The 288358-nt window shown below is 46.5% G+C and overlaps 1 protein-coding gene across 1 annotated transcript; it reads right to left on the bottom strand.

The window, feature by feature from the left end:
- Positions 1-57549: 57549 nt before the first annotated feature.
- Positions 57550-230509, bottom strand: KEAP1 (kelch like ECH associated protein 1). Its single transcript, XM_078639990.1, has 6 exons — positions 230355-230509; positions 206491-207225; positions 162352-163037; positions 143924-144129; positions 99481-99657; positions 57550-58011 (listed from the first exon to the last, which is right to left on the bottom strand). Exons 2-6 carry the CDS (start codon positions 207028-207030, stop codon positions 57842-57844), a joined length of 1779 nt encoding a protein of 592 aa, XP_078496116.1. The 5' UTR covers positions 207031-207225; positions 230355-230509; the 3' UTR covers positions 57550-57841.
- Between the last annotated feature and the right edge of the window lie 57849 nt (positions 230510-288358).

The raw sequence follows: 288358 nt of genomic DNA, 5'->3' as shown, positions 1-288358 counted from the left end.
CTTCAGTTAACGTTACAGGAGGTAAGAGAAGCAACATTTAGCCTCCCCTCTGGCAAAGCAACAGGACAAGATCAAATTCCTGTTGAATTTTACAGGACCTTTTGGGACGTGCTGGGAACAGACATCTGGACAATATGCTGTATGGCGCAGGGGGGCAGGGTAGTTCCACAGTCCTGGGCCGGGGCGGATATAATCGTAATATTAAAAAAGGATAAGCCTCCAATAGAGCCAGGCTCATACAGGCCAATAACGTTATTGAACGCAGACGCAAGAATATTCTCTAAAACACTAGCAAATAGGCTTAGTAGGGTTATTGAGAGTCTGGTGTCCCGGAACAGCATGGCTTTATACCAGGCAAGGGGACTACCCAGCACACCAGACAGATGATCACCGTCCTGGATGCAACCGAGGTGGCAGGAGACCCTGTCGCGGCTATTTTTCTGGATGCTGAGAAGGCTTTCGACAGGGTCTCCTGGGACTATCTGTGGAAAGCCCTGGAATGGGCTGGGTTAGGTGAAGGCTATATAAAGGCAGTTCAGGCACTTTATAAGAACCCATCGGCTAGGATAAGAATCAACAAATCATACACAGAGGTAGTACGGATCCGACACGGGACTAGGCAGGGATGCCCAGCTTCACCTCTACTATTTGCTATATACCTAGATCCGCTGCTAAGAAGGCTGACAAGTAATCACAGGATCCCACCAGTCAGATTACACGAGAAGGAATATAAGTTGTTCGCCTATGCGGATGACGTCGCAATCATAACATCAGCGCCAGGGGGGCCCTAATAGAAATAGAGCAAGAGGCAAAGAAATTCGGGGCTTTTTCGGGATATCTTATAAATAGAGGAAAGACGCAGATAGTGCAGAACAGGTTTGCCAATTGCCAGGATACCAGAGTAGTTCCGGAAGCAATGTATTTGGGGATCAGGGTATCAGCGGAATTGGATAGAGTCGTAGAGATTAACATAGAGCCACTCTTAGGGAAAGTTAAAAGAAACTTAGAGAGAGTCAATAATTTACATCTGACGTTAATGGGGCGAATTAATATGATTAAAATGGTCACGTTTCCGAAACTTCTATACATCCTTAGAGCAATTCCCTTATATGTTGATGGCACATGGTTTAACAAAATAGAAGCAATTATGAATAGGTTTATATGGGCACAGGGGAAGACACGTAGGGCGTATCGTTTCTTGACACTACCAAGGGAGAAGGGAGGTTGGGGCGCACCTGATTTTAGGTTATATTACTGGGCAGCAGCTCTACAATACGCACAAGGGTTATTAGGACGTGGATGTGGGAATGCTTATGAAGCAGTTCTGGGTAAGGAGGCAGGGAACGCCTTGGTGAATACAGTGGATTATGAATACTTCAAACATACTAGGTTCAAGACACTGAGCGCAATTTATAAAATCTGGAAGGCCGTTGGGAAAAAGCTAGGAATTGGGAGATATAACAGATATCTTAGGCTATACTCCAATAACGATCTTCCCTCAGAAATTTTCAGGGACACAGTCATGAAGGAATGGGATGGTAAGGGGATTAAAAAACTAGGTGACCTGCTGGATGCAGAAGGGGTGTTCTTTTCATTCCAAGAAATTCAAATTAAGTCTAATATCCCAGGATGTAATTTTTTTAAATATTTACAAGTCAGGAGTTACTTTTATAAGAAACAGGGTGGGACAGTAGGGATGTCTTATTGCAGGATAATGGACTACTTGGAGCGTAGTACACGGGCAACGATTAGACAACTTTATGCTGAATTTTATGCACTAAAAACAGATGATAGAGAGAAATTCTCCAAGAAATGGGTGGAACAAGTAGGGGCGTACCCTGATGGTCTACAAAACTCATTAGATTTAGGACGTCAGTTTTGTGCTCGGCTACGCTACAGACCCAGCACTATAAGACGATTTATGCTCTCTATCATACACCTGCAAGAATTGCCCAGTGGGGGGGCACTACGGGCATAACATGTCCAAGATGTAATTCAAGTAGTGCCAATATTGTACATATGTTTGCACAATGTCCACAACTCTATACATTAAAACTGGCAATCGAAGAATTTATGGAAGTTTCTCTAGGGATAAAGACTAAATTGTCGGAAGAATTGATAATGTTAGGGGTGAATATAAGAGACAGCAATGAACACCCAGAATTTTTGTTTATGGCTACGGCAGTGTTAAGGATTATTATTGCAAGGGCTTGGCTTGATAAGATGGCACCCACATTTCAGACGTGGATAGCAAGGCTTCTCTCCACATATAATTTAGAGAAGGCCATTTATGATAGGAAAGGCAGAAGGGCAAGGTCATTGGGGGGTAGGATCTGGCTACCCATAGAGAAATGGAAGAATAGGAGCAAGTAGAGGCTTAAACTATATGAAGACTGATTTTGATTGTACTTGACTTTTGTATTTGTATTTGAATCTTGTGAAATGTCTCTATCGTTTTTTCCCTTTCTTTTTCTGTACTGCTAAAATGTATTGGTATTATTGGAAAAATGAGGGGGGGGAAAATTCAATAAAAATATTTAAAAAAAAAAAAGAAAACTAGTGCTGAACACATGGTTTCTTCCGGGTGTCAAAGGCTTTTTGGCATGCCTCTGTCCTGACCATCTTTTTAGGCTGGTTCTTTGGAAGTCTGCTCTGTTAAAGTGCCATTCCTCTGGACAACATGTTCTGTAATATCTAGTGTAGCCTAAGACTACTCTAACTTCAGTCTGTCTTGGGAGGCTACCAAGCCAGAATTATCTGAATCTTAGGATGTAAAGGTTGTACATGGCCCCGCCAGCTTGGTGGCCTGAGTTCATCACAGAGCTTTCCCTATCAGGCACTTACTGGCCTTGATAGTCCTGCCTGTTTTAGGGCCTGAAGCACAAGTTTTGCAGCGTGAATCTTTCTGGATTCACTATGCTGTGCATTATTCCGCGGTCTAGTGGTTGGATCCGGAATCGTAGTCTTTTCTTTCTTTCTTTCCTTTTTTTTTGTTGTCGTTGCCTAGGTGGGCGTCGACGTCCCACCTTTTGGTGTACTTCCTGTGACGTCGGCACGCTTCCTGCGGAAGCTCCCACCTTTTGGGCACCATCTTCAGATTCTTTTTTCCGCCGTTGGGTCTGGATCGTTCCCGAAAGGGCTTCATAGTTTTGGAGAAAAGAAGACGTCAAAAAGTCGATTTTCGCACAAAAAAGATTAGAGAAGAGAATGAGAAACTACACCATCGAGCGGTACGAAGAAGGAGAACTTCGACATCCAACGGAGAATGCGCACACAAGGGGCCCCCTGAGCGCAAGAAATGGACAAGACACACTTTAAATTCTGCCGTAACTGCCACCACAAATACGCGCAGAAGGACCAGCACCCGGTTTGTAACCTCTGCCTACCGGTCGACCACGAGAGCAAGGACTGCAACTCCTGCTCCGCCTTCACACCGAAAACTCTCCGGGTGAGAGAGCGACAGAGAAGGGCCAACTACAACATGCAGGGCAAGGGCCAACCGCCGTCCCTTGGAGACCTGGGGCTCTCAACCGACGAGGAAGACAACGTCGCCGGAGAAGACGACTACACGGTCGTAGAGACCGATTAGAAGTCTTCTTAAGAGGTAGGAGACTCGACGACCCCTAAAGCCCCGACAGACCCTCGAAAGTCTGAGCCAGACTCTTGAAAATCAGAGTCTAAGTCCTCGAAGGGAGCACCGGCGCTGAAAATTTCAACGGTCGCAGCTGCATCCAAGGACAAACAGCCCAGCGGATCCTTCGAAAAGGACTCCCAGGCGGCGAAGACTGGCGAAAAGCCAAGGTCTTCCAAGGGCGTCCCCGAAAAGGAACGTTCGGCTTCGAGAGAAAAGGACCCGAAGGTCGCTTCGACGTCGGCAAAGGACCTGAAGCCCGTTTTGCCGTCGACGTATACGTCGAAGAGAACAGCTGAACTATTTGATGCCGAGCAGGCCGCCGAAATGGAGAGAAAGAAAAGGCGGCTCGAGGCCGAGATGGATAACCTCCTGCAAATGAAAAAGGAGTTCGACGAGAAAATGAAGAAATTCTCAATTCCATCGAAACCAAAGACACTGGTCGTCGACATAGATGAGGAGGAGGACTTTGATGCCAAAGGGCCGTCGGAAAGCGCAGAGATTCTGGAAAATCCAGAGGAAGAAACCTTCTACTACGAGGAGGAGGGCGACGACTATCAGCGAACGATCCTCTGCTCAATATCCTCGGGGACACAGGACCTGGAGTGGCAGGACCTCGACACCGAAAGCCCAGAAGAGGCCGTGGACACGTTCCCTTCGAGGCCTTCGCCACCAGATGACCTTGGGGCCTACAATATGGTCATCAAGAACGCGGCAACAGCTTTTGGAGTCAAGCTGGATGAAGAAAAACTGAAAGCAGACTTCCTCTTGGAGACCCTGCTCCCCACACAAACTAGGAGCCAGTACCTCCCCATGCTGGAGTATGTCATGGCCCAGGGGAAAGAGATGTTCCAGGAACCGGCAACATGCAGGTCGGTGACGCCGAGGACGGAGAAGTATAAACACTCCTCTAAGGACCCTCCCTACATCCGAGGATCAGTTACGGCGGACTCCATTATTGCAGCGACCGCCAGGAAGAGGGCAAATGTGCCAACAACATCAGGGCCACCACCAGACAAGGAAAGCAGGAGGATGGACCTAACAGGGAGGCAGATAGAAAGGAATGCAGCCATGCACTGGCGCATGGCAAACTAACGCACTGCTGAACAGGCATCAGTAACAAATTCTGGACGAGATCGGACAGCTGCTCATCAAGCACCTCCCAGACGAGTACCAACAAAGAGCTTCACACCTAGTGGAAGAGGGGAAAAATGTGGCAAATTCTTGCCTTAAAACAGCCCTGGGCGGAGCGCGCACGTACAGCAGGCTGATGATGTCGGTAGTCACGGAGAGAAGGCAGGCCTGGCTCAGGATCTCAGGCTTCAAACCAGAGGTGCAGAACAACATTCTGAACACCCCGTTCAAAGGGGAGACACTGTTTGGGGCGCCGGTGGATTTCAAACTCACCCAGCTCAGAAAAGAAAACGAAACTGCAAGGTCCATGGGGGCCTTACAATTCAGGGGGGACAAAAAGGGGTACTCCGTCACGAAGACCAAACGGATGAGGGGGAAACCAGCTAGGAACGTCACATCAGACCTTCCAGCAGTCCCACCAGGGAGAGAGCCAAACACAACAAGGACATAAAAAAAAAAAAACTGGCACTACCAGCAAAGGGGCCAGTCCTTTCGCGGGAGGGCGAAGGGACGTGGACAAAATAAGAGGGGGGCCAACAACCCACCTCTAAGTGACTCCATCACACAATACGTGCCCACCCACAAAACTCCTGCCAGGGTGGAGCACAACAAGACCAACACAGGGTTACACGGCCAGAACATCAACGAACAGGTAACACCAGTAGAAGGCAGGCTAAGTAATTTCTTCCGGGAGTGGCAGAAGGTAACCACAGACAAATGGATACTCAACATCATACAGTTCGATACTGCATAGAACTGGAAAAGACACCGCCAAACAGGAAACCAAAAAGAAGGGCGCTGTCAGAAAAGGAGCTAGAGCTACTTCAAAAGGAAGCGAAGGAACTCCTCTAAAAGGAGGCCATCGAATGAGTACCATACAGAGAAAAGAACAATGGAGTGTACTCTACCTACTTCCTGGTACCAAAGGTGGACGAAACACTGAGACCCATCCTGGACCTAAGGTTCCTAAACAAGTACATAAAGACACAAAAGTTCAAGATGACGTCCCTACAAGAGGTCATTCCTCAGATAAGAGAAGTAGACTTCATGGCCACCATAGACCCAATGAACAGGCAGCACAAGCATCTATTGAGATTTACCAGCAACAAAGATCACTACCAGTTCACAGCCCTAGCATTCGGACTAAAATCCGCATCAAGGGTCTTCACAAAGTGCCTCGCAGCAGTGGGGGCGCACCTAAGGAGGTATACCCTTAACTGGACGACTGGCTAATAAAGGCAAGTTCACACAGGACATGCAAGGAATACGCACAGCGCGTGACAAGTACACTGGTGGACCTCGGATTCTCCATTCACAGGGGAAAAACTCAATGGAACCAGAGCAAGTAAAAATCTTCCTAGGAGCAAAGATAAACACCATAGAGAGCAGGGTGTTCCCCAGCGTCAAGAGAACAATGGTCCTGCTGAAGGAGACACGCCTCTACCAGAAGGGGCGAGCTCTTACAGTGAGGACAGCGAGCAGGATCATGGGCATGATGGCCTCCTGTATACATCTGGTCCCAAATGTACGGCTCACATGAGACCATTCCAGGAATGACTGCAAGAAAAATGGTCACAAGCTACAGGAAGTTGGGAAGATCTAGTGGTTGTAACGCACGCAGTGCAGGAGGAGATGTCGTGGTGGAACAAGGAGAACATAACGGAAGGGAAGCCTTTGACACCACCGACCCCAACGGTGTCCATCACCACAGACGCATCCCATAAGGGATGGGGAGCTCACATGAGCAAGCTCAGGGTGAGGGGTCTGTGGACTCCAGCTGATGCGGTCAAACACACCAACTACCTGGAACTAAAGACAGTGTTCCTCGCCCTGAAGGCCTTCCAGACAAAACTGTACAACCAGAGAGTGTTGATCCAGACAGACAACACGACAACGATGTTCTACATCAACAAACAGGGAGGAACACAATCAGCCCTGCTATCGAACCTAGCACAGGAGATATGGAGATGGGCCATCCCACTAAAAATAGACCTGCTAGCCATACACCTACCAGGGAAGGACAATGTGGAAGCAGACTGGCTCAGTAGACAGACATCGGCCCCCCAAGAGTGGGAGCTCAATACACAGGAAACGCAAAGGCTATTCAGAAGGTGGGGAACATAGAGTTTGCACACCTGAAGTTACCTGAAAGCACCCTGCGGGTACTACGAGAGGCAAGGAGACCTAGCACACGAAGGTGCTATGTGGCAAAATGGAAAAGGTTTACACAATGGTGCATCAAGAAAAAGCTACACAAGAAGATGACAAGGGAATCAATGGTGCTAAGATATCTCACGCACCTTCTGAAGGCAAAACTAAGTTCATCTTCGCTAAGAGTACACCTAGCTGCGATAGTAGCATACACAAGAGGAGAAACAGGAAAGAGCTTCTTTACTTCTCAGATAGTAAAAAGATTCCTGGAAAGGGCAAAGAGGATTGCACCACCAAAGAGGATACCACCACCGGCATGGGACCTCAATTTAGTCCTAACCGAGCTCATGAAAGCGCCCTCTGAACCCATTCATAAGGCCACCCTACAAGTGCTAACAATGAAAACGACCTTCTTGGTGGCAATCACCTCGCTGCGCAGGGTGAGCGAACTACAGGCGCTAACGCTACAAGAACCCTACATCCAAATCCACAATGATAGGGTGGTAATGAGAACCGACCCACACTTTATGCCAAAGGTGGTGTCAAGGTTCCACATCAACCAGACAGTACAAATACCAAGCTTCTTTCAGAAACCGACCACAAGCGCAGAGAGGGCACTGCAGACTCTGGACGCTAGAAGGGCAGTAATGCACTACATAGAAAGAACCAAGGAACACAGGAAGACAAAACAGTTCTTTGTGTCCTTTGCAAGCAGTTTCATAGGTAGACCAGTAACAAAGGGAACCATCGCACGATGGATCGCACAAACTATACAATTCTGCCACAAACCGGCAGACCAAGAACTAGCAGAAGGGCCACGGGCCCACTCTACCAGGAAAAAAGGAGCAACGATAGCCTTCCTGGCTAACACACCCATTCAAGACATATGCCTGGCGGAAACATGGGCTTCAGTGCACACGTTCACTAAGCACTACTGTGTGGATATACAAATGAACAAGGAAGCACAAGTAGGACAGAAAGTGCTTCAACATATATTCAACAACCAACGCTCATCTTCCACCCAGCCGCCACACACATAACAAACTGCTACAAAGTCTATGCACAGTATAGTGAATCCAAAAAGATAAACGCTGCAAAACGAATAGTTTCTTACCTGTCGGTGTAGTTTTGCAGCTTGAAGATCTTTCTGGATTCAATAGCGAGCCCACCCACCTCCGCCAGAAAGATGAGGCTGGAGAAGCATGTGGTAATACAAGGACAATACAGAAACAGACACCTTGAAAGACCCAGCGGATTAATCTCTTACTGGAGAAGAAATACTGAACATTGCCAAAGGATTCGCAAACAGAACACAAAAACAAGAAAAAAGAATCCGAAGATGGCGCCCAAAGGTGGGAGCTTCTGCAGGAAGCATGCCGACGTCATAGGAAGTACACCAAAAGGTGGGACGTCGACGCCCACCTGGGCGACGAAAAAAAAAAAAGAAAAGACTACGATTCCGGACCCAACCACTAGACCGTGGAATAATGCACAGCATAGTGAATCCAGAAAAATCTTCAAGCTGCAAAACTACACCGACAGGTAAGAAACTATTCGTTACTTACCTTCGGTAATGATATATCTGTAAGAAACATTGGTTAGTTAGATTCCTTACCTTAGAATAACCCCCAGGTGTCGGACTGGATCCGGAAAGTTTTCGTCAGAAGTACCCCTGCACGTCGGTAGGCGTCATCTGCGGCTCCGCGTTCGTCATCGTGATCGCCGGCATGATGTAGTCGGAGTACTTAGACGCCACCCTCGCGCGCTGTCGTCAGTTCTGTACATAGCTTTCCGTGCCAGGAACGCAGAGCCATGCAAGAAACAGACACTGGTGCCATGAAACTAGGGCCCTGAAAGGGATGACCTTAACCCTAGATATCGGTTCGCAGAACGGGGAGGATGGGTGGAGCAGTAAGGAATCTAACTAATGTTTCTTACAGATATATAGTTACCAAAGGTAAGTAATTTGTGCATCTGAGAATAGATACCCCAGCAATACCAACCCCGGTGGTGGGTCTGCTAACCAAAATCACACCAGGAAGTCCTGGAGAACCGAACAGCCAAAGAAGCCATCCCTTCGGACTTGGCTGTCGAGGCAGCAGTGATTGACAAACTGGTTCAGCGAGGCCCACGTAGCTGCCTGACAAATGTCCTGCAAAGGGACTCCCCGTCCCAGGGCAGTAGTAGCCGCCATGGCCCGAGTGGAATGGGCACGCAGCCCCTCAGGAGGAACCTTTTTAGCCAAGGAATAACAGAACTTGATGCACAAAACGACCCACCTAGAGATGGTCGGGTTGTGCACCGCCCGTCCCTTCTTGGCGCCCACGTAGCCAACAAAAAGTTGGTCGTCCACCCGGAACTGTTGTGTGCGGTTCAGATAAAAAGAAAGCGCACGTTTTGGGTCCAGACGGTGGAGCCTCTCTTCCTCTTTCGAAGGATGCGGAGGTGGAAAGAAGGTGGGCAAGGTAATGGTATGGCCGATGTGAAAGGCAGTAACCACCTTAGAAGGACGAGGCCTCAGAACAACTTTGTCCGGGTGGACAGAGAGGAAAGAGCCTGGAGCTCACTCACTCTTCTGGCAGAGGTGATGGCAACCAGGAAAGCAGTTTTGAGAGTCAGAAGACGAAGAGGACAGTTGTGGAGTGGCTCGAACGGAGCACACATCAGATAAGTTAATACCAGATTCAAGACACACTGAGGCATTACGAAAGGAACAGGAGGAAACATGTAAGTAATGCCTTTCAAGAACCTATTTACAACAGGGGACTTAAGAGAGAAGGCTGATCAGGATGCCTCAAGAAGACTGAAACAGCTGAAAGATATCCCTTGATGGTGCCCAGAGCAGAGCCCTGCTGGGCCAGGGAAAGAAGAAAGAGGAGAACCTCAGAAAGAGGGACGGATCCACAGACTTTGCTGTGCACCATGCCACAAATGTGTTCCACCTGCAGGCGTATACCGTTTTTGTAGAGGGACGGCTGGCTGCCAGAATGACATCACAGATTTCAGGAGGCACGTCAAAGGGCATCAACTGCCGCCGCTCAATCTCCACACATGGAGGTGGAGGCTGGACAGGTTCGGATGGAGGACCGTCCTCTCTGCTGTGACAGAAGGTCCTCCTGAAGAGGCAGTCGAATCGGGGGATCGACTGACAGACTGAGTAACTCAGGATACCAGTATCGTCGTGCCCAATCCGGAGCCACAAGGATGACTTTGGCCCGATCGCGCCTTATCTTCTTCAGCACTCTGGGCAGAAGTGGTATAGGCAGAAAGGCGTATCACAGACCGCAACTCCACTTGCGACGAAAAGCGTCTCCGAGCGAGGGCCGCCTTGGAAACTCCAACTGATGACATTGCCAGTTCTCTTCGGTGGCGAATAGATCTAACCAAGGCTCTCCTCACTGCTGAAAGAGACTTTGCGCCACGTCCGAGTTCAGACGCCACTCGTGATCCATCATGTACCAACGGCTGAGTTTGTCCGCCCTGGCGTTCAGAGAACCTGCCAGTTGTTGAACCACCAGGGTGATACCCTGATGTTCCAGCCATGTCCAGAGGCGCGGAGCCTCCTGACAAAGGGTCCACGACCCCACCCTACTCTGTTTGTTGCAGTACCACATGGCGGTGGTGTTGTCCGTGAACACCTGCACTACACTTCCCCGGACACACCTGCACTACACTTCCCCGGACAGAGGGAAGGAATGCCATCTGAAAGAGAAACGTTGGTGATAGATTCCTTACCTTAGAATATCCCCAGGCGTCAGACTGGATCCGGAATTTTTTTGCGTAGCAGTACCCTTGCGCGTCGTCTGCGGCTCCGCGTCCGTCGCCAGCGTCGTGGGCGCTGTGATGACGTCGACTGGGTACTTAGATGCCGCCTCTGCGTGCTGACGTCAGTTCTCCTTTTTTCCGCGCCAGCAGCGCAGATCCGGAAAAAGTGGTACCTAAGTCATTTTTTGACTAAACTTTTTTGATCATTTTTTGAAGTCTTCGACTCCGAACTGTGCCGATAGGGATGCCAGGTTTTAAGCCCTGTGAGGACTGTGACCGACCCTCACCGTCGGTGTCTCGACTGTCTTGGCGTCTACCACGACAACAAGACCTGCTCCGACTGCCGGGCCCTAACTTCGAAAGCTAGGCGGGAGCGGTCCCGCAAGCGACTCTAACTCCGGCAGTCGGCCCCGCGCCGCAAGAGGTCCCGGTCCGGACGGAGGTCGAGGGACCGGTCGCGGGAGCGGAGCCATCATAGCTCCGGGAGTCAACATCACTCCTCAGGGTCGAAGTAGTCAGGTAAGCACAAGAAGTCGAAGAGACGGCATCGCTCTTCCGACTCCCCCCGACGCTCGCGCAACGCGGCCGGTGTTCGGGTGACACCGCCCACGCGGCTCCGTCGGAGGAGATCGAGCGGATCTTCATGGCCATGAGGTCCCTCACTCCCCCGGCGGGCTCCGCGGCGCCTTAGGGCCCAGCGGACCCGTCTGGGGGCCCTAGCGGGTCAGGGGCTTCGGCCTGACGCCATCGGGTGCTTCGGCCCTGGCGCCTTCGGGTGCTTCGGCCCTGGCGCCTTCGGGCCCGGCGCCGCAGGCCCTCACTGGATCCGGGTCGTCGCCAGTTGACCTAACGACCTCCCCGGCGCCGGTCCCTCTGGTGTCACCCCCAGCGCCGTCTTCGGACGGCGCAGTCCCCAATGTCTCCCTCGCTCCGGTTCCGGCGCCGCTGGGCGCCGCTTTCGACGCCGTTTGGAGAGTTTTACTTCAATGAACCGGCCCCATCCTTTGACACCCCTGAATATCAGGAGATGGGTGATGAGGAAAATTGGGAGGGGTCTGAGGACCCTCTGACACGGGAGTGTCAGTCCCAGGAGGACTGGACAGGTGGACTTGGGGATGCCAGTGGTCTGGATACCTCGCCGGACACTGGTTTTGTCTCACCTCCTACCGTGGCTATGGAGGAGGGGGCAGCCTACAGTGTGGTGCTGACGCGGGCAGCCAAGGCCTTGGGCCTTGAGCTCCCCGTCGTGGCTGTGAGGACTAACCTCCTCACTGAGGTCCTTAAACCGCAGTCCAGCTCGGCTGAGCCTCTGCTGCCGTTTAATGAGGCCTTGACCGACGTTCTTTTGGGCACTTGTTCCAGGCCCGCTACAGGTTCACCAGTAGATAGGAACGTGGCCAGGCGCCACCGCCCGGCCCTGGGCGACCCTTGTTTCCTGTCCACCCACCCCACCCTCGAGAGCCTGGTTATTCAGGCTTCGAATTCCCAGACCGTATTCCCGTTGGCTCCGCCTGACAGGGAATCCAAGAGGTATGAGCAATACGGCAAGAAGGTATTCTCCTCCCTGAGTCTGGGACTGCGGTCTTCCAACACCGCATGCCTCTTGGGCCATTACACCCACTCCCTGTGGGATATGGTCGCGGACGTGCTGCCAGAATGGCCGTTGGAGGTATGGGCTAAACTCGGCCAAGCCCTTGTGGAAGGCCGAGATGCGGCACGTCACTCTATCTGGTGTGGACTGGATACCACCGACTCACTGGGCAGAGCGATGGCAATCACCACGCCTGGTTGAGGTCCGCCAACTTCTCGGCTGATGTCCAGAACACACTCATGGACATGCCGTTTGATGGCAGTCGCCTTTTTGGCAACAAGGCAGACCATGTGCTTGAGCGCTTTAAGGACTCAAGGGCTACGGCCAAGTCCTTGGGCCTCTCGGCCCCGCGCCAGCAATCGGGTGCCTTTCGCTCCTTTCGTGGCCAAGGAAGGGGTGTACCCACACGTGCTGCCAGCCACGCACCGCAGAGTAATACCCAACGCGGTGGCGGTCGTGTTAACCTCTTGGCGGCGGTCAGGGACAACGGCGAGGACAGTCCACACCTTCCCCCGCAGCATCCGCCTCAAAACCCTCCTAGTCCTTGCTTTCAGGCCCATGTGTCGCCAGTGGGGGGCAGGGTTCGCCATCACCTCCTCCACTGGTGCACTGTCACATCGGACAGGTGGGTGCTGCAGATCGTCCGAAGGGGCTACTCCCTCCCCTTCGAGGCGACTCCTCCAGCCATGCCACCGCAGAACCACCGTGTATCGGGGGATCATTTGCGACTTCTGCAGGAGGAAGTTACGGCCCTCTTGGTCAAGGGGGCCATCGAGCGCGTTCCTGGGCCAGAAGTAGGGTGTGGTTGCTACTCCCACTACTTTCTGGTACCCAAGAAGGGCAAAGGGGGCCTACGCCCTATCTTGGACCTACGGAACGTCAACGGCTTCCTCCGGAAGGAGAAGTTCAAAATGCTGACACTGGCTCAGGTTTTAGCTGTCCTGGACCCAGGAGACTGGATGGTAGCGTTGGACTTGCAGGACGCTTATTTCCACATCCCCGTCCTGCCGGCCCACCGGCGCTACCTGCGGTTCACGGTTGGCCACGAGCACTTTCAGTTTACCGTGCTCCCCTTCGGCCTTACCAGCGCCCCACGGGTGTTCACAAAGGTGATGGCGGTGGTCGCAGCTCATCTGCGCAGGTTAGGGGTTTCAGTCTTCCCCTACCTCGACGACTGGTTGTTGAAGGCGGGCTCGCCCCAGACAGTCGTCAGCCGCCTCCAGACGATGGCAGACCTCCTGCACCAGCTGGCGTTCTCCATCAATGTGCCTAAGTCACACCTGTGCCCCCCTCAGAAGCTCCTCTTCATCGGAGCGGTTCTCGACTCGGTGCGGTTTCGGGTTTATCCTCCCGATCAAAGGGTTCGGCCAATTCAGGCTCTCATTCCACTCTTCCAGACTTTGTCCCGGGTCTCGGTCAGGTTGATGCTGCGGCTTCTGGGGCTGATGGCTTCCTGCATCCTTCTGGTGCATCACGCCCGACGGTGGATGCGGGCTCTGCAGTGGGACCTGAAGCTTCAGTGGGCCCAGCATCAGGGCAACCTGTCCGACCATGTCCTGATCTCGGAGGGCACTGCGAGACAGCTGCAGTGGTGGCTCACGGACCGCGATTGGGTCAGCGGCAGATCCCTCTCCCTTCCCCAACCGGAGCACGTAGTTGTGACGGACGCGTCCCTCCAGGGCAGGGGAGGCCACATGGCGAGAGGTGGAGATCAGAGGCCTCTGGTCTCCAGCGGAGTCCCGGCTCCATATCAACCTTTTGGAGCTGCGGGCGATTCGTCTAGCACTGAAGGCATTCCTCCCCTCTATCGTTTTTTGAAGGGCATCACACACATGCTCCCCCCTGTTCCGTTTGTGATGCCTCAGTGAGAGTTGAACCTTGTTCTTACATTTCTGATGTGCGCTCCCTTTGAGCCACTTCACAACTGCCCTCTCAGCATTCTTACTCTGAAAACTGCTTTCCGGGTTGCCATCACCTCTGCCAGGAGAGTGAGTGAGCTCCAGGCTCTTTCCTCTAAATCCCCTTTCTGTCCATCCGGACAAGGTTGTGTTGCGGACTAGGCCATCTTTCCTGCCCAAGGTTGTCACGGCCTTCCACATCGGGCAGTCTATCATCTTGCCCACCTTCTTTCTGCCACCGCATCCCTCTAAAGAGGAAGAGCGGCTCCACCGTCTCGACCCAAAACGTGCGCTCTCTTACTATCTGGATCGCCCCCGCCAGTTCCGGGTACATGACCAACTCTTTGTTGGTTACGTGGGCGCTAAGAAGGGAAAGGCGGTGCACAAGCGGACCATCTCTCGGTGGATCATCTTGTGTATCCAGGCATGTTACTCCTTGGCTAAAAAGGAGCCCCCTGTTGGATTGCGGGCTCATTCCACTCGGGCCACGGCGACTACAACTGCCCTGGGCCGGGGAGTGCCCTTGCAGGACATTTGCCAGGCAGCTACGTGGGCCTCGCTGCACACGTTTGCACGACACTACTGCCTAGACAGCCAAGTCCGGAGGGATGGCTTCTTTGGCCGTTCCGTCCTCCAAGACTTTCTGTTGTGATTATTGGTTTGCAGACCCACCACCGGGGTTGGTATTGCTGGGGTATTTATTCTAAGGTAAGGAATCTATTACTAACGTGTCTCTTTCAGATGCACAAGTTACTACTTGTGTAACGATATATCTGTAAGAGACATTAGTTAGTGATAGATTCCTTACCGACCCACCCATCCTCCCCGTTCTGCGAACCGATATCTAGGGTTAAGGTCATCCCCTTCAGGGCCCTAGTTACAATGGCACCAGTGTTGATTTATAACATGGCTCTAGGTTTCTGGCGCGGAAAAGCTGTGTCTAAGATCTGACGTCAGCACGCGGAGGCGGCGTCTAAGTACTCCGGCGACGTCATCACGGCGCCGCCGACAACGGACGCGGAGCCGCAGACGCCGCCTACCGACGCGCAAGGGTACTGCTACGCAAAAAAATTCCGAATCCAGTCTGACGCCTGGGGATATTCTAAGGTAAGGAATCTATCACTAACTAATGTCTCTTACAGATATATTGTTACACAAGTAGTAACTTGTGCTTCAGTGCAAGTCGGATCGCCCGCAGCTCCAGAAGGTTGATAGGGAGCCGGGACTCCTCCGGAGACCAGAGGCCCCTGATCTCTGCCTCTCCCATGTGGCCCCCCCATCCCAGGAGGGAAGCATCCGTCACCACTGTGTGCTCCGGTTGGGGTAGGGAGAGGGATCTGCCACTGACCCAATTGCGGTCCGTGAGCCACCACTGCAACTGTCTTGCAGTGCCCTCCGAGATCAGGACGTGGTCTGACAGGTTGCCCTGATGTTGTGCCCACTGGAACTTCAGGTCCCACTGCAGAACCCGCATCCACCACCTGGTGTGATGTACTAGCAGGATGCAGGAGACCATCAGTTCCAACAGCCGTAGGGTCAACTGAACTGAAACTCGGGATAAAGGCTGAAAGATTGGAATCAGAGCCTGAATATCCTGAACCTGCTGCTCGGGAGGATGAACCTGAAACTGCGCAGAGTCCTGAACCGCTCCGATGAAGAGGAGCTTTTGGGAGGGACTCAGGTGTGACTTCGGCACGTTGATGGAGAACCCCAGCGAATGCAGGAGGACGGCCGTAGTCTGGAGGTGGGAGACGACTGCTTGGGGCGAGCCCGCCTTCAACAACCAGTCATCGAGATATGGGAAGACTGGAACCCCTGATCTGCGCAGATGAGCTGCGACCACCGCCATCACTTTCGTGAACACCCGAGGGGCAATGGTGAGGCCAAACTGAAAGTGCTTGTGGCCTACCGTGAACCGCAGGTAACGTCGGTGGGCGGGCAGGACGGGAATGTGGAAATAAGCGTCCTGCAAGTCCAACGCTACCATCCAGTCTCCAGGGTCTAGGGCAGACAAAACCTGAGCTAACGTCATCATCTTGAACTTCTCCTTCCGGAGGAAGCCGTTGAGGCTCCTGAGGCCCAAGATATGGCGTAGGCCCCCTTTGCCCTTCTTGGGAACCAGAAAGTAGTGAGAGTAACAACCCCGTCCCACTTCTGGGCCACGAACGCGCTCGATGGCCCCCCTTGGCCAAGAGGGTCGTAACTTCCTCCCGTAGAAGTTGCAAGTGATCCACCGACATGCGGTGGCATGGCTGGAGGGGTCGCCTCGAAGGGGAGGGAGTAGCCCCTTCGGGCGATTTGCAGAACCCACCTGTTCGAAGTGATGGTACGCCAGTGGAGCAGGTGATGGCGAACTCTGCCTCCCACTGGCGTGGAATGGGCCTGAAAGCTCGAACTAGGAAGGCTTTGAGGCAGATGCTGCGGGAGCGGATGTAGACTGAACAGCTCTCTGTCCCCCTGCTCCCCCACAGCAGAAGGCACGTTGAGGCTGGTTCTGCGGCCTGTGGCTTAACGAACGTGCGGGTGTGCCCCTTCCGTGGCCGCTAAAGGCAGAAGGTTGCTGGCGCTGGGTGAAAGGCCCAAGGACTTGGCCGTAGCCCTGGAGTCCTTGAAGCGCTCCAGTGCGCTATCTGGCTTGTCGCCAAAGCTGCGACGGCCATCAAAAGGCATGTCCATGAGAGTGCTCTGGACACCCCCTGAAAAGTTTGTGGACCTCAGCCAGGCGTGACGACAAACCGCCACCGTTGTTGCCATCGCTTTACTTAGCGAGTCCATGGTGTCAAGTCCACATCGGATGGAATACCGTGCTGCATCACGCCCCTCAGCAAGAGCTTGGGCAAGCAGTGTCCTGGCTTCCTCCGAACACTGGGGCAGCACATCCACCACCGTATCCCACAGAGAGTGTAATGGGTGTAACAGTCCAAAAGGTATGTGGTATTCATGCTTCGCAATACCAAACTGAGGGAGGAAAACAGTTTCTTCCCAAACTGTTCCATCCTTTTGGATTCCCGGTCCGGCGGTGCGGTGGGGAAGGCGGTCTGGGACGTGGAGGCCTGGATAACCAGACTGTCAGGGGTGGGATGTACGGACAGAAAGCAGGGGTCGGCCGGAGCTTGGCGGTGGCGCCGGGCCACGTCCCGATCCACAGGAGAGTCTGAGGTGGGGTTGGACCAAGAGCCCATCAGAACATCATTAAACTGCAGCAGAGGCTCCGAAGAGCTTACTGGCGGTTACAGCACCTCAGTGAGGAGGTTAGTCCTCACTGCCGCTGCAGGGAGCTCAAGGCCCAAGGCCTTGGCCGCTTTGCACAGCACCACGGTGTGAGAAGTTGGCCTGGTATATGATGATCACTATCCTAGTGATCACCTTGCACCAGTCCAAACAACCCTTATGGTGATGGTTGTAAGTCAACCTTATAGACCAGCTATCCTAGTGGTAGCGTGGACAGAACAGGCTTAGGCTAAAAGACTCTTGAGGGCGTGTAAAGCCAGCTGTTTTACCATATGTAGCCCCTTGAATATCAAATGAAAGGACACCACACAGGATATATATAAAATATATATGTATTTATTTACTAACACACTCCTCTGTACTCTTTATGAGATCAGAGGCCAAAGCACATAACAAGATACTTATTTAGAAAACGTTAAGTTGCACAATTTACGGTTAGGTCCTAGGGGCGAAGCAAACCATATACTAAGAAAGTGGTATAAGTACCACGTCATGAGAAAAGGAAAGGCCTAGGGCCTAGAGAATCGCTGGGGCTACACTATCTGAACAATAGTTTAGAGTTGGGAGGCCCACAGGCGGCGCGTGCAGTGTCTTTACACAAACGCGAGAGTCAATACAAAGTCAATGGGAACTTAGAAGTTAGATATAGAAGGATTTAGGACACTTCCGGTTTAGTTAGGAGGAAACAACTAAAAACCTAGCCACTGGGATAGTCAATACCCTTGGGAGCACCAAAGTACTCTCGTTACCTCACCCACAGACGGCGGGTGCATAGGTGTGAAGATGTGTTGGGTTTCGTCGTCGGATCCTATGGAGACCTGAAGAAAGATGCTGCAGGCAACCAGGAGGAAGATGTCCGAGTGGATGTAAGGGTGGATCGAGGATGAAGAGGACCTGAAAGCAGAGGGGACAGAGTCTGGGTCACTAGCCAGTGACCGGGTGGAACCAGGATGGAACCAGACCACGTCGAGGAGCAATCAGGTGCTGTCTTGAAGCTTGTCTTTGCAGCCACGTGGACCAGGAGGAGTCGACGATGACCAGGTGCTGTAGACGAGCTGTCCCACGAAGATTCTCGCAGATGGAGGGGTCGACTTCCGGATGGGAGTCAACAAGCCTTGGCAAAAGCAACCCACGCAGGATACAACAAAGGCTTTTGGTGCAGACCAGCAAGGTCTGGGGTGCTTCACCTTTGCAGGGAAGCAGGGGCCAGTCTGGAGCAACCAGACCAGCGATGTGATTCAAAAGGATTGTCGTCCCAGAGGCTATTCGCCAACGGGCCAGCAACCAGACAACGCGTCGAGCAGAACACAAGCAGAAGGGCCCCACGCCGAACTCGTGGAGGGTTGATCTTTGGTGCAGGTGGAGCTTGGGTTCGGGGTTTCTCAATCCCCAGTGCACAGCTTTGAGGATGACTCAGGAGCTGCACAGTTAGCAAGTTGCAGGCTTTCCAAGATGTCCGGTCCCACTTGTCTCGTCGCCTCCACGGATCTCAGCTATACTGCAGTCGTGAAGAGAGGGTCAGAGAGGTCTGGAAGTCTGGGTCTTGTCAGGCTCTGTGCTAGGGTTCCGGCGGGAACGTCGACAAAGCAAGCCGTTGATTTGCTGGATGGTGCCTGGTTGCCCAGGGTGGTCACTCCTTGGCCACAAGGGAGATTCTTCATTCTTCAGTCTTCAGCTTCAGCAGAACGTCGAAGGTCCAGAGTTTCGTGTTGAGTTTAAATTCAGGATTAATCGAAAGTCTCAGGACTCAGCTCCTACCTTTATACGACTAAAAGGGGCTGGATTACTTTCTAGGTCCCTCCTATGGGTGGGACCAGGAAGGGGGGTGGTTACACCCCCTTTCCTTTGTCCAGTTTCGCGCCAGAGCTGGGGCTGGAGTGCCCCAGCAACCGGTTTGACCTGGGGTATGCAAGGAGCACCTAGTGTGCCCCAGGCAGTGTCTCATTCTATTCAGCCCTCCCTGTCCCAATACACAAAGTCCTGTCTGGGGTGGTGCTCGCACCTCCCCAGGCAGGAAACCTATTGTCCAAACCTCCGTGACTGGAAGGTCTCCCAGCAGCAGGAGTTCAGACTTGTATCGGTGGCAGCAGCGTCCATTTTGTGACGCTGGGGCTCTGGTTAACTTTAACCGGGATAATCAGCAACAACATGTCTTCTCCCTCTAGAAGGGTGGAATGCTACCCCCGTCGCCAGAATTGGCGAGGGGGTAGTATTCCAAAGCGTATGACACCTTACACGACATGTTTGGACAAAGCCAAACCAAAGTTAGCATTAACCGCGAGCATTATAATGCACTTAAGAGTATATGGTATGGCGATATCATAGAACAGCTATAAGGACATGGTTCCGAAAGCTGCAGACAGGCTCAGCTCATGCTAGAGCACCATCTCGCACATAACCAAGCACTCTGCCTCCAGGATTGTTAAGGCCTGCCATAGGAGTGACTCACAGGTTACTATGTGTCTATATATAAGTAGGTATAGGAATACTACACCTAAGCAAGGGGTGATTACACCACCTTGCCCCAGCTGAGTGATCAGCCAGTTGTGTCTATTTGAGGGGCCAGTCAGGGGTGGCATAATACATGCTGCAGCCCCTGGTAGGCCTCGGGTACACCTATGCCCTGAGTACCTAGGGTACACTTCTACAGGGGCTGACAAGGTGAACCAATTCCCAATTGTGGATGTACCTAGAGTACATGATGTAAATTTAGAGAGAGTGCATCTGTGCTGTGGGTCTGATTAGCAGGCCCACAGCCATATCTAAGTCGAAAACCAGTAAAGCAAAGCAAAAAGTGGGGGTGACCATAGGAGGCAGACCCTACTCTCCTACACGCGACATAAGTCGCTCCCTCCTCTGTAGCCACAGAAGGAGGAGAGATAAAACCAGTGTCAGGCGAAGTGTCTAGACCACTGGCCTCCCCTAGCTCATCTGCCCAGTCCTGACTTAACTGGCACTGCTGTGCCAGAGGGTCCTCAGCCCCCTCCCATCTCCCCTTCATCTGTGTCCTGATCAACAGGTAGAAATGACGGAGCCTTGTCATAAGTGAAGGGCTCACCCATCGACGCCGGAGACTGAGCCGCTCCGACGCCCTACCGGGGCTGAAACCAGGGACGGAGTCGGAAGTGGCACCGTGGGGGTCGGCGCCAGCGGAGGAGTCGTAAGGTCAACTGGCGTCGACTGGGATCCAGGGCTGGATCCCACGTGGGCCTGCGGCATCGGGACCGAAGTAAACAACGGCGCCAAAGCTGCCGGCTCGTTAGGACCCCCAGTGGGGTCTGCGGGGCCCGTAGGCGCACCGGCAGGCCTCGACGGCAGGAAGACAGTCCTCATGGCCACGAGGAAGTCTCTAACCTCGCCCGGAGTTGCATGAAGTCCAGGGACCGGAGGGTGTGGGACCGAATGCGACTCCTGCGGAGCCGTGCGGGTGGTGCCACCGAACCCTCGGCCGAGTCACGCGACCGGCGAGGGGAGTTAGAAGAGCGATGTCGTCTCTTCGACTTTTTTACCATGCCTCGACTTACCTGAGTGCGAGGACTTTGATCCAGACGAACGGTGAGGGCTGTGGCTCTGCAACTGGTCCCTCGACTTCCTCCTCGACTCGGACCTCTAGCAGCGCGGAGTAAACTGCTGGATCTCGAGGAGCTTGCGGGACCTAGCCTTTGACGTCAAGGCCCGGCAGTCGGGGCACTTGTCATCGTGGTTGGCCCCGAGACAGTAGAGAGACCGGCGGTGGAGGTCAGTAACCGACATCAGTCGGTGACAGGTGTCACGTGGCTTGAAACCGGGCATCCCTACCGGCACCAGGAGTTGAAGTTGACTCGAAAAAGATAGACAAAAATGTCCAAAAAGTTAGTCAAAAAATGACCAAGGGTACGCTCTTCCCGGATCTGCGCTTGCTGGTGCGGAAAAAAGAACTGACGTCAGTGCGCGAGGGCGGCGTCTAAGTACTCCGACGACGTCATCCCGGCGATCACGACGCCGACGAGGGACGCAGAGCCGCAGACAACGCCTACCGATGTGCAGGGATACATCTGACGAAAACTTTCTGGATCCAGTCTGAGTCCTGAGGGTTATTCTAAGGTAAGGAATCTAACTAACGTGTTTCTTTCAGATATACTTATTTTCGGAGTTCCATGTGGCCATCCCAGCTGGAGCTGAAGACTATAATCTCATACAGGTAGGCTTTACTGACGTTTTCCAGTCCAGCTAAGACCCAGTTGACCAACGTCTGGAAGGTGGTAGGAGCATCACTGTAAATTGAATTTTACCCTCAGGAGTGTAGATTGGTGGCCTGTCCTTGGCTCCCTTAGTTAGGATAATCTGCCAGTGCCCTGAGGTCAAATTAAATGTGCTCAAGAACCTGGCAGGCCTCAACCGATCAATGAGCACATCAGCCCAGAGGATAGGGTGAGCACCGCACTTGGATTCTGAATAGTAGCCTCTACAGTTCACTCAGAAGCTTAGCGCTGGGGTGGTGTCAGTACCACTGAGCTGAACCAGGGACTGCAGGAGTGCTCAATCACACACACCTACAGCATCTTAGACACCACCTCTTTGATACTGGCTCACTGCTTGTCAGACAACCTGTAGAACAAGTTAACTTTTATGAATGCTGTTTCTTGTAGAGAATATCTAGCCACAGATTCCTCACATTTTTAATATTTGGACCACAAACAGTCTGGATGGCCCAGGCGCCTTCCTTCACGGGGACATACCTTATCTTGTCTGCTTCCTCAAGAGCAATAAGGTATCCCTCCTCATACTAAGCATGTGTTTCCACAAGCTAGCACCCTAGTCCTCCTCTGGGACGCTTCCCAATGCCACCTCATACCACTTGTCTATCATCTTCCACCCTAAATCTAGGCATCTGGATACTTTTACCTCCTCTAGGCACCTCCTTGTTGCTGACACCATCCTCCCTGGACTCTGAGATCCTCTTTGCCTTCAGGTCCAGTCATGGCTGATATCATGAGCCTGCAAGGCTTTTCTCTCTTCTCAAGCCGGAACTAGTTTATTCTTCTTCAGCGCAAAGGTAGCCAATTGTCGCTTTAGGTTTCTCTCTGCTTGCCTGTCCTCTAACACCGAATGGGTCGATTTGTGAGAAGTCACACTGTTCTAGATAATGCAGGTGATGTGGATCCCATGGCCACCTCCTCCACTAGTGCCGGGGCTGCTACAAGGCTCACAACGTAGGTTCACTAGCACTAATGGCCCTAAGGCGTTGTTACCTGCTCCATTTAGAGAACTTTGCTGCTAGATGTGCAAATATACAAGTTTAAGCTCTGCCCAAATATCTCCAAAATAGGCAAATTCAATTGATTCTCCTCTTTCTCTTTTATTTCTTCTTAATCCGCTGCTCCATGATCCTCTTCTGTGTGGTGGACCGTAGCATGCATACTTCTTCCTATGCCATTAGGACTATCTGGCAGTCCAGCATCTTGGATCCTTTTGTTAATCTCAGCCCTCTTCATTTCTGCCATGCAGAGTTTCTCAGTGCTGCTCAGATTCACTTCTATTCTTTCAAACGTCACAGGTGCAAAATTGAATTGGGGGGTGGAAAGGGTAGGAATGGAATTTAGGAACTAAATTTAAAAAAAGAATTAAAAAATTGATTTTGAGGTTGGATTATAAAAAGGGATTTTTGGTTTCAACTAAAATCAATAAATCCTTTATAAAGCGGTGTAAACGACCTATGAGGGTCTTAAGGTGCTGGAGTTGCTGACTGCTTATTGGTGCTCTGCTCATTCAAAGATCTAGGTCTTGAGTCCTTTCCTGAATTCCCAGAGTGATGAGGTTGTCCTGGGGTGCAGAGTAAGGTTGTTCCAAGCTTTGGCTGCCCGATGTGAGAAGGAGCATCCTCTGCTGTTGCCTCAGTGGCTCCGTGGGGTGTCTTTGAGAAAGAGGGGGAGGGGGGGCGCACCCGACACCATCCCAATGGGGGCGCGTACCCACTCCAATCTGACCTTTGTTCCCTGAGTCCGTGCAAGTCTTCTTGGAGGACTCTGATATGTCGAAGGGGGAGGGAGGGGAGATCGATGGGACACGACGTGCCCGTTCTTTTGTCTTGCTAACTCTCCCAGAAGGGGGTTAATTCACAGAGCTGACAGCTTCAGTTGCAGTGGGAGGCAAGGAGTCTCGTCTTCTGAAACCGAAAACAAACAACCAGACACGCTTTTGGTTTTAGCAGAGGAGACTCCTTGCCTCCCACTGCAGCTGAAGCTGTCAGCTCTGTGACTTAACCCCCTCCTGGGAGAGTTATCTCTTCCCAGAACGGAGACAAAGTCTCCAGAGAAGGCAGTTTAAGGCATAGACAAAGTGGGCTCTGGCCCAGGGCCCCAGTAGTTGGCTGAGTATGCATCTTGAGGTAAATTAAATTGCTGTGTACCATGTAACTTATGTGCACACTCATGCATGCACAATATATTCAAACACTTAGGGCAGGATTCACAAAGCTGCCACTGGGTCTAACTCTTGTTTTTGGTGTTCTTCAGCATGTTTTCTTATGTGTTGGAGGAGATGGACTCAAGAAGCTACAAAATGCCTTCTTTGAGTTGAAATAACCCCGCTTGTGTATTGCAGCCCGCTCTTTGCTGTCCTCTTCGCTGTTTAATTAAGAAAACATTGATTCAAGTTGCAGCTGGCAGCCGCTCTGTTTGGCCTTTTGGTGTTGTGCCCCCCTCTTCCAACCCCCTTGGTACCGCCACCATTGCAGGGGGTGAGGAATAGGCCCTTTCATTATCCGGGGAGCGAAGTGGCACGGGGAGTTGATTATTACATTGCTCCTTAGTCCTTTTCGGTGTCATAACTCGAGCTCACTTCCATATTATTCCCCTGCTTCTGGCTGCCACAATGAAAGGAAATGCTTTTGCTGGCGACAACATTGGTTTGCATGATTGGCTGGCTAGATTGAGACTCAACAGACAGTGGTAAGATTGAATATTTATTGGCAGCAGGTTTCTGTCATTACTTGTTACTTGTTTTTAATGTATCAAAAGTTGTTTTTTTCACTTAGTTTGCTTTTTTGTTTTGGGCGAAGTTTGTCCGGACCTTTCGTCAGGGCTGGAGTTTGAACAATGTATTTGTCACATGGATTATAAACAAAATACTGAAACTACTCTTAATAATGTCTCTGAAGGCCTTCATCAATTAAATGTGAACATTTAAGAGAGAGCATTTCTTTTTTTAAAGACAGTTTCTCAAACGTTTGAAGCGTAGCAGAAAACATAGGCATAGAAACCCTGCAAAGTAATACGTTTGTTAATGTCAGGAGTGCACAGACATTTATAATGCCAATAACCTTTTGACTGCAAATAAACAGCTTGCAAATTGCTCAATATGGTTATAAATAAGAAGTATGTATTCATTTGTAATGTTAACGAGCTCCCGGTCCCCCCTTCTTTTTGTTGATTAATTTGTAATGTGACTTTTCTATCTTTGTTCCCTTTTATTATCAGTCATGGATAATTCATGCAGCTCTAGAAAAAAATTAAAAGTTCTTTCTATTTATATTTGCTGTTCAAAGTATGCACAAACAAGTGCTGAAAATACAGCTTTAGGTGACTGCTTATTTTTATACCATCTGTGACATCAAAATAATGAGCTGGCAACCCTAATCATAAGACTGGACGTTTTTTTGAGGGATCAGCACATCATTTATTTCCTCCACCCTGATCCCTGGTTACTGCCATAATAGCAATAGTTTAACACATTTGAAACCCCACGCTGCCGTCAATAACATGCTGAGTTACTTCAAGTGTCTGGGAATGCACCACTCACTCCTCATTCTCGCCCTTCACGTTCACACTCACCCAGCACTCACACTGATCCAGATGCACTTACACCATTCACCCACTTACCCTCCACTCACAGTGATCACTCTGGACTCACAGCGATCACAATGCGCTCACACTGATCACCATGTACTCACACCATTCTCCCGCTCACCCTGCACTCACACTGATCACCATGTTCTCACACCATTCACCCACTTACCCTCCACTCAGTGATCAATCTGCACTCACAATGCACTTGCACTGTTCACCATGTACCTCACCCTGCAGTCACACTACTCAACCTGCACTTGTGACACTTCACTCACTTGCCCCCCCCCCCCACTGTTCAATCTGCAATCTCACTCCAATAAGCCCACCACTAACCATACATTTATTCGTCCCACTCTGCACTAACATGCGCACCCAAATTCATATGGTCGCCTCACTCACCCCTGTACACAAGTATGGGCAAGTCGCGACCCATTAAGGTGTTCGTCCTAAATTACAAAAGGAGACATTTAAATGCACTACAATCCAGTCTTCCAGGGGCCCCATGATAGAGACAGTTCTGTTTTTGCCCTGATGGACTGGAATAATTCCTAAACAGATTCTTGCAAATACCGTTTTGTTTAATTTCTTTTTAATGTAATTGATGTGAGGGGGTCTATTACTATTTGCAGAGAAATGTGTTTGTTTCATGCAACAACCATAAAAAAGTTAACCATAAAAAGTTAGATCCAAGCGGGTCCTCACATATGAGAAATTAGAGGATATCACAGATATTATTCACTGTAAAATTAGAGAGCGGCTGCTTTGTTACAACAGTGAAAACACATCACTATCTCTGGATATTAGCTGTAAACACTTTTAGAATTTTGACTACAGTGCCTGTGCACCGTTAGTAGCCTGGCTAAATAGGGTATGGCAGAGCTGAAAATAAATCATTTAAACTCAAACCTATACTGAACAGGGGCCCCCAAAATAGTTTTGGCCCAGGGCACCCAAAATCCTTAACATGTCCCTGCCATCACAAAGTCTATCAGACAATATTACTCTGAAGTAAACTAGACAATATCATTAATTTATTATTAGTTCTATTTTTTTTTAAAAACATAAGCCTGACGTGTCCTAAACCCCCACTACTTCAGGCAAGCAACTTATCATACCACTAAGGAATTCTCAATGAGGTGTTTGTTCAGCGCCTTCTCTGTGGACTTTCAACTGTCTTCGGATCCATAACTGGTTGGTGGGCAATTATCCCATTATAATGCTGCCTAAAATGTTCGTTAATGATTTCTAGAGAGGATTTGTTTCTCGTGTACCAGCTCTGAGCTAGGAAGTGCTCGAAAAATCTGACAACACTGTCTCCCTTACTGTCCCTGTCTTGGCTGAAAATGTCTGCAGAATATTCAGCTTTAGGAGAAACTGCTATCAAAACTCTCAGCTCGTCCTATTTATGTGAGATTGGGTTCTCAGCACTTGCGGTATTAAAGACTAAGTACAGTTCAAGACTGGATGTGGAGCACAACCTGAGGATGGCAGTAGCAAAAATCCATCCACAGATTGACCGTCTCTGAAAAACAGGCACACCTGGTGGTGTTATTATGAATCCATGTCATGTGTAAAACAAAGCATCCTAGTTAAAACAATTTGCACACATTTTATCTTGGAAAGTGGTGTTTTGAGCTGTTTAATAAGCCTCTGTCATTTCACCACACCCACTCACAAACTTGCAGTTTACTAAACACTCTTATTGTATTGAATGTTATTCGCTGAATATGCCCGGAATGTGCGCGTGGCGGTCGAGTCCAGAAAGTTTTGTCAGGTGGTGGGGGGCCCCAACATCTAAAAAAATGCAGCTGGGGGGGCTCAACCTGCAAAAGTTTGAAGACCTCTGATTTAAGGAGATCAAGGATGAGTATTGCTGCTGAGTTTTGTATTGTCTTAGTCTCTTCAGGAAGCACGTGGTGAATATTTATTAGAACAATTGGGATACCAGTTGCTAATTTGCACGACACAAGGGACTAGAACACGCAGGGTGGCGATATTGGTATGAGCAAAAACGGTTAAATTGAAAAAACAGAGGGCAGATAAGTATGGCCGATGGGTATTAGCTGAATGTCAAATGCAGGGATTTAATTTCACACTGTGCTCCGTATACGCTCCAACAGTGGACGAACCAGAGGTTCTAAATCATATTAACACACAATTGTCCAACTGGCTGCTGAAAATAATAATGTGTGGAAACTTGAATATAAACGGCCTAAATGGCCTATGGAAAAATGAACCCGCCAGGTTTACTGGTAGGACGAAGAGAAGCCACAGAGCTCTGATACAGCTAATGCAGGATAATGGGTTGATTGATATATGGGAGCAGGAAAACGCTTGCGGAGGGGGGGGGGTTATAGCACATACTATTCTGCACCTCATAAGATCGTAGCACGCCTAGATTACTTTCTGATATCACCTCTGTTAATACCTATGGCCAAGATTAAAAGGCTGCCGAGGGTGATGTCAGACCATAACCCGCTAGTTCTTGAAATCTTAATCCCAAACTCTCCAAAAGTAACAACTAGCTGGACATTTGAGAGAGCTCTACTGCAAGACGTTAAGTACGTCGTTCATATGGAAGGTTGGCTCAGGGAATTTCTGGAGTTTAATAGGGGGTTGGTCTCACCAGCAGTAGTATGGGATGATTTGAAGGCTGGTATCAGGGGGGAAACCACCAGCTTCTCTTTCAAGCTGAATAAGCTGGAGAAGGAGGCTATTGTGGAGAAGATAAGGTCAGTCTGCATATTAGAAGAAGAGCTGGTCAAAGTAATAAGTGCCAAAGGGGATTTGACAAGAGTCGTACAGAACCTGGCTATAGCTAAGGCAGCAGTAGGGGAAGTATTTGCTTCGAAGGCAGCTGGAAAATACTTACAAGACCAGTATGAGTACAGCAAGCAAACTGGGTGTATCTTAGCTATCAGAACTCGGCAGGCCGCTACTAAGGGAGGAATATCAGAGCTCGTATCGGGGCAGGCACAACCACTACCACACCAAAGGAAATCTGCTCGGTATTTCAGGATTTCTATCACAAATTATATAACCAGGATAAGGGGGCGGGCAGAAATGAAATAGAAAAAGAAATAGAACATTAGAAGATAAAAATGCTTTGGAAGCCAGCTTCACTCTAGAAGAAATACAGGGAGCAATTAAAGACCTCCCCTCGGGGAAAGCGGTGGGGCCTGACTTTATTCCACTCGAGTTTTATAAGAAATTTCTCCCAATTTTAGAAGTAGATATTAACAAACTTATGGTTTCAACACAAAGGGGAGCGGCAGCGCCTAGGTCTTGGGGCGAAGCTTTAATGGTGGTTTTCCTAAAAAAAAATAAAGCCCCTACTGATCCAGGGTCATACAGACCTATAAGTCTTATGAATAGTGATACCAACATATATTCTAAGATTTTGGCTAACCGCCTGAGTTTGATAATTGGCAAGGTCATCTCCCCTAGGCAACATGAGTTCATCCCTGGGAGGGGTACCGCAGACCATGTAAGAAGGGTTTGTACATTATTTGATGGGATGGCAGCCTCCCGAGATCCTATGGCTTTAATACTGCTGGATGCCGAGAAATCTTTTGATAGGGTCTCGTGGGGTTTCCTATGGGATGCATTGAGTAAAGTAAATATCGGGAAAGTCTGCATAGGGGCCCTGAAAGCTCTATATATATATATACGAACCCTAGGATCAGGCTCAGAGTAATGGGGGAGCAGAGCGAGACAATTAACATCGAGCGTGGAACTAGAGAAGGGTGCCCCTGCTCCCCGCTACTCTTTGCCTTTTATATCGATCCTTTCATAAGAAGAATTGAGCTAAATAGGAACATCTTGCCAATTACTCTGAACGGGTATGAGACTAAAATATTAGGGTATGCAGATGACCTAGCCGTCACATCTCCTGATCCTGCCTCTGCATTAGTTGAAATAGAAAAGGAAGCTGAAGTCTATGGGACCTTATCTGGATATAAATTGAATCAAGGAACAACACAAATTGTTGTAAACCAACAGATTATAATTTCAGATCAGAGAGTTACAGAAGCCGTGGTTTATCTTGGAATAACTATAACATCTGAATTAACGAAGGTCGTGGAAAAAAACCTGGGCCTAGTGATCAAAAAGGCTAAAGAAGATCTAGACAGGATGAATAACCTGCACCTAACAACTATAGGCCGATGTATTGCAATAAAAATGCTATTTCTGCCTAACGTCTTATACCTATTCTGAACTATCCCGCTAAAATTTAATAATAGCTGGTTTTAAGGAAATTGAGGGACTTACCAATCGTTTTATATGGGCAAAAGGAAAAACATGAAGGGCTATAAAATTCCTGTCACTATCTAGGGATCGGGGCTGCCTGGCGGTACCAGATTTCAAGGCTTATTATTTGGCGGCAGCCCTGCAATATAGTAGAGGATTACTAGGTGGGAATATGAATGATAGGTGGAGGGGAAATGATGGCATTCCAGATATATTTGAACTATTAATAGTGGATTCTAACAAGGGACTGCTTACATTTAATGAACCGAATTACTATAAAAAAACTAAATTCAAGATACTTGGGGCCGCATCTTCAGTATGGTCCCTGGTTCGGAAAAAAATTAAACTTGGTAGGTTGAACTTTTATACCCCTCTGTATAAGAACCGCTTATTACCAGAGGTGTTCCACGACCAGGTGATGAAACGGTGGGATATCCTCGGGGTTAATATCCTAGGAGACCTCATCAATCATACAGGCTTAATCGTTTTTGACAAAGCACAGCAATTATATAATCTTGAGCGCAGAGACTTCTATAAATATCTGCAGATTAGGTCAGTTTTATTAAAAAAACAGGCGGGTAATATGAACTTCAAAAGGGAGGATGTTATGGAGCGATTGAGAGACGAGGAGGGTTGTTCGATTTCACAATTATATGATGAAATATGCCAGTATAAAGAGGATGATCGGTTGAAAGTATTTGAAAAATGGAGAACAAAGTTAAATTTAACAGGGAATGAGGGTGAAAAATCGCTTATTTTAGAAAATACAATATTAAAAGCAGCGAATTTGCAAGCACAGTATTATAAGACCTTGTTTGAACTCTATTACACATCGCATAGAATAGCTCGGTGGGGCGGAACAAGTGGGATAACATGCCAGAGGTGTCAAAGCTCGCAGGCAGATACAATACACATGTTCGCATCATGTCCCAATTTAGATCCATTTAAACGGTCATTAGAACAATTCTTGAATAGTGTATTAGGGATATCCATTAGCTTAACCAATGAAGTTATGGTCTTAGGTGTAGCGAGAGATGGGCGTGAAATACCTCATCAAGAATTTATATTTCTGGCAATGACTTTGAGTCGGTTGTGTATAGCAACTCTATGGAAAGACCCAAATCCACCAATTTTTCAACAGTGGTTGTCACGGTTGCTAGCTATATATACCTTGGAGAAAGCTCTGTATGACAAAAAAGGGTGGAAGGCAAAGCAATGGGGGAAACAGGTCTGGGCACCGGTTGTAGAATGGAAATTAAGGATGGATGAATATTAGAAGGGGTAAACCTGAGGTAGTTCCTATATAAGCTGGGCACCATGCCCTCTCTAAAGGTATGCCTAGTATTATTCTTTTTTTTCTTGTATACTTCACTCTGCTTTTTTTCTTTTTTTTCTCTTCTCTCTTTTCGTTCTAGTATTTCCGCATGTGTGTTCATATTATGTTATTTTCTTGTATTCGTGACTCCAAAAGGAGCACATCTGTTTCATTGTATATATTCTGTGTAATATTGTATTGGTAAAGTTTAATACCTGATGATGAATAATATATATATATATATTTTTAAAGGAAGCATGTGGTGATTCCTACTTAGAGTGTGTTGCCATAGTCCAGTCTGCTGGTGACGAGGGCCTGCTTAATACTCCTTCTGGTCTTGACTGGGAGCCATTGAAGGTCTTGCGCAGCATGTGTAGTGCGTGGAAGCAGACATAGGAGACTGCGGTTTCTTTATGCATAGCATGCTGTCCAAGTTGATGCAGAGGTTGCGGGCGTGGTATGGGCTGAGTTCAGCAGGCCACCATGCGTCGTTCCATGGTGAGGTGGTGTTCCTAAAGATGAGCACTTCCGTGTTGTCAGAGTTGAGTTTGAGACAGTTGTCCTTCATCCAGTCTGCGACATTCATTATACATCTGTGGAAGTTGGCTCTGGTGGTGGAGGGGTCTTCTGGCAGTGAGAGAATGAGCTGGGTGTTGGTGGAGATGTTGAATCCATGCGATCTGACTGTGTTGGCTAGGGGGGGGGGGGCTATCCTTTTGAGGGGCACTGCAGATGATCTAGGGTCCCGAGGTGAATGGTGGGAGACAGATTCTCTGGGCTCTTCGGGTGAGGTGTCAGGCGGTTGATTTTAGGGCGTCACCCTGCATTCCGATGTGGTGGAGCCTGTTGATCAAGATGTGATGTGAGATCGTGTTGGAAGGCGGCTGACAGACCTAGGAGGGTGAGGGCTGCTGTTTCGCTGCTGTCCGGGAGCGCCATGATGTTCAGCGCTGCCTTTGTGCTGTGATTAGCTCGGAATCCGGATTTAGAGGGCTCCAGGAGGTTAAGTTTCCAGGTGTTTGGTGAGTTGCTAGTTGATTGCCTTCTCGAGGACCTTAGCTGGAAAGAGGAGCAGGGCGATGGGTCTATAGTTCTTTTGTTTTGTTGGATCTATGGTTGGTTTCTTCAGGATGGGTCTTCAGAGTGTTTACAGTCCTCAGGGAAGGAGGCTGAGGTGATGAGGTAGTCAGGACTTTCTTGAACTTGTTGCCAATAGTCTTGCTCCAGAAGTTGACAACATGGGGTCCATGGGTGCTCCCGAGTGCACATAATTTATGATGAAGATAGTAGCTTAAGTTGTGAGAGGTGTTTAGGGCTTGTGTTCATGGCTGCTGCTGTTGACGCAAGGGGTTGGGGTGTGAAGTTTTCGTTGATGACAGATCTTTGTAACAAACATGGGTTATAAGTTAAAGGGAGTAAGTACCCACCTCATGTAATAATCACACACCTTGCAGGGGGAAGCCTTAACATCACTAAATAAACCCAGGCTCAACCCCTCTGGTATCTATAGCACGTAGCAGGCAGGCTTAACTTGGAGGCAATGTGTAAAGTATTTATACAGTAATAATGTTAAAATGCAAAACAATAAAAAAAACTAATTATGTGGAGTAAAAATTAATAAACACAATGAGACAAATCCATTAAGTTAGACATAAAGATATGCATTTTTAAAGTTTTAAGTAGAAATATCCCCAAGATGCACAAATTGTCCATGATAGCCAAAAGTTGTTGTGGCACAGGATATAGTTTTGCTGAGTACAATAGAGCGTGGCTCAGAAAACACTAACCAGGTTTGTCCTGGTCAAAGGTTTTGCCTTCTGACTTTAAGTCCCAATCCACCGCAGGAGTAAATTTCTAAAAAAACCTACAAAACTCACAAGGTGGCAGGCAGAAACCAACAGGACTGTCTAGTCCAGATGCTACTTTTCAGTTGGAGGAAAATGCCTCTTTGAGCTCGTCTCTGTAGCTTTCACAGTAGGTCTCAGTCTTATGACCCTTGAAGTCCACTTCTTTATCCTGCAAACCCGAGGGAGAGCAGGTCCATTCTTCTAGGCTTTTCTCTGGTCTCAGACAGCAGATTCAGACCGCTTCAGATATCTCACAGGTCCAGTAGTGTTCTGAGCTATAGGACCCGTTCACTCTATTGGAAGTCACTAAAGTGCAACATGGGTGTTTTGTAGGATGCATGACTAGGTGTGCATGAATTTGGGAGGTTCTGTATGCACCATCATTTGGGGACTGAAGTCCAAGCAGCCCCATTACCTAGCATTTGAGGTCAATGGAACACATACTTCGAAGTCCTGCCTTTCAGAGTGAACACAGACCCACAAGTGTTTACAAAATACATACTTCTTGTAGCAGTGCACTTGGGTCGCAGCCAAATTCACATCTCTTTCAGATGGCTATGTCTGCCTGCAAATTCCTCATCTCTTGAAACACTTCCAGGGTCCAGACAGGATCCACTAAGTTGAAACTGCTCTCTTGCACCAACAAGTGGCATCTCGACTCTATCTCCACCTTGATATGATATTAGGGTGCCAGGGTGGTGCCTTGTATGGCTCAATATCTTCTTCCCCCCCCCCCCCCCCCCCCCCCATGCTCTTCGATGCAGATCGAAGTTGCTCTCCTGAACATTCCAAACAAAATATATTGGGGCTTATTTAATACAATTTGAAGCAGGGCAGCTCTGCATGTCCATTTGCTGTGCTGCCCTGCGGCAAAAGAAAAGGGCAGGAATGTGCCGTATCTAAGAGATAGGGTCCATTCCTGTCCTCTTACACCGTGCTGATGTACAAATGGCTACCTAGCGTCAACACAGGCATCCTTGCATGGTGCAAAGGTGCCTGCATTGAAATCAGGTTTCTTTTGTGCAGGAAGGGTCTCCTTCCTTCACAAAACCAACTTTTAAGCCACCCTTGGGGAGGTGTAGGATTTTGACGCATTCCCAAGTTTACAGCATGTTGGAAATTTGGGAATGTATCAAATGCCATGGGTGTTACGTGGGAACACCCACCGAACGTCCATAGCACCTGTCTCTATCGCAATGTGAGGCAACTTGCGCTGTGTTGCCTCACTCCATATCTACACAGTCATGAAAACGCAGTGCAGCTTTACGTGGAATCGTAGATGTGGCTCTGCAGTGTGCTGCCGGAGGATCATTAAAAGTGGCGTTCTGGCGGCGCATAGGGCTTGTAAATGAGCCCCATCATTTGCAGTGCATTTGATATTCTCCCTTACCCTACACCCTGTTGAAAATGTCAGGTTAAGCCATGTCAATCCTGTCATGTAGATACTCCTCTCAGATCAGCACCACGTCTGCTTGTGGTACCAGGGGCCTAAGCACAACTCTAGGTACTGTCAGCAGTGTGGCCTCATGCATGCTAAGGCTATCAAGTAGCAGGGGGAGAAGCACTTAGTTGTACAGACTTTAGGAGTACACCAGGACTGTTGCAGGTCCTGTTCTTGCTCCTGGTCACCTTTGATTAGCAAAGACTCCAAGCAGTCTGCTGACAAGCTCCAGAAAGAAACACAAAAGGGACGCTTTCGACTTTTGGAGTCACTCCTGTTTGAGAGGTAGGTCTATCAGGCTGCGAGCTTGTCTGCCCCGCCCCTGAGTATTTTCCTTAGACGTTGTTCTGGTGGAGATACATTCGGTTCTGGATTAGACTACGGCACTCACTTCCGGTTCAAAGACCCCCTCTCTTTCTGGCATTTCTGCCTCCCAGCGTTAACCCCACACAGATTGTGTCTTTCATCCAGACCATGCTGGCCATTTAGGAACACCACCATTTCCCAAGAAAAGGCCATTGGTCCTTCAACCAGCCTTCCACTGGCAGCTCCATCCCTAGCGGGTGTCAACCCTGCTCAACTTCTCTGGGAGCAGTTTTTGTGAAGGTTGGGCTTCTTCCTTTTACAAAAGCCCTGTTGGTTGCTCCGACGCAAACTATGCATCTGCTAAAGAAAGTGACAAGTTTTCTAAGAGTACACACTGCCAGAGACAGACATAGGCCTCAGCTATTGTTAGAGGAAGTCCCCATACATGCATTTGCCTCGTGATGAGTTTTAAAAATGGCTTGGGGGGGCTTTTTGGCCCTGATTCAGAGGCCTAATATTGGGTAAAATTCAAAAAGCACCACATTTTCAAGACACTGATACTAATCACACATAAACCCTATCAAGCTTGGTACTCTCTTCTTAACTATGTCAATTCACACAAGACAAATTGCCTTTGTATCCAGCATTGCACCATCGGCACAAAGGCCAGCTGTTACAGCCCACCTCGGATCTCTCATTCTGGCACCTGAGGTGTTAGAATTTGGGCGCCTACCCTAAGTGTATATATACACCTATTCTTAAGACAGCTACAACCCCTATAAGGGTATGCTGTGCAGCTAAGTGGAAACATTTCTGCAGGTTCACAAACATAGGCCAACTAGCACTAATTGTCCAACACATGGTTATCTGCTCCATTTATGGACTTAGCTGCTAGATTAGCGCCAGGGTACCCGTGTTATGTTAAAAAGATTCTTACCGCGCACGGTCACCAGACGGTTTCATGGCGCTCATAGACTACGCAGGGAGGATAGGCGGAGAAGTTTTATTCATAGGCTAGCTGAAAAAGATGGGTTTTGAGAAGTTTGCGAAAGCAAATGTAGTCAGAACAGAGTCGAATGGACGAGGGAAGGGAATTCCAGATTGAGGGGGCAAGGAAGGAAAAACAGGAGCCACCATGTTTTTTCCGTTTAAACCTAGGGACGGTTAGAAGGTTGTGAGCAGAAGACCGGAGATTCCTCGAGGGGACGTGGCGCTTGAGGCTGAGGGAAGTGAAGGCTGGGGCAAGGGCAAGGAGTGACTTGAAAACAGTACAACCCAGTTTGAAAATACATCGGGAGGCTACCGGGAGCCAATGTAGTCTCCTCAACAGGGGCGAGACATGTTGGTACTTAGGCTGTTGGAAGACCAGTCTGGCCGCCTGATTTTGCACCAGCTGAAGCCGATGGAGATGATAGGCAGGGATTCCCACATACAGGGAGTTGGCGTAGTCGATACGGGAGGTGACAAGGGCCATGATGACAAGTGTGAGAGCCTCTGTAGTGAGGAACCTTCGAATTTTACAGATTCTGCGCAGATGGTAAAAGCAAGCAGAAGTCACGGCGTTGATTTGAGGTCTCATGGACAAATCACAAGAGATGATAACACCAAGGCTCCTCACAGTATCGACGGGGCAGGGTGGGGGGCCTAGAGATTGGGGCCAGAAACTGGAACTCCATGGATTAGAGGACCCTCCTGTCAATACTAACTCCGTCTTGCTGGGATTGAGCTTCAGCTGGCTAAAATGCATCCACTCAGAGATGGCAAGCTTAGTGGACTGGAAGTTGGTACAGGAAGAAGGAGAAGAGTCCATGGGGAAGATTAACTGTAAGTCGTCCGCATAGTTAAAGATGGTGACTGGGAACGACGGAGGGAGACTAAGAGGGGTTGCATGTAGAGATAACACAAAAGGGGTGAAAGGGCAGAACCCTGGGGGACACCACAGGTAAGTGAGGAATAAGGGGCAGAGAAAGTTGATAGATGAACCGGTTGAGAGCGCTGGTACAGGAAGGAACTGATCCAAGTCAGGGCCAAGCCCTGAATGCCCGCATTTCTGACACGGTCGATCAAGATGATGTGATCGACCGTGTCGAAAGCTGTCGACAGATCTAATAGGACGAGGGCCTGAGCTAAATTCTTATCGGCACCTTGTCTCAGCGCGTCCATCACGGCCACGATGACAGCTTCCGTAGAGTGGGCCGGTCTAAACCCGGCCTGCTGGTCATCAAGGAAAGAGGATTTTTCAATGAAGGCGCAGAGGCAACGGGTGACATAGGTCTCCAAAACTTTCCCCAGGTAGGAAAGGAGGGAGAATGGCCGATAGTTGCTCAGAACCGATGGATCGTCACCAGGTTTTTTGAGTATAGGCACAACAACTGCTTGTTTGAAAGCATCGGGGACAGAGCCTGTGGCCAGTGAGTTATTAAGAAGAGCCAGTGGGGGTCCTGGACAGGCCAGAAAGGCAGCTTTCAGGATTTGAGGGGGACAGCAGTCATTGGGGGAGCCTGAGCTGACCGCGTGTAATAATGAAGTGAATTCCGTCCGGGAAATGGGGGGGAATTCGTGCAGGCAGCAAGGGTTCATAGGAGGTAGGGAGCAGATAGTGAATGAGGAAGGGGAAGGAATGTTCTTTTTGATGGTGGTAATTTACTCAGTAAAAAACGAATTAAGGGAATCACAGAGAACCTGTGAGGGTTGGGGTTGCACAGTGACACGGTCAGGCAGGGAGAGTTCTTCTACGATTGAGAAGATATCCTTAGTTTTGGATGCTGAAGTAAGAATTTTCTGAGAAAAATATACGGTTTGGGCCGATACGATGGATTTTTTATACAGTTTTAATAAGTCGGTATAGACAATTTTTAGTAAGGGATCATAATTACGCCTCCACTGGCGCTCAGCTTGTCTGAGAGCTAGTTTGTCCAATTTAAGTTGATCTGTATACCAACGCTGAGCATCATGCGGGCATTTAGTTTTGATGGTTCTCATCGGAGCGACCACATCGCTCGCCTGTGTCAGTCAATTCTCAAGAGCGGCTGTTTGAGTGTGTATTGAGGTGAAGTCGTTAGGGATTGTAGTAAGCAAAATAGATTGAAAATGAGAAATATCGGCACGCTTCCAGTTGCGTGCCATGTAGTTTGTGGTGGGAGGGGGACGGGTGGGCAGTGTAAGTTTGAGTGAGAAAGAAATAAAAAAAAGTGATCTTACCAGGTACAAGGATAGACTAGGGGAGGGGAAATGTCAAAATTGTCTGTCCAAACTTGGTCGAGAGTGTGACCTTTAGTGTGGGTGGCAGCTGAAATGTGCTGTTTACAGTTCAAACCATATAGCAGATCTGTGAAATCGGCAGACAGACTGCTTTCCGGGGGGTCTTTTGGCCAGTAGTTGAAGTCGCCTATTAGTCACCCCACCCGTGGGGTGTTTGTTGTGCTTTATAAATGTTATATACATTACAATACAAGCTTGAACAATGTCCACGTATTGCCAAAACATACAATTTCAATTGGTTGTCAAAAAGGTCTTAAAAGGTAATCCCTCCCAGGGCACCTCCAACTCCTTAGGACATTAATATAGACCTCACTTTGGTTGATGGGGTGAATTTTTTAGCTTCTCCTTTCCTGCTCATTCTAGTTTGTATCTTGGAAGATAGTCTTCCTGGTAGCTATTCGTTTACTTTGAAGAGTGAACGAACTACAAACTGTTTTAATGAAAGAAACAATTCTATAAGCCCAAAAAACAGAAAATTATTACGCAGGTTTCTTTTTTGAACCCAAGGTGTCACCTTTCCATGTTAATCAATCCATGGATTTTCGCTAAGCACCATTCTACTGCTTTTAGGGCTTTGCATACTCTATCGAACAAAAACAACACAAGGCATTCTGAATATCTACAAAGGCACGCAAGGGGTAATTGTGCTGCCGTGCATGACTTTGCAAAAGAAATGTAATACAATGCAGCATTACATTTCAAACTTGGAGGTGATCCATGGGTGAAGCTTGGGTGTTCCCATGCACCCACTCATGGATTTTGGTGCATTCCCAGATTTACTAAAGCTAGTATACCCGTAAATGCATCAACACGCTACACCTTTCCCATGGAGGTGTAATGAGAAGGAAAATGCTACTTACCAGTATGCATCTGTTCTTGGCATGTTGAGCTGCAGATTTCTACACTTTACATTAGATCGCTACCTGGAGTTGGGCTCAGATGATTGCATGTTGTTGTCGTCTTGGAAGAAGTCTTTGTAGTCACGGGATAGGTGACTCCTCCCTTGGACGATAGTGCGCATGGGCATCGGCTCCATCCTTAGATTGTTTTTCGCCATGATGGGAAATGATGGAGTTAGTAGAAATAAAGAAGGGATGTCCATGCGTGTATATCTAATTAAGATAAAACTGGAACAGATGCAGGTCCCGGGAAGACGGGAGGGCGTGTAGAAATCTGCAGCTCTACATGACAAGAACCGATGCATACTGGTAAGTAGCATTTTCCGTTCGAGGCATATGAGCTGCAGATTCTGCACTTTGCATCGATTGTGCAGCAGTATCTCCCCTAGCGGTGGTCACCTGTATCCGTTGCAGAAAGAGAGTTTTGAGGACAGCTTGGCCTACTGCAGCTTGATGCTTAGCTTGCACATCAACACAAAAGTGTTTAGTGAAGGTGTGTGTTGTAGACCATGTTGCTGCCTTGCAGATGTCTTCTAGGGTAATGTTCCCTAAGAAAGCCATGGAGGCTCCTAGTTTGTGTGTGGAGTGCGCTCTAGGAGGAACTGTTAAATTGCGTTTTGGCTTGTGATAGCATATTTGTATAAATATAAAAATCCACCTTGCAATTCCTGATTTAGAAATGGGGTTGCCATTATGTGGTGGATAGAAAGCTACAAACAGTTACTTTGTTTTGCGAAAGGATTTGGTCCTATTGATGTAATAGAGAAGAGCTCTTTTGACATCTAATGTGTGTAGAGCTCTCTCAGCTACAGAGTCTGGGTTTTGAAAAAACACTGGTAACTCTACAGTTTGGTTTAGATGAAAAGGAGTAATTACTTTAGGAAGGATTTTAGGATTAGTCCTTAGAACCACTTTGTTACGGTGTAATTGTAAAAATGGTTCTGGTATAGTGAAAGCTTGAATCTCACTAACTCTCCTAAGAGAGGTAATAGCAGTGAGGAAAGCTGTTTTCCATGTGAGAAATTGCAGTTCACATTTATGTAAAGGTTCAAAAGGGGGCCCCATGAGCCTGGTAAGAACAATGTTTAGGTTCCACACTGGAGAGGGTGGTAACCTAGGAGGAATAATTCTTTTTAATCCTTCCATAAAAGCTTGTATTGCATATATTGTCTGTTTTGTAGCTATGCCGCAATGGCTGCAAGATGTAAACGTATAGATGAATATGCTAGATTACATCTTTGTAAATGGAGAAGGTAACAGATAATATTTTGGATGGAAGCATCTAAAGGATCAATTTGATTATTAGTGCAGTAAATGGCAAATCCTTTCCATTTAGCAGCATAGCAAGCTCTAGTAGTAAGTCTTCTGGCTTCTTTAATGATATTCATGCAGTCTGGTGGCAGGTTCAGGTAACCAAACTCTAAGACTTCAGGAGTCAGATCGCCAGATTCAGTTGACCTGGATCTGGATGCCTGATGTCTCCATGGTTCTGCGTTAGCATGGATGGTGTCAGAGACAGTTTTTGGTGTGGGACTAGAGAGAGTTCCAGCAGTGTAGTGAACCACGGTTGGCGTGCCCTTGTGGGAGCTACCAGGATCAGTTTGAGTGTCTGAGCTTGCATACTACTAGTAGTATTAGTGGTATTGGCGGAAAAGCGTACGCAAATCTGCCTGACCAGTTCATCCATATCGCATTGCCCTTGGATAGCGAGTGTGGAAACCTGGCGGCGAAGGTTGGGTATTTTGTGTTTTCGTGTGTGGCAAACAGGTCTATGTCTGGATGACCCCACTTGTGAAAGAATGGTCGAAGAACTTGCAGATGTAGTTCTTATTCGTGAATCTGTTGTGTCTGTCGACTTAACAGATCGGCTATCTGATTGTGAACTCTTGGAAGGTGTTCTGCAAGCAGATATATCTTTTGTGGAATGGCCTATCTCCAAATGTTTTGTGCGAGCTGGGACAGCTGCAGAGAATGTGTGCCTCCTTGTTTTTGTATGTAGTACATGGCTGTCATGTTGTCCGTCCGGATTAAGACAGCTTTGTTCCGTATGTGCACTTGGAAGGACTTTAGTGCTAGGAAAATTGCGAGCAACTCTAGGTGATTGATGTAAAGCACCTTTTGTTGAGCGATCCATCTTCCCCGAGTTGTGTGGTGGAGCAGATGTGCTCCCCATCCTGTCAGGGATGCGTCCGTTGTCAGTACTATCTGTGGAACAGGCTCGAGGAACGGCCACCCTTTGGACATGTTTTTGGTGTTCCACCACTGCAGAGAGCGATGTGTGCGGCTGTCCACCAACACCAGTTGTCCTTGTGCCTGATTCTACTGATGTGCTAGACATTCCTGCAATGGGCGCATTTGCAGTCTTGCATATGGTACAATAAAAATGCAAGATGCCATCATGCTTGTTAATTGCATGAACACTCTGGCTGGGAAAGAGTGTTGGTTTTGAAACTTTGGAACTAAGGCTTGAATACTCTGTGTGGTTTATTGTAAACTCAAAGTTGTGCAGTGTGTGAATTGTTTGAGATGTGTGTTGAACACACTGGTTGAATGACTTGGCTTTTATGAGCCAATCATCTAAGTATGGGAAGACATGGATATGTTGTCTTCTGAGATGTGCTGCTACTACTGCTAGGCACTTTGTCAACACTTGTGGTGCTGTTGTGACCCTGAATGGAAGGACTTTGAATTGATAGCCTTCTAGCACAAACCTGAGATACTTCCTGTGAGAAGGATGTATGGGAGTATGAAAGTAGGCGTCCTTGAGGTCTAGTGTAGTGAGGAAATCGCCTTGTTGCAACAATGGGAGCACTTGTAAAGTGATCATGTGAAAATGATCTGAGTGTGTATATACAGATTGAGAGGCCTTAAGTCTAAAATTGGCCTTAGTGTCCCATCCTTTTTGGGTATTCAGAAGTAGAGTGAGTATACCCCTGTTCCTTGATGTTGCAATGGAACTAACTCTATTGCATCTTTTTGCAGCAATGAGAGAACCTCTTGTTGGAGCAGCATTAAATGTTCTGTGGACATTGGACGCTGTCTGGGTGGTATATTTGGAGGGGTAACTGTAAGCTCTAGCAAGTAACCATACTGGATAATCTGTCTTACCCACTTGTCTGTTGTGATGGAATTCCAGACAGGTAGGAACTGTGTTAATCTCCCCCCCTACAGGAGTGGTATGCTGTTGGGGGAGCTGAAGGAAGTCACTGTTTAGTGGTGAAAGATGATCGATTGTTGTTATTACCTCAACCTCTTCCCTTATTGTTATTACCTCTGTAGCCTCCTCTAAAATATCCTCTATTGGGGGGTGTTTGCGTATTGCTTTTAAAGGAAGTTGAGTTGTCTGCTCCAGTTTGTTTGGAGCCTCTTCTGTAAAAGGAGCGACGGAAGGAGCCTCTTGGTTGACTGGACTGCAGGGCTCCCATAGATTTTGCAGTATCAGTATCAGTGTCTTTTTTTATTTTCTCAAGTGCTATGTCTACCTCTGGACCAAACAACTGTTCTTGGTTAAATGGTTGATTTAAGATGGTTGTTTGCACCTCTTGCTTAAACCCTGAAATGCATAGCCACGCATGTCTTCTAAGGAGGACACTAGTGTTTATTGCTCTAGATGCAGTGCCTGCTACATCAAGAGCTCACCCTATTGAGGCATTTGAAATAAGCTTACCCTCTTGTATAAGGTCATTTGCCTGTGCCTTATATTGGTCAGGTAGATGTTGTAAAAGGGTTTCTAAATGAGCCCTGTCATATCTTGCGAGGAGGGCTTGTGTGTTAGCTATACACCATATATTGCTAGCTTGTGCAGCTATCCTTTTGCCTGAAGCATCTATTATTTTTGATTCCTTATCAGGGGATGGCGCCTCACCTGATATCTGTGAACTTGCTCTTTTTCTAGCGTTTGAAATGACTAGGGAATCTAAGGATTGCTGTCCTTTAATGTAGGCAGGATCCCCAGGAGCGGACCTGTACTTTTGTTCTATTCTTGGGTTTATGATCCTAGCTCGGACAGGATCTTTAAACACTTCTGGGGCATGCTTAATGAACCCTTTAATCATGGGTAATGTTTGAACAGATTTTTGTGAGTGTTCAATCAAAAATCTTCCTCTGCCTCATCTGAGTGCATTGTTACATTATGATAGATGGCAGCCCTATTAAGTAGATGTCCAAACCCAATATTATCTTCTGGAGGAGATGATTTGGATGGATATGTGTGTGGGTCAGGGATATCTGGTACATCTTGTGGGTTTGGATATTCCCAGTCTAGTACATCACTAGGGTATGGAAAGGGCTCATCTGGGTCTCCCCCATCCTCTATGTCATACTCGTCCTCATTCTGAGGAGGTGTCTGTGAAGGTGAAGATTGAGGTGGAAAATTTTGTGGTGAATGAGAAGGTGAAATGTTAAAAGGAATGGAAGATGAAAGAGGAGGTACAGGAGAAGAAGGGTGCATACGTGATGTAGCAGAGTCCTTCTTTTTGATAGGCACTGGAGTGAAGGTGCTGTATCTAGCTTCCTCTTTCTATGTGGCATAGTGGAAACATGTCCTGTTTTTGGATCTATGTATTTCCTTTTTTGCAAAGGATCAGGTCGAAAAAGCTCTTCTTCTTGAAAAATCGCTTTCTATGCCGGTTTCTTCGGCTCCGGGCCAAGTTTCTGCTTGTCTTTAGCCTTAGGAGTTGTTGTATAGTCCTTTGGCGTAGTTTTCAGCACTGAAGGTATTGTTTTCGGAGTCGAGGCCTGGTTCGAGGGCTTTGAGGCATCGGAAGCAGGCTTTGTAGGTTTCGGCACCGAAGATTTTGGGCTGGAAGCTGTTTTGGTCTGCTTGGAAGCATTGGAAACAGGCCTCATTGGTTTTGGTGCCGTCTTGTGTTAAGGAGTCGACGGTTTCTGAGTGTTCTTCGGAACCGGGACTTCTTTCGGTTTAGTGCTGAGGGAGCTGGTAGTGTCGGCACGTGCGGTTTGCTCAGTATGGAGCTACCGGAAGGCTTTAGTATTTACTTCGGAGCCGGCCTCGAAGGCGTGGCTTTAGAAGCAATGTTTCGGTCTCGACTGGGCCCCGAAGGCGGAGTTTTGACCTTAGCCTTTGGTTTAGGTGTTGGGGCTGGGGTAGGGGCAGTCATACTCGCGCGTTGACCTGATGGTATGGAGTCATCTGAGTTGTCTGCCTCAGATACGATTTGGAGATCATCGGAATCTTCCTCGGGGGCACATGTACCTTCGTCGAAGATATCCACCGGTTATATGTCACGTCGACGGGCCTGTTTTCTCGAATGGTCTTCTTGGATCGAAAAGATGCACAAGCTGTGCAGCTCAACTCGTCGTGTTCTGGTGATAAGCACAGGTTACACACCTTGTGATGGTCGCTGCGTCGAAATTTTGCTCCACACATGGGGCATTTTCTGAATGGCGTCCTTTCCATGAGTTGTAGGCCACACCACGTGTGTAGGCCCGACGACCAGAAATGAGCTGATGAAGTAGAGTCTATGGATATTGGTGTTGAAGTTGTTTTTAGAAAGTTTTGCGCGTCGAAGTTCTTAGAAAGTAGATTTCGAACGGGAGCGGAAAAGTTGCATCCGAACCCAGTGGCGGAAAAAAACAATCTAAGGATGGAGCTGATGCCCATGCGCACTATCATCCAAGGGAGAAGTCACCTATCTTGTGACTACAAAGACTTCATCAAAGACGACAACAACATGCAATCATCCGAGTCCAACACCAGGTGGCGATCTAATGCAAAGTGTAGAATCTGCAGCTCATATGCCTCGAACATGTCTTTCTCATTATTTCCTCGTGTGCTGCACATTGCAGCACACGTGGAAAGATGGAAATTCCTCTAAAGATTGTTTTGGAAATATTCCTGTAACAGGCACCCTTACACCATGCCAGTGCAAGGCAAGAGCAGACATGCTCCATATCTTTGTAAATACGGAGTAGTTCTGCGCTCTCCCACTAATGCACTGCAGCAACTTTGCTTACTTCCTGAAAAGGTTAGTAAATATTCTCCTAGATGTCAGAAAGGGCATTGCATACTTTATGGACTTTAGTTTATACATTAGGGAAATACGAAAAAAGTCTATCCCCTTTTTCCAGACGCATCTCGGTAATCCTACCGCAACACAGTTTACTGAATTTGACCTGCTTTTTTTTTTTTTTTTTTTTTGGGCATTTGTTGAGCGCGCTGTCACCATGAGTTTCCTGGCGCTGATAGGAACACTGAGGCTAAACAGAAGGGATTTTAGTGGGGATGTGAGAACAACAGAGTTTTTTGGAGCTTCCTAAATGATACAATAGAGTGTGAGGATTTAAGGGAGAGCGGGAGAGAATTCCATAATTTGGGGGCCAGGTGGGAAAAACTACGGCCACCTAATTTAGTGAGTTTGAACCGGGGAGTGACTAAAAGCTGAAGGTGAGTGGACCTCAGAGTTCGGGAGGGGCAGTAGGGAGTAACCAGGGACTTCAAGAAAGCAGGAGAGGGAGCAGTCAAGGCTTTGAAGACCAGGCAGCCGACCTTAAAGGCTATTCTTTCGTTGACAGGTAGCCAGTGTAACTGATGTAGTAAAGGTTTGGCCGACTGCCATCTGGGGATTTTAAACGCCAGTCTGGCAGCCTGGTTTTGAATAATCTGTAGCCTAGACAACAAGGATTTGGAGAGACCAAGATACAAAGAATTTGAAAAATCCAGACGAGACAGCACCAGTGCTATTAAGACTTGTAGCAAAGCTTCAGGGGTCAGTAGGTGGGTGACTTTCCGAATCATGTGTAGTTGGAACATACAGGAAGATGTTACGGCGCTCACCTGGGCCTTAAGAGTGAGCTCGGAGTCGATTATGACGCCGAGACTCTTTACGCAGCCAGCAGGGGGAGGAGATGGGCCGAGCTCAGATGGCCAGAATTGCGGGCCCCAATGGGAAGCGCTTCTCCCAGGAAGGAGGAGCTCAGTTTTCCCAGGGTTGAGCTTTAGATGATTTTGGTTCATCCACTGCTGGATGTGTATCATAACCGCCTTGAAGTTGGTGACGGCATCAGGAGAGGAGAGGGGGAAGATAATTTGTAAGTCGTCCGCATAATTAAATACGGTGACATCCCAACTGCCTAGAGAGTGGATAAGAGGCTGAAGGTACAAATTAAAAAGGAGGGGAGAGAGGGAAGAATCCTGAGGAACCCCGCAAGATGAAGGTGCACTGGTGGCGCTAAAGGGGCCCAGACTAACTGCTTGAGATCTACCCTCCAGGAAGGATTTAACCCAGGACAAGGCAGGCCCACGGACTCTGGCGGACTCGCCACGGTGGAGTAAGATGTTGTGGTCCACCGTGTCGAATGCCGCCGACAGATCCAAAAGGACCAGTGCCTGGGGGCGGCCTCTGTCAGCATTGCATCTGAGGTTGTCCAACACGGCAAGGAGCACAGCCTCGGTGGAATGGGCTGGTCTGAAGCCGGCCTGGTTTGTTTCTAGGAAGTTGGACTCCTCGATGAATTGCGAGAGGCAGGTGGCTTTTATGTTAAAGCCAAACATACTGCATACCAGTCGTGTTGGTAAGTCACTGATTTAATGTTATTGAATGTCGGTTTCCCGCGAGAACTTAATAAAATGGAGTTCGTGGACACAATTCCCTTGATGAACTCTGTGTTTGTGTCCTCTGAGAGATTGATCTCTCAGAGTACCGCAGCCGCAGTATTGATGGTGAACCTAATGCTCATCTTTTTCTTTCTCTCTAATGAATGTACCAAACATATTGCCATATTGAATTGCAGATGCTGTAACTGTCATGCCTTTGTGTTGAACGCATGTAATAAAGGTTTAAAAAAAAAAAAAAGATTTCATGAAATCAGAGGGTAACCAATACCTATGTTCATTAACGTACAGCCTTGAGAAAGCTGCAAGCTTGCATGTCATTTAAGGAGGCAAAACATGTTGGCTGCATAAAGTTATTAGAAGGACAGTAGCGTGTCAAAGCACTTCTGGTAAATAAAAATATAAAAACAAATCTCTTGTACTGAATGCAAAGAGACACCCTTACAATACTAACATTGAAGTCATAAAATAAAGTATAATTGTTTCCTTTTTGGCCAACAATAACATGAGGTTTTGATACACTAATTATAGCACATGTTGATTAAAGAGAGGGGGTGTTGGCCCAACCCCCTCAGGAGTGTCAAGGAAAGCCCAACCTATTGGATTATTTCAGATACATAACAAAGGTATTATTCAGCGTGTCCTGAGTGTGTAAGGCCTCTAGAAAGTAACATTCATAACTATCACAACGTTTTGTACTAGACAAAGTAACATCTTGACCTACATGATGTTGTACATCATAGTCTAATTTGAGAAGCTCAGGTTATAGCAACATCTCCACTCAGGTTTTGTCCATGGTACTGTTAAGACTGAGCTAAGGCGTCACATTCCTCATGGGTCTCTAAAACAACCAGCTGGCTAAAGTGAAAGCAGTGCAACCCATAGCATCTCAATATCATCTGACTGGTACTGAGTAGCTAAAGCCTTCTATGGTTTTCAAAACAGTTTAGGTCTACCTACACTTGTCTATATAGTGGTTTGCTTCAAACTGTTCAAGAGGTACCAGGCCCTAAGACAATCATGTGTTGTCCCATGCCAGTCCTTTATAAAGGAGGTGCTTCTTCTAGGTAGACAGCTGCACTGCAACTCTTTCCAAAGGGGGAAAAATAAGCAGAGGGGTCAGGCATCTTCACCCCATCTAACATAATTCCATTTTGGCAGATGTTGGATTTTGCCCTTTCTGTAGGGTCACCTCGAATGTTTTGCCTTTTTGCTGGCTGTTCCCTGCTAACCAGCGTGTGCTCCCACTTTCAAAATGCTACACCGATTGGCATATTTAACTTATATTAGTGCCTATCATATGGTACCCACAGTGTGCATTTCATGTAAGTGAAGTGTCACAAGTGAACTTCTCTGAACACAAGGAGATAACTTGTGGTGGACCCCAGGGCTCATTCCTCAGCCCCATGCTCTTCTACGCATATAGTACTCCGCTGGCCAACATCGTCGGATCCCACAGTCTTAACAAACAAGTTACTTACCTTCTGTAATGCTTTTTCTGGTGCATACAGTAGATTGCTCACCTTTTGAATTGTCCCAATGTGCAGCATTCCACAGAAACTTTTCTCCATAGCTCTCCCACATCAACGAAGAAGTCACAATGTATCAGCTCCACGCGATGGCATCGGAGCCATAAAAGAGCCTCGTTGGTGTGCTTACATCAGTTCCACCCATTTTTTCCGTGCCTTCGAGGCGAACCAACAACATTTTCACAAGTATATTATACAAAACAGAATAAGGAAATAACATACAATAGAATTTCTAAATTAAGGCATCCTAATGATTTACATAGAAAATCTCATAGGAAACAACCATATGAAACGTATATAAACATTTATTTTCAGGATAAGCAGACCGGTAAAGGGTAGGCGGGTCAGTGAGGAATCCACAGGCAGATACTGTATCCACCAGAAAAAGCACTACCGAAGGTAAGTAACTTTTTCTTATGGATACATCTGCCTGTAGATTCCTCACCTTTTGAGTAGAATCCCAAAGCAGTCCCAGACTTGGAGGAGGGAGGGTGCCTACCTGCACCAAACCAAAAGAAATCCTGTTACATAGAATGTGCAAAATGGCCATCCCTCCTCATTTCAGAATCCAAGCAATAATGGTGTGCAAAAGTGTGGATGGAGGCCCAAGTTGCTGCTTTGCAGATGGCAATTACAGGGATACCTCTAGCCACATCAGAGGATGATTTAGCTCTGGTAGAATAAGCTGGAATACCTTCAGGTGGCTCCTTCTTAGCCATGGCAAACTCTTGATTCACAGGATTATCCACCTGGATAAAGTTCTTTTATGGACAGCCTTGCCATTTCTCTTGCCCACAGATCAGATGCATAGCTGGTCATCCAGTCTGAACTCTCTGCTTCTGTCCAAGTAGAAGCTCACTGCCCTCTTGGGGTCCAAACGATGTGGGGCCTAATTTATGGGACCCCTTGCAGCACTTTTGCGGAATGTCACTTTTTCGATGTTCCGGTTGGGCAATGTGTCGCAGCATATTCACAAGGCCACGTAAAGCCACTTTATGGGGCTTTTCATTGCCTTGTAAATGTGTGCTCCTTTCATGCAGAACACTGTGTGAAAGGGGCATTCCATGGGTGGTGGTGTGAGTGTTCCCATGCAACACCCATGGAATCTGAAGCATTCCTAGATTTGAAAAATTGTAAACCTAGGAATGTGTCAAAATCTAACACAACCCAAGGGGTGGCATTAGGGAGGCCACCGTAGAGACACGTTTTTATTTCTACTCGTTTTTTCTTTTTCCATGTGTGCTGCATTCTGAGGAATACATACAAAGAGGAAATCACCTGAATTGGTTGAATTTGTGCAGGGAGGTGTTCCTTTCTGCACAAAATCAATCCGCCAGCACCCTTGCACCAATGTTCAAGGGTGTCTGCGTTGGTGCATTACAGCCAATTCTGCGCTGGCACAGGGGAAAAGACAGTAATGTGCCTTATCTCATAGATACGGCACATTCCTGCCCTTTTGCCTTTTGTTATGATGCAGGGCATCGCAGCAAGAATCCTTGGGGCACTGCCCTGTGGCAAAACCTCATAAATGAGGCCCGAAGTCTCTCCTGCTCCTTAGATGGATGTGGGGAATTGTAGGAAGTAGGCACAGTAATGGATTGCCCCAAATGGTAGGGAGTCACAACCTTGGGGAGGAAAGCAGCTCTGGTCCTAATAACCATCTTTAACGCATGGAATGATGTGAAAGGAGGCTTGGAGCAAGAAACTTTAACAGGCAACAATGCAAGGGTTCAAAAGGCGAACCCATTAAAATCATAAGAGTAAGATCCCACTGAGGCATAATCTAGTGGGAGGAAAGCTATTAGTGAGGCCCTTATAAATCTCAAAACTATATGGAATTTAAAAAGTTAAGGCTGATCTGGCAAACAAAGAAATGCAGACAAGGCAGAGGTCCACCTCATCAGGAGGAAGAGGAAAAAGAACTCTGGTTGCCCCGTTCAATTTCCAATCATGAAGGTGCAGGCTCTGAAGGTTGGGGGTGTATAATCTGCCCCTGTGATTGTGAGAGGAGGTCTACTCTGAGAGGAAGACTGAGCGGAGGGCACAAATAGAGGTAAAGAAGATATGTGAACAACACCCTTCTTGGCCAATCCTGGGCTACAAATATGACTTGGGCCTGGTGTCCCCCCAACCCCCACAAACACTTCCTGCATTGGATACTAGAGACTGCAGAACAACCGGCAGTGCGCGGTATAGTGAGTGCCAAACTGGTCCAGCTGAAGAAACCCCCACATCTCGAGAAGTGCCACATCCGTATGGAGACGCCACTCATGATCGTCCGAATACTACCAACTGAGACAGTCTGCATGTACATTCAGAACTCTAGCCAAGTGATTTGCAATGACGCAAATATGATGGTACTGAGCCCAGGACCAAAGTCACAGAGCTTCTCTGCAGAGAAGATAAAACCCTACTCCTCCCTGTTTGTTGAAACACCACATTGCGGAAGTGTTGTCTGTTAAGACCTGAACTGACTGACCCATAAGGGAGGAGGGTCTTGAGAGCCAGACACATCACCGGCAACTTCAAAACATTGACGTGCAACAACCTTTCCTTTAGCTACCAAAGACCTTTTACCTTCCGATCCCTCAGCTGAGCTCCTCATTCTAAAGTGGAGGCATTTGTTATAACTGTGGCCACCAGAGTAGGAGGGTTAAATGGTTTCCTTTGAGACAGGTTGAAAGAAACACTCCACCATTGTAGATCCACCACAGTGCTACGGAGCTTTTGACTAACTCCTCAAAAGTGTCAACTGCAAATGGCGCAACATCTCCGGCGATTTAGCTTTGAGCAGCCATTCATCTAGATACAGGAACACTGGAATCCCCGACCTTCTGAGATGTGCTGCCACCACCTTTGTGAAGACCCAAGGTGCGGAAGTAAGACTGAACGGAAGGACTGTAAACTGATGAAGTTGAGACCCCACCGTAAAAGAGAGGTACTTCCAATCCGACTTCAGAATGGACATACTGTAAATCGTAAATCGATCGACACCATCCAGCTTTCTATATCCAGCGCAAGGAGAACCTGTGGCAGGGTCAACATTTTGAATTTTTCCTGTTTGAGGTAGGAATTCAAAATCTTGACGTTGAGGATTGTCAGTAACTGTCCATCCTTTCTGGGAATCAGAAAGTACCTGGAATAGCACTGCGGACCCCTTTCCTGCTCTGGAACCAACTATATTTCACCCTTTTGAAGCAGTGATTGGACCTCCTGCTGGAGAAGCAGAAGATGCTCTTTCAAGCAAAGGCCCTGTCGGGGAGGAAAATGAAGCAGATACCTATTCCCCACGATATCTAAAAACCCAGAGGTCTGTAGCGACAGACATTCAGTAAGGCAGAAAATAGGTCACCTATCCCACGGGGCAAGCATGCCCTAAAATGGTGGAGGTAGAGAAGCTTTCCTGCATCTGGAGAGGAACACAATGAGACATGCTGAAAGGCAGAGCCCTAGAGACTACCTCTGGCCCTTCCCTGTAGGTCGATTTGCGCACTGCCGCTGCTACCGCCAACTTCTTCCCCAAAAGGACAGGTTCCTCGAAAATTGCCTATAGTCCCTAGGTTGTGTCTGAGTCCCAAGGATCTCGCAGTCACCATGCTGTCCTTAAATCGTTGAAACACAGTCAGCCTTGGCTACAAACAAGACCCATCGAATGGTAAGTCCAAAAGAGTAGCCTGGATAGCCGTAGAAAAGCCAGATGCCCCTCAACCAGGCATGATATCTAGTAGCCAAGGAAGAACCCACATGGCTCTTGCCACTGAGTCCACAGTTTCCAGCCCTGATTTCATACTCTAGCGGGCAGCCACCTGAGCATCCAATAACAGTTCAGAAAAATGACCCTGAAAATCAGTTGGCAACTTTGGGATGACCTCCTTCGCTGAGTCCATTAAGGCATGAACATAACACCCCAACAGACAAGTCGCATTAGTAGACTTAAGGTCCATACTCCCTGAAGAAAAGATCTTATTGGCCGACGGCTCCATCTGCAGGCGTGATAGGGAAAGAGCCCGTAGACAACTTGGAGGCGCAGGAAGCCTGAATCCCTAGACTCTTGGGTGAAGGGTGAGATGACAAAAACACTGGGTCTCCATGAGCTGCTTTATATCTTATGGGCACTGACCTAGAAACCGCAGCACAGGTCATAAGTTTTTGCTAGATCTCCAAGTTAGGCTCTGGTAAAGCCTCACTGAAAGGCAATCATGGCGCTGAAGAGGCTGACGAATGAAGTACCTTAGTAAGGATATTAGACTTCAATTCGGTAGATGGAAGAGGCAAGTCCAATAATTCTGCAGCCTTTCTTATCACTGCATTATAAGAAGTCACTTCTGGAGGTGACAAACCCTTAGGCAACACTACATTCTACTCAGGTGAGTTATCCAATCCACTCGCTTCCTCCAGGTCTTCGAAATCAGGATCCAAATCTACAATTTCACCTTCTTCAGCACCTTCATGATCTTCACAATACTTTTCCTCTTCCAACAACCTCTGAGCCTCCCTAGAGGATCTGATTCTCGGAATCACCTAGGTAGCCCCAGCATCACAGGACAAGCCAAAGGTCGAGCTGGTGGAGCCGGTTGTGAATGAACCAGCACCGCTTTAGATCCAGTGGCGCCGGAGATGGTTCATTCAATAAAGGATCACACCATTCCTGCAATGGCTAAGGAGTCGGCAGTCTAGGCCCCAGATAAGGCCAGGCCAGGCCAAAGGAGACATAGGCAAAAACAGCAAGAAAGGAGCCTGCTGGAAGTGAGGTGGGAAACCTCCAAGTGAATTAACAAGCAGACCCATGGATCCTGCAGGCACACCAGATGGAGTGGCAGCCTTTGCGAAAATGCTAAACATAGCATTAAGAAAGGTGGGTGGACCATAGCCTGGTTTGAGTGCTCTGGCGCTGTACGAGGGACCACCAAATCTGACTTCAGTTGAGGAGATAGTCCTCGGTCCCAGTACTGGAGGTGGAGTCACAGGCTTCGGAGCTGGAGTGTTAGATCCTGGAGCCGGAGACATTCTCACAGATGGAGATATTTCATCCCTATGCTGAGGTCTTAGAGTCGGATACGCCAACTTCAGAGCCTCGTCTTTAGATGAACGATACCAGGACCTATGGTGCCGCTTCTTGTTATGCTTCCTCTTGTAAGATCCTGAAGTATGTTTAGACAGCAACTTTGAACGAGGTCAAGATCTGACAACCCCTCTTATGCTTCTTGGCCCTGGCCATAAATATCTTAGCCTCCCTTTCCTTTATGGCCCTTGGGTTCATCTGTCTACATGATGCACAAGCCTCGACATCGTGGTCCGATGGCAAGCACCATAGGCAATCCTCATGTGGGTCAGTAATAGACATTTGACCACTACATTCCATACAGGGCTTAAAACCGGACTTCCTTGGAGGAGACATCTTCAATAGCTACAAAGTTGCAGCAACAGATACCAAAGAAATCTACCAGAAATGGAGAGCCTGTGAAAAAAATGTTGCAGCGACGGCGTGGGGGGAAGAAAGGAAACTGACATCAGCACGCAAACGAGGTCCTCTTAAGGCTCCGATGGCGTCACACAGAGTAGTGTGTAGAGCTACTACATTGTGAGGTCCTCATCGACATGGGAGAGCTACGGAAGAAAGCTTCTGTGGAATGCTGCGCATTGGGGTAATTCAAAAGGTGAGGAATCCACAGACAGATGTATCCATCAGAAATAATTTCCAATGCAGACACCCAACCCATACTCTCACTCACTGACCACCCCACCATTACCAGAACTAACTTCCACAGATGCATGACAAACTTCACTGACTGGATGAAGAATAACTGCCTGCAGCTGAACACAGAAGTACTGATCTTTGCCAACAGCAGCAACACATGGAACACTCCTGGTGGACATCAGACCTAGGACCCGCACCCACTGCCTTCAACCACACCAGAAACATCAGAATCATAACGGACAAGCTCACCATGAAATCACAGATCATCCTAGTCTCCTCCACCAGCTTCCTCACTCTGTGCATGCTACGCAAGAACTTCAAGTGGCTATCCCTACACTCGAGACACACCGGGACACAAGCCCTCATCACCAGCTGACTGGTATACAGCAATGCTCTCTAAGTAGGAATCGCAGCACACCTTCTACAGAGACTTTAGACCATACAGAACGCCAGACTCACCCTCGGTTTTCCCCGACAAACCCACATCACACCCCACCTCAATAAACTCCCCTGGCTCCCCGTACAGAAGAGATTGCAATTCGAGCTGCTGACCCATGCACACAAGGCTCTTCAAAACAAAGGACCCGCCTGCATTAACCACTGCCTGAACTTCCACCAACCATCCAAAAGACTACATTTAGCCTCACTTTCTAACAAAGCAGAAGTGGAGGATGCTCCTTCTCCCACATCCCAGCAAAGAGCTGAAATAGCCTCCCCTCGCACCGGAATTCAGAATGGCCCTCAAGATCTGGCTTTTCGGATATGCCTCCAGGGCCTGCAAGCACCTGGATACCTTATTGGGTGATTAGCTGCGCTTCATGAATCCAGATTGTGAGCAGAGACAGATACATGTAAGCACCACCCATGTGTGCAGACGTCAGTTTCTTTCTTTCCAGGTCTTCATGATGCAGATTCAGACTTGCTATTTTATCTCTGACTAGACACTATTTCCTCCATATTTGTTCCTTTTTACCCAATGTGCAAGAGAAATGTCACCCCAAAACCACAGGAATCAGATCTTTGTATACACTGTGGCAACCAGATGTCTGTGACAGATCCCAGCGTGGTTTACCTTTGGTGCTTGGTGTTGGAACACAACTCCAGGGCCTGCAACAACTGCACCAAGAGGAACCCAAAGGCCATAAAGGAGCACAATGCATAACTCTACATACCCAACCACCGTAAGACTTCACGCCATGACTGGTTGGAGTCAAAAGAAAAGTTCAGTTCAGAAAATTGTCTCCAGGGGAGATATTCATTGTGGTTGAAGTCATTGGCTCAGTCGAAAAAGAAACACCAGAAATCCAAGTGGAATTCTGCCCCTTCCCACCACTCTTGAACTTCAGAAAAGGCGAGAGGGTATCAACATGCCTCAAAGTCTCACTCCCAATCTCGACTGGAGCCAATTCTGAACCTGGCCCGGATAAAGCATCAATTCCAAGGACCATTTGTGACTCGGCTGTAAAAGAGGCTTTCTGCAAAATCATACGTTTTTGGAACCATATGGATGACTTTGGGACCCTATGATTCACAAAGACTTTCAATTTGGACTTCTGCCAGCAGATTCACACTGAGCACCATCTGGACCCTCCGAACACACTTCAAGTTCCGCACCTGCTTTGGTGTGGACTTCAGTTTTTCTTCCATGACCTACTCCGGTTGCTTTCGCATCACCATTAGTACTGATGCTGCCTTAAATGAAGGAAGAGGCAAAACCAATCCTACTCTCTGATTCTGAACAAAACTCATCAGGACCAAAGCCGCACCCTGATCCCACTGGGCTGCAACCTTCTGGAAACCCATATGAGTCAGATATTTTGCCTTGCGACAGAAGCCAAGAACGCCATAACATTTTTGGAAAAGACTCAATGATTATTTTGACCTGGAGGATCCGTTTACTCCTCAGAACACATAGAACAATTGGTATGAAGAACTGCAAGATGACAGTGGTCTAGACACCTACTTCTACACCAGTTAGGGCACCCCGCACCCCCTTGGCCCTGCTACAGAATAAAGTGCTACTTTGCGGCTGTTATGCAAAGAGTAAAATAACAATCTTGACCTTTAGTTGCCACATGAGGTAAAAACGAATTTGCTTACAGAAGGCTGTCACCCTGATCAGACACACACGGAATCTCTATTGACTTTCAATGAGGCTCTACCAGATTCTTTTTTAGGTCCATGAACAATGACATGCTCTGGGCCTTCAGTTAATAGGCAAATAGCTTGTTGCCATCATCTTGCACCAGCCAACCCGAATTATTAACTTAACACCCTTCGCCTCTGAAAGTGACTGGGCCGTCAAGGGATTTTCTTGGTGGCACACCACCTAGCAGGATGTTTAAATGGCAGGTAATACAAACTGATTCTCTGATGCCTAGCAGACGAAGAAAGCAGTTACACCCTGAAGGTTGCAGAGAACATCTTCCAAGTTTGGAAATAGCTGTGACTCTGTCTGCTACCGCTTGGAATGTGCATAGTCAGCACTTTTGTGCGCTAGAGTTCCTGCAATGGATCTCTTTCTGAAACACATTCGGCATAAAGTAGAACTCAGGACCCTTGTATGTGTTCCCACTGCTACCTCTTCTGCCCAGAGTACTGAAGATTAGCACGATCAGGCCCAAATCATCCTAGTAGCACCAGATTGGCCAGGAGTGTGGTACCCGGAACTCTGGGGCAAGAGCATCTGCCCTTGAATCAAGCCGTTACTTCGGAAGGACCTTCTGTTTCAGCAGCAGGACAAGGTTCTGCACAATTTACATCTCCATGATTGGAGATGAAGCAGAAGCAGTTGACTGCTTTCGACCTCCCTCCAGAAGACATTGATGTAATCTTGGTGGCGAGAAGACGAAATAGTTTTGTGCCAGCCAATAAAACAAATGTTTGGTTCAGCACCCGCCCGACTGACCTACTTCAAGCCAAGTTGTCTGAAGTGTTGTTGTTTGTATTATCCCTGGCCCAGCACGGATTTGCTTTAAGCATGGCTAAGCCCTATTTGTCTGCTCTTTCTGCAAACAATTGACAGATCAACCTAATTTTATATAAATCACCTGTCTTTCTTAAAAGATTTACAACATTTGTTTTCACCAGTTTTTCATGATTGTGGGTGGGTGGGGCACACATATGTGCAGCACACATATGAAGAGGAAAATGCCTCAGAAGATTGTTTTGGTGCAGGAATGATTCCCTTCCTGCACAAAAACAATCCTGTTTGCAACACAGGGTGCACACTGTACTGGTGCTAGGCAGCAGTTTGTGCTCCAGCACAAGGAAAGGCCAGGAATGTGCTGTATAATGTTAAATACAGTGCATTCATGCCCTTTCACGCAGAGCAGCAAGGTGGCTTGCTGCATGACATTTTGATAAATATGGCCTTAGTTTTAAGATTTCAGGAAATTTGCAGTAACCTCTCCTCTCTATATATCTCTCTAAGATCTTCAGCCCAAACCCCTATACTCTTCCTCTAAGTGGGTTAAGAGCTTGAGAGGGGGGGGGGCGTCAGGCTGTTCACCTTTTTAGAGATGTTGGAGGGTGTTCAATGGAAGAACACAGTTTACATAAGGAGGAATTCATTTGATGCTCTTTGTGTAATTATTGTATTGGTTTCAAATTTGCTTGCATGAATTCTGCAGGCACATTTCAATATTGCTGTATACGTTAAGGTTTCATAAAATATATATGCATTGCTTACCAAAGAAGTTAATTCCACATGGTTGTGTTCCAACAGTTTCAGGGTTAAATAATTGCTAATTTTGAAAAACAAAAGGGCTCTGGGGGCTTTGATATTGCATCATTCACACTAGAGCCTTGTCTGTAGACCACAAACGATTTGGGCAACATTCTACCCTCCTAGTCACAAAAACTGTTTTCCCTTCAAAAAGCCAGACTAATGATGTACTGCTGAGTGCTCGGGGTGATTTTGAAGGCAAAATGGGGATTTGCTTAACAATTGCTTTGACTCTGATGAAGTACGAAAGAAGCCTGTGTGAGGGATGGGAATCTAGTTTGTGCATTCAGACAAATCCAAGATTACCTTAGAATTCACACACCACATTTACCAATGCCTCTGGGCTTGTGGTATACCTTAAGAGTACCATCTGCCTTCATGAAAACCAAGATATATCACCTTACAGGTAAAAATAACCTCAGTGTTATCCCCAAACAAGATAGCTGCCATACTATGTACTGACCATCACAACTACTGCCTCCGAGAAGGTAAAGGCCCTCCTTTTATTCAGTAAATCGTGGCACTTTTTCTTTTATTAGACACAAACCACAGTCATCAGTAAGAAATATTTAGAAATGACAAAAAAAAGGAGAAAAAAGGCGACTGGACTGCCGGCATACAGTGTGTCCAACGCTGGCTGCTGTTGTTAAATGTCTTTTTAACACTGAACTTTATCCGATTCGTTGAGTCATATTTTTCATATTTGTATGTTTTTTTTATTTCCTCCCGAACACAAGCAAAATTGAGCTGGGAATTGTCTGCTTCTTCTAAAGACAGCAAGAGCGAGGGGCATCAGTTTGTTTACGGCATGGTTCCATGGTGATGGCCACACCCACCCCGCTACGGCCAGAAGTCATGTGTGTCACTTCGGTCCATGTGTCACTGGCCGGGTCATAGCATTCCACGCTGTCCAGGAAGTTGTGCCCATCATATCCACCTGAAAATAACAGAATCCCTTGGTTAATACTAAGCAACTGTTTAAGTTTAATGTACATGATTTAGAAATGATTCGGGGTATGGGATTAGGGGTCCAACTACAGTTTTAACAAATAATTTTTAATGATGTGGTGTGAAAAGTAGCCCACTAGTAACCTGTAGAAAGGGAAACAAGGAAAAAGATAACAATGGAAAATAATTAAATAGCACACAATAGAAAAGAAAATAGCACACAATAGAAAAGAAAACATGTATAGCAATGGGCTTGTAGTGCAGCAGTCAGATGCTGTGCACACTCTGCTCATCTTGTGTTCGTCGCAGACATTGCAAATTGTTAGGTTTCATTTTCAAGGTGCCTTGTGATACCACCCCTGAACCCCACAATGCACCACGACAAAGGCTCCACATTGTACTGTATTTTTTCAGCTGTGGGTAAGAGCGTGTATATGGAATGATTTGAAGCTACAAAATGTCTGCGCTGGTAGAGCAGTATGTGTTTAATACGATGGTGATTGTTAAACGTCAAAACATGAGCTCACAGTTGGAGAGGTGGGAGGGCACGTGAATCTACAGAACTACAACTTGCAAACCGATTGTTATAGTTAGGTAATATTTTCTGTTAGCAGCATGTGGTGCTGTAGATAACATGCTGTGCATAGATTGAAAAGTAGTACCCCTACTCTTAAGGCGGTGTCTTGCAAGCAGCGATGGAAGTCATTTGAAACAAAGTTTCAAGTACAATTTGTCCGACTTGGCCTTCTTGTTTGGTTGTACTGTTTGGGGAATGTGTGGATGTTACACCACATCACGGCTTTACAGACATACTTGAATGAGATGTTGCCTAGGAAAACAACAGTGGGTGCCTTTTAGCGGAGCTGAATGTACCATAGACACAGATTGTAGTGTTTGCTTTTAAACCATTTGGCAAGCCTTAAAATAAAATAGGGTTTACCCAGGCGAGGCTGGCCAAATGCGACAGAGTGCTACTTGGCCTTTCTGAACAATTTTTTTTTAACATCCATACAGGCTCTTTTGACATCCAAAGTTTGTAAGACCCCAATACACAACCAACTGTGTTTGAAGGAAAAAGGAAGGACAATCTATAATCTGAATGAAATGGAAAAGTGAAATGACCTTTGGCAGTAATCAAGGGTGTAGTCTGATGACCACTCCAACCTTTGTGCACCTGGAGAAGTATCTCCTCCTTTGTTAATACTTGCAGCTCAATTACCCCGTGGAGGAAAGTGGTTGCAATGAGAAAGAAATTAGTTGCTTACCTGTAACTTCAGTTCCTCAGCAATGGTATCATTGCATGAATCACTCCGATTCGCCAGGCTGGGAATTCTCTGTAACCTTAAAACGCCGGAACTAGTCTAAAAATGCCTATTGACCTCAACAAAAGAGTTTGTTTAGTAGCACATCCACTTAATTTGAAGCAACCTGGACTTCAGACAGTGAGGTGGAAGTACCGAGAGGAAGGGAGGGTCGCATGTGAGAATATATGAAAGAGATCAACTCTGGAGAACTGGAGTTACAGGCAAGTAACTAATTTCTTCTCTAGCATTGAATCTTTCATATATTCACATGCTTGAATCACAACAGTACTGACAGCTACAAAACAAAGTGATGTGTGAGATGCTTGAATTAATTTCAGCTACTGGCAATTACTTTGGGCCACATCCCAGTCCATAGTTTTTTGCTGATATGCCACTCAGATAAGACCCAGCCATATGCAAATCAGCCTTGATACTGCAGCAATAGGACCACTCCAGCCGGAACCGCCAAGCCAGGTCCTTTCTAAACTGGAACAGAAGCAACCTAAGACCGGTTTCGCCCTAACTGGGGCTTGTCAGTCTGCTGTAGGTGGGTTACAGTAGCACAGTGAGCATTGGACAAAATCTAGTATAGGTAGAACCTCTCTCTCTCTCTCTCTCTCTCTCTCTCTCTCCTCTCTCTCTCCTCTCTCTCTCCTCTCTCTCTCCTCTCTCTCTCCTCTCTCTCTCCTCTCTCTCTCCTCTCTCTCTCCTCTCTCTCTCCTCTCTCTCTTTACGTGGTTGTTCTTTAAAGTCATATAGGAAGCAACTGCTGCTCCACAGGGATCATTGGAAGGTTGAATTTTTTTTGCCCACCTTTTCCCACCAGTGCATGGAAACAGACTATGTCCTCCAAAGAATTTGGGTGTAGGGCGGAACTGCCATCTTCATTAGGTATGACTCAATTATCCCACTCCTCGGCATCTTCATCGCCCTCCTACTTTACTTCTGAATAGGTTGGACTGGAAGCCTCCTCAGCTCCCAAATCCTTAGTAGTGGATGGTGCATGCCCTTATTTGGAGGTTGGTCTGGTGGAGATGGCTTAGGACGTGCTGGAGGGGGTAGCAGAGATGGTGGCAGAAGTGGGGGGACATGGACTGCCCGACAGGCTGCTAAGTAGTCTTTGAAAGATATTTATAATCTCTTCCACTGTTAAAATGAGGGAGGCAAATAAAACATCTCGGATTCTACAAAATCATGACAAGGGTTACAGGGTCGATAAGGATAATCGACTATGAAAGTCTGTGTTTGGGAAACAAACCCTGATAAGCGTCCTCTGTAGGAAGCTGGCTCTATATATACTATACCAAAATGAGGTATAGTGTGCACAGAGTCCAGTGGAACCCCAAGGGTAGGCCGAGGTAAAAGTAGATACACTACCACACATATAGAGTAAGGTGCTAAGTGAGCACTAAGGCTTTGCCAGAGGGTAGTGTTAAGCATTTGTTGTACACACTCAATCAGCAAATGATTTCACACACTCAAAGACTGAACTCAGACCAATTTTGTTTGTATAAAAATATTCTTAAGTTATTTTATTTCTAAAAACAAGCCAAGCCTGGCATAGGTAAGTGAAATAAATGCTTTGAAAAATCTTATGCAGTGTTTACAATTGAATGCAGGTTCAAATGCAGTTTGGATTAATACAGGTAAGTCAAAATATCGAAATTACTGTTCAGATTACTTTTTAGATTACCTTTCTACTCAGTATGATATGCCTAGATATCACACTGGGACATTTTCCAGAGAAAAGGTAAGTAAAATCAGTTTTGCGCAGTTGTAGTTTTTCAGGTTTCCCTACAAATCAACTTGGCGCAGATAGAAACAGTCAATGTATTCATATAGAGAGAAATTAAGTTATCGGTTACGAGGAAAGTACTCGGTCTTTGGGGTTGAGTTTATGGGGTTAGAAGAAGGGTCAAGGATGCACTCTCAAAACACCCTCAGTGGCACTAAGGGGGGGGGGGGCGGTTGCAGAGTGCTAAGGCCAAATGTTATCCCATGGGGGATAGGAGGCCCTCGGTTGGTGGCTGGTTACGAGCAGGCCATTGGGTTGTGGGAGCAAAGCTCCTGGTATTAGGCTCAGGGCAAATGGGGATCCTGTTTAGCACACAAAGTGCACTTGCTGCGGCGCAGGGGCAGCTGGGTGTAGGAAGCTGGTTTGGGGTCAGATGCCCTGTTGATTTCAAAGGGGATTCTCCAGTTTCAACAAAGACTGCAGTCGCAGGACGAAAACCTTCTGGAGGTTACCACAGGTTGGAGAGGTAAGTTGAGATGCCTGGGGATGCTGGGACAGCGTTGGTTGGACCACCCAAGGCCATGGGACTTCACTTGCAGGGGGGCTTTTAAATGTTGGGTTTTCCTTTAAAGCTCCAGTCGCGGTCATGGGGATCCTCTAGAAAGAGGCTGCAGGCATCACTGGGAGATTCGAGGCAAGTCAGAGATCACCATATCTCGGGTCAGAATTGCCGGGGAGACCTCCTCATGGTGTTGGGCCACTCTAACTAGGGCCGTGGGCGTTGGGTGCAGACTCGCGGATGTGTGAATTGTGTGTAAAGGTACAGGGCCTCTAACGGTGGTACAATAAGTGCTGCAGCCGTTAGGGGCCTTCCCTAGCCCCAGTGCCCTTGGTACCTGTGGTACCATTTACAAGGGGCTACCCTGTGGCCAAAGAGTGTCAATTGGGTAGGCCCTGTGTACCTGTATGGCAGGAGCCCAGGGCACACTCAGTCAAAGTACATTTGCAAAAGGTGGGGGCAACCATGCAAAAACAGGGCATTTTCTTACATCCTCAAATTCCATGATGCTGTGGACATCCAACTGCATAGGATTATAAGCAGTCTTTGAAACATATTGGTTGGCAAGGTTATCCTCAAAGTCAGAGACCAGAATTTCTGCATGAAGGCTTGCTGTCACTTGAATAGAAAAAAAGTGACTAGCGTGGAAAAAACTAATTACTGATGCAGTTGATGTCAGTGAGCTAAGACATTCTTGGCGTCATAGATGATGATCTTGACTCCAAAGGGACTGTTGTCTTCGATGGAGGTCTTGAAGGCGGTGCTGTTGAGGCCAGGGTCGCTGGTAGTAGAGTGTGTCAACAAGGAACTGGTAGTCGATGGTGTTGAAGTCTACAATGGTATCTTCATGGATGCAGACACCACAGGAGACCATGGAAGTGTCATCGACAACAGTGGATTTTTCTATGACATTGAAGTCACCAACAGACACTGAATGTCAGCGAGGATGTGCAGAGAACTTGGATTTTTTCACAGGCTGATGCTCATCGTGTTTGGGGCATTTTCTGAGGGTACTCAAGTTTTTTGTCTGTGGAGATGGCTGCAGGTAATTTAGGATGCTAAAGTTCAGCTAGGGGCAATTAATATATTTCCTTTTTGTGCCGCCTTTCTTAGAAGTGCTTGGAAGATAACATTTCAAAGAATCATCTCCCTTAGTAGAAGGATATTTTTCTTTTCCAGTAAATAGATGGCTAACCTCCTCTCTTCTCTATCCTTTAAGATTTCTGAAGAAAAGGTTCTACAAATGTTACAGCGCAAAAGCTTATGCATTGGATAAACACAATAAATACACTGCTCATGTGTGTCATAAGTGAAGATTTTCTTCAGACCACAAATCAAATTTTGCAGAGAGTTTTTCTCTCTTTCGGCCATGGTGACAAATGAAGGGTCTCCCTGGCTCAGAAAAAAAGGAATTTCCCTTAAAAACAAAATTACAGTACTCGGAAGGTTGGGCTGGTTCAATTCCAGGGTAGACCAGAAATAACCTCAGGATAAGGTCACTGAGCGGTTAGAGCACAGCTCTTCTTGGGGCTCCCTTACACATGATGTGTAGTAGAAATCGAGTTCTAGTGCTCTTTAAAGATTGTAGAGAGCTGGCATCTTCCTCTCATTAGCTGACGTTTGAGTTGCTTCAAATGACGTGGACGTGCTACTAAACAAACACTGCTGAGGTCTATCTATTTTAAACACTGTTTACATCCATTTAAGATCACCTGGTATTCCCTGTCTGACGATGGGGAACAATTCAATCATGTGAATATATGAACGATTTAGAAGGCCACTCTTCAAGAAATGAACTACAGTGGACAAGAGCATAGCAATTCAATGGGAGGCCCCATATGCAGTATAACAACATTGTTTAAGCCCTATGAAGGCACTAGTGGGTTTGGAGGAGGGAGAATCTCTTTAAAGGCCTTATTTTAAAGATTGACTGGTGTTCTTCAGTTTGTAGGCAAGTCTCAACAGCACCTAGGTGTATTCTTATGGAAAGGTATGCTACTCATGCCTTTTATATGTGCTTTAAATAACCATTTGGAATACTACCCCCTCGCCAGTTCTGGCGACGGGGGTAGCATTCCACCCTTCTAGAGGGACACGACATGTACATAACCTGAAACCCGGGTAAAGTTAAACATGAGCCTCAGCATCACAAAATGGATGCTGCCACCACAGACACAAGTCTGACCTCCTGCTGCTGGGAGTCCTTCCAGCGAGGGCGGCTTGGACAAAGGGTTTCCTGCCTTGGGAGGTGCTAGCACCACCCCAGACAGGGTTTTGTGTATTGGATAGGACAGGGCTGAATAGAATCAGACATGCCTGGGGCACACAAGGTGTCCCTGTGCATATGCCAGTTCAAACCGGTGCTGGGGCTCTCCAGCCCCAGTCCTGGCGCGAAACTGGACAAAGGAAAGGGGGTGTAACCACCCCCCTTCCTGGTCCCACCCAGAGGAGGGACCTAGCAGGTAATCCGGCCCCTAGATTTGGAATAAGAGTAGGAGCTGTGTCCCAAGACTTCAGATCATCCTGAACTCGACTTGAAACTAAGAAGAAGACTGGACTTCGACATTCTGCTGCACAGAAGACTGAAGAGACTCCCTTGTGGCCAAGGAGTGACCAACCTGTGAATACACGCACCAACCAGCAACTCGACGTCTGCTTTGCCGCCGCCTCCTGCCGGAGCCGGAGCCGGAGCCCAGAGCCCGACAAGACCCAGACTCCCAGACATCTCAGAGCCCGATCTACAGTCCCTGCAAAGAAGGGACCCGTGGAGGCACCGAGAGACGTGGGACCGGACGTCTCGGAAGACCCTCGAAAAGCTGACTGCACAGCACCTGAGGCACCCTCGACGCTGTGCTTTGGGGTTTGAGAAGCCCCAACCCCGAGCAGCATTTGCACCGAAGATCAGCCCACCAGCATCTCCACGATCTGCGTGGGCCCCTTTTGCACTTTGCCACTCGACGCGCCATCCCGGTCACTTGCCACGCGGCTAGTGGCCATCTTGGCGACGAAAACTACGACTTGCACCGCTGGTCTGGCTGCTCCAGACTGGCCCTTGCTCCCCTGAAAAGGAGCACCCGCTCTGACCTTGCTGGTCCGAGTGTTAAGCTTTTTCCACTTCCTGCGTGGCTTGCATTAGCCAAGGCCTGTTTGCTCCAATCAAGTTGCAGACACCGCCATCAGCTAGAGCCTTCGTGGGACAGCTCGTGATCGACTCCTGGACGTCCTTGACCTCTTCGTGTCCACGTGGCTGCGGAGACAAGCTGCACCTCTTCACCTGTTTGCACCCGACATTGCCTGGTTCCATCCTGGTTCCACGGTAGTCACTGGCTAGTGACTTTGAACATTGTCCCCTCTGATTTCAGGTCTTCACCTCTTCAGATCCACCCTTGGATCCACCGGAACTCTCCTCAACGACCCGCCTGCAGCATCTTCAGCTCCAAGCACCATCGACCTGCGTGACGAAACCCGACACAACTTCGCACCTGTGCACCCGCTTCCTGTGGGTGAGGTAACTCAGCAACGCCGGTGTTCCCACACTGGTATACACCTCTAGTGCCTGTGTCTAAAGTTTTATCCTTGTAGGTCCATCGGAAGGTTCCTAAAACACTAACTTTGTAACTTTTACGCACCATTGACTTAACATTGGTGCATGCGTGCACTTTGAGCACTGCACCCGAGTCCCGCGGGCCTTTCCCGACTTCATCACTGTTATTGCCGAACAGCTCCAGCGATTCCCCGGGCCCTAGGCCTCTTTCCTTTCCCCATAGTGATTCTTATACCACTATTTTAGTATATGGTTTAGGTGGCCCCTAGGGCTCATCCATATTGTGCAACTTTTGTATATTTAAACTGTGTTTTGTTTTAACGCATTTGCTTCTGTGCTCATAAAGAGTATAGGGGATATTTGTAGAAATAAATCTATATATATTTTCAATATATATCTGTGTGGTGTCCTTTCATTTGGTATTCAAGGGGATTGTGTATGGTAAAACAGCTTGCTTCACATGCCTTTACAGAGTTTAGCCTAAGACTGCTTTGTCCACGCTACTAGGATAGCTGGTCTATAAAGGTTGACTTACAACCAATCATCATAAGGGTTGCTTGGCATGGTACACGGTGATCACTAGAAGTAGTGAGCATCATATACCAGGCCAACTTCTCACAGACTTGTTGCAAATGAGTCTGTGAAACACTCACAGTAGCCCCAGCAGCTGAACTCCCATTAGTTCCCATATACTGATATGCAAGTGTCTTCGCTGCATGAACCATTGGCCCTCAATTGTGAGCTGCCTTGTGTGTAGTTCCCACCACATGAGAACGGAGTTTGTGTTGATGGCACCAGTGACTCCGGTCGTGTACCGACCCACCCAACAGGCTCTTGTTGCTCATCCGTAGTAGTCTGTGCTTGAACATTGGGCTCCACCAACACTAGATATTTCAACATTCCAGTCACTTAGAACTATTGCCTCACAAAGCACTTCTTAAGGATGTCATGTACACCTGGACGTTCAGGTCTAGGGCAACACAAGATGCCATCATTTGCAACAGTTTAATTGTCATTGTCAGAGGATGCAATGCCAGGTAAAGTAGAAATAGCCTTTCAAATGCCATCTCCCTCTCATTGCTGGAGTAGGCTTTACAGGTCTGTGTATATATTATGGCTCCCAAGAACAGCGGTCTGTTCGATGCAGTGAGATTTTTTTGCCACTGACAGTGAATCCCAAAGCGTAGAGGAGTGAAATGACTCGTTGAGTATGAGCGAGGCAATGCACTCCGCTCCTGACCTTAACCCGCCAAGACTTGAATGCCGGTGCACCGAAGATGCACTGGCACCACTACAAGACACATGGTAAATACTTGAGAGACGGATGTGATGCCAAAGGGTAGGACATTAAATTGATAGTGAAATCCGTTTATCACAAAGCTGCGGTTCTAGCGTGAAGTGTGGATAGGGATGTGGATGTAGTGCCCTTAAGATCAATGGTCACTATGTAGTCCACGCTACAGAGCAAAGGAATAATGTATTGGAGGGCCATTGCCTTGAAGTACCATGACATGCTGCACTGATTGGGCAATCTTAGGTCGAGTATCTGCTGTAACCTCCAGTCTTTCTTGAGAATGAGAAAGAAAAGGGAGTAGATAAACCGCTATCACTGGTGTGTAGAGTCCGGTTTGATAGATCATTTTTAGAGCAATGCCTGCACTTCCTCCAGGTGTTTGGTGATCTTGGTTGATGCTACACTGAAGTAGTGGGATCTTTGGTGGTGTGAACTTTTAGGCAGCAGCCGTTTGTATGATGGAAACCAACCACTGATCCGAGGTTACATCCTTCCACTGGGGAAGGTATAACTTGTTGCAGCTCCCATACAGGTGTTGAGTGGTGGTGGGGAATGTGTGGAAGGTCATCGATCTGGGGGATTGGGTGGGGGTGGTAGAGGTGCCTTGTTTTGGACCCTTCTAGTCTTTCAGCGGCTGTTGCACCAGAGGCCATCTTTGAAGTATGGCTTGGATGTTGCACGTGGTACGTAGGACACAGAGTTTCCTAATGATGTTGCAGCTGCAAGCATTTCTGGCCTTTGAAACTATGACATCGGAGGTTGGTTTAGAAATATTATCATGGCCTTTGCCATGTATGTGACTCGTTTCTAAAATGGAATCAAATTGTGGCCCAAAAAGGTGTTCTCATAAAAAAAAAGCAAACCAATAAAAAGCTGTTATAGCTCTGGGCAGAAACTTTATGCCATGCATGACAGTAGAGCTAAATGCTAGTTAGTATTGGTCTCCTTGGAGGCAATATCAGCAGTGTATAAGGCACACCTAATGCTGGCATTGGAAATCCCACTTTGAACACCACCAGTTAGCACAAATATTCAAAGGGGCATTCTCTACACACTACCCCCCATTATTAATTCTCATATGACCTGGCCCCAGTTTTCTGGATCCTATTTCGCTCCAATACAGTCTATGGTCACATAAGGTTATCATGGGATGTGTTTCTTCATTTTGGTGTCTTGGCACCAACGTTTTTTGTTTCTTTAGTGTGACGGTTCCTGAGCACTCAAAGACACCTCCAAACCAGAACACAGACAAAAACAATCTAAGTTAGAGCTTATGACCTGGCGCACTGTGAATATCAGGGGGGTGTATCATGAGTTACTTCAAAGCTGAAGCCTCTTCTTCAAAGAAAAAGTACTTGAAACAGCCACGTCCAACACTAGACGACAGGAGTGGGAACTACATATGATCTACAGCAGCACATGCTGCAAATATTCTGTGAAATACTCTACATATTACAGGTTGTCCGATAACTGCGTGGGATTTAAATAATCAGTCATGAAGCCTATTTACAAGGAAGGTAGGTGCGATGTCGAATGGAAAGAGAAGGATGCCCGACTAACCAAATGCTAACCTGTCTATGCAAAAGTCATATTTTGCAAGTCCCCTAGCTCAGCTACTGCAGTAGTACGTACTGCGTGTGACCAGTGAATTCATGAGAAACTTAACAGTGTTAATATGGAGGTGTGGACAGATGGGCAAATGTTTGTTTTTGTTGCGGACACCTTTGTAATGTGGCTGTAACAAGTTTAGAGGCATGGATGAGTCAAGCAGCACTCTATGTTTCTAGCAATTAGGGAGGAAGAGAGTGTTAGGAGAAATGGGATTTGCAAAACTGATTAAGACAAATCAAAAGGCTTATGACACTGTATGGAGCAAGAATTATAAATAAGCATGTAAGAGAAGGAGCCATTAATTGCTTTTCTGTTTTGCAAGTTCTTAAGTTGGGATTCAAGTGCTCATCACAGAATCCTTCATATATGTATATGCTAAGGTCCACTTCCTAGGGGCCAGCAGTATACCTCAGCTTTTCTAGTGCAAATTAGTTGTGTGAAGTCAATATGTATATTGAGAAATCTGTTTTCAGAATTTAACAGTGTTTACAAGCATCAAAAAGAAGAAACTGTTTAAGTTTCTTATTAGCTGGTAGTACTACAGATAAGAAGCTTCAGCTTTCAACCTTTTTTTCCTGAAGGTTTATCACATCCATCTGCAGTTTCTGAAGGGTTCGTTGCCTGTGTGCCAGATACGAATCCTACCTCAGATTCTCTACTCAGCTAGATTTATTCCACCTTTTGAGACATGGTTGAGTTTTCTAAGGCCAAAACTTTCAGTTTTAAATCAGTAAAATGTATGGCCTTAATATATTTCTAAGTATGCAACAAATACTGCATGCAAATCCTTTAATATTTGTCAGCCGTTTCCTCCAAAAAAGGGAAGACAAAATAAAGAGAGAAAGTTGTGAAGAAAGAGCAATAAAGGTTCTAGTTTCTGTGTGGGATCCGAGGCTGCATTACCAACAATACCCTTTTTATAGGAGTTTGAAAGTCATGTGCGTGTCGCATATGACTCCTTTCTTAAGGGAACAGTAGAGCTACCATGAAAAGATGTACAGGAGAATGGGGTTTCCACTGTAAGTTTCTAATCCTGGTCAGTTGGACGTTCACTTCCTTCTGTCGACTGACCAATCCTATAAAGGAAATTGTGCCTACTTTCCACCCACCTTGACCCTTCAGTCAATCAGGTTCAGATATGAGACCTTCAATGATTAAGTAACAGATTTATTGATGACACTAGAAGCAATGATTGATCAATGTTATAAGAGATTCTCATAGACTAGGGTCTCAGTACAACGCATCTCTTTATATGAACCACCATTCTCAAACAAGCATTTACAATGCAACGGTCTCGCCTTCGGAAAAGTTAGAGCAATTGGCATTGTAAATGACAAACTTTTTATTTATGTGCTGGTTTTGAAAACAGTTAAATAAATGGCATTGTCATTTACAATACCAATAGCTTAATCTCTCTCAAATACGAGACCTATTGCATTTGCACCACACCCACACACAGAGCCACACACAGAGCCACACACACACACAGAGTCACAGACACACACAGAGCCACACACACACACACACACACAGAGCCACACACACACACACAGAGCCACACACACACAGAGCCACACACACACACACACAGAGCCCCACACACACAGAGCCACACACACACACACACACAGAGCCACACACACACACAGAGCCACACACACACACAGAGCCACACACACACACACACACACACACAGAGTTCTCAGATAGGAGCACGCAGTCAGTAGTTATCTTGAAAATCTGCTATGGATCAGCCTTATGTAAAAACACGAGTTCTAAGTGTGATGCAGAAGCTTGTAGGTGCGCTCTCTTAGCAGCATTCGAAATCTGGAGGGAAAGAAAGCGACATGGTTTACACCCATGGGAGGGGTTTTGGTTGCACATTAACGTAATTGAATAAGCAACTGTAATAATGCAAGGCCCTCTAGCAAGCGAGTCGCCTTGTTGGTGCAAGGTTGCCTTGCCTTTGAAGTTTGTGCGGGAACAGCGACCTAGTACTCAATGACCGAAGAATGGAAAATCTAAGGTCCAAAATCACAGGAGCAGACCCTCGCTGATAACAACGTTAAAGTAAAACCTTAAAATGTACACAAACGTGCATGAATTATAGGTGTGAAAATTGTCCTGCCTGTCACACGCAGGGAAAACAGTATTAATCAACTGTCCAAGGACATGACACAAAACTTGCCACTGTGCAAACCAAAATTTGTAAATGTCGGATTTTTCTCTACTTCAAAACACAGAACTGTTTGAATAAATAATGCAGAAAGTCAAATAATAAAAATGCTTTACATAATAAAAATCTGGGACTAGACCTAAAGACAGGGAGGCGAAAGTTATCCGGCGTGTTCTCACTTTTATAATTGTTCACTTCCTGGAATGGTTACAAAACCAGGCAAGCCACTTCCAGGAGATTAATATAGGAGGGATAAGCAAGCAACAAGCGTGCGGAACGTGGGTAGAAAACGCAGAGGGAATTAGAACTTGCAATCGATAACGACAGGTGCGAGAATTTAGGGAAGAGCGGGAGGGAATTCTCTGGCAGGGCGCGCGAGCACTCTGCTGCATGCTCCGCGCTGCTGTAAGTAATTCACTATTACTTGGAGCTCCAGACTATATCATCAACCAGTCACAACAGCTGCAAAGCCCAACAACTCGTTGGTTTTTCTTTGGCCAGCTTCCAGCTCGCTCTTCCGCCACCAAGGCAAACATTACATTGGCTCCCTACGGCCAAACAAACTGCCTTCAAGTCCCTCTGTACGGTCTTCAAGGCCATAAATGGACTCCATCCACTTTGCTTGCAAAACAAGCTCCAGTTCCATTAACATCCGAGGCAGCTTCGATCAGCTAGACTGGACAGATCGCGGGGCCAGATTTTATCAGACACATCAGCTAAACTCTGGAACTCTCTCCCGCTGAATTGAAGAACCAAAGCTAATCAGTATTCCTTTTGCCACATATTTGAAACTGGATTGCTCTAAAGACCTTAACCCTGCTATTGCACAAGCTTGTGCACCAGTTCCAGCGTCAGGACACCTTTTCTCAGTATCCGCACACTTAATAAAAACAAATATGCTCAATTTAGCCATTTGCAGTAAAAATTGGCATAACCTGGAATTCATCGTTTTTGTACTTTATCACTTTTTTCAAGTTCAGTGCTTTGTTTAACCGCAGCTTAGAGCTGGCAGTAAAAGGAAAGCAAATCCAAGCTATAGCAAGTATTGCTTACCTCATCTTAAAAAACAACAATCTCAGAACGAAAGAAAAAAGTTGTCTGTGCTGGTTTTGAAAAAGCCACAGTCGAAATTAGGTCATTATTTCTGCTCAGGCCCCCATTCATGCCTCGTACATAATTGCGTTTCACACAGCATTACTTGGCAAGCGGCAAATAGCAAAAAAAGGAGATGCGAGAAGACAGCCGTGGGCACATACTCTGGTAGACGAGCTAGTATTAATCCACACAAACTGAAGTGTCTCTACTGAAAGTGGCAACAATAGACCTGCGTAATTTAACTGCTTGAATTGTAAGAATGTGGAAAAGGCAAATTTACCGATCACAACATTCTCGCAAAGTAATAACTGCTGTTTGTTTTTACTCATTCTCATAAAATGAATAAAGGGAACAAGGACACGGACAGCGGTAGGGGGGCGGGAACAAAGACACGGACATCGGGAGGGTGCAGGAACGAGAGCGGGCGACCTCATCTTAAAAAACAACAATCTCAGAACGAAAAAACAAGCACTCACCTGAGGACCACTTCTTCCGGCGGCGGTGGGCCTGAAATGGCTGCCACAAAGCTCCGACATTTTCGAGATTCGGGGGCGTGTTTTTAGCAGTTTAGTGACAGATGACGTCACGGCTTAAAAACTGCAAAAAACACGCCCCCGAATCGCAAAAAGACGGGGCTTGAACAGAGTGGCGCCCCTCTCCTCCAATGGCTGGCCTCCGTTTAGGAAGCCAGCCAATGGAGAAGAGGGGTGGGTTCAAGCCCCACTGTAGCCAAAACATAAAATCTCGGACTCCGCCCACTGCTTATGCAGTGCGACGCAGGCCGAGACCTAAAAAGCATTCAGAACATGTCACGTCACCACTTTTGCACTCTATAGAGTTTCTAAGAAGTTTCTCTTTGAGGGGCATTCACAATAGACGGGTGTTCGGAGCTCCTGTATGCCTTCCTACCACTGTCTCTTCTGCCCAGAGTTCTGAAGAAGAACAGGTAAAACTGGGCACAAGTCATTCTAGTGGCACCGGATTGGGCACGAAGTGTGGTATCCAGACCTCCTGGGCATTGAGTATTTGTCCCCAGATCGAGCTGCTTCTTCTGCAGGATCTCTAGTCTCAGCAACGGAGTAGGGATCTGCATTCTGCCTCTCGATGCTTGGAGACTGAGCGGTAATAAATGACTGCCTTTGATCTTAAACCGGAGACTGTTGATGTATTCTTGGTGGCTCGGGGTCCCTCTACAAAACCTGTGTACACCAGTTGTTAAGACCAGTTTGTGGTTTGGTGTGCACTCGTCAGACTGACCCATTACAAGACAAACTGTCTGGTGTATTTGGTTTGTCCTTGGCCCAGCAGAGACTTGCTTTGGGCACTGTTAAAGGTTATTGGTCGCTCTTCTGTCTTTTTTTCCGGTTGCTGATCAGCCCTTTTCATTTAAATCACATGTTATGATGATATTTTTAAAAGGTTTTCAACACTTGTTTCCTCCAAATCCCTTTGTGATGCCACAGTGAGACTCCGATTTAGTGCCCACCTTTTTTTGATGTGCACCCCCTTTTTTGCACAGCTACTTTCAATGTGAGACTTCTCATATTGAAAGCGGACTTCCACATTGCCATAAAAATCGGCTAGGTGGGTGAGCGAGCTGCAGATGCGCTCAAGTCAATCCGCCATACGCAGCATTCTTCCTATATAAGCAGGTGCTGAGGACACAAGCTTCCATTCTACGGAATGCATTTCCTGCATTTCATGTTTTGGCGGGCTGTCACCCTTCCAGCATTCTTTGTTTTGCCTCATCACTCCAAAGAGAAAGAGATTCCATTGTTTGGGCCCCACAAGAGCACTCAGTTTTTCAAATAGATTGTACCAAAGAATATTTGGTTGATGGACAGCTCTTTGTGGAGTTATCTGGAGCACCGAAGGGCAGGGCAGTGCAGAAGACCATCTCTCGATAGATTGTTCATTACTTCAATACCTGCTGTGCACTGGCTACAAAACCGCCTCCAGAAAGATTATGGGCTCATTCCACCCAAGTCAAAGCTGCTACCAGTGCACTGGCAAGTTGAGTGTCTGTCCCGGATATGCATCGGGTGACTACATGGGCTTCTGTACACATGTTCATGAAGGACTACTGCCGCAACAGTCAGGTCCACTAAGAAGGGCATTTTTCTTGCTGGGTCTGGAGGGTATTTATGATCTGAGCTAATTCACAGACCTACCACCTGATAAGGTCCAGCTATGGTACCTATGTATAAGTTGAGGAATCTGCAGTCGAAGTATCAACCAGAAAATAGTTACTTTCAGTAATGCTCTGTCTGGTGAATACTCTAACCAAAGATTCTCCCATTTTCCCGTTTATCTGAACTGAAATATTTTCTATCTAAGAAGGTCCCAATCAAGAGATCTGCACACTGGTAATGCCAATCTGCCGATGGGTTCAGCGTCTGATGACGCAGACAGCCTATGAAAGCAACTGACATGAGTGTACATGAGTGATGCTTACAAGTGCCACCGCTCATCACTTCCAGAGCGGAACCATGTTGGAACAGAGCCGCAGAACGCCACCTACCAGAATTCAGAAGTACTGCTTGAACATTTCTGGATCCAGTCTGACCCCTGGGGAATATTCACAAGGTGAGGAACTTGTCGTTAGATAGAGAATCCACCAGAAAGAGTGCTAACAAAGGAAAGTAACTTGTTCATTCATAGTAGTCATATGAATACCTTTAACAGCTTTCAGGGTACAGTTACCAGCAGCTGGACCTGCCTATCAATACACTCCAGGGTTCCAGCAAGAGCAAAAACCCAGGTACCTAAGACATAAATTTCATTGTTTGCAAATCACCACTCCACAATTTCCCACAAGTAGGGTAAGGAGTAACTAAAAAGCAGGACATGCTATCCCATCAGACCAAAGGATACTAAGTATGGTCCAATTTGGCAATTTGTTGAACTGTGTCAAGAGGCCTCCAAAAGCTCCATCAAAAACCAAACTCATATAGGGCGTGGTGAAAAATGCCATCTACAGTCCTAAAAAATTGTTTTTTTAATGGGGCAACAGAAAAAAAAGTCATCAAAAATGAATGCAACAAGATATTTTACTGCAGGTACTTCCTGGTCAGGAAAGATGAAGGACCCTTATGTAAACAAGACAGGAACGATCAAGGACATCAGCTTCAAAATCAGGTTCTAATATCCATCATCTTACAAGACGTCTATTAGGCAATTCCAGCTGGAAGAGCTGGACTAAAGGAGCAGCTTATCTTTCAAACAGAACCATAGGTTTCCGATTCGCATGATCAAATGGCAGCACAATCAGTTCTTTAAGACTCAATAAGTGTAAAGCTACGGGGCAGCACCTCTTAGGTGTTTAATACGCACTATGTTCCCTTTAAATGTCTTGGAGCAGGGAGCTTAACTCTTTAAGCCTTCTTGACCTGTAAGCTGTACTCCTCAGTGAGAATCTTCCCCCACGCCCAACCTGACAACCATGGAACAGGAGGGGTTTTTGATGATTACTCAGGCCTTCACCCCATATCCCCAATCAAGAGTTTACAGTCTAAAATGAAGAGAGTTGAAAGGTAACCAATATATCTGCAGCTTGGGCTATACTATTTTGTAACACAGACTACTTCACTTGGCTCTTTCAGTGGATAGATGGTTCAAAGTCCATTCATTGCTATCAAAGAGAGAGCAAGGCCTAGTATTGCAGCGTCTTTACACCAGATAACAGATACTTTTAAAAGTTCAGTTACATTTCTAACTTCTATTAGGAAAGGACATTTCTAACTTCTATTAGGAAAGGACATAGATGAACTACCAGCTGGCTGTCAGCTCCTCTGGAATAATTTCCCCATTAAAAAAACAACTCTTAAGTTCCATCTTAAAATAATTCTTTTTTTCTGCTTTAGGTCTATCTCTTGCTGGAATATCCAAAGAAGGAATGGAGGGCAGCCTATATAACCTGTTATACAGAGGATAGGCTGTCCTCTCAAAGTCTGCTCACTCCACCAGTTGCAGGGCAACTATAGCAACATTCTATGAAGGATTGTTTCTTTCAAATATACAGAGAAAGGCAGGGTCAACAGGCGCAAACAGCAGGAACTGTTCCATTAACCACAGCCCACACATTCAAAATACATGAAGGGCGGGAGCCTGCCCTTACAGAAATGGTAAATATATACCAAGCTTATACTACAAAAGAGGAAACTGGATACTCTAGAGAGTTAAGGCTCAAACTTGCATATTAGTACAGAAATGGTCTGCTCCTCTAGAGCAACAAAGGATCTGTGCATGAAAGAGACTTGGGGGGGGGGTGAATCCCCTTCCTCGTTCCTGCCCATATCCAATCCTGAAGTGTTACAGAGCAGGGAAAATCCTAAATTGTGCTGGATGAAGTAGGCAGAACTAGGCCTCTAGCACAAGAATTATAGGGGAGACAGCCTCTTCATTCCAAAAGAACTGCTAAGTCGGTACCAAAACCAAATTCGAAGACAGGGGGGCAAAAGTATCACAAGGGAATCTAAATGTGGAGCAAGGCCACTGACGACATAAATTAGAAGTAAGTGATGACGAAGGATAAGTGAGTCCTGCTTCAAAAATCGAGGAAATCTGGACAAATATGTAATATCCATCACATTTGCAATCCCTCGAATAGCCAAAATTGTAGGGGACCTGGAGGGAGCAGAACATACAGGGTACTTGACCTCCTTACCCGACATGATCTTAAAAGCAATGAGATACCCAAACTACCTTGGAAATCAAGATAGGAGAGGTGAGGACCAAAGTTGCTCTGTTTAGACACGATCTCTACTATGAGGTGGAATGTGTTACGATGATGCAGGTCTCTGGTCGAGGCGGGGGAGGGATGGCAATACTGTTAGGGATATGCCCAAAAATAAAACTGATGCAACTAATGGCAAAATCCAGGATACTGGAAGAAAGGATGAAGGACATGGAAGGAAGAGCCAGCTGGAACAACCCCCGTATATTTGGAATTTTGCAGTGAAGAGAAGCAAACCACCCAGAACAATTCCTGAAAAATGGCTCTCAACTCTTTTACCAAAGGAGACAGAACACAAAGCTTTGTGATAAAGCAAGCACAAAGGACTCCGATGCCAAGTCCTCCAGTGGGAGGATCTCGGAGGCCCATGATTTCAAGCCACTTAATTATAGGGTTGTGATACAGAAAACAAAGTACAAGCTGGGGAGAGTGGCACTGGAGTAAGTACACATCATGTTCTGTCCGGACTACACTAGACAGATGCAAAAGCTAAGTAATAAGGTCAACAAGAAGCTGATGGCCATGCAGGTGATCTATATGATTTTAATCAAAGCAAAGTTAAAGTTTATTCATAATTTAAAAGCCTTCTTCTTCGGCACATCAGGTGCAGACTGGGACCGGGCAGAAAAGAGGCAGGATCTCAGACAAGAGAATCATGAGACAGAAGAACAGTTTAAGAAGAGCCAGGATGCAGACCAACCGACAGGAAACAATTGGGAGATCAGAGATGATGGCCTTGGAGATTAGAATTGGAGAGTCAACAGCAGACTCAGTGCTGAAGAAGCAAAGAAACAGCTCAGATTCTGAAATACAAGACAATCTGTCCATGTGAGACCAACAACCGAATTTACTGAGGTGGAGAGGGGGAGATGGAAGCCTCTGCGCCCCGCAAGCGGAGCAAGTAGAGCCGAGAGGAGTGTGAACGGAGAGGAGGGGCTGGGGAGAGAAAGGGTACAGTGAGGTGAGAGGAAGGAGGGAGCAACAGATTTGGAGGAAGGATACCGAGGGAGGTGGGGCTGGCAGAGTGAACCCAAAAAGAGTGAGGAGCAGACTGTGGGCCAAGACATGCACGAAAGTTAATTGAGGTGCGTGCGCACGACGGAAAATGGCAAAAGCAGGCTGGAGAGTGGTGTGCGATCACCTCTGCTCGTCATTGTGCACATAACCGCACGCTCTATGCCAGCCAAAAGCGTGTGGCAGGACTTTTAAAAGCCCACACAATAAATGTCTCGCCAAGCAGCGCATGCAAGCAAATACATTGACTGGAGTTGAACCCCTGTCTACGTCCCTCGAAGCAGAACATGTACGGAGTCCTTTAGCACTTATGTTGCCAAAGTACAGAGAGAGATCCCAAGAGTGAGTTATCTTGGCATTCATAGCTAGTAATGAAGGTTGCTGCTCCTACCTCACCGTCACCTACAGGCTGAGACCAAACTAGAACATTTCTGCCTAGGCTCTGGCTTCACCATACCATCTGCAGACCGAAAACACACAGTTGAAGAGGTGATCAGCCTCAAGAGTATCTCCCTACCCAACGAGACCGTAAAACTAGAGTGACTGAGGACCAGAAAACAATGCAGTGGGGATAGATTAATGAGAAAAGGACATGAACCGACGAATGGCAACATGTAGGTGAGCATCAGGGTTACCAGTTCCAAAGCAGGCATAGGAAGCCATAGAGATGAAGAGTTCTTGCTCGTCAACCACCCGCCCACCATGCTGTGTGTCTGAAGGTGCTGGGAAGAGGTGAAAAGCCTAGAGTGCTGTGAAGGTTCCAACACTAGAGGTCCTATACAGGATGCATACTTCTTTGGAACCCTGCAAGCACTAAAACATGTCCAAAAGTTGCCACATGCTAGTAGGCATGCACCAGCTTAGAAATGGTGCTACCATGACCGGAAAATCCCGTAATATAGCCAACTGAAGCTTCTATTGGCATATTTAATGGAAACTAGGATCATGCAGTTCTAAACTTTGGCATATGGAATGACCACCCTTGGCACAAATCGACCACCTGCTAAATAATGTGCAAAAGTTATTTTTAAAAGTTACTAAAAAGCACCCACATATAGAACTGTGCTTCAAGGATGTATTACTAGTTCTCTTTCAGTTGTTGACTGGTATCCATGTGTGCAACCAAAGAGCAGGTGCTATTAATAGATCGTAAAATGACAATACAAGCACAGCATGTACCTCACTATGCACCATAATAGACTTCTTTTGCTGTATAATTTAGCTAGCCCTGCATACTGTGGTCCAGAACTACTGCATAAACTAGTAGTCCAGTGTCGTAACCAAAGCCTCTGCAGCCCTCGCAGTGGGAGGAGGCCCCGAGCTCCAAGGGGCCCCCTCAGCACAGTAACTAGGTCTGAAATCTCCTGAGTGAGTCCGGCAGGGGAAGGGGGGCTCTATGTACTTGGCAGGAGGTCCCATCAAGTTTTGTTACACCACTGTAGTAGCCCTACATATATCCAACCGAATAGTACTAGTAATCATTGAAAATGTGTAACGAAACGTCCCAGTCAATTGGAATAAAACCGAAATAGACGTTAAAAAACAAAAACAAAAAAAAAGTATGATAGGATCTGCTTCGGAATACCTGCCAGATGTCAAAATAGGGTTACGCTAGACCTGCAGTGTACTCAAAGCTACATTGTATATTATTTGTCTGCCACACTATCTGTGCACAGAGCAGCGATGCGGAGGGGTCTCCCAAAGTTGAGAGGTCTTCTCAAAGATGAACAGATTGGTTGATACAAACACAGGTGGCAGCGGCCATTATATTTTATGTTTAGCACCAATTCAGAACCAGGTCTCTTTATCCATACGTGCTAGAAACTCCACTTTTCATCATTTCAACTGTTGTGTATTTCTACTAGTATAGGGCAGTCCACCTTCGTTCCAAAGGTATGCAACTGATCGGGTACAATTACAATAACTCATTAGTAATACGGTATAGAACACAAATAAGAACCATCAAGGGAAAAAAGGAGTATTAATCACCCCCGGAGTATGGACCCATGCTCGGGACACACAATTACACATTATGTAGGAAACGCGTGTAAACCATCCAGGATCGGGTGAACAAACGTGGAGCATTAAAAACTAAGAAATACAAATGCCGCTTAAAGTCAAAGCGGGAGAGGGAAGTGCACTGAACAGACGCCCTTGTACCGTTTTGATTAAAGTAAACAAACAAATGCTAGTGGAAAGCCATAGCAGGAGGGGGAATTGCACGGAAGACGAGAGGCCGTCATTGCTAATAAAAATGATGCAATGGAGGGCGAGGCGCGTGTTTTGTAAATAAAGGCACACGTTATTCCCAGAGCTTATAAATTTATAGTGTGAAAAAAAAAAAGGAATATTAATCACCCCCGGTGTATAGATCCATTCTCGTGATACACAATTACACATGATGTAGGGAACGCCTGTAAACGATTCAGGATCAGGTGATAAAACGTTGTGGAGCATTAAAAACAATGTGCAAATGTCGCTCAAAGCTGGAGGGGAAAGTGCACGGAATAGGCATCATTATACCGCTCTGATGAAAGTAAGCAAAGAAATGCAAATGCTGGTGGAAAGCCAAAACGGGTGCTAATGACCCGTGAAAGACAGATGGCGGCTGCACGTGTGCACGCACGCGCTAGGCCACCCAGTAGCACTTTGAAAAATCCCCTACTAAATGTCTCTCCGAGCAGCGCAATCGCTGGCTCAGCGAAACCTAAAAAGGGACTATGATCATAATTTAGCAGACACCCTAGTCCAGAACTCCTGCAGGAAACCCATATGATGGAAAGTAGGTGCAGATTCATGGTAAGGGGAGCGCATAATATGCTCTCCCATGCAGGCTACAAGTGGGGTTCTAGAAGAGTAGGCACACTGGCACGGAAACTCACTATTGCAGGTTGGCAAAGAAAGGATCAAACCCTAGTGGCTGTTAAGCCTCAGTGATTGGTGGAACCCAGGGGATGGCAGAAAGACGTACAAGTTACTTACCTTCGGTAACGATGTATCTGGTAGAGAAGATTCTAGCCGCAGATTTCTTAACGTAGAATTATCCCCAGACGTGAGACTGGGTCCGGAAAACGTTTCTTTTCCCAGCATCTCTGCGCACCGGGGGCGGTACCGCTTGACTCCGCGTGGAAGAGCAAGCTAAGGGCCCTCGCAGAACGGGGAGGAAGGGCGGGTTGTTAATGGAATCTGCGGCTAAAATCGTCTCTACCAGATACATTGTTACCGAAGGTAAGTAACTTGTACATCTGATAGAGACTACTAGCCGCTGATTCCTTAAGGTAGAATAGATACCCTAGCCATACTCACAGGGAAGGAAGTTCTGCGAGAGGATCCCACCAGCCTGGACATAACAGAAGGCCCTATAGGGGACGAGTCCGACAGACAGGGCGAGGAGCCCTATCCCTATCCCTATCCCCCCCCCCCCCCCGGTAAGGGGAACCCCTACAATCAGAACACCACCGATCCCAAGGGGTGAGGAAAGGAAGAGGAAGCCCGTTCACATTCCGCAAAGGAAACAGGGGCAAGGCAAGAGGAGGCCGAAGCATCCCACGCCTATATCAGGCAACAAAAACCTCTATCCAGGGCCAAGGCACGGGAACACATCCGTGAAGAGGGCAGCTGATCCTATCACAGCTAGAAGTCAATAGACCAGACAGAACAGCACCTACAGCAGTAGAGCAGGCGGACCTCAGTAAGGGGTCCGCACACACAACACAAAAAGACGTGGTACCAGAGCCATGACGCCAGGCTGCAGGGCAGACCCGGCTAACAGCGCAGCGACCCCGGAGAAGGACATCCCAGGAGCCGCCAAAAGCATTCCAACCACCTAGAAGGGAATTACACCTGCAACGTACTTAAACGTCAGGGAGAGCAGAGGCCTGAGGGAGACCACAGCTTTCAAGCATAGAGCAAGCTATAGAACAGCTACCACTACCCCACCTAGGCTATGTTAAGTCCCAAGACATGGGTACCCTCTTAGGAAGAAACTTCCGCAGCAGAGGACATCAGAAATATCCGCGGGAAAAAAACTCTTGCAGAAGGCTTGTCAAGCAGCCAAGAGAAAACAACCAGAAGGCCTAATCTGAGGGCCAACCTGGGGTAGATAACCCAAAGGAAAAAACACAGTCAAGAAGGGCCGCCCAGCAGCCAACAGAGCCACAGTCCCAACAAAAGAGGACTTGCATGCACATGAATCACATAGATCACACAAGTGGGGCGACCAAGAACCAGATCAACGCACAAGTGACTGAGGGGGAGGAGGAGGAGGAGGAGGTGGAGATGGAGGCGGAGGCGGCTGAAGTCCCGCCAAGAGCCTCCGGATGGCCGAGTCTGCCGGGGCGTGGAACAAAAGAGTGCCATCAAAGGGAAGATCCACCAGCCGTTCCCGCACATTTTCTGGGAACACACTGTCCCGAAGCAACGCATGGCAGAAAAGGGCCACGGAAGAAGCCATGGCACGCCCCAGCACCTCCGAGATGTCTAGAATGGAGCGAAGAATAAACGCAGCCAGCTCCCGGCAATCTAATGCAAGGTGCCACAAATCAACACCAGCACCCTCGTGAGAAGCCGCAGATCCAAGGGACTCTGCCGAGTCCGACAAACAAGAGGTGGCCCTAGCCAACACACAAAGTGTTAAGGGCACGCAGAGCCGCACTGGTCGAAGCAAACATATTGCGGCCCCAAGAGTCTAGCCAGCGGGCCTCCCGGGAAGGTGGAGCCAACAGCGATGGTAGGGAAGGAAAGGCGGTCCCCAACAGGGGCCCAGTCGCAGAAGGGTGGAGGAAAAGACACGCCGGGTAACGCGGCGCCGGAAGGTGTCGATGGAGAAGGTGTTGGGGCACCGGATCCCTCGTGGCGGGGCATCCCCAAGTCCCCGTCAGAGAAGAATGGAGCGAACCCTCAAAAGGGAGCAGCAGCTCCCTTCCACCAGAGCCCTGGTGGAAAACCTCCAACAGATGACTTGTGGTGAAATGGGCAGCCGGATCCCCTATGCGCAAATTCCCACAGCCGTGGAAACAAGGTGAGCGAAGGCCGCACCCGCCTCCGTAGGGCCCCGCAGTGTAAAAAGAAGCTCCTCCGTGGGCGACGGCTGCAAACTAAGGCAGCCGTCCCGGAGCCAGCCGGAGTGGGCAAGGGCCAGGCCCCGAAAGGGAGAAAGAGGTGCCAAAGAGTGGGGGACTTGCGGTTCCTCTGTTGAAAACCGCGGCGACAGCAGGGAGCAGTCTTTTGATGACGTCGGAGAGAAAGTCACGACGCAGCGGCCAGTCTCCGGTGAGGACGACACCAGTAGGCGTGCAACCTCTGGAGAAGAGGGGACGTCCGAAGACGAATCCGCGACCCGACGCCTGTCCGGCGCTGTAGAATCCGCAACCTGGAGCAGTGCATCGTCGTCGTCATCCAACACCACAGGAGACTCTGGACAGGCCTCCACCTCTTCACACGACACCGGGGCTGGGTCTGGGATGGAGCCGCGGTGGTCAAGGGACAGCACCGGAACGGTGCCGGCTCGACCTCCAACGGGGCAGCCGCCTGCGTGGAGGAACGAGAAGCAACTGGAAACCAACAAGGAGTCCCCCGCCAGCCTCGCCCTATGGGGGGACGAGAGAGGTCCACGACCCCCACGGTGACACCAAGGCCAACTCGACCTCCAGCAAGGCATCCGTCTGCGTGGAGGGACGAGAGGGGCCTGGGGTCCGACCAAGAGACCCCCGCCAGCCTCGACCAACGAGGGGACGAGAGGGGCTCTCCTACCACTGTGGCGCCACCAGCCTCGACCTCAGACGAGACAGCTGCCTGCACGGAGGAACGAGTGGGGCCCGGGGAGGGACGAGGGGTCCCCTGCCAGCCTCGACTCATGACGGGATGAGGGGCTCCTCCGACCCCTGTGGCGCCGCCAGGACCAGCAGCTGCCGGCGCCGTAGCGCCGTCACCTCAGACTTAGACAGGATCACCTTGTCAAAGGCCGAGAGGGGCTTGGGATGCGACCCGAGCCCCGGCGACCTCCCGCGACACCACAGGGACTTCTGTAGGAGTTTGTGGCGAAGCCGGGGCGCCGTGGTCTGAAGGAGGGACCCCCGAAGGGCTTCACCCCAACTGCACCACATCCTCCAAGCCTGGATCCGAACCAGTCGGGCCGGAGCCGCCGGTGACAGCCTCCCACCGCGCAAGGGATCTGCCGTCGTCCCAGGAGGGGAAGGAGGAAGAGGAGGCACCAACAAGGCCTGCAAACCCGCCGCATATGCCTCCATCTAGGCTCTCGACGCCCCCTCACCGGAATACGGTGGATAGGGGGACGACACGCGGGGGCCCGCACGACACATGGGCCGCATCACCCGCGGAGAGCCCACGCCCCCAACAGGCCGGGAACCAGCCCTCGGGGACAAACTGCGACACTTACCCACAGGGGAGCGACCCTCTTGCGGCACAGGAGAGGGATGAGGACGACAACGATGACGGCCGCTCTGAAACCTTCCGTAGAGGCCGAGCGAGGCGACGAAGCCGACCTGGACATGCAAACCAAAAAAAAGTTCCATCCACGACTTCGGCTTCAACCGCTGGCACGCCTCGCAATCAGTGGAGCCGTGATCCTTCCCAAGCACCACATGAAAATGAGGGGAGGGTCCGTCGCCGACATCAAGCGTCCACAAGACGAACAAGTCTTAAAACCCGAAGGCATCCGCACACTGTTCCCACACAGACGAAGGATAGAAGGGAAAGGCCTAAACAGTCCCGGAGCATGAACCGGATCCGCGTTGCTCGCGGAAAAGGAAAAAACTGATGTTGGCGCGCCGGGTGGGGCTTATGTGACCTCGCTGACGTCATGCCTGCGGATGACATCCGGGCGGAGTCACGCGTCACCGCCCCCCCCCGGTGCGCAGAGATGCTGGGAAAAGAAAAGTTTTCCGGATCCAGTCTCATGCCTGGGGCTAATTCTACGTTAAGGAATCTGCGGCTATTAGTCGCTATCAGATACAATAGTTACCATATGTGGCCAGAGGCTACAAGATAGTGTACTGAAAAAGTGGGACCAATACTGCTGAGCAACCTAGACTCGATACACATAAAGGGAGAATTCAATTATGTCATGAACAAGACAGGTGGAGTCAAGGAGATACAGAAAACACAACGCCACGAGCCAGGACAGCCAGAGGCAACAGACAGTGGAGACTACATAATCAGGAGACACAGTACTCTTATTTCTCTTATAGTGCCCAAACTGGACAACATTCTCATTTCAGGGGATAACCTTCGCAGGGTTCTGAAGGTGAACTATATGGTGAGAGGGATCTCAGATCCTTCTCTCCTCCTGCTGGTGACAATAGGAAAAAAGATAGAAGGATGTAAAATGGTGGAAATTAAATGCCTCGGAGCTAAAGGATAGACAAAAGAAAACCTTAAGCAGAGCACTAAACATTTCTTAGAAAATATGGGAATGGTGGAACGGGGTGGAACCTATGGGAAGCATACAAAATGGTGATTAGAGGAGAGGCCATGGTATTACTCTACCACAAGAACAGTATGAGGGGGAGCAACTGCAATGAGTATAGAGGGATACATTAACAAAGCAGTTAAGAAGTATGACGCAGCCAGTGAATAAAAACTGTATCAAGTAAGGAACATGGTAGGCGCTTACTCGCATGGGAGAACAGGAAAGAAAGCTTGAGATGAGGACAGCAAATGAACAGAGTACTTTAGAGATGCAGGAGGTCGGCACAAAAAGGACATTTACCATGAATATAGAAAAAGTGGAAGGACCAAGTGGAGGCCAGGGTTCACACTGGTGCAAATTGAGTTTTTAGAGTGTCAAAGGAGGCAAGAGAGAAGTTAGAAAACCCTATATCCAGCAAGAAGGTGGGAGAGGCAGTGGGGCAGATGGAAGATGCAAAGAGTTCCTGACTCAAGTGGACTCCCAATGTAGCTATTCTAGAGACCACAGATTGGAGATCGTTTGTCTTACTATCTCAGACACGCTACAAAAGTGGTCAATATACAGGGGGCAAACCAGAGGATTAGGAGTTCTCCACAGCCATATTAAATGTGCAAACAAAACAGCCAACTAAAGAGTAAGCAAACATTATGGTGTTTGTACTACCCACTCTTATCTCAGAACAGTCCGAATTTATGCTGAGACACTCTACAAGATTCAATCTCCCAGCATGCCTAACTGGATGAACAAGCTGAGCAACATGAAATACCGGTATTTGTAAAGTGCGAACAATTACCCCCTAAGGGTGTCAAGGCGCTGTGGGCCGCCAGGAAGAATAAGCGAGCTATTGCCCAGAGTCACATAGTGCTGGGCTAACCTGCCACCGGAGCCGGGGATCGAACCATGAGCCCCGATGTTCCGGAGTCTGCTGCCCTGGCCGCTGGGCCACATGCTATTCTGTCCTTCGACGTTGAGAAGATATTAGACTGGATATTTGAACTTTTAGAAAAAGAAAAAAAAACAGCTTCAGGTTGGAGTATATAGCACAATTAGGACTTTTGTATATGCACCCCACTCAAAAGTGAGAGTCAATGTGGTTACATCAGAGACCATTCTGCTTGGGTGAGTCAGAAGAATCCCTCCTGGTACATCCAATTGCCTGCTAGGACAGATTGGTCTCAAGGGTGTATTCCAATGGGCTGAGGGAGTGGACCACACCACATCACTGTAGAGATGACAGCCTGCTGTATATTTCCAACCAAAGTAGATCTGCTCCCAAGATTGCTGGCCATTTATTGAGAGTTCGATAAGGTCTTAGGATACAGGATAAACTTGCAGAAGTCTATAGTATTTGAGATGCATCCCTTGGAAAAGGAACAGATAACTTACAGTGAGAAATAATTGGTTCAGGCACCAGGGAATTACGAGGCATAAAGAATCATTCTTTAAACAAAATCTGCCCTGGCGATCCTTAAATTCAGTCAAGAACCAAAACATTACAAAAGGGGATGATGGACGGAGCGCTTGAGCAAATCAAACCTTTACCCCCAGTCAACTGATCTGGGTTTAATCCATCACCATTCTTTAGCTCACTCTGCCACCCCAGTTCAGACATGGCCATATGTAAATCAGTCTGATCCTGTGCCTCATGGGAACAGTCCAGCCCGAACTGCCAAGCCATGTCTTCCCTGGACCGGAATCAAGCATCCTGGGACCGGTTTCAGATTCATAATCCTCATCAGCCAGGCCATCTTGAATCCAGTGGCAAAGTGAGCAAGGGACTCACGTCTGAGCATACCCTGCCAACTTAGGGCGAACAAAGCGATACAAATGGGGATGATGGACGGAGCGCTTGAGCATCCCTTTTTATAAGAACCAAAACATTGGCATACAATGCCATTTCTCATGCTGGAGCATTTAGCCCTTTTTGAAAAGATTCACCTACCGAGGCTTTTACAAGCCGTCCACAATTCCATACTACATCATGGAGACTTTTTTGGTAACCTGGAGGGTGAAATTTGCACTCTGCTGGGGATGAAAAGTCATTGCGCATCTCCATATATATATTGGTGTAAGGTAACAAAACCTCTCTACCAAATATTAGACATGACTGCGCATTTGTGCCAGTGAGGAACCAGTGTTTAAAACTAGACAAAATGGCTATAGGTAATAAAATAATTGCATTATCTATACAATGATGGGCAACAGGGGCCCTCTTTTGCAAGCCATAAGACCAGTGATCAAGACATGGAGGATAGCCTCGCTAGCATTAGGATGGAGTGGCAAGCAGAAAATGAGAAACCCAGTGTCCTTACAAAAGTTGTTATTCGGGGAGGGGAATGGAGGGAGTCATGGGGGGGGGGGGGGCTGGAAGGGTAGCTTTGGTGCTTGAGACTTCGGTTTGTGGTCTTGATTCATCTAACAGATTTTCTTCTTAGTTAATGCATTCTGTTACAATAGTTGGGGTGTGTGTGTGTGGGTTATTTGCCCTCATGAAGGTATTACATAAGAAACGAGGATATTAGGATTTTCCAACAACCAACTTGTGCCAATTAACATTTACACATTCATTCCAATTCTAACACATGGGCCTTCTGTATACCTAGCAGTTTTGTATTCTTTTATTGACTGTCACCGGACCGATTACCTGTACTGTAACAGCTTATCTAGTCAAAGGGGCAAGATCCTGGTGATGCAATGTAATCTAGTTGACTGGAGTCCTAAGTTCCCTATAGTAGATCCGGTTATTATTTGATGCCATTAGAATCTAATGTTACCCCAGAGATTGGGTCCTATCCCTTGTCTGGGCATTACCCTTTTGCCAGTCTATCATTTACCAGAGTGCCCAATCCCCCCTGTAGAATAAAACTAAAAGGTTTGGTCCTTCATGTCCAGTTAGCAATGGGAATTCTTACCTTAGATTTGACAGCTCATTAAGTGGTTGTACTGTCTAATGTATTGGTGCTCGGCTGTCCAAGAGTCAAACGATTGTATAAAGATGAACGATTAAAGCATTCCAATCTACACTAGAGTGCCAACTATCCTAACAGGCGTGGAGAGTTCTGAAGTTGGTCAATTGTTTGTCGGACACTTGGAGGCTGCAGCCATTTTTCTTGATGCCACTAAGGCTTTAGTTTCCCTTGAATGGGAGTTCCGAAGGACAACCCTTCAATGTATGGAACTGCCCCACTCCGTCCTACAATTGAATAAATTACTTTATACTACACCAATAGTGAGATTGTACTTGAATGGACACGTCTCCACGTCTATTAAGATTAACAAGGGAACCCGACAGGGCTGTCCATTGTCCCCTATACTTTCTGCTCTAGTGCTGGAACCCCTTGCAACTACTCTGCACCAAAAATCTAGTCAAGGCTCGTTTTTTTGTCAGCAGACCCCTCTCGATCTCGCTACATGCAGATGATATCATTTTATATGTTAGAAACCAACACAACAAGCATTTGCAATGCATAAGGTCTCGCATTAGGAAAGTTTGAGCTATTGGTATTGTAAATGACACATTTTTTATATATGTGTTGGTTTCGAAAATAGCAAAAATAATAGCTTTGTCATTTACAATGCCAATAGTTATAACTTGTGACACCTATAGCATTTGTAATGCAATATGTGTTGTATTCACGTGACTTAGATGTATTGATATTACAAATAACAATAGCTTTGAATTTTTTTAATAATTAATACTTAAATAAAAGTTATTGTAATTTATAATGGCAATAGCTTAAACTTTTGTAAATAACTTTTGTGAAGAATATGTTCAGTGTATTTTATTGTGACGAAAATTCAAGAACAGAAGTGAAATACTAACCTCTTTTTGTGACATTTGTAATAAAGCTTGAAACATTGAGAGATCATATTTGACCCAGTTGTTGTTGAATGGTTGCACAGATTGATGCTGTGGTGGCGCTGAGTGATGTTGTGGTGGCAACTAGTGATGCTGTGGCATTCAATGATCCTGTGGTAGCGCATAGTGATGTTGTTGTGCCCCTTAGTGATGCTGTGGTGGTGCTGAGTGATGCTGTGGTGATGCGATAGATAGAGTGAGTGGGATAGATAGAGTGAGGGCGATAGATAGATAGAGGGAGGGCGATAGATAGAGTGAGGGCGATAGATAGATAGAGGGAGGGCGATAGATAGGAGTGAGGGCGATAGATAGCTAGACAGATAGATAGAGTGATGGCGATCAGTATCTAAATAAATAGATAGAGTGAGGGCGAGCGATAGAGTGAGGGCGAGCGATAGAGTGAGGGCGAGCGATAGAGTGAGGGCGAGCGATAGAGTGAGGGCGAGCGATAGAGTGAGGGCGAGCGATAGAGTGAGGGCGAGCGATAGAGTGAGGGCGGGCGATAGAGTGAGGGCGATAGAGTGAGGGCGATAGAGTGAGGGCGATAGAGTGAGGGCGATAGAGTGAGGGCGATAGAGTGAGGGCGATAGAGTGAGGGCGATAGAGTGAGGGCGATAGAGTGAGGGCGATAGAGTGAGGGCGATAGAGTGAGGGCGATAGAGTGAGGGCGATAGAGTGAGGGCGATAGAGTGAGGGCGATAGAGTGAGGGCGATAGAGTGAGGGCGATAGAGTGAGGGCGATAGAGTGAGGGCGATAGAGTGAGGGCGATAGAGTGAGGGCGATAGATAGATAGAGTGAGGGCGATAGAGAGAGTGAGGGCGATAGAGAGAGTGAGGGCGATAGATAGAGTGAGGGCGATAGATAGAGTGAGGGCGATAGAGTGAGGGCGATAGATAGAGTGAGGGCGATAGATAGAGTGAGGGCGATAGATAGAGTGAGGGCGATAGATAGAGTGAGGGCGATAGATAGAGTGAGGGCGATAGATAGAGTGAGGGCGATAGATAGAGTGAGGGCGATAGATAGAGTGAGGGCGATAGATAGAGTGAGGGCGATAGATAGAGTGAGGGCGATAGATAGAGTGAGGGCGATAGATAGAGTGAGGGCGATAGATAGAGTGAGGGCGATAGATAGAGTGAGGGCGATAGATAGAGTGAGGGCGATAGATAGAGTGAGGGCGATAGATAGAGTGAGGGCGATAGATAGAGTGAGGGCGATAGATAGAGTGAGGGCGATAGATAGAGTGAGGGCGATAGATAGAGTGAAGGCGATAGATAGAGTGAAGGCGATAGATAGAGTGAAGGCGATTAGATAGATAGAGTGAAGGCAATTAGATAGAGTGAGTGAGGCCGATAGAGTGAGGGCGATAGATAGATAGATAGTTAGGTGTGGTTGTGTGTGCGTGGTTGTGTGTGTGTGGTGTGTGTTATGCTTTGTTTTGCTATGTTTTGTTATGCTATGCTATGTTTTGTTGTGTTTGGTATGCTATGCTATGTTTTGCTAGGCTATGATATGTTTTGTTATGCTATGTTTTGTTGTGTTTTGTTATGCTATGTTTTGTTGTGTTTTGTTAAGCTATGCTATGCTTGGTTAGGCTATGCTATGCTTGGTTAGGCTATGCTATGCTTGGTTAGGCTATGCTATGCTTGGTTAGGCTATGCTATGCTTGGTTAGGCTATGCTCTATGCTTGGTTAGGCTATGCTCTATGCTTGGTTAGGCTATGCTCTATGCTTGGTTAGGCTATGCTCTATGCTTGGTTAGGCTATGCTCTATGCTTGGTTAGGCTATGCTCTATGCTTGGTTAGGCTATGCTCTATGCTTGGTTAGGCTATGCTCTATGCTTGGTTAGGCTATGCTCTATGCTTGGTTAGGCTATGCTCTATGCTTGGTTAGGCTATGCTCTATGCTTGGTTAGGTTAGGCTATGCTCGGTTAGGTTATGCGCTATGCTTGGTTAGGTTGTGCGCTATGCTTGGTTAGGTTGTGCGCTATGCTTGGTTAGGTTGTGCGCTATGCTTGGTTAGGTTGTGCGCTATGCTTGGTTAGGTTGTGCGCTATGCTTGGTTAGGTTAGGTTGTGCGCTATGCTTGGTTAGGTTAGGTTGTGCGCTATGCTTGGTTAGGTTAGGTTGTGCGCTATGCTTGGTTAGGTTGTGCGCTATGCTTGGTTAGGTTGTGCGCTATGCTTGGTTAGGTTAGGTTATGCTCTATGTTATGCGCTATGTTATGCGCTATGTTATGCGCTATGTTATGCGCTATGTCATGCGCTATGTCATGCGCTATGCGCTATGTTGCGCTATGTTACGCGCTATGTTATGCGCTATGCTATGCGCTATGCTATGCGCTATGCTATGCGCTATGTTATGCGCTATGTTATGCGCTATGTTATGCGCTATGTTATGTGCTATGCTATGCGCTATGTTATGCGCTATGCGTTATGTTATGCGCTATGTTATGCGCTATGCGATATGTTATGCGTTGTTATGCGCTATGTTATGCGCTATGCTCTATGCACTATGTCATGCGCTATGTTATGCGCTATGCTCTATGCACTATGTCATGCGCTATGTTATGCGCTATGCTATGCGCTATGCGCTATGTTATGCGCTATGCTATGCGCTATGCGCTTTGCGCTATGTTATGCGCTATGCGCTATGTTATGCGCTATGTTATGCGCTATACGCTATGTTATGCGCTATACGCTATGTTATGCGCTATGTTATGCGCTATGCTATGCGCTATGCGCTATGCTATGCGCTATGTTATGCGCTATGTTATGCGCTATGTTATGCGCTGTTATATGTTATGCGCTATGCTATACGCTAAGTTATGCGCTATGCTATGCGCTATGTTATGCGATATGCGCTATGTTATGCGCTATGTTATGCGCTATGCTATGCGCTATGTTATGCGCTATGCTATGCGCTATGTTATGCGCTATGTTATGCGCTATGCTATGCGCTATGTTATGCGCTATGCGCTATGTTATGCGCTATGTTATGCGCTATGTTATGCGCTATGCTATGCGCTATGCGCTGTTATGCGCTATACGCTATGTTATGCGCTATGCTCTATGTTATGCGCTATGCTATGCGCTATGCGCTATGTTATGCGCTATGCTATGCGCTATGCTATGCGCTATGTTATGCGCTGTGCTATGCGCTATGCTTTGTGCTATGCGCTATGTTATGCGCTATGCTTTGTGCTATGCGCTATGCTTTGTGCTATGCGCTATGCTTTGTGCTATGCGCTATGTTATGCGCTATGTTATGCGCTATGCGCTATGTTATGCGCTATGCGCTATGTTATGCGCTATGTGTTGCGCTATGTTATGCGCTATGCTATGCGCTATGTTATGCGCTATGTTATGCGCTATGTTATGCGCTATGCTATGCGCTATGCTATGCGCTATGCGCTATGTTATGCGATATGCGCTATGTTATGCGCTATGTTATGCACTATGTTATGCGCTATGCGCTATGTTATGCGCTATGTTATGCGCTATGTTATGCGCTATGCGCTATGTTATGCGCTGTTATGCGCTATGCTTTGCTGTGTTTTGCTATCCTACGCTTTGCTGTGTTTTGCTATCCTACGCTTTGCTGTGTTTTGCTATCCTATGCTTTGCTGTGTTTTGCTATCCTATGCTTTGCTGTGTTTTGCTATCCTATGCTTTGCTGTGTTTTGCTATCCTATGCTTTGCTGTGTTTTGCTATCCTACGCTTTGCTGTGTTTTGCTATCCTATGCTTTGTTGTGTTTTGCTATCCTATGCTTTGCTGTGTTTTGCTATCCTATGCTTTGCTGTGTTTTGCTATCCTATGCTTTGCTGTGTTTTGCTATCCTATGCTTTGATGTGTTTTGCTATCCTATGCTTTGCTGTGTTATGCTTTGCTGTGTTTTGTTATGCTATGTTTTGCTATGCTATGTTTTGTTTTGCTATCCTATGCTTTGCTATGTTTTGTTATGTTCTGCTGTTTTGTTCTGCTGTTTTGTTGTGTTATGTTATGCTAGTCTATGTTTTGCTATGCTATGCTATTCTATGTTTTGCTGTGCTATGTTTTGTTTTAAGTTATGTTATGCTATGTTTTGCTATGCTATCCTATGCTTTGTTTTGCTATGTTTTGTTATGTTCTGCTGTTTTGTTCTGCTGTTTTGTTGTGTTATGTTATGCTATGGTTTGTTTTGTTTTACTATGCTATGTTTTGTTTTGCTATTCTTTGTTATGTTATGTTTTGTTTTGCTATTCTATGTTATGCTATGGTTTGTTTTGTTATGCTATTCTATGTTTTGCTGTGTTATGCTATGTTTTGTTATGTTCTGCTGTTTTGTTATGCTATGTTTTGTTATGCTATGATTTGTTATGCTATGTTATGTTATGTTTTGTTATGCTATGTTTTGTTATGCTATGTTTTGTTATGCTATGTTTTGTTATGCTATGTTTTGTTATGCTATGATTTGTTATGCTATGTTTTGTTATGCTATGTTTTGTTATGCTATGTTTTGTTATGCTATGTTTTGTTCTGCTATGTTTTGTTCTGCTATGTTTTGTTCTGCTATGTTTTGTTCTGCTATGTTTTGTTCTGCTATGTTTTGTTGTGTTATGCTATGTTTTGTTGTTTTACTATGATATGCTATGTTTTTCTATGCTATGTTTTGTTTTGCTATCCTATGCTTTGTTTTGCTATGTTTTGTTATGTTCTGCTGTTTTGTTCTGCTGTTTTGTTGTGTTATGTTATGCTATGCTATGTTTTGTTTTGTTTCACTATGCTATGTTTTGTTTTGCTATTCTTTGTTATGTTATGCTATGGTTTGTTTTGTTATGCTATTCTATGTTTTGCTGTGTTATGCTATGTTTTGTTATGTTTTGTTATGCTATGTTTTGTTATGCTATGATTTGTTATGCTATGTTTTGTTATGCTATGTTTTGTTATGCTATGTTTTGTTATGCTATGTTTTGTTATGCTATGATTTGTTCTGCTATGTTTTGTTCTGCTATGTTTTGTTGTGTTATGCTATGTTTTGTTGTTTTACTATGATATGCTTTGTTTTGCTATGCTATGGTGTTTTGTTGTGTTTTGTTATGCTATGCTTTGTTGTGTTTTGCTATGCTATGTTTTGTTGTGTTTTGCTATCCTATGCTTTGTTTTGTTATGCTGTGCTTTTGCTATCCTATGCTTTTGTTTGTTATGCTATGCTATGTTTCGTTATGCTATGCTATGCTGGTAAGGGTATGTGAGGGTGTGTGTGTGAGGGTGAGTGAGGGGGGTGAGGGTGTGTGAGGGTGAGGGTGTGTGAGGGTGAGGGGGTGTGAGGGTGAGGGGGTGTGAGGGTGAGGGGGTGTGAGGGTGAGGGGGTGTGAGGGTGAGGGGGTGTGAGGGGGTGTGAGGGTGTGAGGGTGAGTGAGGGTGTGTGAGGGTGAGTGAGGGTGAGTGAGGGTGTGTGAGGGTGTGTGAGGGTGTGTGAGGGGTGTGAGGGTGAGAGTGTGTGAGGGTGAGGGGGTGTGAGGGTGAGGGGGTGTGAGGGTGAGGGGGTGTGAGGGTGAGGGGTGTGAGGGTGAGGGGTGTGAGGGTGAGGGGTGTGAGGGTGAGGGGTGTGAGGGTGAGGGGTGTGAGGGTGAGGGTGAGGGGTGTGAGGGGGTGTGAGGGTGAGGGGGTGAGTGAGGGTGAGGGGGTGTGAAGGTGAGGGGGTGTGAAGGTGAGGGGGTGAGAGGGTGAGAGGGTGTGTGAGGGTGAGTGAGGGTGTGTGAGGGTATGTGAGGGTGAGGAGGTGTGTGAGGGGTCAGGGGGTATGAGGGCGAGTGAGGGGGTGAGGGCGTGAGGGTTAGTGAGGGTGAGTGTCTCCAATGCCTTCTTTGAAAATGTTCAGTGCTGCAAATAGAGCATGCCGCCCTAATTATCACAGCATGAGGCCCCAAAGTGATAATTATCACAGCATGCAGAGAGCCGCCCCACGCTGCTGGAGCACTCAACTGCACATTAATTATAGTTGAGTGCTCCAGCAGGCTGGGGCGCCTGTTGACATGCTGTGATAAGTGGGTCTCATGCTGTGATAATTGTTGCGGCGCCTGAGGAAGTGGAGACTCCTGCTGGGATAATTGGTCTTGTGGCTCAGGAAGTAGAGTTTCATGCTGGGATAATTGGTCTGGCAGCGCTTGCGGCGCCTGACGTCCAACAAAGGTGCACAAGCTGCTCAACCTTGAAGCGCGTTCACAGACCTGGGTCGGCTCGTGCCCAGGTCTGTATCGGGCTCGTTCACAGCTGTTACTCCCTTGACAGGGAGGAAGGTGACTATAGTATCGCTGGCGGGAGCGCTTCGCGCTCCAACGCCAGCTCGACCTAAAAAGGACTCCAGCTGTTTTTAAGAGAATTCATCTGCTTTGGAGAAAGGTCGGGTCTTTCCATAAATTGAGAAAAGTCAAGTATATTTCCCCTTACACGGGTAAATGTGAGCTGGAGTATCCGCCTACTTGGGCACAATCTCCCATTAAATATCTAGGCATATGGATTAGTTTAGACACCAAGGAAATCCTTGCACTAAATTACGGCATAGCTATCTCTAGACTGAAGGAGCAAATAACTAGTTGTCTAAAATTGCTGCTGTCTATGGTGGGACAAATTGGCTTAATAAAAATGGTGGAACTGCAGCGGTTCCTCTGCTATTTGTAAATAAACCTATTGCACAGACCAATTTTGTTTAAAACTCTCACCTCATTACTAGTACACCGCATTTGGGCAGGCAAACAACCACAAATAGCCTACACCACTTCAACACTGCCGTATCATATGGAAGGATTTGCTGCTACAGATATGGAACTTTACTGTCTTAGTGCTCAAACCACTTAAATATTTGCCCAATCTTGCCACAAGCAAAATAAACATAGTACAGTGCACAATGTGTGCGTGGGACAAGGTAAAGGATAAGACCACCTTATCTCTCCATCTACCCCACTGCCGGCTCAACCGCTGTTTAGAGTAACAGTGGAACCCAAAACGGCCCCCATTTTCGCAAGCTTAATATGTTCAAATGGGGAGGCTTCTACAAAGATTTAATGGATACAATTGTCACACAACACCCTTCCACGCCTCTGGATTCTTACCTACTCCATAGACTTAAAATGACTGGTAAGACACTCATCCCGGAATTTCCAAACAAATCCGATCAAATCTGGTTCACTTGAACTCTTAGCTGCTGCCAACAGACCCAAAATACTAATCTCCTCAATATACTGCATTATACAGAAATTGATTCCTGGGAGATTATGCCTAGCCAGATCTGCATGGAGAAAATGACCTGAACCAACATATATGGGCAGAGGTATGGGGATACTGTTGTGTGCCAACAGGATAACTTCTCTCTAGCAGCAGATTGCTCCTAATACATTTACGGTTTCTCCACTGTCTCTACTACACTTATTTGACATTGCACAAATGGGGCCTAAGGAACACAGATCTGTCTGCGACAGGTTTGGCAATAGGAGGGAGGAGCAGGGGGGCATTCACCTATTGTTGCAATATGAATAGATCCATAATCTCAGACTATGCTTTGCAGGATATGATTGGAACCAGGATTCAACTGTCCCCAATCATAGCATTATTGGGAAGGGTTCAGAAAATTTCTCAAACAGACCACCAATTTGTAGCTCTAGCTTTGCTTCTAGCTAAAAGATTCTTAGCTAAACATTGGGTCTGTGGAAGAGCTCTATCTAAAGAACTATGGATGCAAGAACGCACATATTGCAGTGAGCAGATGGAACTATAAAACGAGCTGCTGCCTGAGCCTTCTATGAGACATGAGATCTGGAAACCATTTCAGAACTTTTTGATCACATCCAGGATTGAACAAGTGCTCTGAATGTCTCCGTGACAACAGAAAATGTCAATATTACTTCGACTCCTGCTGGGCAGTGGAGACACCCTAGTTCTTGTGCTAGTCATTGGCAGATAGAACTGAAGTGGTTGGGTCGATAGACAGTCATACTACCACTTGTCATGGTTGTGCTACATCTTATTGCTGATGTTGTATTTTGCAGTATTATTATTTAAACAAAAACGAATAAAACAATTTGTTTGTCGGACATGTTACTTTGAGGGTTGTTGGTGTTGGGGATTTTTTTTCGGTTAAGGCTTAGCTTTAAGGTAAGGATGTACAAAATCGTTAAGCATAAGGGGTGGATATCTCTACTCCTTATCCTAACTTTTATGATTAGGTTTGGTCATGCCCTCGACGTTCTGTTTACCCATACACCTTATATTAAAGTGGAGCCCCCTATCCCAGTACTCTGGTCAGATCATCACATATTAAAATTCTCTTTACAGCATGTCTCTACTCACAACTCCTGCAGAGAACAGAAATGGAGCAGACCCTGTCAGCCTAGCCGCTTTCTCACCCCACTTTAGCCCCCGCCCTTTACTAACACTGATAACATAAACCTTGCAGTTGACACCTTTAAGAAGGCAATCACCCAGGCCCTTGACATTATCGCCCCCTTGATCAAGGCCAAACGCAAGCACAAAAAGCCTTAAAATCTGACAAACTGGCGAGTAGGAAAGCCAATCGAAAATGGAAGAAATCTAAAATCACAGAGGACAGGCAGGAATATAAATTTATATATAGACGCTATATTGACAACATCAAAACAGTAAAAAAAAATAAGGGAGAATAAACAAGGGCGCCAATTCACACAAATAACTTTACAAATCAGATCTTTGAACATCATTACAACTTATGTGACAGCGATCATACACCCACCTCAATTTCTCTAAACAAATTCACCCAAGAAGATGTCAGCATTGGCCTTTCTAAGGTCAAATCAGTCTCTCGCTGACCCAGTCTCACCTCACACTCTGTCCAACATCGGAACAGTTCTTCTCAAAAGCCTCACTGACCTTTTCGATTTATCCTTATGTCGTGCAACTGTTCCCACAAACTGGAAAGCAGCTATGGTCAAGCGTATTCTAAAAAAGAAAATACCACCAACACTAAGGAACCCAACAACTTTCGGCTCATCTCTCATCCCTTTTTTTGGGAAAGTCCTTGAGTCCTTAATCAATAAGCAACTCTCAACCTTCCTAGAGCGCCATAAATTGTTGGACCCTTGCCAATCTGGGTTCCAGGCGGCCCACAGCACTGAAACATTGATGATAGAGGTAGTAGACAATATAATATAAGACTCGCCCTGGACACCGGGCAGTCAGCCATGCTGGTCCTACTCGATCTATCAGCTGCTCTTGACACCATCTCCCACAGGACTCTAGTGAATCGACTGTGGGAGTTGGGAATTAGGGGAACTGCCTCAGGAGTTACTTAACTGATCGTACTTCAACAGTACAAATTGAGACCCTCATCTCTCGTAGCCTGTCGATTGACAAGGGAGTTCTCCAGGGATCCATTCTAAGTCCCACGCTTTTCAATCTTTACTTGGCACCTCTGGCAAGAGGCATGGTTTCGACACTGTGACGTACGCAGACGACACACAACTATTGATCACTCTAGGCTCAGATCTAACTGACACCAAACTCAGATTCATAAATTGCGTGACCGACATCAACGTCTGGATGCAAACCAACCATCTGCAACTTCATGCCAACAAGACGGAGATAATTTTCTTTGGGAAAGCCCAAGAACTATGGTCCAGTGACAGGTGTCCTCCCAATCTGGACTCCTGTCCTTTACCCAAACTGGTGGTCCGTAACCTGGGAGTGAAGATAGACAACAACTTGTCCATGAAAGACCATGTTAACCATGTGACGGGCATCTGCTATGGAGTATTGCGAAACTTACGCAAAATCTTCTGAGGGATCCCAGTTGTATCTAGGATGCCGCTGGTTCAAGGTCTAATCAATTGGCTGGATTAGGGAAACGCCCTGATGGCGTCCATCAATTAAGAGCTTCTTGCCAAACTCCAAGTGCTACAGAACACGGCTGCCAGACTTGTATTAAATCTACCTTCAGGGTCCCCGTTGGCACAAAGTCTGAGAGCTCTCCACTGGCTCCCCATCAGGAAACGCATCAGTTTTAAGATAAACTGTCTTGTACACGATCATTCATGGGAACGGGCCAAGTTATCTTGCCAAAAAACTAATCTGGTACCAACCTGCTAGAACCCTTAGTTCCTCAACCAAACATTTTCTCACTCCTTACAAGATTCGCACCACCAGGAATGGCGGCAGATCTTTTGCCATACCTTGCCCCAAATGTGTGGAACTCGCTTTCACTGCAGCTGCGTATGGAAACAGACCATAGACCGTTTCAGGGAAATCTAAAAACCTGGCTGTTTTGATTATTCTCTTTTCCCGTCGTTGTCGTCTTTCCTTCCTCTTTAGGGTTTTGGCTAACGCTTTGAGACCCACGGCTGATATGCGCGCTTAATAAAATCCTAGGACTATGACTATGACTTGGTGTAATTAGTATTAAGGGGTGAAGTTATGAGTTATTGAAGAGGGCTGATAATGTGCTATGTTATGGGGTTTGAGCTGGACGGTATGGACTGTTAAGGTAAATGATTAGGTTAGTGTTAAGGGATGGGGGTGGCGTACCTTACAGTATGATCGAGTACCAATAAACGGTATATTTTAGCAACTGACTGAAAATTTCATGACTGCATTACATTTAGATCTTTGAGTTCTAACTTTTGTCTTTAAATTTGCAATACATTAATTCTTGAAAGTCAATTGGTAGAGAAGAAAATCTTACGGTAAATTCACTTCTCCAGTGTTGGTATCATTTATAAAGTTAAATTTGAACCTCCCCTATGCACCTTTGCTTTATATGTTTATTATCTACTCTTCCTCTATAAACAATTTGATGCATGGCCACCTCAACGAACAGTAGAGTTATAAGCTTCTCCATCTCACAGGCTGTTGGCCAAACCCAAAAAAGGAGGTGTATATGCTTTAAGAGTTTTATTAAGTGTCATAGTATTGCACTTTATCACATTTTACAGGGGATTCCCAGACGCACTATGGGAAATAATTTAAAGCATGATTACATGAAAAAATTTCTTCTTTCACATCCTAAGTTAGGCGAGAATGCAAGATGAATCACAACAGGATAGAGTCAGAGGAAAAGCACGGTGCAAAAGGGGTCTTGCGAGAAGTTTGTCTTACCAAGGACATAGATCTTGCCCAGGTGGACTGTGACGCCAAGTGCACTGCGCCGGTGTTTCATGGGTGCTGCCAAAGTCCAGGTGTCGGTCGCCACGTCATAACATTCCATGCTGTTTAGCTGGTCCGTGCCATCATAGCCACCCATAGCATAGATGCAGTTGTCAAGAGCACACACGCCTGAGATAAGGGAAAGAAGCGCAGAGCAGATTATGATCCAATTCGCTATGCACATACTGTATGAACCATTTACCATTTATTTCAGGAACAAGAGAGAGCAGCATTTAACAACAAGCAGAAAAGAATAAGTTACTTACCTTTGGTAATGATGTATCTGGTAGAGACATATTCTAATTGTAGATAACTTACCTTTAGAATTTTGCCCAGGCATCAGTCTGGGTCCAGAGTTTTGTCATTAGCAGTACCCCTGCGTGTCGGTAGGTGGTGTGGGTCGGCTCTGCATCAGTCGTCGGCATCGTGCGAGCCAAAAACGACATTGTGGGACCTACATAAATGTTGCCTGGGTAGGCTGACTTCAGTTCTTAACACAACTTTTCGAACATGTGTGCTGGAGATACACATGCTTTGCATACTCCTGCCATCTAGTGTTGGGTCTGGATGTTTGTAAGATGTTTTTCTTTGAAGAAGTGTTTTCCAGTCACGGGGTAAGGTGACTCCTCCTTTTGGTGATAATGTGCATGGGCATTGACTCCATTGTTCGGTTGTTTTCTTTCCGCCATCGGGCTCGGACGTGTATTGCAGCGCTCCGATTCAAAACAGTTAATCGGGATCCCTTAAGTACACATTTCACTCTACCCTAGTCGGTATTGTTTAGATCGTGTCATCCACCTTCTGCCTGTCTAAAAATTAGGAAAACTTTCATAATCCAGTCGGGAAACTCTAACCGCAGCCTTCTGGCCTAGCTCATTTACCTCCAACTACTTCCAATTGAAGATCCATCATCCAGTCTTCTGCCGATGGAATGGACACCATTTCAATTCTGTCCTCGGTGCCATTCAAAATACCCGGGTACAGACCTTCATAAGGTCTGTAACCTGTTTCTCCCCGGAGCATGAAGAGGAAGACTGCAAAGCTTATCGGTCGTTCCGATCCAAAAAGACTCTGCTGGACCATCGTGCTCGACGTAGAGGCACGCAGCGACAGAGTATCGAGGACACCCCGGATATCTTTGGGGAAGATATTGAGCAAGAAGAAATGAGAGCGTTGGCAGTAGAAGAGGCGTTGCAGTGGTAGCAGCACATCTACAGTAAATCCACTTCTATCCATACCTACTATATACCTTCAGCATCAGTTGGGATTTACAGTCAATGCACAAAAATCCCATCTTCAACCCACTCAAATACCACCATATCTAGGAGCCGTTCTAAACACTCAAATGGCTCTAACATATCCCAATATCTACCAGTCAGACTCATGCAGTTACTGGGGAGGATGGTGACATGCATTGCCAAAATGCCTCATGCAAACTAAACATGCATCCTCTAGAAGAAAGCTTAGCACATCAGTGCAATAAATCACAGGTTCAGCTAACAGATCTAGTGTTGGTAGACAGCCGCACTCATCACTCTCAGCAGGGGTGGAGCACCCAAAATTTATCAAAAGGGCGGACCTTTGTGGGGCGTGGCTTAGCCGGTAACGATGGCGGTCGTGTAAAGCGAGAGCTCCGACCAGCCACCGCATATCCTGGGGCGATATCCTGGCCCTAAGCATCATCAAGGGCGTCGCTCTCACCTGTGGGGTCGCCGGCTCCGGGGGAACTGCCCGGTGGTAGCAGCGGCTACTTCCTGGGCTCCCGGGGACGTGTGGAGCTCGGGCGGCACAGAGCGGCCTACGAATCCTGCGGAGATTGAAGCCGGGGCCTCGATTTTCACGAGGCCCGGCGGGTGACACCGGACAGGCGCTGACTGCAGGGGCAGAGAAGCGGCGGCGGGCGGAGCGCTGCTCGCTCTGGCGCGGACGGAGCTGAGCGCGTTCGCGATCCTAGCTCTGCAACGGGACGGCGGCACTGCGGGGGAGGCGCATTAGACGCGGCAGCTCCCGTGGATCTTGTGGGAGCTCCGTTCCAAGGCAGCCGCCATTTTGAGGCGGAATACGAATCCCAGAGAGGACCTGCATAAAGGAGGAGACCTGGGGTGCCATTATCGATCGGACTGTGCTCATAGCTTGGGGCTGTGCTTGGACCGCGTTCCTATGAACTGGCTATGCTGTAGTGACTACCAAGCGTGATTGGCACCCACCTACGGACAGTGGTGAACGGGGCTGGCTGATGGTGTGCAGTGGGGTGCTTTGGCCCTCCCTCCCCCAGCGTCGATCCTCCGAGTAATCGGCTCCTTCCTCAGGCGGTGGAACTCGGGGGCCAGACCGGGCCCCGGCGTGGGACTGCTGAACCTTGAGACGTGAGGTGGTGCTTGTGCAGGGGCCTGCTGGGATTGCCGCCTGATCTCCTGGCGGGGGGCCCGGGCGCGGTTGTTCATAACCCTCTCTGCTGGTCCAACGCTGCAGTGACCGGGGGGCTGCGCCAGTGTTTCTGTGGGCTGAGCCCAAACGAACAGTGGACCATAGAGGCGGGATCGCTGCCTTACCGGTTGCTCTGGTAGACCTCTGACACGCCGGAGGAGACGGGCATAGGAGGGGAGAGACGTACTGCGGGGACCACCTGCCGCAGTCACGATGACAGGGGACCGTGCAGGAGGTGGCCGCACCAAACAGGGACCCTCGACAAGTTTACGGAGGCGAGCAAGGCGACTGGTGCTGCGGGCTCACAGACTCTGGAGCCTGATAATGCGGCGTTGTTTGCAGCCATCACACAGTCAAGGGACATGTTAGACGCCAAGATCGGGGCCGTGGGAGCGAATGTTACATTGCTCCGCCAGGATCTGAGGAATGCGGTGGAAAGGATCACCGGCGCGGAGACCCGTATATCAGAAGTGGAAGATGATGTGTCCGTGCTTAAAAAAAAGGTCGCAGCCATGGAGAAGATACAGAAGGGCTTGGCCATGCGGGCCGAGTATGCAGAAGGACGGGCGAGGCGGAACAACTTACGCTTTGTGGGATTTCCGGAGGGCTGTGAAGGTGATAATGTGGAGCGCTTCTTGGTCCAGTGGCTGGAGAGCTGGCTTCCTCCGGACGCTCCTTCCCGCTGCTTCGTAGTGGAACGGGCCCACCGGGCCCTGATCCAGAAGCCCCCAGTTGGAGCGCGTCCGAGGCCGAACATTGCAAACTTTTTGAACTACTCTGATCGTGACACTATTCTGCGACAGGCGAGGATGAAGGCCTCTCTCACACATAGCAATGCCACTATCCTAATCTTCCCGTATTACACGCGGTTGGTGCGGCAACAGCGACAATCCTTCCTTGCAGCCAAGGCCCGTCTTCGTGGTCTTAAACTACAGTATGCCTTGCTCTACCCAGCGCGACTGCGAGTTATTTATAAGTCTCGCACACTGTTCTTCGATTCTCCAGAGGAGGTGTTCAGATGGACGGATGAGACGGTGAAACTTCGAGTCAACATGGCACAGAGCGGAGAGTCGGATTCATCCTCGAGCGGTATGGTCCGTGAAGGTCTCCGAAGTCAGCAGCGACGCCGTAGGAGGTCGAGGTCTGGACGTAGATCGCGCTCGGGCTCCACATCCCTTCTGAGTGAGCCGGCGCTGGAGCAGCAACAAGTAGTCCAATGAAACCTTGGACTTCTATAACAAACTTAATGTATGGTAATTACTGATGCTTGGGTGCGTGACTTCCTAGGGCTGGGAGTTAGACCCAACAGGTGGGGGTGGGAGGGAGTAAAAGTCCCTTAGTTATGGGTTATCATTGGGGGATCCATTGGAGGGGGTGGTTCTTGTTCCCCTGTTGGGGACTGAGCTGCGATCCGACCGCGACAGGTGCTTCCATGTTCGGGCGGTACGGGGTGGGGGGTGGTGGGGGAGTTGGTGTTCAGGATTGGGGGGGCTTGTTTGTGCATGTTTCGCTGCTTTCTAATTGCCATGTTGTTAGCATGCTGAGCCGCAGGGACACCTGCAGCTTACACAGTACTATTTCCTCATGTCCACTGCTGACAAGGGAGGGCGGGTAGCCCCGGGCTCCCTGCGCATATGGAGTTGGAATGTGCGGGGAGTGTTAGACAAAGTGAAACGGGGGCGGTTCTCAGATATGCCAAGAGGGCCGGGGCAGATGTCTTATTACTTCAAGAGACTCACCTACTGGGCACGAAGGCGCTATGCTTACAACGTTTTGGGTTTACCCAGGTTTATCACTCGGGGTTCACGAGGGGCTCTAGGGGGGTCGCTATCCTTATACACCGTAGGATCCCATATGTACACGATAAACTTTGGACTGACATACAGGGCAGGTATGTGTTCGCACAGGGCAGGGTAGGGGGAGACAGAGTGACCTTTGGCAGTGTATATGCCCCGCCGCCGCAGCAGTGGCCGTTGGTGGAGAAGATCATGTCCCTTTGGTGCGCAATGCCGGATACCCTCTCGATTGTTGGGGGGGACTGGAATGATGTCATGGATATGGATAGTGATAGATGGCGGAGAGGGGCGGCTGATGAGGAAGGGGGTGTAGGGGGACCCACTACCAAACTACATGCCCTGGCCACGGGACTTGACTGGACAGACACTTGGAGGTACAAACATGGTGTGCGTAGGGAATTAACCTATCTCTCCACGGTGCACGGCTCATTTTCCAGTTGGATTACATATTTGTCCCTAGGTGGTTGGCCCATTGAATATTATCGGCAGAGCTTCTGCCAAGAGCCCTGTCTGACCACTCACCAGTAGCCCTCACGTTCAGCGTGGGCCCGACCAGGCAGCTGTTTCGGTGGCGCCTGTCGAGGTGGCACCTGCTGCAGGATGACTACAGGGAGCATATGACCAGAGAGATTGATCATTATCTGACTTCCAATGTGGACTCTGTTGACTCCCCGACCACCCTCTGGGAAGCCTTAAAGCCCACGTTGCGGGGGGTGGATATTTCCTGGTGCGCAGCGGCTCGTAGGGAGCGGCATAGAGATTTGGTACAGCGTGAGGCAGATCTGGAAACGCTGGAGTGTAGGAGTCGGGAGGCGGAAGGGAGGTCTGCCAGGCGACAGTTTGTTCTGGCCCAGCAGCAATATACTGCGGTTTTGATGGAGGAGGCGCGGCAGGCATGGCTGGCTACTCGTAGCCGGGTGTACCAGTGGGGGGGACAAATCCTGCAAGATTTTGCACCATCTGAGTCAGGGCACGCTACATGCCCAACCATTGCCCCAAATCTTGAACCCGGCGGGAGTGCCCATACTTGAGCCCCCAGCGATTGCGGAGAGCTTTGCAGCGTATTTTGAAGGGTTGTATGCGCCTCAGGAATGCTTGACGGCTGACGTGGTCCAGCAATTCATAGATGATCTCCCACCGCGATCGGTCTCGGATGAGGTGCGGGACGTCCTGGATTGGCCCCTGACAGACGAAGAATTAGGCACAGCCCTGGGTGAGCTGAATCCCGGTAAGGCACCAGGCCCCAACGGCTTCCCAAGTGAATTTTTTTGGCGGTTTTACGTGGAGCTGGGTCCGCGCCTTCGTCCGGTGATTGAGGAGGCGCGTAAGTGGTGTGCTCCCTCCGGACTGGCGAAATGCAGAGGTAGTGGTCTTTCTGAAGCCGGGTAGGCTCCCGGGGTGCCATGCGTCCTACCGCTGGATCTCGCTGCTCAATACGGAGGCCAAGGCCCTGGCTAATAGGCTTAAGCCCCACATTACAGATCTAGTGCATCCGGACCAGGCGGGCTTTATGCCTCAGAGGGCGACACAACACAATATTAGACGTGCCCATGTCGCAATCTCCGCCTGGAGGAGTTTGGAGGAGCAGGCAGCTTTGTTTTTGGCGGATATGGATCGGGCTTTCGATTCCCTGAGCTGGACGTATTTGTTTGCTTTGTTGAGTTGCCTTAACCCCTTCCATGCTGGGCCGATTCTGCTCCTGTGCTGAAGATTTCAGCGCGGGTGCGGTCATGACAGCCCCCAGCCGTCATCAGCACACGAGCACTGTAGTGCATGACGGCTGGGGGCCGTCATCAGCATGGAAGGGGTTAATCTGGGCCCGCGCTTCTTGGCCTATATACGGCTGCTATACACGGACCTTACGGCATCGGTGCAAGTTGGGGGTGCGGTCTCCAGGTCCTTTTCGGTCCGGCAGGGGACGCGTCAGGGCTGCCCCCTCTCCCCTTACTTGTTCACGCTCGCCACGGAGCCTCTAGCGGCGTGGGTGCGCATTGATGCCCAACTCAAGGGTTTTCGGTGGTCCTCGGGTCTGGCTGACAAAATAGCGCTATACGCGGACGACGTTTTGTTTTTCCTCACTAATCTGGATCGGTCGGGCTGCGGCTGTTGCAGATCTTGCAGATTTTTGGTGAGTCCTCTGGTCTGTACATGAATCTGGGTAAGCCACGCGGTGGCTTCTTGGTGGACAGCGGCGGGTGGGAGAATGGGCATCGGGCCTTCAGTTGGCGACGGGAGGGGTGAAATACGTGGGAGTGTTTTATGTCGGAGGAGGCGACGGCGGCGGCTGCCTCCCGGGATCACAACCTCACCCCGGTTTGGGACCGCACGCGCGAAGACCTGAATGTGTGGTCCCGTATGCCATTAACTATCTATGGTAGGTCAGCTATTTTAAAAATGGTGGCGCTCCCTCGCCTAGTGTATCAATTACAGAATCACCCATATCTGATTCTGCCCCGCTGGTTCCAACAAGTGAACTCGGCACTGGGTGGGGTTTTGTGGGGGGGGGGGGGCGGGGGGGGGGGGGGGGGGATTGCTCGCGTGGCGCTGCGGACGTGCTTTTTATCCACTTATACGGGGGCTAGCCACATCGGATGTGCTCTCGTATTATCAAGCGGCACACTTATTGGTCTTAAATGAATGGTGGTATGGTGATAGGGGTGACCTGGCCTACACGGTTGAGCGATAATTTATGGGCTCGGCGACCATTCATACACTGTTGTACTCAGCATCGCTTCGGCGGAGCCTTTCCTTCGCCACGCAGGTAGTATTTCATATCTGGAGGCAAACATTGCGCAGAATGGGATGGTGGAATGTGCTTACTCAAGAAACCCCTCTGTGGCACAATGGTCGCCTGCCCCACCTGGCGGCGCTGCTGGGCTTCCGGGGATGGGATGCGATAGGTATCTCCACCGTGGGTGATGTGATGTCGGGCTGCTCCCTGAAGTCCTTTCAGAACCTGCAGGATGAGTTCGGAATGCCCCGCTCCCAGTTCTTTAAATACCTCCAGTTTCGCCATGCACTGACTCCACACCTGGCGGACCTTGAGCAACTCCCCGAGTTTAGTCCGCTGGAAGCCAAGCTCTTTATGGGGGAATTGCCGGATAAGAAGATCTCCCGTATATATCAGACGTTGGTCCACCACTGTTCATCTGATTTGCAAAGACTCAAGTCCGCGTGGGAGGGGGATGTGGGGGACCTGGAGGAAGAAGATTGGGCGGAGGCCCTGGCGAGTCCTAGGGAGGCAGCAATATCCACGCGCCTGCGGCTGATACAATTTAAGTATTTACATCGCACTTATTTCACTCAAGAGCGCTTATGGAGGGCGGTCATGGTCGGTTCCCCAGACTGTCTCCGGTGCAGATCAGAAGTCGGCACACTCATACACACTGTCTGGGAGTGCACAGTACTGCATTGATTTTGGAATGGGGTGTTTAGGTGCCTATCAGTTACCTGTGTTCTTCCCTCAACCTGATTCAGTAACTGAAAGAGCTCTACATACACTTGATATCAAAAGAGCACTATTATATTACATTGATAGGAGGACTTTGCGTTCGTCGGACGCTACCCTCTTGTCCCAATCTCGCTTTAAACTGGCCACGGTGGGAGGACGTGCTTTTTCTAACACGCTTCCTGCTTTATGGAACAAATTGGCCCCAGAACTAAGGAAGGAATGTAACTTGCTATCCTTCAGGAAAAAGTTAAAAACCATACTGTTCAGGCAAGCATGGAGTAGACTCTAGGCGCTGTGTTAAGATCAAGTAAATACCGAACCCCACTACGTAATCTGGACAAACAGCGCTTAGAGACCCCGGTGGTTATAACGCGCTATACAAATTAAATAAATAAATAAAAATAAATAAAAGATTTTCGCAAAACAACTTTTTGTTTCCTTTGCTCCACTTCATAAAGGAAATCCCATCTCTAAATCCTATCTCTAAATCCAGTATTTTTAGATGGATTGTTAAATGTATGCAACTTGCTATGTTATGGTTTAAATCTTTTATTGAGATTTCACAAAGAACAAAACAATAAGACCTCATTCTGTCAAACAATCGTAGCGAGTCATGCTCCAGTGTGAGATAGATAAGCATATTCAGTGTCAGCCGGAGCTGGTCAGCGGCGTAAGTCGTTTGTAATGCCTTTAAACAATACAACATGTCCCTCCCCCTCCCTCTGTCCACCAAATAAAACGTTAACACCATTACAGCCAGGAAGAAAAGGTAATGAGAGAATCATCAGTGCCTGGCTTTCTGTTTGCTCTTGGATGTCTTTTGTTCCGGGATCGGGGTATCTGCCAATCAAAGAAGGCGTAAGTATGTGGGACAGCTCAGTTCACTGAGTTACCCTGTGAGCAGCGTCAAAAAGGGCCGCCACAACTCTGGGAATTCCTCCCCCCGCCTAGCCTGTACCAGGGACATCTTCACCATGCCAAGCAACATCCACAACCTGTGCAGCCAACCTGTGTTTGGGGGGGCCTGTGATGTTCTCCAGTGTGCTAAAATGTTTTGTGTGGCTGCCCCCAATGTAATGGCGATGAGGCGGCCCCTCCGTGACAAGGTAGCTGACTGACTGCAGCGCGAGCGCTTAGCGCGCTGTGTTAAAAAGTGCTAATTTTAATTGTATTGGCTTTATTTTGGTCACTTGGACCCTGTTTTTAATGTGCCCCTCACTTGCACTGTAATTTGTGGCCCCCACCGCCGTTTGGGCGGGTCTGGTTCTGGGGTGGGTGCCTTATTCCATCTTGGTCGCCATTTTGGAGTGGGGTTATTGGTTTGAGGCAGTTCGATCTGCCTGCGCTTTACTGCGCATGCGCGGACCTGGAACACCTTTTTAAAGCTCATCCCCAAGCGCAGCGGGATCGCGCAGCGGGCGCGTCCTCGCGTGGCCAGAGTCCTGCCCGTCTGCGCCCGTCCGCGCTAAGGACGCGCTGGACGTCGCGGTACTCTGGCTAGGGAGCATCATTCTATCCCGGCTCTACCATGTTGACGTACTCGCGGGACTGCCTGCTTTCCATCGGTCAGGTAAGCCGCTGCTGCACCCTTCCACCGGTACACCCACTGCGTGGCCCCTATCACTGCCTCTGTAATGGGTGGGCTCTTGACTCCCCGCGCCCCCTCTCAAGAATTGTTTCCTCGGAGACTTACCGCATTATAGGCATCCCTACTACTTTGAAGATCCTGAACCTAAATGTCAGGTCCGCGCTGAAACATTATCAGCATATTTATGACCTCATTGAGGAGGAAGCTCCCGACGTACTCGCCATGACTGAAACATGGCTGCAGGACGCTGATACCGCTATTACCAATCTAGCCTGCCCATTCGGCTATTCTATATACACCTTGATTAGGCTGTCTAGGGGCGGGGGTATCGCGTTAGTGGTAAAAACTATCTACCCTTGCGTCTGGAGCGCCCTAAACATCTCTGGGTGTGAAAGTGCCATGTTCAAGGTCTCTGTCAGCCCGGAGTTTACCCTGTCCGGGATGGTCGTTTACCGTCCACCCGGCAGTGAGGTGGCGTTCAGAAATGCTTTCCCCGATATTGTTGGCCCTCTAGCTGCAGATTGTGCCAACTTTTCTATCATGGGTGATTTAAATCTGCATTTCGACACCCTCTCTGGCTTGACAGTGCGTTCCATCTCCTCTGACCTAGAGGCCTTTCAACTCCCTCAGATGGTGTCCCAGCCTACCCATTCAGGGGGGCATATTTTGGATCCCTTGTTCACCAATCTGCCGGGGATTCAAATCACTTCTGTCTCTCCGGTGGAGTGGACAGATCATTTCTTGGTGTCCATTCTATGCCCTGTCTCTGCCACTCCTTCCATCTCTTCGGCTAGATGGGTTCAGAAGAGGGCTTGGAAAAAGCTTAGGTTAGAAGACTTCCATCGTCTTCTATTAGAGGAGCCGCTGGACCTTTTGACGGATTTGGAAAAGGGGTATGACCTCTTCTGTTCTTGGATCACCAGGGCCTTGGACTCTCTGATACCTATTGTATCAACTAAAATCAACTCTAGAGAGTCCAGTCCCTGGTACGATGGCGCACTTCGGGCCCTAAAGGGTGCCTGTAGACGAGCAGAGAGGGCCTGGAGGAAAACCTATGCGGCTGATCTAAAAGCCGCATATACCAGGTCCGTTAAGCTCTACCATCGAGCTATCTGCCGGGCTCGTGCGGCCTTCTATGCTACCGAATTCCGGAACAGCCCAAATCCGTCGAAGGCTATTTTTAAGGCCGTAAAACAACTTATGGCGAAGCGGACTACCACTATGACCGTAAGCTCGCTTTCCCATTGTGAATCCCTTGCTTCCTACTTTTTGGGGAAGGTCCAAGCCATTTACAGGACATTCCCTAGCATAGGGTCCACTGTGGAAAGTATTAATCGGGTTCACCATCAGACTACACTGCTTGCTTTCCCCCCCCTTGCCTTGGATGATTTTGACAAACTTGCGTTGCAAGTTAAATCTGGGTCTCCATCTGACCCAGTAAGGCCTGCTCTCTTTCGAGACCAAGCTTTTATGGGGCGTACAGTTGTATGCTCCCTTGTCAATCTCTCCTTGGAATCGGGAATTGTACCATCTAAGTGGAAACAAGCCGTGGTGTCTCCGATTCTTAAAAAGCCTACCCTGGACCCCTCGAAGCCTGAAAGCTATCGCCCCATCTCGCTGCTACCCTGGCCAGCCAAGATCACTGAAGCCCACGTCAATTTGGCCCTGTCTGAACATCTGACTCGGACCAAGGCCCTCGACCCCACACAAAACGGATTCCGTGCTGGGCACAGTACGGAAACTGCGTTACTTGTGATGGTGGAACATCTCCGGGCAAGGTTGGATGCTGGTCAAACGGCGGCGCTTATTCTGTTAGATCTTAGCGCCGCCTTTGATACGGTAGACCACAGCATCCTCCTGCGTCGGCTCGAGGAGACTGGCATTGGCGGTGTGGTATTGCAATGGTTCCGCTCCTCCTTAGACGACCGCTCCTTCTGTGTTGCCATCCCTCCCTTCAAGTCCAGTTACCATCCACTGGCCATGGGGGTTCCGCAAGGGTCCTCGCTGAGTCCCACGTTGTTCAATCTCTACGTGAGACCGCTGGCTGATGTCGCCAGGCAGTGGGGCCTCACCCTGGTCTCGTATGCCGACGACACTCAGCTGGCGGTTACGCTCAGCGGGGATGCGGAAACTGAGGCCCCCAGGTTTTTCAGTCCGGACTGAAGGCGGTGGCTAGCTGGCTGACAGGCAACTGCCTTCAGCTAAACGCCACTAAAACAGAGGTATTGGTCGTCGGGGAAGGGAGTGGAGCTGTGGGGTGACCGCTGGTGGCCTCCAGAGTTGGGTCCCACTCCGATCCCGGTATCGGAAGTGAAAAATCTGGGGATATGGCTGGACGCGGGCCTCTCCTTCATAGGCCATACGAAAAGAACTGCGGCCTGCTGTTTCGGTCTTCTGAGGGGCTTGAGACCTGTTCTCAAGTTCTTTGACGCCCCGACCAGGCAGCTGGTGATCCAGGCCACTATCATCTCTCGCCTGGATTATGCCAGCTCTCTCCTGGCTGGGGCCAACCAGGCTGAACTAACCCGATTGCAACGGGTTCAGAATGCTGCGGCGAGGGCGATTGTCGGCCTACCAAGATTTTGCTCAGTGACAGGTGTCCTTCGCTCCCTACACTGGCTTCCGGTTAGGAAGCGTATTCTTTTCAAAGTCCTGTGCCTCGCTTTTAAAATCCTGAGAGGTACAGGCCCGGAAATCCTGTCGAATTGTCTGTCTTTCTATGTTCCTGCCCGTTGCCTTCGCTCCCAAGGTCTGGCCCTTGCGGTGGTTCCCAGATTCAGGCTTAGCCGCATGGGAGGCCGCTCGTTTAGGGTATTGGCTGCGTCAGCATGGAACTCCTTGCCTGTTGAAATCCGCCTGCTGGAGGACCTTCTGACTTTCCGGAAGGCGATAAAAACCTTCCTGTTTTAGTTGTTTTTTGTCCTTTCCTGTTTTAGCTGATATTTGCCTCTTTTTACATCCCGTTGTGTTACGAGCTACCTTGTCTTTGCGCCGGGACGCTCCTTGGCTGGAGTCGCTGTGCGCACAATAAATAGACGTAACATAACATAACTTCAGGGGATACATCAGGGTGTTGGGCAGCCCCAGCAGAATATATACGGGAAACCGTGGGAGTTGGGTATCTAAGTGTGAGTCTATGTCATCTAGTATTGTGTCCCAGTACCCCTGTATGCGCTCGCAGCTCCAGAGTAGATGTTCCAGTGTGCCTTGTTCCCCGCACCCCCTCCAACAGCGATCGCTAATGCGGGGATCTGCTTGATGCAGGCGTTCAGGTGTGTGGTACCAGTAGGTGGCCACCTTGGTCAGGGTTTCGGTCAGTCCGGCATGATATGCGGAATGCCGTGCTCTATGGTAGATACCACTCCATTCTTTATGTGTGAGGGCCCTTCCAAGTTCCCGCTCTCACAGACATCTGCCCGCGTTATATGTGTGGATGTTCGTGAGGAGGAGATGTTGGTATAGGTCAGAGATCATTTTTTTCTCTGAAGTGCGAGTGACCAGCCATTTCCCGTAGGGGGTAAGATGTCGTTGGGCTCCCGGTTTAATGCCAGGCTGACGAGCGCAGTGTCGCACCTGTAGATAGGCTAGTCTGTCCTCCTCTAGAATGCCGTAGTCCTCCTTTATCTGTTGAAAGGAAAGAATACCCTCCAAATTAAAAAGATGCCCTAGCGCTTTGCAGGGAGAGCGTCGCCAGTTCGCAAATGCTTTCGGATCGAGGCCCGGGGTGAAGTCGGGGTTGGCGACCAGCGGTGTCAGGGGGGAGGAGAAGGATGTCAGTTCGTATTTGGTGGCGACACTGTCCCACACCTCCATGACCGTACCTGTGATTTGGGATGCGTAAAGGTTAGGCGGCCGGTGGCGCCTGGGGAGGAAGGGAATCCCTTATAGGGGCATGCCTGCTACCGCCTGGTCCTGGAAGAGCCAGTTCTTGCCCGATTCCACCTGATGCCACTCCACCAGGCTCCGGAGTTGTGCAGCGTAAAAATAGAGTTGGAGGTCCGGTATTCCCACTCCACCGTGACCCGGCGAGAGAGCTGCAATGGCCTGTTTAAAGCGCGGTCGACAACTCTGCCAAATGTAGCGTGCTAATTCGGACTGCGTCTGTTGGATCCATCCTTGCGGTGGACGGAGGGGGAGGGTCTGAAACAGGTAAAGGATCTGTGGTAGGAGGGTCATTTTAGTGGCTGCTATCCTCCCCAGCCAGGAGACGGAATGGCGTTTCCATCTACGGAGTTCCTCGCAGAGTTGTGTGCGAAGTCTGGCATAGTTTCCTTCCACCGTAGCTGGAATGGTGGGGCCAAGGAGGACTCCCAGATAGGGGACCGTGATGCCAGACCATTGCATATCATGCTCCCCTCGCACTTCGGCTAGAGTCTCAGGCGACAGTCGTTAAGGGCAACCGATTTATCCGTATTGATTTTGAACCCAGAGGCGAGTGCAAAACTATGGAGTTCAATGAAAAGAGCAAGTAGCGATTGGAGAGGATCGGTAAGGGAGAGCAAAATGTCATCCGCGTAGAGGCTGATTTTGTGGGTATCTCCTCCGACCTGAATACCTTTGATAAGAACGTGCTGCCTGATTCTCTGCGCCAGCGGTTCCATGTAGAGGGCAAACAGGATTAGTGACAGGGGGCATCCCTGCCTGGTCCCTCTGCCAATCGGGAAGCGAGAGGAGGTATGCCCGTTGACGCGCACTGTGGTGTTGGGATGTCTGTAGCAGTTTAAAATATGGGTACAGAGAAAATCTCCTAGGCCGAATAGTCGTAGGACCCGTTCTAGGTAGGGCCAATGCACCCTATCGAATGCCTTTTCGGCGTCGATGGTGAGGAGCATGCAGTCTGGTCGCGTACGCGACCCTGCCTCAATGAGGTGGAGGACCCTCCTGGTGTTGTCGCTGGTCTGTCGCTGGGGTATAAAGCTACCAGCTGTTGCATGTAAGGTGCGTGCCGGCTTGCCAGAATGCCCGTATAGAGCTTGAAGTTAATATTCAATAGCGAGATCGATCGGTACGAACCACAGCGGGTTGTGTCCCTGCCGGGCTTCGGTATGACCGATATAGATGCCTCCAGAAGCTCTGCGGGGATCGCGCTAGGCTGATCGAAGGAGTTAAAAAGATCCCCCAGGAGGGGGGCCACCTGATGGCAGAATGTCTTGTAAAAGATCGCTGGTTACCCATCGGGCCGGGGGATTTCCCAAGCTTCAAGCGGGAGATCGCTGACACCACCTCCTCCAAGCCTATGGGCCTGTCCAGGAAGTCTGCTTGGGCCGGGTTTAAGGACGGGAGACGCGCTCCCTGTAGGTAAGTCTGACCCGCCTGCAGGTCAAGGGTGTCGCCGGCGTAAGGGGACTGATAAAACGTCCCGAAGGTCTCCGCTATTTCGGGGTGTTCCGAAACCAGGTCACCCCCATCTGTCTGTATGGCCTGCACCCCCTGCCTCTGGCGCTGTCCACGCAGCTTGTTCACCAGTAGCCGTCTGCAGCGATCCTCCCCTGTGTAATACGCCCGCCGGAGACGGAGGGCCGCATACTCCGCTGTGTCTTGGTCCAGCGCGGCTAGCATTTTCCTCTCGGCGCACAGTTGGCGCCAGGCCCGTGCCGCCCCCGTGCGCTGGTGCATTTGCTCCAGTTCCGACACCCGTTGCATGATTTCGGTCCTTTTCTGCGCTCAGTCTTTATTGTTGGCCGTGGCTATAGATATAAACTCGCCTCGTAAGACCGCTTTAAGAGCAGCCCATTGAGTAGCCCGTGTGGTGTCGGTGTTGTTGTTGTGGGTCAGGAATTGTGTGATAGCGGTTTTAATCCGCTCTACTGTTGAGGGGGTATGGAGGAGGGATACCTTGAGGCGCCAGTGTCGTTGTGGGGTCGGTGCTGCCGGTAAGAGGAATGTGGCCACCACCGGAGAATGGTCAGATAGCGAGGCTGGCAGTATATCCACTTCTTGTGCTCGCCGTACCAGTGGGGACGCGCAGAGGAAGTAGTCTAGCCTGGCATAAGACTTATGGGCCCCAGAGTGGTAAGTGTAGGCGGTGCTGCGTGGGTGGAGGTGTCTCCATAGGTCGGTGAGGCCTAGATCCCGGAGATATGCGTGTCCAGACTTGGAGAGGGCCCCCACTTGACCTGTCCTTTGGCAGGAGCGGTCTGCTGTGTTATGGAAAACTAAGTTGAGGTCGCCCCCAATCAGTAAATGTCGTTCGGTGTTGGCTGTGGCTGCTGCTAGTGCTGTCTGGAGAAATGTTTCCTGCCCCTCGTTGGGCGCGTAGACCGAGCCCACTAGGATTGTTAGTCCTGCTATTAGGAAGCGGTATACCAACAGTCGCCCCTTTAATTCTGCCTCTCGTTGAAGAACCTTGCCCGTGAATGATTTGGATACCAGTATTGTCACTCCTGCTACCTTTTTGGGGGAAGATGAGAAGAGTCGTGTGGGAAAGGCCCGGGATTTCAGTCGGTGTTTGTCTTTGGGCAACAGGTGCGTCTCTTTGAGGAGGCCAATGTCGGCTGAAGAGTGCTCTAGTTAAGGAATGGAATGCATGCCACCTCTGTCAAGCCACCCCCCTCCCATTCCAGTCACTCCCTCCCCCCTCCCCTTCCCCACCCCAACCTGAAGTCCCAAATTGCGAACCATAGTCTCAGTCCAGTCACACGTAGTTCAGGCCCGTAGTAATAGGAAGAAATGGAGTGTGTGGCAGTGGCGACCCCAGTGGCCCCACGCCCCATCCCCTCCAGCCCTGTGAAGGGAAAGTGCGTTGAAACCCCCGTGATCTCTGCCTCAGGCCTCAATCGTTGTATCCTTGGACACCTCCATTATAGCTTCTGCATGCGCCATCGTCGTGGGGTCTGGTTGAAGGTTGTTTCTGGGCGAGCGCTGGCGTCCCACTCGTTGCCACCTCTCCTGTGGGGGCTGAGTGGATTTCGTTGGTGATAGCTGTGTTGACGGTCCCTCGGTTTGCGAGGCCTCTTCGTTGTCGATGCCCAGTAGCGTACACGTCTCCCCCATCGATCGAAGCTGGTGCAACTTCCCCTTTCACTTGAAGATAAGTCTAAAGGGGTGCCCCCGTGAGTAGGGGATCCCATTGTCCCGTAGAAAGGTTGTGGCCGCTCTAAAGCTCTTCCTTTTTTGTAGGGTGATGGCTGAACGGTCTTGATACAGCGCTATTGGGTGGCCTAAGAATTTGAGGGGTTGTTTACGGCGTGCCTCTTTAAGGATGCGTTCTTTCAATGGAAAGTCAGGCAGGAAGGCCAATATATCAGGTGGTGGGGCAGGTGCCCGGCGTGCCTGACCCACCCTATGTGTCCTATCAATGCGCACCTCAAAGTCCTCGGGTTCCCCTAGGATCTCCCGGAACAGCTTCTGCAGGTAGCTGGTTACGTTGTCTCCCTCCGATTTGAGTGGCACGCCTCGAACCCTTATGTTGTTTCTTCTGGAATGGTTCTCGAGGTCTTCTGCGTGCGCCTGGAGGTCAACTTGCTGTTCGCGAAGACGGATGACCTCCTGTTGTAAGGTTTCCACTTCCTCACTCCTAGATTGGTCTGCTTCTTCCATTGCTGCCACCCATTCCCCTAGCCCGTCCACATCGCGGCGTAACTCCCGGTGTTCCCCAGCCATGTCTTGAGGGTCTGGAAGTCGTCCCTCAGGGAGTTGAATAAGGACTCCAGGAAGGCTTTGGTAATGGGGGCTTCTTTATCCTCCTGCCCCGGGGTCTCTTTAGTTGACGTGGGTGGCGACGGGCTCTTCTCTCCTTTAGAGGTGCCTTTGATTAACATTTCGGAGATGGTGCGGCCTCCTCTGCGATTTGTAGTCACCATGGCGTGTTTTCTGCTGGCACTGCAAGCGCCGGGTTATAGGGCTCGCTCAGACAGTCCGCCCACTGTTAGTTGCTGACCCATGGGGGTATCATCTATTCGTGGTGTGACGCCGGTAACTCTCTGCAAGGGCCTCGGTTGCTGACCAGAAACCCACCGTGCGCTGTGTCCGAAGGCGCACCTGGTGTGTGGTTGCGTGCAACAAAGGCGTCGTCGCCAGCCTCAGAGACTGCTCGCCAGAGCTTACCACGTTGTGGCCCCAATGTCCAGGTCTGGGGTCTGACCTCTGCGCCCTATGGCCGGTCTCACTGTAGGGGGGCCATGCTGGCACGCAGACGTCCGCAGTCTCGAGCCCCTTTTGTGCTGTGGCTTTCCCTTACGTGCTGCGCTCCGGTAGATCCCCCAGTGCGGGCGCAGACTGCTGACTGTGAGCGAGGCCACCGCAGGTGATGTGCGTTCTGTCCGGGTCTGCCCCCGCTGCCGCTGGCCAGTAGCGCCGCTTCTCACCTCCTGGTCTGTGTTTTAGCTCGGCCCGTTGCTTCGCAGGGTGTCCTCACCCGACCGGTGGATCGCCAGGCGGTACCCTCAATACTGTGGCCCGATGCAGCATAGGGCTGAACCCTGTGTCCCTGGTGGCGCCCTCCGTTCATGCGCCTCACCGCTTCCGTCCTGCAAGTGCTGGGCCGATCTCCCTGGTCTCGGGGCCCAGACACTTTTATTGTTGTAGGACTCAATGTGTTAGGGCCATGCGGGTGTGTAGGTGTCCGCCGCTGAGAGCCCTGCTTGCGCCGCGGTGACCGGGCGGGCCAGCGATGCCTCCTCAAGGCGCCGGTTCGTCAGCTTCTTCTGTGCAAAGCATGGAGCTCGATTTTCGCGCTCCCCATGTGCCTCGCTCTCCTGGGCATTTCACTGCACTGCCTCTCTTGCGTTGGGGGTCGCCTGCGCCGAGACCCTCGCCGCCTCCCGCCTGTGGCGCCTGGTTACTCCGCTGTGCTGGGGTGCCTTGCCTGCTCCGCCTCCCTTCTCTGGCACTTCGGCGGGGTCCAGCACTCCAGTCAGGCACAGGCCCCGAGCCGGGGACTAAATTTTGGCACCTCCCTCCGCGGGCGCTCACCTGGTGCGCTGCTGCCGTCCTCGCGGTCCCGGCCTCACGCTGCCATGCACCTCCCCGCTCCGACTCTCGCGGCGGCGCATGGTCTCCTGTCTCGCCGCTCACTTGACCGCCCGCCACCAACGGATCCACCGATGGCCGCGCAGCGAGTCCCGTCTCCCCGGTTCCAGCTGCCATGTTGTATCAGCCCCAGCCGGATCTGCTTGTCTCGGGGGGAGAGCCTCTCCAGGGATCGGCGCCGCCGCCACTTCACAGCCGCAGGACCAGGACCAGCCAATTGACTTAGCAGGCCAGAGGTACCGTTTTGGGGGGTTTTAAGTGTATTTTAGGGGCTTAGATGGGGATCAGGGTCGGGGAGCCACGCGATCCTGCGTCCGTTCAGGTCGCCATCTTGGCCACGCCCCCACAACTTGCTATGTTAAAGCTAAAAGTGCTTTACCTATACCTCCTAGAGTACATTCTACTCACACAATGTGATATGTCATCTCAAGTCCAAGCGCCAGGATACCCGTTGGGTGACAGCCATTGCGCTATATAAGAGCACCAATACATACATACATACATACATACATACATACATACAATAGGAACATCTATGGCCTTTTTAGGCAACATTCCCATAGCAGGCACCTACATTGTCTACACCACCAACATTTAACAAACAATATTGTGTGGATGTAGTAGCACGTCAAAAAGCTAATGTAGGACAAGCAGTGCTAAAAACATTTTTTCAAACAACTGCAACACCCACTGGTTAGCCACTGCTTTGGGAGAATACTGCTATACAGTCTATGCGAAGCATGTGTAACTGCAGCACACATGCCTCAAACGGATTATGTTATTTACTCTGTAAGCATCTGTTCTTGGCATGTAGAGCTGTAGATTCACATTCGCCCTTTCTCATCCATGGACACGTGTGGTTGTTGCAGTTCTTATTATTCAGGTTACCTACGCATGGACATCTCTATACTACTCTTACTTACTCCATTCTCACCCTCTTGCGGGAAAACAATCTAACAATGGAGTCCATACGCATTATCACTGAAAGGAGGAGTCACCTTACCTCGCTACTGGAAAAGACTTCTTTGAAGAAAAACAACTTGCAAACATCCGGACCCAACATGGGTGGCAGGAGTATGCAAAGCATGTGAATCTACAGCTACATGCCAAGAACAGATGCTTACAGGGTCAGTAACCTAATCCTTCCACACCAGAAGCGCAGAGCCATGAAAGAAACTGACAACTAGTGCGTCAAAACCAGGGCCCTTTAGGGCAGTCCATATCCCTAGAAATCAATTCACAGAACGGGGAGGATGGGTGTGTCGGTAAGGAAACTACAACTAAAATATGTCTCTACCAGATGCATCAGTACCGAAGGTAAGAAACTTACTCATCTGATAGAGACTTCTAGTTGTAGATTCTTTACCTTTAGAATAGATACCCCAACAATGCCAACCCCCGGAGGAGGCTCTGCGAACCAAGATCCCACAAGGAAATCCTAGAGGACTGAATGGGCAAAGTACCCATCCTTCCGGACTTGGCTGTCCAGGCAGTAGTGTCTGGGAAACGCGTGTTCAGAGAAGCCCACATTGCCTCCTGACAGATATCCAGGACAGACTCCGCGTGCTAATGCAGTAGTTGCCGCAGTTGCTCTAGTAGAGAGCTTGTAACCCCACTGGAGATTCCTTCTATGCCAATGCGTAGCACTATTTAATTCTGAGGCTAACCCATTGAGAGATGGTCCTTTTCTGCTCTGCCTGACCTTTCTTGGCACCCACATAGCCAATGAAGAGTTGATCGTCTACCCGGAAGTCTTTGGTATTTATTTTCATTTTATTCATTTGTAGAGCACTTGGTTACACCGGATGGTGTGTCCCCGCGCTGAGACATCGGCTAAGATATAATCTTCTGCTTATCTGCTTCTGCTTATCATTCAGGAAGCATAGACTCCTTGATGTGGCCGTTATTCCGTTTAAGCAAACAACCAGGTCTTTAGTTGTTTTCGGAATCTGCTTTCACATGGCTCCGTTCTTAGGGCCATCGGTAGGGTGTTCCACGTTTTTGCCGCTAGGTACTAGGTATCTGAAGGAGCGTGCTCCCATTCTTTCTCTATATATTCTTGGAACGGTCTTGTGCGGTCGCCTACACAATGGCGTTTAATAGGGAGCGGGCGGGTAGCTCCTCCTCCGCCTCCCCCGCTGGAAGTGTATCTCAAATGCCCTGCTGCTCGTTCGGCCACGCCCTACACGCCCCACCCGCCCCGGGATGGACCGGGGCGGGTGAAGCAACAGGCTAAATACCCGGTATAGTTTGTGCAAAATGTGGAATAGTGCAATACAAGTTTATAACTAAATACCGTTTTTTTAAAAAGGCTTAAAAAGGTTCAAAGGTTCACGAGTACCGATGTGCACACCAGCAATCTATACCGCGTGTCTCTGTGCGGCCGCCTACACAATGGCGTTTATGTCATCTCAAGTCCAAGCGCCAGGATACCCGTTGGGTGACAGGTCTTGCGCGGTCGCCTACTCAATGGCGTTTAATAGGGAACGGGCGGGAAGCTCCTCCTCCACCTCCCCCGCTGGAAGTGTATCGCAAATGCCCTGCGGCTTGTTCGGCAACACCCTCCACACAATGGCACACAACCGGGATGGACCGGGGAAGGCGAAGCAACAGGCTAAATACCCGGTATAGTTTGTGCAAAATCGCGGTGAATAGTGCAATACAAGTTTAAAACTAAATACAGTTTTTTAAAAAGGCTTAAAAAGGTTCAAAGGTTCACGAGTACTGATGCGCACACCAGCAATCTATTCCGCGTGGTATGATCAAGATAGAAAGCCAAAGCACGTTTTGGGTTCAGGCAGTGGAGTCTCTTCTGTTCCTTGGAGGTTTGCTGGGGCATGTAAAAGGTGGGCAGTGCAATGGATTGTCCCACTTGAAAGGGTGTGACCACTTTAGTGAGGAACAACGTTTTGTTCAAAGGACCATTGTATCTGGATGGACAGACAGTTAGGGCGACTTGGATGATAGAGCCTGGACGTTTACTACGGGCTAAAGGAGCAGCCCTAGCGCCCGGATACCGCGCCAGGGGCGCATAAAGCACAGCGTTTGGCCCGGCAGAGCGGGGACATTTACTACGGGCTAAAGGAGAGCCCAGGACTCACTAGCAACGCTGTTTCTGCACTCAGCACCCAGCCAAGACCGAGGACACAGGGGCTCGCCTCCCGCAGCTGCTCAGTACACTACAGGTGCGGCCGCCGAGTGGAGCGCGGGCCTGCTGGACTCCACTACCCAGCAGCCCTAGCGCCCGGATACCGCGCCAGGGGCGCATAAAGCACAGAGTTTGCCCGCGGGACGCGCGCGGGAGAAGCCCGGGACAAGGGCGGGCCCTCTACGGCCCTCAGAGGCCCAAGGAGGACGGGACGGGTGCCGCCCTCTAACATTTTCATTCCAAGGTATCTGGCAATGCTGACTTTGTGTTTTGGGTAGTCGTACTGAGGATTAAGGACCCTATTGTTTATGTTCTGGATTGGGAGAATGAACATATTGACTATTCGCTATCTGTTGTGATTTGTTTTACAGATCGTGTGGCTACTTATATTCTGCCCTAGGTATCCGGGTATTTGTATATTTATATACTGAAGCCCCTAATAGGTTACTAATTTTGATCCCACTTCATGATAGGTTTCAGCGTATTACCATCTACTGTCAACATGTCTCCAAGGGGGAGTCGCAGTAAAACAGCAGCTGCTGGGGGTGGTTTAAAAACTGGCCCTATTGACAATTTTATAATCAAGGCCAATGATGCTATAAACCAGGGCATTTCACAAGACCTTGCCCATGCCAAACGTTCATCCCTGGGACTTATTGCTTCCGCCACCACACCTATCCAGGTTTTGCCTACCAATATTAGACCCTTATTAAATGCATGTGCCGATATTCATACCATCCCAAACGAAGTAAATCTATCTGCCTCTATTCCCCTGATAGACTCCGATACAGATATTAGTATGGATTTAGAGAAGACCCCAGATTTGCATATGACTCCTACCCCTGAAATTATATTAGCAGAAAACACGAGGGAATTTAGGGGCAGACGCGAGGGTGCTATTCAAAAACGAAAACAAAAACAATATGCACCTAAGCCTCAACCTTCCAAGGTTAGAAAACATACTTTGCCCCAAGGTCAAACTGGGAAAGATGTAAATCCTAATTCCAACCTAAACACAAGCAGGACTAAGGAGACTACGGAGGACGATGAGGATGATGAAAGAGAGGAGGAGCAGCAGGGTGGGATAGTAGCAAAGGATGGTAAAACAACCACACTGAAACAGCAAATGATTCCATGCTGGTAAAATTGGGTGAACTTCTTAGCATTTATCTATCTCCTATCGAAAGTAGGCTTACCCGGATAGAAAAGCAAATAGCCGAACTAAGTATTCCTATCAAGAGTTTATCCAAAACAATGGTCTCAAAAGATGGAACTAAACCTACTTCCATCAAAACAGTAGGCTCTGAACCCAATACCTCTCAAGTATTAACTACAAAAATAGTCACTGCACCTAAACCTCCCTTAGTTCCACCCAAGGGGTTAAGTGTTAGCCAACCAATAGCTAATTGTAATAATGTAGCCTCAATTATAAGGAAGGATCAGAATACCAAACAGACAAATGTGACTATGGTGGGCCAACCCCCGAATCCCACAAGTGGTTTCACCTTGGTCCAACCGCCATAAAAAACAACTAGACAGGCTCCTTCCCATATTAATCTTCCACCAGAATGCGGGGCTTATGTACTTGTTCTAGTCAATGTTTCAAAATTAAGGCAGGACCAAGAGGAAACTCCTACATTCCTTAAAAATAAAACCTTACATTGGTTGATTGCAAACTGCAATTTTCCTATAGAAGGTGCAAGGGAGATCATTAATACTCAGAGAGTGGGTTGGATAGGCCCACTTAGAAAAAAGTTTGAGGGTGATTGTGTTACAATCAATTTTAAGAACCCACAATGGGCAGAGAAAACACTAGCAAGTGCCCCATTACCCTCAACATGGGAATTCAACACTACACTCCTCCCACTAGGCTATTTCTATAGACACTTGATACCCTCAAAGCAAGTTGTGGTGAATCATCCCACCACTTCTTATCAAGATTCGAATTTTGGTGCAAGGATCAAATCACCACTTTTTTCACAAAACCAGGATTTTGGTCATTTGAATGGCCGCGATTGGCGGAACCAGATCCCAATGTCAGTACCCCCTTCTTATTCCCCGCATTATCATCAATTCTCAAACACGCACCAATATAACTACAGAGATAGATCTTATCCTGCCCCCGACCTCCATCAATTTCAACCGAGAATTGAAGCAAGGTCAACATTTAATATTCCTACGCATAATCGATTTGAATATTTCTCTAACTTAGATGATCAGGATTGACTGGATACAATGTCTAATACAGACACTTATAGCCAAGCCACAGTTAGTATACAAGAGGGACACCCAGCATTAGCTGTAGACTGTCAGGTTCTGAATGGCTCATTGGAAATTATGGAATCGATGCCCGCTAACAATAATCTCCCTGATGTTGTTAATACGATTTTTAAGGAAGCAGGGAGTACTGGGGCAAGACCTGGTAAATGTTGTAATACTCATGGTCTATCAATTTTAAGCTGGAATGTTGCAGGACTGGAATCTAAGTTATTGGACCCTGCATGGATTGAGGTAATTAATGATGCGGATATTCTTATGTTCCAAGAAACATGGGCTGTTGGAAATTTGTATATAGAGGGCTATCACTGTTTCAGCCTAACTTAACCTAAACCGAGTTTTGGCCGCGCAGTGGGTGGCCTCTTTGTTGGGATTAAGATTCTTGCAGGCGGTACAATTAGAAACCTGCAGAACGAGAGTCCTGTCAATTCCAATATCCAGATTCTTGAATACAAGTTGAAGTCAAAGACCACTGTTTATTTAATTAACTTTTACAATAATGATTTTTATCATGTACCGAATAAGAACTTCTTGGCACTATCCAAGGTTTTAAGTAAATTGGAATGTTCCCTTTCAGTAGACAATAAGTCAGGTATTTTAATAGGGGGCGATTTTAATGCAAAATTATTAGAGAGTGTTGGATCTGACAATCAGACCTATTCTGATCCAGCGGAGCGCAGGGGTTCGGAATTGTCCGATTTACTAACCGAATTTGACCTAGCTGACGCTTTGAGAATAGGGCATAACCCTGATTCTCCTTATGCTCCAACGTTCATTGGCAGGGACAGTAGCTCTACTATTGATTATGTATTTACGTCACCACTGCTAACAGATTGTATAGTAAAAACTGCCGTGGTACAAACACACCTTAGTGATCATAACCCATTGGTTGTAATTTTGGATCTTGCCCCAAGTCCGATTTTTACGAATCTAAATGGCGCAAGGGACATTACTCCGTCAATCGATGGTCTTCGGCTAAAATGGAGGGGTGTGGATTGTGGGGCTATTTTAGACAGTGTACAAACGTCACATTCACATTTGATTGATTCTTGTTTGTCTCTAAGTGACAATTATGACAAACTAATTGCTGATTTTGAAGTTTTGTGCTCAACTATTAAAACTCTTTTGTCAGTCCCATTACCCAAGGAAGGTAAAGAACCAAGGTGGTATGATTCACCATGCTCCTTGGCAAATAGAGAATTAAGAATGGCTCTCCTCGCAAAACAAAGGTGTAAAGCTACCGTTCAATTAGCCAGGAAAAATTATAAAGCTAAAATATCTGAACGGAAGGCCAATTTACTTTCCGAACAGTAGGACTCTCTGGTAACTAGTGCAAATTTGGGCGGCAGTGGCCCATTTTGGTCCGCTGTCAGAAAAACAAGGGAAATGGGAAAGAAGCTTACCCAAATCAGTTGTAATATAACAAGCGCAGTATGGGAGACCCATTTTTCTAGAATTTATGCAGCCCCTGTAGAGGAGTATCCTCTCACTTTTGGACAATCAGGTGGCTTATTAATTCTAGATCATGAAGTTAAAACAGCTATAAAAGAGAGTCTGGGAAATAAGGCGCCCGGACCCGATGGTCTTCCCATTGATATTATTAAATATGACGCTGACTTGTGGACACCCATACTTCTTAACATTTTTAATAGTCTCCCTAAAACAGCCATGCCGACCACATGGGCAACCAGCATTATTGTTCCGATCTATAAAAAGGGAGACAGGTCTGACCCTGCGAATTATCGCCCTATCTCCCTTTTGGACAATACTTTAAAAGTGTTGGGTCGTATAATTTATCATAGAGTACTGGAATGGGCTACTGACACTGACTTTTTAGACCCTTGTCAGATGGGGTTCCGGAGTGGGGTAGGAACAGTGGAGCAATGCTTAAACTTAAAATTGATAATTGACAAATATAGTGTTGCCCGCTCCTCCCCCACCTATCTTGCGTTTATGGATCTTTCATCCGCTTTCGATCTTGTGAACAGATCGAAGCTTTGGTCCATTCTCTTAACCAACGGTCTTGATGATACTCTTGTAAGTTTTTTGGCCTATCTCCATACTGACCTGAAAGCACGGGTACGTATTGGGATGGGTGGAGAGGTATCAGGAGCCATTGACATAGGGAGGGGGGTGAGACAGGGTGCGTTTTAGCACCCCTGTTGTTCATTATTTATATTAATGGCAAATCCACCTGTCTGAAAAAAAGTCACTACAGATGTCCCAGTAATTTTAGGGAAACCACTCCCAGTGCTCCTATATGCAGACGATGCGGTGCTTATGGCCCGCACTCCTAATGCTCTTCGCCTGCTTGTACATAGTTTTGTTAAGTTTATGGAGGACCTGGATTTGAGGGTAAATTTAAAAAAATCTTGTATTATGTCCTGTGGCCCAGGCAAAAGGAAACTCAATACCATACAGTTAGGTACAGATAAATTGGAATCTGTTCCTAAATTTCCTTATCTAGGGTTGGTTTTCGCTGCGAACGGCTCGTGGAGTGGGCATTTGGCCCACGCCACGTGCAAGTTCTCGAAAGCCAACAATTCCGTTCTGAGTCTCCCCCGTCCAAAGAAAATAGGTGCCACTAGGGCTATTTTAAAGATTTTTAAATTACAGTGCTCACCTGTTGCCACGTATGGAGCAGAGGTATGGGGATCGGGAAACAGCCTTTGTATCCAAAGGGAGGAAAATCGCTTTTGCAGAAAAGTGTTGGGTGTACCGATCTCCTCACCTAATTTTATTTGTCATAGCGAATTAAATCTCCCACACAAGTGATTTTATTAGAGCAAGACCTGCACTTTTCTGGATCAGAATCTGGAGGAATGAGGCTGCTGCTCTTACACAAAATATTATAAAGGATTGTTTGAGTTGTGATCACGGAATGAAGATCCCATGGCTCTCTGAAGTTTTTAAATCACTTAATGAAGTTGACAGAGGCACTTTGTTCACCGATCCCACGATAATAGAATCAAAGGATAAAGTTGAGGTGAAAAACGCACTATATGCACTTTACAATAGTGAAAGGCTAAGAAGTGAATCACAAAAATCGAGCATTATGAAATATATAGGAAATGGATTGTGTAGTCAAACTCTGCCGCCCTACCTCTCCCTGCCCATGACTAGCTGGGAGCGATCATTATTGTTTCGCTTAAGGGCAGGCACTGTAAAATATCTGTTGTCTTTTCCATTGGGGTATTGTCACAGTGCTGATTTCACTTTTTGTCCTTGTGATGGTGTGAGTATACAGGATGATTTGCACTTTTTATTCTTTTGTAAATTTTATCTTAAATTTATTAAATGGTTTTTAACTCCGTACTTTAAAAAAACCAGACCATTGACTCTTAAAGAATCATATAGTATGTTGGTTGCTCTGGACAGTGATGAATTAACATTTCGCACCAGCACTTTTTTAAGATCGGCCATACGAGCACGCAAAACGATGGAAAATCCCTGAATATAGCATTCAGTTTTAACTGAGTCATAATGTAAATGTAGTATAATGATATGAAATGTATTGTATTGTCACTGTATGGAATTTAATGTCATATTTATTTATTATTATGTATATATATCAAAATGGTTTGTTGTTGTTATGATCGGTACTTTTATGAATTTTAAGAAATTCGAATAAAGGTCTTTTGAACTTTGAACTTTGATAGAGCCTGGAGCTCGCCAACTCTGAGCAGAGGTGATGGCAATTAGGAAAGCAGTCTAAAGGGTTAGAAGTCCGAGAGGGGAATTATGAAGAGGCTCGAAGGAAGCACACAACATCACAACCAAATTTAAATCCCATTGGGGCATTATGAAAGGAGATGGAGGAAACAAGCGAGTAAGGCCCTTAAGAAACCTATTGAAAATGGGAGATTTGAACAAAGAAGGCTGATCTGGAAGTCTCAGAAAGGCAAAGATAGCCGAAATATAACCCTTAAGGGTGCCCAAAGCAGAACCCTGTCGGGGGGAAAAATCGATGTACAAGAGAACCTCCGAAATAGGGGGAGAAAGAGGATCAGCAGCCTTTGCTGTGCACCATGCCACAAATTTGTTCCATCCACACGTATATCGTTTTTGTGGGGGGAAGCCTGGCTGCCAAGATATCACAGACTACGGGTGGAAGGTCGAAAGCTGTCAACTGCTGTCACTCAATCTCCACGCAAGGAGGTGGAGACTGTACAGGTTCGGGTGAAGAACCGTCCACTAATGCTGCGACAGAAGATCCTCCCAAAGGGTCATTCTGATTGGAGGATTGATGGCCATGCTCATAAGGTCGAAGTACAAGACTCTTCATGTCCAATCTGGAGCAACAAGAATGCCTTGAGCCCGGTTGTGCTTGATTTTCTTGAGCACTCTGTGCAGAAGTGGTATAGGCGGAAAGTTGTAGAGGAGGCCAAAGCCCCACTAGCGACGAAAAGCATCACTGAGCTAGCGTCGCCTTGGAAATTCCAGCACGCAATACTGCCGACATTGTGCGTACTCTTCGAGGCAAACAGATCTAATCAAGGCTTTCCCCACTGCTGAAAAAGACATTGCGCCACCTCCGGATGGAGACGCCATTCGTGATAGACCCAGTCTTGGATAGTTAGCCACCACTGCAGTTGATGCGAAGTTCCCTCCGAGATCTGGATGTAGTCGGAAAGATGACCCCAGATGCTCACTGGAACTTCAGAAAGAACAACTGATGGAAAGAATGCAGAACAATGTCATACATTCACCCCAGTATAGAGATATGGGCCTAAATCCATCGGTTTTTTTGCTCACCATGCCATTTCAGTTTGAACCCAGCAGTATGCAAATCAGTCTGGACCCTGACCCAATCGGAACAGTCCAGCCCGAACTGCAAGGCCAGGTCCTCCCTGGACTGGAAACAAGCATCCTAGGACTGGTTTCGGGTTTCACCCCTCATCAGCCAGGATAGCTGGACTCCAGTGGCATGGAGAGCAAGGGACCCACATCTGGGCATACCAGTCCCACTCGGGGTGACAAATGAAAAAAGAACAATTGATGGAAAGAATGTAAAACTGGTATACATTCACCCCAGTACAGAGATCTAGGCCTAAATCCATCTTTCGTTTGCTCCACATGCCATTCTGGGGTGTCTGGGGTGGTGTGGTGAGCAAAAGAATGATGGATTTAACCCAGATCCTTGTGACTGGGGGTGAATGCTTGAATTGTCCAGCATTCCATTGTTTCTTTTGCATATGTCGCCCTAAGTGGGAAGGGTATGCCTAGACGTGGGTCTTGTGCTCACTACACCACTGGATTCAAGCTAGCCTGGTTGATGAAGGGTGATGCCTTGAAACTGGCCCCAGGATTCTTGTTTCCAGTACAGGGAGGATTTGGCTTGGCAGTTCGGGCTGGACTGTTTCCACAAAGAACAGGGTTAAGATTGATTTGCATATGGCTGGGTCCAAACTAGGGTGGTGTGGTGAGCAAAAGAATGATGGATTTAACCCAGATCCTTGTGACTGAGGGTGAATGGTTGCATTGTCCAGCATTCCGTCCATCAATTGTTTCTTTTGCACTGGTACTTCAGGTCCCACTGCAGAGCCCAGATATGCCATCTGGCAGGGTCCACCAGCAGGATACATGAGGCTATGAGGCCCAGCAGCCTCAGAGTAATTCTAAGCGAAATCCAGGATAGAGGCTGAGACATCGGTATCATAGCCTGAATATCCCAGAGTTGCTGCTGGGGAGAATAGGCCAGAAACTTCACTGTGTCCATAATTGTTCTGATGAAAGTGAGCCTCAGAGGGAGTCAGGTGTGACATCAGCATGTTGATCGTGAACTCAGGCAAGTGAAGGAGGTCTGCTGTAGTCTGGAGGTGGGAGAAGACAGCCCAGGGTGAGCTCGCCTTCAACAGCCAGTCGTCGAGATAGGGGTAGGCTGGTACCCCTGATCTGCGCAGATGAGCTGCGACCACTGCCATCACTTTCGTGAACACCCGAGGGGCACTGGTAAGGCCAAAGAAGAGCACAGCGAACTCAAAGTGCTTGTGGCCCACGTTGAACAGTAAGTAATGTTTGTGAGCAGGCAGGTCGGTGATATGGAAATAAGCATCCTGCAAGTCCAACGCTACCAACCAGTTTTCTAGGTCTAGGACAGAAAGGACCTGGGCTATAGAGAGCATTTTGAACTTCTCCTTCCGAAGGAAGAAGTTGAGGGTCCGGAGGTCTAGGATAGGACGCAGGCCTTGTTCCTTTTTGGGCACCAAAAAATGGCGGGAATAATAACCACGTCCTACTTCTGTCACAGGTAGGCCCTTTCTATTACCCCCTTGGCCAAGAGAGATGCAACTTCCTCGCGGAGAAGTGCCAAACGATTCTCCAACATACGGTTGTAGGAGGGCAGCATGGAGAGAGGTTTGGTCTCAAAGGGGAGGGAGTAGCTCCTACGGACTATCTGTAGAACCCACCTGTCCAATGTGAAGGACTGCAAGCAGAGATGATGGCGAATCCTGCCTCTGACTTGCCGATGATAGGCCTGAAACGTCAGACTAGGAAGGTTTGGAGGCAGTAGCAGGAAGGGAATGGGTGGACTGGCCCGACCGCTGGCTTCCTGGCCCACGAGGACAGTAGGTCCCACATCCGCGGACACACAGAGGCTGGACAGCTTGCATGACTCGGTGGCTGGGCGCTCCTTTCGTAACCACGATAGGGACGGAAGGCAGAATGAGGGGGATGGGTTGGAGCTGTGAGGCCCAAGGATCTGGCCGTAGCCAGAGATTCCTTGAAGCACTCAAGCGCTGAATCTGCCATCTCGCCAAAAAGGCAAGTGCCATCAAACAGACCCTCCAGGATTTCGCGATTTGCTGCGAAATCGGCACTTTTGTAAAAATGCTGTGATTTTTACAAAAGTGCCCACAAAATCTGCACTTTTGGTAAAATACCGCCATTTTTACAAAAGTGCCTGCGAAATGGACCCAAGTTCAATAATAATGAAAAGTAGACAAGCTGGTCAGAAAGAGCTATGTTACCAACCATGAGATGGAGCACCCCACCATCAGCAGAACTGACTGGCAGAATAACGAAAAAGTTGCATTTTGAAATAATTCAGAAATAGCATACGATATGCCTGCTCATGCAAAGCAGCCAAGAAATGCATGCATAAGAAGGGTCACAAGAACAATACGAGGGATACAGGTGACCGCTTTTAAATTGAATCTCGGCATAGCCCTGCCACCACTACCACCAGTTCCTCATAATGCAAATGTTATTCCACCTCTAAAGGATAATATGTTTGGGAAATAGAAAAGTGGAGGATTAAGAGGCATGTTATATTACAAGACCTTCAAATGTTTCGACAAATACAAAAAAATTACAAGTAGATGAGCATAAAAGATTAAGGATCTGATTTAATTCTTCGCAGCATTAAATTACAATTGCTAGGCAGTCCCTCCTACCAGTAAAAGTCTGACTTCCTGCAGAGCTGCTTCGGGTTTTGATGAACTCAGTTACAAACTGCAGGTGTAGTATTGGCCACACAGTTCGATCTTGTATTGGGCTAAGCAAACAGAGCACACTTGTGCATTTCTCTCACGTATGCGGAAGTATTTCCATTGAATCTTTCTTTACAAGTTCTTAGACCCCTTCTGAATCTCTCTTGTACTGATGGTATTGAAGTTTTTTTTTCTTTTTTTTTTAAACTCAATACAATACCCATGTCGTAATAAATGTAGCATCCATTTGTCTCTTATGAACTCCCAGATGCTGAGGAAGCCCCGTATTACCACCCTATAAGGATCGTGGGTGCAGGGCAACAAAGAGTAATTTGGATAACTGTTAGGCTCCTCTTCAATAAGCGCTACCGCTGGACTAGCTCCTGCCTTGAGAAAATACCTTTTACTGTTGGGGTTGCTGGTACTGTGCAGTGCGGGTGTACTGACTTCCTGTAAGTTTGAGGGATGTAAAGTAGCTTACCCTGCCTTAATCTCTCTAGGAAACCGCCTCTTTGAAGGGAAGGTTTGAAAATTTGCAGAGACCCCATGGCGTTCGCTGTATCAGTGGTTCTCCTAATGGACACTACTGTCTGATCAAACACTGGGTCAAACAGGTAACTGCCCATGACAAGCATGTCTGCAACTTTAGATTGGACCTATGACTTGAAGCCACAAATGCATACACTTGAAGACCTGCAGTCAGAGCACGTCTCAGTAGGGCAGGGGCATCAACAGCTGAGCGAGTAACTGCATTCTCCTTTTCGGCCAAGAGCAGGGCTTTGATATGATGCAGCAGGCTCCTCGATACCTTCGCTTCGCAGCACTTAGCCTGTTGGAGTTTCTGCCAAGCATCAAGTTCTGCCCGCTTCCAGGCCAGCAGGAAGCAACATTTCATGACAAGACATATTCCAGGTTTGTGTTGTTACATATTTATTCCACATATTGTATGTGCATCCTGGTGACTTATCTAGCACTTAAACCTGAAAGTGCTATCTCGACAAAGTGAACTACAAGCAAATGGAGCAGTGGTGTAACGCAACATAACCCCCCCCTTTAGACTGTGACGAGGGACCCGCGTTTAACTTATCTCACAAATACTCACTGTCCTTAGACTAGATGCCCCCCTGAAGGGCTGGGACCCCTGGAAGAGACACCCCCACCCCCGCGGAGTCCTGGGGATGGCCCCTGATATGGGAATATTTCATACAGGCCGCTGCCTCCGAATGTTGGGGACGGGCTAGGGAAGAGCCATATTTTATTGGCTCTTCACCAGCCCTTCTGGACTTTTGAGCTTGTAACATCTAGGACATTTCCCTAATTCCCAATACACAGGGCCACTGGAATTATGCAGCAGGACAGGGCCAAATTACTCGACAGGGTTGAGTAAACTATGCAGCAAGAAAAGGCATAATTATGCGTCATAATGTGACACATTTTGTGATATTACTTAATTATTTTGTTATTTTCAAACTTGTGAACATTGTCTAGGCATTGCTTGCACCTTAATAGTACAAGTTTAACACCCAAATATAGCAATAAGCAACACAAATGTAACTAGTCAACCTATGCAAAGGACTTTCCGCTGCGAGACGTGTTTCGTTGTCTTTTTTAGTAACTTTTGAACAGTTTGAGCTAGAAACAATTTTTTGTGTTCATTAAAATTGGCAGATGATGGATTATGTGGCAAATATATTTATGTGAAAATCGCCTCGACTCCTCAGCATCATGTGCAGTGGCGTAGTCTTCCTGGGGCATTTCAATAACGTCAGACTTGGTCCATGAGGGGCATAGTAAATGTACCAAGGTTCTGCCCGGTCTGTATCCTCTCCATATCGTCTGGCTCTAGCCCCCATGCCCAAATAACAGAGCTCTCCTTCTGTTATTTCTCTCTTTTCCCTAAGATTCTCCCGCCCTGGTATTCTCACCGCATACCAGGGCCCCTGGTCCCACCCCAAAGGAGGCACTGACGGTCACTGCCCGGGGTCCTCTCACGGTCACTGCCCGGGGTCCTCTCACCGCACAACAGAGTGAAACCAGAAAATCTGGATAAAATCGTGGCTTCCATGCTGAAATTGTGTGATTTTAGGCAAAAATGTAATTTCACTAAGACAGGATCTGGAATACCATTTCCCATGGGATGCTACCAGCCCATCTTTTATGGGATTCTCAGAACCTATACTAAAGCAAATGGAGGATTGCATTTCCAATGGATAACAGCCTTCACCTATGGGCTGCTTTCTCTGTTCCATATCCCAGGTTGCCTATTTCAAAGCGGAATATTCTTCTAAAACATTTTCCATTGATTTAAGGCCGAGAATGAACGATTATGAGTAAAATAAAGTGCAGCAAAAATGTCGCTAAATTTCCATATTTGTGCCGCTAAATTTCCATATTTGTGCCGCTAAATATGCTAATCCATGCCGCTATATCCTGGGGGGTCTGATCAAAGGGCTTGCCCTTCAGAGTAGACTGGACATCCCCTGAAAAGCCAGAAGTCCTTAACCAGGAGTAGCATCATAATGCTCCAGATGAGGCAACTGTTCTGCTCAGTGAGTCAGTGGTGTCCAGTCCACAACGGATGGAGAATTTTGCTGCATCTCTCCAGTCCGCAACTACCAGGGAGAGGCTGGCCCGGGTCTCCTCCGGGCACTGAAGGGCATTCCTTAGCATGCATGCGTGGAATGTTTCTGGCCCCGAATTAAGCCATACTGATCCACAGAGGCACTCAGGTAGATGGCTGAAACATGTTGACTGCATTGAGGATAGTTGTGATCAATTAAAGTCTCAGAAAGACCCATCACCTCCATCATTAAAATCACTACATGCGGCAGGAGTTCCTGAGCCAATTTTAAATCACACATCACCACATACACTATCACAATCGAATAAAACCAGCTCCGCTGTATTCAGGTGTCGCAGCACACCCTAGAAGAATGCGGCAACCAGGGTGGGAACCCGATGATAAAGATGTCACCAACTAGGTTAGTAAATGAGGGTTCTTAAAAAACACCCCACGGGTTCCAGGGCACACTTGGCACTAAGATTATGAGAATCTAACCTTTAGTTTAGTAGGCAGCGAACTAATTCTTGTTTGTAGTATTTGCTGGCCGAAAGCTTTGAACTGGTGGTCTGTCCACGCCCCCGGAAGTCTGACACTCCGAAGACGATGGCCCTGCACTATATCAAACGGACGCGACGAACAGGCCGACAATATGCAGGCAGGCGTGTAAGGGGTAGGTGCTGGCAGACCGTGTACCCGATGGCAACCCCCATTACGGTGCAGGCGATTACACGTGCTAGCCTATGAAGCAAGTTATTGTTCTAGACTAGGTAAGAACTTATGCCGCATTTCATGTCACTTGATTATTTGATAAGCTTGCGCCGCCATGTCACATATTACTAGCAATGCACTTAAGATAGTAGTCCATTAGGAACCCATTTGTATTTAATGCCATGCCATCATTGTGAGTGCCCATGCGGGGCAGACCACATTATCTATTTTTCAGTCGGGCTGCGCTTTATTACTGGCGCCAGCATAAACCCTATATGTTTTGATATGCCATAATCATGACCAGAACTTGTTACTCTACCCACTGAATCATGTACCTTTGGTGGGGAAGTACTATGAATTTACTCCACGCTGGAGTTGGTCTCAAATATATGTTGTCTGTCTCATATGTTTGTTAACGTACTTTATTGAATGAAGACAATTTAGGTATGAAATGCACTCTACCATCTGCCCACAGAGAGGATTATATTGACTCCCACTCTGTGCTTTTGTTTTCCAAATTTTCTCTTCATGTATTCCTAGGTTGCAAAGGAGCGGCCAATCAATAGAGGACGGACAGTTCCTTGTGATCAGCGTTCTTGACCCACTTTCGGTCTTTTTTTACCCACGTTTTACTCACTTCATTGGTCCCGAAGAAGCGCCAGGGATCATTCTGACCAGTCAGACAGCGCAAAATATGTTGATCGAAAGTTACTGAGGCACATTATGCCTCATCAGTAACACACGATCTGGCAGGTTTTTTAACCTGGAAAGGGAACCTATTTATTACACTCAATTCACCCTGGCTTCCCTTAGCTAGTTTAATCATTCACTCACTCACTCTTCTCTCAGAACCCTTTATCTCACACCCTCACTCATCATGCGGCAGTACCAATAAAAGATCTATGCCAAAGCGACCCTTCGGGGATCCTGTAGGGCGTTGCAGCACCGGCACGACAGGGAGCAACGCCCGATGATTAAACATGACATCCCTCTGGATGTTTGAGGGCATCAAGAGACAAGACATGCGCTTGCCTCTAGCCTTTGGTGTTTAGACCTAGGCTCTTACTTTATACTTCTTTTCCCTTTCTCTTTTGTGGGCGACTATTGCCCCAGATTTGGAACAGTTACCCTCTGTTTGAATGGAGATTAACACAGGGAGCACAGGTACGGGACTACAATTATCTCCTAGTCTGCTCCCCCCCCCCTCTTTCTTGGGACACACTGTCCACCACTGGACCATCACGTCTCAGTGGTTGTCGCCCTGTCCTATTTAAAGTAGCACCATGATCATTGTTTTAGCATTTCAAGGACAACCTTTCAAACCATGGCGCTCCTAGGAAGGACTGGGATTTTTGCCTACAGCCTTATATTTAAAAAAGTCTCTGATTTGGATGTTTGTTGCTGCAAAGCAAACGATAATGCAGAGTAGCATTTAGCAAGACCGCATACTCTGCCTGCAACAGAAACGAAAGTACAACTGGAGGATGCACTTTTATTGCAGCGATTCCCACCATTCACCTCACCTCAGAGGTTCAGATACTTCTTTTAGGTGGTCCAGCAAGGGCCCAGATGTTTTGGGGAAAAGTTTAGGGCGTCACAAACCAGCAGGGAGCATTCATGATTTTGTCCTAGTTCTTCTAGAGGCCAAAAAACATAACAAAGTCCCTATTCTTGTTGATGTTTGAAAGGCTGGTCCCACCTACAGCTGCCTGGTCATCAGCAAAAGGCTTCTAGGGCCTAAGTCTCTCTCTCCAGCCAGGACTCACAATACAGTACAGTCCAATCTAAACTGGGCCGCTAGCTCTTCAACAAAAATTGGGACCCTTTTTCAGCCTTTTGTGTTCTTGAGACAGGTACAGGAGCCCAGCCAGCAGGCCCTTAGATAGCACCTCCAGGCACTGGGTTCAAGTGAGAGCTTAGGTCCCTCTCTGGCTCCTTTACAGGAGTGTCAGGAACGAGTCTTTTTCTTATGTTTCTTCCAGGTCCAAGAACGTTGTGAGGAACTGGTGGTGGAATGCCTAGTGACTGGAGAATTCCTTAGGCCCTTTGTGATTCCAGATGTTTCTGTAGTCTCACAAATGGCCAGTCTCTGGTTAAGCCTTCGATGTCTGTCCCACAACAGTCTTTCTGAAAATAGAAGGCTGTCTATTGCTTCCTAGCAGACATCTTTTAAAACCTTATAAGAAAGATAATTACTGCCATTCGAAGGGAAAGGAGCCAGGAGGACATATTTTATAACTATCAGGTTTTCAAGGTAGTACAAAATATTGTTTAACAGTTACCTTTACACTATAGAGAAAAAACAGATCTACTTCCACCACTGTACTAGATCTTTGATGAAGAGAAAAACAAACTTTTAATCAAGTTTCTAGCATTATCCTGGCCTGTAAACCCTGATTTATCCATAATCAGTTCTCTCCATGGAATAATGCCACTTAAACTTCACAGTGATAAGTAGTGGAGAGAACATTTGTTTGATAATTAACAGGTCTCAAATATATACATTAAGCACACCCAACTCTTCTTCTTACAGGTGCACTCCTGTATGACTTAGCTAATGAGTAAAAATAGAGTTTCACTTGTTTGTGCCATATGATAGAGCAGTGGGCTGGGCTATAACAGTGTACCTGAAGCCATACCGTTCAGTCATACAGAATGTTAGTGGTATAAATACATATCGCAGCATGAATCATTCAAATTAACTTCCACACCACTGGCGCATTTCCTTCACCAACTTACCAAGATGTTCTCTAAAGCTGGATAAGTGAGTATAGCCAAGTTTGCTCGCATTTTAGGTGCAGAGCACGAGCAGTAGGATGTTGAATAGCAGTGTCATAGTGTGTAGAGTCAAAATGTCAGTAAACACTAGTACACAACAAAAGCAATACATGTACAGATGCCACAAACGCAAAATTGCTACAAAAGTACATAAACCTGTAGCCAAATTCCACTATATTTTTGTCCTAGGTACTATATTTGAAGCATGTAGATTTCCTACAGGATCTTGTGCAAAAGAAACGTTAATTAAATGTAACACTGATGTTGCAACTTAGTATCGGTTATGAATTTAGATGCATTCCAGCATACTGCCCAGGAGGAAAAAATGCGGTCTGAGAAAGTTACATGGTCTCAACATGATGGCTCGACAAAAGAATCTGAACATTGTGTCTAGTCCAGGTGAGTTTAGTGGACTCTTAACATCAGGATTGCCTTACAGACAGACGCTACTCTTTCAAAACCATACCATGTGTTCTAAACTTTAAAAATCACCCAAGAGTGAAACACTAGATGGCAGACTTTTGCAAACTTCATAAATTCAAAACATGCTAAGCCACATAACCAGTCTTTCTGGTACTACCTATTGTTAAGTATTTAGAGTTTCAATTAAACATTTCCTATTTGCCTTTCAAAATGTGGATAAAGGCAAGGCTTTTAAAGTGTGCCCCGAAATCGAAATCCCGTGAACAGAAAATATGCTTTGCAAACTCTGTCCCACCAGAGGATCACCTAATTTTTGATTAGCTACAGTCAGCAAGTTAGGACTAGTGAATAACCAGCGCCGATAAAAGATAAATGCAAGAACCGATGTACTAGATGCAAAATGGTCCAGATGTCAACTCGTAATAAGGGGAGAGCGTGGTGGTAAGAGGAGACTATCATGATGTGGGTGGTTTAGCACTGATCAACGAAAGATCTAAGAATCTTGATGGTGCTTGAACCCTGTGGTCTCATCTTGTGACTGCTGTATTGGCTCGATTGGCGGTTTTCATTCCGGTTCTGAGAGAACGGATGCCTGCTCTTGCTTAAAACTACCTTTACAATGAAGTTGCTCAAACAGAACAATCGGGAGAGGAGGGTTCCTAGGCTCTTCCAGTGTGCCCATCTACTTCTAACTCAAGCTTTGCTCTGAACTCCTCATTACATCTGCTCCTGTTTGTTTTAAGCCTTGATTTCTAGTTTAGCAAATCTGTTTCCAATGCCTTAAGCAACCACCAAGGATTAAATGACAACATTACACTACTGCCGCGTTCTAATGTCATTACTTTCTTATGGAAGGGTACTTGTTGTCTAAATAACGCTGACTTCTAGTTCAGAGTTTAATCGAAATACTAAAGAATCATCTCCATGAGGGTGAGCTTGTCTAATAACAGTTTTTTTTTTGCTGAATCGTACCAGATTTCTTGTTGTACTTTCACCAAGGTTATCAATGCTTAAGAATCAGAATGTTGCCAAAATGCCTACAAAGCAAATGGAGACTAGGTGCATCAGGAGCAGCACATGAACAGGCTTTGAAATACACCCACTTTGAGATGTTTGATAAAATACTTGGTCAATGTCCAACCTCCTCTGCTCCCAAAAAGTTCAACCACTCCTCCAGATCAGGCACAAAGTGGAGCTGCCAAAAGCCCGAGTCACAGCATGTCTACTTTGATATATTCCACAGCAGCCTCCCACAGAAAGGCACAGGTAGACTGCAAGAAGGTCAAAGTGAATCAGCGCCATAAATGAAAAATTAGAAGCCTACAGAACCCACTCATATGTTCGGCTTTGGCACCAGGAGAAGTGAAAGCTCAAACGCACAGTTCTTTTTGCCATGGAGACAGACTTCGAGTGTAAGGGGCCACAGGGGCAACAGAAATAGGCCTTGAGCGATGTAGAAATCAGTAAACTTCAATTAACCAGTAAAGGATAAAGTGATATTAACAGGGTTGTAGCTCATAGTCCCAAGCTCTATAGTTCTCAGCCTGTCATTGAGAACACAACCAAACCAACTGCCCTAGAAAATCCCACTGAACTCTGGGGTGTTAACACTATCCTTCAAGTAATAACTGGTATCACAGGGCACAAGGAAGAAGAACTGCTTGCTTGGGCTCACTTCATATTTCAGATGGTCTATTTGGCATCAATCCGTGGATCCAGTTACGTTTCCATGCTCCACCAAGTGTCCTCCCAGGCCTTTAAGCCTGTATCATTCCAATGCCAGACTTGTACCCACTATATTGCCCCTGAACATGAGGTCCATGGGTGTAGATCTTGGGATAGGATCTTATCTGAGTCACAGTGGGCATGACAAACACTGCAGCCCGGTGTCCACTACGGCCAGTCCAGCCCTGACCTGGACACTCATTAGTTGCTCATAAAGACTCACTAAATCCTTGAACTCAAGACTGCTCAATGTTTGGGACTAATATTGAAATACAATTATATTAAGTCCTCAGCCAACAGTAACTTCACTTCAGTGGAGATATTATTTCTTACATTTAATATAAAGCCCTTGAGAATAAATTCTGCTAAACCCCTAAGAAAGTGCTCAGATTGTTTAAGTGGACTGTAAGTCACGCCAATGCTTATGGCTGAGTTATAAAGAAATACATAACTCCAGGGCACTAATGCTAGTCGTTACAGAAAGGATTGCTGCCATACATGCTTTTTCACTAAACCATATTGCATTTGCCCATATTGGCAGGTTTTGAACATGGGTCTCACTATACCCACCTGGGAAATACAATAATAATCAGGGCATCATGCTATGAAGACACATAGTATTCGCGATAAACTGTTACAATATCATTAGCATTCACTACCTCCCTTTATCTGTTTTTTTGGTCTCGCCTGTGCCAGCACATTCGTTGCTCTAGCGAGACATTTTGTGTGTGGGCTTTAAAAAGCGGACCACAGCTTTTTGTCTGGTATAGAGCGTGTGGTTACGTGCACAATGACGAGCAGAGGAGCCATCTGACTTTACTCTCGTCATGGTGCGCGCACATCGCACACCACTCGCCAGCCTGCTTTCACTTTTGCCGTCGCACGCGCACCACTCGCATACTTTTTATTAGTCCGCCCGAGAGGGTTTCTCGCCTCTGCCCACAGCGTATTGGCGGGTCTAGTGCTGTCTGTTGTGCTGCCTCGGAGCATTCTTTTACCGCGTGCACATAATTTGTGCCATATTGTACTGTTCTAAAATTAACATACACGCACCATGTCAACTGGTATGGGACGAACACAGGGATGATAATATTTGTGTGGGCCCGCCACATTGCATTTGTGGCCAAGGAGTTGCTTTCATTCTGTTGGTTCAGACGTTTACTTCGCGCGCACACAGTCGGAGCGAGGCAGGGGGGACACGGCACTGCTACTCTTGCATGTTTGAGAACACCACACAAAAAGCTGGAAGCTCTTCTGGTTTTATTTCTTCTGCCTATAGTAGTTTATCCGTTTTATTAGGAGGATGTGTTCACATACTGATCCCAGTTAATGACTTACAATACATAAATCAGTGCGCGCACTCCTACTGATTCACAACACTTGTTTGTCAAGTAAGCAATTAGTTTCGTTGAGGCACAACACGCTAAACGTATTATACATTCAGCATTCTTTTGTGTCATCGGATTATGCAGATCTACAAGATTAGTTTCCTGTGTGTTTAACCAAACAAGATAGATACATATTGTATATTGAATTTTGTGCATGTACATTTTCAGTTCTTTGAAGGAAATGGCAAATGTGTAGTAGAGATAGATTGTATTATGTCGTGGTAGGCTGCTCCAGCTCTTGCGCACTCACTCATGCATGCACCTAGAGAGCCAGGCACGGTGCTTCTGGCATTGCGCAGCAATATAATACCACAGTTTGTGCCATCTTTGTCACATGTGTGCCTGCTCCGTAGTCTTCATCGCCTACCCAGCAGAGCTGTGGCAGTATTAGGCTATCGAGATCTCCAGTACTGTGGCCACACATGGCCACTTCATTTTGTATTTTACAAGTCTCCTGCTCAGGGCATGTTTATTTGGAAGCGCGTGCCTGTTGGACTTTGCTGCCACAGCGAATTGCTCGGACACGTCATTGCTGGTGCCCGCTGTCCCCGTTGCGCAGTTCTGCACCCATCTGTCCGCCGCTCACATCTAGCCCACTATGCGGTTGCGGGAGTGCTCTACGCAGCTTGAGGGCAAGCTGTATCACAGTGTGGACTGCAGGGTACCTCACTTCGTGGAAGCGGTTTTTACGAGTAAGACCCTTATTTTACAACTATGCCAATGTTTAGCTGCTTTACCAGTATGACACACGCCCCGACAAGTTGCATGTCTCCCCACTAGCGTGCTACTTCCTTTTAACAAGCGCCCGTTATGCGCTTTGCCATGATTTTGTGCTCCACGCACTTACACTCCCCAACACTCGAAGAGATCGCTGCTCCCCACACCCTTGGAGGTACGCATACCCTTTCCAAACTCACACAAGACATGCGGTTTCGCAGGCTACCGCTGCGTGCGTGCATTAATCCGGTCAGGGATTTTTCACTTAAATGAGGCTGCTGAATCTGTAATCTGACCCCACGCTCTCAGCAGGGGAATGCCTCAGGCTTTCCATGCTCCCTGTGGTGTGCACAGTTTTCAGGAGCGGGGGCTGCCCGTCCTGGGAGAGTCATGCTGAAGAGGCGGCCATTGTATGTTGGAGGAGAGGGAGGGGTGGAAAGGGATACATGTGCTGAGGGGCGATAGGGACTGAAATACGTGCTTTCCTCTAAAGACGGGGGGGGGGGCTTTACACTAAAAAGGGCTTACCTTAAACATGAGTGCCACATAACTGCCCGCATGCCTTCCTCCCCACCCCCACAGCTGTAGGGTGTGTGCTTCCCTCACACAGCTGTTCGCATATAGAGGGTTCACAAAGTTCAAATTTCCAGATTTGAGGAGAGATGAAGGGAAAGCGGACACCCGGAATTTACCCTCCTGGGAGCCGATCTGCAGAATAAACAACTGCCCTTCAAAATCCTAGCACATCATTAAATCACGGTGCCTACTTCCTCCATCCCCCCCACGCTGATGTCGCTGCGATGCCCCCCACTACACTTGGAGGCTGAGCCGTGGAGGGTCTCAATCAGAATGGGTCGAAATGCCACCCGCTTAGACCCCGTGCCTCGCCTCCCTAGCGCGGGGGCAAATCACACATGGCGAATGGGAGCACCCAGCTTCCCTGCAAGTTTTATATTGTCCTGATGCGCATCTCTCCTGCAGCACCTTGACACATTCCTGATCTTAGGTTTCTGCACCTACACCCTGATTTCAAACAGTAATTATCCCGCATTTAATGCTACTCTCCTCTGCAAATCATGCTTAATGTATCCATCCCAAAATACAAATAAAACGGCTGCCTAAACCACAACGCGAGTCAGCTAGTCACTGGAGTAAAACTGGCATTTAAAGGGGTTTATACACATGCAGTTACTGGGTTAATACTAATATTTAAAGGGGTTTTAAATACAGTTTCACTGTAACAAGCATTTTTTTCTGTGAGTAGTGCACGCCCCCCCCCCACTCGAATGTGAGATTCTATGAAATGAATTCTCTAAGACGAGAGTTTAAACCAATGCCTGCAGCTCTACCCATTTTGTCCTCTGACCCAAACCTGGTTACTAGTGCAACGAGTTATCACGTGCTACAGGCGGCATGCTGAATCTTAATAAGCTCAACCGGCTTCTTTGGAGTTTGGCGTTTTACTATTTTGGAAGCCTGTCATCTTTCGTCAGGGCGTGTCTGAAATATGCCGTATGACAGTTAGTGCAGAGTTCGTGGAGTAGTAGGTGCAATAGGTGGGTTTTCACGTCAAAACGGATGTAGTACCAGCCTGATATACTTGGTGGATTGCGATTCCACAAATGGGAATTTGGGGGAGGGGGGTGCGAGGTCACATGGCCCCCTCCACTTTAAAACAAGCATTGGCATTGTCAATAGGTCTCACCTTTGGGACCTTATACGTGTTTAACCATGCAACAGTTAATGTTGTTGCATCAAGGATATTGAGAGGCGTAACTCAAAGGCGAGACCATTGGCTATGCCAATGCTTGTTTAGTTTGGTCTGATTTCTGAAGCCAGAGTATTAGAATACCTTTTTGAGTGTGTATACAGAGTTTGCATCCATCAACATTTCCCACCTCTGGTCTTCAACTCTGTGCCTGTTGCATCTCCCACAGAAGCAGATGAGCTGTAAGGGCACACAAGCTTTACTTTTCCAGAACAGATTCTATTCCATTCATGATGCTGCCCAATAGGCAGCATTGTCACACGACTGCCTGAATTAGGCACATTCCCGCTTTGCCATCAGTTTATGGTTTCAGTGCAGTAGATCAGGGGGGCTTTCATGGCTCATTCATCCATCCTCCACATCCCACAATGTAGGTCTTATCTGTTGCATTCAGAATACAATGGTTTTGAGAGCATGCAACATCTGCTATGCTTGCCTTTTTCAGCCAGAGCCCACATTAAAGCTTTCCTTTGATTAAAATCTGGGCTTGCAGAGTATGAAAATAGACACATGCACAAGAAGAAATTAATTTGGGCTATCCCTTTTAAAGGAGACTTCTCTAAGGGCATTCGGAAAAAGCTGTGGCCTCGGGGGATGTCATGGTTTACAATATCCTATTGACACTAATTTCTATATAATATCCTGTCATGTTGCACAATTGCTGATGACCTGCGTCAGCTAACACGTTTGAATCTTGTGAAGAGGAATGCTTAAGCATACATATGTCTTACTTAAAAATGACTGCTAGCACACAGCATGCAAAACGAAACTATCAAAGGCAAATTCATGTTTTCCATGGTGGATGGGGAGGAAAGCAGTGACAAAATTGAGGACTGTGGTAAAAAGAATTTCAGAATAGGTTGGGTGAAAACTCCACATCCTGTCAACTTTGTCGAACTTTTGAATTGGATTTTGGGACTGCTCGGAAGCAGAATTGTAGAGCAGAATGCACTCCTGGAAGCTCAGAGTAGAAAACGTATACAAGCCAGAATAAGCAATTTACCACAACTTCCATTATATGCAGCAAGGCTAAGAATAAACAGACTTGTAGCTGGTAGCCAAAAATCGATGAAGTAGGACTTGAAATGAAACCTGCAGATCATGGTGGTTCAGGTCTCATGAGCTTTTGAACTGTAATTGTAGACATGCGTCCTAAAAAAGCTCACCCAACTTCTGTGCAAGTCCTGTTGCTAGTGCGCATGCAATGGAAATAAAGCTGCCCATATGGCACTCACCTGCCCCACTCCTCACTGTGTTCATGGGAGCAATCATTTTCCACTCGTCCCGCTCCAGGTAGTAACACTCTGCTGAGTTCAGGCGGTTTGTCCCATCAAAGCCACCCACAGAGTACAAAAGGCGGTTCAGGACAGCCACGCCCACACCTATCCTCCGCGTCAGCATTGGGGCAACCAGCTGCCACTCATCCTTCTCAGGGTCATACCTGCACATGGAAAGGAAGAGGCTTTATAAATACAAATGCAATTGTTTGCCACTAACCTGTGTCATTCATCCAGATTTCAATGCAAAGTTTAATTGAAAACAAATAGATACATAGCCTTCCAATTCGATGTACAGTAACATCTTACACTTACATGTAAACAATGATGATTGGGCTTTATAGTGCATATTGCCAAAACAGACGTTTCTAGAAACTTAGCAGATGATATAAAAACTCAACTCAATGGCTCAGCAGATATATGTGCCCATGCATGGATTGCTATTGTACAGTATGAGCCTAGATGGATAGCAATGGAGTGCTAAATGTGGCTAGTGCCCGAGGTACGATACAAGAGTATACACGAGGCAGTTTCTAGAGAAGTTCCTTTTGTGAATGGAGGAGGTCTTCTGTTAAGGTGTGTAGTTCCTTTTTGACTTGCAGAAGCTGTACTGATGTTGACGGAAATGCTATGCTAGATCCTGGGTGCATAGATGGCAACACTTCCCACCCACTATACAAAGAGCTCAACTTAAACCCAAAAGCTTGACTGACCAGGCGTATTCCAAGACTCGTGTCCGAGGACACCAGTTCTGTATGGATTAAATATTTTGTACAACACCAACATCTTATCTTTCAGAAGATCAGAATTCTGTAGGGAGGTGGCAGTGGGAGAGAAAGCAAAATGATTTCTGATTGGCTTAAAGTTGTGCGATCTAGGTAAGCGGAGTTGCAGTGTATTGGTTTGCCTTCAGGTCTAGTTATAGAGGATTGAAAAAGCCAGGGTCGACCAGGTTCACCTGGCTCACTGGAACACTTTATAAAGGTCTCACTTCATTATAAACCGGACATTCTCCAGTTGTCTCTGAACTGCTCTTATATCCACACACAATTGTGCAGGAGGAAGATTATAACTTGAATCATCGAAGAGGAATTCAACTGCCCCCCTAACTGAGAAGTGCCCCTTTTAGGTTACCTTTTCAAAACATCATCTGAAAGAGGTTCTAAAAGACATTTTTGCAAATAGGAAGTGGCTAGTGCTGCTATTCCCCTTCTTTCTAAACCACCACTCAGTTCTGGCCTGCGCCCTCGGCAGAAAATGGCGTAGTGTAAAATGACTTACACTTCCTGTCCTAATCGAGGTGTTAAGGAGAAAAGGAGGCTAGATGCCAAATTGAAAGAACATTGATGAGTGGATTTACAGGCTATTTAGTTCCCCTTTCACCACCTTACTAAGCATTACTAACAAGACCATACACAGCGATAGACTAGATTTTATAAAATCTAAGTTTAAGAGATACTCACAAAATAAGAACAGTAGGATGGTCTTTGATAGCACCCTGGCTTATCACACTACATTAAAGAAGAAAACCAATGGAAGCACATCTCTCTCTGTACAAGGCACAAAAACAGGAACATGCTTAAGGATATGGGCCACTAACCAGCACCTGGAATTCAGGAGAATGGTGAAGACCTGGCTTTTCCTCCAGGTGAAGCACATAGAATGGGAGAAATGAATCTTACTCTACTACAACCCCATATGAAGAGCCCCGCTATCTTATATTCCTGTAGAACCGCACGTGAATCCTCGAAAGGAACAAAAGAACTAGCACAAATTGCAAATCTCAATGTGCTGCCCACTTACATTGGAGAGAACTGGGATCTCCATGACTGCAAAACTCTGAAAGAACATCTCAATATAAAGCTTCCATCAACGTAGCACATTAGGACTCTTTAAATTCATGTCAGTAATTGCGAATCATGACTAAACAAATCACACATTCCATCGCCGACGCACTGGAGATGCCAGCTCATAGATTAAGCAGGACATAAATTGACTGGGATCATGGACTGCATCCCATCTTACCTTGGTTAGAGGTTCGACAAAAGAAACCAGTAAAAGGGATTTCTGTTCTTATGGTTTCAGTTTCCATCCAGGAATGTCCTCAGAAATAATTCTGTGCTTATACCCCAAACCCAAAAATATATTCAGCACTGAAGAGCCCACGCTTCCAGGTAAGTAATTATTTTTCTCTCCCAATGGTGCCATGAGCAGCAGGGGAGGTGAAGTACAGACTGGTGCCCGGTCATGTGGGTGGGAGATGGGCAGGGAGGGGGAAGGTGGGGTTGATTAGGCAGTGTCAATGTAATCCAAGCCCAGTTGCCACTTGGCTATTTGGTTGCAACAATAAGTGGATATGATGCCAGTGTGCGGATATCCTTTACAACCCTTTGGGTGTTACTGGGGATATGGTGTAAATCTCAAAATCTACCTGCTGCAGTACAGATTTTCAGGTGGCAGGACAACTATGGTTCCGGTAGTCATCCGGTAGTACTGAACTGGGTCATGGTCTCTGGACTGCAGGTGAAAGTTGAGGTTTCTCAAGACTCCAATTGACAGGTGCAGAAGAAAGTATATATACACCAGGTGCACAGGGAGGGTAATGGATGGAGCTAATTCCCCTGTCTTGATTTTACTGTGATCAACTATGCGTCCGCTCATCTCATGGATAGGCTTAGTCCATAAATGCAGTCCCAATGCTGGTCCTTCCAGAAGCTGGGCTTCAGAGAGCTGTGAAGAGTGACAAGAGAGGTTGCCTTTTTTCCCACAGGTCCTATTAGTGGACTCAACAGATGCTTGTGAGAAGTTGGCCTGGCATATGAGGTCCACTAGTCTAGTGGGTACCTTGCACCAGTCCAAACGACCCTTATTGATGGTAGGTTTAAAGTCAACCTTTATAGAAAGCTATCCTAGTTGTAGCTGTGGAGAGCAGCCTTCAGGCTAAGACTTCGAGGCGAGTTAAGCAAGTTGTTTTACCAGTTATAATCTCTTGAATGATCAAATGAAAGCACACCACACAAGGTATATATCAAATATATATGCATTTAATCTAAACACAACCCCTCTGGACTCTTCATGAGGTTAGAGGTAAAAGTACAATACAAGGAACTTAATTAGCATACGATAAGTTGCACAGTATATGGTATGCCCTAGGGGTTTCACAAACCATATACTAAAATAGTGGTATAAGAACCATGTGAGGGTTAGAAAGCAGGCCTAGGGCCTGTAGAACCGCTGGGGCTACCAGGAACCACCCAAGGTGGGGACGCGTGTAGTGTCTAAACACAGCCGCGGATCACTATGGACTTTCCATGGAGAACGAACAAGTTACAATTTTAAAGATTAAGGGCACTTAGAGGTGAACTATGATGGAACCCTTTTAGACTAGGACACTTCAAGAGTCAAGACCCACCGGAGCACCGGAGTACTCGTGTTACCTCACCCAGGGAAGCCGGGTGCATAGGTGTCGGGTTTCGGCGTCGATTCCAATGGAGAGCTGTGAAGAAATGCTGCAGGCGACCAGAGGAAAAGTGTCTGGGTGGATCCAAGGGTGGATCGAAGCTGTGAAGAACCTGAAAACAGAGGGGACAGAGTCTGGGTCACTAGCCAGTGACCAGGATGGCAACAGGAAGATGCCAACCAATGTCGGGTGTTTTCAGGTGAAAGAGGTGAAGCTTGACTCTTCAGCCACGAGGACCAGGAGGATTCTGCTGCTCGTGTCTGTGGCAGCAGCATCCATTTTGTGATGCTGGGGCTCTGTTTAACTTTAACCGGGTTTACCAGTGTGTACATGTCTTATCCCTCTAGAAGGGTGGAATGCTACCCCCACCACCAGAACTGGTTGGAGCGGGGGGGGGGAGAGGGAGTAGTATTCCAAAGTGTTTGACACCAAGCACGACATGTTTTGATAAAGCCAAACCAAGATAGCATTACCCGCAAGGATTATGATGCACTGAGTATACAGTATGGCTATATCATGGAACAGCTATAAGGAGATATTTACGAAAGCTGCAGAGGGGCTCAGCTCATCCTAGGGCACCCTCTCACACGAAACCAAGCACTCTGCCTTCAGGATTGTCACGGCCTGCCATAGGAGTGACTTATAGGTTACTATGTGTCTATATGTAAAGGTAGATATAGGTATACCATATCTAAGTAAGGGGTGCTTACACCACCTTACCCACGCTGCAAGTGCAGACCTGTGGTGTCAGTTTGGAAGGCTCACCAGGGGTGGCAGAATACATGCTTCAGCCCCTGGTAGGCCTCTGGGGTACCTATGCCATGGGTACCTAAGGTACCATATACAGGGACTCACAACGGTGACCCAGTAGCCAATCTGGTATGTACCTAAAGTACATGGAATACATTTTAGATAGACGGGGGCCCTGAATAGCAGGATCCCAGTCAAACTAAGTCGGAAACCAGCAAAACACCAGGCAAACGGTGGGGGTAACCATGCAGTAAGATTCCACCTTCCTACAATGCTTACAAGACTTCAGCAGAGTCTGATAGGAGAACAGCAACACAGCAGCAGTCTCTACTCCTGGTTCTCCTCTTGGGTGAAGGTGCACGTCCTTCTAGTTTGCAAATGTGAATTACTAAGCAGAGTACCGATTAGAGAGCCCAATACTGCTCTTAACCAAAAGGCCTAGCCTGGCCAATAAACGGATATGCATCTGGGGGGGTGAGGGCATGATCCAGTCCTACAGCTATAATCAGGGTTTTGCAGAACATCATGAGATTGGTTCTGGATGGCTCAGGAAGTTGTGCAGTGGTTCCAGGCAAGAGGCCATTTCCAAAGAAATGTAGATCTGAAGGGGAAGGCAAAAGCCTTCATTCACTCTGGTAGGAAAACAGAAGCTGCATCAAAGATACTTCAATGGGCTACTTCTCCCACCCATACATTCAGATAACCGGGTTCATCATGGAGGAAAGGTGCATGTACAGGCTGCAAGGGTCTCAGACATTGGCAGCCTAGCCATCTTGTGTAATTTACTCACAAAAGACTCAACCCTTTACCCATTCAAGTGCACACCTGAAACCAATACATAAAAAACACACACACACACACCCTCTCTCATACATAACACCAACAACAAAGGAAAAGGACCAGAATTAACAGACTTTTTGGGCCTCGTAATAAAAAGCGAGAAAGCCTGTCCTCCAACTATAGATTATGCTGCCACTCAGTCTGGTTACATTGAACAGTAGCCACCCTCACAGAGTAGTGAATGTTTGGTGGCCCCTCGACATCAGAGTCTAAATCTGCTGCCTCATCTAGGTTATATAGTAAAGTCTGTTTTGGAACTTAAAGGAAAGTCGACCTTACTGGAGGAACAAACACGTGGGTATTCAGAAATATGTACAAAGCAGAGCCGCATAGCTTCTCAAAGCCATGCTGAGGACCTTTGCCCCAACAAAACTATTGTACAAACCTGACAGTGAAGCAGGCCCTCCTCATTTTACAGTGCCCAGTCTGAGCTTGAGACAGCCCCAACTTCTTGCAACATTACTCAATGAGACAAGTAGTTCATCATACTATTTATGGTCATGTAACCTGGAAGCAATTATTGAACAATGTTTCTAATTTATGAGGACATGAACAATCATGTGGCCCCATTGCTAACCCATGGTGCACTAAGGACTGCTTGGCAATCCTAAACGGCATGGTCCCACCAGACTATAATTTAATAGGGTAGATTAGGAAAACGTGAATGTGGTATATATAACAACTCTGTATTGCTAAAATAACAAATTAAATTCACGTAGTCATCAATATTCAGGCAGCAACGACGGGCAAGATTTTCTCTACTGGCTTACCCAAGTAGTTGAGTGTACTTTCTCCTTATCCATCTCCTTCCAGGCACTAGCTTACATAGCCTATCTAACATTCATTTGGCCAACAGGCTTCTTAATCCTGTAACTCGGTTGTCTGGAAAGGTATAAGGGGGAGAAGCTGACCCAGCCTATGCTTCCCCTTAATATCACTTTTATCTAAGTCTGATCTCAAAAATACGTTAAATCAGCAACCTTATCTGCTATCTACTATGCCCCGTGTTCGGTTCAAGCTTTAGTAGTATCTATTGATACCTTTTACATGTTCAGATCACTCAGGCACTCCAGTTAATATCTAGAGTCCCCTATCAACATCAAGGTTCTGTTTTGTCAACAACACGTAGCCCTTGGGAAAATGGGTATCTGCAGCATGATGTTGTGGTCCTTAGTCAATACAAAAATACCAAAGATGGGCCAACTAATCTGTCTGACCCATTTAGACTTTCTGCACAGTATACATAGCAACCAATTGACCTGGAAGGAGTTGCTTCAGCCAAAACACTCAAAATTAGAGCAAATGTATCAAAAATATATTTTCTTCACTGCAGTCAAATTGGTATTCATGAAAACCAACACAAAATATTGATATTCCAAAGATCTCTCTGCAAAAGTCACCCATGAAGAAACTTAAGATATACTCCATTTGGGTGAAAAAAGCAAAAATATATATTTTTGTGCTCCCGGTAAAGCATATGGTTAACATTTTTGTAGGATTTGCAATGCATCTACAGTAGAGGCCTCAATCATGCCAACCTTGACAACATTGAGGCAGAAGCTGTCAGCCTCCCTAATGAGCATCATAAGGCTTCCACAAACTCTCAAAGTTGAGCTCTTGATCCACGAGGATATCAAATAGCATTGAGTGGATACACAGCACTGCCATATGATCTTTGCCAAACAAGGTTTAAATAACAAAAGCAGCTCTAAACTATACTTTGACACACCTTCTGAAAAAGTCCTCCCTGGATCCCACAGAATAGCAATTTCCTGTGAACTTCTGGCTTTATCTCTACATTCAGAAACAAAGGGAGGGAGAACTTGAGTAGTTTATCCACACGCTCTCTGGTCCCGCCCCCTTATGGGTTTTAGCACACATTATAAACTAGATTGGGTGAGACCCTGGGGCCGGTGGGATTAGCTCTCACATTACAGACATGGCACAGTGAGACTTTGGAGCTTGCCTTCACATTCAGGACTAGACCGAGGCGAACATGGGTCCTAAATCCCACATTAAGGAACATAAAGGGTGATAACTTGGGATGAAACAGGTTGATAAGACAATGGATTTTATCTCCTCAATATGGTCGTAAGCGTGATAAGTGTGTTTTGTGAACCCAGGTTTTGAGAACTAAAAAGGGGAGCAAGAGAATATCACTAAGTGTTACTAGCTTCCCTGTCTAGCTTTCCACCCACACACAAAACTGGAACAACTTCCCCAGTCTGCATGTGAACTGCTGATATTTAAGATGCTTTCACATTGACACGAAAAGCAGACAGTGAGTAGACAAAAATGGTTAAGGCATACATACCAACATTTTGATATTGGAAAGAGGGAGACTTTGAAAAAGAGAAGGAAAGAAAATACATCAAATTGAGGGACTATTTTCACGAGTGACTTATGTTGAGGTATGGGAAATTTTAGGAGGGAGCCAGCCTAAATAAAGTCATTTTAGGCTTACAAAAGTGAGTCTCTTGTCTGAATCAGATCTATTGGCATGTATGCTAAGAGGAAATAAAAACATGGGCAAGAAACATAAGCAAGAATAAAGAAACCATTCTTATAGGGGTGGGTCATGTTCCCTGGAGTGCAGGGACATATGGTCCATAGAATTTGTATGGAGCAAAAACCTGTGGGTGTCGATAGACCCTTTGAAGCCAAAAGCAAAGTCAGAGGAGCAGCCTTTTGGCTCCTAAATGGGGTAGAGAGGAGCCAGGACTACTGTACAGAAACACACATGCATTCAGACGTCAAGCTACCAGACTGACTGAAACTAAGGGCTTATATTCCATTGAGGTGCTCCATTGCACAATCATTTGTGGTGTCTCCCTCCCCTGCCCAAGAGGTTGAGCAACCAAACTGGCTGAATGTAAAGTGCTGATTTCATAAAATTACTCCAAAAAAAAAACACCCACACACACAAACACATACAATTAAAGTGGGATGGACTGGGTGAGGGTTGGAATAGTTGTCACTGTCTACTAAACGCGTGGGGTTTAGGGATGACTGAGGAGGGTTTAGGAAGGGAGGGACGCGCACCCACCCACAAAAGCGCAAGCCCATTGTTATTCACAATCTGCACTTCTAAAGTTACTACAGACCAAAAGGACAATAAAACAGTAGTAAATTACTGCAGCTCAGAGCTGGACTAAGTCCAGCACCACACAGACAAAAAATATACTGCAGAACTCTAGAACAGAAAACAATGGTGATAGGGTCACAAAATAAAACCCCACAGGAATAATGGTAAATGTAATTATTTCAAATAGTTCAAAATATAAATAACTTTTGAGTAACTCATCCTGATTGTGTGAACAGCCAATAGTAATAAAGTTTCTCAAAAGAGTACAAGTAAATTAAATGAGTAAATTACTCACAAGTGCAAGTTACTTTTGTGAATAGACCAGATTGAAAATGGGAGGTTGAACTAATCCTACCACAGTCACAAGAGGGAACTGCACCACCAAATGATGAAGCCTATAAAGCCATCACGCCAGCAGCACCACTGCCTATTTCACTGACAAGCTCACCACATCCAGTGGCTCTTGGAAAGGTTTCATAGCTCCGGCCATCATCTCCTTGTGATAACTATGCAGATTACACAAATACTCCCTGAAAGGTTTCATAGCTCCGGCCATCATCTCCTTGTGATAACTATGCAGAGGACACAAATACTTCCTAAACTAGAAAGCCCCAAAGACATTGGAAACTCACCAATTGAATGCTTCCAAAACGCAAATGCTCACAAGTATTTCCAATTTGGAAGCATTCAATTCCATGTCATCCACTGATCCACAGCTCTGAGACAACTGAAAACTGGGGAGTTTCCAAAGTCTTTGGGGCTTCCTGTTTAAGGAGTATTTGTGTCATCTGCATAGTAATAGCATGTGAGGTGAAATTGATTCATGAGTGCCGGTAATGACTTTAAATAAATGTTGAAATGCATGGGTGAGATGATCGAGCCTTGAGGGAACCCCTGCTTTTGTGAAGTATGGTTTGGAAGCGAAAGGTGGGTATATGGATGACATTAGCTCTGTTGTGAAGGTAGGATGAGATCCAGGTCGAGAGCAGTCACCTCGATGCCGATCTTCGTAGAGTCTTTGAATTAAAGTGACATGGTCAACTGTGTCAAAGGCAGCTGAGAGGTCCAAGATAAATAGTGCAGCAACCCCATTCCTGTCAACTGTGTTCCCAGCAGGCACCCAACACTTCAACCAGAACTGCTGGCCGCCAACTTGAGACTCCGATTCAGTCGAGTCCCAAAAAATAAAATAGTTTAAAAAAAAATAAGTGGGCAGGGCAGGTATACCCCGACCTCTAGGCTCGGTGGACTAGCGTGGGTTGCTTCTGTGCTGTGTTTATTTTTGACGGTCAGTCCCGGCTTGTGTTTATGATCAGCGGGGGGCATATCAAGGTTCAAGTTCTTGCAGCTATTGAGTTGGTCTCAGAATTTGAAGAGTTCGCTAGGCCGGGGGAACCCCCTGGAAGAACATCTGGTTAACAAGCTTGTAGGGAAGAAATATTTCTTTTTTCTATTGGGCTATTGAAGAGGCTATTGACGGTGAGTTCAAGCTAGCCGAGGAGTTATGGGGGGAAGCCATTAGGGAGACAGACTGGGAGGATCTGTGAAGACCTCTTAAAACATTCTTTTCTCAGTCGTGAAGCCGGCTTGGCTGAGGAGGAATCATGATTTTACGACACACATAGCTTAGTTTTCCCCGGCAAGGCTATCCAAGATTTCTAAAGGCCTACCTGCAAGGTGTAAAAAAATGTAATATGGAAAGTGTCCCGTATGTGCATATGTTTTGGGCTTGCCCGTCTCTTCTGAAATTCTGGAGAGAAGTTGGAGATTGTTTAACTTCTATTTTGGGACGTACAATACAAATTTCCCTTAAACTTATTCTTTTTGGTGTATTTAGTGACATCACTGGCCCTGATAGAGGTTTTCTATTGTTTGCTATCCTGGTGGCCAGGCGGGAAAAAAGTAAAAGATGGGTCGAGACAACTCCCCCAACACAATCAGAGTGGTTATCTTCTCTATATAAAACTTCTAAAATAGATTTGGCCCGACTGAAGAACTCTAAGAAGTGTGCCATTTGGAACAGCTTGCTAAATTGGACTTTGGTCTGAGGTGTTTTTTTCTTTGTTGTCCTATGATTATGCCTCAGTGGAACTCTCAGACTGTGCTGGAGAGCGCTGTAACCTTTTAGGTTCCAGCATGCCTAGTCACCGGTTTCAGTCTTTAATCCTGCAGAGAGTACAACCACCTTCTCTTTAATAATGGGAGGGCAGCAACTGGAGGGAAGTCGGTTTTTGCTACTGGTAGGCGTGGGTTGAAGGGCGGAAACGATCATCTCATAGCCTACTTCTCTTATTTGAGCAAAAGTGGCAACCTTCTGATCTTTTGTTAGCTGAGGCTTGAGGCGAATGAGGAAAAAAATAATAATAATAAAATAAAATAACGTAGGGGGCCTTAACACCGCAAACAGCGTTTCTGGTTTAATTTGGACTGTAATGCATTGATATCATGCAGGCCAGAAAAGTAAGTGGGTAGATATTTGAGAGCAGAAGTAGCAAATGTGCATATCATGCTGAGAATTCTGAAGCAATGCGGTTAATTTTTTACAAAAAGCATAGCAAGAGTCATGATGAGGCTTGTAAAGCAGTGTGTGTAATCGTTTACCATTTGCTAAGCACGAGTGCCCAACCATCATGATGATGCAGGAGCACCTCACCTCCTACATTGCCACAGAATCTGATAGTTTGGACTCTCAAAAAGTCGCTGATCAAGACTGTTGATGTACAGCAAAACTTCTCTCTCTACAGCTTTCCTTGGCACTACCAGATCGGCTAGTGGAGAGCTCAACAAGTTACCACTCGTCATATGCTACTTTTCAAGATAAAATAGTAGTTTTGAGAAGAGAGCTACATAGTGCAAAGACATTTCAGATTTTCATCTCAATCGTTTCATTTCTCTTTCCTAGGTGTCACGCTTCAACTGTGGATACAATCAAGACACTAGGGAGCCCTAACACTGAAGGATTCAAAGAATAGGCTCCTGAAGACATCTAAAAATACGTCATTTAACCACTGCTCTTCTTGAGAAAGCTCAACCCGCGGAGAGCCAAAGAAAACAGCTAAAGGAGTCCACCTCTACAATCAATGCCTGATTTTTGCTGCGAACATTACCACAACCCACATGTTTTGTGGTTGTGCATTACTGTTTTGAGACTACCCAAGAGCAATGAAGTCACCTCAGCGAGGTACCCAGGAGTCCTGAACAACAAATGTATCGAAGAGCTGCTCTACCCCATTCAAACATTGAAAAGAGTGAGTCTATTCCATCTCAACCCTCCTTGTAGCCATAGGGGGCCAGTTCTTTCCTTTCTTGCTATCCTAGGGGTCTATGGACATTTTGACTTCAACTCCTCACCTCATCAGCTGGAGGACGCGGACCTGGAATCCCCTAGCAGATTTGGCCTTGAAGCTGCTGCAGTTCTGATGTACAGTAGATTAAAACCCAAGTCAATAGCCAACTATCTATTGCCCATTATGGATGTCTCTCCAAAATCAAGACCATCACCAGTGGTCTTCAAAAATTAATTTCTTCACCGGTGGTCTTCAAGATACAGGCTCACTTACCCCGACCATCTATTAAGGGACTTCCAGGGTAATCTGACAAGAAAAATCACTCACTGTATTCAACCTGTGGTCCTTGGACTACTGAACTTTGGAAAAGAGCAGCTTCTCTTTGCCCCACCCAGGCTCTAGGTCACGACCCACACAATACCACCACGAAAACTACCAGTAGCTTCAATAAACAGTTCTGAAGGACTGACACTTCGTTCTTTGGGAGGAGAGTTCTTTGGAAATTTAGAGGATTGGAGCAGAGGCAAGAAAAGTAGTAATCAGACCCTTGTAATAAGGGGTGGGAGTCTGGAGTACTTCCACAGCTGGCTCTGGTTAAGCGGACCCACAACACCACTGCATTGTACCTTGTAGAAACAAACCAAACATATAAGTTACACAGAGCCTTCGATAGCAAGACCGACCCCTCTATAGACACCATCAGCAAGGAAAACCTCACAATCATTACCGGAAACGCTTCCAAATGGGTATAACCTAATGGGTTCCCGGCTTCATGGCCAACCCAAAGCCAGACAGTTTTGCGTTAAAGGGGGAAAAAGATCCACTAATTGGTGAAGTTCTCCTTACAAAAACATGTTAATTGCACCCTTCTATTGGATGCCTTTTCTTCACGGACTAAAAAGAGAACCCAAAAACAAGTACCAAGTTGACAGGAATCGTCCTCCTCCGGATAACATTGGCTTGGGGGCCTACTGTAAAGGGACAACAATCAACTTCGGTAGTAAGCCTAGATTTCCCAGCCACATTACCCTTACAGGGTCAAGTGCTAACAAGCATTGGCATAGCCAATAGTTCTCGCCTTTGGGACCTTATAAGTATTTAGTTATGCAGCACAATATCCTTGGTGCAACATTACCTGTTGCATGGCTAAACACTTAAAAAGTCCTAAAGGAGAGACCTATTGGCTATGCCAATGCTTGTTTTCTGTAGTTTTAGATAGTGCGAACTCGACCCTAATGTATTGAAGCGCTTTACATTAGCACCAATTATATTACACAAAGGCATATTCATTGTTGGTAGGCGTGGGGACATGAAGCGATTTGCCCAGAATCACAGTATGTTGAGCGGGCGCCGAGACTCGAACCTGCTTCTCCAGCTAAAAAGTCAGAAGCTTTGGCCGTTACGCCACATCCTCCCCCCCTCAAGGGAGGAATAGCGTTTATACCGACAAAATGACACTTCGAAGAACCAAGAGGCAGCAGGTGTTGAAGGAGGGAACATGAAACAGAAGGAGGGAGATAAACAAGGGAGCAAGTGAGCGAGGGAGGGCAAAATTATCCAAATCTGGTGTCCAGGTGAATGATTACTTTTCTAGGCATTGCCCATCCTTTAGATGTGGTAACGTGTTTTCATGCTGTCGTGTTTTTATTGCCACCTAACACAGCGAGGAAGGTATGCCTTACATGCAGAGCCATAGCATAAAATCTGCAGTGAAGGAGACCCTTTCCAAAGCTGCATCTTGCACGCTGCTTAGTAAAGCAGTCACGGGCTCTTCTACTTAAATAGGTCTGCAGTTCGGAATCCAGAAACGGCTCCGGGAGTTAGACCTTCCGACGCAGTACCGAATAAAACAAGCAACACGAAGGGCACATCTGCTCTGGCCGTTACGCCACATCCTCTCCCCTCATGGGAGAAATAGCACTTATACAGACAAAATGACACTTCGAAGCACCGAGAGGCAGCAGGTGTTGAAGAAGGGAACATGACCGGGAACGAGGAGACAGAGGAGCAAGGAATGGACTGTAGAGGTTAGAAGCGGAGGGAAGAAAAAATGGGAAAGGGGAGAAGGAACAGGAGAAAGAAGAGGGATAAGAAAGAAGGAAGGAACTGTTGATGGGGAAAGGGGTATGTGAGAGTGAAAACGGGAGAATGTGAGACGAAAAGAGAGACCAGGACATGCAAAAAGGGAATGGGAGGCACAGGAGAGAGGGAAGGAGGGAATATTAGAGCCAAGGAGGGAGGACAGAAGGCACGAGGGATCAAGAGAGACTAGGGAGAAACAGAAGATAGAGCAATGGACGAAAGATGCAAGATGGAATAGGACAGGCAAGGAGGGAACAGAACGGAAAGAGAGAACAGTGGAGGAACAGAGGAACTGCAAACGCACGAGTGAAAAGCAAAAAAAAAACTACAAAAAAAACCACACACAACCTTTCCCTTGCGGGAGTGAGCAGAGGCACCATCTATTTGCAAGATAATTACAAATAGATATCGCCAAAGCTCGCTCCCGCAAGCAAAACGCCAAACAGACATGCGTTGCAATAGAAAGCAATGCAAAGTGTGCAAGTTTTTGGCCAAAAAAGCTGATCGATGCTAAGAGGTCCCCTCCTATGGAGCGCATGGGCGCTGCTTAGGTGAGAGCCGTGAGACCTAAAAATTAAGTAATTATGTAATTCAGTTAGAGTGCAACAGTTCTGTGTACCTGAACACCAAAGGCAAACAACAACACCCCTAATTATTTCCTTAAGTTCTTCGGATCTCAAGAAAAGCTCACAATGGCATCAAAAAATATAGAGTTAGTTTTGCCGATGTCCATGGAAAAGCCCTTCACAGAGTCATAGTTACAACGTTTCAAACTAAGCATGCATTCAACAGCCTTCTTATCAAAGTATCCAAATGTTTGCCACCATCACACAAATACTGAACATGCTCAGGCCAAAGCCAATTTGAAAGCAAAACGACCCTATATAGTTGGTTTCAGTTTTCAATAGTCAATAATTTTCAGCATTAAATCTCAATGGAATCTGAATGCAAGAGATGGCGAAAAGTAAATGTTCTCCCCAGTTGCCTTTCACAAGCATTACACTTACAATTGCTTCCACACCGGAGAAGAACATAGATGCTGTTCAGTTTGATGAGAATTGGATTTCAAGCAAATCTACTGTTAATATCTCCGATCCCCAGTCAAGTACTCAGTCCTGTGAAAGAAAGATGACTTACGACAACTCATTTCTGTGTGGTTACCCATGGAAGGGATCAGGGTTCAAAATCAGATACCAAAATGTGGGGAATGAGGGCGTACAGTGTCTGGCACAACATCAATATGTAGGGGTCAGAGTAAGACACAGGTTGAAGTGCCAGGCAACAAGCTACTTGTACACAGTGCTGTTTAGTCTGGGTGGAATGATAATGCAACTTAATAATTTACTCCCGAACGGGTGGTGTCTTCAGAGCTTGCAAAGGGGGAAACTCCTAGGAACATACACCAAAAGTGAACTTGGAGCACCACTCTAAAGATCATCGATGACCCCAGGTACGTAACAGAGCAAGGTTTGCTGACCGGTCGGAATGTAGTAAAGTATGATGCAACAACATTCACCACTGGAACAAACTGTACCAACTCAAAGAAACCCAAGAGGGTGTGCATGCAATGCTAAACAATATCAGTGTCATTCAATATAAAAGTATTACAAATTGCTTTACAACACTTAGAGTAGTAATTACACGTAGACTTTGTGATTTAAATAGCTACAAATTAATTCTTGCATTACAGACGTGTGTCCTTCATGTGGGAGGTAGGGTGTATAGGTTGCAGAAATGAAAGCGCTTCTGCTGTTATATTTTACCAGAAACTGGGCGGTGGGGGCAAGCGTTTAGCTGGACACCAGCAGTGGGATGTAGTGGAGAGGACAGGGCAGATGCAGGAGTACAGAAATGCAGAAAGATGAGGTAGGAGAGGGAGGACTACTGTTAACCAAAGAAGAGGCTAAAAAGGGTGGTGTGTACAGGTGTCCCCGCACCGGTGCTAAATCCAGTTGGCCACGTTTAAATTTTCTTCTGCATATGGGTTCCTAGACATTATGTTATGTGTCTTTGCATAGAGCTAGATTACTAATTACTTGGTTTCTTGGCACTGTAGTGGTCACAAGTGCAGCAACCATACCTTAATAGACAAAACAAGAAGACATTCTACTGGCTGATTAAGAAAGACAAAAATATACAGTTGGGCAACAATCATCACTACCAGTTGTGTGCTCTACTCAAGTTCAGATATCTAAAAAGCAAGATGCAGATACTGAATCGAGTTGAAACTAACCGGTTAACTGGAATTTTCATTGGTGCATGCATCGACAGAGTTAGTCAACAGGTGCCTTACATTTTTTGTAGAAAGCTAAAGCAAAATTCCTAGGTGCAATGGGCTCTATAGAAGGCATTGAAGCACCCGTCATAAAGGGTTGGCTCCTTAAAGGTTTCTCTTCGCTTTCAGGAAGAGACTGTCAGTAGTAGGGGCTGTACAGAGAGTACACAATGGATTTTAGGCACTAGAGTATTGCATGACATGCAGAGTCATACCTCCACACAACTGGGAGCGGTTTGGAGGAGTTAATTGTGCTTGCAGAGTTTGACGTGTGACAGGACAGGGTGAAGATTGCATCTACCAGCGCAAATATCCTTTTCGGTCCTAATCAGGGAGGCTGGTTTTAGATCACAAATGACTGAAACCCCAAGGTTATCTAGAAAGGTGATTCGAAAGAAGTCTAATCTTTTCAGGGAAAAGGTTCTGTTGCCACGTGTGAGCACGCTCGGAACTAGACACTTCTAGCTCTGCGCTGAGCTCATGCAGTCAAAGTCATCCCTGAGAAGGCTTGGTAACTGCCCAAAAGACATTTTTGCACAAGGTGCCACCAGCGCTAAAGCCGGCCATATGCTTGTGTCATGGTGCAAGGGTGCCTGTGTTGCAGGTAGGTTGTTTTTTGTGCAAAAAACAATCCTTGTAGGAGGAATGCTCATTTTAAAAGTGCTGCAGGAAGAGAAATAAAAATAAAATGGCGAGTAAAGATATGGCTCTATCAGGAAGGTGTAGCATTTCGATGCATTCCCTGGTTTATATTATGGGAATGTGTCAAAATGCATAGGTGAATGCGTGGTAACACCCACTCTCCACCCATATAACGCCTTTCCGGTGCAGAGTACCGCTAGGCAGAGACCTGCGCTGCCTTGCATTACTCCAGATTTACCAAGTCATGCAAGTCCACATAAGGTGGCCTGGCAAGTAAAACTCACTAAAGGACATGTTGCCCTTGAGTCACTCTGTGATGCAAGAGCAAAGCAATCCTATGATAAATCTGGGCCTGGATGCATAATCATGAGAATCTTGATGTCAGAGAGTGAAAAGAGCTCAGTTTGTGTGTACTTGCCAATACAGGAATAATCCATATACTATGGAGTCCACCTGCCACACAGACATGCTCGGATGATGGTTGGCTGAAAGAAAAGGCAGTTGGTTTTGTTTTTAAAGAATAATAATAAATTAAGTTAGACCGGCAAGGCAAGCTCTCCAGGTCAGGCAAACAGAGAAATGTGAGAATCCATCAGTCGAGAGTCTCAAATGCGTGCAGAGTAGAAATGACAGGGCTGGTTTTGTTTTCATTTGTCTGAGGATCAGTATGCCACTGCACGAGTAGTCCTCCACAGCCCCTTAGTCGGTCATTAGAAAAGTGCCAGTGCGGACGGCCGTCCCCATGAAATCCTACAGATATTTTGAACTGCAAGATTCAGGGCCACTACGGCAGCATTTGCCTGTATATGCATACTGTCATTTGCCTGTATATGCATACTGTCATACATAGATTGTTATTATGTTTCATACTCCAATATCAATGAGCAAGATTGAACCAATAATAACCTTCCAACTGCGAAAAATGAAACATAACATTTGTCTAGGTGCATAACATGGTAAAGGTTGTTAAAGCAACCAATGCTGTAACAAAGCATGCGCAAACTCGAAGACACAAAACAAGTTAATCATCCAATCAAAAACGTACATTAATACATTTAGTTCGCAAGCTGTAGACTGGATTAGCCAAGATGAGAACGGTATTAGAGCTCAATTTATTCCCACAGGTTTGTAAATGGCCAATGAGATATATATATATATATATATATATATATATATATATATATATATATATATATATATATATTATTTATTTTTTTTAATTATTTTTTTGTTAGGCTGCCACTAAAATAGACTACAAAGATGTTACACCGAAGATCTGCTTTGACAGGCAGGTGTAGAAGTGGTAATTTTTCTGCCGTCCATCATCTGCACTTTTTGTCGCCCTAATTGGGAAGCGGATGCCTACACGTGGCCCAAATATTCACTGGCCACTGGGTTCAAGCTAGACTGGCTGATGTGGAGTGATACCCAGAAACTGGTCCCAGGGTGCTTGTTTCCGGTGCAGAGAGGACCAGGCCTGGCATTTCGGGCTGGACTGCGCTCATGAAGAGCAGGATCTAGACTGATTTGCATATGGCTGGGTCTAAACAGTGGAGGCGTGGAGAGCAAAAACACCAATGGATTAAACCCAGATCTGTGACGGGGGGGTGAATGGTTGACTTGTTCAGCATTCTGTTCAGCATCTTTTCTTTTTGCTTTTGTTTGCAGGTAGGAGGTGCTGCACAAAAGATCTCACACAAGAGAGCAGAAGACACCACTGTTGGGGTAGAAACTTGCCACCAGAGTTTGGTTAGGTAAATTTGGGTCTCATTAGTGTTGCCTCGGACAACTGCTCCTTCATCCCCTTGGATACTTGACTATGCACTGGAAGCAGTGGAAATAATTGGGTAACAGTAGCAGAACAACTAACATTTCCTTAAAGAAAACTGTAAAGACCTACCAACTAGCATTTGGAAAAATTGCACACAAAAAAACCCCCAAAAAAACCTCTTGGGCGTCACCTACCTTTCAACGCTGTTGTGATGTATGCAGCCGTGAGACCCTCCCACTGCATAAATCATGCCATCGATCACACCCACCCCGATGCGGTTCCTGGGAACACTCAGGGGCGAGCAGGGAGACCACTGATTGTTCATGGGGTTGTAGCAGTCCAGTGCATTAGAGTCCATGTTTCCGTCGGGGGCATTGTTCCTCCCACCCACCGCGTAAAAGAGTCCACCCACCACGCAGCCCGCCAGCCCGCTGCGGGGTACCTGCAAGTCCTGCAGTCTGATCCAAGTCCCATCACTGGGGTTGTATGCCTCAAGGTAGCTCAGTGACTGTCGGTAGTAGCCTCCAGCCGTGTAGATGACCTGCGGAACCTTGGGAGTCCGGCTGGGCTGAGGAGAGGTAGGCCGGTGCAGCGTGAGGTCCTGAAAGATCTTGGCTAGGTAGTCCTTGCAGCGGGCATCCAGTTTAAGGATCTCACACTTCTGCATCTGCATTTGGAGAAAGTTTGGTGTGAGCGAGTGGCAGCGGACGGCCTTCAGTAATGCCTGCACATAGAGGTGCCGGTTCTCACAGTCATACTTAATCCAGTTGATGCATGCATGAAAGACCTCTGACTCGCACCGGACATTCAGCTCGTCCCGACTAATTAAGGTCACCAGCTGGCAGTGTGACAGGTTGAAGAATTCCTCCTGCTTAGCAACCTGAAACAAAGAAATAAAAAGATTTAAGCAGACTGACAATGACTAAAAAGAGCTCAACTGACAATCACCAAGAAGAGCTCAACTAAGAACATGAAGATTCCAACATGACCGCCGACGAACTTTGAATGCTACCTTTAAACAATGTATTCTGAGTGACGTTAGCACATTTGCTTGATGACCACCAACACATCCAATGTGTCAAACTATGCCAATTGGGCAATGTAGTTGGACCTGATGGCAGAGCGCGATAACGCTAACTACACATGTGCACAGGATTTCACTCTGGACGTTACTCTACAACAACCTACAATTGGCCTACAAGCGCAGGTAGAGTTCAGAGATGCATCATTGACCTTTGAAATTCATACTGCAACCTTTACATTTTGGCAGATTTGAAGCGTGCACTATGATGCCTGGCACACTCAACCCTGTAAAGTGAGAGCTTCTCTGAGGTAGTTCCCTATTGTGGTTGCCCGATGTAGACTTGTGGGCCAAAAAACCTTGGGAGGGTCACCCTTTAGATTATTTAAAAACAAATCCCCTTAACGGTTTTCAAATGTCCAACTCCCTACTAGGATCATTTACGTCCAGGGTAACGTCATTTATTTCCTTCTTTTTCCTCATCCAATGGTACAGGCCCCCTCTAAAGTAACTCATAACCATTCAGAACGTCCCTAAATGCTGCAAATGGCCTGGTCCCTTTTTTCCGTCTATAATGGCTCTTTATTAGTTTTGTGGTTCACAAAAAAGGCGAGGAAGGGGGGTCCGAGGAGGTTTAAAGAGCTGCGAGGGTTGTCTCCCCAGCTATACTTGCAAAACACCAGAAAAAGAACCCTCTGGTCTGGGGGTGACATATATTTATTACTTTCTCCATCACCTTCTCAGGATACTCTAATGCAGGCTTCTCCAATGGGTAGCTCCTGGGTTACTGGTAGCTCTTCAGCTACCAGTCAGTTGCTCTCCTGTGTGCATCCCAGCCTTCTATATTGGAACTATTTGCTTAGTTTAATTAACATATGTATACCAAAATTGTGTATTCCAAGACAAAAATGTGTGTATTCTCAAAATTGATAAGCTGATCTTGGAGTGATAAATTGGTAAACAATTTGTGTGTGGAATATATAGTTCTGTACAAAATACCTATACTTAAATCAGACTAATAAAATGCAGAATTTGTATTGTTAAAAATCAACACCCTAAACTGCACAAACAAAAAAAACTTGCAAGAAGAAACAGTAAAAATTTAAAATGTACGTTTTTTTCTCCAGCTACTAAATGTATACATAAAAGTTCAACTTCCTTTACAGGCCCATTATTTCATATCTTTTCATTTGAGTCATACATATATTATCTCTATACATTTTTGTTAGCTTCCCTACAAAAGCATTTGATTGTGCCATAAAACAAACTAGAGTTGCCTCCTTTACAGTGTACAAAGATAACTTCCTGAATGAAGGGAGTAAACACTTGCTGCGAATAACACTCAATTCGGGACAAAGACATATAATGTGGTTCAAAGATTCCTTGCAGTAATTACAATGTCTACAGTTTTGGATACTGGATATAGAATTCCAAAGGCCTTGAACTCCTTCAGATGAATATATAGTAGACATAATCTTTAACATTGTTTTGGGATTCCACTAAATTAGAATTCATTCACTGCTGATTCGCCTGGAAATAAGATTCAATAAGAAGCTCCGATTGTTTGTATTGTGAGCTTTTAATAAATCCCTTATACAAAAGCTCTAATTTAGTCTCTCTAACAACCCTCTTAGTTTCATAATGACATCTGCTGAAGATCCTGTACAGTTGGTAAGGTATGATCCTGAAGAAAAATATTGATTTCCTTGCAAGAGAGACACAAGCTGGTCACAGAACTCCATGTTAGATCTTGATATATCAGCCCTCGCAGGGAATCGGCTTTTGCAAAGGCACAATCACAAAATAGGTTAATTTTCTGGATCCAGTGAACCGCTTCGAATGATGGGAGACTTAATTTGAGTCTAACAATAGACTGTGGAGTAGAACTTCATGAACTGAATAGAGACAGCATTTTGAATAAATATTGTCCTATTTTATTAATCTTTTTCATTAACTATTGAAACATTGCAAGAAAGAGGAATTTTTTTTGGCCTCATACAGTAAGATGGTTGGTCGGATAGCACGACCTCCGTAAACTTGTGCAAACCTTTTCAAGGCTTTTGGTACAGTGATGGCCTTGATTTTAAAATGATGTACAGCTGTCGGATGTTTGCCCAACTGGAAGCCCACATAGCTATACAAGTTAACGGACTCCATTGTATTATTGCCTAACTTCCATTTGAATTTATGTGGACCCCTCCCAAACGAGATTATCTTTGTTTTCTTGATGTTATCTGAGACCGTCAATATGGTTATATTCATTAAGTGCAGTTAACGGACACTGTAATCCAATAGGGGTCTATGAGCAGCTTAAAAAGTCATCTGCGCATGCCAGATAACTGACTGAACAATTTCCCAGTTTTGGAGGCAGAAATACTGATTTTTTAATAGAACTGCCTTAGTCAGAAATGTATAATGAAACGAGAGCTAGAGCGAGTACATATCCTTGTTTTAGCCCAATGTTGATAAGAATTTTGCGGGAGACATGCTGTTTGGTCGACAACTTGATTAGCATGCAAGTGTTGGTGTGTAGAGCTATTAGCAGATTAACAGGTTAGAATTCATGACCCAATGTTAGAACTTTGACCAAATGAGACTGAGATTTACTTTGTTGAATGCCGAGGAGCCGTCCACCAAGCAAACAAAGTGATTTTCTTTGATTTAATGCCTTCCCAATGAGGATAGTCAATGCAACTTGGTTGTCTAGGCCTGCACATCCTGTTCTAAAGCCAGTGAGATAGGGCCGCAGCAAATTATTTGATACTTACACACCTAACAAACTGCATGGTAAGTGTTTGGCAAAACGCTTACCTTCTGTATCTATAAGAGCTATCAGGCTGAAATTTGCAGGGTTTTTTCAGCTTCCCTTTTTATGAAGTGGTTGAATTATTGATCCTAGCCATGACGTTGGAACCTCGCCTGACTGCAAGATATTGTCAAACGTGGGCTTAAGTATCCTGCTTCACATCATTGGATATTGCTTTATTACAGCAATAGGAATCCCATTGAGTCCGGGGGCACGAGAGGTCTTGCTTTTTAGGTCTTGCCTAAAAACCACGCATGCGCTGTTCTAGGAGATGACCTTTAGAAATTGGTCAGCTCTTTTCAAGCACTCGTGCTCGTGCTGGCTTCTACCTTGTGGGAGCGAGCAGCAGCGCGCGTGCTAATTAAAAATAGATGGCCTGCACGCAGCTGCTCGCTCTCGTGGATGCCGGCACAAGCACGAGTGCTTGACTAGGCTTCTTTTCTCTTGGTGATGGTTGCCTTTGAACATTTGCAGTGAGCCTTTGTTGGAAATTAAATGTGAACAAATGCGTTTTTTTAAGTGCTTGACTAGGCTTGTTTTTTTCTTCTGTTTGACCCCTGGTTTACTTTTACTTCGATGTTATCCATCTTAGGTTTAATCCTTCAGTTGTCCACTTGATGGCGCTTTCGTCTTTCCTATTTCTAAAGGGGTTTCCATCTCTGCACCAATATAACTTATTCGTTTCCCGTAGTTTCTTATGTAGGCCATCTCGCTTTATTTATCTTCTTTTCATTTAGCACTTGTTTCTTATATATCCCCAGTGCTACTTTCCATATATTCTTTGTATTTATTACATTTCCATATTTGTCTATTCTCCCATTCAGTAGACCGGACTTTGTAGTTGGCCCCCCGAGATCTATCAGGTCTACGTCGAACGCCCTTCTCCCAACATGGCGACCGTTTTCATTACTCGTTCCGACATAGCTTCTCTGCTAGTAGTTCTGGACCTTTGTACGTTCTCCCTGTTAGTTGTACTCAGGTAGTTCCCCTTTTGTCAGACTAAGCGATTGGTATATAATCTGTTTTCCTGATGTCCCACGGTCCTGTATCGTTTCCAGGTGAGAGTCACGTTAGGTTCGTAGTCAGCGTCTGCTTGTTTGACACGTAGTGATTCAAGCAGTTAGACTTTTTAGTGAATATGCTGGCAAAAGAGAACATGCTCTTTTCTCCTCTTGTTTTTTCTCCTTCTGTTTCTTATTTATTGTTCTTGTCAAATTTGGTGTGTTATTGTTGTTCACACCACTGCATCGCTTAAAAATGCGGTGGAAGACGTTACATCTATTAACATTAGTTAAATCGTGTACCAGATTATCCCCCACAGGGTGCTCTGTGATCACACCATCAAAAAGATACTATTATGCTCGTATGTAAACTGGCAGTATTAGACGAAGCAAATAAGTCTCATCCATGTTTAATGATGAAATGTCTTTTAAGCCAAGGCTGACTACCCTATAAGATATATGCAACCATCCTGAGCAATGATTTTTTTGCCATCGCTACTCATTTGTAATATTGTAGTCCTTTGATTATCATTCAAACCCATGGGATAGTCGAATCAATTCACCTGTATGGTGGTGTTATGATATTGCACCACAAGGGGGATGAGGTCAATAACAATATTTATAAAGTATAAACTGTTCGTTTTACTTTAAAAAGCGGCACATGTCATCCTTTATAGTGTTAATTCACTTAAAGTTGTCAATAACCATATTTATAAAGTATAAACTGTTCGTTTTACTTTAAAAAGCGGCACATGTCATCCTTGACAGTGTTAATTCACTTAAAGTTGTTTTCATCACTGAAAAAAAATCACGCTTGTAACCAAAGTTTTGTTCACAGCTTTAGGGTCAGTCGGATATTGCTCGGCAACAATATGCTGATTGCCAGCATTTCCGAAAAATTCCTTCGCACATGTCCCAGCCGTCCTCACATAACGTGATTCGGGAACCAATACGAAAGTATTGTTGGGAAATAGAAATTCGCTCATATCACTTTACATATGTTGGCAACTTTTTTATAAATGTGGTGCATGAATTAAGACGGCAGTCTTTATCATCAAACATTTTTCCAAATCATAACACACGAGTGCATGACATTTATAGTCTTTATTTGCCATGCATACATGCTATATGTAATTCGTCTGCCGGTCCTCCAAAAAACATTTTTATTCTTTCAAGACTGTGTGTAACATTGACTGTTCACGTTGGTTTGTCCATTACAAGATGGCGGCCACAGTCGCGGCTGTTCAGAGCACAGACCCACGCTTATTGGACACAGCTGATGCAGTTTTGCGGGCTATTTAAACTCGTGAATTTTGCCCACATCTCTGAACCTTTGGATCGAGTGAGACGGCAGACGCAGCGCTTAACCGAAGTAAGTAGCACAAGGTGCTCTTAGATATGTTTTTCATTTGGGGAAGTTTTTGCTCGTGATATTGACTAGACACTTCCATTTAAGGAGGGTTTGTTTAGCTCGGGTTTTCCGTCTCGTGGCCATGCCTCTGTATATAAATCTGATGAATATTCGGCTGTACAGCTTGGGGGCTTCGGTCCTTGCCCCTGACCGTAACGGCACTGTTACATGCCGTCCTACATACCTTTTTTGACACCTAACGAACAAAAAATTAAAAGAAAATGGATTTGTCTCATGTGCTAATCGTAATTTGAGTGGAAAATGCATATATGAATTGCATTTTTTTAGGGTACCAGTTGGTGCTCTAATGTTTATCATGGTAAATTACATGGGGGAGCATGGTGAAATTCTCCGTGAGCTCTAATGTTATGTAACAATTGGAACCTTGGCAATTTTGCAGTTTTTAGAATTGCAAATACGAGATGCTACTGCATTTCTACTATGCACTGCCTTAGCCCCTAAACAGCACTCTTGAAAACAACTATTGAGGGCTGTTCTATTACATTATCCAAATGCTTTAGAATAAAAGCAAGATGTTTTTTCTAAAAAGCATGATAATATTGATAAGATATGAGTGATTCTTATGCTATAAATATTTTCACTTCAGAAATGATGGGGTGTGGACAGTGAATAGATACGTTCCACATGACCAGAGCTCAGCATACACAGAAGGATTTGACTGTCATCCTTCTTTGCGAGGTATGTGTTACAATTAAACAACCTGCAATCACAATCAACTTTCGCCTACTGCGTGATCTCTAATAACACATGATCGCATCCTTTTCTTTGTTTCCTTTTCCATCAGGCCACTTATGCCTTGTATACTCTCTGACGCTCAACAAACTAGAAAATAATAAGAAAAGATAATTTTTTTCAAAACAGCCACAAATGAAAAGGTTTGTGTTATTGATACAATTGGTATTCACACAATTAGGACATGATTATAGGTGTACCACTACAAATCTCTGTATTTCCTTTGTTAATAGGTCGTTATTGACAAATTTAAAGCCGTGATAGCAATTGCCTCATAAAAAGATTTGTGTGACAAGTTTGAAATCCGTAGAAAAACTTTCCGGTAAGAATCAGTCCCGTGTTGTTATTATCTTCATTTATCTTCATCTTTCTAAAATCACAGTATAGGGTCCACATGCAAATCAGTTCCTCTCTGTTTTTAGTCAAATGCACAGCATGACCAGCTTCATCACTAAAATGTGGGAAATTTTGCTCATGTAATCCTAATGACTGTTTCTGATATGAAAAATATATGTCATAAAAAAGATAGTAAAATAAAATAGTGAACGAGTTGATCTAAAATCTGTTGTCCTCTACTCTTCAAGAAACCTTAAAATGTCACTAAATTAGTCAGCTCAGTAGGACACTTATGAAACAATATGTGAAGTGATCTAATTGTTCTTCACAACCAGAAAATGTATTATGAATTTATGTTTTAAAGTGTAAATAGTTTTTTGTATAATATATGTATTTGTATGTTTGTTTATTGTAGCCCTGAAGAAGTCCTACGGACGAAACGCGTTGGCTACGTTTCTTCTTTTTAAACTGGAAGATTGTTAATAAAAGCAAAGAAAAAAAGAACCTCCAGTCCTACTGAAATGTTTTTTTGAAGAATGTATTTAATGTTATTGTAAAAGATATACTGTGTGGGGTGCTGTACCATTGTGCTGCTTTGAATCATTGGGAGTCTAGGGGTATATGACTTCAGGTTAATAGCACCCACAACAAATTCACTGAACCACAATATATAGGATAATTGTGCAGATCGTTTGGCCTGATACCCCTGCCTTGGTGTTTTGTATTTTTAGACTTTTTAGATTTTAATGTTCTCTCATCCTTGTCCTAAATCACCCACAGCCGTTATGTTTTCAGCTGTGACTGTCATTTCACTCTTTTCATGGCTGTATAGTTAGATTTTTCGTAGGACAGACCTTTTTGGCTACTTCAGCCTAGGACTATGCTCCAAGCAATCTGCAGCTAGACATTTAATAGACTCATCTGCTATTGGTGGGCCCTTTACTTTGATGGAGCCCTGTTCGTCTCAGTGGATGTTTCCCTGAAGCAAGTATCCATTTACTCATCTATTTTGTACCTTTACTGGATTAATCATTAGCTGGTTTATTTTCACACTACCTTTTTCCATTTTTATCTCTATACCGAAACATTGATTTACATTTGGCCCTTTAGTTGGAACCCTTCTAGTTCAGACATTCAGTGAATTCTGATACCCTATTAGAAGTTTCCCCTATGATAGGGAGATTGTGTTCTCCATTTTCAGCGACATTTTATTCAAAAGTAGGTATATCTCCCTGGCTCCAGATCTGTCCTTATCGCCTTCATACTCTTATCATTTCTGTTCATTCAAAATCTTGTTTTTTTACACAGTCTTCTGGTTTCACGCTGTGATCAAGACGCAGTTTGTGAGGCAACAGGAGCGGACCTACAGCATATTTGATCACCACCCGGGGTTTGTGTTTCAACCTCATCGTTCCATGCACTGTTTCCATTTCAAAGTGCTCCGGTGTCCCTTAAAGGGGCAGAACTCTCTTTTCTCCGCATACACACCCTCCACCCCCCCCCCCCCCCCCCCCCGAAGCTTTCACTTGAGCGCCTCAGCAACAACGAGCTTGGAGGGGGTCCCGCACTTCTTATAGGCACTGCTGTGATCAAGCAGTTTGTGAGGCCTCACCTGAACCACTAATGTAGACACCTGGTTAAAATCACGGCCTCTGCTTAACAACGTGTTTTTCTGGCAAAATCAGGTTTCTCTCCACAGACCGTAAAAAAGGGTAAATCTGCCACATTGTGTCTAAAGTTATTTAAGCTTCACTCTAACATGTGGTGGTCTAGGGCTATTTACACTGTTTAAGACACATTTACCGTCTGGAGTTCACAGCCTGTAGGAGTACAGGAGAAGAGCTCTTGCCATCGACCACGCATAAACCTTTTAACACTATGCAGGGATGCTGCATTTTTTATTAATTTATATTAATAAACATGTTCTGCGGCATGTGAAGGAGCAGGTAAATTAGGCTTCATATTAAGTTTTAAAAATGGTGGCAATAGCCTTTAATATAATTTGCTTCTCTCTTTTGTGCCCCAAACCAAAAACTATCCCCTCACACTACCTATAACCCATCTAAACTACCTACTAACACATACTATCTCCCTTTACATCCTCATATTGATTAAAACTACATTTCACACCTCCCCATGTAACTATCTCACAAGTCCAGCTCTCTCTCACTCATTCTTTATCACAGCACTATTTTAGCCTCTCACCAGCTAATACAACAATTCTACTATTACTACATGCTATATCTTACTACACACTTTCAATACCGTAACATTCACATAATAACACACACAATATTATCCTCTTATTTCATCATCTTCCACATACACAACCACAGCCTCTTTATACATCTATTTCATTCTCTCTCCTATCTCTTTCTCACACACTGTTGTACAGTTGTAAAGCTCTTCAATTCCTGGCTGTACAACACCCTGGAAAATGTGCTGCATGGCTAAACACTTATAAAGGTCCCAAAGGCGAGACCTATTGGCTATGCCAATGCTTGTTATTAGTGATGAAAGCTGCATTTCTGCTTCATTCCATTCCCTCATTGACATGCTTAGTGTGCACGGTGGAGACTCATGACTCACACAATGGGACTCGAGAAACGTTTTGCAGGTTTCATATTAAAAATCATAATCCATTACTGGTCTGTAAGATGAAGATCCTGTTCCCTGCTAAGTACCAATATTTTTTGTAATCTTTTGTAACAATGGTTTCATGTTATTTAGCCCATTTTTATTGTCTTCCTCAATCTTTCCCTTCTTTCAGTCTTCCTGTAAATTGCTTTTAACTGCTTAATTGCATTTGATCACCCCATGCTTGGTGGGAAGGTAAGTAGATGTTGCAAGGATCTTCTATGTTTCTGTTTTAGGATCGATATTCTACTGAAAAATTGCCTCTCTCTCGAGGCTCTTAATTTGTAATAATATTATGTGAAGTCGGTTGGTCAATAATGATTTTTGTGACTGTAATCCACATTTATTTCCACAAGCCATCCTTTCCATTAAAGTTGCAGAGTTCATACAGCTCTTCTCCAAGTTGGATAGGTCAATAAGGGAATGAGCCTTCTCGGACAATTTTACTTTTCGTGCTATCTTTTTGTTATTTAGGGCCATCAAAGGAACTGGTATAGATGATAGTGGCTGAAATAGAGAAAAAAAATCAACATATTTTAGCGTTATTGCCGATGGATTGTGGTCACTTTCCACCCTTGGGATAACTCTGTAGTTTTTTCCACAAGTGAAAGTATGAAAACTGAATCTGTGTGAAATCTATTGTAGAGCTTGCATTAGATGAAACAAACGTTTTTCTTGCGGGTTGGTCATTCTGAAAATGACAATTGAGGCAACAGAGCCCCGATTCCACAATGAAGGTTTTAAGGAGTCTTAATTTCCTGGAATAACTAAATGTTTCTCTCTGAAATCAGCAGGGGAATTAAGAAAGCTTCATCTGGCCATTTATTGGAAATGTCGAGATCAAAGAAATGCTTAGAGAATGTCCTCATTAAAATCTCCAGTGAAGACACACTGGGAATCTCTGCAGTCCTAAATGCGATGTTCTAATTCATCCAATATTTTTGTGATGTTTATCAGATTGGTCCTTAAAAAAAGAACATTGGCCAGTTAGTATGGCTACTGAGAGGCCTTTGAGTAGGCGATAGATACATTCATGAAGATTGGAAACATTTTTTTGCTTCTAGGATGGATTGCTTGCGACAACATTACATGCTTCCTTATTCTTCCCTTTGTCTACATTTTTATTTAATTTCTTCAACTTTTTCAGTAGCTGTTTACTTACTAAAGTCTCAAAACATTATTTTGAACAATCTACATTGGTAATGTGAGCCTCCCCGGTTCTTGGGTCACTCCTTATCACAGGCATTGTTACAGAGTGAGCTGGATTTGATTCAGCTGTTTCAATGTGATCTACGTTGGATCTGGGAATTTAGTCTTGATTCTTTCTCTTCCCATTCCAGGAACTGTTTTTGAATTAAAGACCCTTTGTGGAGATGCTGATATTTTTGTAGAATTATTGGAAATTTGGCACTGGGAACTGTGTAGTAATAAAAGATTATGCGCCATTCCGACACTTTTTTCCATATTCGGGACGGAATTTAAAACAAATTCGGATTATAAAATTTGAGGATATTTTTGTACTAAGAAGTTGTAATAAACTTATCAGGTCATCCATTCTTGCCAAATTGGAGGTACTCTCGATTAGTGTGGTCACTTTTGTCTCCACCCAATTAGGGTTTTATTTAGAGAGTTCAAAACAGTTGAATGCTCTTGTATGATCTGAGTAGAGAGACATGCTCACTGAGAAGCTGATTGAAATTCCAGGGCCTACATCATTTTTGTAAGAGTGGAGCTAATTGCGCCCACAGCAGAAAGCACAGGATATATTGGAGGAGTGTCTTGATCCTCTTTCAGTAGTTGTTCTTCGTTAAGCAAGACTGAAGCTCTACCTCTATCGGAGGGGCGGAGGATTTGTTTGTTGCATTTGAGACAATTCCATTTATTTTAAATAGTAAATCTGTATTATCCAAGGAGTTTGCCAGCTCGCTTTGTACAGTTAAATCTCAATTATTTCTGTGGTGACTGGTTGAACTTGGCAGTAGTCTTGTTTTAGATCTTTTGAGGGGCTACAATAGGGTGTTAGATGGGGTCTTCTTGAACTCTTCTCTCCAATAGAGTGGATCACTTTCAAAAGCTGAGAGGTTTAAATCTAGTATATGCAGCACTCCATGAACTACAGCCCATGTTACAAATGGTTGATGCTCTGTGAGGCTCGTTAGGAGATTTGAGGTTTGAATGTGGTCTCTGGAGATGATCAGTTCTTTCAGTTGGCTCGTTCGAGGGGACAATATCATTAGTCTGTACTTCCTTCATGTTTGGTGACTTTAGCAGGGTAATAATCCAAGTGCTGATCATTTTCTGTTTCAAGCAGACAGGATTTCCTCGAAAGTCAGACTGTGACTGGCGTGGAGGGATGGAATCCCTTTGTTGGTATGCTCCTGCTCCTCCTGGGTACCATCTGAAGGGTGTGAGTGGGGTAGGCTGTTTATTTGAGTTGGTCCCTGGACCAAGAGCTCACCTTGTTTCGATGAGACCTGCAAGATGCCAGCTTACACTCTAATAAAGTTACCACAGCTGGTGTTTCTGGACCCTCGAGACTGGACTGAGCTGATCTTTTAAGAGGGATCTGGGCTCATCTGACTTTTGTAGACAATGATAACAGTTTTATACTGTTGGCAAAGCCAGATTTATCATTTTTTCCTGCGTTTTTAATGGCACGTTTTCATAGCTGTAGGTGCCTTTGGAAAACCAATCCACTGAGCATTAAACCAGAGCTACTGAATTTCCTTCAACAAAGACAGTTGATGATGAGTGAGTTTGTACACAATAGCGGGATGCAGGGAGCGGTACTAATGCGACTGCTCATGGCAAGAATGCAGTTTACCTCTGGAGCCCCTGCAAACCACAACGGAGGCTGCCTTAAGGAGGAGAAATGGCTGACAACTGGCAATACCAACACCAAGGATGCGCCAAACTCTTGCCCTTCCGATGCGGTCTGCCAGGGCGCTAGAGTATCTATGTGCTGTCTGGGACCCAAACCACACCCCACCCCACTACTGCCTGCAGCCACCGGCTAGTGCTGCGACAAGCCACTGACCTCCCATACTCACCGCTCAGCAGGATCCAAGGTTGGGGAAGGTCGCAAAACCGGATCTGAACTTCCCTGGGACAGAGTAGCAGAGGAGGCCGGGTTGTGGAAGGGTACTCGGAGCTTGGCCGCAGTGTTTGGCTGAGTATCACCGAGATAAAATGGTGAAAAGACAGCAGTCGGCAGCCAACAGCCCTCTGCCTCCAAACACAGGCAATTACAATTTTTACTCTAAATGTACACCTTTCAACTAAACAACTGAACAAAGAGAAAAATGTTAATTGAAGAAGATCACAGACACAAAAAGATCTGAAAATAGACTGTAGGCTGCTCAGCCAACCCTTGGTAGATAAGATGTTATGGTTACTTGTTGGACACACTTGTGCCATATGTGATCTGATGTGGCCACTGAAGCCTTTAAGTCTTCCCACAAAAGATCCTCGCGTAAACTGAGTCAATCTAGACACCAAAGGGCAGGGTGCCAGGAGTATCCTTTGGGAGATCATGTACCTTGGAGGTCTTTGGAACAGTGGCATAGCGCAAAACTATGCCCCATCCCCCTGCAGAACGTGATGAGGAGTCTCGGAGCCGCACATGTGTCACAAATATTCCTTGGCCTTTGGCTTCGGGGAACAATCCACCAGACAAACCTTCAGTGAACGGGGTGCCAAAGAAACCTCAAGGAATAGTTCAAAGAGGAGGCAGCGGCCATAAGATGCCATAAAATCCACAGGCCTCCAGGCGTAGCAGGGTGCCACCAAGGGAGACATGAAGGGGTGCTGGGCAACCAAGATCTTTTGGCAGAATAGACCAAGGAAAAAGTCACTGAAGCAAAGCAAAGAACAACCAAAGGGGGACAGAGCAACAACGAGGTTGCCAAAGGGGAGTGGGAAAAAAAACAGAGCAACATAGTTAAGACATAGTAAAATAGAAAATGTTACGCTGATGCCGGTGCACAGGTGCCTCACCTGAAAATTAAACTTTTGTTCAGCACTACTTTTTCCTGTTTAAAACACACACACACACAAGCTTCTAAGCAAGCGCTGGCAAAGTCACAAGATCTGGCTACTAATGAAAAGTGCCTCGCCGCTTTCACTCATCCATCCATCCCTGCATACATACATACATACATACATACAATCAGCATCCACGCAATAAATCACTCATGTATCTATGCAGACATTGACTAATTCATGCATTCAACTCACTTCTCCATCCACAATACCACACACACTCAAACTCGCCAATCAATGAAGAGGCACTTGCTGTTTTCAGCCAGACTTACTGGCTCTGCTGCTAGTTTGGGAGGTGTGCATATGAATGCATCCAGTAGTATGAGACTGGTATGTCATCGTGGACAAAATACTGTCTGACAAAAATACTGTTCCTAAAAAGCATTTACAAAAATAACTCCCCATTGGACTGAACGTAAAGTGTATAACGCAAGGGACAATATTCTGGCATACAACTCTGACTCATGGTCTGAAGGTGTTGGAGTGCTGTTGGCAGTGTGTGCTTCCAGAGTAAAAGGGGTGCGAGCGCTGTCAGTCGTATCAGATTGCCAGTCTGTAAGTGAGGCGTGTACTTTTGCTAAGAGTGGGAATGCTACTCTGTTGAGTGTGGCAGTGCTGTCAGCAGAGAAAGACCTTAGTATGCAAGGGGGGTAAAAAATACTTCCAGTAGTGTGCTATTTTTACTCTGTAAGGGGTGCGAGGGTGCTTTTGGTAGTGTGCGACTGCCAGTCTGCAAGGGGTTCAAGACTGCGGTAGGTATTTAGGATGTTTGGCTTTTGCAACAGAAAGGCTGCAATATTTACTCCTATGTTTTCAAGGAGGCAATAGCTAAAGACCCTCTGTACCTATGAAATGATGGCCGAGTTATACTCATGAAAAAGCTGCAGCAATGGTTCCTAAGTGCAATTCGCTTCTTCTGCTCGTCAGTCTCAAGTGTATTTTTAGGTCGAAGCCTACCAGACAGAACAGCTGTCTGGTTTTCTAAAGGCAAACTGAAGACATTCAGAAAGATAACCAAGGAGTGTGCAGTCCATCCATTGCTGACTATTGGCTTTGTGGTTTGTAACTCACATTTTATAGCTTTCAATTTGATGGCTTTATTTGTTTTAGGCTGTTCAGCTTGAGGTCATACCTCCCGTTATCCTAACCTTATTTACTGCATTCTTCCACGAAGTTACTTTCTAAAAACAGGCCTATAAATCTTATTATAATGTTATTACACTTGCTGTGAATTCAAAGAAAGAGGTCAAATGTCAAGCTGTATCTTCCAGGGGAGCTTGGTGTGTACCTTGCTTTCTCAGACTTCAAAGTGAAAGAATTGATGAGACAATCCTGCTGTGTACCCATGTAAGAGGAGAAGGTGTAGGATGTGTGTTTCCCTAGCACACAACAAAAAAATGAACTGTGCTAAAGTTTCAGAATATATTGGAACGAGTACAAATAAAGGACATTTGTTTTGTAATTCTGAAGTACGGTGGGAATAAATATTCGAATAAGATCAAAACATATCAATACAGTAGTTGATGACAATTACAAACAGTCGTTTGTGTGCAGTAACACCATATTTTGGTGCAAATGTGTTATCGGTAATGGCAGTGTGCTACCACACCATACATATTCCACACTACGCCACTGCACACTATGCCACGCCACTCACCCCACTCCACTCCAGTCGACCCCGCTAATCTACCTCAACCTACCCAACTCCCGCACTACCACTGCAACCTACCCAACTCCCACAACCTACCCCACCCCAATCTACCCTACCACGCTCACCTACCCCACTCCGCCATGCTAATGTACTCCAATCTAACAAGCTCACCAACCCTATTCCAATCTACCCCACTCCAATCTACCCCACCCCAATCTACCCAACTCTACCCAGTCTTCCCTAGCCTACCCACTCTACTCTACTCCCACCCCAATCTATCCCACTCCACCCTACCATGCTAATCTACTCCAGTCTACCCCAATCCGCTCCCACAATCCAATATACCTCACTCAACTCTACCATGCTAATCTATCCAACTCCCACCCTCCTCTCTACCATGCTAATCTATCTAACTTCCACACTACGCTATCACACTCCACTCTACAACACCCCACACTACTAACTTTTTGCCATGCTGAACAGCAGCCACAATGTGTACAATATGGTTAAAAACACCTTGCCAAAGCCAATAGCTCTCGTATACGCTAGACCAATTGGCTTTTCCAATGCTTATTTCCCCAATCTGACTGAAGCATCATTAAACTTGGAATTGGCACTCATATACTGCTATAATTATGTCAAAATCAAAAGGAAGTGTTTTTTCAGCAGTGGTTGGCATTACAGATGTTGGCAGTTCGGGCGTCACAGAAGTTGGAACTTGGAGACAGAGACTCTACCAGGGCTCTTCTTTGGGGAAATAGTAAGAAATAATAAATCTCTGTTGCAGTTCATTTGGGAAATTATTTGGGGTAGTCCTGTGGCAGAGGTTAAAAGGCACCAACTGTGACAACAGGAGTCTATTACTACTGGAAAAGAGGGGCCATTTAACGATGGGCCCCAAACTGATCACTCTATTAGCGCCTGCCATTCGGGGAGCGAGACTGCAGTCCAAGGCTTTCTCTGGAAGGTGGAATGGGCTGGAAACGTAGAAGGCCTTAAGAGTACACAATAACACTTAATAAATCAATGTCCAACCAATCCTTTTAAAAAGGAAAAATAGTACTTTAAAATCCCAAACATAAATTCTAAACATAAACTACAAAAGGTACGACAATTTCCGCTCTTGAACAATCTGTGTTATTGCTAAACACCGTAAGGCCATTTCCTGTGGTGGTTGTCACGGAGTTCACACCGTAAAACCCAGTCCTCTCTTGTCGGACTGAGTTCCCTTTATAAAACCCAATCCTACTGTATTATTCAGAGATTTCAAAACGTGAAACTCCTTCCTATTGTACTTCCAATGGGTTTACGCCATCCAAAGCCCTTTTCTAAGTGATCTGACTTAGAACCTACTTTTAAAATGTGGTCCTTGCAGACTGGAATTACTTCATAAGCAGGTTAACAAGTGCTACCCTTCAAATGCCTCCCAAAAAAGATTAACAAAGGGAAGACACTAAAAGCCAGATCTCTACATTGCTTTTTGTGATCACATGAGCTCTGGAACAACGAAATCTGTTTCTAACCAGACCAAAAATTATTTTGTTCCGTGCGCCGCAATGAAATATTAAGGCTACCCTTACTACAGAGAGAAATGGCCTTCATTCCCTCTTTGAAATGTTGACGACTGCACAGCAAAGCAGGGGAATGGAGCAGGGCATGGCGGGTTAGAACAAGGGCAGGAGCCAACGGGTTAATTCAGAGGACGAGGGCTGCGTGATAAACAAGGAAACTATGTCTAGTGTACAGATTGAGCAATTCTTACCAGGAAACCAGTGAGTTGCCACACCCCGTGCAGCGCAAAACGTCCTGAGTGTACAGAAGGCATACTGTGGGAGCATCACGAGCTCGGGGGCACGGACTGCACCTCCCGGCTCTCTGCAAACACAGCACGACAACAGCAAAGCCTTGCCAACGGGGCCTTGGGAGAAAAAAACTTGGCAATGTCGCCCAACTCCCGGGAGACTTCACTCGTGCAAACACACGACCAGCGAAAAGCCTTACATTGCAGCAGGGCCCGCGAAGTGAGCAGCAATAGAGCCGATAGCACACACCACGATAACAGCAGACCCTCGGCGTAAAGGACCAAGGCATAAGAACTGCAACGTGACCCATCTCCCACATTCTGCAAACACCACACCAGCACAGCCCGCGAAAGATTCACTGATGAGGACGCTATACCCAGGCAGAAGAATGTTTCTTTATGACATGAGGGCCATTGCCAACTGGAAGTATTACCACACTATGAACGAAGCAGAAGAGGCCACGCACGTAACCAATGGCAGTGGACTTTTCAGAAATCTCGCAGAGATACAATCTTTCAATTCGTGGATTAATGCCACCACGTGGCTGATCCAGACTAAAATTTAGAGCGAAAACTAATGGACGTTAGGTGGGGAGCGAAAAGAACGACAAAACGTTTTCAGGGCAGCTTTTAAGCAGAGGTGCAACTGCCTCCAGACTGCACGGAGTTTTGCTTTGCACTAGAATAAGGTTAAAATGTGCCCATTCAAATGGACAAACTGCTGACCTGGAAAGAATGAAAGACTGAGTGGACCTCGGAGATATGAACTCCCTCGGCAATAGAAAGGTGCCTTTTTATGGTCTGTTTGACAGAGCAGCTGACCGTACATACTTATGTATGTGAGCATCACTAGAGAGGGGCTTTGGATAGTGGGTTAAGAAACTGGTGGGGGCCCCTAGGAGCCCCAAAGCACTAGGACAGACAGACACCCCCACCCCCTGGGGCAGGCCTACAACTACCGACTCACCTGTACCTCTGCTGCATGAGCCAGACTGAGCTTCCACCCAATTAGAACCTGGACTAGGATAGAAGGTCTTGAGGTAAACTTTTTTCTCTATTTGAGCTTCCTATAGGGCACAAGAGCGTGTGACTGACAAAGCCCTGAAGCTCTACTGTCTGACACGTTGCACTGCGTGAAGCTAGTGCAGAATGTCAGATATGTATTGTGTACCTATGAGGCTGGACACATGCTCAATAGAGCCCTATTTGGCTGGCAAGGTAATATAGCTTTTACATGCAAAAAATCTGCAAGATCGTTGGTTTTCATGTAAAAACGTTAACATGCCAAGCAGCAGTGGCACAAGGAGGCAGTGGGTCGACGCCCTGGCACCCTCTAGGGGGCAGCTGCTACTGCCCACATGTTGGGAGCCAGGAGGACGTGCTATGCAGAAGTTGTGTGTTTCAACAAAAAAAGTGCTTATCCTCCACACAGCTGTAATCGTTTTGTTTACTTATCCAGCTGCATGAGCTTGAACTTTCTAGGGTACGGAAAACATTGTAATGCTATTAAAGCGCCTTAGATAACTAGATCATTTATGTTGTTATCCTCTGGCAGCAGCACAAGATGGGAGGAGGGCAGTCATTAACCTACTTGGGTGTTTAGATCTGACTTGACACTGCGTGCGTCACCTGACCTTTTAACCTACACAAAGATTATTTTAGTTTTTTTCCATTCACACAAATATATATGCATTACTTGAAATGCTTCACATTAGCATACAAAATTCCTTTGAGGCCAGACCTAATGTCACTCACAATGCTTGTTCAGAGTTGCGTGCCAGGAAGGGAATTGGACGTAAAATAACCATTATGGGACATGTTTGTAGAAGTTGGCAAAGTCTGAAGAAAAGCTCCAAACATGGCGCAGAGGCACTTGCTGTTGCTGTGTCTGCTATGTATAACCCCTATTTCCCCCACAAGCTTGGGTAAATGTTGGTTGGGGGAAAGAACTGCAATCCTGTGACCCACCAACAACTTCATTAACACCCAGGTGGCAGGCCAGAGACATCCGGATTACTTTTGAACTGTTTGAACAATTTGACCAAATAGGATATACTCAAGACCTGAATTTTAAACATGTTTTCCTCACGTTTGGGGCAAATGGGTGAGAAATGGTGGCAAAGTTAATGAAGAAGAAAAAACTGAATTCTGTATGACGTGAGGTGTCAACCGTAACTAGAGGCGCAACTGCACCTCTGTAATAAACAGACATAATTGCAATTGTTACTTTGCAGTGTTAACCCCTTTTAGCTGCAGCAGAAAGTGCTTTTGCTCAATGATGCAAAGTTAAGCCTATGAGCAGGGCCACTGGAATTATGCAGCACAAGAGGGTCAAATTATGTGGCATAGTTGTGTAAAGGATGCAGCAAGCAAAGGCTAATTATACAGCATAATGGCCACATTTTGGAAAAGTATCAATTATTTCGGCATTTTCAAACTTAGAAACACTGTCTGGGCATAGGTTACACCTTATTAGTACCCATTTAACACTCAAATATAGCAATAAGAAACAGAGAGGTGACCAGTCCAGCTGTGCAAAAGGCCTTCCACAGCGCAGCAAGACGTGTTGCTGCATTTTGAACACCTTCGACGCTCATGACGAGCTGAGCTCGTCATGAGCCACGGCGCACCGATGCTCATGACGAGCTCAGCTCGTTATGGCCTGTGGAACGCTCAGGTACGGGGAGAATTCCCCTGCTGTGCTGAGCGTTCCACGGGAGCCAATGCACCTGTGACGAGCTCAGCTCGTCATGAGCACCGGAGCGCCATAGCTCATGATGAGCGGAGCTCGTCATGAGCATGGGGACGCTGTGCGTGCCCCCCTCACCCCCAGCACAGCAGGGAATAACCCCTGCAGCGAAGGGGTTAATAACGTTTGAGCTAGACACAAAAAAAGTTGTTAAAATCTGCAGATTGTGCGGAAGGTGATTAATTATGTGGCAAATGCGGCAAATCTATAATTATGCAAAAAATCGCTGCACAATCTCATAATTCCAGTGGCCCTGCCCTGCCTATGAGCTATAAAAGTAGACACTGCTCAGAAGAGATATTTTCCTGGAGTCCGGAGATTGACAGGTGGGAGGGTAAGGGTCATATGAAAAGTCAACCTAATCACAAAACAAAAGAACACGCTGCAGTTACGACACACAGATTTAGGGGGTTTGCGACTAAGGCGCTCCTGAGAAGGAATAGATGGGACGGGGCAGGATATTTTAAGAAACTGAATCCAAGAAAGAGCCAGTGCCGGGGAAATGAGCCTGGATCGCCTCAGAAACTGAAAGAACTAGACCAAATTGGGTGGCGATCGACACCTACATAGGTCAAGATATCAAGACCGCAGGGCGACTGCTGACTCCATGACCACCAGACACATGTACTAGGAGAGAAAAACGGCACAACCAAAAAAAAGGGGGGATTCGAAGTTTCTGACTTCCGGGCAACACCCACGCCCCTGGCAGTCAACGTGCCGTTTCTGTGTGGAGATCAGAAATCAGAAAATCGAAAATTCTTCTGTGCGTATTAGGAGGAAGTGCACTCTTCTGCGTGTGCGGTGGAGACGGGAAACCACCCAGTCAGGAAGCTTGGACAAGCTGTGGTCAGGCGAAATAGTAAAGCACAGCACACATTTTCAAGCCCTTTTCTAACTGCGTAAATAAATGTTTAACGTTTAGCTTCTAAGCTTTGAATCATCTATGTGTCTGTCCATCTGATCCGGGAACACCACTAGAATCTGGAACTCTCTGGCCTTCCTACCTCCGTCTAACCCAGGGCTTTAAGTAGGCCGGGTCCTGATGGTGCTGAGCACCAGTAGTTCTCAAAAGCAGGTGCTGAGACGGGTCCCTATCGGGTTCTCCATTTTTGCCCTCACCCTCTGTGAAAAAACATAAATCTTAACTTTGCAGCAGTGCCACGCATCACTGCCTTATATTTAACTTCAAAGAGACTCGTTATTGTTCTTTCAGCGTCTCATCGTTTTAGAACTGAAACGTTTTCAATATGTTATACAACAAAGCCATAGTTGTTGCTTATTTATCTTATGGAACTAAGAACCATTGACAAAGCTAATAGTCCTGGCTTGATGAGGCGCAATTTTACTTGTTGTGTTGCATATCTGGATGCAGTGACAGAAGCAGCAATATACCAGACAGGCGGCACACTATGCTAAGTACAGATTTTCAATTGACATGTTTTTAAGCCACACCGTTAATTGCACCGGCCACGCCCTTTTGAGAGACCACCAGTTTTTTCATCCCACTTAAAGGCCTGGTCTAACCACCTGCCTAGCAACCTTCAAAAAGAACCTCAAACATACAAGTTTAACTATTACTATAATCTGCTGTGACCCGAATCCTTTGTGTTGTCAGCACTCTGATGCCTTCGGGCCATGCCCTTGCTATATACATTTGCAAAAATACATTTTAACGACTTTGAATCAAGAGAAAACTGCTCTCTCACCCAAAATAGAACCCGCCGAGCATCCTCTTGCACTTCTTTTTTGCATCGTCAGCACACACTTTTTACAGAGCTCAAAAAGGGTTGCATTTCACAGTGAAAGATGTGCTACTTCAATTCAGAACATCCAAGTGTACCTTTCTTTGTTCTGTATAAGTAATGCAGTACCCCACATTTGGAAAGAGATTGCTTACCTGTAGTGGTCACCTAACTGGTGTTTGAACTAGCTATACTCTCGGATGAGGCACAAGAGAAACTCGTGTCAGGAGTTGCTTGATTCACGGTAAGCATGGAGTACATATATTAAAAATGTTTCAGAAAAGGTCGATTGCTTGAGAAACTGGTATAGATAGTAATTGGATAATCCACATGTGGAAGTCTCAAACATAAGTAGGGCTTTTCTCTGGGCAATTTACAATGCTGTGTTTACCCATGAAATCTGTACCTCTAAAATTGGAAGCATCAAATGTGCTTGCTTTGTTTAGTATATACCGCATGCAGTCTGAGGCTGTAAAGTGTTTCTTTCCAGTATGAAAAACCACAAATAATGGTTAACACGGCGCACTGTACCACCTGAACCCTATATAGCCACTTTGCAGGTACTGTCCATGAAGGTGACTGATGGAGGGCAATGGTGGCGCAGCAGCCCAGATTTCACCATTAGAAAAAAAAAAGAACATCCAACACCCCCAAAAAAGACCAAGATCAAGGCAAGCTTACCACTTAGCTGGGCAATTTTAGAAGGCTGGCTTACTATATGGTGCTCACTTATGCAAGTTTAGCACCCTGCACTAATCCAGACAACCCTTATGGTGATTGTAGTGGTCTTAGACAACCTTAGAAAGCTCTCTAAGTGGTAGCTGTGGACAGCAGGCTTAGTCCAGAAGGAGTGTAAACCAGATTGTTTTACTACTACTTAATCTTATGGTATGAGTTAAGTGAAAATGTAGTTAATCATAAATACCTATTTTTTATAACACTCACTAACACATTGCACTATCTCCTACCTGGAGATCTAAACACAATACTTTGTCAATGGAATACGTAAGTAGCACAAATACAGTGGGAGACCAAACCATATACTAAATAGTGGAATGCGAACCACGACTTAAGTCAAGAACAGACCCAAAAGACGTAGAAGAGTCAGGACCCAAGGAACCACCCATGGTGAGTATTTAGGAACCCCACGAAGGCCGCGTGCAGAGTGGGAACATGACTGTGTGCTCAATAGAAGTCAATGGGTATGTCGTGGTTGCAATTTTAAAGAAGGACCCTTCCCAGCGGCCCCTGAAGAAACCCTGTGGAAGATGGAAGGTTGGGGAATCACCCCACCCTTGAATACTCCAGGAACCAGGATACCTACGTCAGGGAAGCAGGGTGCATAGGTGCTAAGTGACGTCATAAACCGCCATAGACCACAAAGAAGGACTTCAGAAAAGATGCCAGAAGGTGAAAGTGTACGGTGGAACCCAAAAGTGGATTCAAGATAAGAGGTAGTACTGCAAGCAGAGGGGACAGAGTCTATGCCACGCAGGAGTAACCAGGAGGCACAGAAGAGGAATGCCCACGGATCTCGGGGATATAGGAGAGATGACGGTGCCCTTGAAGTTGCAGCTATACGGACTAGGCGACGCAGAGGAAGACCAGGAGCCGTGCATGAGCTGTACCACATCGGATGTTGAGAGCCAAGAGGGCAGGGGCATCAACAAGCCTTGGCAGCGGCAAACAACATAGTCGTCGAGAAAGGTGCAGTCAGGACCAGCAAGGTACAAGTGATTTACCACAAGCAGGTAAGTCAGAGCAGGCCCCCAGCAAGCAGGGGAGCCCACTGAAGACCTTCAAGAGGACCCACAGGCCGAAGGCACAGGAGTCGCAAGAGGACCTCGAGCAGCTCACCTAAGGATAAAGGCCCGCAGTGCAAAGGATGCGGTGCAGGCAAAGATCTTGGCTGCATGAGATGCTTCAGGCTGGAGCTTCTTGGAGCCCGAAGATCTCTGGGGGAGAGAATCAACAAGCCTTGGCAACAACAAGTCAACGAGGTGCACACGGGTACTGCACCAGTGGTTTCGACAAGGGTTATTGGCTTCAAACCTGCTATGAAGACCGCGCAGGCAGAGGGAGTTGCAGAACCACCATCTATGTTGCTGAACCTTTCGGAGTCCATACGAGGTCAGGAACAGCAGACTGGTCAGATTTGTTGCAGTGCCTGCAGATGCAGGGGAGTGACTCCTTCCCTCCAAGGGAGATTCCTTCAGGTGTCTTGAATGTCCAGATGCCTTGTGAAGAACCTGTATGGAGCACAGATGATGCAGCAGACTTGCAGGATGACATGACCAGGAGCAGCAGGAATCTTTCCAGTTGCAGTCTTCTTTTCCAAAGCGAAATCCAGAGTGCCCAGATGGTTGAAGCAGAACTGGTACTAATCCGAATCTAGTCCATGACTAATCTAGAGACCCACCCACCTGTAAGCCCTTAAGTACCCTAAGGAAAGGGTTTGGGTGATTCCGGGGTCCCTTCCAGAGGAGGGGCTGGACAGTGGGGAGAATACTCCCATGTCCTTTGTCCAGTTTCGCATCAGAGCGGGAGCCAACAGCTCCCTGAACTGGTTTCGCTGGAGCATGCAAAGAGGGCACCAAATGTGCCCTTCAAAGCAGTCTAGTAGTGCTGGAAAGCGCCTAAGTCCTGTCTGGTACGTGGTCACACCTCCCTGTGACAGGAAACCTATTGTCCTGCCTTCCCCTGCTCGAGGTCGGCTCAGTAGCAGGAGGGCAGAATCGGGTCTCTGGTCGGCAGCAGCCATAGTTTGATGTCCGGGTCTAGAAGACTGGTATTGAGGGCCTCCCGGAGGAGCTTTATAGTGCATGGAACCATACCTCCCACACAGTTTACTGTGTGGTGGTATGATTCCAACATGTTCAATACCAAACGCAAAAGGGTTCGTTATAGCCAGTTTAGAGATAGCCATCGCGTAATGACGCATGGCCACTCTATGCATCTTAATGGCTGATGCATTTACAACCCAGGAGAATGGACTCCAAAGGTTGTAGGGGTGTCCTGCTCATGCAGGGACACCCTAACACTTAAAAAAGAGCACCCTGCCTTCAGGATTGAAAGGCCAGCATTAGGGTGACTTATAGGTTTTGAGTGCAGTGACCTCAGATATAAGGAAACATATGTTTAAGTGGTGCTAGCACCAGCTTACACAGGCTGCAATGGCAGGACTGTAGTCACAATTTGAGTGATCTCTCATGGGTGGCCTAATGCATGGCGTGCCTATGCCCAGAATACCTTAGTAATATATATTGGGGACTTACAAGGGTACACCAGTAGCCAATCTGGAGTGTACTCAAGTACTAACCATGTCCAATTTAGGAAAGAAGCACAGAGACTGGGGTCCTGATTAGCAGCATCCCATTCAGCAAATCATAATAAAACCAGCAAAAAGGGTGGGTGGGGGGGGGGGGTGAAAGCAGATCCTACTTTCCTACAGCAATGATGTGTAAGAGGTAGATTCTATTCAAAGGGTTGTCATTGGGCCTCACCTTAAGAATTGCCTTCATTTGGACCTCTGGAAGGAGGACTGCTTCAAACTAAGGAGGCTACTAACAAGTCTTATCAATCTGCAGAAGAGGCACTCATGGTCTAGGCCACCTGCAGCAGCCTGGACCTCCAAGTTGGGCATATTTTTGCACCTGTGTAGTTGATGCGGTCGCAGTGTTTTCAGGTAATGCCCCATAAACTTCATATCCGCTGCTTTTGGAACACACATTTCTGAGTTCCATGCGCAGGTTCGGAAGTACGGCCAATCCTAGCGAGCAGTATTCACTGATAGGCCAGTACTGGGAACACCACACAGGTCCGTCACTGCATCCCATTCCCAACTGCAGCACTCCGCAGTGCTAGTTCACTCCAAGAACACCCACTGCTGTTCCAGTAGTAACCCTATCCTAGACAGCTCTGGCATGCGCCTGAATCCCGACCTTCAGCACCCTTTGTTATTCCAGTGCTAGGTGCCACACCCTACTCTGCCAGTGCACCCCAATCCTGAGCTGTATCACTAGTTGCTGGCCCAATAATATGAATTACCCAGCTCTGCTAATAGAGTGCAGTCTTGAGCATCCACTGCTGTTTTAACATCGTGGCATATACCGAGCTCTAATGAGGCACTTCAAGCCTGACCGTAAGCATTTACTGACGTGTAAGTGCTGGTGCGCACACACAGCTCTGCCGCCGGTGTACACAAAGCTCTGCCGCCGGTGTACCTCAGCCCTCAGCTGTGCTAACACCCAGTAACGCACATATGGCCCGGTGCTTGCCAGGGAGCGGTTGTCAAGGCACATTCCGTGTTATTGAGTAACAGAAGTTCTGGGGCAGCATGACACTGCACGCGCGCTCACCTCTGCGACTCGGGACGTCGGGGATTTACGCAAGAGCGTACTACGCCTGACCCGGACACCAGGGGCAGAGGTTCCGGAACTTTCCGAAGCGGGTTCTTCCACAGTCAATAAAATAGTGGCCTCGGAGTTGTGTCATAAAAACACCTAAAAAGACCCCAGCAATAAGACATTTAGAAAGTGGTATGCGCCATATGAATTCTAACATATCATTGGGGGCACACATTCAGTGAACGTGGGGGGTGCGGGGTAAGGGGCAGGAGGATGAAAAGGGAAGAGACTATCAAGGATGGAGGGACGGGGTGAGAAGGAGAAACCGAGTCTGTTTTAATCCCTTCCACGCTTTTTTCCCATTTTTTTCCCTCCATTGGAGTTTACTGCTGTGAATTATTTTCAAGCATTAAAAGATGGAAGCCAGGGGCCTCTCCTTCCATAGACCGGCAGCATCGAGGCGCTCTGAAGCAGACGAGTGCAGTCCATGTTTGGTTACAACCAGCAAGGAAAGGTGCCGGAGACTGATGAGTCACGGCTGCAAACATTGTTTGGTCTCCAAGGCCTGGAGTTGTCACCCAGGGCGTTCAGTGGTGAGTCAGGTAAAGGCAATGCGCCGATTCCGAGATTTGACTCACTTCTCAGCTCCTTCCCCTGTGGCACCTTACCATGCCAACCTTCTATACAAACAGGTCTCTTTCAACATAGATGCCGAGTAGCCTCGTGTAAAGTAGGACTCCTTTCGTGCTGCCTTTTTGGACACACACAATTTGAATTACAGAACTTGTAGCCAAACTGAGCACCACTAATAAACGGTCAGACTACCTCCTGGACACTGTTGCAGAAAGGACCTCCTCCATTTTCGACACCTCAGCCATCTGGTCTCGGAGCCTCTAATGAGCAGAAAAGCCAAAACTGTTCAAACAAGCTGCTAGCTTTTATCCTGATGGAACCTCGGTATGCAAAAGAGGCAGGCTGCCCACTACTGACTTTCTGCATGTGATATGGGGACGGTTGCCCGCTCAGAGGAGATTTCCGAGGGGAGGCGATGTGAACTGGGCCACACGTAGTAGGTTGGAACTAGAATGCACTATCAAAATGTGCTCATTGGGTATATCGCCCCAAATGAAACACTCAAAAATGTAAACCTGAACGGTGGCGCTCTGTATGGTGTTTTCAAGATTTCAGACCGCAATTCACTGGCTGATATCCACGGCCTGGAAAATATATTTAAAGGAGTGGGCAATTGCGGACAAGCAATATGTGAAGGTTACCTGGGAAGACAAAAGAATTATGGAGGATTTAATAACTTGGGGAGAAATGCTTGCTAAAATAATGGATCCACCCAATAATAGACCCTGTTTAATGGCTCCTTCTAACTATTAGGATATTAAATAGATTAGAATTATGGATTGGACATATAAGACATATCTACAGAGAAAGTTACTCGCTTAATAACTGCTTAATGAAAACTGAACTTTATGAAATAATGGTTTTGGTTTCTCATGTGCCATTGATCAATGTTTTTGTGTGTTTGAAACTTCAAGAAACACAAGTTGGAAAAATATACCTAGTAACTATGCTCTAAAGAGTTCGGATTCTTGAATTAAGAGGCAGATCCCTAAAAAGGTGCTGAAGTTGTCCCACCTGGCCTCTTTGAAGAGCTTCAACTCATAACCTGAAGGAAATGCACCTTATCGGTGTGTTCATGCCAAAAAATTTGCCTTGGACTGGACCCTATATTTTGCTGGCTCTGAAACTCAATGCACTTCACCCCTGCTAACCAGTAGTAAAGTGCCTGTGCTCCCCCTTTAAAACATGGTCGAACTGACCTATTCCTAACTGGAATATTTAACTTACCTAAAAGTCCTTATTAATGGTACAAAATGTACCCAAGGGTCTGGAGGTTAAATGCCACTAGTGGACTGCAGCACTTTGTGTTATCCACTATAGTGGCAATGCAAACATGGCTTTTGGCCTACAACTGTCGCTTGACAGGAACAATGCAAAATATGCACTGCAACCTGTCAAAATAAAAACGCTTTTTTTCAAGGAAAACTATCCCTTTTAAATATAAGGCCTTCTAGGGTGCACAGTATTTAAAAGTGGGTCATGTAGAACATTAATAATATGCCCCTAAAATGAAAAGGCTCAAACAGCTATTTTTACTATGACAGGTCTAACTGTCTCTGTCCTACACAGAAAGCTAGAGTACAACTTAAAATACTAAAGCTATTTCTCGAAAAGGGGACAAGGAAGAAAATAATTATCAAACCACTATTTAATGGTGATTCAAAATCCAATTCAATGGTGAATTCGGATTTTAATACATATTAAGGAAAATAAACTTTTACAAAGTTACCACTTTACCTACCTGAACTGTCCGAAGCATAATTAGCATAAATCTCTTCCAACTGAATAGGTTTTTAAAAGGTGTGAGATACCACCCAGGAGCAAACAATACTCTGACCAAAATAAGCTCAGAGGACTCCTCTGAATTTAACAGAATAAGTTAGTGGGGGTTGTGGTCATCCTCTTTTTTAAACTATAGTGCAACATCCTGCTTGACAGGTCCGTTAAGCCACATTGAACACTTGGGCCACACTTGAAAGGAAGAAAATAGAATGCCCTGGCAATTCTTGTGTATCCACGGTCTGCTTTTTGGAGGACCCTGCCTTTGCCCTACCAGACGTCGGGTGCTGGGTTTGTTGTGGGTGTCAGTCTCAAACTGGATTTTATATGTGGGAAGATACTAGGATTACCATAGTACATTCCCCCCCACGCACACAACCCAGCCCTAGGAGAACTAGTTTAATGTGGCTGAAGAGGTTTGCCACCTTGAAAATGCCCTGACATTTCCCATTTTATGCCTGTTTGCAGTAATGCAAACAGGAACTGCTGCAACAAATGGATTGGATTACCCCACTGAACTTTTACCATTGGTTATGGTGTGCCCAGGAGTCACTCCCACCTACTAGCTAGTGCCAGGCATAAATGGGACAGCTGCAGGTACCCACTTTAGAACACTGTCTTGACCTATGGAAGATCTGAAAAGGACTAGGCCTTTAGTCTAGTGACCTGGGAGGTGCACTGAAGGAGTGGACCTGCTCCCTTGTGTATCTTGGACAAACAAGTGAACTCCAATATCTGTTGGCTGACCTCCTGTATGGCTACAGAGAGACAAGCTGCAAGAGACATTTTCCTGGAAGATCCCAGCTAACCAGTGGCAACTGGACCTGGACTGGAACCTGCTGTTGGTCTCTGTCTGACACCCTGCGAGTCTCCAAGTGCCTTCCCTGCTGTTCTAGGAGCCTTTGAAGTGTATTTCTGTGGTTGGTTGGTACTTTAAAGACTATGGACCAGATTAGGAGTTTGGCGGTGTAGTACCAGAGCGAAACATCACTGTCCCGCTCCCACACCACCAAACCTCACCATCGGCCGCCCGCCAGATTACGAGTTTTCTCATGGTCTGGCAGGCAGTCCTTTGTCATTCCCAAGGCGCCTTTTAAAAAGGCACCACAATGGGAACGTAAAGCCTATTCCTGCACGGCATGGACTGTGCAGTCCATGCCGTGCAGGAAAGGGGTGCATGCAGACAGAGGGGCACTCCATGTGCCCCCCTTGTATGCATCTTCAGGCCATGAGGGAACAGGGGCCCTATAGGACCCCTTAGTTTCCTCACTGCCACAGGTTTCTTGGCGGGCGCACCACTATGAAATCTGCAGCAGTGAGGAAACTCACATGCTTGGTGGTGCCACAGCGGCATCACCAGCATACTGCATCTCCAGACCGCCGGGCCGCTACCAGGGCTCACGGAACCCTGGCGGTTACGGCGGTCCGACCACCGTAGTTGTAATACGACAATCAGTCTACTTGTGCGGCGGTCCCTTACAGCCACCACACCTCCACTGCGAGTTTGGCAGCCCTATCGACCCCAAACTGTGAATTAGGCCCTAAGGCAACCAGTAAAATCTTTGTCCAGAATGAACGTGGTAGGTGCATCAGACCCTTGCTCCATCACAGTCAGCCTCAAATCTTGACTAGATCCCCGTCTACCACCACCATTGGCTATCACATGCACTTTGTTCTTCTTGGTGTTAATTCTACTTAAAACGTTAAAAACTCATGTCTTTGGATTCCCTTACTAGAGTTTTGTCATTTTGTTTATTAAATTTTACTCGATATTTCTAATTTGGTTTCAGGTTTTTATTGTTTCGCATTTTGACTTCATTACGGTTTTGGTACTGCTTAAATATAGCTGGTCTACTCTGTGCCATAGCTACCAAGGATTTGAGGTCAGGGTAATTTAGTGACTTTGAGGATTCACTGCAAAAAGGGTTGTGTTTATTCCCTGTTGGGTACCGACCTACCCCAAACAAAATCCAACTTCTTACATGAATCAAGAGGTAGCTCCCTAGAAAGGCAATGAAGAATTTGCTCCTCCCTCTCTGAAGAGCTTTGACTCATGAATCAAGAGAGAGCCATAGAAAGGAGTTCAAGTCACTCCAGAATCTGATGACACTCATGAAGACAGAAATACCATGGTCATCCTCAGCACTAGAAATAGCTAATTTCCAGACATACATTAACAAAGCCAATAATTCAAAAGTCCCCGCTTCACCATTTGAGGCACAAAATTCTGCCATATGACAGACAAAATATCATCCTTCCGATAACAATTCCACCCTGCTGAGCCCAGACTGCTACACCTCCACAGGACTTCTATCTCCAGTGCTTAATCGACCTATAGTTGCCAAGTCTGTCCCTTTCTTAAAGGATACCGTAAAAACATAGCCAAAAAACTAAAATCTGCTGGCTCACCTTCTAATCCTTACAACAACCAATAAACTATCAGATGACAGAGTTCAGGGAAAAGTTCCAATGTGAGTGTTAAACTCCTACTTTTGTAGATGGGAGAAAAATTGTTGCAAGGGAAGTATATTTGATTCATGATCAGTATTTTTCAGTAGGAAAAAAAAATATGTTCAATTAAATTTTTAGATACAAGTTTTTTTTGCAGAAGTTTGTGATGTCCTTATAATGGAAAGTCGCAAAAATGAAAAATGTAGTTTCACCTGTAATACCTTTGGTCATATCGTCTAACAGAGGTAGAGAATTGGACCTTCTTACGGCGTACCGTTAACAATGATCTAAACAGATCTAAAAGACAGTGTAGAAGAAAGCTAATCCAGCTGCTGTGTAACCAGATACCTGCGCTTTCCTGTTATGGGGTGAAACAGACAAGTAAGCCACTTTTCATTCGAGTTAATCACAAGATTTTCTATGCAGCACCACCACCAAGAGGGTCTGCCATCAATTGCAAAGATTCTACAAAGAGTAGTCACTTCACAACTTATGCCTACCTTGAATCAAACCACCTCTTCAAACTTCTGCAGGATGGTCTCAAACCACAAAGCTAGCTTATTGACCACCAGAGAAGAGTGGATAATACAATTGCTCAGGATAAGGACTGTGCCACGACCCTCCTAAACTTATATGCTCCCTTTGACAAAGTACACCATAACAACCTTCTCATGAGCTTGAAGTCCTCTAGTATCAGGGCGACGGAGGGGCAGTGTTTCAAATCATGCTCAAAACTATGGGAACAATCCAAATAGAAAACTTAAACCCGTCCTCACCTTCGACTTAAAAATTCTTGACAGCTCGTCCTAATCCGTTGGTGATTAGAAAGGGGACTACATTAAAAACCCTCCACCTTATCCAGCAGACTCTACAAAGCAAAGCACCAGACTATCTGTGGAAGCTGTTGCTTCTGTACCCATCGACTCAAGGAGCAAGGGTGGCCCTTCCAGAACCATCTCTCGCTACTGCCTATAGATGGAAAAATTCTGGCACTCTCAAAAGTTTAACACATTGGAACTCCCTTCCCTCCCTTGCCACATCGCCTCAAGGTTACATTCAGTGGAACAGAAGACTCAAATCTTCGGCCAAATCGGCTGTAAATCTTGCTATTGTTCCTCAGTCCCATCCCCTGAGCCCCACAAACACTATTCACAAATGCAGCTGCACAGAAGGAACAAATAAAGCAGAACTTTTCCCAAGTTACAGACCCTGGCGTCAGCCAATCATCCCCAATTAGGGTTGGGTGAAAGCAACAGCCGTTATTTACTGCTCTACATACACCCTGGTGGAAAGAAAAGCATATTAAAACACAGGCCTTTATGTATTCCAGGCCATGCGCAGGAGTGGGTGGGTGCAGTGGGGTGGTGGCCCATGCTCCTCAAATGCATAGGCAGGACGAAGAGGGCTCCTTCTGGGAACCTGCCGGACAGTGCATGTCCGCTTGATGTGCCAAGACATACATGCTCCTGTTTGCAGAGGCCCTCTGTGGAGGCTTGGAAACAGAAAACAAAGACGCTACAGGCCAGGACTGTGGTGCACGGAGGGACCAGTGCATAGGGGGTCACTCAGTATTGGATCAGCAAGGAGTGCTGGTGATCGGTGTTGGGGTGCACTGACGGTAGGGTGACCAACCGTCCGTAAATTTCACAGACCGTCCGAAATTTTGGTGTCATGTCCGTTGTCATGTCCGTAATCATTCCTTTTACTAACGACTTTTGTCTGTAATCTTGGAGATTAATTACAGCGAGCTGTGCGGTTCCCCTGCGAGAAGTCCCAGAGATTAAATGTTGTGGGGGGCCACCTCCACGTCTCTGTTGAACTCCAGAGGCTGCAGCAGCCCCTCACTGAGCTCGCACAGACTCTATACAGGCCCAATGTCATTCTGACTGAGGCGGATTATCCCCTTTCAAATGTGCCCTCTGCCTTTAGCATATCATGTGCAAGTGAGATCGTAGTTAGTGATTACAGAGGAGCTTTCCCCAAACAGAGTTCTGTGGAGAACTTGCAGCCTTGTGTAATTTACCAATGTTGTTCACTGAGAGTGACGGGGCAAGAGCGGCAACCGGGCAGGAGCGGCGACCGGGCAGGAGCGGCGACCGGGCAGGAGAGGTAAATAGGCATGAGCAGGAGCGGTGATCGGGGCAGGAGCGGTGACTGGGGCAGGAGCGGTGCCCAGGGCAGGAGAAATGATCAGGCATGAGCAGGAGTGCTGAATGGACTGGAGCAGCGACGGGCAGGAGGAGTGATGTGGCAGGAGGAGTGACGGGGCAGGAGGAGTGACGGGGTAGGTGCTGTGATTAGGCATGAGCAGGAGCAGTGAACGGGCAGGAGCAGTGACAGGGCAAGAGAAATGACGGGGCAAGAGAAATGACGGGGCAAGAGCGGTGATCGGGCATGAGCAGGAGTGCTGACCAGACAGGAGCAGTGAACGAGCAGGAGCAGTGAACGGGGCAGGGAAAATGACAGGGAAGGAGCGGTGACGGGGCAGGAGAAGTGTCCGGGCAGGAGAAAGTGACCAGGCAGGTGAAGTAACTTGTACTTTTGTTCATTGCCTATTTATTTATATACTATTGCATGATATCCACTGATGTGTCTGTAAAGCATACCCTTTCTCCCGAATTTTTGTCCTGAATTTTTGTCTTGAATTTTGACCCTTAGTCCTGAATTTTTACACTCCCTGTCCTGAATTTGCGCTCATGCCAGTTGGCTACCCTAAGTGACAGTAGGGTGCGGGCTCTGCACTAGCCGGTGGTGCTACCGGCACTGAGTCCTGCTGCCGCACCTAGGTGGATTGAGCATCGTGAGCCGATCAGAGTCTGGGTCCAGTACTGGAACAGCAGGCTGCTGCAATCTAACCCCGCCTACCTTCAGTGTCAGTCCCTTATCTCGGACTTAGCCCTCACACACTACAGTTCACCTGATGTCTGTAGAGCGGTGCCTCAAGGAAGACCCCCAGCAACCCTTTCTCTGCATTGAGATTCTTCACTTTAAGCCACGTACATATTTTCCTTTCAAAGAAATAAATCAATCTTGCTAGGGGAAAGTTACTGTTTGGCAGCCGTTGTACCGAGACCACAGAAAAAGTAAATATCACTGGAGGGCATGTCGGGGACAAACAGAACTGTAAAGGGCTTAGGTGTTGCCACCTCTGGCCGAGGCACACCTGTGTGCACTCCAGGTGCAATCTGCACGACGACACCGTTTTTGCACAAAGCCCTCACTCAAACAAGCAAGCGTGAGAACGCACTTTAATGATGCGCCTCATTCGCGTCACAAGATATCCTTGTATTTAACTACTGCGGGTACGGTTCCATCTCTTCAAAGACTTCTGCCAAATTTTAAGAGTCATACAAACTATATTTTGCCAAGAAACCAGTCTCACATTGTTTTGCTACAGAAAACGATCTTTTTTTAAATAAAATATGTTTAGGGCAAAGTCGGGTTAATGCAACGAATACTGAAGTGTGTAACGTTAGAACTACGAACTAGATATTTAACGGTGCAGAAATTATTTTCCACTATGGTCATCTTTGGGCGTTTGTCGTTACCTCCGCGGGGAAATACCGGGGCTGGGTGTAACCACACCAGCGCAGTATCTCTCCGTGAGATAACTGGGAGTACAAGCCCTCCACCACCAAAACACCCCCAGAAGGATTAGTTACTTACCTGTAATCCTAGTTCTCTTCCAGGGGTATCCTCATCAAAGTCATAAGCATTAGAATATTCCCGCCCATGCGCGGGACCCCGGAAACAATATATTATATGTGCCCCACATATATATAGACATATATATATATAAATATATATATATATATAAAAATAAGCAATTGCAGCCAAATAAAACAACAGAGCTGTAATATGCTGTGAAGAATTTCCACCATACAGTGTATTTTGCATTAGAAACATGAGAAACAACACCAATGCTTGTTTAGAAACTGTTTTAATGCTTAGAAAACAGTAGAAATTCTCATAACACACTGTAAGCATATACAGCTCCCAGGCTGCATTGCAAATCCCCAGTCTAAAAAGACTGAAAAGCTAACCTGTAGCTGAATGTACTAAAACTGACGCTGTGCCTTTAAGGCACCTCTGCCCCTAGCTTCCCATCATGCCTCAGGGGTTACAGTTAGGTCAGTTGTTCTTTTCGGAGACTGAAAACCAAACCATGGTAATAACAGGTTAAAAAACATCTCCTATGTAATAAACAAAGTCCTTTGCCCGGGGAGGCGGGAGGGTTGCTTATGATTTTGATGAGGATACCCCTGGAAGAGAACTAGGATTACAGGTAAGTAACTAATCCTTCTCTTCCAGGGGATCCTCATCAATAGTCATAAGCATTAGAATAGAGTAGCGAGCCTCACCTCATCCCTGCGGGCAAAGGAATCAACAGATAACATTCATATCCGTAGGCCCAAGAATAGGCCTTACTCTACCCAAAAAGGTTTCTCAAGGAGGCTTGCCCTACTTGAGAATCCGCTCTGGAATCAAACTCTAGGCAATAATGCCTTGTAAAAGTATGGACTGATTTCCATGTCGCAGCCTTGCATATTTCTGACATAGGAATGTCATGCAAAAAAGCTATTGTGGCTGCTTTCCCTCTAGTGGAATGAGCTTTGGGTGAATGTAACAAAGGTTTGCCAGCCAGCTGGTAAGCTAGTTTGATACAAGAGACAATCCATCTGGAGATGGATCTTTTGGCTGCTGCAAACCCGATCCTCATAGCACCATAATTGACAAAGAGTTGGTCTGACTTTCTGGTGTCCTTCGTTCTTTCTAGGTAAAACTTTAGCACCCGTTTAAGATCTAACGAGTGCAACGACCTCTCAGCTGGGGTCGATGGGTCAGGAAAGAACGAAGGTAGGGTAATCGTTTGATTTATGTGAAAATCCGATACCACCTTTGGAAGGAAAGATGGGTGAGCCCTCATTACCACTCTGTTGTGGTGAAACACAGTGTAAGGTTCCTTGGTGCAGAGTGCTTGTATCTCGCTAACCCTGCGCGCAGAGGTTATTGCCACCAAGAAGGCCGCCTTCCAAGTGAGATGCTGCAAGGAGGCCTTGTGTATAGGCTCAAACGGTGTAGACATCAGTCTGGAGAGAACCAGGTTCAACTCCCAGGGAGGAGAAGGATTTCTCACAGGGGGATAGACCTTCTTTAATCCCTGAAGGAAATCCTTCACTACTGGGACCTGAAAAAACGATGTTTGTGTAGGTGATTTTCTGTACGCTACTATAGCGGATAAATGAACCCTAATAGAAGCGTATTTCAACCCTGATGTCGCTAAGTATAGTAGGTATGGCAGGACTACCTCTTCTTGCCCTTTGGTGGGATCAAAGCCATGGTCCATACACCAAATGAAAAATCTTTTCCACTTGAACGCATAAGACGTCCTTGTGGAAGGTCTCTTTGCCTCTCTTAAAATATTCATACATTCCGGAGGCAGATTTAAGTGTCCATATTGCAAGACCTCAGGAGCCATGCAGTCAGGTTCAGCGACGGGAGGTTGGGATGCAGGATCCTCCCGTCCATCTTGCTCAGCAGGTCTGGCCTGCACGGCAGACGTCTGTGTGGACACCGCGACAGATGTAACAGATCTGGATACCACCATTGTCGCGGCCAATCCGGACCAATTAGAATCATGTCCATGCTCGATCTGATGAGCTTGGCCACCACCATCGGAATCAGTGCCAGAGGGGGAAAAGCATAAGCGAACATTCCTGTCCACTCCAGCAGGAGAGCGTTCCCTTGCGTCCCTGGCCGGTGGAACCTGGACGCGAAGGCGTGGCATTTGGCGTTTTCGTCGTCCGCAAATAAGTCTATGTCTGGACGACCCCAGCAACGGAAGAGTTCTTCGACCACTTCGTCGTTTAGCACCCAGTCTGGCTGATCTTCGAAGTGCCTGCTGAGTGCGTCTGCTTTTGTGTTTAGCTCGCCTGGAAGGTGTACTGCCACCACCGACAGTCCTCGAGCCAGAAGCCAGTGCCAGATTGTCTGGGCCTCCAGAGACAGAGGGCGAGATCGAGTTCCTCCCTGCTTGTTCAGATAGAACATAGTTGTAGTGTTGTCCGTCTGAACCAGGACTTTGTCCGTTGTTATTGCTGGAAAGAACGCTTTGAGCGCAAGATGAACTGCTCGAAGCTCCAGCATGTTGATGTGGTATGTCTGAAGGTTGGTCGACCAGCGACCCTGAATCTGAAGATGACCCATGTGAGCACCCCAGCCTTCTAGAGATGCGTCCGTTACCACAGACAGCGAGGGAAGAGGTTGCTGAAAAGGGACTCCCTGCAGGACATTCCGAGGGCGAGTCCACCACTGTATTGAGGTCAGTGCTGCTTGAGACAGGATGATTCGATCCTCCCAATCTCCAGTCGCTTGGTCCCACTGATCCTCCACAGACTCTTGTAGAGGCCGCATCCTCAACCTGGCGTTCGGTATTAGGAAGATGCAGGACGCCATGGAGCCCAACAGAGACGCTACGTCTCGCACCTTTGGACGAGGAACCTGAAGTAACTTTTCGCATTTTTGTCCCATGGAAGATAGTCTCTCTTGCGAAGGAAACGCTCTTCCTAACTTTGTGTCTAGAACTGCTCCCAGATAGTGGATAGTTTGCGTGGGCTGCAGGATCGATTTTTCTGAGTTCACATGGAGGCCGAGCCTGTGTAGCTGTTGGAGACACAGGTGACAGTCTTTGGTGGCTTGACGAGGCGACGGACTCTTCAGGAGCCAGTCGTCTAGATATGGGTACACAAAGAGACCTTTTTTGTGTAGACACGCCGCTACCACTGCCATGCACTTTGTGAAGACCCTTGGTGCGGATTTGAGTCCGAAAGGAAGCACTTTGAACTGGTAATGGTTGGACCCTACCAGGAACCTCAAGTACTTTCGATGACCTGGTGTAATAGGAATGTGGAAGTACGCGTCTTGTAAATCCACCGAACACATCCAATCTCCGATTTGTAGATGAGGACATATTTGGTGGAGTGCCAACATGCGAAACTTCTCTTTGACCACCACTTTGTTGAGGAGTCGAAGATCCAAAATCGGTCTGAATTTGCCTTCTTGGTCTTTTTTGGGGACAAGGAAATATCTTGAGTACACTCCTTTCCCCCTTTGGGATAGGGGTACCTCTTCAATTGCGTTTTTCTTTAAGAGGACGCTCACTTCCCTTTTGAGGAGCTCTAGTTGGTACGAGCGAGACTTTTTTGGAGGAGCCGGTTGTGGTTTCTTCCTGAAACGTAGCGCATATCCATTGCGCAGTATATTCAGCACCCACCGATCTTTCGTGATGCTGACCCACTCTGCCAGATGTTGTGCAGCACTTCCTCCCACTGGAGTGGGTAACGGTGTCAGAGGAAGCCACTGCTCAGGCCTTGCCTCCTCTAGGTGTGGTAGAGGACTGATGATGTCCGCCTCTACCTCTGCTCGACCTTCCTCCTCTGTATTGAGGCTTTCCTTGTGGCTTGTTTTGAGACCATTGAGGGGTTTGAACCCTCTGTTGGCCTCCCCGGTTTTTGTTGGTCTTGAAGCGTCGTTTAACCGGTGCTTTCTGTTTCTCCAGACCTACTGCCTTTACTGTGTCTAACTCAGTCTTCATACGGGCCATTTCCTGATCGGCATGCTCCCCGAAGAGTGAAGATCCGGAAAAAGGCAGATTAAGGATGCGCTGCTGTGCATCTGGTTTGAGCCCAGTTAAACGCAGCCAAGAGGATCTCCTCGCACATATCCCATGTGAGTAGTTATGTCCAGCTAGAAGGGCGTTATCTGCTGATGAACTAATCATTTGGTTTGCCACCAAACAGCCCTCCGTCACTGTCTCCTCAAAGTCCTTCTGGTCCTCCTTGGGCAATTTCCCTTTGAATCGTTCCATGGAGTCCCATAGGGCTCTATCGTACCTTCCCAGAAGGGCTGATGCACTAGAAACTTTCAGGGATGAAGCTGCTGTGCTGCATACCTTGCGTCGCCAAGAATCTTGCGTCTTGCTGTCTTTGTCAGGAGGAACTGACGAAGAAGGAGCGACTGTGTGATTCTTCCTAGCTGAGGCTACAATAACTGAGTCCGCCGCAGGCTCACCTTTAACAAAGATAGGATCTGAGTCGGCCGGCCTATATTTTTTCTGGATACGTGCCGGTACTGCCCTGATCGTTGCTGGCGTGAGGAAAACCTCTTTGATTGGGTCCATTATTCCTGGGACTAATGGGAGCAACGGCCGTGTATATGATTTGTGATGAAGGGTCTCAAAAATCACAGTAGTGGACACCTCTGGAGTGGTCATCTCTATATTCAGTTTATGAGCACCCCTTTGCAAGACGTCCAGATATGTGTTGACGTCGTCAAGAGGAGAAGCTCTTGAGCGAGGGCTGTCTGCCAGCGTTGGAGAGTAATCCCCTTTAGAAGATCTAGGTGAAGATGGAGGGGAGGATGATGGAGTTCTTCTTCTCCTGTGGTGAAAATGCTCCCTCACCGGTGATCTCCTAGGTCGTTCCTCCCTTCGAGGAGAACGTGATACCCTCTGATGTACTGGAGATCTCGATCTCTCAGTCCGTACCTCCTTTCTCGGTGTTCGAGATTTGGGTTGCTCCCTCCTTGGCGATCGGGAGACCCTAGGGGCATGCGATCTGTCTGCTCCTCTCTCTCGTGAGCGTGATCGGTGAATGGCAGGACTCTGTCCATCTGCCTCTTCTGCTTGCTGAAGAGGGGACCTGTGGACTGGACTCAAGTACCTTTGAAGTCTCTCTGGTGCCTTAGAATCCTTCCAATTACTCAAAGGAGCATACCATCTTGGCGAGAGTCTTATATGTGAAGTGTACCCCCGCTGGGGACTCTTTTGAACCGGACTCCTACTCCTAGAAGATGACCCCGTTGAACCCGAGGCACTTGAGGAGGAATGGAGTGAAGCAGATTGTGTCACTAGGACTGTCGAAGGCACCGAAGGAGATCTCCGTCTCACCGGTGTTGGAGGACGTCTCAAAAGCCTTTCCCTCGACGTCGAACGCCTCTGCGGCGTCGACGGGGTGATAACCTTCGGCGTTGAATGCTTCGACTTTGACCTGTGGTCCCTCGACGTCGATCGGCGATGACGCGCCGACGGTGGAGTCTTCTCCCTCGACGTCGAACGGCGTTGTCCTGCCATCGACGAAGGTCTCGACGTCGAACGGCGTTGCCCTGCCGTCGACGAAGGTCTCGACGTCGAACGGCGTTGCCCTGCCGTCGACGGAGCTCTCGACGTCGACCGACGTTGATCTGTCGGCGACGGAGATGGCAATCGACAATGCCCTGTCGTCGACGATGCCCTTGATGTCGACCTGGCATGTGGCGACGGCGAAGGATCGGACATCCTCGACGTCGAGCGCCGACGTGCCTTCGATGATCCCTTCCTCGACGACGATCGTCCGAGGGGGCTCCTGCTCCTCGACGCCGAGCGCCTCCGTGGAGACGTCGGCGGAGGTGTCACACTCTTCGAAGCCTGTCGACGTCGAGACGACGGCGAGTGTGATCTGTCTCTCGACGCCGACCGTCGCCTGGTTGACGGCGGCGGAGTTGACTTATGTCTTGACGTCGATCTTCTCGTCGACGGCGATCTCGTGGCTTCTCTCGACGCCGATCGTCGCCTAGTTGACGACGGCGGAGCTTTCTTCGACGACGGCGAACTTCTTTTCGACGACGATTTCCTCATCGACGCCGATCTCGACGTCGACGGAGCTTTTTCTCTCGAACTGTCCATCAGATGTCGTTTTTTCAGCGCCGAGCCCGGTGCTGAGGTTGATGGACGCTCTGACTTGCCTTTGGAGGGAGTTCTGGGTCTCTTTGAACTCTTCCTCTCTGTAGATCTTCCTCTCATGGATCTCTGGGCCAGACCATAGAGCCTGTTCCTCTCTCTGTCTTTAAGAGTTCTGTCAGACAGATTTTTACAATGGGAACAGTCTTTAGGATCATGATCCTCTGGCAAGCATAAAATACAGACCTCATGAGAGTCCGTTTTTGCCTTCTTGTGGCCACAAGAAGGGCAATCATCAAATAATGAGGGCATCCTGACAGGAAAACCTCACAAAAAATTGACTGCTAAGCAGTTATTTACTTGACTCTGATTTGAAAAGTCAAAGTAAATCAAAAAATTGTTCTTTTGAAGATTTTCTGACTGAAAAAGGCAGAAAAAATGTGGAGCTGAGTATCCAGGGTCCTTCCTGAAGGAGCCGGAAAGAACTGACCTAACTGTAACCCCAGAGGCATGATGGGAAGCTAGGGGCAGAGGTGCCTTAAAGGCACAGCGTCAGTTTTAGTACATTCAGCTACAGGTTAGCTTTTCAGTCTTTTTAGACTGGGGATTTGCAATGCAGCCTGGGAGCTGTATATGCTTACAGTGTGTTATGAGAATTTCTACTGTTTTCTAAGCATTAAAACAGTTTCTAAACAAGCATTGGTGTTGTTTCTCATGTTTCTAATGCAAAATACACTGTATGGTGGAAATTCTTCACAGCATATTACAGCTCTGTTGTTTTATTTGGCTGCAATTGCTTATTTTTATATATATATATATATATATATATATATATATATATATATATATATATATATATATATATATATATATTTATATATATATGTCTATATATATGTGGGGCACATATAATATATTGTTTCCGGGGTCCCGCGCATGGGCGGGAATATTCTAATGCTTATGACTATTGATGAGGATCCCCTGGAAGAGAATGGGGAATAACATACTCACCTAGTAATACCTGTTCCAATTGTTTATGTTTTTCCTCAGTCTGAGTTAAATCCGCAAATATTTACCACTCGCTTGGAGCAGGAGGCGAATATGCCCCCCCCAGCAATGGGGGTGTGGGTAGGGGACAGATATCTTTTTACTTTAGCTTTGGGGGTGGGCTTTTCCGGTTTCCCGGGTTGAAGGAGGAGGGAAGGCACAGGTGCTGCCCACAGCTCCTCATTTGTCATTGGGGCTAGAATAATTTGCTCTGGATTTTGAGAATCCAATAATTTCAGCCCCGGAGACCCTCGTAGGTACCCAGAGATACTGCTCCGGTCAACTCATAATGAGGGCCTATATGGCGAAAACGAGACTTGTCCGATCGTGAGCTCTCGGCACCCTTTCAGTGGTTCCCAAAGTGTGCGCCGCGGCGCCCCAGTGCGCCATGATGAAAAGCCAGGGGCGCCACGGCGCCGAGCAGGATGTGGGGGATTTGAAAGAAATGCACCGAAATATATTCTGTGATAGTGGGGAAAGGGGCTTCCGGTCCGGAGAAGCAGTTATGACTAAACCCCGTCTGTAAATTACCCTGGAAATTGAACGTCGATCCTGTCAGGGTGGCCGGCAGGAGGGAGGGGCAAGATGCATTTACGTTAAGGAGTACTCAATGCAGGAACTCTAGGTGTCAGGCAACAGCCGTAATCCTGGCCTGAGATTTCCTTTGTAGCGCTCCACGTGTGTGGGGGGTGGAGGTGGGGGTGATCATCATTAGCCCTGGGAAATGGAAGAACACAATCCCAGTGAAGGGCGCACAGCGTTCCTGGGGCCTGGATGGCATGTGAGCAAGCCAGCCAGGCGGGTGCCTAGCGAGCACTTCCGATTCAGACAATCCAACAATTTACCAAAATAAAATAAAAAACAATTAAGAAGATTTCTTGGAACTCGCAATTTTGCCGTTCACTGTACTCCTTCCTCCCTCTCAGCTTTTGAGTTTGCTCCCCATGTGCAATGGGCATTTATTTTTTATGACTGGTGAATCTTGGAGGCCTGGAGGAAAAAAAAAGTCATGGAATGTCTTATCTGAAAAAATCACGTTTGTTTGCTGGAGGCATGGCAACTAATAAAGACTGCCATTATTTCATAAGCCCACTATTCCACCACTTCACATTTACTTGCATGTTTCACTATACTTATTCATCACTAATCCTCTATGGGTCTCAGAATAGCGCCTTGTGAGAGGTAGTAAGCGCTATACAAATGCAATTACAATACAATTCCTTTTCATGCTCTGGCCAATTTAGGATAACAGTAAGTATTTCCACCATTTATTTTTGTTTCTGAAAGGGAATATTTGTAATGACATTTCAGATTATCAGTGGATTGATTAGTTTGTTATGACTATCTCAGCAGCCAGCAGAGAAAGAGTTTCTGGCCTCAAATAGGAGACATTGACACCATGACACTGAAAGACTTTTTGTGTGCGGGTGTGTTCCTTGTGAAAGAACAGAATGCTGTCACTCACAGTGGAATGAGCCAATAGCTGACGTGGACTATCTACAGTGGTTCCCAAAGTGTGCGCCGCGGCAACCCGGTGCGTCGTGATGAGAAGCCAAGGGTGCCGCGGCGCAGTGCGCTGCCTGACCCACCGGCAAAAAAATGGTGGGGAGCCACGACCAACCGCCAACCCAGTCAAGGGAGCCACGGGTCAAAAATGTTTGGGAACCACTGCTTTAACTCATTGCACCCAACCTTCCTGCGAGCATCCAGCCTCAAGAACGAGGTCTACAGCCGCTGGCGCATGTACTCAACCAGTATAGCTCTGAACTAAGCCCCTGGACCTGCTGTGCATCCGGTTTCCTTCAAAACCACCAGCATGGCCCGGGCGTGGGGAGAGAACTGGGAAACTAGGTTAACAGGCTCGGCTTCTTTCCGTTCACAATTTCAACATTCTGCATCTGGCTTAGTAGTTACATCGCCACATAACTTATGAGGAACACTTTTGGGATACATCACAAAACCTCTAAGAGTAGTTATGCATTACTCCTGACTTAGGTGTAACTTACGCATGGCTTACTTGTGATGGACACCTGCATTTTCAGGAGTGCATTCAGCAGGCTTACTGACCAGAAAACAAAACAAAACAGAGCAAGAGGAGCATGGACGAGTGAAAGGAGGAGGTTGTCTGAGGGTGGCAGAAAAGAATCAGACTAAAGGTTGAGAGACACAACAAGAGAAGGCAGAGCGACAACATAGATAGATAAGACACAGGCAAGATGGACTAAAATAATAGAGCCAAATTGCAAGAGAAACAAGGCTGAAAAAGATGAGATACAACGTCAGAGAGAGATAAAGTAACTATTTCTATACCAGACAACAGATAGCCAAAGATGCAGCCCTCCCATCACTGTTCTTAACATAAGATGTGTCCCTTACACCAGCATTGCAACCATGACCTGCCCACCAATCTCACCTCTCCAAAGTGCATGTAGATGTACTCGCGTGCTTTCTGGTGCAGCTCGGCACAGCCAATCTCCTCTGCAAAGTTGGCGATGCCAATGGCGTTGCTCGGGTCCAGCTGTCCGACAAGGAATTCACTGCAAGCCTTCACAACACTGTCAATTTGGTACATGACAGCGCCGTTCATGACATGCAGTACACACTTCTCCCCCACGGAGATGGAGGCCGTATAGGCAAACTCAATGAGCCGTTCCATCACCTTTGGGTGCACGCCTTCGATGGGGACCACCTCCATGCCAGCCTCCTTTAACCCATTAGTGAACATGGCACGAAAGACAGGACTGCTGGATGCCAGCACAATTTTGTGTGCCATGAACTCTACCTCCACCCCATTGTGCTTGACTTGCAGTGTCACATCACAAAGTAGTCGGTTGAGCCGCAGCTCATTCATGATCTCGAAGGCCTGCTTGGTGTGGTTCTCCAGCGTGTAGTGAAAGTAGCGGTTGCCATTTTGGGAAGGCGTGACCTCAGCCTTACACCCGGTAGAGTACATCACAGTCACTGTTGCCAGGACATTGCTCAGACTCCGAAAAGATGGAATGGCACAGTCCGGTCAGGAAAGAAACAAAACAGGATACCACCACACAAGTTCTGGAATTTGGAAGGCTTCTGCCAACCTCCACAGACTGGTTAGGATTCCAGCATACAATCCGTGGCCAAAACATTCAGGTCAGCTGATGTCAAATACCTGGACAGGAAACAAGAAGAAAAACTCATGTATATGCACATTTAGACAGGCATGGTTGTCTGACCCTTAAATAAGAACATTTCTGTGGAAGCGTATTTGCAGAAGCAGAGTAAAATACATAATTATCAATGGTCTGGATTGGATGGACACACCCCATTACTCTCCGAGTCAGGGAAACTGGCAGCTTGAAATATACTATACTCCCTTTTCCGGCATGCCTCAGGCACGTCCTAGATATTCACAAATATTAATCTACGGAACCCAGAGCAAATCAGATTCGAAACTGGAGAGGGGGGGGGCTTATGGGTAGAACAGTTGCACTTAAGCACACAATGTAGATTTCGCAGTAATCAATAACTGAAGTAAACCAAGCCTGATAAAGAAGGTTTGACTCTAAATTATAAGAAACCACACTTTCAGTTAGCTACTCCAGTAGTATTTCCTTCTTTCTCACCAGTCAATTGGTTCTCTTTGTTCCCAGAGCCTAACACAGCATACTGTTATGCAGTACAATACTCACCTAAAATAACATGCTGTTTTGTAGTGCATCCTCGCCTACTGCAGCTCGTCACTAACACCCACTTATACTCTTTGTAAACTCTCCACACTCCGTAGAACTTCAGGAATCCACCGGGAATGCGGCTCGGCCTGCAGGCACACAGCATGACTACCCAAGGGCAAGGGTGGCACTGGCTGACTCGTGCGTGCGTCATCGCGCCTCTGGCTGCACACTCATGAGGCGTTCTCCACCGAGAGGCCCCTTCCGTGGAAGACGTGCTGCTCTTCTCACCGCCGCACGTGCACGGCCTTTGGACAGGTTCATGAGACTGCAGGTGTCGTCAGGGCCAGCCCCTGGCACGCACCACTTGTGCCTTGTCGTTGTTGTGTCTCTGCAGGGCGGGTGCCCGGAAACTGGGAGAGGTGTGCTCGGATTAGCAGGAGTCGGGCCAAGTCACTTGCGATAACGAGGTTCTCTTCCTGTCAGCTCTACACTACTGAAAGGATGCGCATGCAGAATTTTCATTATTCAAACGTGCAATGTCTCCCCCCCCCCCCCCCCCTGTGCTTTGTAAAGACTATTAACTGAAGTGTGGCAACCTTTATCCACCTCCACACAATCTTACCTGCAGTTTACACGCTGCAAAGTGCATATGGAAACTTTATAAATTATAAACAGCTGAAACTTAACTTTGGGCAGGTCACTTGATAACACTTATGGGAAAAGGGCACAAAGCAATAATCCTGGCGTATTTAGTGGGTGAGAAAGGAGTTCCGAAGGAAGGGTACTCTTATATGTTGGGAATAGTGCGCCTACATGTTGAGGGAAGATTACTATTTTGTAGGCACTTAAGGTAGACCCACATTTTGAAGGCACTGTTCCTACTGTTTTCCGTCGCTGTATCTACTGGCTGGTCACCCTACTTACCTTGAGTGATCAGATACTCTGGGCACGCGAACACCAAGCTGTTTCTTGGGACTAAACTGCACCTGCCATTAGGGTTAACAATCAAGTTTGACCCATTTCAAAAAGATAGATGCTGATGATTATCAATTTATAAGATGAAGAGAAATACAACGGCTGTTCAAAACGTACTAGAAAGGAGCCTCTTCGCTTCCATGGCCCCATAACTGCGAGTCTGCGACGAGGAAATCAAAAACCATACACTGCAGAGTTATCCAGTGTTGGCTCACAAATGCTACAGCTGTGCCATATTTTCAGAATATCCACAAGATAAAGTTATCTAAATGAGAATCACTTCCATTAACCGGTGCCCTGAAAATCTGGCTTAGGACTCGTGGGCCAACGATCGATTGCCCTGCTATATGGTAATCTTGTTTGTCTACCCTCAGTAACCTGGTGCACCAGAGTGCCTTAAAGTGCGCTCTACCTGCTAGGGACATCAAGTACTGCAAACTGAGGCGCCTGCCTTTTGATAGCACACAGAGATACAGGAACAACTGTCTTACTGAAAAGGGCAAATAACTGCTCTAAGCAAGAAGAAAGGCAGCTTTTCCCCAAAGAGATAGGAAACTGCAGTTACTGGAACGGCTGTCAACACAGGGTTCTGCTTTCTCTGCAGACATATGTACATCTATGAACTCTGAGGGCCTTCTGTCTAATAGACAGACAGACATGCACAAAAGGCATAGCAGAACCAAGCAAAAATCCCATGAACAGCGCGAGCAAGACTACCCCAACAGCCAAGTATAGGTCAGCTCAGATCATGAGAACTCAGCTGGCCACACAGGGGTGCTAGCATTGCCTTAGGACACAACTGGGCCAGAGCACACCACCAAAACATGCCCAGATAGTAAATCTATTTAGTAGGCAGGTGTTTTCCTCCAGTCAAGAGACCACTTTTGTGAGATTCTTACATCACCAGCAAGCTCTTGAAGAAATTCCATCACCCAGAGAGAGGCATGGGAATATTTTCAATTTCATTTAAGTCTAGGTCCTATCAGCGTGTCAGGAAAACGTCCCAAAAGGAACATCACTTTAGAAGAGCAGTAATAGAAACCAGAACTGCTCACCAAGGACAATTCTTGCTTCCACAGCCTTCACTCTACAGAGGGGGAGTATGGTATACCTGGCCTGAGAATAAGTTACACTTTCTGCTTCTGACACACATAGGTGTTCAGCTTTTGCAGTAGTAAAAACAGCCCTCTCCCAACCGAATGATGAAACCCTTCAACATCACTGGAAAACACTAGCGTCTATGGTAACCTAATAGCGCTGGTAAGAAAACTAATGAACTCTAGAGCTCACTGTGGATTGCGGGTTCCCGGTGTTACCCTGCAAAGTCTGCAATCCCCAAAAACCCTTCCTCATAGTACATATATAGTTAGGATTGTTTTCCATAGGGAAATCGCAACATTCTATTGGGAATAACTTTGGCGCCGGTTGAGGAATCTTCCTAAATTTTTCCTTAACTTTGCCTCGCGGCGCTCCGGTCCTTCCCTAAAAGTTTGGGAGGGATTCGTCAAGCGGGGGCCGAGATAAAAGGATTGTCCCAAAACGTGTTTTCCCATTGTTAATTTCCATAGGGCGGTCGAACTCACTTTTAGCTCGAACGGCTGAATGGATTTTCACCAAACTTGGCAAAATTGTAGGGACTGGTAGCCCGATGTGCCTTTGCTATGTCTCAAGATATGTGCTCCAGAGGATTTTGAGTAATTTGGGTTCAAAAAAATATATATATCTATAGCAGCTTACCCGTGAGCTTACCCGTGCGCTTACGGTACCGCGCACCTCTATTGCGCGAGCTGCATTCTGATTGGCTGCCAATGTCTGTCAACACTCCAAAACAGAAACTGTTGGCAGCCATCTTGTGCCTCGGTAGACTGAGGCACAGGAAAGCAGAAAAACAAATGCGTAGAACTCAAAAAGGGGGCAGGGTAGAAGCACCCTGACCCCCTAGGCCTGCTCAGGGGGTCTCAGTACCGGTACGCGTACCCCGCGACTTTTAAAAAAAAAAAAGGGGGTCAGGGTGCTTCTACTCTGGCCCCTTTGCGAGTTTCACACCTTTGTTTCACTGCTTTCTTATGCCTTGGTTCTAACAAGGCACAAGATGGCTGCCAACACTTCCTGGTTGTGAGTGTTGACAGACAGTGGCAGCCAATCAGCATGCCTTCCCGAGAAAGCTGCATGGTCATTGGCTGTCAACACTTCTAACCAGGAAGTGTTGGCATCCATCTTGGGTCTTAGTAGACTGAGGCACAAGAAAGCAGAAAAACAAATGTGTAGAACAAAAAAAGGGGGCAGGGTAGAAACACCCTGACCCCCGAGGGCTGCTCAGGTGGTCCCACTAGGATATTAATATATTTAAACGTTATCCGCTAATAGAATTAGCATTTAAAAAACCTTGCAAATTCACTGAAAAAACTATAGGTTTAAGGCCTTTTATAGTTAGAAATTAGCATTTAAAAAACCTTTGAAATTCACTGATAGAACCATAGGTTTCAGGCCTTATATATTTAGGAATTAGCATTAAAAAAACTTTTGAATATATAAAAACGTTATCCGCTAATAGAATTAAAATTTAAAAAACCTTGTGAATTCAATGAAAAAACCATAGGTTTCAGGCCTGATATAGTTAGGAATTAGCATTTAAAAAACCTTTGCAATTCACTGAAAAAAATTTCAGGCCTTATATAGTTAGGAATTAGCATTTAAAAAAAAACTTGCAAATTCACTGAAAAAACCATAGGTTTCAGGCCTTATATAGTTAGGAATTAGCATTTAAAAAACCTTGCAAATTCACTGAAAAAACCATAGGTTTCAGGCCTTATATAGTTAGGAATTAGCATTTAAAAAACCTTGCAAATTCACTGAAAAAACTATAAGTTTTAGTGGTGTTAAAGTTAGCTGGACATTTTACTCATACAAAACCATTGAAATTGCTCCTATATAGTTAGTTGTACTAACTATATTTCGCGCACCCGCAATCCACTGCTGATGATGTCACATATTAGATCATTCATGACATGGTCAGTGACATCACTGATGACATCTCAAATGACATCACTGATGACATCATCCATATGACAATCACATACACCTTTTCATACACTATTACAATTTTTCATCACTCTTTGCAAAATACAGAGTATCATATTTAAATCCATTGTCACAGCAAAACAAGTATCTAAAAATCCACTCAGTGATTCATAGATGTATACACACATCTAATCACTTACCTATGGATTCACTCATACATGCTGTCAATGAACAATAGAACACTATCAAAAATACTTATACATCTATATCGACATTAAACAACAGCACGCATCCTATTCACATATGAAGTCATCCTACTCACTTATGCAAACAATGGATCATACTTACATATTTACTTAGCAAAACACTTATACAAACACCACTTCTATTCATTTAGATAGTAAGTCATACTTAGTGAATTATAAAATCATTATTACAAGTATACAGTTATCCATACAGTCACTCACACAATCATTGTGTCTTATGTATACTTATTTATATACAACAACTGACACATACACTGCCTTTTATTTTTCTAGTTTGTTGGACCTGTACCTTTGAGAAATATATTTGCTCATCACCAAACCCATAAAGAGATTCCCTCACCCAAACTGTTAGAACATGTAGTTTTAACTTCATATATCTACTGAATCAACTATTCACACATTTTTGGACAGTCACGCACCCCCCACCGAACCACACACACTTTCACACTCCAATACAAATACTCAGTTAACTAATCAATAACTAATATAGACTTTCACATAGCTAGTAACCAACTGTAGAATCAGTTTACACAACAACTGACAAAGTGATACAGATATTCACACAGTTTAGTCACTATCCACTATATTTAGTGAGACATTATAAATTGGTCAAGTAAACAGTCAATTACACTGCTACTAAATCCTCCATCCAAATATTTATTTATATATATCCACTCATTCTTCAATGCAAATTGCTATATATATAATGCATATTTAAATAACGAAGCAAACCACATTCACTGGATCATGTCATCAGTGATGTCATCAGTGATGTCATTTGAGATGTCATCAGTGATGTCACTGACCATGTCATGAATGATCTAATATGTGACATCATCAGCAGTGGATTGCGGGTGCGTGAAATATAGTTAGTACAACTAACCATATAGGAGCAATTTCAATGGTTTTGTATGAGTAAAATGTCCAGCTAACTTTAACACCACTAAAACTTATAGTTTTTTGAGTGAATTTCAAAGGTTTTGTAAAAGCTAATTCCCAACTATATAACTCCTGAAACCTATGGTTTTTTCAGTGAATATATATATATATACCGTGACCAAGCCTTAGTGGCGAAACGCGTCGGTAGGGAGCTGCTGATTTCGTGCCTCTAATAAAATCACATTTAGCATCAATAGCAGTCTGTGGATTTCTTCTTACACGGAGAAAACGGTTGTGCATACTAAGGGTGTCCGGCACCCACACAGGCTCGCCGTGTCAATGAGACGAGGAACAGCCGGGATATATAGATATATATATATATATATATATATATATATATATATCTATCCAAAACAAACAGGAAGCCCAAGTGAAGCAGATCCACACGAAGTTGAATAGGCACGTTTTCTTTATTTGGATCCATTTCACAGCTCGATCCCCAAAATGCTCCGAGCACAACCTTCTATCATAAGAGCCTGACGCGTTTCAGGAATTGTCCTTTCATCAGAGGCAAGGTTCGAAAGTTCTGAGAAACAGTCTCTGGTCGTACACCTCTTCAAATACAAATCACCTGCCAAGTGGGCGTGGCCTATCTTGCACTGCATTCTGTGCCTTGTAGTGTACTAACCCTCTTCCCACAGTGGGGCTGCTTCTCTGACTTCTCAATAACCACTATTGTTCCCCCAGTGGGGTGAAGGGCAGCGCTGGGAGCCTTCGGAGAACGCTTTGTAGCTGCAAAATCGTGCCAAAGCAGCGCCCCCTGCAAGGCGCCAGTCTTTGCTTCGTTCCGTGGCAAACTCCTGGAGTGAAGCCTGCCTTGGACCCTAGTCACAGGTGGGGTCCGCCTCTCGACCGAGCAGCAGCCGAAAATTATCCAAAACAAACAGGAAGCCCAAGTGAAGCAGATCCACACGAAGTTGAATAGGCACGTTTTCTTTATTTGGATCCATTTCACAGCTCGATCCCCAAAATGCTCCGAGCACAACCTTCTATCATAAGAGCCTGACGCGTTTCAGGAATTGTCCTTTCATCAGAGGCAAGGTTCGAAAGTTCTGAGAAACAGTCTCTGGTCGTACACCTCTTCAAATACAAATCACCTGCCAAGTGGGCGTGGCCTATCTTGCACTGCATTCTGTGCCTTGTAGTGTACTAACCCTCTTCCCACAGTGGGGCTGCTTCTCTGACTTCTCAATAACCACTATTGTTCCCCCAGTGGGGTGAAGGGCAGCGCTGGGAGCCTTCGGAGAGCGCTTTGTAGCTGCAAAATCGTGCCAAAGCAGCGCCCCCTGCAAGGCGCCAGTCTTTGCTTCGTTCCGTGGCAAACTCCTGGAGTGAAGCCTGCCTTGGACCCTAGTCACAGGTGGGGTCCGCCTCTCGACCGAGCAGCAGCCGAAAATTATCCAAAACAAACAGGAAGCCCAAGTGAAGCAGATCCACACGAAGATGAATAGGCACGTTTTCTTTATTTGGATCCATTTCACAGCTCGATCCCCAAAATGCTCCGAGCACAACCTTCTATCATAAGAGCCTGACGCGTTTCAGGAATTGTCCTTTCATCAGAGGCAAGGTTCGAAAGTTCTGAGAAACAGTCTCTGGTCGATATATATATATATATATATATATATATATATATTTTCTGTAATAATTAAGCTACGCTGAGAGTCTGAATCAACATTTGCCAAGGTCCAACTACTCATTGAACTGGGTGAGGCTAGGGTGTTCTTCACAGATCCCAATTTAACCTGTCCTATTTTTGTCCTTGCATTCTGGCACTTTTAATTTTTGTGTTTCGCATTACAGGTGTAAAAGCATAACTGGATAAATTACTCACGTCCACCTGAGCCAGACAAATCTCCCTTGCTTATTACCGCACAGAAAAAAGTCTACAGCTGACCCCTATAAAACTCAAACGATCTGTCAAAAGTGCGTATTACACTTTCCATGACTTGCAAACTAATTTTATTTGGAAAGAAACCCTCAGCAAATAAACTAAGCACATGAGGTAAGAATTATCAGATTCGTGTGTCTTGGTAGTCTGTTTACGTTAAACACATTTTCTAATTCATGACAACGCACAAGTGGGCCTAAACGTCCTTAGCTTGGTAGAATAAAAGAGGCACGGCAAAGGGTACCTCTAGATTAGCACAAAGCAATAACAAGGAACCGCTGTGGAAAGTTGGCAGTCCTTAGAGTAGCAAGGCAGCACTACTAGCACAGAGCCACAGGGTAGGCACATGAATCCAGAGAATGTAATGGAGACAGGGGAAGATATTAAAGTTTTGGTAGCATGGTGCCAATAAGTTGGCCGTATCATAATTTGTATGATAGGGCTGAACACTAGCAAACAGCGAGATACAGGCCTAGCAGCTTCCAATATGGTAAGATAAAGGGCCAGTATGGAGCCAACCGGAAGGCCTAGGTGTACCCTGTATATTCAAAGATGGAACCTAGAGGCAAGCCTAGAATCCTCTCGTAGGGTAGGACACAGTTGAGGAGGTCCCCTCCTTGGGTCTGATTAGCCCTAGGGACCACCACCTCCCTGGGGCATTATTATTATAGTGGAGGTGAGCCGCACAGACTGCCCTCCACGGAATCAAGAGAGCCCCAGGGACAACTAGCTCCCCAGGTCTTTATTTTTTAAAAAGGAGGGGAGCAGCACGGACCACCCTTCTGGGACTGTTTGATGCCCCGGGGTCCACCACCTCCCTGGGGCCTATGAAATAAACAGGAATAGAAGGGGGAGCCGCGTGCCCCTCTTTCCAGGCCATATACGGCCCGGGGACCACCAACTCCATGTGGCCGGTCCGTGCTTTGTCCCGGGGAGCTCACCCTCGGGGTATAGCGGTTTGCTTTTGCTTGGCGGGAGCTGTGACAGCTCCCTCCAAGCCAAAGCAACTGCGGTTCCAGCGGGCGGGAGCTGTCACTGTGCTCCTGCTTGCTGGAAGCAGAGGTTTCCTCTCTTTTCCTGCCCACAGACATGTCGGCAGGGAAACAGATTAAACGACTGCTCTCGCACACAGGGAGCCGCATGTCCAGCAGCTCCCTTTGTGCAAGAGCAATGGCAGCTCCTGAAGGAGGTAGGGAGCCAGCTGGGACCGCAAGGGCCTTGGGGATCCCCCCGTTGTCCCAGGAGAAAAGAAGCAGAAAGAGGTAAAATAAAGGTCAGAAACTAGTAGAAAGAGGTAGAACAAAGGTCAGCAATGAGCAGAAAAAGGCACAATAAAGGTGTGGAACAAGCAGAAAGAGGCAGGATAGAGGTCAGAAATGAGCAGAAAAGAGGCAAAATAGAGGTGAGAAATGAGCAGCATACACACGAACAGTTGCTCACTCACCCATACAGCCACCCACTCACTCTCCAAAACAGCCACTTGCACAGCCACTCACTCACCCATACAGATACTCACATACAGACCAACACATCCATGCAGCCACTCAGAAATCCACTCACACACCGATACAGTCAGACAGCCACTCAGATGAGATGTTAGAAATAGAATGACACATTACTAGTACAGAAAGAATAGTCATTTCACTTATAATATAGCTTAGTATATATGTTTAGGTCTCAGAAACGTTTACAAAACACTTAGTCACAGGATGATTTCACAGACCATGCCATGAGTGATGTAATAGGAGAGGTTATAAGCAGTGCATTGCAGGGGTGTAAGTTATAGTTAGTTCAAGTAACTAGAAGTACTTAATTTCACTGGTTTTGTACGAGTGAAATCAGATCCTGAAATCTGATCTTAATTATAACGTCTGTGTAACATTTGCTTTTTTCAGTGAATTTCTAAGGTTTTTAGGTTTTGCCTAGCAATGCGTACGAAGTACGCATGCGCTAGCAAAACCTCTTGAGTTCTATGTCGGGTGATGACCCGCCTCTGTCTCTCATTGGCTAGCTCCATAAATGGAGGCTAGCCATTGGGAGACAGAGGCTGTCAATCGCGCTTTCTCCAGAAAACGCGATTCGGGGGCGTTTCGAGGTGTTTTTTAAGCCCCGCCCATTTGTCCCGGGCCGCGCTGTGATTGGCTGCCGGCCCGGGACACCCCCCGTGATGTCATTCCCGGGCCGCGCTGTGATTGGCTGCCGGACCGGGACACCCCCCGTGATGTCATTCCCGGGCCGCGCTGTGATTGGCTGCCGGCCCGGGACCTGACTTGTTTCCTTTTTGTCTCCCAGTTTTACATCCTTCCTTGTTCCCACCTCTTATCTATATATTTTTATTCCCTCCATTTTAATTTTGTTTCCTTCGTGCCTACACTTCACTTTCATTCTTGTTACTTTCCCATTCTCGTCCTTTCCTTTGCCCGCTCCAGACGGACGCCGACGCCTAGAAGGGCTGCAGACCTTTGCATGCCGTGAGAAAAATACTTCAAGCTACGTCACAAGACAAATGGCCTCTTTCTGTGTCACTGCTCAAGGACGGCCTCATTTGAGTCACGAGGCCTGCCATTCACGTTTGTACGGATCTTTCCATCCCACGCAGCAGTACTATGTCGATAGGAATCCTTCATGGGGGTGGTGTGTGTGAGGGGGGAGGGCGGGGGCTGGAAGCGCTGCTTGCTAGAGGTTTCAACCTCAGCCGCTGACCTTGAGCGGTGTCTTTTCTTCCTGGGCCTCGGCTACACGGGACCAGTAACATGCAGAGACCCTGTGGCTGCCCCGGAGCAAGCACGGGAGCCCTTTACATGGACTGGGAAGGAGGGGACGATATATATATATATATATATATATATATATATATACACACAACCCTTATTACTTATAATGTGATTATTATTTACACATCTGTGTACATAGGCTGGCGTCATACCATCATATATGTGCTGGGGTCTGGCACAAGCAAGCTGCACTGCCTCGCAAAGCGTCAAGATATTATTTGCTTTAAACTTTTTTGGGCCGCGCTGGGATTGGCCTAGCCTCCGCCGTGTCATCGGGAGGAGGAGGAGTGGAGAGCAGGAAGCAGCCTGCGTCGGCCGCGCTGGGATTGGCCCAGCCGGCCGAGCCTCCGCCGCGTCATCACTAGAGCTGCTTCCTCTGCTCTGACGCGGACACGGGCAGTCAGGTAAGTTTTCTTATTTTTTAAAAATGTACTTTTTAACCCCCCGCGCGAGTCCCTTGCCCCCCCCCCCCGCACCCCCAAGTCCCGTCCCCCCCACCCCCAAGTCCCGTCCCGTCCCCCCCACCCCCAAGTCCCTTTACCAAAGCCGACAATTCTGACTCGATAATGAGACTGGACGCTGCGCTCAGACCACATGGCTTCTTGTGTGAGTAGTGTCTTCTGCAGCCGTGGAGGAGCTGTACTGACCTGCCCATTATATGCTTAAAATGTAGTTTACTGCAAGGCTATGCATTACACTTTTCCTTTCAAACTAAATTAACGTCTCGCACTCTTAATAAAGCTAGCACTGTGCCTAGGGATGACGTGGCATAAAGAGTATTGATGCACATAGTCGCTGTGCGTCATTTAAATGATACCTGTATATGAATCTATAGCCTTCATCAACCCACATAATTACGCCGTTACTGCTCGCCTCTGGTATTCCTTTACAGAGATGTCTGAACAGGAAATCCAGCAAGACCACAGGCACAACAGGCAATAATGAATTCAAGGATTGCCTGGTTATTCCAGAATGCCTCAGGCCCTTGAGGACTGGTATGGAAAAGTTGGCACACAGAGAAAGACCTAAACTTCAGAGAATACTGACAAATTGACAACACATGCAGTATGTTCCCATGAGGTGCACAGTAAATGGAGCATTTTGTAGAAGCTGAGTGAATGGTAATGACCACTGATTAGCTGAGGTCAGCCTATTGGGTCAAAAAGGGTTGCATTAGGCAGACTTAGTGGCTGAACTTATGAAGGGCCGGGATGCTTTTCCCAGTGACCTGTGAAGAAACTGAAATAGATGTAGCCCTCTCAAATACCGACCCTCCAGCACATCTCCAACTTGTTCTTTTGTGAGTCCCTTGTCTCACCACTAGCCATGGCCCTGATCGCGCACTAGTCCCTATGTCCACAGCTTGTGTTTAGCGCTGCAGACAGCTAGGGAGAATAAAGAGTATCAAAGGCAGAAAATCAGCCTACAGAAAAATAGGTGTTTCACCGTGGCTGGTGTATGCGGTATAGTACAGAATGCAATATCATATTCCGAAGGAGTATTAGCTTTGATGGTTCTATACAACAAATAACACACACCTTATAAAGAAAGCCATCTCCAGATGTTGCCCATGAAATTAGCAAAATTGTTTCAAAATCCATCCACTTGGTGAACAAGTTTAGTATTTTGTTATGTTCCTAAATGTTTTCATTTCATTTTCTTCACCGTGAGAGAAAGGAGATAATGCATGATTAGAAAAATTTAGAGAGAATATGTTACTTTATTACAAAGAAATTCAAGCCGTGTGTGCTTTACTACATCCACAGAACAAAAATAATGCCCACAGGTTACCCATAGTCCAGGTTTTAACTTTTTGTTCTTCTGTAGCCGTCCAATTCCTTATGCTCAAAAAAGAAGTTTGGTTACATATGACCACATTCCCTCTATGGCTTTATTATATTCTATTGTTAGAAGTGCATGGAATGTCTGCCTGAACAGTGCATATATTTTTCATGATTAGAATATTTTTTGTGGTCTTGGATTTGTTAAAGATGAAGTGATGGGGTGTTGAGGTGGTGGTTTCCCAATGCTTGCATGAGCCAGAAATTCACAAACACCTGCCCTCGTACTAAAAGCATGACCGTGGCGTTTAATCAAGAGGCTATGATTGTTATGTTTCATTATTGGCAAGTTGTTATATTTTTGTAGTGGTGATTTTCATTACAATCCTGGGGCTCGATTTGCAAAAAGCAGGAGCAAAATCAGATTTCAAAAAACCTAATGCTTTAGATTTTTGTTTTGGTCAGCCCTGTTTGGTGCTAAAATGTGGAAATGATTAACATAAATAATGATACGTTCAAAACGTAGGAAACAAAAATAGGCCAGTGGGTTGGTACACACCATAACAGTCCATACATAAAACAGTATCTTGTGACCCTGTTTTCGTTCCTCTGTTGCCTGCTTGTGACCCTGTTTTCGTGCCTCTGTTGCCTGCTTGTTCTCTGTTGCCTGCTTCTGACCCTGTTTTCGTGCCTCTGTTGCCTGCTTGTGACCCTGTTTTCGTGCCTCTGTTGCCTGCTTGTGACTCTGTTGCCTGCTTGTGACCCTGTTCTCGTGCCTCTGTTGCCTGCTTGTGACCCTGTTTTCGTGCCTCTGTTGCCTGCTTGTGACCCTGTTTACGTGCCTCTGTTGCCTGCAATGTGTGGGGGCTCGCAGTGTGTGTGGGGGGGGCTCGCAGTGTGTGGGGGGCTCTGTGTGGCTGTGTGTGTGGGGGGCTCTGTGTGGCTGTGTGTGTGGGGGGCTCTGTGTGGGTGTGTGTGTGGGGGGGCTGTGTGTGTGTGGGGGGGGGGCTCTGTGTGGGTGTTTGTGTGTGGCATTTGCAAGAGATTAAGCTATTGGCATTGTAAATGACAATGCCATTTATTTATGTTAAAAAAAACATAAATAAAAATAATGTCAAGAGCAATGCCAATAGCTCTAACTTTAACAAAGGCAAAACCATTGCATTGTAAATGCTTGTTTTTAATTCTATTTCTTAACTATAGCAACTCTGTAACCTTTGGGTTTTTTAAGTGAATTCCTAGTTTTTTTTTAATTTTAACTAGTAGTCGCATTTGCTGAGTGGTGGAGAAAGGGTTGGGGCCTCCAACCATATTTCAGGAATCCACCAGTCCGGCACTCAGTGGAAGTAACAGGAGGGGTTTTTGGCCCCCCAAGGACCCTCAGCCTCCAAGGAGACTTCATTCCACAATCAGTAGTGTGCCAGGAGGAGCCTTTGCAGAGTGGTTGACAAATGAGGTGGGCCCTGGCAAACTGCACTGAGCCTGGCTTTTTAAAACATTTTATTAGGGAAGGGGCACATGCAAAACATGCAGCACCCTGTGTCTGAAAGTAATGTGTCTGTTTCCTTGCTTGCTTGACAGACAGAGAAACAAATGACTGCTCCACTTCCAGCAAGTGAGAGCATTTTGTCAGCTCTCCCTTGCTGGAAGCAGAGCGTCTGCTGTGACTAGCAGGAGCAGTAAAGCTCCTGCCAAGCCAGAGCAAACATCACCCTAGGGCATAGCAGGAGCTGGCCCTGGGGGTGGCGGTCCCCAGGGCCATCTATGGCTCCAGGAGGGGGCTAACTTGGCACCCTCCTTTGTTGTTGTAAGGCCTGCCCTGGTGAGGTGGTGGTCCCTGGGGCTGAAAATGGCCCAGGAGGGAGACCGTACAGATCCCCTCCTATTTTCAAAATATTGAATTTGGCACTGGGGAAGTGGTGGCCCCCGGGGCATTTATAAGCCCCAGAAGGGGTGGTCAGCGACCATGAAACTTTAAAGTCAGTGGGTGGAGTAAGTGTCATACTAGTTTTGAAAAGGTTGTGAAGATTAGTCTGAAACCAAAGTTACAGGCAAATGAAAAACGCACTTCCTATGGAAAGTACAACCTAACTTTAACGACCTACTGGCGACCACCAGTAGAATATATATGTATATTCTATTTCTTAGCTAAAGTACCTTTGGCTGAGTTTTTCTATGCAGAATTGCACTGCCCCAGATACTTGTTTTCCGTAAAGTATATCTTTTGCAAAATCATTATCTTAGTATTAAACACAAGCAAAATAAATGGTCGCAAAAGTTGCCGTTTTTTTACGGCGACTTTTGCAACAATTTATGATGAGTGTGTTAGGTATAGAGGAGCCTGGCTTGTGGTGTGGTAGGTCTGGAAAAGTAAAAGAAGCTTGCAACTTTCACACGTTTACACAGACCTTTGCAAAAATTGTCAAATAAAAAAACACCACAATTTGTAATTTGGTACACCCCTGGTAATAACTCCCACCTTCACCAGGTCAACATTGAAAACATGGCAATTAGTTTACAGAAAAAGCTACGGCCCGTTCCACTAGTTTCACACTGAAGTCTATGGAGCATTTTTAATTGTGTTGTCCAAGGTCCTTTGACAGCTCATATTCAAGTTTGCAGGGGGTGCTTTGGGGATGCCACCCAATGGGATATAGGCAATATCAGTATACAGCAGAGTAGGACGCATGGAAACCACATATGCTGAGCACACAGCAGAGTCTTAACTGTGGGAACTGCACGGGTCACATATGCAGCACAGTCTGCCCTGTAGGAGTTGCATGCATGTGTTATATAGCGGACCTTCACCTGTGAGAACTGTATATGTTTAATAAGAAAATTAGCTTAAGACAGCATGTGCCTGACAGACAGTGGAGTTGGACATGTGGGAGTTGCATGTATTTTTATACAATAGCCTGATTTGTCAGAAACTGAGTATGTCAACTATACATAATGGAGCTGCATGTGTCAGATTTAAAGAAGTCTCACCTGTGGGAGATGCATGTGTAGGGTATATAGGATCGAACCTGAATATGTTGGTATAGAGAAACAGGACCTGTGAGAATAGCATAGGTCACATATACAATTATTTCTAACCTGTGGGAACTGCATATTTCTTTATACAACAAAGGCTGACCTGTCAGAAACTTAGTGTGTCTGGTATACCACAAAGTCTGACCCGCTGGAGCTGCATAGGTCAGGCATAAAGAAGTCTCACTCGTGGAGCTGCATGTATGGTGTTCACAGGGATCTGACTGCATATGTTGAGTATAGTGAAGAAATTCGACCTGTGGGAATAGCATGTGTCAGATACACAGTAAAGTCTGTCTTGTGCGAGCTGCAGTTGTCTGGTAAACATAACTCTGCCTTGTGGGAAGCTCCAGGCATCTCTATACACCAGAGTGACTAGTTTAAGCTGGCTGTAGGCGTCTAGTCAAGAGAGAGAGAGGGCATTTTGGAACTGCATTTATCTGGTCTGACCGGTGGGAGCTAGAGGTGTCTATATACTGAAATGTCTAATCCATGGGGAAGATGCAGGCGCCTGTACACGGCAGAGTCTGGCCAGTATGAGCTGCATATTCCTGATACAGAGGAGCTACATGTGTGGTGTACAGCAGTCAGACATGTGGGAGCAGCAGGTGTCTCTCAATCAATCAATCAACCACTACTTACCCGTGAGGGTCTCAAGGCGCTGGGGGGTGGGAAATGTTGCTACTGCTCGAAAAGCCAGGTCTTGATGAGTCTTCTTAGGGTCAGCAGGCCTTGGGTCTGCAGTAGCTGGATGGGGAGGGTGTTCCAGGTTTTGGCGACGAGGTGGGAGAATGATCTTCCACCGGGGGTCGCTCTTCGAATGTGGGGGACTGTGGCGAGGTCGGCGGAGTGGAGCTGGCAGGTGGGGGTGTAGAAGCTGAGTCGGCTGTTAAGGTACGCTGGTCGGGTGTTGTGGAGTGCCTTGTGTGCGTGGGTGAGGAGGTTGAAGGTTATCCTCTTGTTGACGGGGAGCCAGTGCAGGTCTCTCGTGGGGTGTGATGTGGCTGCGGCGAGGGATGTCGAGGACCAGGTGTGCAGAAGCATTCTGGATGCGTTGAAACCATTTCAAGAGTTGGGCCAGGGCTCCTCTGTAGAGAGCGTTTCCATAGTCCAACCTGCTGCGGACGAGGGTCTGGGTGACCGTTCTTCTTTCGGTGGGGATCCCCTTGTAGATCTTGCGGAGCATGCAGAGGGTGTTGAAACAGGAGGAAGAGATGGTGTTGACCTGCTTAGTCATGGAGAGGGTGGAATTGAGGATGACCCCTAGGTTGCGTGCGTGGTCGGTGGGCATTGGGGCTGTTCCCAGTGCGGTCGGCCACCAGGAGTCCTTCGAGGCCGATGGGGTGGATCCGAGGAGGAGGACCTCCGTCTTGTCAGAGTTCAGCTTCAGTCGGCTATTCCTCATCGATTCGGCGACAGCCTTCATTCCTTCGCGGAGGTTGGCTTTGGCAGTGTGGGGGTCTTTTGTGAGGGAGAGGATCAGCTGGGTATCATCGCCATAGGAGATTATGTTGAGGTTGTGCAGTCGGGCGACGTGGGCGAGCGGTGCCTTGTAGATGTTGAAGAGCGCTGGGTGGAGGGATTAGCCCTGGAGTATGCCGCAGATGATCTTGATGGCTTTCCGGAGATGGGGTGCGATGGCGGTGCTGGCTTTGTTGAAGATGTGGTGTGGGAATGGGTCTGACAGAGATCCAGAGTGGATAGTGTCTTGATGGTGTTGTCGATGTTGGTCCAGGAGAGCAGGCGGTTGGTGCGGATTGGGGTCGGGGGGCGACGGTCTCAGTGGTTGTCGGGGCGGTCATGGTGTTGAAGCTGTTGTGGATGTCTGCGATCTTGCGATGGAAGAAGGTGGTGAGGGAGTCGCACAGGTATTGTGAAGGTTGGATGTCGGTGTTGGAGAGTTCATTCACCATGTTGAAGAGCTCTTTGCTGTTATGTGCGTTGTTGTCTAGGGGGTCTTTGAAGGAGGCTCTTTTGGCTGATCTGATGAGGTGATGGTGTCTGCGGGTGGCGTTCTTGTGGGCTGCGTAGCTGTCCGGTGTTCGTTCATGGAGCCACTTCTCCAGCAGGTTTGCTTGGAGAACTGGAGGTCTTCAGTGAACCAGCTGGCGTGACTGTTGGGAGGATTTCTTGAACGGGGCGAGGGTGTTGGCGCAGTCATTGATTCACTGTCTGAGGTTGCGGTTGGCTATGTTGTCGATCAGGGTGGTGGAGTTGGTATCTTTGTTGTTCTAGAGGTGGAAGTTCAGGTTCCCGAGGAGGATGTAGTCCGTGGAGGCGAGGGCGTGTGAGCAGATGAAGTCGGCGATGGAGTCGCTGAACTGTGGTCGGGGTCCAGGGGGTCGGTAGACTAGGGTTCCTCTGAGGGTGGTGTTTGGGTCAGTGTGGATCTGTAAGTGCAGGTGTTCGGTGGTGCCGAGGGTGTCGTCGGTGCTGGTCGAGACGGAGGGTGTTCCTGTGGATTATGGCAATTCCTCCTCCTACTCCGTTGGTGCGGTCCTTGTGGGAGATCTTGTAGCCTTTCGGGATGGCTATGGCGATGTCAAGTGCCGAGGAGGGATTCAGCCAGGAAGGCGACGTCTGGGGAGGTTGAGCTGAGAAGGTCCCAGAGTTCAACGGCGTGTTTGCGGGCGGAGCGGGTGTCGAGAAGGATGCAGCTGAGGTAGTTGGGTTCTTTCCTGGTCGGTGGGTTGTGTGCTGGCGAGGCAGCAGTTCTGGCAGGAGAAGGGCCTTGGACGTGCTTTTGGGTGGCCAGGCAGCATGAGTCTCTATAGAGCAGAACCCAGCCAGTGGGAGCTGCAGGTACCTGGTATAAACCAGAGGAGGACCTGTGAGAGCTGGTACTGTTTGCAATCTAGTGGGACCTGTTGGAGCTGCATGTAAGGCGTCTGCAACAAAGTGACCTGTGGGATCTGCATGCGTCTGTATACAACAGCCTGGCCAGAGGAAGTTGCAGATGCCTGGCATATAACAGAGGGTGACCACTGGGACCAGCTTATATTTGGTCTCAAGTTGGACCTGTTTGAATTGTAAGTAAGTGGGGTGCATCAGAGTGACCTGTGGGAGCAGCCTGTGTCGAGCAATTAGCAAATTCTCATCTGTGAGTGCTGTGTTTGTGATATGCAGCGGAATCTGACCTGTGAGAATTGCACAAGTTTGTTTAGAGTAGAACACGACCACTGGGAGCTGAGAGCATTGGGTTTAGAGGAGCTGGACCAGTGGGAACTGCGAGTATCTTGTGTACATCAGAGTGATCTATGGGAGCTGTTTTTGAGTGTAAAGGGGAGTCTTCCTGCTGGTCACGGGTCAGTAAATCGCAGTGTGAGCTGTGAAGAAACTGCACTGGGTTATGCCCTCGTTGAAGGACAAGGAGAGAAGCCCGCACTGGGTGAATGAGAGGCAATGCTGGGAGATTGCATGAGAATTCCTACAGATGTGCATAGCGTATGGGGCTGTGACCCTCTCTAAAAGTACTGGCAACGGGTGGCCTATGCGAGTTAACGGAGAGAGGATTTATTCTGTGCGCCGTGAGGGGAGGTGGGATTGAAATCCCTTGGCACTAAAAGTGATGAACTATCATTGAGTGCACTGGAGTGATCAGTAGTGAAAATGAGGCGGATAGGATCCACTAAGATCCAGCAGCTGTTATTGGAGCAAGATCAGGGATAACGTGGTCAGATCACCATATGATCCTATTTCACATTAATCACCCCATCATCCCGCTTAAACCTCCCCAAGACCCACCCAAATGGTCAAGAAACCTCTCCCAAGTCCCCCTAGACATTCTAGAAGGGCAGCTAAGTTCTCTTCTTCTAGACAACTCCCCACATCTTTCGACCAACGAACTCACTGACCAATACAACTCTGAGCTAGTCTCCATTCTCGATAATCTAGCTCCTCCAAAGCTCAAAAGAAGTCGCGCCACCCCATCCAGAACGTGGTTCAATGCGGACCTCAACGCAGAAAGAAGATCATTGAGAGCCAAAGAAAGAAAGTGGAGAAACAACCCAACAACCACCCTTCGCCTACAACTAAAAACAGCCCGCAAGAAGTACAACAACAATATCAAAAGCAAGAAATCCAGCTTCTTCCGAGAGGCTCTAGCCAACTCCAAAAACAGACCTAAGGAGCTCTTCAACATAATCAGACATCAAACATCCAAGCCTCTACCCCCACCCTTGCAAGCGTCCAAAGAACTTTGCGATAGCTTCGCCAGCTTCTTCAACGACAAGGTCCTAAAAATTGAACTATCTCTAGACATCAGTAACGCGGCCATCCCTCAGACCCTCCTCTCTGGGCCCCCCCCCCGCCCCGTGGCTAAGCTTTCGCCACGTGCAAGAAACTGAGATAATCTCGCTGATCTCGACCGCCAAACCATCAGCTCACATCTCAGACCCCATTCCTCCCTCACTAGTCAAAAAAATGAAGCTCACTTTAGCTCCCATCTGGGGCAAAATCATAAACAGCTCCCTACAAAGCGGAGTGGTCCCTGACTGCCTAAAAATGGGACAAGTCACTCCTTTACTGGAAAAAACCCGGTCTAGACTCTGCAGACTTAAACAATTTCAGACCGATATCTAACCTCCCTCTACTCGCCAAAACACTGGAACGATGTGTTCTTCTGCAACTGACTCATCATCTGGAGAACATCAATCTCCTCGATCCCCTCCAATCTGGCTTCAGACAAGGCCACAGCACAGAAACCGCGATGCTGAACATCTTAGATGACATTCACGGTTCTCTTGACGCTGACAAGTGCTGCCTTCTCATACTCCTTGATCTATCCGCAGCCTTCGACACGGTAGACCATAAGCTCCTCATCAAAACTCTGCAAGCAAGAGCTGGCCTCGGCGAAGTTGTCCTTGATTGGTTTTCTTCCTTTCTCCACAACCGTTCGCAAATAATAAAACTGAAGAACTTTACCTCTGAAACGCAGCAAGTCAACAAGGGTGTCCCCCAAGGATCAGTACTTTCTCCTCAGCTCTTCAACATTTATATGGAACCGCTCGCCAAACTACTCAGGAATGCCAATATCCTCTTCCACCTCTACGCGGATGACACGCAGATCTACCTGGAAACCTCCTCGCTTAATGACATCCACAGACTAAATGCTGTCTTAAAAGATGTTCAAGACTGGCTAACAAAAAACCACCTGAAACTCAATCCCGACAAGACCGAAACTCTTCTCATCTCAAACAAAGAAGACAATCCTCAAATCACTGAATGGCTGAAGTCGATCGATGCTCTTAAAGGTTCTCTCACGCCAACTGATTCCGTCAAATCCCTGGGTTTCACCCTTGACCCCAAATTAACTCTGACAAACCACATTAAGAACTCGGCAAAAAGTGCTTTCTTCAACCTCAGACTGCTGAATAAAATAAAACCTTTTATTCCAAACAAAGACCTCAAACTAGCCACCCAATCTCTAGTTCTATCGAGACTGGACTATGGAAACTCAATCCTTACAGGCATACCCAAATCACACCTGGCTCCATTAAAAACAACACTACATGCGGCAGCAAGAATGATCACAGGATGCAAAAAATTTGACCACATCTCCCCAGCACTCAAAGAACTTGAATGGCTCCCGGTGGAAATGCGTAGCTCCTTCAGAACGGCCTGCCTAACACACAAGGCCCTCCACACCGGTAAACCAGAATACTTGGCTAACAAGCTCAAAAAAGCAGGCCAAAGCAGATATTTGAGAAGCTCCAACTCCCTGCTGCTCATCCCACCAAAAACCAGAAAGAAGAAAACTGCGGACTGCTCCTTCACTGGAAATGCCCCCAAAATATGGAACTCTATCCCCCCTCATATCAGAACTCTACCTTCCTATCCGGACTTCAAGATCCAACTCAAATCCTTGTTCCTCATCCGTTCCTTGGGTCCTAGATAACGAGGATCTCCCTCTGAACTATGCGCTATCTCTGTATCCTTCTACCAAAAGGCCTACTGTTACGAACTTCTCCTCCCCCAACATTGTCGTGAGGACTGCCTTTATGTGTTATGTATCTTTTTGCTCACCATGCCTTTCCTCTTACTGTAAAGCGCTCTGCTACCTTCGGGTCTTGTTAGCGCTATAGAAAACTTCTAAATAAAAAAATAAATAAATAAATAAGTACTGTGTCTCAGTACAATTTTCAGACATAAAGACACTTATAGCGGCACCCAACTATGTGGTTTTTCATTCACAGCAGCACCCTGCAGAGGTGAGCAGGCCTCTTCTTTTTATTTCCTGGTCAGCTCAACACAAATACCTTACTTTTGTGTGATTCTCAGTCTCTCAATGTGGCTTAGGGACTGGGTCTAACCTAACACCAGGGCTTTAAGTGGGATGAAAAAACTGGGGGGGGGCTCTCAAAGGTGCGTGGTCAATGTAATTAAGGGCATGGCTTAAAACACGCAAACTATAAATCGGTGTTTAGCACAGTGTGCCACCTGACTTGTATTTTGTTGTTCTTGTCATTGCCTACAGATATACGATACAAATATTCACATCATACCTACAAGTCAGGACTATTGGCTTTGTCAATGGTAGCTAGTTGCATAAGATAAATAAGCAGCAACTATGGCTTGTATAGAATATTGAAAACACTACCACTTAAAGCCCTGGTGGTGACACCACGGCAATGTTGCTGCTCCCGAGATTCAAAAAGAGAAGGGAAATCCAGAGAGAAAATGACTCTTTAAAGGATTTCCCTTCCCCTACAACGCTCACCACCCGCACATCAATGTGCCTGCTGTCACTGCAGTCCGGAAAAAAAGGGATTGCTTGTGCCAGGGCACAAAACAGAGCCCGATAGAGACCCGTTTCGAGGCCCCCTTAAAAACACTGCCTGTGCTCAGACTTAAAGCCCTGCCTAACACCTTGCTAGCAAGAAAACAAAAGACACTCAGCTTGCCACATCACTACTGCTTAACAAGCAAACTATATGTAGGCAGATGTCGACTTTTTATAAACCCTGTATATACAAGAAGCGCACACATAGTAAAAAGGTCAGCTATATCTGCGTTTACAAGTGCTTACACTAATAACCATTTATAGTACTTAAAAAGAGCCCTTTTAGCAACCTTAGAATAACGAGAAAAAAAACAGGAGTTCTCCACTGATGCTTTTACAGTTTGTATTAAGCTCCTGAATGCAGGTTCGAAAATTACTGTCTATGTTACAGTTATTACTTGGGACCCGCAGGTTACTCAAGGACGTCTGCAGCAACAGGAGTAACTCACTGAGGGGCCTGGATAGATATAGATATATATATATATATATATATTATATATATAACCTGTAAGTTACACATTGTTCTTTGCAGCAGGCACAGATACCCTTTATGCTCTTTTGAGTGAAACAGGTAAATAGACTGCGCACATCTCGCTCTAGCAAGTGCACGAACATCCAGTGTTACCCTGTTACTTGTATACTCTAATGTACCCTTAATGGGTACAAACGGATCTCCGCAGCAGGTGGCTTAACCCGTAATACACTTCAAAATGCAGTCTGTTGTGATCAATTAAGACAGAAAGCAAGACCAAATTCACTACCACATTTGTCCTTGCTGAAAATGTCTTAGGGGGGGCGGGGGATTTTTTTAAAACATAATTGTGGAAGTTCAATGTCAGATTCTCCTCCTCACCTCTGTCGTAGCTCCACCCCTTGAACCCCATTATATGAGATACCATAGTATTTGTTGTCCTTTTTCCCAGCGCTGTGGATTAAGTCGTCAGAGGGTGCGTGGGCGCGAGCTCATTTCTGGGCACTGTAAATGATGCCCTTTTCAGGGTGCATGGGAGGAGCTACCGTAGACCGGGGGTGGTTGATGCCTTCTGTAGGTGAAGGGGGTGACATCCTCACTGTACACACGGAATAGATACCCTCCACTGTTTCAGTAAGGCCGCCGGTGTTACCCTGAGCAACCCGTCCTCACTCCCTGCTTTCCCCGAGCCCTCACTCACCTCTCCGTCGGCCCTGGTCGCCCCCTCGGCTCTCTCTTCCCCTCCATGGCTGGCCCGCTCTGTTGACAGTCACCATGACTAAGCACAAGAGCCCCAACCCCCGAGCCCGCCGTCACAATAAAAGTTCGGGGCGGGTCCGGCGGCGCAACGTCACTACAGGGGCGGGGCACCGAGCCAGAAGAGGAATCTGACACGTCACTATTGGCCCGCCAGGGCGGTGAGCAGACAAAGTGAAAGGAGAACAAATGACGTCACTTTGGGTTAGGCGGGAAGGCGGGTGAGAAGGGGCAACTGACAACGTGAAAATGGACCAGTCACGAGAGAGAAGGAAGGGGAGTGCGTGGCACTAGAGCGGAACGACAGTTGGACAGATCGTTCTGTGAGTGCTTGAGCCCAATTAAAGTCTTGTACAGGACGTTCCGAAATCAGCCTGAATTGCTATTTACAAGAAAGCTGTTTAATTTAGTAGTGTATTCGGTTAGGCTAACGTTCACTTACCACAGAGTTGCTAGGTTTGCAGATTACTTGCGTGTGTTATTTTAAGAGTCTTGACGTGTTTATATGTGACACGTAATTGTCTCTTTTGACACTTTGACTTAACGTGTTTTGTGAGTACAAGAAAACAGCATTGTCCATGTTGAGAGGTCAATTATTTGAGTTAATTCAGTGAAATAAACTCCCCTAGAAATATCCTTTAACAGCTGCCTGTGTGCCAGTCGTGACGACACATACAACTTTCTTCTTGCCCTGCAGCTTCGTACCGGCATTACGTAATTACCATGTAAGAATCGAGCCCTGATTAAGTTATTAGCAGCCAAAAGTCGCCCTTGCCCCATAATCATAATGTGCGGCATTTTCAGTCATTTCTGGCGTTTCTTTTGTAAGGGAATACATAGTAAATGCTTTCTGGGGCCAGCAGGTTTGCTTTTCAAATGGTTTGTTAGCAGCAAAGCCAGTATTTGCTGAAAGTGTGTTCCTGGCTCCAAAACCTCATTGTATAAGAAACTCCACAAGGGTGAGCTCCAGAGAAAGCAGTTATAATTATGCTTCGAATAAAACGTGCATAGCTCTCATTTCACAAATATACTCATCCCAATGCTGAGCAAACAGGCTTGCAAAAGGTGACTAGAGCCAAAGGCAGAACACCTGACACACAATTTGATTTAGAAAAGCAGCACTAATTAAAGCACATACTTTTTTTTTATTGTGGATAGTATTCTCCAAATATGTTTTCCAGGGTCGAGAAACAATATTTAGTCCTCATCTAGTTCAGTATTTCCCAACTGATGAAAATTCCAGAAAGAATACATCGTTTGCATTGGTGTTGTCAGAATGCTTTGGGACGTCCCAGGCCAACGAAGAGGTTACTGGCCACAACTACCATGTCCTTTAACAACTGTTGAACCACGACTGGACTTAAAGTTAACACCAACTATGCTCTTGCAGCATTTCACACATAGGGGAGTAGAGTTAGTAGGCCAAGGTTCTCAAGGAAGTTGTTAGGGAAGAACAGACTCGGAACGTGAGAACCATAGAGTAGAGGAAAAAACAACTGTCCAATCCAGTGCTATCTTTATGAAAAAGAGAAGCACTTTATTATCCACTTCGCAGTACTATATAAAGTGGGTATGAACACAGGGTATAATAAGGTTATATGGGGAAAAGGCATTAGCCTAACTAGCAAGGCAAAATCAAAGGTGCTGGCTTACATTGAAAGTGCAAACAGACTGCTGTGCCTGTTCAGCCAGTTAAGGGTACTCAATCTCAATTCACCTATCAGGTCTCAGTTCTAGCCCCTCGTGTCAACCTAGACCTAAATCAGTTCATGTTTATCTGCTCTTGTCGCTTCGGGACCCTGAATGAGGACCTCTCTGTGGTGTCTTGCAGGTAGGTGGCAGTTGCTGCCTTTCTTAGGAAGACACCACGGATGTTTCAAATTCTGTGGCCAGTCGGGGGCATGGAAAGGGCTAGCTCCTGAGGCACAAACAGACCAAATGCAAAAACTCTAACACTGAAGAACCCACCCTCAAGGCAGTGGCAGCACCATTCGACAATCCTCAGGCACAACACAGGCCATGGTGAAGTGCTTATCTTTGTTAGGGAAGTGTGCTTGCTGTGGCGGGGCACTGGGGGACCCACTCCTACAGTCTGGTCAGCTCCTGTGGCCCATCCCATCAGTCAGGGTGGTCATGCTCTTTTGGCTCAACAACCATATCAAGACACCAACCTCTCACTTAATTTAACAAGGAGAACATTAGTTTCTGTCAGGTTAGCAGATACCACAAGCCACTAACATTCCGGAACAAACCAGCAGGGGCAATGCAATATTTCCCCACTTTCCCCTGTGCAGACCCACTGAGGGATGAGAGACTAACTCCCCTGCAAGACCATCCACAGGGGAAAAGGATAAAACAATAAATCCTCGTGGGACGTACGAGGAGACCTCTCCTATTCTCACGTCTCGACAGAGTATACCTTGCAAATGGGGACCCTGTGTGAGTGAGAGAAAGAAAAGAAGGGGCGATTAACATGCAAAACAATGCTATGCGTACACAGGTAAGGTATTGTGCATTCGCCCATACACACCACTCACATATGTTCTCGACCAAAGGGTCGTGAAGGAAGAGAACACAAAAAATGGATACGTTATTTCCTAAAAATATCTCTGGGCATGAGTACATGGAGTAACCTACTCCTCGGGAAAGTCACCAAATTACAAAAGTAAGAACAAGCTATAACAGCTGACAGTCATGTTATATATCACCAGAGGCGCAACTAGAGCCAAATTCCGGGGAGGGGGGGCGGGGGAGGTCTAAGCCGAGCGCTGCCTTGCAGGGCTCGCATCGCAGCTCTCAACAGCAGGCGAAAGTCGTGAGAGTGTGCGCCAGGTAATCTTCATGCACCTTTCACGGGTAGAGAAAACAATTCCGGAGAATGAGACAAAAGGCTCCCCCAGCAATACTCATCCGGTGGCAACAAGATTGAAAAGCATCAACCCCATGTAAGGGAGTGGCTTAGATGCTCCAAGCTCCTCCGCTCTTCAAAGGATCTGGAATACGAGAATGGTGGCTTGTGGGTGTTGTAGGCTACCCACGTGTAGAACCAGCTATACCTTTGTTCCAGACTCTCACCCCATTCAATCGTGTGTACATCAAGGGGGCTAGTGTCAGTGGTGTTTGGTGTGAGGAAAGGCGTCCCTGTCCTGTGATAACCATGACAGTACCCTTCCTAAAGACCGCCGTCTTGGCAATTGTCCTGGCTTCGCGGGTTTGATGCATGAAAGCGTCGCAGAAGGACCGGACAGTTGAGCTTACCCACTGGTTCCCAAGTCCAGTCCTCTGGACCATAACCTTTCCAATCCACGAGGTAGTACACCCGCCCTCTCCTCAACCTGGAATCCAGTGTACTTTGTACCTCATACTCTGCCTCGCCAGCTAGATTCAGGGGGTTCAGTTTCTCAAGTAATCTAGTGTGTGGTGAACAGGGACGTAATAAGGACACATGAAACAAGGGTGGATATGCCAGGACGGCGGAAGGGCCAATTTAATGGTTACTGGATTTATGACTTTGACAATCGTGTGGGCCCCCCACATATCTTGGCTTTAGCTTGTTTACCCCTTTTAAATGCATATTCTTAGTAGCTAGCCAAACCTTATCTCCCACCTGGTACACAGGTTCTATGGAGCGTTTCCTGTCTGCAAAACGCCTATATGTGTCTTGTGCCTTGGTCAAATGGTTCGTTACGTCTATGATGATTGCCCAGAGATGCGCATGATGTTCCTATATAGAGCGATGTTTAGCTACAATTGGCCACTCAAAGGGCAGCAGATTGGGATGATATCCGTAAAAATGAAAGCAAGGTGAACATCCTAAGGTAGCGTTTTCTGTGTTATTGTATGCAAATTCGGCTGTCCATAACAAGGTGCTCCCTTCCGTTGCATGTTGAACAGTGAAACACCTCAAGTACTGTTCCAAGGTTTGGTTCAGCTGTTCTTTTTTTCCGTCTGTTTCTGGGTGATAACTGGTGGGCAGGCGTGTGTCAACCATCATGACCTTGCATAGCTCTTGCCAGAATCTAGATGTGAACTGACTTCCTCTGTCAGTGATGATCACTGCCAGTATGCCATGAGCTTTTACGATATGCTGTAAAAAGATGTTAGCGAGTTCAGGGGAAGTGGGTATTTTCTTCATTGGGATGAAATGACCCATCTTGGTCATGTGGTCTACTACCACAAGTATTACAGTATGTCATTCACTGGGCGGCATCTCCACTATAAAGTCCATCGATATCGTATGCCAGGGACTGGGGGAACAGGAATGGGTCGCAGTAGCCCAGCTGGCTTCGCATGTCTGGCTTTCCCGTGAGCACACACTGCACACTTCTTGACATGGTTCTTTGTAGCTTGCCGTAACAATGGCCACCAGAAGTACATTTCAATGGTGGCTATGGTTTTATACATGCCCATGTGTCCTCTCAGCGGAGAGTCGTGAGCCCACTGCAGTACCCAGGATTGTAAAACCTCGCTAGGGACGAACAAACCCTGTCAATGGTGCAACAGGTTGTCCTGCTCTCTCCTATTCTCGGGTTACTCAGATATACAGGCCCATTTGTCCATGTATTCTAGACATACCTTAAGGTCTTCTAGGAATTCTTCGGATGTTATCAGGCCTGAAAGAAGGCCTTTTGAAGGATAGGTGGTGGATCTATTTATGGGTTTTCTCCTGTTGCTTCCAAGTAATCCAGTCTGGACAGCGCATCAGCCTTGCCATTTTGAGGCCCTGACCTGTATTTGATGATGAAATCGTAGTCGGAGTAGAACAAGGACTATCTTAGTTTTCTAGGTGAGAGAGCTTTAGCAGTCTTCAAAAATAACAAGTTGCAATGGTCTGAATACATTTCCACAGTGTGTTTTGCTCCCAGCAGATGGTGCCTCCATTCCTCATAACCTCTTTTTATAGCAAGCAGCTCCTTATCGGTTATGCTTTAGTTCATCTCACATGGAGTGAGCTTCTTAGAGTAGAAGGGCACGGGATGTTGTTGTCTGGTTTCTGGGTGTCGTTGGGCCAACACTCCTCCAAGGGTATAATGAGAAGCGTCAGTTTCCATCACAAACGGCTTGTCAGCGCCTGGGTGCCATAACACAGGTGCCTGGATGAACCTTGTTTTAAGTTCTTGAAAGCCGGCCTCAGCTTGTTCGTTCCACGTATAAGGAACCCCATTGCGCAGTAGACGGGTTATCGGCCGGGTAATCTTGGAGAAGTCTCTGATAAAGCACCAGTAAAAATTGGCAAAACCGAGAAATCTTTGGATAGTCTTGGCCGTTGTAGGAGATTTCCATTGGGTGATGGCTTGTCTATCTTGATCCCTCTGGTATTGATCATATAACCCAATAATTCAATTTCCAAGGTGTGGAACACACATTTCTCCAATTTAGAATATAAGGAATGTTCTTGCAGTCTATTTAGGACAGCTCATACATGCCCCACATTGTCGGTGTGCAAGGAGGAATAGATTAATATATTGTCTATATATACGATACAGAAGGTGTCCAAGAATCCACAAAGTACCTCGTGCATTAAATACTGGAAAGCCGCAGGGGCATTGCATAGGCCAAACGGCATTAACTGATACTCAAGCAGGCCGTACTTGGTGCGAAAGGAACACTTACTAGATGATAGGCACATTGCAGATCCAATTTCGTGAAGATAGTAGCCCCATTTAGTTAATCTAACAGCACAGGTATAAGCGGCAAGGGGTACCAGTTCTTGATGGTTACTCGGTTAATCTCTCTATAATCAAAGCAATTCCTCAAGTCGCCCTCCTTCTTCGGGATAAAGAAAAGAAGAGAAGAGGAGAGGTAGGAGAGGAGGATGGACGAATGAATCCAGTTGCAAGATTTTCTTCCAAGTACAGGCGTAAATGTTGTGTCTCCGGCTCAGTTAAGATGTATAATCTGCTACAGAGAATGGTTGCTCCAGGGGTCAACTCGATCCAGCAGTCATACTCCTGATGTGGAGGAGATGGCTCGCTTCTTGCTTGGTGAACACAGCCTTGAAGCTTTCATACTCCAATGGTAAGGATGTGACGCAACAGACTAGCTGTTTTGAGCAGCCATGAGATAGAATGCGTGCCGGCGAGTCCGACGTGTCTTGGTGAAACTCTGTTTCTTTGGTGCAGTGTTCGAGACAAATCCATCTCAACGGAACGAGCTGCCCATCATACGGTGGGATCGTGATAAGTTAGCCAGGGCATACCTAATATCAGGCAAAAATGCGGAGCGTCTATCAAGTTGAACTATATTGTCTCGTAATGTTCCTTACCAAACTGCATTACAACCTTTGCTTGCATCTTTTGTCCCACTCCTCTACAGAAATTAGACCGCAGACCCCGTTCACCTGCATGGGTTTCACGCCTTCTGCATGTCTCACAGTATCTTCTGTATTTAGCATGTGGAACAAAAAATTCTAGGATCGCTTCGACTCCTGACGCTCTTTCGTTCCTGTTGTACGGTGAGTTCGATGAGTTCCTCACACGATTGAGGAATGTGTATCACCTGGGCAAGAACGTCTTTTAGTTCTCCTCGTAAACCTTGATTGTACAACGTAGTTCTTTTCGCTTGAGGCCAATCAGCTTCTACCAGAAGATGATTAAAGGTCGTGATATACGAGGTGACATCCTGTGACCCTTGCCCGAGGGTGATGAGTTCCTAATCTGAAGTGAGTAGGTGTGACTTACTATCGAACAACTTACGCATCTCCGTGCAAAAGCCAGGGTAGTCATGCAGGATAGGATCATCCCTCTCAATCGGGGATATCGACCAACTAGCTGCATGTCCCCCCAGATAGGACATGACAAAGGCAGTTTTAGATTGGTCGTCCTGAAAGACCGTTGGTTTGCACAGGAAGTGTAGTGTACAGTGGTTGAGGGATATCCTGAACTTCTTTGGATCTCCCAAAAAGCGTTTGGGTGCTGCCAGAGGTATTTGCGGGGAATAAATGACCTAAATGGGTGCTAAGTGTAAAAGGAATTTCTCTTGGACAAGCAACGATCTTCAATCAGGCATTCAACCAACCGTATAGTTCAAACACATCTATACACACATAACCAAAATTCGTGGAAAAAAGGTTTTTTTAAAAACATGTAAGGACAAGGAAACAGTTGTATATAACAAAACGATAGATAACCAACGTCTATGAATTAAAAACACAAACACAATTTATTGCATAATGTGACAAAAAAACACAAATAATAAAAACAGTCCAGTACATATATTACAAATAAAAACTACCCAGAGAGACAAAACAGATGTGACAAAATAAAACATCAAATTTGGTTCTTTCCTATAGTAATCAAATTATAAACACCATCAGTCTTTTGAAACATGATCTTTGATAGACATGAGGTAGTTCCTGGAAGTAACCACAAAGAAAATTGGCGTTGACGCGTTTCGGTGGTGCCCATTTATTAAAATGCCACCTTCTTCAGGACATGTACATTTCTCTCTCTTCAAATCGATTAAAATATAAACAACCACTATTCTTGTTCCGTGGAGATTCTAATTTCTCCGTTCCAAAATTTAAAAGTCCCCCATTGTCTTTCTGATCCACCGTTATTTAAAAAGTTGAATAATGCAACTCCTCTAAAACTGGGTAGAAGGAGTAATCAGTAGGGACCGGTGACTCTAATGTGGGATCCAATCTGTGTATTTCAGGAACAAATAATAAAGATGCCCACCTTTACATGGAAAGTCAGACTCGTCAAATTGCAGCCGTCTTTTCACGTATCCTGCTGCCTTCTGATAAGGATTCAAACCTGTCTCTTGGTCAGTGAGGTCACTCCCTTTTTTATATACATACTAAATGGGTGCTAAGCCAGAGTCCGACCTAGATGTACGATGGGAGGCAGTAAAAACCCCACACCTGGTGTTCCCCCTCCCCCAGCACCGGGTACTGGCTGCCCTGAATGAACACCCGCTGCGTGAGATGGCAGAGGTAACGTCTAGTCTTTATTGTAAGATCCACCCCAGGGCTTGACCACCCTTTCTGGATTATCCCGCTACTTCTCTACGTAAGGAGCCCATCTTTTTCTGCACTTCCTGGTTCTGAACTCGGAAGGCATTGACTTCCACCTGCAACGTGGTCATTGTTTCCAAATAGGAGGTAAAGATTGTGTTTGCGTCCATCGCTACGTGGGCTTGTCAATCTGTCAGGTTAGCAGATACCACAAGCCACTAACCTTCCAGAACAAAACAGCAGGGGCGATGCAATGTTTCCCCACTCCCCTCTGTGCAGACCCACAGAGGGATGAGAGACTAACTCCCCTGCAAGACCGTCCACAGGGGAAAGGTGAAGAGGATAAAACAATAAATCCTCGTGGGACGTACGAGGAGGCCTCTCCTGTTCTCACTTCTCGATGGAGTATACCTTGCAAATGGAGATCCTGTGTGAATGAGAGAAAGAAAATAAGGGGCGATTAACATGCAAAACAATGCTGTGCGGAAACAGGCAAGGTATTGTGCATTCGCCCATACACACCACTCACATCTATTCCCCACCAAAGGGTGGGGAAGGAAGAGAACACCAAAATGGATACATTATTCCATAGGAATATCTCTGGGCATGAGTACATGGAGTAACCTACTCCTCGAGAAAGTCGCCAAATCACTAAAGTAAGAACAAGCTATAACAGCTGATAGTCGTGTTGTATCTCACCAGGGTGCAATCCAGCTCCTCCTGTTAACTCACAGAAGAAGGAGACTTGAAATACCATTTGTATCCTAGTATATCCCTTGATGTTCTCAAATCGGGCCCCCAATCAAGAAAACAAAAGGGAAATGGGTAAATACCTAGCACTCCATGCGTGTTAGCCCTAGGAAATAATAACAAGCATTTACAATGCAATGGTCTCGGCATTATTAAAGGTAGAGCTATTGGCATTGCTCATGACATTTTTTTTTTTTAATCTTAAATAAATGGCATTGTCATTTACATTGCCAATAGCTTAATCGTTAAATAAATGGCATTGTCATTTACAATGCCAATAGGTTAATCGCTCGCAAATGCATGACCTATTGCATTTACACCCACACAGAGCCACAGAGAGCCACACACACAAAGCCACCCACACACACAGAGCCACCCACACAGATCCCCCCCCACACACACACACACATCTACACCCACACAGAGCCCCCCCCACACACAGAGCACCACACACACACTTACTAAAAAGCACAAAGTCTTCATACAAATAAAAATATAATCATGGTACATCAGTATAAAATAGGTTTGTTTACCTCAGTGTGTTGATTAATGCATTTTTGAAAATTCCTACAACCTACTGCCACTGTTCTGACAAGGGCATGGCCAAATAAATGACACTATTATGAAATCATGTGATATTGTTTAGCAAGGTATTCCCAACCTGAACCCTGTATTTTTTTAAAAAGTAAATTGCACTTTAAAAACTAACTTCTTGCTTATTTTATGTAAAAAAAATGATATCAAAATATAGCAGTTTTGATGAGATTTGCGCCTCATTAAACTCACTTAACAATGGCAGAGGTATTTATTTAAGTCCTGCGGAGTGTGACGTTGCCGCCAAAGTACCACCGAGTGAAAATCCCGGACAATAGAAGCAGAAAATATGAGAACTGAAAGTTGTCCTGCAGTGAGCACTGCCACTAAAGTACTAAAAATAAACCAAGCTATGGCCATTCTTCAAATGACAAATTAAAATCTGGGACCAGGGCGACTTACGGGATTGTCTTTCAGATGTGTAAACCATGTGTATATGAAAACTTATTTTTTTTCAGGAAAACGTAGCCTAAAAGCTGAAATAAATCGAGAGCCATCCACTTAAAAAAAAAATGATGTGACAAGTGGCATTTCGCAGCAAAAATCTAAATCCGAAACCATTGATCATGGGCAAGCACTGTTGATAGCTGGCACTTGCTTTGTGCTGCTACATTACATTACTTTATGTCATCTGATGTCACTGGCACCTAAAAGTCACAGAGTGACCGGGTATTAGGGTGGAGTGAACATTATTTCTGTGAAGTGCACTGAGGATGTGCTAGTTCGGTTCACACTTTCATACGAGGGGGAGGGGCGAGCCACTCCGGCCCTGCATGCAGCAGGCATGCTGCTGTGGCTCTAGATGGCGCCTGCCTCCACAGATCACCTGACACCTTGGGTGGGGGTCAAACAGAAGCCATGCCTCTTCGCCGTAGGATCTTCCATCTGATGTCCACTAGGAGCTAGAGGAATGTATGTTGACAAGAGTGTATTCAGTAGATGTCAATCTAAACTATTGTTAATCATGCAGATACGATGCCCATGATCGCAACCCCTTTCAGAGGCCGCTCCATCACTACTCAACCAGAGTACAAAGTGTGGACAGAGCTATTCCAAACCACGAAAATGCTTGTAGTAAGGGGCAAGACCCAACGGAAGTATATCCGGTACACAACACGCAGCAACCACATATATCCACAAACTCCGCGATGGCTCTTGATTTCATAAAGTTGACATGTTCGATAATATTACATGTGTCCAATAAAGTAAGTTGTGTCCCTTACACGCCCTGAGTCTGGCAAAACTCATAATCTCCCTGTGCCTTAAAAAAACACAACCTGGCCTTGTAATGCAACTGGTGCTCATGTAAAGCGGTCCAATACCGTCAGATCAAGTTCGCGGTGTATTAAACTGCAAAAAGAACAATACATCAGGGACACACAGCCCCCAAGATTTTTTTAAACGAGGCAAGCCACTAAAAATGGTAGAATAAACGTTGGACCGCGCTGTCCTGATTGAGTAGCCTGCACCAAAGCTCCCAACTCCACGCGTGCAGGCAGGCGCACAGTGTGATTCCAGATTCCATTCCAGAAGCTTTTATGTACAGCATAAATAATCAAAAAATGAACACACATTTAATTATTTCGTTGTAGGCAGCGCATAGTTTGGCGGACTCAGGCAAGTTCATACAGGGGTGGAGGAGGGGGCGTGATGTCCACAAGTAGCCTCACACAAAGAAAGAGGTGCCATGTGTGAAGAAATCGGTGGGGGTCTGATGAGCACAGCCTCTGCGGGGAAAAGGAAGGCTCACTTTGGTAGAGTGCCAGAGTAGCCTCACGCACGGAAAGAGGTGCCCTGTGTAATGAAATCGGTGGGGGTCAGATGAGCACTGCCTTCCTGAGGAAAAGGAATGGTCTCGAGGGCTGAGCGCTGTTAAAACACAGAGCGTAACTGAGCATAAACGATCAAAAACTGAACACACATTTAACTATTTTGTTGTTGGCAGCGCATAGTTTGGCGGACTCAGGCAAGTTCATACAGGGGTGGAGGAGGGGGCGTGATGTCCACAAGTAGCCTCACACAAAGAAAGAGGTGCCATGTATGAAGTAATCGGTGGGGGTCTGATGAGCACAGCCTCTGGGGGGAAAAGGAAGGCTCACTTTGGTAGAGTTCCGGAGTAGCCTCACGTACGGAAAGAGGTGCCCTGTGTAATGAAATCGGTGGGGGTCAGATGAGCACTGCCTTGCTGTGGAAAAGGAATGGTCTCGAGGGCAGAGCGCTGTTAAAACAAGAGCGTAACTGCACCGCCATTAACCCCTAAAACAATCACGATTTACAAAAAAATGAATGTTACTTCGCCACAGTACGGTACACCGCTTACAGCATCACCCGATTTGCCCTGAAACACATTTTACTGCTGGAAGAGAGAGGAAGAGGATAGGAAGGGAGAAGAAGACAGGAAAGCAACAGCTCACCTTCACTGCGAAAAAAAATGGCGGCCGCAAGCTTCCGAACATTTTCGGATTCGGGGGCATGTTCGGCGTTCTGAAAAGGGGTGTGGCTAAAAAGTGGAAAGAACAGCACAAAACGCCCCCGAATCCGAAAGAGACGGAGCTTCTTTCGAGAGACGCCTCTCTCCTCCAATGGCTGGCCTCCGTTTAGGAAGCCTGCCAATGGAGGGGAGACGGAGCAGAGAGGCGGGTTAAACTGCCCTACTGAAGATCATTAAATCTCCGACTTCCGGCTGGCAAGCCAGCCTTCGGTCCTCGACCTAAAAACAGCAGTGTGCCACAACACTCTGGGCGGGCTGAATGTCAAATGTAAACAAAAGAATCGCTTGCACACAGCACTCTGTGCATACGAGCGTAAGAGGGTTGAAAAGGCAAGTGGTCCGTGTGGAACCGTCTGCGTGGTAACACATTCCCTGCAACTGTCAACGTCGGCAGCCTCCACCTCGAAGGAGACTCACCGCTTCGGTCCCGAAGGTGGTCACACCTAGGGTGGGCCGACGCCAAAGCTTACAGGAGAGCGCGAGCCGAGCCCTGCCCTGCAGGGCTCGCGTCGCAGCTCTCAACAGCAGGCGAAACTCAGGAGAGTATGCGACAGGTGATCTTCGTGCACCTTTCCTGCGTAGACAGAACAGTTCCAGAGAAGGAGACAAAAGGCTCCTCCGGCAATACTCCTCCGGTGGCAGCAAGATTGACAAGCACCGGCCCAATATAAGGCAGTGGCTTAAATATTCCAAGCTCCTCCCCTCTGCAAAGGATCTGGAATACAAGAATGGTTGCTTGTGGGTGTTGTAGGCTACCCACATGTAGAACCAGCGATACCTTTGTTCCAGACTCTCACTCAATTGAATGGGGTGCACATAAAGGGGGCTAGTGTCAGGTGTTTTTGCTGTGAGGAAAAGCGTCCCTGACTTGTGATAACCATGACAGTTTCCTGAATGTAAATCTAAAACTGGGAAGATGGCTGGATCCACACAGCACACTTTAGGACAGACGCAGGTCAAAACTCTTTTTTACACTACTTGATTTTCCAACTAAAACATTTAAAAGATAATGTACCTTAGGGCCAGCGTCTGATTGGTAACGGGGGCATTCGGGCAATGCCCGAGGGGCCGGGGTCCGAGTTCCAGCAGTGGGCTGCTTTTGAGCAGCCTGGGGGGCGATTTGAGCGGTGTCTCTGTTGTTTGACTATACCGCCAGCTGCCCAGTGGGTGTTTGGGTGGCCTTTCTGGAGGGAGATAGGCGTCCATTACCTCCCGTATAGCAGCAACAGGTAGAGGTGTCACCCCTTTTCTCTCGCTGGGCCTCCCATTAATACAGGCATACTGAGCGGGGCAGGGGGCCTGAGCAGAAGTGAAAAGAGGCCTCACTTCTTTTCAGGTGTGTTTCACTAGTGTAAACTGATGCGTGCATCCCCACCCACCTCCCTCCCTTGTTATGTAAAATCACGCTGAAGCAGTGATTTGAGGGAAGGCATTATGCTAATGTGGGCCGATTTTTTTATGCGTGCCCGGGCCGATTTTTAATCCCTATCCAACCCTGCTTAGGGCCAGTTCTTGAGTCTAAAAAGAAACTGCAGCAAGGAGGACTACTTCACACATGCAACTATTTTCAATAGGATCTGCAACAGGTCATTGGTTACTGCAATTGATTGGGATTAGTTTTGCGCTCTCAAAGCAAACCATTCCATGCAGTCATTTCAGTTTTTTTTATGGTGGACTAAAGTAACAGTGGTTGGTTGCAATCATTAGTGGGGGGAGTGGGGTGAGCTCAAGCTTATGGTTGGAGGGATTCATACAGGAGTAAGAGGAGATTGGGTATTGTAAGGCTTCATAGGTATGACTTTCAGAGGAAGGAGGAGAGTTTGTGATCTTGTAAATTAGCTGTGAGAAGTTGGCCTAGTATATGATGTACACTATTCTAGTGAGCACCTTGCACCACTCCAAACAACCCTTATGGTGATGGTTGTAAAGTCAACCTATTAGACCAGCTATCCTAGTGGTAGCATGGACAAAGCAGTCTTAGGCTAAACTCAAGAGGGCATGTGAAGCCAGCTGTTTTACCATATGTAACCCTTTTAATACCAAGTGAAAGGACACCACACAGGTTGTATATCAAAATATATATGTATTTATTTCTAACACAATCCTCTGAACTCTTTATGAGGTCAGAGGCACAAGCACATAACAAGATACTCAATTATAATACAATAAGTTGCACAAAATACAGTAATGCCCTAGGGGCACTTCGAACCATATACTAAAATAGTGGTATAAGAACCACGTCACGAACAAAGGTTAGGCCTAGGGCCTGGGGAATCGCTGGCGCTACACTGTACTACCAAAGGATAGGAAGTAGGAGGCCCACGGGATGCGCGTGCAGTGTCTTTACACGCACGCAAGTTACCATAGAGTTAGAATGGGAACGAAAGAATTGGAAACTAGTTCTTTTAGGACACTTCCGGATGGACTAGGGAAAAGCTTCTTAAAACTAGGACACTAGGATAGTCAATACCCACAGGAGTACTGAAATACTCGCGTTACCTCACCCACAGGAAGCGGGTGCATAGGTGTCAAAGTGTGTCGGGTTTCATCACTGATTCCTATGGAGCCTTGGAGAAAGATGCTGCAGGCGACCAGGAGAGAAGTGTCCGGTTGGACCCAAGGGGGGATCGAGGATGAAGAGTACCTGAAAGCAGAGGGGACAGAGTCTGGGTCACTAGCCAGTGACCAGGAAGGAACCTGGCTATGTCGCGAAGCAATCAGGTGATGTCGTGAAGCAATCAGGTGATGTCGTGAAGCTTGTCTCTGCAGCCACGTGGACCAGGAGGTGTCGACGATGACCAGGAGCTGGATACGGACTGTCCCACGAAGGCTCTCGCAGTTGGCGGTGTCGGCTTCCGGATTGGAGTCAACAAGCCTTGGCAAAGGCAACCCACGCAGGAATCGAAGATGACTTACGGATCAGACCAGCAAGGTCTGATGGACTTCTCCTTTTCAGGGAAGCAAGGGCCAGTCTGGAGAAACCAGACCAGCGGTGCAAATCAAAAGGTTCGTCGTCACAGAGGCCACTAGCCAATGGGCAAGTGACCGGACAGACGCGTCGAGCAGGAAAATGCAGAAAGGCCCCACGCAGAACTCGTGGAGTGTGGAGGGCTGATCTTCGGTGCAGTTGGTGCTCAGGGCTGGGGCTTCTCAATCCCCAATGCACAACTTCGAGGGTGCCTCAGAAGTTGCACGGAAAGCAATTAGCTGGCTTTCCAAGATGGCCGGTCCCACGTCTCTCGTCGCCTCCACGGGTCTCAGCTCTGCTGTGACTGTGGTTCGGGCTGTTGGAAGTCTGGAAGTCCGGTCTTGTCAGGCTCTGTGCTCGGGCTCCGGCGGGAGCGTCGACAAAGCAAACCGCTGATCGCTTAATGGTGCCTGCTTGCACAGGGTGGTCACTCCTTGACCACAAGGGAGATTCTTCAGTATTCTATGTCGAGTAGAATGTCGAAGGTCCAGAGTTTCGTTTCAAGTTTCAGTCAGGATAAAATCTAAAGTCTTGGGACTCAGCTCCTACCTATATACAAAATGTAGGGGCTGGATTACCTGCTAGGTCCCTCCTATGGGTGGGACCCAGGAAGGGGGTGGTTAGACCCCTTTCCCTTTGTCCAGTTTCATGCCAGAGCTGGGGCTGGAGTGCCCCAGCACCGGTTTGAACTGGACTATGCATGGGACACCTTGTGTGCCCCAGGCAGTGTCTCATTTTATTCAGCCCTCCCTGCCCCAATACACTATAGCCTGTCTGGGGTGGTGCTATTGTCCAAGCCTCCCTCGCTGGAAGGACTCCCAGCAGCAGGAGGTCAGACTTGTGTCTGTGGTAGCAGCATCCATTTTGTGATGCTGAGACTCTGGTTAACTTTAACCGGGATTAGTAGGAACAACATGTCTTCTCCCTCTAGGAGGGTGGAATGCTACCCCCGTCGCCAGAACTGGCGAGGGGGTAGTATTCCAAAGCGTATGAAACCTTACACGACATGTTTTGATAAAGCCAAACCAAAGTTAGCAATAACCGCGGGGATTATAATGCACTTAAGAGTATATGGCATGGCTATATCATAGAACAGCTATAAGAACATGGTTCCGAAAGCTGCAGACAGGCTCAGCTCATGCTAGAGCACCATCTCACATAAAACCAAGCACTCTGCCCTCAGGATTGTTAAGGCCTGCCATAGGAGTGACTTATAGGTGCATATGTGTGTATATATAATGGTAGGTATAGGAATACTATACCTAAGCAAGGGGTGATTACACGACCTTGCCCCAGCTGAGTGATCAGCCAGTTGTGTCAGTTTGGATGGCCAGCCAGGGGTGGCATAAGATATGCTGCAGCCCCTAGTAGGCCTTGGGTGCACCTGTGCCCTGAGTGCCTATGGTACACTGTACAGGGACTCACAAGAGTGACCCAAATCCCAATAGGTGATGTACCTAAAGTACATGGTGTGAAATTTAGAAAGAGAACAGCAGGGCTGTGGGTCTGATTAGCAGGCCCACAGCTACATTAAGTCGAAAACCAGTGAAGCAAAAAGCAAAAAATGGGGTGACCATAGGAAAGCAGACCCTACTCTTCTACATAACCCCCCCCCCAAACGCAGGGACATTAGACTAACCTTGACCAGTTGTGTCTTCATGTTCTAAGTGGAAGTACCTGGAGAGACCATCTGCATTGCCATGGTCAGTCCCTGGTCTGTGCTCCACTGTAAAGTCCATCCCCTGTAGGAAAATGGACCACCTGAGCAGTTTGGGATTCTCACCCTTCATCTGATTTAGCCACAAGATGGTCTGTCTGAATTTTGAAGTGAGTACCAAACAAGTATGGCCTCAACTTCTTCAGGGCCCAAACCACAGCAAAGGCCTCCCTCTCAATGGCTGACCAACGTTTCTCTCTAGGGGTCAGCCTTCTGCTAATAAATGCAATGGGCTGGTCTTGACCATCTACATTAAGTTGTGAAAGCACAGCTCCCACCCCCAACTCAGAAGCATCTGTTTGGACAATAAACTCTTTGGAGTAGTCAGGACTCTTCAAGATAGGTGCAGAGCACATGGCCTTCTTCAGGTCATCAAATGCCTTTTGACTGCTAACTGTCCACTGAACCTTTTTTGGCATCTTCTTTGAAGTCAAGTCATTAAGTGGTGGCACAATGTTTCTGTAGTAACCAGAAAGGCCCAAGGAAGCTCTGACCTGTGTCTGGGTGGTTGGAGGAGCCCAGTCCTTGATGATCTGGATCTTACTCTCTAGTGGTTGAACCTGACCCCACCTACAAGGTGGCCCAGGTACACAACCTTACTCTGCCCTATCTGGCACTTTGTGGCCTTGATAGTTAGGCCTGCCTTCTGCAGGGCCTCTAAAACCTTCTTCAGGTGGATCAGTTGATCCTCCCAGGTGGAGCTGAAGACAGCAATATTATCAAGATAAGCTGCACAAAAGTCATCCAACCCAGTGAGGACTTGGTTCACCAACCTTTGGAAAGTGGCAGGTGCATTCTTCAAGCCAAAGGGCATTACCACAAATTGATAATGACCTCCTGGGGTTGAGAAAGCAGTTTTGGCCTTGGCATCCTCAGCTAACCTGATTTGCCAATAGCCAGCTGTCAAATCAAATGTGCTCAGAAACTTGGCAGAAGCCAATCTATCAATGAGCTCATCTGCTCTTGGAATTGGGTGAGTATCTGTCCTAGAGACAGCATGGAGACCTCTATAGTCCACACAGAACCTCATCTCTCTCTTACCATCTTAGGTGTGAGGTTTTGGTACAAGGACTACTGGGCTGGCCCAGGGGCTCTCTGATGGCCCAATTACTCCCAACTCCAGCATTTTCTGTACCCCAGTCTTGATACAGTCCCTGACGTGGTCAGGTTGCCTGTAGATCTTACTCTTCACAGGCAGACTGTCACCAGTGTCCATCTCATGGGTGCACCAGTTAGTCTGACTAGGTGTCAATGAAAACATATGTCTGAAGGACTGTAGAACTTGCCTGCAGTCCTGTTGCTGCTGGTCAGTGAGGCTGCCAGCTAAGGCCACACCATCAACTGAACCATCATCAGGGTTCTGAGTCAACAGGTCTGGGAGAGGGTCACTCTCTTCCTCCTGTCCCTCATCTGTAGCCATGCGCAAGCCCATGTCTGCCCTGTCAACATATGCTTTGAGTCTGTTGACATGGAGCACCCTGTGGGGGCTCCTGGGAGTTCCAAGGTCCACCAAGTAGGTGACCTCCCCCTTTTTCTCAACAATTGTGTGGGGTCCAGACCATTTGTCTTGGAGTGCTGCTGAGGCCACTGGCTCCAGCACCCACACCCTCTGTCCTGGCTGGTACTCAGGCAGCACAGCCTTTTAGTCATGCCAAGCTTTTTGGAGTTCTTGGCTAGCCTCCAGGTACTCAGCCATCCTTGAGCGGAGACCAAGTGCATAGTCCACTATGTCTTGTTTAGGCTTTTTGAGAGGTAACTCCCATCCTTCCTTCACCAGACATAGGGGTCCCCTTACAGGATGCCCAAACAAAAGTTCAAAAGGTCTGTAGCCAACCCCCTTTTGTGGGACCTCTCTGTAAGCAAACAGAAGGCAGGGTAGAAGGATGTCACATCTTCGCCTAAGCTTTTCAATTAAACCCTTGATCATACCCTTGAGGGTCTTGTTGAATCTTTCACACTGTGGATGGTAGGGTGTAGTGAATTTGTTATTAACACCACAATCCTTCCACATAGCAGTCAAGAACCAAGACATGAAGTTTGCACCTCTGTCTGAGACAACCTCCTTTGGAAAGCCCACTCTTGAGAAAACTCCCAGGAGGGCTCTTGCCACAACAGGTGCTGTTGTGGTCCTTAGGGGAATAGCTTCTGGATACCTGGGTGGCATGATCCACTACCACCAGTATAAATCTGTGCCCAGAGGCTGTTTGGGGATCCATTGGTCCAACAATGTCAATCCCTACTCTTTCAAAGGGTACCCCCACCACAGGTAGTGGTATAAGGGGGGCCTTTGTTGTGCCACCTGATTTGCCACTGGCTTGGCAGTCACACAGGAGAGACAAAACTCCTTAGTATCTTCTGACATATGGGGCCAGTGAAAGTGAGGGACAAGCCTGTCCCAAGTCTTGTTCTGGCCTAGATGTCCTGCTAAGGGAATATCATGGGCTAAGGTAAGAAGGAAACCCCTAAAGGCCTGAGGTATGACCAACCTCCTGGAAGCACCAGGCGTGGGGTCTCTACCCTCAGAATAAAGGAGTCCTTTATCCCAGTAAACTTTATGGGTACCTGTAGCATTCCCAGCAGCCTCAGAAGCAGCTTGCTGTCTGAGGGGTTCAAGAGAGGGGCAGTCTAATTGTGCCTGCCTCAAGTCTGCCCTTGAAGGTCCCACTGTCCCAAGAAACTCATCCTGGTCAGGTTCAAGCTCTTCTAGGACAGTTCCTTCAGGGGGTCTCACAATCAGCTTCCTGAGAAGGCTGATCATCACCTGAGGGCAGGGGGGAAGGCACTGCCTTAACCCTACTGCTCTTTCTCTTGGATGGCACTTGGTCCATAGTTTTAGGATCCAAGGCCTGTTCAGTTTGGCACTTTTTGGCCTGTGACCTGGTCACAGCAAGGACATGAGCTGATATGCCTAACATCTCTGCATGAGACCTATACTCCACTTCTGACCATACTGAGGATTCGAGATCATTGCCCAACAGACATTCAACTGGGAGGTTGCTATGGATTAAAACTTGGTTAAACCCGAACCTCTCCCTAAATCATAAGATCTTAAAGGACTGTATTTTGCTCGATAATATGAACAAAATCCAGTGGCTGTCTTACATAAAAATGTTAGCAATATACATGGGGCGACCAGAGATCTTTTTTAATCCGGAGTCTCTTTGTAAGGCAGACTTAGAGTGGGTAAAAATTAATTTCATCAAGCTAAGGGAGGCAGAGCGGGAAGGAGTAGAACTACGTAAATCTTTGGTTAGGGGCCATGTTTTGGTTACCCAGTCAATCGCTATGTCACCTTACTTGACCATTGTCACAAATTCCTTTCATAGATGGTTATTGACTAAACTTCGGTTTAACCAAATTTACACAGTGCTCGGGGATTTGGAGGGTTGGAGTAGACCTGAAGATGCTGCTCCATGCAAATGTGATGACTTTTCCCCGCAAGACACTATGCACTTTATGATTTTTTGCCCATTGTACCAAGATGCCAGAAAAAGGTATATTCTTCCATTACTGAAAAAGATGAATTTTATTCAGTGTAAACCTGCTTTATTGTTTCTACAACTGTTAGAATCCCCGGTAACTATGTTCTGTGTCGCCAGCTTTCTTGCCGCGTCTGTCAGAAATAAGAGGGTTAGACAGAAAGCTACCCAAGACCTTGAATCCTCTTAATATACAGACAATGTATTTTTATCAATTGCTTAACCATGGGATTGAATGATCATGTATTTTACTCGATTTGGAATTGTATTTTTATCCTGTATACTACATTTTTAACTGATCTTTTAAATGTTATTGTATTTGTATAGCATACTTTTATGATTTTAAATAATCGAATAAAGTGGTTTTGACTTGACTTGACTTGAAACTGGGAGGTCTGCACTTACCACAACTCTTTTGAGGCCAGTTACCCCTCCCCAGGAGAAGTTAACAACTGCCACACTATGTGTAGTAGTGACGTTGCTTGCATTGGTCACTAGGTAATTATCACCCAGTACAATCTGTCCAAGATCCACAAAGTTAGGTGTCACCATTGTGACACTGGCACATGTGTCCCTGTAGGCCTGAGCCACTTTGTCATTGATTAAAGGTGTTTGCCTGTACTTGCCCAGAGTACTGGGACTCACAGTGGTGGACATAGCCATGTCCACATCACAGACAAGAACAGCCTGAGTTGGTATCCTGACTAGGCCAGAATCCATCTCAGTACCCATGGTTAACCCCACTATAGCCTTGGGATGGGAACTACCACTGTTAACTGTACTAGGGGGTGCAGATGCCGTAGGGGCTACAGTGGTAGGGGCTGTACCTTTCTTGGTGCACTCACTAAACCAGTTAGAGGCAGATTTACAATAATTACACCAAGGTTTCTTTAGACCTTCTTTCTTCTTCTTCTTAGAAGTTTGGGACCCCCCTTCATTAGAATTTTGGGGGCCTGATGATGACTTCTGGTCTTTTTGTTTCTGATCCCCACCTTTTTGATCTGCCTTTTTATGATCACCACCTTAGGTTCTGGGATTTCTGCTTAACCCTGGTTCTGACCCATTTGTCTGCCTTCTTTCCCAATTCTTGGGGAGAGGTCAGATCTGAGTCAATCAAGTGTTGGTGCAACAACTGGTTCTGACAATTGTTAAGAATTTGCTCTCTCATTATCAAATTATACAATCCTGTATAGTCCTTAACTTTACTTCCCAGCAACCAGCCTTCCAGAGCCTTAGTGGCACAATCAACAAAATCAGTCCAGTCCCGAGTCTGTGTCTTCTGGGTATCTCTGAACATCAACCTGTACTGTTCAGTGGTTAGGCCAAACCCATCAATTAGAGCACTCTTCAGGACAGTGTAATTGTTAGCATCATCACTAACTGTGAGGAGCTTGTCTCTTCCTTTTTCTGCAAAGGAGAGCCACAAGATTGCTGCCCACTGACTTTGGGGGATCTGCTGTACCTTGCAGGCCCTCTCCAAAGCAGTTATCCATTTGTGGATATCATCCCCATCTCTATAGGGGGGCACAATCTTACTCAGGTGTCTATTGTCATAGGACCTGTCTTTATCCTTAGGGATATTGCTGCCACCAGTGGAATCTAATCCACTAAACGTTTGCTCCCTTGCCAAAGCAAGTTTTGCTTGGGCTAGGGCAAGTTCTTCCCTCTCTATTCTGAGTTTGACGTCCCTCATCCTAGCCTGGTGTTCTCTCCTTTGAGGGGAAGTCATCCCCCTCTGAGAACCTCTTGAGGCATTGGAGTGGAGAGATTCACCTGAGTGAGATCTTTCCCTCCTATACCTCTGGTTAAGTCTACTTAGGGGCCTGAATGGGGCTGTCCCATTCTCAGCCCCAAATAGGCTTAGGTTAGCCTGGCTAAGTCTTCTAACTTGGACCTCGCCCTGGCTGCCCTCCCCATCTTCAGAGTCTTCGGCCTCCACATCATCCTCATTATCTATGATAGTAGAATCAGTGGTATCCTCTACTGAGGGCAGGACCTCATCTGCATTGCCTGTAACACCTGAGCTAGAGCCCTTATGAGCATCATATACAAGAACGAATACTTCTCACTACATTCTAATTCAACTCAGGTAATACATCCTACATTAATTCAAATAATCGCATTGTCCCACAAACAGAAATTATTAGAAAAACATCGTTTTTTTTAGTTTATTTATATAATTTTCGGAAAAATTCAAGCATTATAACACAATCACAAAACCTTTAGACATATATTTTCTAGATATTCTCTATGTACATATTTATATTATATACAACCCCTAGAAAGAAGCAAAACATTCACACAAGTCAGTACAATCAGACCATTCACACAACTCATACAGACCAACAGTCTCGCCCGTCTTTCAGCCTCAACAAGAACAAATCAATACTCTGAGGACTTAAAAACAACATATACTATATACATAAACAGAAAACACAAAAAACAAAAAGCAAAAGTAGCGCTACTTTTTGTTTTTCTTGTTGTTGAGGCTGAAAGACGGGCGAGACTGTTGGACTGTTGGATAATTGGATTTGCGTATATTACCCCATGCTCACTTTTCTTTATTGTCATTTCTTTTCTACTGAATGAATTCCAGGTCCCCAATTAATGATGGCATGATGAAGTCTTACTTGACCAATACATTGCATAACAATTGATCTCAGTAACTGTATACACATGTTTTATTAGTGATGCCAATTGTGGGGGGGACCTGTTTTGCTGTTACATGTTAAACATTTTTCTTTTGTATGTGGGGGTTGGGTGGACGGGAGAAACAGAAAAGCAGCTATGAGGACTTCCTGCTGAACGGTTACAACTGTTTTTCTTTCTTTTTAAGCATCTAGCACTTGTCTGACTGATGCCGCTCGACCTCCGGGTTGTGGGCTAAATGGCCGTGTGATGCTTTCTTTTGAAACCTATGGGTTGCTAATGCTAGCAGCCGGAATCTTGCATGGAATGGTTGTACAATATATAAGTCTGCAATAAAAAAATATTTACCAAAAAAAATAAACAATGGATCTCAGTAATAATTTATTATTTCTCTAACCTCCCTATTCCTGTGACCCTTGGATGCCATGATGGGGGTTTCATCTAGATCACTGGCAGATGTAGGCTGCTTTGGCTAAATTGAAAATGCCCACTGATCGACAAGGTTTGGGTGCCCCAGATTTATTACTTTGTAACTCACCTTCAGTGGACTACCTGTGACTTGCTGGTCATTATTTACTAGAAGTGGGGGAGGTCAGAAGGCAGGGAACCGTGAACTTGCCTCGGAAGGCCTTCGTGCCTAAATCTCACTTGCCTAGGCACTCTAATAAGCTCTTACACTTTCCCATAGCCCAATTGTCTCTGAATGCTCAATTCAATCCGCCCATAATCCCTTTGAAGAGTGTCTGGTCATTTAGGAAGGGTGTTATAGGGAGTTTAGCTGAGCAATGAGAGACTTCGGGGATTGTTTGTTTGAGAGACCTCTTCCAAGATGGGCTTTTGTTCCCATTTGACACCCTAGATGAACATACTGGCCAACCTGCAGGCCAATTTCATACTCATAGACGCCTAATTGGTGCACTTGACTACCTATAGGAAATAACTAACAGAGAGCCTCCCATCCACCCATTGGCCCACAGACTGTTCGCCCTCGGTTCTGGAAGGGTACTTACCTCCTGACAGGTTACTGTGATGCAGCACTACTCCAGAATTAATTTCTAAACCATGCCACCTTTCCCTGAAGTACAAAATCATACATTTACTCATCAGTGGGACCCATAACACCGCGAGTCCCTCAAAAAAATACTTCCATCCTACTTCATGGATCGGTGAGATTCCAAGGAGAGCTGCCGTATCATTGCGGAGTGTCTAAACTAAAACTAGATAATTATACTATTTTCACCTGCAGTTTAAATGGGTTTATCATGGTTTTTTATTAACAAAACATTTGTTTAGAAACGCCACCACTGTGGTCGACGAATCTGCTAGTAACAAATTAGGCGTAGGAATACTCATTTTATTTAAATCAAATTTAGCATGTCTAAAAGTTTATTCACTTTATTTATTGCTTTATTCAAAAACGACATTTAAAGGAATAAGAGTTTTATCTCAAAAGTTATTTTCATTTATTTTTAGAAAATTCAGAAATAGACATTTTATTTAGATTTCAGAAATGCAAGTATTAGCAAAAGACAGATAGTTCCCAAAATCCATTTTTCTCCTAACTTCCCTAACTAAAACCCTCAACTAAAGTGCATCTCTCATTCAAGGAAAATAGAAAATTATTCAGAGTCTTACACCTCAGGAAAATCAGCATACCAACATCATCTCGGGAGGAAATCGAAAAGAAGTTTCTTCCTCAATAAAACCAGCACTTTTTATACCTTTTTCACTAGCTCTATCTATCTAAATGAGTAACTTCCAGCCTAAATTTAAGTTCTGATTGGACAATTTGGGGTGGATGAGCATCACCTCATCATTACAATATTAATTTTTCTTCCGTCAGCTAAATTTGAAAGGGTTCTTTGTTTAAGCAATGTCCGGCCTAGTCACGTTCTTAATTAGTAACTTCATGGAATCTTCTCACGTTCAGAACTATTGCGCTCATCATTTTAGGCAGGCATCTGGACTTCCAGGCCACACCGTCCTTGAACTGCCTTCACTTCAGGCACTAGCAGCTCGCATTCGAACTCGGACTTGGGCTACGCTTGCTCAGTTCATCTTCTATTCGCAGTTTAATAAAACAGCCATGTTTTCACTAGGCCTCACAGGCCAGAATGGGAACTATCATAGAAACAAACACAAACGAACTTTAATTTTGGAAATCTAACCCTTCTGTTTACCTCCCCCTTACTAAGGTGTTCCCTATTAGTAGTTACCTAGCGAAATAAGCAACATGTATGCGTAATATGCTCACCTGTCTTCATGTTTTGCCACAAAATACGTGCACATTTATGCCACATTTCATTATCTCAAAGCCGCTTATTAGTTCAGGACATGACAGAATCACATAATTAGTTAATTATGATTGCAACTTAAGCAAAATTAGTTCCCACGTATGTCTGTGTAGGTGCAACTTTTTTATTCTAGGCTGGTTAATTTCACACATCACTCAATTAGTTCAAGTTATGATTATGCGCGCTGCCCCGTGTTGGCAGTTTTAATTCACATTTCCCCGAGGCTGCTGGCCGAGTTGCGGGTCATAGCCACGGGTCCCGGGCTGCGTGCTTTGGTGGCGGCCATATTGGGTAGGGCTCCCCACTCCTGGCGCTCTAGTCGCCTCTACATAAGCAGACGGCCATGACTCCGCGCAGCGGACGCGTTCAGCGGACGCTCCGCATTCGCGCCGGAGTCAAGCCAGAGTCCAGCCCGTCTGCGCCCGTCCGCGGCCGGAAGGGGCGCGGGGCCGGACCCCCTGATCCTCTCGCCCTCGTTGATAGTGATGGTATTAACAGGGAAACATTTCGTTATACTAAAATGAATTACTAACCCTATGCCCTGAATTTAAAGACAGTTGTTGCCATACACTGTCAGTGGACTCGCCGTCGCTTCTTTGCGAGACTTGCAATTTTACCACCCAATGGCGGAAGAGCAATGAGCCGGTGCCGACCAAAATAAAAATGATATTATTAAACTGCAGATCCATGAAAAAGCACAAATTAGAGATACATGATCTATTGACAGAGGGGGACCTTGATGTGCTCTTCCTAACAGAGACATGGCTAGACGAAGCCTCGACGATCGAAATTCTGGAAGCTATTCCCCCAGGTTATTGTCTGCTCAGAATCGATAGAGAAGGGCAGAGAGACGGAGAACTAGCATTAATCTATAAAAGGGGTTTACAATGCACCTTAGAGAAGGTCACACTGCCCAACAGTGAGAGTGTTTTTTTTACGATAAAAGTAAGCCCTAAAAATATCATCAACTGGTTCCTCTTGTACCGTCCCCCAGGCAGGACCACACAGTTCTGTAACCAATTGACAGAACTGGTAACTCAGCCTGCACTCCGGTATAAAAAATGTCTCATCTTGGGAGACCTTAACCTCCACTTCGGGGATATTAACTGCGGGGAGGCACAGGCTGTGGTTGAAGCACTGAAATCCCTGATGCTCAACTTACAATCAGTGTCCCCGTCGCATCAATAAGGTCACCTCCTGGACCCTGTATTCGCTAATTGGGAGGGTATTAAAGTCTCCACCCCGATCAGAATAACATGGTCTGATCATCTTATCATTCCCTTCGAGATAGAAGGTGCCCCACAGGAAATCAGGATGATCAAGCCCAGACCCCAGAAACGTAGCGATTGGAAGAAGTTTAATCAGGAAACCTTCAAATCCACCTTGCTCAAGGAACCTCCCCCCCGTAGCGACACTCTGCTGGAGGCGTGGGACGACTATGAAAAATGGATGTCCAGGGCGCTGGACACAGTAGCGCCATGGACACTCAATCCCCCGGCCAGAAAAACCAAAACTGCCCCATGGTTCTCCAAAGAGCTTAAGGAAGCCAAAGCCAAATGCAAAAACCTCGAACGAGGCTGGAGGAAAAATTACAATCCAGAATGTAAGCTTAACTATAAAATAGAGCTAAAAAAATACCACAAACTCGTGAGAGCAGCCAAAGGCGCTCAATTTAGGGAACGAATAGAATTTGCCGACAACCCCACCAAAGAACTTTTTTCCATTTATAAAGAGCTTACGGTCCCCATCAGACTTGAGGCCCAAGACACCTACTCCAATGAGCTATGTAATGACATAGCAGATTACTTTGTAAACAAAGTGGATATAATACATACCACTTTCACAGGCGGCATGGACCTGCCGATTAAACACACGGAAGTGGGAGATGACTCTGCCATCAAACCTCATCTGACTTGCTTTAAAGTACCCGATAGGCAAGACCTGCTTAATATTGCTAACAGCATTCAATCCGGCTCCCCCTATGATGTGATTTCTCCTAATCGCTGTAAGGGAGTCCTAGAATGCATGATCGACCAGATTGGACACATGGTTACCCTATCCTTCCAAGAGTGCCATGTGCTTGACGCATGGAAAACGGCCCAAGTCATCCCTCTGAAAAAAACAAAACAACGTACATATCTCCCAGCTACAGAATCTCCGCCCCATTTCCCTTCTTCCGTTCTGCGTGAAAGTTGTGGAGAAGGTGATTAACAGCCAACTCCTGAAATACCTTGAGGAGGAATCCCTCCTCCATCCCACGCAGTCAGGGTTCAGAGCAGGCCACTCGACGGAGTCAGCTGTTCTCTTCTCCACAGAATGTCTCAGACAGTTAGTGGATGAGGGGCAGACAGCAGCATTGGTTTTACTAGATCTTAGTGCAGCTTTTGACACCGTGCTGCACACAACGCTGCTGTCTCGCCTCTCAGACATGGGAGTGGAGGGATCTGCTTATGAATGGATAAGATCTTTTCTATAAAACAGGAGTTTTCAGATGCATTGCCCTGCTTTCAAATCCTCCCCCCGGAAGCTGAGACATGGGGTTCCACAGGGCTCCAGTTTGAGCCCTACGTTGTTCAATCTTTACATGGAACCCCTGGCTCACATTGTGGAAGCTTTCGGAGTGGATATTGTCACATATGCTGACGATACCCAACTGATGATTAAACTCACGCACAATCAGATGGAAGTCACCACCAACTTTTCCAACTGCTTGCTATCTGTGGCAAGGTGGATGAACAACAACTGCCTGCGCCTGAACGGCGACAAAACAGAACTGCTGGTTATTGGCAAATCCCCCTCTGCCTGGTCACATGCGTGGTGGCCCACTGAATTGGGCGCGATTCCCTCCCCGGCGGAATCCGTCAGAAATCTTGGAATCATGCTTGATGCTGAGCTTTCTTTAAAACAACAGGTCAGCAAAGTCACGGGAAGATGTTTTGGTATACTCAAAACTCTTCACAAAATTCTTGACCTTCTCCCCATCAGCGCCAGGAAGACACTTATCCACGCTCTAGTCACACCGCATCTGGACTACGGCAATGCCCTGCTCTTAGGCTTAAGCAACAAAGGCATACACCAACTGCAGTGCGTTAAAAATGCTGCCGCTCGCCTGGTGCTCAACCTTCCGCGTAGAGCATCGGGAAAGACGGCACTATTTAAACTACACTGGCTCCCTATTGAGGAACGCATTAAGTTTAAAGCACTATGCTTTGCACACCGCATTGCCCAAGGAAAAGGCCCCGGTTACTTGCGAAAACTTCTTACCATCAATTGCCCTACCCGGAATTTAAGATCTGCCGGAGCGATGTTGTTCAAACTTCCCCGCATTCGCAAGGCCAGGATGGGAGGTCGTTCCTTCAGGTTTTTAGCAAGCAAACACTGGAATAAACGTCCGCTTGATCTACGCATTGGAACCCTCTGAAACTAGATTCAGACTGAGACTTAAAACCCATCTCTTCCCATGTAAATAAAGCTTTCTTGTTCCTTTGACTTAGGCCACTCGCTTCTGGACTTCTGTCTCTCTGGGAGCAGCAGCAATTTTAGCGCGGGACACACTGTCTTGAGTGTAACCAGGCACTCTAAAAATGGCTTTATTATTATTATTATTATTTTGCAAGGGGTACACAAACATGTGTTTCTCCACCTTGCTCCATCAACTGCCAATCCAGATCATGCATCAGACCCTTTGGCTAATCTTTGTGACATGGGAGTACGATGTTGGTCGCCCCTTTACCCAAAAGGAGTAGGAGAGGCTACTTTCTCACCCCCATAAGGTCTCCTGTAACACCAGATTGCAATGGGAGTACCCTGTAGTGAGTGTCCACTGGAGAGTGATCTCCATTGAGTTGACTCATACTGGATTGTACACTCTAGAGGGCTGTATAAACACCCTAATGCTGGAAAGGTGGTAACTAGATTTCTAAACGTGGCCCTCCTCTTATTTAGACGCTGAATCAAGAAGAAATGGAAGGCCCCATAATTCCCTGGTGTATCTCACTGGCGTGATGTGGTAGTTCGATGGGATAAGGTGGGAGCACTCTCGCTGTGTAGAGAAGAGGTAAGAGGCTTACGGAAGCATCCAATTGCCTCCTCGTGAGATGAGCTGATCTGTGATCTTCACTTTTGAAGAAAGTGGAACAGATAACACCAGAACCCCTTGAGAGGTCTAACTCCACATTCCTACACTGGCTGTAGTACACAGCTCCTCGCCTTATATACCTATTTCAGGTCTCTAGGTTGACCTGTACAATTGATGGTAGGCTTTAGATTTCTCCTACTACTTTGCCCTCCTTCACTTATTTTTATGTTAATGAACCAGACTTGTCCATGTTTTCTTAAATGTTTTATGGTTGTTTTATTATTGGTTGCACTTATTGCAATACTTTGTATGCATGCTGTACATGTGGCACTTGTGAACTTCAATTTTGGATGCATTGATCCTATACTCCTGTCCTAAATGTATGCTATGTACCGCATTGCTCATGTACTTCTCCTCATTAAAACCCCAATAAATAGTTTAAAGAAAAAAGTAGTGAGTTCATTATGCTCCTAAAATCCTGCTTCCATCTGCCACCCCTGAAAATGAGGTTACACTTTGCAGAAATGTGCAAATATACTACCCTTAATAAAATGGTTTCTAGGCCTACTAAAGACATGACACGTTGCAAACACATTGAGCCCAAAAGACAATTCAGGTCAATGAGAAACAACATCCATAATTTATTATAAAATATTTTAGCACACACAGTGATGTATGAAAACAACCCTAAAGTATATAAATTGTGATTATGTTTGCAGACTATCCGTATACTTAAAGTGAATATTTTTGTTTTTATACACAGGATCCCCACTTGATGGGCGTTTCTGTCTTGAGAAAGACATCCATCTAATTACAATCCACGTTGAGAGATCAAAACACAGAGAAGCACATTTCAGATTGGGACTCTCGTGAGCCTAATATAGAGAGGTCTTCAATTTTTAACTGTGAGCACCCTAAGTAAAACGTTTTAAAGGCTGGCCCCCTCCAAAATTGTTGCCAAAAATTGGTGGTGCAGGAGAGGCAAAGCTGAGCACAGGAGGTGGGGCTTATGAGATTATTTGAGGGGAAGGTTCCTGTTGCTCATAATCCACACTGAAAGTCAGGCTTGTAAAAGAGCAAGTATATTGAACCGAAACAGAAATTGTCCAAAAACACTACTCCCCATAATTGGGGTGTTGTGAGCCCGTCACTCTCCAGTGCAACTGCTGCACTAATGATAACTGCAACCCTGAGTAGCAGGCTGTCTTTTCTGCCTATTTTACCCTTCCCCACCATGACTGGCTATTACTCTAGTCTTGAAACAGGCCCCCTGTACCTTTCAGGAAGAAATACCTTGTGTTTCTCCCTCTCCGCAGCAAGGGTGCCCTCTGCCCTAATGCTAGCATGAAAAATGAGACCTCATGCCTGTTTCGTAAAGTAAGACATTCATAATTGTGATGCATTTGGGCTCTCACAACTCTTGACCCGTGCCACTGCACCTGCTTCACAAATGATAGCTACCTATTTGCAAAGCAGGCACTTGCCTCTGCCCTTTATTAGAAACCAGGACCTCCATGTTCCTTCATCCTCCGCTCTGTCATCTCTCTGAGACCCGGCTAAGGTGTCGCCTCAACTTCAGTTTTACCCTCCCATGAGCCATTGGCCCAAGATCCAAATCAACACGGGCACATCAAGATTCCACTAGGCCCAATTGCAAGCAAGGAAAACTAGTAAAACAGCCATCATTGTGGTTTAGTTGGACACTCACACCCCTGGGCCCAGTTGCCTCTGCATCTGCAGAGCCAGTGATAACTACACTCCTGCGAAGCAGGCCGGCTGCTCTGCCCATTCCACTCGGCCATTAATCCTACGCCCCAGGCTCAAAGTAGCCTATCTGCTCCTTTGTGTAAAAGAAGTAATTGAAAAAATCCCCACATTCTGCCCCCCGTTGCTTGATCTTTGTTCCATTTCATGCAAAGGTGACCAGGACCTTAATGCAAGCAAGGAAAAAGGGTGCCCACCCACGTTCTGATAATAAGGCAGTCTATAGTTTGGGTGCAGTGGCCCCCTGCATTCCAGGCTCCAGTGCCACTGCGCCTGCTGCACTGATGGCAGCAATGAGCCTTTAAAAAAAGCTTTAAGGCAGAAACAGGCCTACTTACCAAGGTACATTATACCTGAAAGAAATGTAAATGTGTGCATTTGGTTAGTCACAAAATGCCAAGGCTGCCTAGGAGCAAGTATAGGCTTTAATCCACTGAGTCACTTGGATTTTTATGGTTACAAAGATGTAATCTTTTTGAGAGGTAGTGTAAGGGTGTTATTAAATGAGCTTTGGAAAGCATACTTTTAATGGATACTTGTGAAAATGTTATCACTAGGTGCAGTCTACTGCATATTGCTAAATTATATCCTTTGGAAGCACTTGTTTTATATTAAAAACGAAACAAGTTTGCAGCAGCAGCATGTCTTCTACTGTGTGTAATGCAATTTAAAAATAATCTCTTGTATATTCACAGTGCTTTATGTTACGGGGTGGACCTCACAGCACCATAAATACACAGGTTACTTCCCCACTGTGCCAATCAGGATTCAGTTCTGTGACTCAGAGAACACACTGATTCATCTGCAGTGATCACATTAAACATTCAAGGTTTCATAACGTAAAAGACTGCATTTCCCACGGATTAGGTTCACTCACATTCAAGGTTTGTGCGTTTTTTTATGTGCAGTTACCTGAAGGTGGGAAAACAAAAAGACAATGTTTGCCACATCTTTAACCCTTCCACAACCGCACCTATTACAGTCCTCGCACTTATTTAAGCACTGCAAACTCTGCATGTAAATGAAGACAGCCTGGAATGGCGCCAGATAAGCAAGCTTCCCGCTTCCAGCCCTTTTCCCTTACAGCTACCTGGAGACACAGTTGTGACCCCCTAGGAGTGCAGCCACAGACACCTAGGGGATCTCACCCCACAGTTTGAAGACCTCTGGCCTACCATACTGCCATTAAGCTTTGGCTCCAGAAGGGATTCTGCTTTATTCGAGTAAATGCACATTAAATACAGTGACTATCAGAATGATATCAGGAACTATGTTAGACAGATTGTTCCTTCTGTTCATTGAAATCATAATCATGCGCTCCTATGATTGTTCTTTTAACACTGACTGTCTCTGTGAGTTCTTTAAAGTATTTTACTGTGAAGTTCATTCACTTGAGCACAAAACGCTATTGCAATGAGTATTGAAGTACCTGGATATGGCATTGAAATGAGTTGAAGCTATTGATTCTTGTGCTGATAAGATAAGCAGGGGCAGCCTTAGGCATGTGCAAGCTGTGCACCTGCACAGGGCCACCAAACCCTAGGGGCCTCCACGCCAATATATATCCTTAATATAATAATCCTCTGAGGATGGATACATATTTGCGTGGCGGCCCCTGGCAGGGATTTGGCGCCTCCGGCTCTGTTCCACTTCCTAACACTCTGACCCTCCCCCCCCCTCCTGAGCTCCGGGGGGGCTCTGCCCCACCCAGACCCCCTCTTCCGGGGCCCCCTACCTACGCTCCCTGCCCAGGGCCACCATGAGCCTAGATCCGCCCCTGAGATAAGGAAGTAATAAAGAATGTATGACTGACTGAAGGTTTCACTTTTTGTTCAGGTAGGATACCCCTTCCAGCATCGGGTCAGCTTCTGCGATGCCCTCTTCCGCCAGCCCTCACTCCCGGGCATTTCCCTTCTTCTGGCACTGAAGCTGGGCTTCCTTGGATCGTCTTCCTCTTTCAGGGTTGCAGATGGCGAGGTCCCCTTGCCTTTGAGAGCCTGGCTGCTAGCACACAAGCCCCGGATCTCAAGAATCCCCAGGCGATTTGTGACTGTATTGTTCAATGAAAATATCAGTAACACTTGTGGACATTTTTAGCCCTCATCTTTTACTCAGTTTACAGAGAGGGAATGTTGAATCCATTGTCACTGTTCTGGGCCCTGATTCAGGCAGTTCACTCTCTCCAAAGCAGTCTCTGTGTTTGTTCCATGAAACAGAATGATGTGGGCTGTCACCAAGGGGTGTAAACAGAACAAGAGGACAATCAGTTGTGATGGCATTGCACCTGACAGCCATCCACCCTTGGGCAACAGCACCTCTGGGAGAGACAAAAGGCACGCCCAGACAGACTGGTTCCCTCAGCACTACCAAGGAGACCACTGTCAGAAAGGATGCAATAGGATGGTATAATGAGGTAGTGTGGTGGGTGATACAATTCCTCTCTAGGAATGACTTGAACGCCTCTGAGCAAAATTGTGGACCATTGTCAGTGAGTACAAATTTGGGTAATCCTTCACTTTAGAACAACTTATCCAGGAAGGATATGACTGTTGAGCTGTCAATCTGAGAAACAATTTCTATTTCCGGCCACTTTGAGAAATGATCAATGACCACTAAAATGTACTTGATCTCTCCATCATGTCCTTCAATGGGTCCCGCGATGTCCAGGCCTAATTTCTCCCATGCTATTAAGGGGGGTTGAAGTGGAGAAAGGGAAACTTTGGATATTTTAAGGGTTTTATCTGAATCACAGCATTCAACACAGTTTCTTATCTGGATTTCAATTTGCTTGTCAATACCAGGTGTGATGGGGGCTATGGCTTTGCCAATTCTGTACAACACTCCATTTTCACAACTGAGTTAATTTCTTATTTCCCAATAAACGTTGACATTGTCGTGAATATGGCGTTTCTCTGGCCAAGTGGTGTTGACGAATTTGCATACATCTTTAAATGTTGAATCCTGAGACATGTGTTTTTCCCATTCTCCCGTAGAGATTCCATCAAAATCCGTGTTGAAAAGTAGAGCCACTTTTTCATCATCCTCTAGTGCATCCATATTTTCATCGTGTGGAAGAGGTAGTCTGCTGAGGAAATCAGCAACTTTGTTCTTGATCCCATCCTCGTCACCACTTGTAGAAAGTAAATCAGGAATGCTGAAGCTGAAATCAGATACAAGTTTAATTATAACAGCCCCACACCTGGTGCGGTGCGTAGGTAAGGAAAGTAATCACTGGAATGACAGTGGGGCAGTTGGAGAGGGACAAGAGGATAGGTGGAATGTTGGGGAACCAATGGGAGGGGTAGGGTGACAATGGGTGCTCTCGCGCAGAAGAGGTGACGTGTCGTCACGCACATGGGAACGAGGGAATGCAGAACTGGGATACAACACAATCATTGCTGAAAGGTCATCTCTCCACTTTTAAAGGCCTCTCTGTCTCCATCCTCCCATACCAAAGCCTCCAGTGCATCTCAAAATAAAAACGCATGCCAGCTTATCACCTTAGGAGCTCGTAAACAAACCTCCCCAGTGCTGCGCTGTCCATTATCCAGTGCTGAACTGGACGTCCAGCGGTCGCACGCAGCACTGGGGAGGTAGTGCCCGTGACGACCGTTGGCCGACGGCAGCACCTAAAGGGTTAACTGGGAGGCTGTGAGTCGGCCGCCATCTTGTGCCCTGCTTTACCAAGAATAATCCAAAATGGAACCCCCTGGCCTCATACATTCACTCATCGGCCCTACAGGTCCATGTTAACAGTCACCCTATACTTTTAACAGTCACATACCATGGACGTTGGATGTCAGTGAAAGGACCCAGTTATAGCGCAAGGCTAGTAGGCGATTTGCTTGTTACTATGAGCTGGGTAAAAGGCCTGTCTGGTACCTTTGATTCAAAAGCAATATGCTGCCACCACGGGTATGTGTCTAGAAGCTGGTGTATGATTATTTATCCCATATAGTCATGAAGGCAGACTTGCTGTGCCTCTCTAAACCGCAGAGCCTTTCTCTGGATTTCAGTCACGGCTCATGCTGGGTCTCAACGCTCTCACATAATTTTCATACGAGCTGAGCACAAGTCACGAGTACTTTTGGAGACTTGCAAATGGGTAACATTGGACAGGGGTGCATGTCTGCAAAGCCATGCAGGGTGCATCCCCATCCCAATATGCGTACTCCTGGAAATCTGCAACTGTTGTATGACTTCCTGCAGTACTGCTCGGTTTCTTTCTGAATCCCAAAGAACTGGAAATGTCCCTAAATTGTAAAGTTAACCGGAGTTTCCAACTTGTTCAATACGGGTTTTGTGAATTGACCTATTGAGATGAGATGGTGGATTATGTGATGGGAGAGCAATTGAGACGTGATGAAACGTATAATACAAAAAACTTTGGCAACACCTGAAGTAATAATTATTTGGAGTTAAACTACATTGACACATGAAACAAACAGTATGGTAATATGCTGTACTGGTAGCATAACTTCCCCAAATTCAGCCCGACCCATGAGGCAACTAATTTAGATAACCTTGAGGATACCCCTTAACCTCCCCCGCCCCTCTTCCAATCGATGCTTTCGCCCTCTCCCAGTTTTTTGTAGATCTTTGGTAACTAATGCCATACCCTGCCATCCAGTGGCATGGCGGCCTTCCACTTTTGATGAGACGTTGCCACTGTCTTAATTTGATCTGAGTGGTGTTCCCTAGGGCAAGGTGCATGGTTGAATAATTTTTGTGTTAAAAAAAATCTATGTCTTATCATAAGAGTGGGTGAGAACGCCTGTGAAAGCAGTCCCTGCTGGGCGGGTCCCGAGAACAAGTTAATTGGCGCCAAAGCCCAGGGGACCGAAGATTGTTGTTTGCCAACATAGCAGTACCAACTGTCTGCACCTCCAGGATGCTCTGAGGACAGCCCGGGAGTGCTAGGTAGTGTGCACCGCTCACGCCTTCTACCACAGACTTCATATCATTGTTTCTATTTCGTAACCGACCCTTTGGGGAGAAGAATACATGAGTCATGCCTGTTGCTCATCGTTTTTCCACTGCTGCCTCACTTCTCTTGTGCTGTAGACGACCATGGATAGGCCATCCCTGACTTTGCACCTTTGCCTTTTTAGTTCCGGTGAAAAGTGTGCAGGAAAAAGCACTGTACAGTTGTCATCATCAATGTAATAGGTATGGTCTGACAGGAAGGGCACTAGGTCACATGACAGGAAGTCTTAACGTGCAGAATTGTACATACAAGGAAGTCCAGGGTTGTGGCACTCTTTCCTATCAGCCTAGAAGCAGCGCACAATGCAAATGGTTTAGTTACTGGCAATTCGAATCCCTTCCTCCCAACTTACAGGATGCTCCGACTGTGGGACAGTTTACCTGCCCATTGTCTGTACAGTACAAACAAGAATCGAAACGGTGGAGCCAAAGGGGCCGTGCTTGAATCATTATTTTCCAACGCTACTTATTTCTATAAAAAAAATTCAACTGCTTGTTTTTTATTTTGCTTTTTGAATGTCTCTCTGTCGCAGACCGCGATGCCATTTATGTTAGTCATAAATGATGACTAACATAAATGGCATCGCATAATTCCGAGAAGCTGCCTCATCTCTACGTTGGGTGTTAGGGTGACCAACTGGCATGGGTGCAAATTTAGGACAGTGAGTGTAAAAATTCAGGACAGAAGATCAGAATTCAGGACATAAATTCGGGACAAAAGGTGCATTTTACAGACGCATCAGAGGAGGTCGCACAATATTACTTAAGTAAATAGACAACCAACACAAGCACAAGTCAAAATAAGTTTATATTAGGTTGAGAGATCCTTGCACTTCATCTGTTGTGTGCCTGAGTGAAACTTAAATACGTGCGTTTGCATATTGGATGCACCTGGGTAACATGCGCCAAAACGAAACCTCCTCCCACCCCAGAGCTTGGCCCCCTGGTGAGGTGACAAAAACCTATAAACAAAAGCAGTTTGCCATGCCTTGGGCTCTGGCAGGAGGAGGCCCAGCAAATGCTGTCACTGGCCCATTATCATTCTGTATATGATAATTAGGCCAACATGCAGAATGATAATGGGCCGATAGCAGCCTGTGCTAGGTCGGGAGGCCCTGGCGTAACGAAAAGTGCGGGGGGCCTCCCTGCACGGTACTTAGGGGGGCCCCCTCCGGGCTCAATCAGGAGCTCTCTCAGCCAGACTTCAGTGCCAAGGGGACCCCTTGGAGCTAGGGCCCCCCCGCACCGGGTGGGCTGCGGGGGCCTGTGTTATGCCCCTGTCGGGAGGGGCTGCTGCAGGCCACTCATTTTTATTTATTTATGTATGACATTTATAAAGCGCACTGTTACCAAACGGTGTCCTGGCGCTGAATGAAAGCTCCCCTAGCCTAGCCTGAAATTAGTGAGCAAAAAGCCATGTTTTTAAAAGTTTCGAAAGGTCATTATTAACTCTGTGGTCTGCCTCAGGGCCAAAGGAAGAGCATTCCAAGCCCTCGCAGCCCCCACAGAAAAACTTCTGCCACCCCATCGTGCTTTCCTAATTCGAGGGATCACGATCAGCCCCTGATCAGATGACCTAAGATGTCTACCCGGCCTGTACCATTGAAAGTATTGGGCTAGGCAAGGTGGACCAATCCCCCGAAGAGCCTTAAATACTGTACATAAGGCTTTAAAGACAATCCGTTTCCGCACTGGGAGCCAGTGCAACTTCGCCAGCTCTTGGGCTACGGAGGCAAACTTGGGTGTGCCTGTGATAAGACGGGCCGCTGCATTTTGCAAGGCCTGTAATTTATTGAGAAGCCCCTGTTGGGCATTAAGCAGTAGGCCGTTGCAATAATCAAGACGAGACAGGACCAAGGCTGTCACCACAGTTTTCCTATACTCTTCGGGTCAAAAGGGCAGAATCTTACGTATTATTTTCAGTGTGAAGTGAATGGCTGATGCCATTGCATTGACTTGGGACCTAAAGGTGAGTTTGTCGTTCATCAGAACCCCTAGATTCTTCACCTTCGTGACTGGAGAGGGAGGAATGCCCAGCTCATCAGGCCACCATTTTGGGGTCCAGAAATACTCTCTGGATCCAAAAAGTAGAACTTCTGTTTTGGCCGAGTTTAATTTTAAACAGTTCCTGGCCTGCTAACATGCACTCTTTGAACCTGCTGGCTGTGCCTTCCTCTCTCCCAGGTAGCAGTGACACCACAATCTGCGTGTCATCAGCGTATGATGTTAACTCAAACCCATGGGATCGAATGACTGGGGCCAGTGTGGAAACATAAACATTGAACAGGGTGGGACTCAAGGACGAACCCTGGGGCGCATCACAGCAGGAGCGCGAGCTGGCCCCTGCAGTGAGAGTTACAGGACTCTCATGCTAATTGCTGGGGTGAGCTCTCTCTAAAGTCCGAAATTACGGACAAAAGGCAAAAGGGAAAGAATTCACAACAGACAAAAGGTGCAAATTAAGGGCAGTCCATGAAATTTGTGGACGGTTGGTCACCCTATTGTGTGTCTTGGACTTCAAGCACTTGCACCCTGACTGCTTACTTTGTAAATCACTTTTCTTGTGGTCCCCAGTATCGGAAGTGCCCTCCAATGCAGATCTGAATGAAGTTAGAACATCTTTGTTTTTTTTCGTGGGGGCTGCCCTGGTGCTTCTGAAACTTGTGAAGGACAAATCGAGTTGTTCTGGAGCTCGTCAACTCCACCACTGCACAGGTGATGTAAACCTGAACACAAAGGCAAGTTCAGACAAAAAGTGCATGGCACTATTGCACAGTAAGAAATTGGATTATTAGTTTAGGGGGATAAGTGCCCAGCACAAGTAATAACCACAGTTGTAGTCCGGGTGAACCACTAAAGTTAACAAACCCCCCTAGTAGCTATAGTACAGCGCACACAGGTTTAACTTAGAGGCAATGTGTAAACTATTCATGCAGTACTAAAACAGTAATAAAATCGAAATGCAAAACAGTAAAACTCCCAAAACAAATTATATAAATAAAGTGAAATGCAATAAATAAAATGACACAAAATTGACAACAATTTAACCACTTCCATTCTAATGACAAGGCCAACTCGTCATGCAGTACACTGGAGCTGTGCTTATGACGAGCTGACCTTGTCATGAACAATGGGAAAAGTCATAGTTCAGCATCCAGCGGGAATTGCCTTAGCATTGAAGGTGTTAATAAGGGGAACATGAGATAAAGATTTTTTAATTATAAGTAGAGATACCGCCAAGAAGCATAACGTGCCAATCAGAGTCCAGTGGTTGTGGTAGAACAGGACTTAGGTATAAGAGAGAGAACAGGTCCAGTCCTTTGGGCTCTTCTCAGGTTGCAGACAGCAGGTTCATTCCTCTCCTGATCTTCCTCAGGTCCAGGAATGTTCTGAAGTAGGTGCCTGGAGATACCACATTTATGCATAGCATGAGCTAGTGTGTTGGAATGACCTCTGTAGATGTTTTAACCAATGGTTAGTCATACACATTTTGGTGATGTTCAAGATGGACGAAGGCTTTGGCCACACTAAACTTTTACTCTGAGAGCTGTGATTGTGTGTTGGGAGTGTACTGTGATAATCCTAGTGTCCTCCCATGTCTACTACTAAAAGCCATATTTGGGCAATCCCTATACCTCCAACAAACTCCGAGACAGAAGTCTGATTGGACAAAGATGAGCTTAGGTATAATTGATTGATTTTTATCATCGTGTTTCTCTCCTTTGAAGTCCATCCCCAGTGCCATATGAAAAACGCCAAGCACACCTCTAAAACAGGTCTTGGCACTCCAGCAGGATCTGGCACTGTGATGTCAACAAGAGGCCCACTTGTAGGAGGCTAGTTTGGCAGGAGCGACAAAAGAAGAGTGCTGGCTTGGGTGCTTGCTACATCTCCTGTTCAGAGGGTAGGCTTCTTTGAAATGAATTAAGTCCTTGGGCCCAGCCCACAATCCATCCTGTAAAGAGCACAACAGCACCTCCCCACACCCAATGATTTTGTCCCTATCTGGGGAGCAAGTTCACACCTCATGATGCCCATTGAAATGCTATTTATTGGCTGGCAGAAGGGAAATAGCAAAATTAAGATTTTGCTTCCAGAGACTTCAGGTTGGGCAAAAGTGACTTTTTAAAAGTCATGTTTCCAAAATATTAATTACAAATCTGCTGTCACCAGTGAGTTGAACTTGTAATCATTATTTCAAAAAGACAAACAATTTGTAGCTGTTTTCTAGGCGGAGATAACATATATTAAACTTAATATTGTCACCAAATGTTTCCTATGGCACAGCTAACAATGCTACAGTGAAAAATAGCTTTGAGGTGCTAGTCACTGGAAGGACATTGTTAGCATTAACCTCTACATGTCCTACCTTTAAATACCATTCACCCTGCCTAAATGGGCAGCAAGGCTGACTTAGGGGTGAAGGTGAATTATAAATATTTAGGTGTGTCAAAAGCAGTTATTTTTACAGGTTGAATTTGCAGTTTAAACCTGCACAGCCGGGCTACTGGTGGCAGGCTTGTATTCATCTTAGCATTGCCACTGTAGTGGGTGGCACAATAAGTGCAACAGTCCATGGTGACATTCAACTTACAGGCCCTGGGTTCACAGTGGGTACAATATACCAGGGACTTATCAGTGAGTTGAATATGCTAAGCAGGTGTATACCAATCTTACCGAGTTGAAAAGAGGATCACAAGCACTTTACCAGTGGTTTGAAGGAGTTCTGTGGGCCCTCTGTACCACTAGAAATTTTGCATGACAGTAGTATGCCCAAAATGTGTGTTTAGAAACCATGTTAACTTCAACGTCTATGAGGCAATGTGTCCCCAGAAATAAGATTCAAAACAGCATTTAAAATACAGGACTGACAAAAAGGGAGTTCCAGAGCACAATTTAGGAAAACCATGAAGGTGTATTACAAATTCAGAGTGCAGTACAGAAATCAAGAAAATGCAGTCAAAGCAACAATTTTATTTCAATACATAAGAAATAATTATCCCTAAAGGCTCTCAATATTAGGAATAGTACACAAATAATGAGCAGCGACAAATAGACTAAGGGCCTGAATTAGATCTTGGTGGGACTACCACCGTCCCTCCATGGGTGCGGTTCCAAGTACTCCATTGAGTTGACGGTAGTTCGCCAGCCATATTTAGATGTGGGCTGACTGAATCACTGCAGCAGCGGTCTCCTCTGCTGGCTAACAGTACTCCGTTGTCGTCAGGCCTGCGGTATTTCGCCAAACCTATTTAGATGTTCCTGTTGTTCTGGTGGTGTCCTGGTGGTGGTTTGCTGATGGAGTGAGCCCCTGGTGGAGAGGAGACTGGTAACTACTACTTATTAATGTGTCAATACACATATGTGTCATGTTTCCATCAAAAACATATGTAGGCAATGTGTTATTACACTATTCAATGCTCACCCACAGGCATCACAAGCGAAACACCCACAACCATCACACTACAATTATTTTTTTTAAAGTGCCAATACAGGTGTGTTCAATTTACCTTGATAAGTAGGAAAATGAAAACTACTGCATTGCACCTACGAAAAATATTGCATGTAAGAGCATTACAAATGATACACAAGGCAACAGCAATTGTCAACACACAAATCGTAGTAGAACAATTGTTCCAGTAGCTCATCTTAGATCCCATCAACATGGTGGAATCAGAGCAGCAAAGGAGAGACCTGAACGATGGGGTACAAGACATAAAGAGCAGAGTAAAACAAGAAGAAGGGTATGTTTTTACTACATTTCCTTCAATTCCGCCAACTCAAAAAAAGAGGTATTCCGACCACAGTTTCCTCAACGGAAAGGCACATCGTAATTAGCTTGCTGGACTCCTGCTGCCAGCTGCTTCTGCCTATGGCCCAGTCAACGTGAGTGAAGATTCCTGGCAGAAGCTGTGGGACTCTGGCGTTCTTTTGCCCATGGACTCGCCAACATCTAAATCGAGTGGGCGGACTGCCAAGCAGGCGTGCGGTGAAACCACCAAAAAAGTGGCAATGGGACTGATTCAGGCAAGATCTAAATCAGACCATAAGTCTCAAATGGGCAGCAAATCAGTGAAAAATTGGACAACATTCCAAGAGGCACTGGAAAGAACACAGACATCAATACAATTGTTTGTATAGAAGTTACAAAACTGTTGCATGGTTTGAAGACTATCCCAACAACTAATTTTTCATGTTTGCAAAATGCCACATAACCCTACAATATTAACACTATCTCTTTACATGAATATTGATTCACCACTTTTGACCTAATGTTGTCTGGAGGTGTTAAGAACAAACTAGTTACATAAACTAGTTACATAAACAACAAGAAACCATGTTGAAGGAATGCAATACAGTGTGCAAGCAGGAAGAACCTTGAAAATGTAACAAGAAGACATCCTTAAGTAAATTCTTCTAAAACAATATCTCATCCAAAATAAACTGTACACAGCTAGCCATCTTGCTGCATGTAGCGTGGAATAAGAAATATCAACACAGCATCCATTTTAATAAAGATGGCGTCAAGGCATAACTGAGGCCTTGTTGTATAGCGTTTTAGGATCCGAGCGAAATTTGCCGATTCATGCCCTTATATAGGTACACTTCACATTGCCCTTATATAGGCATAGAAATCATAACCATATTTAGACATAACCCATGCAGTCCAAATACAGGCATGGTTACTTCCACTTGTTCCAAAAAGCCATAACGATTTCTTGGAAAACTCAGCTTCAGCAGTCAGGGGCATCCCCTTGCTTGAATATTGATTTTTCCAAGAATTCATTGTGTTTTCAAAAAACTACCATTCCCTTGGGATTCTTTGATGATGTTATTATGCCCGACTTTACGTCATCCTAGGCACCTTCAAGGTATAAATATGCCTACACTTGCCCTGGCAAACACACTTTGGTTCGCAGCAACTCGACTATCTACTTGCCCGACGCAGCTCGCCACAGCAAGTGCCGAAGGAAGCCGACCCTCCAGCTGACGCACTGATCGAGAAGCTGTCCTTTCTCTTGCTGAGAATCCAGCTCCGGTGTTTCCAAGCTCCCCTTGCGGGGTGTTGGGAAATCGAGTCCCGAGACAGAGATACCAAACCTCCTTCATTCTAAAACCAAGGTACGGAGCTGATTAGACCTTAAGAGACATTTTGGTTAGATTCTTGCCAAAGAAAACTAAACCTATGCTACACCTCACTTACTTCTTCCCTCGTACTAGACTTAGGTTAGGTACATTGGGGGAGACGTATTTTAGAAGCACCAGTTGAGTACTTTTAGCCTTTGTTATTTATGTATGTATTTATCTATGGTTTAGAAACCATACAATGCTTTTACAATATTATTTTATAATACTCTTCCTACTGTCCGCATTATACTTTGCAGCCTGTATTACGATTGTAGCAGTTCACTTTACTTGCATGAGAAAGAAGACTGTTCAATAAATCCTTTTTATTGAAAACACCCGTCTCTCTATTTCTCTGCACCTCTGATGAAACGAAGCATGCACGATTGACTGAGTAAAATATCTATCTATTGTTTCCACGACTCTGAAGATACATTTATTCTTGGGGAAACAAAGTTGTCGTGTTTATGCGGTTATCAGAAACTAATCCCTTCTTGTGAATTCGAGAATGTTTCTAGTGACCTCTGAGCTAGCTGGCACTCACAATTAAGTCTAATATATTCAATAGAGACCTAGTCGACCCAAGTCCTACGTCAAATCTATAGGATATATTATTCCAATGCTCAGAGCCTATTGGGAATATAGGAACTACGCTACAGCCTACTTCATTCAAAACCAGAAAAACACAATTTAATGCATTATAATGATTTAGTTTTGATTGCAACAGCCTTATATCAGTGTGTATGCCTACATTCTGATGTAGAGCAAACCAATATTAAAGTGCAATGCATTCAAATGTAAATATAAAATGTAAAAAATCTCTGCCAGTTCTATAGCCAGCAAACGTAGGGTGCAACCCATACAATATAAGATGACCTTGCCTAAAGGGTAAATTTCAAACGTTCTCTGGTCTGCAAAGAGGGCCTTCCCCTAAGTTTGTAAGCTGGAGGGTCCCAAATGAGCCAAACCTCTAGCTCTGTGGAGCCAAAAGAGGCCAGAGTGCTTTTCCACTCTTCTATATCCATGGAATTGGACTAATCAGTTCCCCCTTCCCATTGTTTCTGAAATCTGTATTCTTCCACAGTAAGGTTGTAGTTGAGACCTGCATGTTTGGATTGAGAATTCTTCTCTCCGTGAATAGACTCTGCACTGCGCATGTCCTCTTAGCTGAGAATGTGGAGAGCAGAGAGTTCCAGGTCGGATGTAATGCCGTTTACTTTTAACTCCCACAACTTTGAAGACCTCTGGGTTCGTACTGATAGAGATCGTAGGTCACCCGACCAATAATTTCACCATATAGTTTTTCGGGACCATAAATTTCAGTTCAAACTATTCATTAGTCAGATGACCACACAATTCTACTACCAGCAATCCTGATTCCTTTCTATTGTATTCTAGTGTACCCGACTTACCATCCACCGTTACGGGTACCTATGACCACGATAGATCAGGGAGCTAGCTGTGAAAGAAAGGCAAGTAACACAAATACCAAACTTTTGAATTTATAAAATGACCACGGACAACTGGGAAGTTTTAAAGGTTTATCTTAGTATTCAGTTTCTGAGAGTATTAGGCTTACAGTTAAAAGGCAATCGATAATCAGGATAACGAAAAGTACATAACCATACAGGAAATGAATCAAAGCAATCATTTATGAATTCTAATATGAGATGAGATCAGGGAAATATACTAATCAGATTTAAAGATGAACGTCTATATGGGCAAACTTATGCTCGTACTTTATGAGAATGAGTAGAAAATGATGAATCCTATATATTCTATAGGAAGGGGAGAAAGTGGAACACGCTATAAATCTAACAATGGTACTTCAAACAGTTTGCAAGGGGAAATTATAAACCACATCTATAGTTCATCGACAGTTATACTCTAAAAGGTAGGGAAACATAGGAACACGCTATGAAAATAAATGCGTTGATTCTTCATATAGTAGATTGCGGAAAGCATGGAAAATTATGTATGCAAAGGTATGTCTTTATTGAAGCAAAGACAGAAAAATAGAAGGTGCAGTATAGAGTTTTTAGCGATATATTTACCTAGAATGGTGTGAAAACCAACCCTGGCCACGGGTCAGTTTAAGGACAGGATAAACCCCAAGGAAGGACAGACATCAATGGGACAGCAGGTGCAGAATGGACAACCCAGGACAGGACAGGAAAGACCAGATTAGGATCAGGACAGGACCACCAGGACACGACCAGCACCCGCAGTTTGGAAGCAACGCCTGCGCTCCACCCTCTCTGCAGCTATCAGTCAGAACCCCGATTGGGTTAGCGAAACTCCCCAGCAAAGTGCTCTGCTAGCACTTAAGGTTTAGTAAAACCTTTAAAGTCTATGGTCAAATTCGGACAGAGTGCTCCGCAGCGCTCTGTATTTCAGTCACCTATTGAGTGCGTTGGGTCAGTGACAGGTCAGCTATTCAGACAAGTCGGACAATTTCTCTAGCTGAACCTAGGCTATATATACTGTTTTCGGGTCAGTGTACCACCCCCAATGTTGCAAAGTGTCAGAATTCCCAATTTCGATTGGTCCCAAAGTAGGATAGGTTAACACACCAATCAGAACAAACTTCTACAAGTCCTAATTGACATTTTATGGAACCGCCTAGCAGATTTGGGGTTCCCATGATCTATTCGACAGAATACAATAGGAAAATATACAAATGTATCAAGTGCAGGACATTTTCAGTATTCTAGCTGGGTGAAGGTGCATCTTCCCAGGCACGTCTTGGCAGGGACCTTCAGTTGGCACTTGGTCAATGCCACCAGCAGCATACTGGACATGCGCAATAGGGACCTTCAGGATGGTTCACTTCTCACTCAGACCCCCACATTATCGCGGTACATGAAAAGTAAGCGAAAACAAATTAAAACATAGAAATAAATGAATGTACTACATATCATGAATAGCTACTTTATATTTCTTACTATAAAAATATACTATGCAATTATAAATTAGTGCAATAAACAATAACACAAGAGCATTTGCGCAAGCTTCACCACGTTAAGACACCAACAGCCATTTTAGATGCAATACGCATGCGCATATTTTCCCACCAGAACTGCAACTACGTCACGTCACGTGAGTGTGACTAACGCATGTGCAGTATAAAATTCCCAAGCAGCGGCCATATTTATAGACAAGGGTTATTTGTATTAGTATAACACATAGGCAAGCGTCACTAAGATACACGCACATCCAAAAATAAATGAAATTAGTAAGACGAACAAATTGGATTACCGGGTTATAACAGATTCGAGGTTCATGACTCAAGCAAGTCGCGTAAATTGCGAAATCTTGCTCTATTAATCCCCTCTTTGATGATATTTACTATCATCACAAACTAATGGAACCAGATGCCAACTTTTTCAGACTTTGTGCATTTCCATCTCTTCCAACATTCGATTCAATTTCTCTTTCACATCTTTATCAGGGTGAGAATTTTTCATCTTTTTGTAAATCTTATTATTTAAGTCTTCCAATTCAAGCTCATCCACACTCCGTTTCACACCTCTTCGATTCATAGTGTACTTCTTTGTGTGTTTGTGACATTTACAACAGACAAATATGAGGAATATGATGAAACCTATCACTCCAATTGGCATCATTACCTTAAACAATAAACCTTTACTTAAATTAGCTAACCAATGACCTACATTGGAGAGACCATCAACCAGTCTCTTCCAGGCACTGTCAACCTCCAGTGGTTTGAGTTCTTTTTCCAAATTAGTAATGTTTTTCACATATCTTTTGATCTGTACACTTTTATCCGGTATGTAAGTGCAACAATGTTGCGCTTTCAGCATCCGGCAGACTCCGCCCTCTTTTTCTAATAAGGTGTCAAGCGCAAGTCTGTTCTGCAAAACCATTGATCTGATCGCAACCATTTCGGTATTGACCAATAGAAATCCATGAGCTGTGTCAGTAGACAGCACATCCACTATTGTGGATAATTTGCATATTCTGTGTGTATTCAGAACCACTCCCACTCCAGGTATCAGTGCACTAAAAATACTACCCATGATTTCACCTACGCTTTCTCTTTTACTACGCACTAAGCCATTAGTGTTTTCATTGCTTCCAGCAATTTCATTCACATGGTATATTTTCGGGAAGACAATACCAAAATAGCAGCTTCCATACCAGTGATCCGGCAATTTGAAATAAGCCTTGTTTCCACATATATAATAAATTCCGGGAAACACAGGTTCTGACCCATTTTTGAAACCCCAACCTCCAATTACTTTGTAATTGTGTTCACATTGACTGGAACCAATGAAAATGTTATTATAATAACTAGTCCTTTCGCGATGAAGACAGAGTTTCCCTTTCCTTTCGAAATCCAGCAACAAAGCAGGACCAGCCCCACCATTTGAGGTGCTTTCCATGTTTTCAGCCCATTTAGGAGGTTTCTGTCTTTTGTCATTTGCCTTTCTTTGGAAACTCTCCCTTCTTTTCTCTGCCATGTTTAAAAATATTTTCTCTTGTTCATGTAATGAACAGGTCAAGTTGTCTCTGTGTGCTTCATTTAAGTCTATGGTACCTATAGTCAGAAAGTATTCTCCCATATAACGTGTAACGTCACTTTTGGTATGTACAGGATTTAGATTTCCACGTATAGGAAGTTCAGAAAATATTACGTCTGCGTTAGAGTAGTAGTACTGTAACGGTCCTCTTTTGTAAAATAAGCTTGCTAAAATGCTACAGGAAATTCCATAAGTCAAGGGCAGGTGATGATAAGTCACGCCTTCAGCTACAGAAGTGGGTAGCTTCATGCAGACATAGCAGTCTTCTATCTCCATAGTTTCTACGTAATGTACTAACAGGTTTGCGAAAACATTTAAATGAGTCTGATTCTTAACTCCGTGGTAATGTAGTCCTTCCTCATCTGATGCTTCTAAGTCTGATTTCGTTTGTCTAAGTGCTTTTTCACGTCTTTCTACACTTTGTGTTGTCAGTTCTTTAGTGTCCGTAGTTACAGTCTGTGTAGGATCAATATTAGTATTTTTGCTTACCATAAAAGGAATGAAAACTGTTAGTCCTATCCATATTAATATCGGTATAGCTATACTACATATACATACTTTGCAGCATGTTTTGCAACAATTGCGTTTAGGCCTTCCATTCACATTTGAATCAGACATTTTCGTTCAGAAGAAGTTTCTCAACCCCTCTTTGTAACTTTACACAGGTAGCTTACACTGGGTAACTTCAAGTGAGTTCGTCTTCTTCGGCAGACAGATCAGCAATCTGTTCTTCGTCACTTTCGTCAGTTATATCAAGATCCTCAAATTCTTCCAAAATTAGGTATGTCCATTCAGGATCTTGGTATTTCTCATTCAGTCTTTTTATTCGATCACTCCGTCTTTTGGAGCTTTCTCCAGCTTGTTCTGTAAGACGGGAACTTTTCCTTCTTTCTGCAAGTTTTTCTTCTACTGTTTTTATTCTCAGTCTTAGTTTCTTAATATATCCCGGTTCAATATTTTTCTTTTTCTTGAGTCTTTTAGCTGGCACTGTGATTTGGCTTTCCTCCAATGCTCTTTTATTTTCGTTTGTTTGTGGCATTTCTACCTCTGTCTCTTCCCTTCCTGTCTGACTAGTTCCAGGTCTTGTATCTGTTTCTTCTGCCTGGTTACTAAGCTGGCCTGGTTCAGGAGAATTGTTGTTTTGGCTTTCGAATGTCTCTATTTCTGAGTCCTGAACACGTTCTTCTATTTCTATCTGATCCTGTTCAAGCACTTCGATCTGTTGATTTTCTTCTGCTCGAACTTTTGTACTAGTTCTAGTCTGTCCCTTTTCAGTTTCAGGAGTTTGTGGAGGTGTATAAATCACCTGTTCTGTCCCTGTCTGACCTTCTCCTTCCTTAGACTTGACGTGAATCTCAATAATCTGAGGCTCTTCGCCTGTGCCTATCTCCTCCTCTCTATTCCACTCTCTACCTTTGTAGGTTCGCTCTCTTGCTCTGATTGGGTCTTCGGTTAGGTCTATTATGGGTATCCAATCATCTTGACTGGTGCTCGGTTGTTCGTCATCAGCTACTTCAGGACCAACGTCTGCAGACCCCTCAGCTGGACAACCTTCAGCGCCTTTTTTCTCGTCTGGAATCACCTTCTGTGTATGGCTGGCATGGATCCACTTGGGAACGCCTGCACACTTCACCGCTGTCGTGGTCACCAGTATTATTTGGCGTTTTTCTCCCCACCTGGGTTCAAGGCAATTCGAACGAGTATGTTTCTTGATTCTAACCCAGTCGCCAGGAACCAATTTGTGGACTGGAGTTGTTGGATTGGCGACGGCGTCTTCCCCAATCTGGCGAGAGATAGAACGCACTTGGTCACCTAGTTGCTTGCAGTACTCAAGTACCAAATCATCAGAAATGTTTAACAGTTTGTATCCTGGTACCCATGCTTGTCTCATCACTCTTCCCATCAGGATTTCATGAGGGCTCAGGCCTGTTTTTCGGTCTGGAATACTTCTGAGTCCCATCAGAACAAGAGGCAAGGCATTTATCCAGTTCATGCCAGTAGAATCACACATTTTTGCTAATCTCGATTTTATAGTGCCATTTATTTGCTCTACTACTCCAGAAGCCTCTGGACGATATGCACAGTGCAGTTTTTGCGTGATCTGGAATGCTTTACAGAGCTGATCGATTACCTCATTCTGAAAATGTTTGCCTCTATCTGATTCAATAGTGACTGGAACCCCGAACCTAGGTATCAATTCTTATAGCAACAATTTGGCTACTGTTATAGCGTCACTCTGTTTGGTAGGGTAGGCTTCCACCCATTATGAAAACAGGCAGACAATGACAAGGACATATCTTTTTCCCTCACAACGAGGCATGGTGATGAAGTCAATCTGTATTCTCACAAAGGGACCCCCTGATTTCCCAATTTTCCCCAGTTCAACTACTGTTCTTTTGCCAGCGTTGAACTGCTGACATGTCAAGCACCTTTGGCAGAGTGATTCTGCTACCTTCCTGAACTTCGGATTGTACCATGTTTGTTGGAAAACCAGAACCATGGCGTCCCTACCAGTGTGTGAATCTCCATGTATCAGTCTGGCCATGGAAGCAAGCAGATGTCTAGGCAACACAGGCATACCATTTGGGCCCACAATGACACCATCCTCACTTCTCGGTCGACAACCAAGTTTCCTCCACTTTTCTTTCTCTTTCGATGGCACAGCATGCTGCCAATCTCATACCTCTTCCCAGGTAGGCTCCTCTACAAACACCATAAGTTGGCAGCTGTTTCCAGGTCCCCCCAGTTTAACATTTACAGACATGCGATTTTTGGCTCAATGTCTGGCCACTTCATCAGCAAAATTATTTCCCAAAGTTATAGGGTCAAGGCCTTTTTTATGAGCAGCACATTTGACCACTGCCAATTCTTTTGGTAATTGGATTGCCTCCAGTAAATCTTGTACAACTTTCCCATTTCGAATGGGTGTACCTGATGAAGTCAAAAATTCCCTTTGTAGCCACAATTGGCCAAAGTCATGCACAACCCCATAACAGTACTGGCTATCAGTATATACTGTTATTCTTTTGTTTTTCCCAATTTTGCAGGCTCTTACCAATGCAATCAATTCGGCTACTTGTGCAGACTTCACTCCAAATAAACAGGATGCTTCTTTAATGCTGTTTAAAGAGACTACAGCATAAGCAGCACTTAGGCCTACTAGTTCGTGTCTCATACATGAGCCATCCACAAACAGCTCCTCATCATTAACAGGCAAAGGCATTTCTTTAATGTCTGGGCGGGGTTTAGTACTGAATTCTGTCAGGTTAATGCAGTCATGCTCATTTTCTCCCTCGTCTTCTACGACCATTGAGTCAGAGAGTAGGGTGGCTGGATTTAGGATATTACACCGAGTAATGACTACATTTGCAGCACCCACGAGAATCCTCTCGTATTTAGTCTGCCGACTAGGGGTGAGATACTGAGTTTTCGTTCGGGTCAACAAAATCACAACTGCATGAGGAACATACACAGTTACAGGATTTCCCATGACAATGTATTCACTCTGTTCTAAACTCGTGCAGGTTGCAGCTACTGCTTTCAGACATCCAGGTAATCCAGCAGCCACTGGATCCAAAGTGGCAGAAAAATATGCCACTGGACGTCTAGTCAAACCATGCTCCTGGGTTAAGGCTGACAGTGCACAATTGTCTCGTGTGTCACAGAACAGGGCAAACTCTTTAGAATAGTCAGGCATTCCCAAAGCAGGGGCTGTACACAGACAATCTCGTAATTTTGTGAATGCTGTTAAGCTTTCATCATCCCATTCCACTGGGTCCTTTGCTCCTTTCTTTGTCATATTTATCAACGGCTTTGCCAGGACTGCGAATCCCACAATCCATTGCCTGCAGTAACCTACAACCCCAAGGAACATTCAGATCTCTTTCTGAGTACGGGGTAACTGCATCTTTTAAATTATTCTGACTCTCTCTGAGGTCACTTTTCTGATGCCTTTTTCTATCTGGTGCCCCAGATATTTCACTGACTTTGAACAGAACTGCAATTTTTCAGGGGCCACTTTATGTCCCTTTTCACCTAGGTGATTCAGCAAGGCAATGGTGTCAATCACACAATCTCTATGACTTTTAGACGCCACCAAGAGGTCGTCTATATATTGCACCAAAACAGACTTTCCAGGTAAGACTAAAGATTCAAGGCACTTTTTCAGGATCTGATTAAAGATAGAGGGGCTCTCTGTGTACCCCTGGGGGACACGATTCCAAACATACACGTGACTGTCGAAAGCAAATGAGAAAATAAATTTGCTGTCTGGATGCAATGGGATTGAAAAGAATGCATGACATAGGTCTATCACCGTGAACCACTCAGCATCCCAGGGAATCTGATACAGGATCACTGCTGGGTTCGGGACAATAGGACAGCAAGGAACCACAATTTTGTTTACCTTTCTCAGGTCCTGCACTACTCTGTACTTGCCACTAGGTTTCTTGATTCCAATTATGGGTGAGTTACACGGACTACTCATCACTTCTTGTATGATGTTTGCTTCTAGCAACTTTTGTAATTCAATGGCAACTCCTGCTCTCACTTCGGCACTCATTTTATATGGTTTGGTATTGGGGTAAACTGCATTTTCTTTCATGGCTATTTGTATGGGGTCTACATTTGCCATTAATCCTACATCCTTTCCAGTAAAGTCCCATACTTCAGGTTTCACTGTCTTTTGAAGTTCTTTGGGTAAGTCTTGTATAGTCATTCGTTTAATTTCTGATTCAGGTCTGATTAACATTAATTTGTATATGCCATCCTCGTCTGGGGTTTGAATTTCGACGCCCTTTGGTGTGCAAAAGATGGTGCAGTTCATTTTGCACAACAAATCACGTCCCAGTAGGTTTACTGGACTAGTATCACACACTACAAATCTATGCATTTCTTTGAAGTTCCTCCATGGGCTCGGTAACTGGGGTACTAATTAATTGATTAGATACGCCCACCACTTGGATTGCTTCTCCCGAGAGGGGTAGGTTTGGAACGTCCGCTGTTCTCACAGTAAAACGGGTAGCACCAGTGTCCAATAGGAAGGTGACATCATTTCCATCAACCTTTCCTTCAATGTATGGCCCTGACTGGTCCACCGGCAAGGAGGCGCCAAGTACGCACTCCTCATCCTCCCCTCTCAGGCCCCGTCAGTACTGGTCATCACAGAGAAAAGTATCATTCAACAGAAACTGCAAAGTTGCTGCATTTCTATTCTCATTTCCTCCCCAGATTTCTATGTCGTCACCCTGTGGTGATTTTCCTTTATAATTTTGTTTTGGCGCTCGGGGCAATTGACTTGCTTTTACCTGTTGCTGGGTCTTTCTTGGTTTTTCATTCTGCGTCTGTGGAATTAAATCAGGGGTTTGGGCATTATCATGCTGTAAATATGGACACTCGTCTCTCCAGTGCCCGATTTCTCCGCGTTGGTGACAGGGAAATTTCTTTTTAGCTTCTTCTCTACTCATTCTTACCTTAGGCTTCCCACCACCCACGGATCCTTGATTTTGGGTATTCTTATTCATTTTACTCAATTGCTTTTCCTGCTGTTCGGCTAACTTTACTTGTGCCCACATCACCTTCTCCTTCAAAGCCTTTCGCTTGTCTGCCATCTCGTCTTCGCAATACTTTGCGTATCGCAAGACTTCATCTATTTTCTTAGACTGCCAACAGATTTTATTGTCTTTGATCCACTGGCAAATTTCAGGTCTTAAACCGTTTACAAACCTGTAAATGAAGTGGGTCATGTCCTTCATCTCGATGTTGTCTATACCACTGTAGGTTTTAAACACTTGTAACAGTCTTTCATAGAAGGAGTGTACAGTCTCATCCCTTTCCTGCGTGGTTCTATCTATCTTGGTCCAATCAGTTTCCTTTGCAGGCACCTTTTGCTTCAGATGTTGAATTACCTGATCATATTTCTTCATCACTTCATTAGAGGGTGCTCCTGTGTTAGGATCCCTCGGGTATTCCTCACTAGGCCAAGCTATGGCAATCTTACACTCGGTCCATAAATCTACAGGAACCACTATATCAAAGAACCCATCCAAGTCTTTCCACAGGCATTTCTGTACCTTTACAAACCTTTCCACCTGCCTGTACCAGTCCACAGGCTTCTCTCTTAATTTTGGAAAATCATTCGTAAAGGACACAATATCCTGTCTGGACCATGGAACATGCACCTATTTTCCACCTGGCACTTCGCACATAGGATATAACTGCTCTGGTTTGTCAGCTTCTTTTAGAACAAATTCAGGAGTCGCTTGTTTAGATCTAGCCTCATCTTTCTTTTTGGCCCATCTGGCTTTCCATCTTTCTACGTCTCCCCATTTCTGCAACACAGTCAATAATTCTTTGACCTGTGCCTTTTTTCCTGACACATTCAGGTTTTCCAGATCCTTGTCTGAGAAATCTGCTCTGTACGGTTTTTGCAAAGGTTTTGATTTCGAGATATCTATTCCCATACTAGCTGCAGTGTCGGTTAGTTTTTCATGGAGTACTCTGGCATTTCGAGTAAGGCTTTTGCAGATAAACAACAGCTCTTCTTCCGAGTAGGTATTTAGTCTGTCTAATCCTACATTTCCTGCCATAAGTTCTTCTAGCTCTACTCTCAGTTTGTAGAGATCTAAAGGTTTCGACTGAGGAATTTGTTTTTCTAATTCCCGACTCCATTTCTCAATTTCTTCAGGAGTCATTACCGTGACACTCTTAATACCTGAAGTTGATTCCATTTGAATCTCCCTCGTATTGAAAGGGTTATGTCTTTTCTGCATCCTTTCCCTGATTCCCTAATGGGCAGATCCATTAGCGAGACTTCAGACTCACACTCACTTGTTTGGTCATCTACAATTAAGGGCTCTGGTCTTGGTTGGGCTATAACTGGGGTAATAACTGGAGGGTTTGGACTCCCTTGCCGGTCCCCATACAACGGAACCACTAGTCCAATAGTTACCGGGATTGTTCATGCTTCAGGGTTTGTATTTAGCTGTGAGATTTTCTGAACAATTTCAGCTCTCTGCTTTGCTAGTGCCTCTCGTTCCCTGTCCTCCAATATCCTTTCGACTGAATTGTCATGTAATACCTGTGGGGTCAAAGTTGGAGCATAGCTCGGGGCAGTGGGATGTGTCTCTCTTGGTCCTTGACCATAATTAGGTTTTGGTTACAAAGTTTCTGTGCCTAGGGATCTTGGTTCTTCCTCATACAGAGGGTTTAAGAACGGCATTCCTGAACTTGATGGTCTTGCCGCCTCACTTTCGTAGAGAGGTCTAGAGCAAAAGTCTCTTTCGCGTGAGTATCTCGCTTCTCCACTAGCGGGTATTCTAGGATAAATATCTCTTGCATCTATGGGTCCTAAACTTTCGATATGAGAAGGTAGTTGACAACCCCCTCCCACACTTGCGGATCTGACCCCATCCTGGGGCGGAGGTCTTCGAGAATTATCCCCTTCACTAGAAGGTCGGTGTCCTTCATTATAAGGAGGCGGACTTCTTATAAACATGTCATCTAACAATTCATCATCCGACTCTCCAATGGGCACCCAGTGTTTGCATTTTTCTGTTTTCTTCTCCCCCCCAGGAGGACCACTGTTAGACCTGACACCTTTTGGCGTGGTTCTTCCCCCATCTTTTTGCCTCTGACTCATGTGTTTTGATGCTGTGCTGGATTTCGGTTTTGCTGATTTAGATGCTTTGGACACTCTGCCACTGCTGATCAGTGTCAGAGTGTAAGTGCTCCCTCTGTAAATTGTCATATTAATTGAATATACCTGATTGGCATATTTGTATCACCATGGAGTCCCTAGTAAAGTGCACTGTGTGTGCCAGGGCTGGTGATGACAGATGCTACTAGTGGGCCTGCAGCGCAGATTGCGCCACCCACATGAGTAGCTTTAAAATGGTGACTCAGGCCTGCCAGCGCAGGGCCTGTGTGCAGTCAGTGGACTGCCCTGTCCCCCTGGCCAGTGTCTCCACTGGCTGGGCCCAACCCTTCCCTGTCTGTGCACATCAGTCACCCCTATGGAAGGCTCAAGGTACCCCCCTGGGCAGGGTGCAGTGTATGGATAAGGTAGAGCATGTACTAGTGCAGGTCACATGCTCTGGTAGTGGGCTGCAGCCATTTTATGTGCTCACTGCTGTAAGGCTATCTTGCTCCATAGAGTAACATGGAGGAGGCTGGGCCCATGTGATATCAGCCTATCTTCCCATAGGAACAAGATGGGACATAAGTGAAAGATATCCCTGAACTCAGAATTTAATGACACATCTTTTAGTGAAGGGTGTTTTTAAATCTTGTGTTGGAGAATAGCACTTTTAGAAAGTGGCTGTTCTCTTGTCTGAACCTTTCTGTGTGCCTGGGTTTGTGGAATGCCTGGGTGTGACAGGGGGGCTGCAGGGCCCCCGGAGGAGAGGGTCGGAGCCAGCCCGGGGATGAAAGGGCACATCTGCTGCCCGGGAGGTGGGAGGACGAAAGGCCTGATAAGTGCTGGGCTGTGCCTGCCTGCCTCCCCCATGCTAGCTCCCTCCTGCCGGCCAACTGACACCTCTGGCCCTAAAGCTGACAGGAAGAAGAAAACCAGAGACACCTCAGTGCTCCGCAACCCCCAGAACTGGTTTAGACTGGACCCAGGGCCTCCATGCACAAAGACTTCAAAGGACTTCAAAGACATTGAGGGGTATAAGGAAAGGACCCCTGACTACAGAAGTTGGATTCTGAAATTCTACAATCAAGAAGGAACCTCGGCTGGAAGGAGGACAGCTAGAGAACTAAAGGAAGATTGCCTTGCTGTGTGCTCTAAGGGCTGACCTGTTCTGCTGTCTAACTGGAAGCTGAGGAGGAGAAAGGGACTTTGCTGTGTGCTGTGACCCTGCCTACTTGAAACTGCCAAGACTCTGCTGTGTGCTGTGTCTACAACTGAATCTCCAAGGGCCTGAGAAGAGCTGGCCTCCTGTTGGGAACCCAGGGCTAAAAGTTCCTAAAGCTTTGCCAGAAAACAGCTGCAAAATCGTGCTGTTGTGACCCGAGGCGTGTGGTACTTGCCTGCGGAGCGTGAGGAAGGGATCGGTGTGCTCATCGGCACATTACCAGGGAGGGTCGGAGGCCTGTGGCGCCTCCCCTCGTGGAATCTGCTCCAACGTGGTGGGGAGGTCGAGAGGGGGGTCTATCCGTGACCAGCGCCCTTGAAAACCCTTTGCCGCCAAGTCACCCTCGTGGCCCGGGGCCAGGATCACCCCTAGAAGCTGCCGTTCGTGACCTGGAGCTGCGGGGCCGAAGACTGAAGCCGCCGCGCTCCCATTGGTCGAAGGAGCCGAGCCCCCTCACCAACGCCGCGACGGGATTGGCCCGTGCGGCGCGGCGTCACCATCGTCCTTGTGCCGTGATTGGCTGGGAAGCGGAAGCGTCACGACAAGCCGTCCCGGGAGCCGCACTGCCAGTGGCTGACTCCCGGGTGTAAGGGGGGCTCGTCTGGAGAGCCGCGACGGGATTGGCTGCCTGGGCGGAGGCGGCTGAAGGGGCCGAAGAATCACCGCGATCACCGCCGGGCCCGGGAAGAAGTGACCTGACCCCGCCGAGGGACTCGGAGGCGTCCCGCACCCCTGGCCAGCCGTCCCCCCACAAGGTGAGCCTCACCGCCTCCCCCGCCGCTCGTTGGATTGTCGAGAGCGGGCGGGAGAGAACAGGGGACCGGCCGGGGCGGGGGACGCGTGCGATCTGCACGGCCCGGGGCGCCTGTCTCAGAAGGAGCGAGGCTACACCCGGGAACAGAAATAGTCCCAGAAATAGTCCCAGAAATAGTCCCCGAGCCTCACAAAGAAGCGCATTGGCAGCGCTTGGAGCCCCCAAGTAAGATGACACGGGGGCAGTATTTTTAATGCTCGCTTTGAGAGCATATTCTGTCAAGAACAGTCAGTGTTGCTTATTCTGAATTATTGATTTGAGAGACTTGAGACTGTTTTGTTTTTGGTTCTGAGAACTGCCTATTAACCAGTGCAACCATTAAGAATTAAGTGCAACCCTTAAGATAAAATGCTACGTTTGCTAAAAAAGTGATTATCATGCAACTGCTTCATTTACGTGCTGAAACTAGATAAAGCTATATATTTTTATAAAATATACTTACCTGTGTGGTCTCAGTTTGTGGTGGATTGGGGATTATTGTTGTGTTAAGTGCAAATGTTATCCACATTGCCTCTGTTTAGCCTAGACTGCTCGCGCCATGCTACCTAGAGGGTGAGCGGGGGTTATCTCAGAGGGTTATTCCTTCACCCTGACTAGAATCAAGGGTCCCTACTTGGTCTAAGGTACTTACCTCTGCCAACTAGAGACCCCCGGTTCTAACATTGTTGGACAGCGGTGCGGATTTTGAACTAATAATTGCACTTGACCTGCAGTGATTTCTTGTACATCACTAGTCTAGTTTAGCAGAACAGGTTGCGCAAGATTTTTTTTTTTTCTTTTTTGGTGAAACCTTTTTAGTTGAAAAGGTTAGGAAGCATCATGTCTCAGAAAGCGGCAAGCGTGAGTACAGAAGTGGAAGTGGAATTTGAAATCCAGGAGT

This window comes from Lissotriton helveticus, chromosome 1_1 (assembly GCF_964261635.1).
Source record: "Lissotriton helveticus chromosome 1_1, aLisHel1.1, whole genome shotgun sequence".
In the NCBI taxonomy this organism is placed as follows: Eukaryota; Metazoa; Chordata; class Amphibia; order Caudata; family Salamandridae; genus Lissotriton; species Lissotriton helveticus.
Note: the sequence above shows the minus strand (reverse complement) of the source record. Positions and strands in the feature narration are given on the sequence as shown.

What these genes read in the sequence shown, in the direction of transcription:
- KEAP1 (XM_078639990.1), bottom strand. Translation starts at nt 207,030, where the DNA reads ATGTACTCTACCGGGTGTAAGGCTGAGGTCACGCCTTCCCAAAATGGC. An exon ending in TCTACATGCACTTTGGAGAG is followed by an intron (nt 163,038 to 206,490) that starts GTGAGATTGGTG and finishes TCTTTGTTTCAG; the next exon opens with GTTGCTAAGCAGGAGGAATT. An exon ending in CATCACAACAGCGTTGAAAG is followed by an intron (nt 144,130 to 162,351) that starts GTAGGTGACGCC and finishes TTCCATGTGCAG; the next exon opens with GTATGACCCTGAGAAGGATG.